This window comes from Jaculus jaculus, chromosome 13 (assembly GCF_020740685.1).
Source record: "Jaculus jaculus isolate mJacJac1 chromosome 13, mJacJac1.mat.Y.cur, whole genome shotgun sequence".
Classification (NCBI taxonomy): domain Eukaryota; kingdom Metazoa; phylum Chordata; class Mammalia; order Rodentia; family Dipodidae; genus Jaculus; species Jaculus jaculus.
The window spans coordinates 3,613,431-3,872,406 of record NC_059114.1 but is presented as its reverse complement, the minus strand read 5'-3'; the positions used below and the strand labels follow the sequence as shown (position 1 = coordinate 3,872,406).

At 44.9% G+C, this 258,976-nt stretch overlaps 19 protein-coding genes, 1 long non-coding RNA gene and 1 pseudogene across 27 annotated transcripts; 8 read left to right on the top strand and 13 right to left on the bottom strand.

Annotated features, from left to right (window-relative positions):
* Nucleotides 1-11,576: 11,576 nt before the first annotated feature.
* LOC101596582 (sodium-dependent phosphate transport protein 1-like) lies at nucleotides 11,577-40,005 on the bottom strand. Its single transcript, XM_045132845.1, has 13 exons — nucleotides 39,781-40,005; nucleotides 38,601-38,834; nucleotides 38,392-38,479; nucleotides 37,612-37,698; nucleotides 35,708-35,826; nucleotides 35,454-35,615; nucleotides 32,423-32,555; nucleotides 32,188-32,335; nucleotides 30,180-30,270; nucleotides 16,691-16,760; nucleotides 13,166-13,338; nucleotides 11,843-12,076; nucleotides 11,577-11,760 (listed from the first exon to the last, which is right to left on the bottom strand). The coding sequence occupies exons 1-13, from the start codon at nucleotides 40,003-40,005 to the stop codon at nucleotides 11,644-11,646; spliced, it is 1,881 nt and encodes a 626-aa protein (XP_044988780.1). The 3' UTR covers nucleotides 11,577-11,643.
* Nucleotides 40,006-54,290: 14,285 nt separating this feature from the next.
* Nucleotides 54,291-77,638, bottom strand: Slc17a3 (solute carrier family 17 member 3). Of its 3 annotated transcripts, none has more exons than XM_012951771.2 (13): nucleotides 77,573-77,638; nucleotides 73,264-73,387; nucleotides 62,642-62,853; nucleotides 61,055-61,288; nucleotides 60,880-60,967; nucleotides 60,363-60,449; nucleotides 57,677-57,795; nucleotides 57,383-57,544; nucleotides 56,989-57,118; nucleotides 56,755-56,902; nucleotides 56,116-56,206; nucleotides 54,671-54,807; nucleotides 54,291-54,540 (listed from the first exon to the last, which is right to left on the bottom strand). In XM_012951771.2, the coding sequence occupies exons 2-12, from the start codon at nucleotides 73,352-73,354 to the stop codon at nucleotides 54,673-54,675; spliced, it is 1,497 nt and encodes a 498-aa protein (XP_012807225.2). In that variant the 5' UTR covers nucleotides 73,355-73,387; nucleotides 77,573-77,638; the 3' UTR covers nucleotides 54,291-54,540; nucleotides 54,671-54,672. The 3 variants fall into 3 exon arrangements, with proteins under 3 accessions (XP_012807225.2, XP_044988786.1, XP_044988785.1); XM_045132851.1 differs by having other exon boundaries at nucleotides 62,642-62,825; nucleotides 77,573-77,589; XM_045132850.1 differs by lacking the exon at nucleotides 56,755-56,902.
* A 17,571-nt stretch (nucleotides 77,639-95,209) lies between these two features.
* On the bottom strand, nucleotides 95,210-118,480 carry LOC101595997 (sodium-dependent phosphate transport protein 3). 4 transcript variants are annotated; one of them, XM_045132706.1, is made up of 12 exons: nucleotides 118,391-118,480; nucleotides 112,277-112,387; nucleotides 109,699-109,910; nucleotides 103,843-104,076; nucleotides 103,671-103,758; nucleotides 102,483-102,569; nucleotides 98,990-99,108; nucleotides 98,711-98,872; nucleotides 98,129-98,261; nucleotides 97,894-98,041; nucleotides 97,044-97,134; nucleotides 95,210-95,841 (listed from the first exon to the last, which is right to left on the bottom strand). In XM_045132706.1, the coding sequence occupies exons 2-12, from the start codon at nucleotides 112,329-112,331 to the stop codon at nucleotides 95,707-95,709; spliced, it is 1,464 nt and encodes a 487-aa protein (XP_044988641.1). In that variant the 5' UTR covers nucleotides 112,332-112,387; nucleotides 118,391-118,480; the 3' UTR covers nucleotides 95,210-95,706. The 4 variants fall into 4 exon arrangements, with proteins under 4 accessions (XP_044988641.1, XP_044988640.1, XP_044988639.1 ...); XM_045132705.1 differs by having other exon boundaries at nucleotides 118,097-118,463; XM_045132704.1 differs by having other exon boundaries at nucleotides 118,189-118,463.
* A 10,746-nt stretch (nucleotides 118,481-129,226) lies between these two features.
* Nucleotides 129,227-141,803, top strand: Trim38 (tripartite motif containing 38). Its single transcript, XM_004670910.2, has 7 exons — nucleotides 129,227-129,332; nucleotides 131,932-132,481; nucleotides 135,113-135,208; nucleotides 136,916-137,146; nucleotides 138,727-138,749; nucleotides 139,148-139,260; nucleotides 140,397-141,803. The coding sequence occupies exons 2-7, from the start codon at nucleotides 132,065-132,067 to the stop codon at nucleotides 140,969-140,971; spliced, it is 1,455 nt and encodes a 484-aa protein (XP_004670967.2). The 5' UTR covers nucleotides 129,227-129,332; nucleotides 131,932-132,064; the 3' UTR covers nucleotides 140,972-141,803.
* Nucleotides 133,421-136,402, bottom strand: LOC123454178. Of its 2 annotated transcripts, none has more exons than XR_006633203.1 (3): nucleotides 136,295-136,402; nucleotides 135,438-135,521; nucleotides 133,421-133,737 (listed from the first exon to the last, which is right to left on the bottom strand). It is a non-coding gene; the product is annotated as an uncharacterized LOC123454178 (long non-coding RNA). The 2 variants fall into 2 exon arrangements; XR_006633202.1 differs by lacking the exon at nucleotides 133,421-133,737 and adding an exon at nucleotides 134,250-134,368.
* A 1,937-nt stretch (nucleotides 141,804-143,740) lies between the features above and the next one.
* On the bottom strand, nucleotides 143,741-145,429 carry H1-1 (H1.1 linker histone, cluster member). The gene has a single exon (XM_004670840.2). It carries the CDS (start codon nucleotides 145,407-145,409, stop codon nucleotides 144,762-144,764), a length of 648 nt encoding a protein of 215 aa, XP_004670897.2. The 5' UTR covers nucleotides 145,410-145,429; the 3' UTR covers nucleotides 143,741-144,761.
* A 1,864-nt stretch (nucleotides 145,430-147,293) lies between these two features.
* Nucleotides 147,294-164,007, top strand: LOC101593758 (histone H3). Its single transcript, XM_045132202.1, has 2 exons — nucleotides 147,294-147,697; nucleotides 163,946-164,007. The coding sequence occupies exons 1-2, from the start codon at nucleotides 147,294-147,296 to the stop codon at nucleotides 163,950-163,952; spliced, it is 411 nt and encodes a 136-aa protein (XP_044988137.1). The 3' UTR covers nucleotides 163,953-164,007.
* On the top strand, nucleotides 148,527-148,853 carry LOC123454104 (histone H4). Its single transcript, XM_045132232.1, has one exon. It carries the CDS (start codon nucleotides 148,527-148,529, stop codon nucleotides 148,836-148,838), a length of 312 nt encoding a protein of 103 aa, XP_044988167.1. The 3' UTR covers nucleotides 148,839-148,853.
* Nucleotides 152,245-152,693, bottom strand: LOC101594050 (histone H4). Its single transcript, XM_004670839.3, has one exon. It carries the CDS (start codon nucleotides 152,583-152,585, stop codon nucleotides 152,274-152,276), a length of 312 nt encoding a protein of 103 aa, XP_004670896.1. The 5' UTR covers nucleotides 152,586-152,693; the 3' UTR covers nucleotides 152,245-152,273.
* On the bottom strand, nucleotides 153,487-154,167 carry LOC123454084 (histone H3). The gene has a single exon (XM_045132204.1). The coding sequence runs from the start codon at nucleotides 153,943-153,945 to the stop codon at nucleotides 153,535-153,537; it is 411 nt and encodes a 136-aa protein (XP_044988139.1). The 5' UTR covers nucleotides 153,946-154,167; the 3' UTR covers nucleotides 153,487-153,534.
* LOC101593466 (histone H2A type 1) lies at nucleotides 155,420-155,812 on the bottom strand. Its single transcript, XM_004670837.3, has one exon. The coding sequence runs from the start codon at nucleotides 155,810-155,812 to the stop codon at nucleotides 155,420-155,422; it is 393 nt and encodes a 130-aa protein (XP_004670894.1).
* LOC123454100 (histone H2B type 1-B) lies at nucleotides 160,285-161,611 on the bottom strand. The gene has a single exon (XM_045132225.1). The coding sequence runs from the start codon at nucleotides 161,580-161,582 to the stop codon at nucleotides 161,202-161,204; it is 381 nt and encodes a 126-aa protein (XP_044988160.1). The 5' UTR covers nucleotides 161,583-161,611; the 3' UTR covers nucleotides 160,285-161,201.
* LOC123454092 (histone H2A type 1) lies at nucleotides 161,889-162,281 on the top strand. Its single transcript, XM_045132216.1, has one exon. It carries the CDS (start codon nucleotides 161,889-161,891, stop codon nucleotides 162,279-162,281), a length of 393 nt encoding a protein of 130 aa, XP_044988151.1.
* A 4,133-nt stretch (nucleotides 164,008-168,140) lies between the features above and the next one.
* On the bottom strand, nucleotides 168,141-169,693 carry H1-2 (H1.2 linker histone, cluster member). The gene has a single exon (XM_004670836.2). It carries the CDS (start codon nucleotides 169,666-169,668, stop codon nucleotides 169,033-169,035), a length of 636 nt encoding a protein of 211 aa, XP_004670893.1. The 5' UTR covers nucleotides 169,669-169,693; the 3' UTR covers nucleotides 168,141-169,032.
* A 24,574-nt stretch (nucleotides 169,694-194,267) lies between these two features.
* On the bottom strand, nucleotides 194,268-194,582 carry LOC101594823 (histone H4). The gene has a single exon (XM_004670907.3). The coding sequence runs from the start codon at nucleotides 194,577-194,579 to the stop codon at nucleotides 194,268-194,270; it is 312 nt and encodes a 103-aa protein (XP_004670964.1). The 5' UTR covers nucleotides 194,580-194,582.
* Nucleotides 194,583-196,504: 1,922 nt separating this feature from the next.
* LOC101594538 (histone H1t-like) lies at nucleotides 196,505-197,101 on the bottom strand. The gene has a single exon (XM_004670906.2). The coding sequence runs from the start codon at nucleotides 197,099-197,101 to the stop codon at nucleotides 196,505-196,507; it is 597 nt and encodes a 198-aa protein (XP_004670963.2).
* A 7,085-nt stretch (nucleotides 197,102-204,186) lies between these two features.
* On the bottom strand, nucleotides 204,187-204,597 carry LOC123454094 (histone H2B type 1-C/E/F/G/I). Its single transcript, XM_045132218.1, has one exon. The coding sequence runs from the start codon at nucleotides 204,585-204,587 to the stop codon at nucleotides 204,207-204,209; it is 381 nt and encodes a 126-aa protein (XP_044988153.1). The 5' UTR covers nucleotides 204,588-204,597; the 3' UTR covers nucleotides 204,187-204,206.
* Nucleotides 204,598-204,899: 302 nt separating this feature from the next.
* On the top strand, nucleotides 204,900-205,376 carry LOC123454088 (histone H2A type 1). Of its 2 annotated transcripts, XM_045132211.1 has the most exons (2): nucleotides 204,900-204,980; nucleotides 205,086-205,373. In XM_045132211.1, the coding sequence occupies exons 1-2, from the start codon at nucleotides 204,900-204,902 to the stop codon at nucleotides 205,290-205,292; spliced, it is 288 nt and encodes a 95-aa protein (XP_044988146.1). In that variant the 3' UTR covers nucleotides 205,293-205,373. The 2 variants fall into 2 exon arrangements, with proteins under 2 accessions (XP_044988146.1, XP_044988145.1); XM_045132210.1 differs by having other exon boundaries at nucleotides 204,900-205,376.
* Nucleotides 205,377-238,631: 33,255 nt separating this feature from the next.
* H1-4 (H1.4 linker histone, cluster member) lies at nucleotides 238,632-239,446 on the top strand. The gene has a single exon (XM_012951784.2). It carries the CDS (start codon nucleotides 238,642-238,644, stop codon nucleotides 239,302-239,304), a length of 663 nt encoding a protein of 220 aa, XP_012807238.1. The 5' UTR covers nucleotides 238,632-238,641; the 3' UTR covers nucleotides 239,305-239,446.
* Nucleotides 239,447-239,523: 77 nt separating this feature from the next.
* Nucleotides 239,524-240,423, top strand: LOC105944934 (annotated as a pseudogene).
* Nucleotides 240,424-257,684: 17,261 nt separating this feature from the next.
* On the top strand, nucleotides 257,685-258,122 carry LOC101593963 (histone H2B type 1-C/E/F/G/I). Its single transcript, XM_045132223.1, has one exon. It carries the CDS (start codon nucleotides 257,698-257,700, stop codon nucleotides 258,076-258,078), a length of 381 nt encoding a protein of 126 aa, XP_044988158.1. The 5' UTR covers nucleotides 257,685-257,697; the 3' UTR covers nucleotides 258,079-258,122.
* The last annotated feature ends 854 nt before the right edge of the window (nucleotides 258,123-258,976 follow it).

Here is a 258,976-nt window from a genome sequence, read left to right as displayed (position 1 = left end):
TGAAGCTATGTTCAAAGGGAGCCACATAAACTAGCCAGGGAGAGGTAAAAGGAGAGGACAGGAAGGCTGAAGCTTTTCACCACACACAAACGTATGCAACGGCAATGCTCATTGGACCCATTCTGTGGCCACACTGAAGCCGTCCATTCAGGTCTTGAAGGGCAGACACTGTTACACTCGCCAAAAGAGAGGCACAGAGACGTGCCTTAACCAAGGGCCTGTTTGAGGAAAGATGCGCAGAACTGTCAGCAGCTTCAACACCCACAGCCATCTTCACTGGCCTTTTCATCCAAACTGCGAAGTGAGCTCACACAGATCTCAGAGGAGAGAAAGGGAGTGGGTTCACACACCCATTTCCTCTACACACTTCATGTCTCCAGCTCACATGTAGATTTTTATTTTACCACTGAACCAGCGGCATTTCTCTGATCACACACTATGCCAAGCTTGCCACAGACTTTTGCCGGAGTTTATTTTCAAGAGATCCAAGCCACGAGTGGGGATGCACAAATCAAAGACCGCATTCAAGATCTGCTCCTCAGAGACTCATGGGATAAAAAGCAGGGGTCTGAAGTCAAGAGCAGGTGACAGGCAGTGATGTGGGGGTGCGAAGTCAGACTGAAAAGGCTGTTCCTAGAATGCATGACCCGAAATGGTAGCGTGAGCATGACCCAGGAGTGGAGCTCTTGGTGTCTGACACCAAATGGCCACCCCTCAAAAACGCAGACCCAAATGAAGAATTACAATTTAACAACGAAGGGGCAAAACTCTGACAAGTGACCTAAGCAAATGTCACTGTGACCTCCACCACAGAGATGTGAGACACTGCAAACCTAGGAGGCTATGAGCAGGTAAGATGGCCGTGTGACCTCCAAATAGTAGTGATTTTTAAAGTGACTAAAATGAGGGAGCCAAGAGTTTTCCTTAGATTTTCCCTCATTTTTAGTATGTGCTGTAGGACTACAAAGGAGGTTTTAGTTTCATTTATTCATTAAAAAATTAGTTTCCATGACTGGTAACCTGGGGACCACACAGAGAATGCGCCTGTCATTGCTGTCAACGCCGTGTGTTGTTACAGGGAGAGCGGCTGCATGAAGCTTTGGGAGAGGCCAAACCACTGGGTGTCGGGGTGCAGCCTAAGTACAGAGCGGGGTGTTCACGGCAGGTCCCTAGACAGTGTCAGAGTAGAGCAGACATTGTCCACATAGACTTTCCAGGGCAGGAAAGAATAAGACGTCACGTAAGGATGAGACAGTCATAGTGATTGTATGCCAGTAGAGGTGTGAAAACGGCTCACATAACCCAATCCTGGACAAGGGAGGTGACTGGAGAAAACCATGCAAGCCTCCATCATTCCTTTGAAACGTTGAAACGCCTCGTGTGCCCTGCGTTAAAGGCTCAGCAGCGACGTTCTTGATGCGCTTCTTCCTTCTTCTGCGCACTCAGTGAGAGGGGAGCGCGCGGAGAGCCTGGAGCCTCCTTTCCGAAGAGCAGAGGAACGTGCAGGAGGCCCGAGCTGGAGGCAGCGGCAGCCCCGGGACGAGGTGGACCCAGGGGCGCTGGCGGCCAGGCTCCCCCGTCACAGCCTGCGCGTTGCCCTTCTGTCTCGTGTGTCGTGTGTAACAAGTGACGTGTCTGGATTTTGAAGGTGGATTTGTTTCTCTGTCTTCTTGTCTGTGTCAGTTGCCTGGTAAACAAACATGGTAAGTCCTTATTCTGTGACACCGTGAAGGATTTGTCAACAGTTATCAACACTTACTCCTCGCCTTTGCAGACGTGAGTACCGGCGGTTGTGTGGGTTCGTCATATGATATCTGGGCTTCCAAGGACAGTCCATGTTGAAGACAAGATATGGTCTGTTTCCTCTTTGGTGGGAACAAGGTGGAATCAAACTTACTTTCTGAAGCACCTAATGGTACTGACTAGAAAAAACAAAAACCAAAGCCTCCAAAGGAGGAAAAGAGATGAAGAAAAGCAGACCATGGATAGCTGAGAAACACACATGACGCCCTACCCTGTCCTTACTTGTCACTGATAAGACCTGGGGTCAGCTCTGTGGCTGAAATAGAATAGAAAAGGTCTGTGGAGCAGACCTTTTCCCTATGTTTTAATACCATATGAAATAAGAAAAGGAACTCGAAGGGTTTGATGATTTTGTGCTCTGAAAATCAAATATATTTAAAAAATTGGGTCCAAATGGGGTTATTTTCTTTCCATTCCTTTCTTACTCTTGACTGGTTTTCCATGCCACCCCAGGGCTGTTCCAGTCATTAATTCACTTAGTGATCCTGACTCCTGGAGCATTGATTGACACTAAGTGTGTATACCATACCATCCTGTGCTTAAGATGTACCAGGCAGCCGGGTGTGGTGGTGCACGCCTTTAATCGCAGCACTTGGGAGGCAGAGGTAGGAGGATCGCCATGAGTTCAAGGCCACCCTGAGAATACAGAGTTAATTCCAGGCCAGCCTGGACCAGAGTGAGACCCTACCTCAAAAAAACAAAAAAAAAAAAAAAAAAAAAAGAAGAAGAATATGTACCAGGTAATGCACACCATGGTTCCTGAGCTTTCTGGGTTTACATTCAAGTTGGGTAGCAAAAACTGTTGTAATAAAGCAGAGGAAGAAAGTGATGTGCCCTGAGGGTCTCTGTGGGGGGACAGAGACCCTGCCTGGCCGCCTCAGGGCATCTCTTTCAGGTCACTGTTTTCTTGTCTGACAAGAACAGTGCGCACCTGTCTCTGTCTCTCCCCCCAAAACTCCATGCGTACTCCTCCAGCCCTCCCAGGAGGATGTTACTAGCAGACATGGGGATGGGCATGGACTGTCGCGAACAGACAAGAGCCACTTTCACTCCCTCTCTCCTCATTTTCCTAACAGGACTTGGGGCCACAACACTCCTTCTTCTTAGAAACTGTCCACTCGTGCTTTCCTCTTTTGCTATGAAAACTTTTCTCCCTCAACTAATACCTGGCCAGAGGCCTTAAACAGTGTGCTGCAAACTTGCCTTCATCCTGTCTTCTCCGCTCACCTAGTTCCTTCCCCTCACCTACCCAGGCTCCCTTCCTCTCGGTTCTCATCATCTTGCCAAATGTCTGCAGATCCGATGTCATAGTGACAATTTCCTCCTTTAGAAACCCATCCTTGCTTTCCTTCTTATAGAATTTTCTCTTTCTTTTCCAACTATATACTCCTTCCTTCTTTTGTTCTTTCCTCGCCCCAATTCCTCTATCCTTCTCTCATTCTGCCCTTCCCTCCTTCCTTTCCTTTCTTCTTTCCTTCTTTAATCATCCTTCATGTGATCTCTACATATTGGAGTTCTTCAAGGAGTAACCTCATACTTTCTCTTTTAGCCATATTATTGACCCGGGAAATCTCTACCATTTTGAACATTGTAATCACAACCTACATGTGGTATATTCCCTAAGTTACAACTGGAGCCCAAATATCATAAGTACAGCCCAAACCTGTGTCTCTTTCATGATTATTTTTGGGGGGGTCTTCACTGGAAGTGATTCCTGTCTTTCTGAGAGGTGGCTCCACTGACTTAGTAGAAGCCAGACGTGTCAGTGTTGCCCTGGCCACCCTCCATCCTCACCCTCTCATGGAGGGCTATGAGGGTGTCTGCTATAGCAACTAATCTGCTTCCCTCTCTCCCCATCTGCTCCCTCCTAGCAGAGGGCCATCGTTCTCCTGGGTTATTTATTTATTTTGAGGCAGCATCTTGCCGTGTAGCCCAGGCTGCCCTCTCTAGTGCTGGGATTGCAGGCATGCCCAGGCTAGACTGGTTACCCTAGATGCCCTTCCAGGACAGAAGGCTGCCCAGGTGCAAGAGGAGCGTCTGCTCTGGCCGTGCATGGTCGTGCATGTGTGGCTGCTTCTCTCATCTTGCTAATGTGCCAGCCTCCCAGTGTAGCAGAACGCTGAGGAACGTGTGCATGGAAGGGCGCCTCCACTTTAGGTAATCAGTACCCAGAACTCAGGACACGGACACTTCATTGGAAGTGTTGTTTATTTATAGCGTGGACCTTAAGCAGCTGCTGACTTGGGGTTTTCAGTCATTAAAACGTACTTTCATCAGAAAGTGACGGAAGGTGCCAGTGGTGGCCTCAGATATCCGGGATCCTGGAGCCCGTGGAGCAGGATGAATTGGGAAGAATCCACAGTGCAGCTAAGTGACTTCAAAGTCCTGAGGACAAAGGGTGTTTCTAAGTGTTCCCTTCCCTCCTCTCCTCTCCTCTTTTCTCCTTTCCTTTTCTCTCTTCTCCTCTCAACTTCTCTTATCCTAACTTCTCCTAAACTTCTCTTCACGTCCCTCTTTTCTTCCCCTCTCCTCTCGTCTCTTCTCAATTTCTCTTCTCTTAACTTCTCCTAACTTCTCATCCCTCTCTTTTCTTGTCTTTGTACTCCTCCTCCTCAAATTCTTCTCCTCTCCCTTCTCCTCTTCTACTTCTTTCCTTCCTCTACTTACCTCCCTCCTCTTCCCCTTCTCCTCCCATCCCTGCTCCTTCTTTCCATCTTCTTCTGCCTTTTGTATTCTATACCTCTTCCTCTCTCTTCTTCTCTTTCTCTTCTCTTCCCCCTCTTCCTGTCAATCCTCCCCCCTCCTCTTTCTTATCTTCCTTCATCTTTCTTTTATAAATACAAAGTCTGACTATACAGCTCATGCTTTCCTGGCATTTGCTCTGTAACTCAGGCTGACCTCAAAGTCATGGTTCTCCTGCCTCAGCTTCCCAGGTGCGAGGGTTATTCACATGGACCACCACTCCTGGCCTCACCATTCCCATAAGTTAAAAAAAAAAATTAAGATGTAACATATAAGGTATCTGCTGACTTTCAAATATTTACCAAGTATTTAAAAAGCATAATGAGAGAGTAAACAATGCTTCAACATGTTAGCAAATTAAACATAGAAATTTCTGGTTCAGGGCTTAGATGATGCTACATGATCAGTTTCAGGTTAAGACTGCTCCTGAACTCAGGAGATGGCTCAGTGGTTCAAGGAACTTGCTGGCAAGGACTATCAAACCTTGTTTTGTTCCCCAGCACCCATGTGAAGCCGGGAGCAAAGGGTCACATGCACATATGTGTCATGGCACAGGTGCACCTGTGGTGGTTTGAGTATTAGATGTCCTCCACAGGCTCGCCTGTTTGTAATTAAGCCTCTGTGGTTGGTGGATCCTTCAGGGACTGGAGCCTTGCTGGAGGAGCATCACTGCTGGGAGCTGAGGGCTTGCTCATTTAGACAAACTCCTTCCTGATTTGTGGGGAGATATGACACACGGCTGCATGCCCTGTCATGCTCAACTTTCCCTTGTAAAGTTTTCAGTAAGCCTGAAATAAATCCTTTTCTTTCATAAGCTGCTCTGGTTGGGTGTTTTGTACCAACACTGAGAAGGTGACTGCAACAGTACCCTACACAAACACACACATAGATGCACGCACAACCACAAAGTAATAAATAATAAATAAGTAACCAAAAGTATGCTTTTAGAAATACCCCAGGCTTTGCCCAATAGCCAGATACCCAAATCAGGAAACTTACAGATACGTTGCAGAAGTCACACCTTTCAGAAGACATGTCGTGATAACATCTTTCAGGGTTCTTGGCCTACCTATGGGTAGTGAAGGGTGTTTAATATGTGCAGAGTGCTGGGCTCTTAGGATACCTATGAGTGGTTTGTATCTGGTATATATGGTATGCTAGGTGTTTCTGTGAGTGTCGAGAACTGAAGTTTCAGGATGGTGTTATGGGGAAGACTCTCAGGAAAGACCACTTGGACACCAGGTAGTAGAAAAGGAATTTTGATTGGCTGGCCGGCGGCTACACTCAGGACTTGGGCGCCTGAATGAAGTGTTAGGCTGCACTTCAGGGCTCTTTTTATATAAGAAAATAAGATGATTTTACATCTTTGTTTTACAGTTCAGAAATCCAGTAATCATAATCCTATCAAACCAAGAGTTAGTTTGATTTTAGAAAGAAAGAAAAAACAGGAACTTTCCCGGCATCTCCCCCTCCCTGTATTATCCCTCTCCTACAATTGCAAGCAAGCAGCAGCTCAAAATTGCATTTAGCAACAGTGAGAAAAACATCTTTTCTTGTGGTGACCCACTGTGTAAAAGCAAGCCAAGCACAGAGTTCAAGCACAGGTGAGACCATATCCTAAGGCGCCAGCTAAGCTGGACCTCCTTGTGTGAGTTCACAACGTGGAGCCACTGTGGCCTTCTCCAGCTTAGGCCTCTGCGCCAGCAGCTGAACATCCTTCATGGCTCAGTGACTCGTTGGGATTTCAGTGATTTTGGAGTGGTTGGACTATTGCAGCCAAATTACCTTGGGCTGTCTTAGCCCCTTTAATGGCCAGCTATCGCCCACCTCTGCATGTGATCTGACACCCTGCGGTGCATAAATAAGTCCGTTTGGAACATACGAACAGAGCTGGTAACTTCCACCATCCTGAAAGCTGAGACTGTTATCACCGAGCGTCGGAAGCCCACAGCAGAGATTTCCCCATAGGCCATAAATCACCTGCCTGGTGTTTCCTCCACTGCGTTTGAACAGTCTCTTGGTTAGTGATTGTCTTTTTGCTCTCAAACTGCAAAATCTTCATGGAATTGTTTTCACATTGGAGTATGGAATTTGGGATAAACTGAATCGATGTTCCCAAACTGTGGAACCTCATATTTGGCTCCAGAATAATCTATATCTTATTTTCTTTGAGACGATAGCCTTTGAGTTCGTGGGAACTGGGGATGGAGGGGGTCTTAGTACCTTCTGAAATGTTTCACCTGATAGTTACAAGGATGGTAGGTCAAACACAGAAATGGGCAATAAAAGACAGACAGACAGACAGGCCAAGGCAATTTTCTTCTGAATCTGTAGCAGTTCATCTCTCCACCATCCCAGATATTCTAATCTGTCAATCCACCTTTTTGGAAATAGGTAAAGACTGCTTTTTTGGGAACTTTAGCTAACTTATTTATTATTAATTTGGTTAGTTCATTTATTCCTTTCCAACTTTCCTTTAATTTTGTGAAAGAACATTTCCCACCAGTGGAAGCCTCTTTCTGCCTGAGGCCTTCTTTTATTATGGCTCCTAGGGCAAGACCACCCACAAGAAATTCCCACTTTTGTTCCTTGTTGAAAAAAGACTTTGGTCTATGTAGTCCCAGGTTGGCCTCAACTCATGGTGATCCTCCTACCTCAGCCTCCCGAGTGCTGGGAGTAAAAGTGTGCACCACTATGGCTGGCTATTGTTTTGTTTTTGAGACAGTCTCATTGTAGCCATGTGGACCTGAACTTGCTACATAGCCAAGGATGAACTTAAACTTCTGATCCTCCTGCCTCCCCCTCCCAAGTGTTGGGCTTTTAACTTTCTAGGTGTTTCTGAAATATGTTCAATTTCCTAGAGAATGGGTAGATATGATTAATAGGTGAGAAATAATATGTGCAAAAGCAATGCTTAAGCCAGGTGAGGTGGCTTGTGCCTTTAATCCCAGCACTTGGGAGGCAGAGGTAGGAGAATCACCATGAGTTCAAGGACAGCCTGGGACTACATAGTGAATGCGTGGTCAGCCTGGGCTAGAGTGAGACCCTACCTGGAAGCCCCACCCCCTCCCCCTATAAAGAAGGACTCCACTTTGTGCTTATGAGGGTTATTTTCAATGGCCATAAAATCTTGATTAATAAGCTCTGTTTTCTATAGTTTTAATTTTTTCTATATATTTTAAAACAATTACATAGTCATACAAATGGAATGTCAACTGAGGTCCTCACTATAGCTGAAATGGCACTGGTGAAATGGAGCCAGCTGCCCTGTGATCCAGGTGGCGTGCCACAGAGGAGTCCTGGATGTTTGATTAGTTGTCTTGGATTGACCTCAGTGTGTTTTTACCCACAGTGATAGAGACCAATGCCACCAAGGAGGAAGAGAGACACCAGATGGAAAATCAGCCCCCTCCCCACAAAGGTAGTATGACCCATTAACAACACAGGATTCCCCTTCAATGGACCACCTGTGTGGCATGGCTGAGAGTCTTTCTGTGGAAACATTAAGTCTCACAATGTCCAGAAAAATACTGGGGATAAGCTCAATAGGGAGAGTGCTTGCCCAGCATCACAAAGTCCTGAGTTCAATCTCCCCACTGGGTAAACTAGGTATGGTGGCACATGCCTGCAATCCTATCACTGAGGGTGTAGAGGTAGAAGGATCACAATTTCAAGGCCATTCTGGTTACATAGTCAGTTTGAGACTTGCCTGAGTTACAGGAGATCCTATCTCAAAATAAAAAAGAGAAATGTTCAAGGAAGGAGTTAAAAAAAAAAAACAAAAACTTGGGCTGGAGAGATGGCTTAGCGGTTAAGCGCTTGCCTGTGAAGCCTAAGGACCCCAGTTCGAGGCTCGATTCCCCAGGACCCACGTTAGCCAGATGCACAAGGGGACGCACGCGTCTGGAATTCGTCTGCAGTGGCTGGAGGCCCTGGCCTGCCCATTCTCTCTCTCTCTCTGCCTGTTTGTCTCTCTGTCTGTTGCTCTCAAATAAATAAGAATAAACAAACAAACAAACAAAAAAAAATTAAAAAAACTAGATCATCCCTAAGTCAAAAGGTTCCAAGATCCACACTCTTGTCAGTTCCTCACCAGGGAACACTGTGGCCAGTGGCACACCACCTTGGTTCCCGCCTCAGAAAGAACGTCAGGCTGTAACAGGATGTGAGGTACCGGGGCCGCTTCATCCCTGGGTGTGTACTGACTGGGTGCTTACAACCTGTATGAGCAGGGGCAGGGTAGGGACAATAAAGAATTTCCACTGTGGGCTGGAGAGATGGCTTAGCGGTTAAACGCTTGCCTGTGAAGCCTAAGGACCCCGGTTCGAGGCTCGGTTCCCCAGGTCCCACGTTAGCCAGATGCACAAGGGGGCGCACACGTCTGGAGTTGGTTTGCAGAGGCTGGAAGCCCTGGCGCGCCCATTCTCTCTCTCCCTCTACCTGTCTTTCTCTCTGTGTCCGTCGCTCTCAAATAAATAAATAAATAAAAATTAAAAAAAAAAAAAGAATTTCCACTGTGACCTAGACTCATGTATATGTCCTGTCAACCCACATGCCAAAGGAGGAGGACTGTGGATTACATATTCTTGGTTCATGAAAAATCTTGGTGGTTTATAAAAATTATATTTTCTGCTTATATAAAATTTGGTACTTTGTTATTGTGATACTTTTGAATTCCATCTCATTCGCACTCAATTTTTTTAAAGTATTTTTTGTTTTGTTTTGAGGCAGGGTCTCACTCTAGTCCAGGATGACCTGGAATTTACTATGTAGTCTCAGGCTGGCCTCAATCTCATGGAGATCCTCCTACCTCTGCCTCCTAAGTGATGGGGTTAAAGTCATGTGCCATCATGTCTGGCCAAATTTATTTTTTCGAACTCACAAAATCTCAGTTAAAGTTATCTGAGGAATGAAAAAAATGTTGTCTAATATTGCAAAACAAATTAATTAAAAGAGCAAAACTAAATGGTCAATGGAGTAAGAAAAAGTCTCTTTATAGGGGTTATTTATTCATAGAAAAAGTCTTTGTTAAGCATGGATGTAAGCTAACAGAATGTCAAGATGCCCCCAAGATTCCTCATCCCCGTGAACCACAGACACTGAAGATAGAGCCAAGAGTCTCTCTAAACACAGAACTTCTCCCTCGGCAATGAGGACATTGGGCCAGAAGAGCAGAACAGGAAGTAAGAATTTCACTGTTTGGTGACTGGGCATAGTAGTGAATAGTTTCGCTTGTAGTTTCATGTCTTTAGGGGCTATAGGGTAGATGTGACAATTAACTCAGTTGTCAACCTGATTGTATTTGGAATCACCTAGGAGAAAATCCTGTAGGCTCGTCTGTGAGGGAGTGTCTGCGTCAGGTTAAAGGAGCAGTCACCTCCGTGCGGCCGCACCGTGCGAGGCCGGGGTCCTGCACGGAGCTGGAGGAGACAGCAGGCTGAGCCCGGGCTGCCGTCCTCTCTCCTTCCTGACCACAGGCGCAAGGGCCGGCTGCCTCCTCCTCCTGCCGCCCAGCCTCCCTCCACGACGGGCTGTGTCCTTGAGCCATGACCAAGCAAACCCTTCCCTCCTTAGGTTGCTTCTGTAGGCATTTGCCACAGCAATGAAATAAAGATAATATAGAATGGCCTATGGTAGGCAAGAATGCAAGATTTCACATCAGATTCCTGGGTCCTGGCACATACTTATTCTCTCCTAGTTATTTAAGCAGACAGTAAGCTTGGTATAGCTTAAAGCTGTTGTATGGATGTCATGATCCACAACCTGATGATCTCAAATTAGAAGAAAAATCTTGCCGATCAGACTAACCTAGTCACACGAGCCCTTTCATGATCAGGTTATTAGGACTGGTCGAGAAGCTGGCAGTCACTTTTTATGTGTTAGAAGCCAAATGGCATCTTTCTGGTAACTGCTATAAAGATGATGAGTATTTCCAAGATGTAATGTTGAGAAAATAAATGGTGAGGTTAAATGGCATAGTTTCACCAATTGAAAATACAAAGTTACCTAGATCATTCACGATGTCATAAAAGGTGGTCATACAAGACTCCTGAAATCTGAAAATCAGTAAGCAGAGGTTTGGCGGCTACATATGTATTAGCCCCAAGATGCAAAGTGTCGTCTAAAGGATAGTACTGGAGTTCCTTAGAAATGTCACCCAGATGTAACATTGTATAAGTCAGACAAACGCGTCGCCCAGCTTCCACGGTAATGGCACAGTCAGGTGTGCAGGTACTGCTGTCCAGAAAGACCTGTATGTAATTGATGATACATATACCATTTTCACAATATGAAGTTTTGCAGCCATCCATAATAGAGTTAAATGTCGGGTTTTCTGCACCCATACCAGTTGCGAACAAAGTGTTCAATTCCATTTCTAGCTTATTCATAAGTAATTGAAATTGCATGCATCATTGCGTGGGCCTGGCGTCCTTAACAAGTGTCAATAAATTGTCCAGGGAATCACAAGTGGACTTTCCCTCCGACTTCATAGATTCCTGCAATAGCTGGACTTCATTCTGCATTGGAGCAACTGAGGCATAAGTGGTGGGCAGAGCGCCTGACAGCACTGTGAGCACTTGTGCCCGTTCCTGTGCCAGCTGTTTATTATCTCTGGTGTCTGCTTGTATGTCTGCCACCATGGCTGGTGCAATGCTAGCGCTGAAAGCTGTGCCCACTATGAATGCGCCAACTGCCAAGAACTGAAGTGGCTTTCTTGCTGACCATCTGTTAGAAGAGTAGGAGAATTCTTTTTTTTTTTAATAGTTTTATTCATTTTTATTTATTTATTTGAGAGTGACAGAGACAGAGAGAGAGATTGAGAATGGGCACACCAGGGCTTCCAGCCTCTGCAAATGAACTCCAGACGCGTGTGCCCCCCTGCGCATCTGGCTAACGTGGGTCCTGGGGAACCGAGCCTCGAACTGGGGTCCTTAGGCTTCACAGGCAAGCGCTTAACCACTAAGCCATCTCTCCAGCCCACATCCTCATTTTTAAAGCAACAATCCTAGAAGGGACTTTTTCAAACTTACTTAGCAATTCAAAACACATATTTTATTTTTGTGGCTTGCAGAAAGAACATGATATGAAGGGCTGAAATTAGAATGCAGCCATCCTTGAGTCCTCACCAGAGTAGCTGATGGAGGCAAGTCGGCCTCGTTCCAAGGGAGGGGCCCATCTGACCCAGGTTGCATGCTGGGCTGCATGAACAGTCCCCTGAAATGAATAGTGGGGTCATATTAAGTAAGATATTTAGTCTGAATTCATCCCCTGTGCATTTTTCCCATTATCTGAATACCTGGGATATTCCCTGAAGCACTCGGCATACAATAAGCAAAGCTGGTCCAAGGCGAGCTGCTCCTGGGGTGAGCAGGGAGAACACAGAGCTGAGGAACAAGGCAGAGCCAACCAACTTCTTCACAGGGAATCTTCCAGACAGGTAGCCAATAGGAATGTAGGCTATGATTGCACCGTATGAAAAAGAACTAAGGATGACCCCCTGGATACCAGGACTCCAGTTATACACAGGGTTCTGGAAGAAAAGGAGAGATATGTCTAGCTACTGGGCTCACTGGAGACTTACTCTGAGAATTAGGGATTCAGAAAGTATGATCTTCCTGCTTAGATCTTCTCACTGTAATATTTTTTCATAGTATCTCCTGAATTCTCTGGCAATGTCTGTCTATCTACCATCTATATGAAATTCACTTATGCTTTATGTACACCTTATGCAGACATATAGATAATTTACATAATAGTTGAGAAAACCTTTGTTTTGACCATGACCTGCCTCATGAAGTAAAGTATGGAATTATTTATTTATGGCACCATGCCACCATTTAAAAGTGTAAGATTCTGGTGTATTATGGATTTCAGATGAGAGAATCAGTCTTTGTAACATAAAGTCGTCATGGTCAAAGGCACCATCAGAAATCCCAGTACCTGTCACTCCACAGCAGTTAATACTTGTTTCTTGACCTTAACTATGCCTTGCATTTCTGATGCAAATCAGTCTTTCTTCCTCTTTCTCTCTCTCTCTCTCCCCCCTCTCCCTTTCTCTCATTTTCTCCTTATTCTATAACACTTAGGTTTTCTTATTTTAGAGGTCACACAAGCCCTTTAGCAATGTGGCCAAACTTTAATTATAAGGCCGATGCTCTTTAGGTGATTTCTGGGTAATCACAACGTGAGTTTCTTGGGCTGGAGAGATGGTTTAGTGGATAAGGTGGTTGCCTGCTAAGCCTAAGGACTTATGTTGGACTGTCCAGGTCCAAAGTAAGCTAGACACACAGTGACACAAGCATGCAATGTCACACATGTGCACAAGGGGACGCACACACCTGGCATTCGATTCCAGTGGCTGGAGGCCCTGCCATTCCACTTCTCTCTCTCTCTCCCTCTCTTTCTTTCTCTCTCTCAAAATTAAAAAAAAAAAAAAAAACTTTTTTTTTTTTTAAAGGACAGCCTGTTGGGCTTGCCTCAAAAAAATAAAAAATAAAGATGAGGTTTTTTTTGGTCTAATCAGGATTGTCTTTTGAGTAACAGTAGTCATCAAATGTGATGGAAATAGTTAACAAGCCAGAAGTTTAAACTTCCAGCCTGGGTGACACTTTGGATTTACCTTGGTGTCATCCAGCTTCTCCTGTGCAGATGCGTTGGGCATACCACTTGTGTCTGTTCCATTCACCATGGCTACTATGGTGAGGTTTATACACGATACTTGTGCCATGACAGCAACATTAACGAAGTGCAGAAGCACACCAAGTCCATAGCAAAAGGAACAAAAGCCTGGCACTGGGGAGTGGAGCAGAAAGAAAGAAAGTTACTGATATGGTTGGAGTAAGGAGAGGCAACTGGATCTCTAGATATTAATTAAAATTTTATTGATCTAATGGCCTTTGAAAAACTACTAAGAAGATATGTGGCTGATAAGATATGCCATGATAATGCCATGTCTGTATTAAAGGGACCCTTTACAAACACCTTGGGCTCCTTTTGGAATTAAGTTCCCTTAATAACAATGCAGAAGCTTTTTTTCCCCGCTCAGCAAATCTGCTCTTTTCTCCAAAGACATAAGACTACTTTGGCTGAGACTCATATATTCATGTTGTCAAGAGAAATCACACTGAGAAAAATACAATGGCATATTGAAATAGTAGCAAGTTGTGAAAACTGTGTTGGTGTGATACCAAACAAGTTGAGCAGAGGAAGAAAGTTTGAAGTCCAGAATTGGATGCGTGCTTAGTGTCACTTGACTTTAAATAAATGTGCTGATGTGATTCAGTGGAAGACAATGAAGTCTATCTTGAAGAATAGTTTTCCCAAGAAAAATATGAATATTTGTTCCCCCAAAAACGCTTGTGCGGAAGCACACGTGGCAGCGTTGGTTCACAGAACAAAATGAGCCAGACTTGATGGCCCTTGTGTTCCCTCCAGAACTTTAAAAACTGAGGTAGGAGGATCACCTTGAATTCAAGGTCAGTCTAGGGGTACAGACTGAATATCAGATAAACCTGGGATAGATTGGCACCATCCATGCCTCAAAAAAAAAATAGCAGAATGACTCAGGCGTGATGGTACACGCCTTTAATCCTAGCACTTGGAAAGCTGAGGTAGAAGGATCGCTGTAAGTTCCAGCCTGAGACTACGGAGTGAGTTACAGGTCAACCTGGGCTGGAGTGAGACCCGACCTCTATAAAAGAAAAGAAAAAGAAAATAGCAGAATGTCTAGAAGGAAGATATATTAATAATAATGCCAAGAATAAAAAATGAAGGCAGCATCAACCTGGATTAATCTCAACAAAAGCATGTTCTGATAAAAACAGCAACAACAACAACAACAAAAAAAACAACTGCATACCAAACATACCAAGGAGTGTTTGCTATAGAAATCCGTTTATATGAATTTTAACATAGGCCAAAATGAATCAACATGGCTCCCTCCATCTCCAGAGCCAGCAATGGGATGCTCCGTGAATCTAACTGCTCCATCTCTGAGCTCTACACTTAGATTAAAAGGGCTCATGTGACAAGATCTGTCTCATCTGCACGATTTTCTTATGTAAGACCACCATGTTGGGGACTACAATGACATCAAGAAAATGCCTTCAAGGTCCACCTAGCTTAGTGTCTGCCTAAGTAACTGACAGAGAGTAAACATGTACCAGGATCTAGAAGTCTTAGGGTTAATCTTGGAATTCTGCCTAACACGGGCCACTGTATTAGCTTTTTCTCATTGCTGTGGCAAATGTCTCACAAAGCAACCTAAGGAGGGAAGGGTTTGCTTGGTCATGGCTCAAGGACACAGCCCGTCGTGGAGGGAGGCTTGGCGGCAGGAGGAGGAGGCAGCCGGCCCTTGCGTCTGTGGTCAGGAAGGAGAGAGGACGGCAGCCCGGGCTCAGCCTGCTGTCTCCTCCAGCTCCGTGCAGGACCCCGGCCTCGCATGGTGCAGCCGCACGGAGGTGACTGCTCCTTTAACCTGACGCAGACACTCCCTCACAGACGAGCCTGGAGAGTTTTCTTCTATGTGATTCCAAATACAATCAGGTTGACAACTGAGTTAATTGTCACATCTACCCTATAGCCCCTAAAGACATGAAACTACAAGCGAAACTATTCACTACTACCCCCAGTCACCCGACAGTGAAATTCTTACTCTCTGTTCTCATAAAGTTCTGCTCTGCTGGCCTAGGTATCTTCTCTTCGCTCTATCTTCAGTGTCCATGGGTCAAGGGCATGAGGAATCTTGGGGCCACCCTGACATTCAGCATAGCCAAAATCCATGCTTACCCAAGAGTCTTTGTTATGATGAAATTAATCCTAGAAAAAAATTTCTAGATCCATCGATCATACAGTTTTTCTCTTTTAATGATGTTTCACCTAACATTTGACAACCTTTCTTTATTTCTAAGATAGATCTAAAGGAGGCTGGTTGAATTTCTAAAAACTTTAAAGTTGAACCCATATGTCATGGGAATTTAAACTTAACAAGATAATCAAGTATTAAATTTTATACAAGGGGGCTGGAGAGATGGCTTAGCGGTTAAGCGCTTGCCTGTGAAGCCTAAGGACCCCGGTTCGAGGCTCGGTTCCCCAGGACCCACGTTAGCCAGATGCACAAGGGGGCGCATGCGTCTGGAGTTCGTTTGCAGAGGCTGGAAGCCCTGGCGCGCCCATTCTCTCTCTCTCCCTCTATCTGTCTTTCTCTCTGTGTCTGTTGCTCTCAAATAAATAAATAAATAAAAATTATAAAAAAAAAATTTATACAAGAAGGAATATAATTAATTAATTAATTAATTTCTGAGACGCACAGAGAGAGAATGGGCACATCAGGGCTTCTAGCCACTGCAAACGAAACCCAGGCACATGTGCCACCCTCTGAATCTGGTTTACGTGGGTACAGGAGAATCAAACCAGTATCTTTAGGCTTCATAGGCAAGTGCCTTAGCAGCTAAGATATCTCTCCAACCCCTCTCCAAATATTTTTTATAGATGATTAACTTTATATGAAGCAAGAATTATATAATTCACAATCCTTTTGCTCCTTTACTACGTGGGTTGATAGGACATATGCAAGAGTCTAGATCACAGTGGACATTCTTTATTGTCCTTACCCTGCCCCTGCCTGTACACTTCCATTCAAAATGTTCAGTAAGCACCTGGATGACAGGCATCCGGAACATTCTGCGGCCGCATATCTGGCCACAAGCTGGAGTCCTGGAGGGGGCATGAAAGTGTTGTGACCTTGTGTCACATGGTCTCCTGGGTGCTAAGCTGGCGAGAATGGGAATCTTCTTGTGTATGGGGTTTCTAGTTCTTTTTAACCTCCTTTCTTCTTGAACATTTCTCTTTTTCTTTTGAAAAACCCAGGCTAGCCTCAATGATGCTACACAGCCAAGGATGACCTTCAACTTCTGACCCTCCTGCCTCTCTGTCCTATACTGGGCCACTGGACCAAGTTTATGCAGTGGGTTGATGGAACTCAGGATTTTGTGCACGCTGGGCAAGAACTCTTCTAATTGAGCTTCTTCTCCCCAGCCCTTTCCTGAACATTCTAAGACTTCATGTTTCCACAGAAAGATTCTCTGCCATGCCTCAGAGGTGGTCCACTGAGGGGGACTCCTGTGTAATGAACGGGTCATGCTACCTTTGCGGGGAGGGGGCTGATTCTCCATCTGATGTCTCTCTTCCTCCTCAGCCAGTTTGGAGTCCATCCACTGTGGGTTCAAAACACACTGAGGTCAGATAATCACCGGAAAACCACCAGCCACATTTCTAAGACTCATTTGTGGCATAATACCTGGGTCAAGAGGCAGCTGGCTTCGTTCTACTTGTGCCCTTTTAGCTCCACTAATCATTTCATTTTCCCTTCCACTTGTATGATTTTTGTAATTGATTTATAATGTATATATTTTTGCATCTTGGATTAAGTTAATGCTTGGATTTTCTAGCTAGCTGTGTATTCTTAGCTGTATCAATTGATTTGATGTAATATATTTTCAGGGTAGGACATTAAGGTGTTAGGTGTGGCTCTTAAGACTCTCAGAGTATCTACAAAGATGTTCTTAGGGGTTGAGTTTCCCTGCTATAGGAGTATTCAAGCAGGCTGAGTGGAATAAAATACAGGTAGATTCTAAAATTTAACTAAACACTGTACACATTCAATCAAAAACAGCCCCGAGTATGTATGCAAGAGTAGTTATTATAACGACCAGATCCTCTATCAACAAAGAGGTTAAGATTTCTGGTCTGTTGAGGGATCCAAGTCAGCTTGCGACCAAGTGAGACCCTTCTCTGGTGCAATCCCAGTTACCTTGGATGATTTTGGTCTCAGTCAAGTTGCTGCCTGGGTTGTCGGGCTGCTGTTCTGATTTCTGGAGCTGGGCACTTGCTTTTCCTGCAGGGCAAACTGAGCCTGGCAAGTGTGGCCCTGCAGATCAGCACCCCTGCTGCTGGAACTGCTGCTGCTCAAGCTGCCCCTGCTGGGTCTGTAGCCACTGCTGCTGAAGGTGTTGCTGCTGGACCCACCGCTGCTGCTGCCTCTGCTGCTGCTGTAGCTGCCACTGCTGGAGCCACCACTGCTGCTGAAGCTGCTGCTGCTCCCCCTGAAGCTGCTGCCGCCGAGTCTGCCGCTGCTGCCGCTCCTGGGTCCGCTGCTGCTGGGGCCGCTGTTACCGGTGCTGGAGCCGCTGATGTTGCTGCAGAACTCTGCTCCTGCTTGGGTCCCACTGTCAGCCCAAGTTGGCGAGGCCGGGTCCCGGGCCGCTGCTCTGTTCGCCGGAGCTGGGCTCAGGTGGTGGGGGAGGGGAGGGAGCCGCAGCTGCTCTGGTTCTCTTGCTGCTCAACGTGTTCTTCTACCTCGCGGTCTGCTCCTCCGCTGCTCACTGCCGCTCTCCCCTCACGTTTCCCGAGTTGCGGAGAGCGCGGTGTGAGGGAAAGCTCTGGCACCTGGCTTTTCCTGCGGCTGGAGCCGAGCCTGGTGGCTTTCTGGTGCTCCGCAGCTACGGCGGTTGGCCGAGCTGCCGGAGCCGCTTTTCCCACCTGTGCAGGCTCTGGATGCTCTGGAACTCTTCTACTTCTCCGCTGCCGCTTCAATTTCCTATACACCTCACTTTTTAGTAAAAGTGTGTATTTTAGTAAAAGTGAGTTTTTTTGGTCTTTTTCCCCCCTAGGCTGCCTTGGCGTGGTACCTACACTGCCATCTTAACCGGAAGTCCCCTGTAATTGATTTAAAATATATAAAAATTTTAAAACCATAGTGTCAGAGATATTTTCTCCAGAGACCTGGACTCTAACCCTGAAATTAGACACAGACAGTTGTTCAGTGCAACTGATAACTTTATTCTGCAGCCACACAGTTTTTCTAGAGATCAGAGTTAGGCATTAGTTACTAAGTAAGCTGTTTAAAAGAAAAAAAAATGTTTATACTCTAAGTACAAGATGGCCATGACCAGGGACTTCAGTAAGAACACATGTCTGGGAGAATGGGCATAAGACTAAACAGCGAGGAAAAGAATAACAGGTCAGCTAAAAATACGATGGGGGGCTGGAGAGATGGCTTAGCGGTTAAGCACTTGCCTGTAAAGCCTAAGGACCCCGGTTTGAGGCTCAATTCCCCAGGACCTCCGTTAGCCAGATGCACAAGGGGTTGCACATGTCTGGAGTTCGTTTGCAGTGGCTGGAAGCCCTGGCGCTCCCATTCTCTCTGTCTACCTGCCTATTTCTGTATTTCTCTCTCTTTCTCTCAAATAAAAAATATAAAAATAAAAACCATGATGGGGATTCAGCTTCTTTTGAACAACTGCCCAGGATTCTTGGCCTTTGGCCATTACCCTTGGAGGACCTTCTCCTCCTTAGGCTGGTGTTCTCAAGTTACATTCACACCATAGAAAATAAACATCCCTGTTAATGAAGAATTCTATAGCTACTGACAGAAGGCTTAAGAGCATTAGAAAAAAATATATAAAGATTAAATTAAATAAAGAACAAACAAGGGAATTTCTTGCTGTATGAGGCATATTGAAAGAAAGTCTCGAGAAGAAAGAAGGTGCCTCTGGTTGGAAATCTTCATCAGCAAGAAAGAATGGAAGAATGTTGGAAAATGAAAAAAATTAAGGTGTGAACTAAAGTCCCTAGGAATAATTCCAACCTTCTTCAAAGAAGACTGACTAGAATTTCTGGAATTCTGCAGAGAAGGAATGTTACAGATCCAGAGGAAAATGACCTTGGTCTGCCTTTAGTCCCCTCAGTTGCCTTTGATTACCTACCTCTGTGTCTGACCTAATATCCTTGTGACTATCAGGTAAAACCTTTCCGAATATACTAAGACCCCCTCAACTCCCACCAACTCAAAGGCATTCATCTCAAATAGAGTAAGACATAGATTATTTTGGAGCCAAATATGAGTGACAATGGTCTGGGAACAGAGATTTAGGTTGCCCCACGTTCCATGTTCCAATGTGATGACAATTCCAGGAATATCTTACAGTTACAGAGCACAAGAATATACAATCAACCAAGACTCTGTTCAAATGCACTGGAGGAAACTCCGGGGGCAGGTTGCAGTCAGTGGGAACTCTCTGCTCTAGGCTATCTGATGACATTCTTAGCATTGTTTCGGGTTGGTGGGAGTTCGGAGTCTGTTTGTATATTCCAGACAAACTCACCTAGTAGTCACAAGAACTGAGACACACCACAGGTGGGTGATAGGCAGCCATGAAGGGGGCTAAGGTGGCCCAAGATAACTTGACTTTGGACCTGCAACATTCCACGCACTCCCAGGCACAAAATCCCAGTCAGTTCATCAGCCTTGTAGGAAGTTTGGATGCAGATGGTTTCTGAGACTTCAGTTCCCAGACTCGCAGAGTCACCCAGCTCAGCACGTTCATGAGACCCGGCACACTGAAAGGCAGCCCAGGAACCACAACCCGCAGCCTAACGCACACATATGACGCGCGCTGCACTGCTCCCCGGGGAACTCTGGCGTCCCGCGCTGTCTCCTGTATTCCCCGGAGCAGTGCCCTCTTTGTACTCATGCCTAAAAATGCGGTCTTATTCCTGTCTCTCTGAAAAACCTCAAAATATAAGCCTATTTTTATCAAATATTTCTGTGTGTATTCCTAAGAACCTTCACTATGATCTATGATCTCCATTCAAGACTCACAGAAGCCTTCTCAAGAATAGCTACTAATTTTACTTAGTACATGTAAGATTCAGACTAACCTGATTTGGGATAGAATCGAGGTTCCTCTTCCAAGAGAGATGGTTCACTCAACTTTATATAATTTTCCAATTTGCTGGTATGCATCAGTAAATCTGAGATCAATTCCTTTGACCCATCTTGCCTAAGTTAGAAGTTTAATTTTTAACTTTACTTTTACCTTCCCTTTGTATCTCTAAGGAGAATATTAAACCTTTCTGGGAACCTGTGGGCAATTTCTCATCATAGTAAACAATTATCCTCAGCTCCTCAACCCTCCCAGGAGGCCGAGCCTGGTGGAGCTGCTGAGATGGCGCTGCCACTCACCGTGATCCCCCACAATGCCATGGCTTTGTAAATGTCCTGTGGGTTCATTACTTCTCTCCCCTGCTTTCTCTTCTTTCTCTGCCTCCTTCCCTGTTTGTCTGTTTGTTTTGGTCTTCTCCCTGTCTCCTTCTCCTCTTCCTTCATTCCCTAGGGGTCATACCTCTTTGTTACTTGACAGACGAGAAAGATGTACATTTATTATGCCATGTGTTCTGAAAGGTGTAACTTCTGTAACAAATCTGTGACTTTTCCTAATTTTCTACTATCTCTTTGCCAAGCCAAGAGCATTTCTTAAAACATTTTTTATTGTTATTTATTTATTTGTGTGTGTGTGTGTGTGTGTGTGTGTGTATGTCGTGTTTGGAGGTATTGTAACAGTTACCCCCTTCTCTTTGTTGGTACAAAACACCCAACCAGAAGTCCCTGACCAGGAGATGGCTTGCTGCTGGCTTACATTCAGTGTGGGAGTGCAAGCAAATGGACATTCCACCTCCACACAAACCTGGAAAGAAAATGTCTAAATGAGCAAGCTCTCAGCTCCCAGGAGGGATGATTAATCAACCCAGAGATCCAATCCAGCAATGCCCCTCCCCCAGCCAGGCTCCACCTTCCAAAGCTCTACCATCTGGGGAGGCTTAATCACTAACATATGAGTCGACAGGGGGCATTTTATGTTAAACCACAGGTACCCACAGAGCATGACACATGTGTGCATGCCTCATTGTGCTTCTAGCGTTACATGGGGGCTGGTAACCAAATACATGGTAGAAGTCATTACAAGCACATTCCTTTAATTACTGAACAGTCTCTCTAGCCCCTAAAACGGAATGGATCATTTAGTAACACCTAAGCCCTGAATCAAAAATTTCTGACAATGGCTAATGTGTTAACACATTGAAGCATTTTTACTTTCTTTATGCTTTTTTTTTTTAAATTGTTTATGTGAGAGTGACAGACAAAAAGAGAGAAAGAGGCAGAGAAAGAGAGAATGAGCACACCAGAGCCTCCAGCCACTGCAAACAAACTCCAGATGCATGTGCCACCTTGTGCATCTGGCTTATGTGGGTCCTTGAACCGGGCTCTTTAGGCTTCACAGACAAGTGCTTAGCTGCTAAGCCATCTCTCCAGACCATCTGTCATGCATTTTAAATGGCTGCTAAATATTTGGCACTTACCAGATGCCTCGTACATTGAATCTTAATATTTTTATGTAAGGAAATGCTGAGGCCAAAAACAGTGATCCACATGTGTAGTCCTAGCACCTGGGAAACTGAGGCAGGGGAATTATGACTTTGAGGTCAGTCTGGGGTTCACAGAAATTCCAGGGAAACCTGTGCTGCATATAACACCTTGCATTTATAAAAGAAAGATGAAGGAGAAGAGAAGCAGGAGGAGAAGAAGAGGAAAAAGAGCAGGTGGAGGAAGAAGGAAAGGAATAGGATGAGGGAGAGAAGAAGGAGGGAGAAAATAAGAGGAAGTGAAGAAGGGAAAATGAGTAGAGATAAGGAGAGGGAGGAGAGGACCTGAAGGTAGGAAGAGAGAGAAGGAGAAAATGGGAAGAAGAGGGGAGAAAGAGAGGGAGAGGAGGATGCAAAAAAAGAAAAGATGAAAAGAAAAAATGAGCAAAGGTGAGAAGTGCAAAGGAGAAAAGAATGTGTGGAAATCCCTGTCGACCTCAGGATTTTGATGTCACTAAATTGCAGTGCTGATTCTTTTTTTTCTTCCTTCCTTCCTTCCTTCTTTCCTTCCTTCCTTCCTTCCTTCCTTCCTTTCTTTCTTTCTGAGAGAAAGGGAGAGAGAGAGAATGAGGCAGAGAGAGAGTGAGAGAGAGAGAGAGAATGGGTGCCCCAGGGCCTCCAGCCACTGCAAATGAACCCTAGACACATGTACCACCTTGGGCATCTGGCTTACATGGGTGCTAGGGAAACAAACCTGGATCTTTAAGCTTTGCAGACAAATGCTGTAACTGTTAAGCCATCCCTCCAGACATGATTATTTGTTTTATTTATTTATTTGAGAGAGAGAGAGAAAGAAAGAAAGAAAGAAAGAAAGAAAGAAAGAAAGAAAGAAAGAAAGGAAGGAAGGAAGGAAGGAAGGAAGGAAGGAAGGAAGGAAGGAAGGAAGAAATGTAGGAGAGAGAGAAAACGGGTCCATCAGGGAATCTAGTCACTGCAAACAAACAAACAAACAAACAAACAAACAAACTCTAAACACATGTGCCACTGGTGTATGTGGCTTACATGGGTACTAGGGAACTGAACCTGAGTCCTTAGGCTTCATAGGCAAGTGCCTTAACTACTTGGCTGTCTCTCTATCCCTGCAGTGTTGATTCTTCCTAAGTCTTAGTGGTGCTGAATCTGCTTCATGAGCTACAGGACACTTGAATTATCAAGGTCACGGCTGGCACCTTCCATCACTTTTTGGAAATGGGCCACTTTTAACGACTGGAAATCCCACAAGTCAGCAGTTGTTCAAGGTCCCTGTTATAAATAAACATCATTCTCATGAGGGAGCAGGTTTGGTGAGAGGTGAGCAAACTATTTGCAATAAGACGATCTCCTCATAAAACCCCAAGAGAGGGAGGACGGTGGCCAGAGCAACACCTACACTTTGTTTTCTACCCAATCAGTGGTGACGCTTCTCACACAGACACATCGTATCCAGTGAAGATCAGTGATGACGCTTCTTACACAGACACATCGTATCCAGTGAAGATGAGTGGTGACGCTTCTCACACAGACACATCGTATCCAGTGAAGATCAGTGGTGACGCTTCTCACACAGACACATCGTATCCAGTGAAGATCAGTGGTGACGCTTCTCACACAGACACATCGTATCCAGTGAAGATCAGTGGTGACACTTCTCACACAGACACATCGTATCCAGTGAAGATCAGTGATGACGCTTCTCACACAGACACATCGTATCCAGTGAAGATGAGTGATGACGCTTCTCACACAGACACATCGTATCCAGTGAAGATGAGTGGTGACGCTTCTCACACAGACACATCGTATCCAGTGAAGATCAGTGGTGACACTTCTCACACAGACACATCGTATCCAGTGAAGATCAGTGGTGACGCTTCTCACACAGACACATCGTATCCAGTGAAGATCAGTGATGACGCTTCTCACACAGACACATCGTATCCAGTGAAGATGAGTGATGACGCTTCTCACACAGACACATCGTATCCAGTGAAGATCAGTGGTGACGCTTCTCACACAGACACATCGTATCCAGTGAAGACCACAGAACAGGAAAGAGACATAGGTCTGGGCTGCGCTTGCTTGCTTTGGGCTCCAGTTTTAACACTGAGAATCTATTAGCTATAGGGTATGATTACAATTTTCAAGTTGACTGACATTTCCCTGGTCAGAAATATGGCTACACAGAGGAAATTTGGTGCTAATCATTCAATAACTGCAACATTTAGTGGTCACATGGAGGATAATTACAGAAGGAAGGAATAAGTGAAGGAAAGGAGGGGGAAAAAGGGAAGGAGAGAAGAAGAAATAGAGGGAGGGAGGAGGAGAGAGGAAAGAACAAATAACAGAAGGAGAATCTAGAGGGCAAACCTAGAGAATGTTCTTCGGGAATGGAAGGGAGAAAGCGTCCCATGAAGGAGGGACTAGTCACCATGACACCAAATCTACAGAGATGTGGCCAGATAGTGACAGCAAAAAAGAAAGAAAGGAGTCGGCTGTGGATGAGTCTGAGTGGATGACAGGAAGGAAAACGATGAGAGAAGGCGGGCTCAAGGAACATCTGAGACACCATTCCTGAAGTCCTCTGGCCAGGTGCCAGTTGACAAAGGAAAGTTGTGTGAGCAAATTAGCAGAGCATGAGTGGACAGTTTCTGAGAGAGAGAGAGTGAGGAAGGAATGTTGTGACTCAAAGTCCTGTTAAGAAAATGATAGTGGGAGTGAAAGTGGCTCTAACCTTTTATGTCAAATACTTTTATTCATTTACTTGAGGTGAGGGCCAAAGAGAAAGACAGAATATGGGTGCTCCAGGCCCTCTTGGTGCTGTAAACAAAATTCAGGTGCATGTACCACATTGTGCATCTGGCTCTACGTGGGTAACAGGGAATCAAACCTGGGCCATCAAGCCTTGCAATTGAATGCCTTTGACTGCTGTGCCATCTCCACAGACCCGCCTCTTTTCACCAACAGTCCAAGGTCGTGCCCCTGGCTGCTAGTGAGAGATGCAAGGGGACTTTCGTTTTGTATGTCCCTTCTATTTCATGTAGGCACAGAGGAGTGCGCAGGCAGTTGGTGGGGGAGACAGGAGTGCCACATTCTTGTCGGGCAAGAGAACAGTGACCTGGCAGAGATGCTTTGCAGGTGGCCAGGGAGGGTCTTTGCCCCCCACCGAGACCCTCTGACCCCATAACTTTCTTCTTCATTACAACAGTTCCTGATCCACAACCTGAATACAAACTCAGAAAGTTTAGTGACTATTTTTACAAAATATTATGGAAACACTGCTCACAAAACAGATACCAGAGGTAGAGTGGAGAATTGAAAGTAACTTCCAAAGCCTGAGCCCTGAGTCACAATGACTTGGGACTTATATAGAGAGTTGAGCATCATTTCTGACCTTTTCCATCGCTGGTGAGTTTAACATTTTCTGTCTGGGTGACTAGGGCCACAAGCAGGAAGCTTTAGCAACCAGCAGGTTTACAGAAGGGGAAGGTGGTTGGACAACGGGTTTTGGTCAGCAGCTGTACTCAAGATAAGGTTCAACTAACAGGGTAAGAGTTGCCAGCAACTCGGTTTTGAGACACAGCACCATTCTTTCTTCGTCTTGGCTTCCTGCCTCATGATGGCATCCATTACCTGGTACATCTTAAGTGCAAGGATGGCATTGTATACACACTAAGTGCCAACAAATGCTTGATGAGAGTTAAGTTCTCTTGTCAACTTGTTCTGATTAGGAATCTACAGACATCCTCTTGGGGATGGGTTGTTCCTCTTGGGGGTGGGTCTCCGAAGTTGCTTCCAGGAAGGACTGACTGAAGGAAGAAGTCCTTCCTCCAGAGTGGCCCTTTCTTGAGAGTGGACAGCCCTCTTTCTGGAGGGCTTTATGTCGACAAAGACCCCCTTGCCTCCACTCGAGATGCCTGTGCGCTTGCTGACGAGTGACTTCACTGGGACCCGCATCTCTCCTGGTCGGCTGTCTTTTTTCAGTGCTGGAACCAAGTTTCCTCAGCCGTCCAAAATGGACTGAAGGCCAGCGGCTCTCCAGTCATGTAATCCAATTTTTTATGAGTACTGAGGATTGGGACTGCTGAGGCATCCAGTCACTTGCACTGAACAACTATCAGGTTCCTTGGCTCTCAAGCCTACAGACTGCTAGCACTGGATTGTAATAGGCTAATCCAATAAATTGCCTTTTTTAATACAATTAATTCCAACACTTATGTTCCTCTAGAGAACCATGACTGGTGTGAGTTACAAATCACTGTGTGAATTAACACCTGAAACAACCCTGGGGTGGTATGGAAGACCAGTTAGAATAAAGGAATGGAAAGACAGCGATCCTGTTTTGACCTGAATTTTCTTTATATTTTATTGTGAGATCCAGAAGTGGGGTGTGCTGCACACGGCATTTTTGGTTGTCACAGAGCTGACTGCAGTCTCACCAGCGGTGAGCACTGACCACTAAGGCACAGGCGCTCCTGCTCAGCTCCTCAGCTGTCCACGGTCTGCGTTTCCTCATCTCTTCCCCACTGGGTGCTTTGATATCCTTGCTTCTCCTCATCAGTGCCATTAGGTATTTCTAAAAGCAAGTTTGATTTCACCCTGTGTCTACCAAAGAGGAAACTGGCTTTATCTTTTCTTCAGATGGGCCATCCTGAAAGTCTACGTATCATGTGACTAATCCACACATCTGCTGGTCCGCACATCTGCACCTAGGGGAGTAAATGTTGACAAGTGTTGAAAAGTCCTTCACGAAAACGTGGAATAAATTTGTATCTTGTTTGTGTACTGGGTTATGAGACAAGTGATACTGACAGGAAGACAGAGAAACAAATGCACCCTTAAAATCCAGACACGGCACTTGTTTCACACGACACACGTTCCAGAAGGGCAGCGCGCAGGCTGTGACGGGGGAGCCTGGCCGCCAGCGCCCCTGGGTCCACCTCGTCCCGGGGCTGCCGCTGCCTCCAGCTCGGGCCTCGTGCACGTTCCTCTGCTCTTCGGAAAGGAGGCTCCAGGCTCTCCGTGCGCTCCCCCTTCACTGAGTGCGCAGAAGAAGGAAGAAACGCATCAAGAACGTCGCTGCTGAGCATCTAACCCAGAGGACACGAGGCTTTTCAACGTTTCAAAGGAATGATGGAGGCTTGCATAGCTTTCTCCAATCATCTCCCTAGTCTACGATTGAGTTAACTGAGCCATTTTTACACTTCCATTGGCATAAAAATAAATATGAAGCCGGGTGTGGTGGCACAAGCCTTTAATCCCAGCACTCGGGAGACAGAGGTAGGAGGACTGCTGTGAGTTCGAGGCCACCCTGAGACTCCATAGTGAATTACAGGTCAGCCTGGGCTAGAGTGAGACCTTACCTCAATGAATAAATAAATAAAAGAATAAATGCCTATGACTCTCTCATTCTCATTTGCTTGTTCCTTTTTCTTTCCTGCCCTGAAAAGTCTATGTGGACAATGTCTGCCCTAGTCTGACACTTTCTAGGTCTAGGGACATGCTGTGAACACCCTGCTCTGTACTTGGGCAGCATGCTGACAACCAAGCAAGCAAGCAAAGAACACTGGGGTTTCCCCTGTCCAAGCTTCATGCTGCCGCTCTCCCTGTAACAACGCATGGCATCACAGCAATGACAGGCGCATTCTCTGGGTGGTCCCCAAGTTACCAGTCATGTAAACTAATTTTTTAATGAGTAAATGAAACTAAAACCTCTTTTTAGTACTACAGCATGTACTAAAGATGAGGGAAAATCTGAATAAAACTCTTGGATTCACTCGCTTTAGTCACTTTAAAAATCACTACGAGAGCTGGGTGTGGCAGCACACGCCTTTAATCCCAGCACTTGGGAGGCAGAGGTAGGAGGATTGCCGTGAGTTCGAGGCCACCCTGAAACTCCATAGTGAATTCCAGGTTAGCCTGGGCTAGAGTGAGACCCTACCTTGAAAAACCAAAAAAAAAAAAAAAAGAGAGAGAGAGAAGAAAAGAAAAGAAAAAAATATCACTACAATTTGGATGTCACATGGCTGACTTACCTGCTCATAGCCTCCCAGGTTTGCTGTGTCTCACACTGCTGTGGTGGAGGTCGTGGTGATGTTTGCCTAGGTCACTTTTCAGTGTCCTGTCCCATCGTTGTTAACAGTAAATTGTAATTCTTCATCTGGGCCTGCACGTTTGATGGCTGACCACTCGATGTCAGACACCGAGAACTGCACTCTGGGAGCAGGCTGACACCACCAAACCCCAGGGGAGAGTGTCCCTGGGTAGTGAGTGGTTTCGGCTGTCATATGTGAGTCCTCTGTCCTCCGCCATCCCTTGGGTCTGCTGCTCCCCTGCTCTGGGGCTCCCCTTCAGGCCCCCCCACCCCGCGCCTGTGTTGCATAACGTGCTCCTGGTCAGCTTGCTCCTCACCTTCAGAGCTTAGTGCACTGTGCTTCCTGAGCCCAGTCCTGAATTTCTACTTCAGCAAATACAAGGTAGAAAATTACGCTTGCCACATTAACGCCTGTGGTCAGGAGGAAGATTCGGTGCCAGGCAAATTCTGCACCCTGAGGGATTAGAATACGGAGGTAGTAAAAGACACTGTTCTCATTTCTCCATCTTATAACATTGAAAACACAGTATTAATATACAGACTCAACACACGTTACATGAACATGGTAAAAAGGTCATAGTCAGTAAAAACATCATTTCATTCTACATAAATGATTGCTTTCATCATGCTGTGGCATACATTGTGTATAAACTTCTATTTTAACCAGATAAATATACCAGTTTCTTGGAGTCATAATTGATGCATTTTTTTGCATTTTGATATGTGATATGTTATTTCAAAATTTCCTATTTCTTTCAAGATATCTCGCAAAGCAAACTGTGAGATCTATCGTATTAGCGTCTTTTGGTTGGCATGTGAAGAATAAGTCTTATAGTAAAATTCACAAAGTAACCAATTTCTACCAGCCATAATTACCACTCTGTGAATACACTTCCATTCTCCTTCCCATTCTGCATGGCATCTTCCAATACCAATAGAGCAAACGCCCAACATTCTCTTCTTCAGGACTCTTACGGTGCTGGGTGAGGAGGGATATAACTGTAACTTTAGCACTTGGGAGTCAGAGGCAGGAGGATCCCCACAAGTTAAATATGTTGAACATTGAAAAAATATTTATTGCCCATTTGTGTTTCTTCTTTTGAGAACTCTCTGTTCAGTTCCATTGCACACTTTTTGATTGGGTTGTTTTGCACTTCTTGATTGTGAGTTATTTGTATTTTTAAAATATATTTTATTTATTTATTTATTAGAGAGAGAATGGGTGTACCAGGGCCTTCAGCCACTACAAAGGAACTATAGATGCATGTGCCCTCTTGTGCATCTGGCTTATGTGGGTCCTGGAGAATTGAACTGGGATCCTTTGGCTTTGCAGGTTAACACCTTAACCGCTAAGCAATCTCTTCAGCTCCCTTTGTATTTTTTTTTTTTTAATATTAATCTTCTTTAGGTAGATAGCAGTTGGAGATTTTCTCCCATTCTGCAGGTTGTCCTTTGACTCAGTTTCTAGTTTCCTTAGCTGTGCAATAGCCTTTTTTTTTTTTTTTTTTCCTGTAATGTCCTATTTGTGGGCTGTTTGCCTTATTTCCTGGGCTACCTGGGGTGAAAATTCAGAAAAGTCCTTCCCTGTGCCTAACATTTGAAGTGTTCTCTCTGCTTTATCCTCTCGTCATTCCAGACTTTTGGTTCTTATATCAACTTGATTTCTGTGCATGGGAAATGTAACAGATTAAATTTGCTTTCCTTCATGCTGGAGCTGCCATTACCCAGAGATCCAGCTCCAGCAGTTTTCCGGTCTCTGTTCTCTGTAGACTGGTGTTATAGATGTGCATGACTGAGACAGCTTTTTATGTAGATTCTAAGTCTCACTGAATCTCATCTCCAAGATGGACAGAGTTGTTTCATTATGCTTGCTAAGACGATCCCCAGTAACTGTCGATGACAATGGCAAAAGGAGCATCTGTCTTCAAGCTGGGTGTGGTGGTGCGCGCCTTCAATCCCAGCACTGGGGAGGCAGAGGTAGGAGGATAGTCATGAGTTCGAGGCCAGCCTGAGACTACAGAGTGAATTCCAGGTCATCCTGAGTTAGAGCGAGACTGAAGGCTTTCCAATAGAAATAAATGGCATGCAACAAGAAAGCATACATTATCTGTGGATTTTAGACACCTACCCAATTTAATCGTGTTTCCTTTCCAATGACACTCAAAGTCATCCCTCACCTGCTGCTGGGATTTCCTCTGATATTTTTCACACACACACATATTTTCACACCCACATGTGTGTGTATATATTCCTTTCTCTGCACAATTAGTAGTGAAACTATGTGTGTCTGCATGGTACTCACCTGACTGAGAATATGTCCAACTGCAAGTGGAGAAGTCATGCTTCCTACTGTTCCAACTAATATTTCAACCCCGTTAAGAAATCCGTAATATCTGTGCAAAAAGTCATGATAATATACAGATAAAAGGTGGCATAAATGCTTTCAGGAAAGCTAACCTAAACACATGGGGCTTCAGACTACCATTCATTTCATGAGTCGAACCTTCCTAATTCTCATTCATTCAAATGTCAGAAAATTGTGTATACATGTGCAGTTGTCTAGCTGTTAAAGCTATGAAATGAGTGCATTTTACAAAGCCTGATGAACCAGAATCTATTCCTCAGCACCCACATCAAGCCAGATTCACAAGGTGTCACATGTGTCAGGAGCCATTTGCAGAAGCAAGATGTGCTGGCCCACCCATGCTGCCAGTCTGTCTGATTAAGTCTCTCTTTTTCTTTTCTTTTCTTCTTTCTTTCCTTCCTTCCTTCCTTCTTTCCCTCTTTCTTTCTTGTTCTCTCTCTCTCTCATTCAGATAAAGGAAAATGTTTTGAAAAACCAAACATTGTTTCCAAATTGTATATTAATATATTCATCTTGGCTTTAACAAAGGAATTTAACTCCCCTGGAATGACAAAACTCTGGCCAAGTTAGGGGTTCCCCAAGCCATGATCAGCTGTGATATCTTCCATGGTTCTGTCCAGGTGCTGACAGGCGGCATGAGTGAGGAGGTGACTGCTAGCCGCTGCCGTGCAGGCCTGGAGCCTCGCCCCTCATCCCTTCTATGCTCACACACACTATGTGCACAGAACTGCTCCACTCACACTGGGACATAAGAAGCACATACCAGGTACTAACAAAGGATAATTATTTATAATTATACAAATTTGTTTCTTCATGAATATTTTCTTAACGTCTGGTTTCTTAACTGATTGCATCTCAGTTGGGGTTGGCCATTCTCAAGCCCCCTCTGTTGCCAAGAATGCCTTTGAATTCTGATTCTCCTCCTCTGAAGTGCTGGAATTAAATGTGCAAGCCTCTGTACTCAGCAAGAAAGAGTTTCTGGGCTGGAGAGATGGCTTAGCGGTTAAGTGCTTGCCTATGAAGCCTAAGGACCCCGGTTCGAGGCTCGGTTCCCCAGGTCCCACGTTAGCCAGATGCACAAGGGGGCGCACGCGTCTGGAGTTCGTTTGCAGAGGCTGGAAGCCCTGGTGCTCCCATTCTCTCTCTCTCCCTCTATCTGTCTTTCTCTCTGTGTCTGTCGCTCTCAAATAAATAATAAATAGTTAAAAAAATAAAGAATGAGTTTCTACATCTTTACTTATTACATACTGGAGAGAAAATACAAAATGCCCATTCAACCCATTCAAAACAGCTTCAAAAAGTACTTTAAAATAAATTTAATTAATAAAGTGAATAATGTATACACTCAAATGAGACAACATTAATGAAAGAAATTGTTAGTGACATAAAGATGTGGAAAGATATCCTATCTTCATGGGTTGGAAGAATCAACATTATTAACATATCTATGCTGCTCAAAGTGACCCACGTCCTCTGTGCAAACCTTATGAAACTTAATGGTATTTTTCACAGACATGGAAAAACTTCTTAAATCTCATAGAATGCCATAAAACCCCTAGAGAAGCTAAAGCCATATGAGGATAAGGAAGAAAGCTGGAGGCCTCGCACTTCCTGTCTTCACAACATACAGAACAGTACAGAAGTCGATCAAGCCGGGCACCGGGAGAAACGGAGCATTTGAGAGGAGGAGCTTAAGGGACACAAAATCTCATTTAAACAGATAGAATAAATGCAAGAGATCAGTTGTATGAGTGGGTGTCTCATGTTAATGGTAATGTACTGTGTTCATGAAAACTCTTAATTATGATAGATTTCAAGTATTCCCACCAGAAAATGATGCAGTATGTGAAGGAGTGCAGGACTGTCCTCATTGTAAACCCACCGTGCGTCACACCATAAATATCTGTGCTTTTACTTGTTAATGTGAAATAAAAGAAAACAGTACCTGGGAGCAATGTCCAGAACATTGATAAATCCTCCAACCATAGAGAAGTTGAGAGATGCAGAGGCAAGTACCAGGAGGGTGACGGTGCCATGGAAGCCGAGGCCCGGGGCCAGCAGGCTCAGGCTGAAGATCACAGGAAGGAGGAGTCCTGGCAGTGACGCAGACAGCAGTTAGGTGCATCCTGAACATGGGGTGTTGGCTCCCCCAGGTGTCTGAATGTCCTGGCTGTTCTTACCTAATGTGGTGAAGAGCTTCCGGATGGTAAGTAGGCTGAAAATCTTCCTGGAATGGAAGAAGTCTGCCATCTCACCGGCTACGATACCACAGATGTAGGCACACAAATGTGGGAGACCAGACAGCAGCCCGTTCTGAGGAGGAAACGTTATTCTGAGAGTGAGTACGATGGGAGAAGCACTGTTGTTTGTACACAGCAATCTTTTCACTGACGTTCAGTAACTTAATGTGTGCTGTTGGCTTGTAGATATGGGCCAGTGATAAAGCTCCTGGGCTGGGGAGATGGCTTACCAGTTAAGTCATTAGTCTGAAAAGCCGAAGGACCCAGGTTCAATTGCCCAGGACCCACATAAAGCCACATGCACGTGTCTGGAGCATGTTTGCAGCAGCTAGAGGCCCTGGCATTCCTTCCTTCCTTCCTTCCTTCCTTCCTTCCTTCCTTCCTTCCTTCCTTCCTTCCTTCCTTCCTTCCTTCCTTCCTCCCCCTCTTTCTTTCTTTCTTTCTTTCTTTCTTTCTGTCTTTCTTTCTTTCTTTCTTTCTCTCTCTCTCTCTCTCTCTCTCTCTCTCTCTCTCTCTCTCTCTCTCTCTCTCTCTTGTCTGTATCTCTCTGCTTGCAAATAAATAAATAAATAAATAAATAATATATTTTTTAAAAAGCTTCTGCCTCAAGCTGAAGAGATGGTTTAGCAGTTAAACACTTGTTTATGAAACAAAAGGACCGTGGTTTGAGGCTTCATTCCCCAGGACCCAAGTTAGCCAGATGCATGAGGGGGCACACACATCTGGAGTTCATTTGCAGTGGCTGGAGGCCCTGGCACGCCCATTCTCTCTCTCTCTCTCTCTCTCTCTCTCTCTCTCTCTATCTCTCTATCTGCCTCTTTCTCTCTCTCTATGTCTGTCACTTTTAAATAAATAAATAAAAATAAACAAAAAAATAAAAAATAAAAAGTTTCTGCCTAGTATGCATAAAACCCTGTGCTCAATCTCCAGTGCCGTATTGCACACACCTTTAATCTCAGCATTCAGGAGGCAGAGGTAAGAGGATCTCTATGAGTTTGAAGCTAATCTGGGACTACAGAGTGACTTCCACCTCAGCCTGCACTAGGGTGCCTCACACACACACAAAAAGAATGAAAGAAAACTATAAAAAAATAAGTAAATATAAATACATGAATGAAGGACAGAAACATGCATACATGCATACACACAGCTCTGTTCAGAACCACATCATTCAATGTAAAGAGAAAACCAGTTTTGTGGTCAGTAATATTTGCCAAATCTCTGCTTTAAAAAAAAAAAGTTGTTAGGGCTGGAGAGATGTCTTAGTGGTTAAGCTCTTGCTTGTGAAGCCTAAGGACCCCAGTTCAAGGCTCGATTCCTCAGGACCCACGTTAGCCAGATGCACAAGGGGGTGCATGCATCTAGAGTTTGTTTGCAGTGACTGGAAGCCCTGGCGCGCCCATTCTCTCTCTCGCTGCCTCTTTCTCTCTTTCTGTCACTCTCAAATAAATAAAAATGAACAAAAAAATATTAAAAAGTTGTTAGTTTCATGGGATCTGCATTATGAGGACAGGATCATGTTGGGAAAGACAAGAACCAGCCTGAGGTAAAAGAGCGACAACAACGGCAATGGCAATTTCATATGCGTAGTGCTGGCTCTATACTAGCCATGGAGGGTTCCTGCCAAAGTGCCATGACTTCATGGAAAAGAGAAATTTGAGTCAATGATCTTCCGGGCGTGGTGGTGCACATCTTTGATCCCAGCACCCAGGAGGCAGAGGTAGGAGGATTGCTTTGTGTTTGAGGCCAGCCTGAGTGATTTCTAGGTCACATGGGCTACAGTGAGACCCCACATTGACAAAAAGAAAGAGAGAGAGAGAGATAGAAAAGAAAAAGAAACTTGAGTCAATGAACTCTCGTATGGATGGTCTCCATGCTATGCTGGGCCCTGGCCTGAGGACTGGGTCACTATAGAAAACTCCTAAGTGACAGCCCAGCTCCATTTCTGAGGGAATCTTTTCTGGTAACTTCACTGTAGAACACAGGGGGTTCCATGCATCAGAGATTCCCCCAGGTCACACAGGCAATGGGAATGCCAGTCCTCTCAGAGCAGGACCCGTGCCACAAACTAGGAGCCCAGCACTCAGGTCTGCTAAGAACGGAGTGCGGTGACAGGGCCTGGCCCAGGGACTTTCAAAGAAGGACTCCAGTCCCTGAAGGGAATTATGGAGTCAAGTTCTTTTCTTGTGGGGGTTTGTTTTTGAGGCAGGATCCAGCATCTCACACTGTAGTCCAGGCTATGGATGTGAATAATAGCAGTCTTCCTAATTCAGCCTCCCATGTGCTGGGATTACAGGTATGTGCTGCCATTCCCTGAACAGATCATCTTTCTCTCTCCATTTATATATATAAACACATACATACATACATATATATATATATATATATATATATATATATATATAATCATATATATATATACACATCATATATATATTATATTATATATTATATATATTATATATAAACACATACATACATATACATACATATATATATATGTGTGTGTGTGTGTGTGTGTGTGTGTGTATGATGGAAGGTGAGAGAATATGAGTACATGTGTATTTATGGAGATTCAGACATTCTATTTATACTTATTTAAAAAATATTTTTACTTATTTATTACAGGGTGAGAGAGAGTGGTATATGGGCATTCCAGGGCCTCTTGTGCTGGTACAAACAAACTCCACACGCATGCACCGTTTGTGTATCTTGCTTTTATGGGTACTATGGAATTGGACCCTGGCCAGCAGGCTTTGTAAGCTCGTGCCTTTAACCACTGCGCCATATCTCCAGTCCATATTTTTGCTATTTACCGAGGGCGGAGTTCACCTAGAAATGAAGAACTGCATGTACAGATGGAGCAGAGGCAGTAGGTAAACAGTGCAGCCGGCAGACACGGGCTGAGGCGGCTGTCACGCGGGATCAAGTCCTCCATTCAACTGAAAATGAGGACGAGGGCGGCACTCACCTCTCTCATGTTGATGTGAAGCATGGTGCTGAGATATGTTGGCGTGTACACAGCAAAGAGGGAGGCTGACCACATGTAAGCAAAGACAGAGAGGGTGATGGCCCAGACTGGAAGAGACTTCAGCATAGCCTTGATTGGCAGACGTTGTCTTCGTGAGCTGACCTGTAAAATACACCATTAATCCTTCTCCAGTGTGGACACGCGGAGCCTGTTTGGTTGGAGCAGGGTGGAGGGGAGACAGAGCGGCGCTCTACCTGCTGGGCGAGAGAAGAGTTGATGTATTCCTTCTCCCTGATGCTTATCCACGGGTGGTCCTTGGGTTCTTCATAGAACAGGATGAACCAGAGAAGAGACAGAACACAGCCAAACGCACCTATCAAAGACACGCACGTTGCAAGTGGAAAGTTCCAGCCATAGTTCTACAGTGGTTCTCTTCTGAAATGATCATTTGGGGACTAGAAAGATTGCTCAATGGTTAAGAACATTTGCTGGCAATGTCTGACAGCCCGAGTCTGATTCTCCAGTATGTAGGTAAAGCTAGACGCACAAAGAGACACATGCATTTGGAGTTTGCAGTGGCAAGAGCCCCTGGCCTGCTAGTTCTCCCTCTCTGTTTCTCTCTCTCATGCTTGCTTGCTCTCTTTGTTTACAAGCGCATAAATAAATAATTCAAAATGCTCATTTTTCAGTCTGAGAATGTAGATGTTTCCTTGCTTTTCTGGAACTCTCCAATAAGACTCACATGGAAAATACACTCTGCAGAAGCTGAGCTGTGCTGAGACATTGACCATCTTCGCCCCTCCTCACCTATCGGTCTCTGAGTCCCTCACCTCTCCTGGCTCAGGCTACTCAGTCTTAAAGGACTTTATTGTCTTAGCATGGGGATATGCACCAATACACACGTGTGTATGCAAATGTGTGTGTGTGTGTGTTACCCATAGGACGACCTTGAGTACTGTGCCTCAAGTGCCTCCCAAGTATTTTTTTGTTAGTTTTTTTGGTTTTTCAATGTAGGGTCTCACTGTAGTCCAGACTGACCTGGAAGCCTCCCAAGTTTAAAAAAATATTTTATTTATTAATTTACTTGAGAGAGAAAAAAATATATATATTACACACACACACACACACACACACACACACACACACACACACACACACAGGAAGAGAGAGAGAAAATGGGTGCATCTGGGCCTCTAGCCACTGCAAATGACCTCCAGCTGCAGGCACCACCTTGTGTATCTGGCTTTATGTAGGTACTGGGGACTCAAAGCTAGGTCCTTTGGCTTTACAGGAAAGTGCCTTAATTGCTAAACCATCTCTTTAGTCCCCTCCCACCTTTTCTTGAAACATAGTCTCTCATTGTGCTGGACCTCACCAACTAGGCTAGACTGGCTGGCCATCGAACTCTAGGGAGCCTCCTGCCTCTGGTTTTTCACTGTTGGGAATACCGGTGCTTGCTACAATGTCTGACATTATTCTGTAGGTTCTGGGAATCCAAGTCAGGTCCTTATGCTTGCACAGCAAGTACATCACTGATTAAACCATCTCCCTATGTCCAATAACCTGTTTTGAGAGCTCAGGCTTACCTATTTTCTGATACACTATCAAAACTATTTAGAGATAATCAAAATCCTATAAATATTTGCCAAGAAGTATATGTTTTTAAATTTTTTATTTATTTTATTTTATTTTTTTTTGAGAGAGAGAGAGAGAGAGAGAGAGAGCAAGATAGAGAGGCACACCCACACAGAGAGAAAGCGAGGAATGGGCATGCCAGGACCTTCAGCCTGCTGTGAATGAATTCCAGATGTGTGCGCCCCCTTGTGGTACATGTGCGACATTGTGTGCTTGCATCACTGCATCTGGCTACGTGGGACCTGGAGAGTTAAATATGGGTCCTTAGGCTTTGCAAGCAAGAAGGATATTTTGTCCTAATAACTTAACCATGGAGATATTTCAGGTTACTACGAGAGTATATAACTCTTACCATTTAGTCTTAAAGATGTAACAAACACTGACAAAACACTTGTCATAAAACACACACTATCCTAAGGATTGACGATATAGTAACAAGTAGGACTTTGTAGAAACTATAATATATTGGGATTTTCCACCTCAGATTCTGATCCTTACCTGAGCTTTTGTAAGATATACTCACCCAATATATAGAAGACCATGGGCCAGCCCAGAAGATCACAGATGAATCCACTTCCAAGCATGACCAGGAATGATCCCAATTTGAACCCTAGCCAAAAGGTCACTGCTGTTAACTTAACAAAGTCATCAAAGAAGACGAGACTTGTCTCAGGACAGTCAGGAACAACCCCCATGGAAGATGACAGAATAGCTTCCGTGGTGAGGAGGAAAGAAGGAAAGGCTTGCTTTTCTTTCTTCTTGTGTTCTTTGAGATGAGGGCTCATTTTCACTCTAAACCACTTCTGTGTGTGTGTGTGTGTGTGTGTGTGTGTGTGTGTGTGTGTGGTGTGTGCGTGTGTACTCACGCTCGCCTTGTGTGTGGCTGCACACGGAGGCCAGAGGTTGATGCCACCTGCCCTCCTCGGTGTCTCTGTACCACGTTCTCGAGACAGGGTTTCTTGCTTGAACCTGGGCTTGTCAATGTGGCTAGTGTAGTGCCCAACTTGCCCTGGGAATTCCTTGTCTGGCCTCCAGAGCTCTGGATTTCAGATTTCCAAATCACCCAGCATTTACATAGCTGTGGGACTCTGAATTCCAATCCTCACACTTGCACCACAAGGGCCTGTCCCACTGAGCCATTGTTGGAACCCCAACTTCTTTAGTATTGAAGCAAAGATGTTGGAAGTGATTTTTTTTTTCCAACTCCTTAAATCAGTCAAAACACATATCCTTATGGTCTGCAGAAAGACTGTGTTATGGAGGATAATAGTGAAATGCAATTGTTCTTGGCTTAAGTCCTTACCTGAGTAACTCACAGAGATAAGTCGGCCTCTTTCCAAGGTAGGGGCCCATTTGACCCATATTGCATTTTGGGCTGCAATAACTATGCCCTGAGATGAGATGAGATGAGATGAGATGAGATGAGATGAGATGAGATGAGATGAAGACATTTTATCTCAGATGTTTAATCTCAATTCATCCCCAGAACATTTTTTCCTATTATCTGAATACCTGGGATAGTCCCTGGAGCGCTCGGCACACGATAAACAAAGCTGGTCCAAGGTGAGCTGCTCCTGGGGTGAGCAGGGAGAACACAGAGCTGAGGAACACGGCAGAGCCAATCCACTTCTTCACAGGGAATCTTCCAGACAGGTAGCCAACAGGAATGTAGGCTATGATTGCACCGTATGAAAAAGAACTAAGGATGACCCCCTGGATACCAGGACTCCAGTTATACACAGGGTTCTGGAAGAAAAGGGGAGACACATCTAGCTGGTCTGCACATTGGAGACTTAGTGAGTGAGTTAGGAATTCAGAAAATACGGTATTCCTGTTCCTGCTTAGTTCTCTTCACTGTAACATTTTTTTTCCCTACATAATCTCTTCTTTTCCCTCACCATGCCCATATAGGTGTATGTGTGTGTATATATATATATATGAGCATATATGTATGCATATATGTATGCACAATACAGGGTAAGTATCTCTTATTTGAAATGCTTGGGGTCAAAAGGTTTTCTGATTTTTTTTGGTTGTGAAATATTCCCATACTCATAGTGATAATATTTGAAGGATGAGACCCAAATCTAGATATGAAATCCATTTAGGCCCTATATCCACTGTATGTAGTTTTATAGGTGATTTTATATAACATGTTAGTATACCATTCCCTGCTTCATGAGGTCAGACATGGAATTCTTTACTTATGGCCTCACAGCACTGCCTAAAAGTTTCAGATCCCAGGGTATTTTAGATTTCACACGAGGGATTCCAAGCCTGTGTCATGAACAGTTCTCATGTCCAAGGAGCCCTCAGTACTTTCAGTGCCTGTCAGAGCACAGCAGTTAACAGTTCCTTCTCGACTGTGTCTTCACTATTCTTTCTAGACATACGTTTCTCCCCTTCTCTCTCTCTCTCCTTCTCTATCTGCCCTCCACGTGTTCTAACCCCATTATTCTAATGAAGCCCTCAGTCTTCAGTTTTGTTATTTCTTATGTCAAGGTCACTTGGGCCCTTTGCAAGTGCAGTTGTGCTTAATCATCTGGCATGCTCTTTAAGTGCTTACAGGGTGATCAAGACTTGACATTCTTCATCTCATCAGGATTGTCTTGTCCGCAATATTCAACCGTGATGCAAATTAGCAAACCAGCTGGGAGACTGCACTTCAGCCCGGGCCACCTTTCCACTCTACCTTTGTGTCGTCCAGCTTCTGCCCTGCAGATGCGTTGGGCACACCACTTGTGTCCGTTCTGTTCACCATGGTTACTATGGTGAGGCTCAGACATGTATGCTGTCCACTGATCCCCATGTTAACGAAGTGCAGAAGCAGAGCGAGTCCATAGCGAAAGGAACAAAAACCCGGGACTGGCAAGTGGAACAGAACATCTCCGTTACTAATAAAGTTGAAGACAGGCATCTGTAACCCAAGATATAATTGAAAATTATATTGTTCTAATGGCCTCTGAGAAATTACCAAGAAGATTTGTGACTAATATAATAATCCCATATTACTGTAAAAAAGAATTCCAATTAGGATGGCCCAGAAAATTGAGCCAGTTTGCCAAATATTTTGGCTTATGTCTCTACAAAAGAGACCCTTAGCAAATACCTTAGGTTTCTTTCAGAAGTAAGTTTCCTTAATAGTAACAATACCATGTTCTCTCAAAGAAACTGCTCTGTTCTCCAAAGACATAAGGATATTCTCGCTGTGATCCACATTTTCATAAGGCAAAGAAAAATTGAATTCAAGAAAATCCAATTGCATACTGAAACAGAATCAAGCTATCAATGTAGTGTTTGTATGGAATGAAGCAGATCCACAGGTGGAGAAAAGTTTGAAGTCCATCAACAGATATGCACCTAATGTCAAGTGACATTGACTAAAGATGCTATTGTGATTCAGTAGAGAAAAATAAATTCTGGTTTGAAGTGTACTATACCCCCCCCCCAGCACCAAAAAATATATGTTCATCCTAAAAGTCATGAATGGGAATACCTGTAGCAACTTTACTTAGAATAGTAAAGTGACCCAGGCTTGTTGGCATACACATTTAGTTCCAGCACTGGGGAGACTGAGATAAGAAGATTGCTGTGAGTTCAAGACCAACCTGGGGATACACAGAAAGTTCCAGATCAGCCTAGACAAGACCCTCCCTCAAAAAAAAAAAAACTAAATAAAAGACAGAATGTTTAGAAGTAGTAACATATTAAGGTATGTTGATGCCAAACATGTCACTCGGAAGTAAAAATGAAGGCAGCCCTGATATACTCTGTATCCACACAAATTAATCTAAAAAAAAACTTGCTTTGCTACACTGCAATAATTGTTCATTATAGGAATTTATTTAGATGACATTTGGAAAACAGGCTGGCATGATTGACATGGCTGCCTTCATGTCCAGAAGAAGTAATGGGAGTGTCTCTGGTGTTGAATCTCTCAGGCAGTGAGTCTGTCTAACTGCTCCACTCAGAGCTTCAGACAGATTGAAAGGACTCATGTGATTAGACCAGCTTCACTTGGGTGATTTTCTTCTTTAACATCAGCCTGCTGTGCACCATGTGACACCTAGAAAATGTCTTCAAGCTGTGACTACCTGAATGCCTGCCTAAGTAGATGAGGAACAGTGAATACGTACCAGGATTGAGGAATCTTAGGAACAATGTTGGAATCCTGCCTACCGTGCCCCACCATATTAGCTCATTCTCCTTACTGTGGCAAATGTCTCCCAAAGCAACCTAAGGAGGGAAGGGTTTGCTTGGTCATGGCTCAAGGACACAGCCCGTCGTGGAGGGAGGCTGGGCGGCAGGAGGAGGAGGCAGCCGGCCCTTGCGCCTGTGGTCAGGAAGGAGAGAGGACGGCAGCCCGGGCTCAGCCTGCTGTCTCCTCCAGCTCCGTGCAGGACCCCGGCCTCGCACGGTGCGGCCGCACGGAGGTGACTGCTCCTTTAACCTGACGCAGACACTCCCTCACAGACATGCCCGGAGAATTTTCTCCTAGGTGATTCTCCATCTGATCAGGTTGACAATTGAGTTAATCAGCACATCTCTCCTTAAGCCCCTAGAGATTTATATTCATAGAGCTGGGCATGGTGGCGCACACCTGTAATCCCAGCACTCAGAAGGCAGAAGTAGAAGAATCACTGTGAGTTTGAGTCCAGCCTGAGAATTCCAGGTCAGCTTGGGCAAGAGTGAGACCCTACCTCAGAAAAAGCAAACCACCACCACCACAACAACAACACTAAAAAATTGTGGGGGCTGAAGAGATTTCTCAGTGGTTAAGGCACTTGCCTGAGAAGCCTAACAACCGAGGTTCGATTTCTCAGGACCCACGTAAGCCAGATGCACAAGGTGGCGCACGCTTCAGGAAGTTCACTTGCAGTGGCTGAAGCCCTGCCATGTGCCATTCTCTCTCTCTCTCTCTTTTCTCTCTATCAAGTTAGTAACTAAACTAAAACTTAAAAGTATCTAAAATGATTTATGTTCATTCCACAGATTCAACCCACTTAAAGTTTCCTAAACCTCTCACCTTATTAAAATATCAGCTGGGGGCTGGAGAGATGGCTTAATGGTTAAGTGCTTGCCTGTGAAACCTAAGGACCGTGGTTCAAGGCTCGATTCCCCAGGACCCACGTTAGCCAGATGCACAAGGGGGCACACGCGTCTGGAGTTTGTCTGCAGTGGCTGGAGGCCCTGGCTCGCCCATTCTCTCCCTCTATCTGCCTCTTCCTTTCTCTGTCTGTCGCTCTCAGATAGCTAAATAAAAATAAACAAAAATATATATCAGCTGGAAGTACAGCGTCATCAGAGCTTATCAGTGCAAAATCTCACATCTCACAGTCTAACTCACACACAAATAAGCCACACAGCAGTGATCCAACCGGAAGCGCAATTCACCATGTCTGTCTGTGGTCTTGTGAGACTGGAGAGACAAGGTGTGTGCTCTATACTGCCACCACATAGTGAAATTATGGTCAGAGACAACATTGAACCCACAACAGGAAGCCCACAGTAAGAGTCTTGATGGAATGACCAGCCAGTAGCCTCGTGGCAGATTAATTATTGTGGGTAACTTCCATCATGGGCATGACAGTGTTTTTTCAATTTAATATTTTACTTATCTGTTTAAAAGCAGATAGAAGCTATTTTTGGTGACACAAGCCTTTAATCCCAGCACTTGGGAGGCAGAGGTAGAAAGACTGCCATGAGTTCATGGCCACCCTGAGACTACATAGTACATTCAACGTCAGCCTGAGCTAGAGCGAGACCCCACCTCTGAAAAAGAAAAAAGCAGATAAGGACACAGTGAGAGGTTGTGAGAGAGAAGTAGAGAGAGAGTGTAGCAGACAGCTTCAGGTTCACTGAGATGAACTTCCAGACCAGGCACAGTTATGGAGGAAGGGATATTCATTGAAGCTTACAAATCCAGGGGAATTTCCATAATGGCAGAAGAAGCTGGCCTGCCTTCACAGGCCCAAGCAGAGAGAGAGAGAGAGAGAGAGAAGCACAAGCCTAAAGCCAAAAGCCACACAGCACAGCACACTTCAGGAACTCCTGCTAGGCACACTTTTCATATCTTTAGATTGAAATCTGAAACCCACCACCACACCTTAAGATCCCCCCAGTGACATTGCCTCCAGCCAGGTGGCTGCAGATGCAAACTACAAATAAACAACTGAATATATTGGAGGCCATCTATTCTATTCAAGCCACCTCAGAGAGGATGGGCACACCAGGGCCTCCAGATGATGAAAATGAACTCCAGATGCATGAGACACTTTGTTTTACATGGGCACTGGAGAATCGAACCCAGGTCACTAGACTTTGTAGACAAGTGCCTTAACCGCTGACCCATCTCTCCATCCCCCGTGACAGTGTTTTGTTCTTCCTAAATTGTCTTTTTCTGGCTGTGAATATCCCTTTCTGTAGGCAATGCCTCTGCCAAGGCAACCCTCTGTCAATATAAAGAATACCTTTCCATTGTGAGGATGTTCCCACACAACACCGTTTTAAAGGAGCTCACAGCTCAGCCACAGAAGTGTGGCCCTGGGCTTGTGTTCATGGTCTAACCACATTCCCCACATGTAGAAGATTGACAGAATCGTGGCATGGCTTCTGGAGAGATGACTGCAGCCTCAGCTAGGAGGCAGTCCTCCGCAGGGCTGGAGCAAAGTTCTCCAGAAGGTTGTGCATGGAGGAAATCAGGACCCAGTGTCTGGTGCTGATTTTCCCAAAGTCAAGGCTCATGGGTCCCAGAGTCAGGCTTGAAAGTAGAAGCGGCGCCACTCTCCACCACGCCCAGAGACCCTGCAGCGAACCTCTTACTTCCCACTCTCATGAGGTTAAGCCCTCTGGCCAGATGTCCTAGTTCTGGAGGGAAGAACTCTGTGCTTAGAAGGACTCTCTGCTCTACCTTCTGTCTTTGAGGTCCACAGACATGAGGAATCTTGGGGCCATCTTGACATTCTGTTAGCTCACATCCATGCTTACCGAAGACTTTGAATCATGAATAACCCTGATAAAAATACTTTTCTCTATCTGTTGATCATATAAATTTTCTTCTCTTGATGAATTTTTTTTCTAATATTTGACAACCCTTCTTCATTCCTAAGATAAACCTGAGCTTTGTTGACTTTTTTTAAGATTCTATGTTTGAACATGGATAACATGTGAAATTAAAATTATCAAAATAATCAATTATTAAATTTTATACAAGAAAAAAATACAATTTTTATAGACCACTAACTGTTTCTATGAACCAAGAATTATGCAATTCGGAGTCCTTCTTAGGGATGCGGGTTGGCATAACATAGACTTAAGTCTAGATCATAGTGATAATTACATATTGTGCTCAACTTTCCTGTACTGCTAACTTTCTTTCAAGACACCCAGTAAACATCCAAATGACACACATTAGGGAATGAAGTGATCTAGAACATTCTGCTGCCTCCCAGCCTTCTAGAGGCTGGTGTTCTCCCTGAGGACAGAACTAAAGTGGCACACCTTTTTGTGTGACAGTCTCCCCTGGTCATGAACTGAGATCTTTTAGTTGAAAGATTTTATGATTTTTATTTATATTCTTCCCTATACCTTTCCTCATTTCTTTTGAGATAGCTTCTTATGTAACCCAGGCTATGTAATTCACCATATAACCAGGATGACCTTGAACTTGCGATCCTCCTGCCTCTACATCCCTAGTGATAGCATTGCAGGCACGCGTCACTGTATCTCGCTTGTACACTGTGGAGATGGAACTCAGGATTTTGTGATGCTGCGCAAGCACACTCCCATGAGCTTCTTTTCCCAGTCCTTTCTTGAACATCCCAAGATTTCACGTTTCCACAGAAAGACTCTGCCACGCCTCAGAGGTGGTCCGCTGAGGGGGACTCCTGTGTAATGAACGGGTCATGCTACCTTTGCAGGGAGGGGGCTGATTCTCCGTCTGGTGTCTCTCTTCCTCCTTGGCGGCTTTGGTCTCCATCACTGTGGATGCAAAACACACTGAGGTCAGAGCAACCAAAGAAAGCAACTGACCAAGTACCAGGACTCCTCTGTGACTTAACAGCTGGGTCAAAGCACAGCTTGCTGTATTCCACTTGTGCCTTTTTAACTCCACTAAGTTAAAATGTCATTCCACTGTGCGATTTTGAAATTGATTTAAAGTACATAGAAAATGTGCAAATTATACAAAACAAGCATCCCAATCCAAGCAGAATTTTATATCCAGCAACAGTGCCCTCAAGAGATTGACAAAAAGTGAAGGTATTTTTTTATAAATTTTTTTCCTCATTTTTATTTATTTATTTATTTGAGAGTGACAAAAACAGAAAGAGGCAGATAGAGAGAGAGAGAGAGAGAGAGAATGGGCACGCCAGGGCTTCCAGCCACTGCAAATGAACTACAGACGCGTGTGCCCCCTTGTGCATCTGGCTAACGTGGGTCCTGGGGAGTCGAGCCTCCAACCCGGGTTCTTAGGCTTCACAGGCAAGTGCTTAACCGCTAAGCCATCTCTCCAGCCCAAAAGTGAAGGTTTTATTAAACAAAGAACAAATGAAATTTCTTGTGGGTGGTCTTGCCCTGTGAACCATTATAAAAGAAGGCCTCAGGCAGAAAGGAGCTGCCACTGGTTGGAAGTGTTCACTCACAAAACCAAAGGAAGACTGTTGGAAAAGCAATAAATGCAGGTGTGGACTAAAGTTCCTGAAAAGCATTCAGAGTCAGTACCTACTTCCAACAGGCTTCTTGACTGATGAGAATTTCTAGGATTGCGGAGAGATGGAATGAGCCACATCCAGAAGCAAATAACCCTGGGCTGGCTCTAACCCGACACTAGCTATTCATTTCCCATCTCTCTGTGTGACTTAACATCTTGTGACCTTCACTGGATCAGGTGAAACCATTTGTTAGCAGTCCCCCCAGGAATGAGGCTGCGTCCGAATGAGGTAGCCTCAGAGAAGGCTGCTCCTCGCAGAGGGCACTGAATTCCAACACTCGACACCCACACGTAGGCCAAGAATCCTGGCATCACACATTTTTCTCTTGCATTCCGGTGAGTCATGACCTCTTTGCACTCATTCCTCAGAGAGTGCTCTGATTCCTTTCCTTGGGAAAATCCTCAGAAGATAAGCACACATTTCTTTTTTTCTAAAAAGTTGCCCCATATTAGTGATTACCTTCCATAATATCTCTTCCAGAGAAGGATCCCAGAAGCCCAAGAACTAATTGCTAATCTCACTTAGTACATGTAAGATTCAGGCTAACCTGATTCAGGGTGAACTTGAAGTTCCTCTTCCCAGAAAAACTCAAATTGTCATGGTACCCAATCTTTCAACCTGCTAGCGTGTGCCAGTAAATCCTAGACTGAATCCTTTGACCACATTTTTCTAAATGTAAAAGTTTAATTTTTCTTGCTTGTTTGTTTTCTGAGATAGGGTCACACTCTAGCCCAGGCTGACCTCAGATTCCCTATGCAGTCTCAGGATGACCTCCAACTCACAGTGATCCTCCTACCTCTGCTTCCCAAGTGCTTAAAGGTGTGCACCACCAGGCATGGCTTAAAAGTTTAATTTTTAACTAATTTTTACCTTCACTTTGTAACTCTCAGAAGAAGGCTAGACATTCTTGGAAATCTGTTAGCAATATCATGGCAAAGTAAACAAAAATGGTTAGTTTCTCAAGCCCCCAGGAAGGTCTACCTGGAGGAGCTCCTGAGATGCCGCTGGACTCCCTGCTCTTCTCACACATGCTATGGCTTTGTGAATGTCCTGTGGGTTTCATTCCCTCCATATCTCCTCTTTCTGCTTAAGCCCATCTCCTTTCTTTTTGTGTGTGTGTGTGTGTGTGTGTGTGTGTGTGTGTGTGTGTGTGTGTACTGTGATAGTTACTTTCTACTTGTTCAAACAAAACATACAGCCAAAAGCAGATTATGACAATAAAGTGTTTATCACAGTTTTACAATATACTTATTTATTTTGAGACAGACAGAATTAGAAAAGCTGACCCAGGGCCTTTTGCCACTGCACATGAATTCCAGGTGCGTGCACTGCTTCATACATCCTGCTTCCTGTGGACACCCTGACAGTCAGCTTGAGCCAGCAAGCTGTGCAAGCGCCTCTCACCACTGAGCCCTCATTTCACCTTAGGCTTGCAATGTCGAATGGAAGTTTCATCACAGAAGAGAAGAGAGCTGGGGCATCACATGTGCACATCATGCCAGAAAGAAATTGGCTAAGTGGGTTTGCTCTCCGCTAATCAACCCCCAGCATCCACTGTCCAGGAGTACAGCTCCTTTAGCTAGACTCCACCCCCAAGGGATCTTCCAGATGGAGGAAAGCACCGTCATTCACACATGTGCCAATGGGGGACATTTTTCATTCAAACCACCACATTCTGTCTCACTGCATTCTATCTAACCTCTTTAAAGATATTTTTCTTTATTTATTTGAAAGAGAAAGAAAGACAGATAGAGAGAGAGAATGGGCACATCAGGACCTCCAGCCTCTGCAAACTAACTCCAGATGTTCACATAATCTTGTGCATCTGGCTTATGTGGGTCCTGGGTAATCAAACCTAGGTCCTTTGCCTTTGTAGACAAACACCTTACCCTCTAAGCAATCCCCCCCCCAGCCCCCATCTAACTTTAAAACTTCCCAAGCCAGGAGAGGTGGTACATGCCTTTAATCCCAACACTTAGGAAGCAGAGGTAGGAGGATCACTGTAGGTTTGCCCTGATCTGCTAATTTCTTTTCTTTTTTTTTTTTTTTTTTTTTTTTGAGGTACAGGAGTTGTATTCCTGAACAGTTGGACCCTGGGGTCCTGGGGGACCCTGAGACTACATAGTGAATTGCAGGTCATCCTGGGCTAGATTGAAACCCTCCCTCAAAAACAACAAAAACAAATCTGCAGAGCAGGTCAAACATCAAATCCTATTGGTCCATGTCTGGTATCTGGGACCATGACTTTTTTTCTAGATCATACATGTCCAATTATCCTTCCACTGTGCTGGCTCAGTCTCTGCCTCTCCACCACACTGGCTTGCTTTCTGAACAGATCCACCTGAGAAAGAGCAAGCACTTTTGCTCATCGGCTGTCCTGACATTTCTAAAATCCTGGGATCTTCTCTGCAACTCAGGGGTCAGGCATTTCAGTGCTGACCCACCCAGCTGCTTCAGGAAATCATGGCTGGATATTACATGACACTACTTTAAGCATTTCTCGAGACCCCAAACCAGTCTAGGTTTGAGATAGAATTTACAAATTCAGTGACTATGAAGCTTGACCTTGAGGATCAGAAAGTCCTTCAGCACTCTTCTTCAGGCTACCACGTTCAAGGCTGTGCATGCCCCCTGGCTTGTGCCTTTCATTGACTAGGTTTCCTTCTCAGGACATCTTTCTAAATGATCCAATGCAGAACAGTTGGTCTATCTTTAGTGACAGTACGTTCCCTAAAAACTGCATCTTAAGTGGCCCAAAACATATGACTTCCAACTTGCTTAAGTTTTTCTGTTTGTAAACTTTATATTTCTAAAAATCTTCTTTTTTTTGTGCACTGTAATTTCTTCCACAAAACTTATCAGTCCATTACTTTTAAATTCACTTCTGATGTTGTTATTAGGACATTGTCAAAACATAGCCAGCCTCTAACTCTGTCCCAACAAGGCCCTTTTTCCCCCTCAGGAACCTCATAAGCTGGCTCTGTACATTTTGGACTTCTTTCTACACTTCAGTCTTCTGTACTCTCACCAAAATGTTCTGCTCACAGTCTTATGAAGCTTCTCAAACCCAAAGTTCTAACTCAACCCATATTCCTCCTTCAAACCAGCTGCAAAAGACCCAAAACCACATGGTCAGATTGTCACAAGAATGATATCACCTCAGGAATCAATTTCCTCTAGCGATTACCTTTTTGGGGCTGAGAAAACAGTCCAGTCAGAAGCAGTATATGGTAGGAAAGAGTATGTTTCAGGCAGAAGTTTCAGCAGAGGCGAGCAGGCAGCTGGTCTCGTCTCCACACAAAGTAAGAAGGAAGTTGTCTAAATGAGCTAGCCTCAGCTCCCAGGAAGAATGGACTCATTAACCCAGAGATCCGCCCCCAGGAGTGCACCTCCTTCAGCAAGGTTCCACCTCCCAGAGGACCCACCCTCTGGGGAGGCTAAATCATAAAAAGTGAGCTATGGAAAACATTTTTTATTCAAACCACCACAGGTACAAATGGGTCACAACCCATGTGTGCATGTGCCACTTCGCTTCTGACTTTACATAGGTGCTGGGGAACCAAATGAGCTGGCAGGCTTTGCAAGCACCTTCCTTTTATCTCGGAGCCATCTCCCTAACACAGGAGCACCCTTACCCTGAAACTGAACGGACCTTTTACTAGCATGTGAGCTCTGAATCAGAAATCTCTGACTGTGGCTGATTTGTGAACATGTTGAAGCAGCTTTTTAAAAATGTTATTATTATTATCGACATATTACACGGTGTGTTGGTACTCCTTTTCCTTATCCCTGCCCCCATTCTGCTGGGGACCCTCCTCAGTGGGGTTGCAGGCATTACCTTTGGGGTGGTGGGAGCAGCAGTCAGTTATTTTGGGGAGGAGGGAATGCCTCTGGGCATGATGTCTCAACCTGTGGCTCTTATAATCTTTCCACTTCCTCTTCCACAAATTTCCCTGAACTGTCATGGGTGTGTTGTAAGTCTACGTCAGTGGTGAGCTCTGAGGCGGCCCTGGATCTCTGCTTCTGGGACTGTTGAGCACCCTCAGAATCCTCCTGCTATAGTCAGTTTCACACTGCTGGCAGAAATCACCCAACCAAGAGCGGTGTTTTTGGGAAAACAAAAAAGGTTTATTTTGGCTTACAGGTTCAAGGGGAAGCTCCACAATGGCAGGAGAAAATGATGGCATGACCAAGCGTGGACTTTACCTTTTGGCAGACGACAGGTGGACAACAGGAATGGGAGAGTGTGCCAAACACTGGCGAGGGGAAACTGGTTATAGCACCCATGAGCCCGCCCCCACCAATACACTGCCTCCAAGATGTGTTAATTCCCAAATCTCCATCAGCTGGGAACCTAGCATTCAGAACACCTAAATTTATGGGGGACACCTTTGTCAAACCACCACACCTCCCTATTATGCTTTTAAATGCCTGTTAAATATTTGAAATTTAGCAGATACCTCATACATTGAATCTTAATTTTTTTTAACCTAAGAGAATGCAGGGACTGGACCAGGAGCTGTGGTCCATGTTTGTAACCCCAGCACTTGGGAAACCGAGGCAGGGGAATTATGACTTTGATGTCAGCCTGGGTTACACAGAAATGACAAGCAAGCCCGAGCTGTGTGGTGAGGTCCTGTAGTTCTAAAAGAAAGGTGAAAAGGGGGAAGAGGAGAAGGAAGGAGTGTGGGAGCTAGGGAGGCGAGGAGAAGGAGGGATGGGAGAAGAGGCTGGAGAGGAGGACAAAGTAAGGAGAGGGACGAGCACAGAGAAGTGGCTAGGTAAGACAAGATAGAAGGAGGACAGAAGACACGTGGGAGGGAGCCCCTCTGTGGTCAGCACTTTGATGTCACTCAGCTGCAGTGTGGATCCTGGTGCAGGGTGCTCGTACGTAGCTGGCACCTCCGTCACTTTCTGGAAAAGGGGCCCTTTGTAAGGAGTGAACGCCCCAGGTCAGCAGTGGTTCAAGGTCCACGTTCTGAGTAAACAGCGCTTGCATGGAGGGGCATCAGTGTGCTGGGTACTGATTACCGAGGAGGCAGCGTCCTTCTGTTCTTGGCTCCCGCATATCTGCTGCTTGGGCAGGCTCTGCAATCGCTTCACCCGGCTGCCATGTCTTATCCATTAACATTTTAAAAAATATTTACTTATTCATTTCACCTACAAACAGTGAGAGAGTGAGTATGGGCTTGCCAGGGCCTCCTGACACTGCAAACGAGCTCCAGATGCATGCGCCCCTTTGTGTATCTGGCTTTATGTGGGTCCTGGGAAATCGAATCTGGACCTTCAGGCTTTGCAAGCAAGCCCTGTTAACTGCTGAGCCATCTCTGCAGCCAAACACTATTCAGTTTAGAGGTTTTGCATGGAAATGTTCAAGCATAGAAAAGAAGTGCAATGGCCAAATGGTAATCATTGCTAAAGCTGGTTAACACGTATGTATGTGTTAACATGTATATATGTTTTAACATACATGTATTTGTTAATCAGCTTTAGCAATTCCATTTGGAAATGGTTTATTCCTGTGGTCATGGTACACATGACAACTATAAGAAGCTCAACAGGCATGCCTAGTTCATTAGGAACTGTGTTTATATTTATATCCTGAGTATCTCTAATATATAAGGATAATCCCTTAATTCCATTTAATATCTGTCTGTTGTGTCAATTTTCCCCATTGCTTTAAAGTTGTCTCCTTTATACTTGATTGATTGGCTTTTTAAAAAATTATTGTTTGTGGCAGTGTCTTATGTAGCCCAGGCTGGCTTGAAATTTACTATGTAGCTAAGGATAGACTTCCGGTGCTGACTGTGCGGCCCTGCCTCCCTCGAGCTGGCCCCGCAGGTGTGAGCCACCATGTCCACTTTCCCACTGTGCCTCACTGAGCCGAATGAGGTTCCAAGTAAGGTTCCTGTGTCACTCAACTGTTAAGGCTCTTGGGTCTCTTTTATTTTATTTCTTTTCTTTTCTTTTTTAGTAATGTTTTCCCCTTTACATTTTCTGTTACTGAATAACAGCAACAAAAGTGGGTCATTTGTAGAGGATCTCACGGTCAGTTGAGAAATGGCCTTTGGTGTCCTTGTAGGGTCCTTACCTTTATTACCTTCTGTAAACTGTGGGGCATATAGACTCTTGGCAGAGACAGAGCTCAAGTGATAGATAGGGGTGACGGGCACCAGCCGTGGCATGCTGTCAGGAGGCCTGTGACGGACAGTAGCTTTCTTGATTTGGTGATATGGTAGGATATCCCACTCTCTAACAGTCCTTGACCTCATGAATCAGGAATGTGTGGTGTGCTATAGAAACACGGCCTCGAGCTCCTGGTGGCCCATGACCCTTCACCACAAATAGCCTGTCTTCGGGAGAACTGGTAGTTTTATAGACGTTGCTACCGGGGCTGTGAGGTGGCTCAGTGGGTAAACACTGCATGCACACGTGAGTATCTGTGTGCGGCGCCCTGGCACACTCGTGCAGGCCAGGCATACTGCTCACCTGTAATCCAGCGCTGGGAAGGGGGAGGCAAGTGGGTCACTGGGCTTATAGTCTGGCTAACCTAGACAATTCAACGATCTCTAGGATCAGTTAGAGTCTTGGTCTTGAAAACTAAGGTGGAAAGTGGAGCTGGACAGATGGCTTAGGGACCCCAGTTCAAGGCTCGATTCCCCAGGACCCACGTAAGCCAGATGCACAAGGGGGCGCATGCATCTGGAGTTTGTTTACAGTGGCTGCAGGCCCTGGCACACCCATTCTCTCTCTCTCTGCCTCTTTCTCTCTCTGTCTGAATGTTGCTCTCAAATAAATAAAAATAAACAAAAAAATTAAAAAAGTAAGGTGGAAAGTGATAACTGGGCACTCAATGCCAACCTCTGTCCTCCATATATATGCACACACACACACAGGAGCATGCATATACCCACATGCACGATTTCGAGTTTCTTTCTCAAAATACTACCTTCTTACTTAAAAAAAAAAAAAAGTAAAGTCTTTGTGTGTACATGTGCCGATGCGTGTTCGTGTTTCTGAACATTTGTGTGTCAGTGTGGGAGCACATGTGTGCACCACGCCACCTGTGTGGCGATCTGAGGACAATTTGAAGTTTGGATCTCTGCTGCCTCCCCCTTGATCCTCCCTCTGCTGCCGTTGGAGACGAGGTCTCTTGTCTGCTGTGCCAGGGGAGCTCACAGGGATCCCCCTGCCTCCACCTCCCCTCTTGCTGTAGGCTCACATGGGTCCTGGGGATGTGACCTCAAGTCCTCCAGCTTGTGAGGCAAGTGCTCCATCCAGCGAGTCATTCCCCAGCCACTGTCTTATCTATCCAAATAGGACCTCATGAAAATGGCCCATGAGATAAGCAAGACTGAGTAACTTCTCTTCGCTGTTATAAGACATCCCCGTTCTCGCTGGCTAGGAATTTATTTCCTGTGATTCTGTTTCTCCTACATTTTCTATTCTCGTGTGTGGGTGGGTGGGTGGGTGTGCACAAGAATAGAAAATGTTCAAATGTGTGCAGAAACACGTGTGTGTGAGGGCGCGGGGGCATGTGGAAGTCAGAGGACAACTCACAGTGTCTTTCCTCAGGCAGCATCCACCTGTTTTTGAGACAGAGTCACTTTGAGAATCTCTTTTGAGAACCTTTTGTCTCTGTTATGTGGCTTGATGGAAAAGTGCTGGCCTAGCAGGCTTACCAAAACAACAACCACAACAATAAAGCCTGCAACTATAAAACAACTCAGGGCAGGTGTGGTGGCTCAGGCCTTTCATCCCAGCACTCAGGAAGCTGAGTTAAGTGGATCACTCTGCCAGCCTGGGACTAGAGTTCCAGGTCAGCCCAGGCTAGAGTAAGACTCTATCTCTAAAAAAGCAAAAGGAAAAAGAAAGAAAGAAAGAAAGAAAGAAAGAAAGGAAGGAAGGAAGGAAGGAAGGAAGGAAGGAAGGAAGGAAGGAAGGAAGGAAGAAAGAAAGAAAGAAAAGGAAAAAGGGGAAAAAAGAAAACAAATAAAGAAATGAAGTTGGAGCAATGACTTAGTTAGTAGTCAATGTGTTTGCTGGACATGCGTGACTACCTGTGTTCAGATCCCCCGAACCTACACAAAGCCAGAAGCCATAATCCTAGCATTCCTAAAGCAAAAGGACGGTGGAGATAGGAGAATCACCCCTAAGCTTGCTGGTCAGCTGGCCTGGCAAATGCAGCCATGAACAAGACACCTTGCTTTGTGAAGTTGTCCTCCGACCTCACATGCATTCAAATGGTATGCGTGCACATGCACTCACACACATAAGCCTGAGCATGCGCGCGTGTGCGCACACACACACACACACACACACACACACATCATTGCCCTAGTAAGGCTGCCACCTTGGACTAAGGGTTGTGTCTAGTCTTTTGAAACTGAAATTACCTCACTAGTTCCCCCCACGCAGCAGTTCTTCTCAGTCCAAACACAACAACCTTGCCCTTCACTCAAAAAAAAAAAAAAATGGACAAACACCAGCCTCCTTTTTAAAAACAGTTATTTATTTGTTTGTTTTAGAGAGAAAACAGGTGTACCAGGACTTCCAGATGCATGCACTTCTCTTTATGTGGGTACCGGGGAACCGAACCCGGGGCTGCCCGTGCTGTCAGGCTTGTTCAAGCAAGCTCCTTTCATCTCCGAGCTGTGTCTCCAGCCCCAGGCTTCTTTTTGAGAAGAACCACAGCAATCACAGTCTTCTCTGGTGTGTTATCACCACAGAAGTCTTCCCACCTACAAAATGTCACACATCACAATTATTTCCCCACCCAAGTGGGACAACTAAGGAGGAAAAATAACAGGGAATTAAAAAAATTTTACATACTTCTGTGATTACAAAACAATTGGAATCATGACCCTTTACCTTCATAAACGGGTGAGCTTCTTCTCCTTAGCCCACTCTTGGACATCTGCTCTTCCAAAGATGAGGTAGGAGACAAGGCCCAGTAGGTTAACGGCAAACAGCAGGAAGAAGATATTCCTCCACCCAAACTCAGGGTCCTGGGGGTGCACAAGCCCCACAATCAATATTTTTCTCTTATTTTTTTTCGTATAAGACCATATTACTAATCAGATGGCAATGTTCACCAGTGAGTTTCCATGTTTCAATTCACCCCCTAAAAGTGTCTTGATAACGGAAGAAAAGGACTGTAAAACTATCCTCAGCGAGGGATGTCTGGTCCCTCGTGACTGACCCACAGAGCTGCATTTGTCATGGTCGCCAAAGTGCCACACACATTCTCTCCTGCACAGATCTTGCCTGCATAAGCTGGTCAAAAAATATCTCTAAACTGTGTGGCTGGCGGAAGGCACCTATGTGCGTTGGTTGTCTTCCTTGACAGCTCTCCACTTTGTTACTGAGGGTCTTCCAGCTGAACTTGGGGTTTGTCAACTCAACTAGTGTAGCTAGCCAGCTTGTCGCCGGGACACTCTGTCTCTGAGCTCCTGGGTGTTGACATGACGGGTGAGCCACCATCCCCGCTCAGCATGTATACAGGAGTCAGGGATCAAATCTCAGGTCCTCACACTCATGAAGCAAATCTGAATCCACTGAATCACCTCCCTAGGCCTTGCTTGTGAGATTCTTCTGAGCTTGTGAGGATGTAGTGAGAAGATATTGGGCTCTGGGGCTGCACAGGTCTAAGTCAGAAGACTTGTGACTAGGCATCCTCTGAACAAAAGGACTTAGTCTACCAAACTTTCAGTTTGGTTATTACAAAAGCAAGTGATACTATTGTACTCTCACAACCAACGTGAGGATCAGTAATTAGATACCAGCATGCATCTGACACTTAAAAATGTTTGCTTTCAGACTCAGTGGTTAAGAGGATTTGTTTATTCCATCTGCTAGCCTGGGGTTCAATGCCCCAGTACCCATGTAAGCCCAGATGCCCAGGCTGACCTAGAATTAGTCTCAGGCTGGCCTCAAACTCACAGCAGTTCTCCTACCTCAGCCTCCTAAGCGCTGGGATTAAAGGAAACCACCATCACGTCCAACTTTTTTAAACTAACTTCAAAAAAAAAAAAAAAAGATGTTTTGGGCTGGAGAGATGGCTTAATGGTTAAGCCCTTGCCTGTCAAGCCTAAGGACCCCAGTTCAAGGTTCGATTTTCCAGGATCCACGTTTTCCAGATGCACAAGGGGGTGCACGTGTCTGGAGTTCATTTGCAATGGCTGGAGGCGCCGGTGTACCCATTCTCTCTCTCTTTCTCTCTCCCTCTTTCTCTCTTTGTCTGCCGCTCTCAAGTAAATGAAAGTAAGCAGAAGATAGATGTTTTGAAAGCATCACTGCTGGGGTGGGGACTCTACCTGAGTGAGGAGCAGTCCACAGACAATGGGCACCAGCACGGCTGCCATATGCGCGAGACCTCTAGACGCCCCCATGAGAAAGCTGGCGAACCTGTGGGACACAGGCGTGCGAGCGGATAAACCCGGGATGCTGCGAGTGTTCTCCAGCCTTGCTCCGCATACGAAACCACCACATGCATACATACACTAAACATATATATCAAAAGGGACCTGGCACATGTCTATTCCACGAAAGGCACTCAGACCAGTCAACACCTCACCCTTGCACATCAAAGCTCTGCCCTCTGCCCTTCCTTATGACATGGTTCTCCAAAGTTTGGGCCTTCAGAAAGTTATAGGCGAAATATATATATTTTTTTCCTTCCCGGAAAATGTGTAATGAAGGGTGAAAGGTAAGGGGGCTGGAGAGATGACTCAGGGTGTGAAGGTGCTCGCCTACAAAGCCCAATGACCCGGCTTCAGTTCCCCAGTACCCACAGAGAGCCAGATGCACAAAGTGGTGCTTGCCTGTGGTGTTTGTTTGCAGTGGCTAGAGGCCCTGGTGCGCCTATTCTCTCCCCCCTCCACCCCCACAAGCCTCTCTGTTTCTGTCTCCTTGAAAATAATTTTTTTAAAAAAGAGTTGAGGTAAGAGTCCTACCTTGGAGCGATATCTAGAATGTTAATATAGATCCCAGCTTGACAGAAAGGGGCTAGACCACAGGACAGTGTCAGAAATGTGGTTGTTGTTACATAGCTGGAGCTGACATAGGGCAGAGCCACAATGAGGACAGAAGGGAGAAGATTTCCTGGGGACAGGGGAACAAGTTAGAGTAAAACACGTTCTCTGGCTATTGAATGCTTAGGAATTATTCAGTTTTCACCCTGTTCTTACCTAAAACAGTGGCAATTTTCCTCACAGTGACAAGCCTAAAATTTTTGGCCAGAAGGAAATCTGCCATCTGGCCTCCCAGGATACCAACGAACCAGGCGACAAGAAAAGGAAGGGAAGACAAGAGCCCATTCTGGTGGTGGGGGGGGGGGAGATTTAAGTTAACAACCATGACCAAGGGAGGCAGACCGTGATCTTTGTGGGTGAATCACTAATACTCATGGCCGGCATTCCGAAATCATGCTTTCTTAGGAAACTCAACCTTTTCGGTCATATCCTTAGAAAAGCCACTGATGTGGGGTTTAGACGTCAGATTGTATTTGGTCATAGGAGTTCACTTCCCATGGAATGATCATGAGCCACCGGGAGAGGGAGGGACTGGGTGAAATATACTCACATCCCTGATGTTTACTTTGTACACGAAACTGATGTACGTGGGCGTGTACATGACAAACATGTTGACTAGGCACTGATGGCAGAAGCTGCAAAAACAGATAGACCAGAGCGGCAGAGACCTGAGCATGGCTTTGGCGGGAAAAGACTGCTTTTCTGAGCTGACCTGGAAACAAAGGCGCTGGTCAGAACAGGAAGATGGGCGAGAGGCCCCTGCGGTCCGACTCACTCTTGTCGCCCAGAAGCAGACACGGGGTTTCGGCGGTGGGGGGCGGTGGGTACGAGCGCTTATGCATACCTGGTGGTCCAAGGCAGATAAGATGTATTCTCTTTCCGGGATACTTATCCTTGGGTGAGAGCCTGGGTCATCGTAAATGCAAATGAACCAGAGGAAACAGCAGACACAACCAAGGCCTCCTGCAAACGGGGGGGGGGGGGGGGCGCTGGCCAGAGAGCTCCTTTCTGCCTTCTTTATTCTTCCACTTTCAAAAATGTGCCCTCTAGTTTTGGAACACAGCGAGATTTATTAAAAATGTTGCAAAGGTTGTTCTGAGCTAACCCTTCTCGTGCGCTTGCTGCCAGCATCCTACATTATCGTGAGACGGTTGAAACTTCATCAGCACACTGCCTATAAAACCCGGGTTTTATATGAATTTCACATTTTTTTTTCTCTTTTGGTTGGAGTATATTCACTGCACATAGTACTGATTTTCTTTCAGGTCTAATTATCATATGCTTTGGCCATATTCACCCTTCCTTCTCCTTTCTTTACTCCCCGCTCCTCTTTTCCCTCTCCCATTATTGTTTAGTCTCCTTGCTTCCCCTAAGCTCCCTTCTGATTTTGTATCTCATACAAATACATTGAAAATGTACTCATAACGGATTCGGGGGGGAGGGACTGGAGAGATGGCTGTGTGGTTAAAGGCAGTGGACGACAAAGTCTGCTGACGACGGTAGGATTCTCCAGGACCCACATAAAGCCAGATCCACAAGGTGGCACATACATCTGGAGTTTGCTTGCAGTGGCAGGAGGCCTGGCATGCCCATTTCTCTCTCTCTCTCTCTCTCTCTCTCGCTCGCTCTCTCTCAGAAATAAATTAATTAATTAATTAAAACTGAAAGAATTGTAGAAACCACAAATGAGAGAGAACATATTTGTTCTTTTGTGTCCAGTTTAGTTTGCTTAATATGATGATCTCTAGTCTCATCCATTTCCTGAAAATGACATAGTTCTGTTCTTGATGGCTGAATAAGACTCTGTTGTGCATATGTACCACACTTGTGTGCAGGGCACGTGCACGTGTGTGCATGGGTGGAGAGAGGCCGGAGAGTGACATCACCGACAGGGAATGTCTTCCTCACTCGCTGTCCACCTTATGCCCTGAGGCAGGTTCTCCTGCTGAACCCAGGACTCACCGAGCCAGTTAGATTAAGTAGCCAGCAAGCCCCAGGATTCTCCCATCTCCCCACCCCCGCCAGCACTGGAGTATGTATGTGAGCGAAATGGTGCCCCTGCTTTGAAGTGAGTGCTGAGCCAACACTTTACCAGTTGCATGATTTCCTCAGCCCTCTAAACCACACGTTAAAAAATCCATTCATGCCAGGCATGGTGGTCATGCCTTTAATCTCAGCACTTGGGAGGCAGAGGTAGAAGGATCTCTGCGAGTTGGAGGTCAGCCTGAGACTATGTAGTGAATTCCAGGTCACCCCGGACTAGAGCAAGACCCTACCTTGAAAAACAAACAAAAATCCATCCATCTGACTCCATAAGTTGGCCATTGGGAATAGTGTTATAATAAACATGGATGCACAGTGAGATGTTGCCCTGGAGTCCTGTGGGTGTACTGAGTTTCCTTCATGTTGGAACAAATTTTTTCTGATATAGATCCTGGGAAAAGGGTCTCTTTATAAGACCTGTCTAGTTCTCAAGCAAGCTTTCTTTTTTAATTTTTATTTTAGAAAGAGGCATGCAGAGAGACAGAGACAGAGAATGGGCATGCCAGGGCCTCTAGCCACTGGAAACAAACTCCAGACATACACATCATCTTGTGCATCTGGCTTATGTGGGTCTTTGAGAGTCAAACATGGGTCCTTTGGCTTTGCAGGCAAACGCCTTAACCACTAAGCCATCTCTCCAGGCCTCAAGCATGTTTTCTAACACACATCTTTTTCAACATTTTGTGTTTATTTGGATGTGTGGGAATCACAGACCTTAGGGATGGTGTAAGAACAGTTCAATCTTTTGTGGCTGTTGTTGTTCTTTTGTTTTCCAGGAGCAGATAGGTACTCAGCGAGCAAGCACAGCCTTTGATGAGGATGGGAAGTTTCTTGGACATACCACATGAGGATAGAAGAACAGCAGGGAGCACGTCACTCTACCTTCTCATTGCTAGTCATTCTGGGCAGGGAGCACGTCACTCTATGTTCTCATTGCTAGTCATTCTGGGCAGGGAGCACGTCACTCTATGTTCTCATTGCTAGTCATTCTGGGCAGGGAGCACGCCACTCTACTCATTGTTAGTCATTCTGGGCAGGGAGCACGTCACTCTATCTTCTCATTGCTAGTTATTCTGGGCAGGGAGCACATCACTCCATCTTTTTATTGCTAGTGATTCTGGGCAGGGAGCACGTCACTCTATCTTCTCATTGCTAGTCATTCTGGGCAGGGAGCACGTCACTCCATCTTCGCATTGCCAGTCGTTTCGGCAGGGCGTGGAGGTGTGTCTGTGTAGCTTCCGTCTCTGGAAACCACTTCTTGGCAGGCCCACCCCCCGCTGCCTGCACACTTGCCGGTGCTTCTGCTGCCACTGGGACGGTCATACAGCACATACCGAAGGGTCCCCAGATTCTTCCTTGGCACAGGTGCTTTCCTTACGCTGTGTTGTTCCTGTAACCTTTTTGGGTTGTGACTCATTTCCTTTGGAAAACTACACGCAGCCTGCTCTTAAATATGAAAAGCTGGGGAGGGGAGACCAGCAGCTTACCGAAGATATAGAAGACGAAGGGCCACCCGAGGGCTTGACTGATGATGCCGCCCATGAGGGTGACAGTGAAGATTCCCAGTATCATCCCTGCAAAGAGGCCAAAACAGAACAAAACTGTGGGACCCAGGACATCCACGCACTCAAAAAAGGCTGCTGAATGAATGGAAGAGTGTCACCAAACTGCAAAAGACGGGCATACTGAAATGTGAATGCTTCACACGGGTGACTTACTTCACTCACTCCTGAGAGCCTCCTTTTATTTTTTTCTTTTCTTTTTTTTTTTTTTTTGTGGGTGGTCTGAAGCAACATGACAGTGGACTATTATACTCCTGGCTTTTGTGGGTATTGGGGAATTGAACCCAGGCTGTTAGGCTTTGCAAGTAAGCACCTTTCACCACTGTGTCTGAATTTTTAATTGTATGGCTTATAGATGCTTAGTCTGAAATCAAGCCTCTGTGAAGCGTCGACTCCACTCCCAAGTATCTCGGGAGAATTCATCTACACCACATCTCCTTACCGGTCAGACTGATGCCACAAAGGGTGCTCCGTTCATGAGGGGGAGCCCATCTTTGCCAAAGCGCAAACTGACCCCCGTACCCTGTGCCCTGAAATACAAATGGTTAGAGATCTTGATTATTCGGATGCCAGGTAGAAACTCAAGCCCAGCTCAGATTTGGTAAAGCAGCCAGCACCTGGGCCAGGCCCTGCATCACCCGAGCTGCAATGAGCAGGGCCAGTCCAAAGTGCGCAGCCAGAGGGATGCAGAGTGTGAGCAGCGACGATCCCAGCACAGCAACGCCGACCACTTTCCTGGTTCCTACTCTTCCAGCCAGGAACCCGGCGGGAGCCTGCAGCAGCACCATGCCGTACTGAGCAGAGCTGAAGAGGATGCCTTGCGTTTGAGGACTCCAGTCATACACAGGGGCCTTTGGGAAGCAAAAGAGGTTGCATTGAGCCATGAACAGCAAGGCTCTGACCTACCTTAAGAAGTGCCTTTTGGGGCTACAGAGATAGCTCAATGATTAAGGTGCTTGCTTTTGAAGCCTAAGGACCCAGGTCCAATTCCCCAGAACCCATGTAAAGCCAGATGCAGTGGTGCATGCATCTGGAGTTTGTTTGCTGCAGATGGAGGCCTTGGTGTGCCCATTCATTCTCTTTCTCCCTCCCTCTCTTCTTGTCTCTCTTCTGTCTCTGTATGCTTGTAAATAAAAAACAAAATTATTTTGTTATTTAGTTGAGAGAGAGAAACAGAGAAGGAGAGAGAGAAATAATGGGCACAGCAGGGTCTCTAGTTACTGAAAACAAACTCCAGACCCATGTGCCATCTTGTGCATTTGGCTTAAATGGGTACTGGAGAGCTGAACCTTGGTCCCTAGGCTTTGCAGGCAAGTGTCTTAACCACTAAGCAATCTCTGCAGCCCCCAAAACATTTTTTTTAAAAGAAATATATTTTTTGTTTTGTTTTTTATTTATTTATTTGAGAGCAACAGACATAGAGAGAAAGAGGCTGACAGATAGATACAGAATGGACATGCCAGGGCCGCTAGCCACTGCAGAGGACCTCCAGACATGTGTGCCCCTTGTGCATCTGGCTAAAGTGGGACCTGGGGAATCGAGCCTCGAACTGGGGTCCTTAGGCTTGACAGGCAAGCACTTAACCACTAAGCCATCTCTCCAGCCCTCTTTTTGTTTTTTAATATTTTTCTGTATTTATTTGCAAGGGGAGAGAAAGAGGGGAGAAAGAGAGAGAATGGGTGCATGAGGGCCTCTAGCTGCTGCAAACGAACTCAAGATGCATGCTTCAACTTTGTGCACCTGGTTTTGCTGGGGAATCAAACACTGGCAGTTATGCTTTGCAAACAAGTACCTTAGCCCCCGAGCCATCTGTCCAGCTCAAGAAGTGTCTTTAGATCAGTACTTTGTCAAATTTTTGGTGGCACAGACTTATAGTCCCAGCATCTTGGGAGGCTGAGGCAACCTGATCCCAAGGCCAACCTGGGGGGCTGTAAAGGGAGTTCAAAGGTAGCCCAGACAACTTAGTGAGAACCTGCTTCCAAGAAGAAAGGAGGAAGAGAAGGAAGGGGAAGGGAAAAGGAAGGGGAGGAGAGAAGGAGAGGCAGGAATAGAGAAAAGACTGGAAATGCAGTTCAGTTTGCAAGTGCTCGCCTGGCCTGCATGACTTCCAACCTCAGCACCACAAATAGGTTTTGAATGTATAAACTGTAGAAAAAAAAATATCCAAAAAGGCAAAGTGAGACTGCAATCTCGCATTGTTTTACCTTTGCAGGTAGTTTCTGTGAGACTTCAGGTGGGCCACCAAGTAAGTCGTCAGGAAGCCCCTCGGTGGAGCTGTTGAGCTGAGGCTGCGGTTCCGTGCTGTTCACCATGGCTACCATGGTGATGTTGATGGCACAGCTGTGTGCCATCAGGATGAAGTTGGCAAAGTGGGTCACTAAGGCGACTCTGTAGCGAGTGGAACATAATCTCGGAACTAGAAACAACATCACATCATGTGCTTTCCTTAGTGAGCAACCATCATTATTTTTTAGTTAGTTATTTATTTATAAGCAGAAAGATAGAAGAAAGCTAGAGAGAGAGAATAGGTGCACCGGGGCCTCCAGCCACTGCCATCTCTCCAGCCCAGAATCACTTATTTGTTTTTAAAAAAATATTTTATTTATTTAATTATGAGAGAGAGAGACACACACAAACAGACAGACAAATAGACAGAAGGACAGACAGGCAGAATGGGTGCGCCAGGGCCTCCAGCCACTGCAAACAAACTCCAGATACATGCGCTACCATGTGTATCTGGATTATGTGGGTTCTGGTGAATTGAACCTGGGTCCTTAGGCTTTGCAGGCAAACGCCTTAACCACTAAACCATCTCTCCAGCCCCCCACAATTATTTTTACTACAAGTTAGAGTATGGAAATCCAGGCATGGTGATGTAGGCCTGTAAGTCCAGCAGGTGGGAGAGTTCAAGGTCATATTCTGCTACATATCTAGTTTGAGGTCAGCCCGGGCTCCATGAGAACTAGCTTTGAAAGGTGTATGAATCACGGCTGCGGAGATGGCTTAGCAGTTAAAAGCTGATGCTTGCAATGCCTGTCCACCTGGGCTAGATTCTTTTCTTTTTTTTCTTTAAAGGTAGGGTCTCACCCTAGCCCAGGCTGACCTGGAATTCACTATGTAGTCTCAGGATGGCCTTGAACTCACAGGGATTGTCCTACTTATGCCTCCCAAGTGCTGGGATTAAAGGCATGCGCCACCATGCCCAGCTTCTTCTGGGCTAGATTTTTGAGGACACACATAAAGCCTGATATGCAAAGTGGCCCATGCATCTGGAGTTCAATTGCAGTGGCAAGAAGTCCTGTCAGGCCCATTTTCCCTCTCTCTCTCTCAAATAAATAAACATATTTAAACACATATATGTATACATACACATATATGCTGGGTATAGAGAGTTACTGATGACTGTTATCTGATGGTTTAAATGACTTGTATTGGCTTCACAAAAGGAAGAGTCAAAAGAAAGAGTGGCTGAGTGGAGCCACGGAGCCTTGTTCCGGGGCTTCCTGTGCTCCCTGTGCTCTCCTCTCTCCTACTGCCGAGTCGCTGTGCTGTGGAGCGGGTGAGGTCATTCACATGGAAGTAAATAAATGTGAAACCTGTCTTAAGGGGAAATATGTGTAAATTTAATTGCACAAGCCATAATGTGTAATTCACATGTATATGTACATGTAGATGTAGTGTACATGCTTAGCAATATATGCTTCTGTTGCATATAGTTTATATAATATATGTAACAGGTCATGCATAATGTACACAAATAAAATTTGAACTTTGGAGAAGTTGTTTCTTGAAGCACATGACTATTTCTATCTTTGAGTACTGAGGACAAGCTTTCGTTTAAAGTTTAATATTTTTTAAAATATATTTTATTCATTTATTTGAAAAATGCAGAGAGAGAGAGAGAGAGACGGAAAGAGATTGAGAATGGGCACATCAGGGCCTTTAGCCATAGCAAATGAATTCTAGATGCAAGCGCCATCTTGTGCATCTGGCTTATGTGGGTCCTGGGGAATTGAACTTGGGTCCTTAGGCTTTGCGAGCAAGTGTCTTGTTGGGCCTTGAGAGGCCCAGATGCGAGGCCTAGTGGAACTTCCTGAGCCTAGCTAAAGTTTGGCAACCTGTCTCTGGCCAGCTAGGACTCAGCAGGGTGCCAAATTGCCTCTGGCCTGTTACTTCTGCAAAAAAGTTAGAGTTCCCACACGCACTTAGAACCAAGCATTCCCAAAGTTGCAATATGCTATTGGCCCTTACTCCTCATCCTTTCCCAAGATCTCAACATTATATAGGCAACTGCCTGTAACAATAAAGTGAGATCCTGCTTCGACAAGTCTCCGACTCTGTGCGGATTTTCTCCGGTGACTAGGAGAGGTTCTGAGTCGTCCACACTCACCATCCTGCTCAGCCCCAGGAAGACACCTGCGGGACCGGCTCTCCTACAGCCCTATCTGCCGGTGAGCCCGGCCGACTGGCCCCCCAACGTGGGGCATCTCTCCGACAGAAGAACGCTGATGGGCCAATTGGTCTTGTGGGTGAGTGTACCCTCATAAAGTATGAGGCAGTCCTCCTATCTAATGTGCTGACCTTTGCTTCTGTGACATCTCTTCGTTCCCTTTCTCTTTCCTTTCACTTTTGGTTTGCTGGCAAGCTGCATCTGCGGCGTCTGTATTTCTTAACGGGTCATACGTCCCTGGTGAGCACACCATGTGGGCAGACCTGGAGGAGACTCGAGGCGTGTTGCCCCCTCACTTGAGTGGGGACTCTGTCCCAGAAGACAGAGCAAACCTGCTGGGGAGATCTGCTCCCATCCGTGCCGTGTTTGGTATCATCGAGCCGTCCCCCAAGGGCACAGACTCGTCTGGCCGTCACGTATCTAAATCTGAACTTAATTCTGCAGCACATTTAGTTATTTTGGGTCTTTTGTGTTTGTGTTGTAGTTGTGTGTCTGTGTGTTGCTGTTGCCCTAGCCAACCTCCTCCCTGTCAACGTTAACCCCGGCGGTAATCGCCCCGCTGCTTGGTACCCCTGGGAGGCTCATGATCTAAAGGACCTTAAAAAGGCTGTGTCGGAGGATGGACCTAATTCCCCCTGGGCAGAGACCATCCTCCAGGGTTTGGCTCATCAGTGTGCCACCCAAGATTGGGAAAACCTTGCTAAAGCTGTTTTTCTGGCTTCTTTCAGGATGAGTGTTGTACTCAGGCTGAGCGGAATCAGGCCACTCAGCCCCCAGACCCAATCACCTTTGGCATGCTCTTGGGCACCGCTGATGCGTTTTCCACAGGCCTCCAGCAAGCTGCCATCCCTCATCCATACTGAGATCAGGTGCAGGCTTTGGGAATGGCCGCATGGAGGAAACTGGAGGAAGGCCCATCTGAGCCCCCCATCACAGGAATCACACAAAAAGCTAGTGAAGACTTGGCTACCTTCATAGAGAGGGTTGAAAAAAGTCTACAAAGAAAGTTTCCCCCTGACCCCCTGCGAGACCAGTTCATTAAAATGCTGGTCTGGGAAGGCATGACGAGTGACCATAAGTTGGCCTGCGCTGGGCTAAAAGATCACTGTATGAGGAAATGGATTATAGCCACCAAAGACGTGGATCCAGCTCCCATCAGGCGAGGGCCATGGCATCGGCCTTACAGAGTGCCTGCCATGAGGATATGGCTGCCTTGGTCTGTGCCCTTCAACAGACCTCAGGGAGTAAGGGACAATCTTGCTTTGGCTGTGGTAAAGAAGGTCATTTTAAGAGAGAATGTCCCAATCAGGCCAAAAATATCCAACAGTCCCTGTGGCCCTTAACGTGCCATGTACTCCCTGACTCAGGTGCAAGAAAGGTTTTCATTGGGCCAAGGATTGCAAATCCAAGTTCAGCCTTCAGGATAAGCCTTTACGCTCCCCCAGGGGCTGTCCTCAGACCCGTTACACACTGGACCGTACCCCTGATTCCGGGACTAAGGCCAAAGATGGCACTGGGGCCGACTGCGCTGTCTCTCTCGAGGAAACAATTTGGCTGATAAAATGGCTTCTGTGCCTCAGTGTAATACTAATTAGAAAGGAGGAGGTCCCTCCTTCATGGCAGTTAGTCCCTGGTCTGCCTTTACTTGGTGTAGGCAGACAGTCAATGTCCTGGGAAATGGCTAACTGGCAGCCCTGGACTGATCTTGACCGTAACCATGGGGAGGTGCGCCCTCTGGTGGTGTCTGGCCTAACAGCCAGCCTTCTAGGTCAGGATATACTTGGAGAAGCTGAGGCTAATATCACCACTGAAACTATACAAAGCAATCCTCGAGGGCTCCGCCCTAATCATCTTTGGCAAATTGATGCCACACACTATTCTCCATTTGGAAAGCTTAAATATATTTTTCAGTACCTTTTCCCACGCCTGCTGGGCATCAGCACAGGCTGCGGAAAAATCTAAGCATGATATTAGCCATGTGCTTCAATGCTTTGCCACCCTTGGACTACCTGTCCAAATTAAAACAGATAATGGCCCCTGCTTTGTAAGCAAGGCCTTTGTAGATTTTCTCCAGACCTGGAAAATCTCACATTCCACAGGCATCCCATACAACCCCCCGAGGCCAGGCTGTCGTTGAAAGATATAATCAGATTCTCAAGTCTCAATTACAAAAATAAAAGGGGGAATCCTTACCCCCACACGACCAACTAAAAAAGGCATTATTTACCCTAAGTATTTTAAATTTTTCTAAAGAAGATAAACAATTATCCCCTTTTCAAAAACATTGGTCCTCATCCGTTACCTACAGTTCTATCTGGGTAAGATGGAGGGACCCATTGACTGGGCCCTGGAGAGGACCAGACCCGCTCCTCACAGCAGGGAGAGGGTTTAGATGTGTCTTCCCTCAGGATGGAAAAAGACCCATTTTAATACCAGCAAGATACCTAAAATATTTGTCCCAACAAGGGGACACTGACAATCACTTCTCTAGGAAGTGCCCCACCCCAGAGGACTGTTCCTAAAATGGCCTTCATCCTGCTAAACCAAACAATTCCCTCCCTTGTGGAGGATTGCTGGCTTTGCCTCTGATCTGGGCCTCCCTGGCCACTTGCAGTAATCACCAATGATGCCAATGATACAACTACAGTTGCCCATACAACCTTAAAAAATTGCTCAGCCACCTTCCCCATCCCTATCCAGCTTTTCCCAATGTCTCCTTCTGGAACTTGCATTTGGGCCCTGCCTTCCCCTAATAACTCCAATACAGATGTGGGATACATTCATCCTTCCTTCTGTACTTTCAATACAACTGAGGCCAGTGCTCAATGCTGCCTGCCTTCTGGAATAGTTTATGTTTGTGCAGGTGGGATGGCCTATGACTTTCTACCCAACAATTGGATGGGCCTTTGTGCCCAGCCACCTTAATCCCAGATGCAGATATCATTCCTGGAGATGAAGCCCTCTCTATACCCTCTTTGGAACAGCCAGGATGGGTATGGCAGTTCATCTCCGCTGAAAGATCTCTCTCCAGTTGATCAGTGACATAAAAGCCATGTCCAACAGTATCCTTGATCTCCAGCAACAGCTAGACTCCCTGGCTGAGGTAGTCCTACAAAACAGGAGGGGACTAGACCTACTAATGGAAGAAAAGGGAGGCATATGCTTGTTTTTACAGGCAAAATGCTGCTTTTACACCAATAAATCAGGAATTGCCCAGGACAAGATTAAGAGGCTCCAGGAAAATTTGGAAAGGAGGCAGCGGGACCTCCAGGACAACCCACTGTGGACTGGCTTACATGGTTTCTTACCCTACCTTCTCCCTCTACTTAGGTCCCTCCTTCTCCTTCTCCTTCTCCTCACTGTTGGGTCTTGTGTAATTAATAATACTACACAATTTATTCACCAACGGCTAGAGGCAATAAAACTTCATCAGGTCAAGATGTATTATCATAGGCTCGCTACTCAGGAGTCAAGCTCCTCATATGACTGGCTGTCCTCGTATAGCGTCCCTCCTCCGCCCTCATTCTGACCAATGACAGGTAAGATCTCAGACAGGCTGGGACAACCTAAGACAGGTCATGGAGTGGATTCTCAATGAGCTGGATACATGGTACCCAGTGAGGGTAAGATCCCCAGAGGGGGACAACCATAGACAGGGGCCATGTTTTCCACCATGCTTACAAAAACAAAAGGGGGAGATGTTGGGCCTTGAGAGGCCCAGACGTGAGGTCTAGTGGAACTTCTTGAGCATAGCTAAAGTTTGGCGACCTGTCTCTGGCTAGCTAGTACTCAGCAGGGAGCCAAATTGCCTGTGACCTGCTACTTCTGCAAAAAAAATGTTAGAGTTCCCTCACGTGCTTAGAACCAATCATTTCAAAAGTCGCGATATGGGCTGGAGAGATGGCTTAGCGGTTAAGCGCTTGCCTATGAAGCCTAAAAGACCCTGGTTCGAGGCTCAATTCCCCAGAACCCACGTTAGCCAGATGCACAAGGGGACGCACGCATCTGGAGTTCGTTTGCAGTGGCTGGAAGCCCTGGCGCACCCATTCTCTCTCTCTCTCTATCTGCCTCCCTCTCTCTCTCTCTCTCTCTGTCTCTCTGTCACTCTTAAATAAATAAATAAAACTGAACAAAAAATTATTTTTAAAAAAGTCATAATATGCTATTGGTCCTTACACCTCATCCTTTCCCGAGATCCCTGCCTTCATTCTCAACATTATATAGGCAACCGCCTGTCACAATAAAGTGAGATCCTGCTTCGACAAGTCTCCGACTCTGTGCGGATTTTCTCCGGTGACTAGGAGAGGTTCTGAGTCGTCCACACTCACCATCCTGCTCAGCCCCAGGAAGACACCGGCGGGACCGGCTCTCCTACAGCCCTACCTGCCGGAGAGCCCGGCAGGGTCTTAACCACTAAGCCATCTCTCCAGCCTGAAAGTTTAATATTGAAACAATCAACAAAGTTTGGGGAACACACACACACAATTAATGAAACACATAAATAAATGAAATTAAAATTAAACTCCTAGAACTTCCTCACTAAGGAATTGATATCCTTGGTCGATGAACAAAACAGAGAAATACTGGTGGACAAAGAAATGGGCCCAGTTTCAAAGAACCCTTAGGTGAATTGCAGGAAAGATGGCAGCTCACTCTCCCATTCTCCCTCTTCCCGCTTCTGGCTGCCTGTGGGTGGTTGCGATGAAAGGGTCACACTGTTCAAAAGTGGAAGTTGGAGGAACACTGGGCTTCAGGCCAGCTTTGTGCTCAGCTTCTGGGAAAACCTCCCTGAACTGAAGCACTTGACCCGGCAGCGCAGAGCGGACGGACGGCTGCAAGAGGAGAGCCGAGCCGGGCCGGCCACAGCAGGGAGGACGCTGCGCTGTGCCAATCACAGAGCCTCAGACAGAGGAGCCCCTTGGGATTCTCTGCCCTCCTTCTGTTCCTTTCTTTAAATATATATATATAATTTATTTTGAAGGGGAAAGGGAGAGAAAGAGAGGGAGGAAGGGAGGAAGAGAATGGGCATGCCAGGGGCTCTAGCCACTGCAAACAAACTCCAGATGCATGCGCCACTTTGTGCATCTGCCTTTACATGGATACTGGAAAGCAAAGCCAGGATGCCAGGTTTTGCAAGCAAGCGTCTTTAACCACTGGGAAATATCCCCAGCCGCCCCTCTATTTCTTTCCTCACGAGAAAGAAACAGGGCGGAGAACAGCAGCTGTGCGCAAATAAAACAAGCCTGCACCACTTAGCATCTCCTCCCATGTAGACACGTTGGCAGAGCATGTCTCCGTGTGAGGAGGAAGCCCCTGTCTGTGCAGCTTATCCTGGGCCTGGATGAGGGAGCCTGTTACCCAACTCAGGGAACATATGGGAGCTGGACTAGCCACTCTTCTAAGCCAGGCTTTCCAGTCCAGATGATCTATCTTCAACTAATTACTGAACACATACTTAGCAATCCATCATTCCCAAGGCGTATCAATGAGCAGCAAGGAGCCTTGTGCCAGTGGACCACACATTCCGTGGAGGAGTGCCAAAGAGGCAGACGAAGCAGTAAGTCTGAAAGGGTATGAGCGCTGTGCCCCCCCAAAAAAGCAAGGAAAGCAAGGGACATGCTTGACAGTTGGCTATGCAGAGCCGGGCGCGGTGGCGCACGCCTTCAATCCCAGCACTCGGGAGACAGAGGTAGAAGGATTTTTATGAGCTCAAGGCCACCCTGAAACTACATAGTGAGTTCCTGGTCAGCCTGAACTGGAGTGAGACCCTACTGCAAAACAAACAAACAAACAAATAAACAAACAAACAAACAAACAAACGAACGAACGAACAAAAGTCTCAAAGAGAGCTGGCTGTGCAGACGTTTGAGGCGGAGGCCCATTCCACAGAAGCAGAAGCTCTAGAGTGTGGGAGCCTGCCTGACGTGTTCTGAGAGCCAAGCTAGGCGACCATGCAGAAGGGGGTGAGCCTCAAGAAGATGGTGGATGTGAGGGAAGACAATAAGGCCTTAGCCGTCACATGGGCCATGGTAGGTACTCCGGCTTTCATTTTGAGGGGAATGGGGGTGACTGGAGGGTTTTATGCAGAAGAGGGACAGGCTGAGACCCAGAGGCAATTGGGAACACACGTAGAGCTCTGAGCCACAGAAAACAGGAGGTGATTCGTGTATGCTGTTTGGGGCTATTGACTTTGTGACAGTACACAGGCAGGCATGGAGAAGGAGAAGCAGAGGTAAGAGGATCGCTGTGAGTTCGAGGCCACCCTGAGACCATGCAGGGATTTCTAGGGCAACCTGGGCTACAGTGGGACCCCCTAGCTCAAAAACAAAAAAAAAAAAAAAGAGAGAGAAAGAAAGGAAGGAAGAAAGGATGAAAGAAACAGTTAATCTCTGGTCCTCTATTCCTTGAACCCCAAACTTGACACTACATTGCCCAGGCTGGTTTTCTGTTCATGATCTTCCTGCCTTACGCTCTCATGTGCTGCACCAACATGCTCGGCTCCATCATTATTTATTTATTTATTTGAGAGAGGGAAAAGGGCAGACACACACACACACACACACACACACACACACACACAGAGCGAGCGAGTGAGAGAGAGAGAGAACGGGCATGCCAGCCACTGTAAACGAACTCCAGATGCATGCACCACCTTGTGCAGCTGGCTTACGTGGGTTCTGGGGATTCAAACTGAGGTCCTTTGGCTTTGCAGGCAAACGCCTTAACTGCTATGCCATCTGTCCAGCCCCATCATTATTTTTTTGTTCCACTAAAATCAGTTGCTAAACAAATTTAAGCTGATTAAAAATTAAAAAAAAAAAATGGGGCTGGAGGGATGGCTTAGCTGTTAAGGTGTTTGCCTGCAAAGCCAAAGGACCCAGGTTTGACTCCCCAGGACCCACGTAAGCCAGCTGCACAAGGTGGCGCATACATCTGGAATTCGTTTATAGTGGCTGGAAGCCCTGGCATGCCCGTTCTCTCTCTCCCTCTTTCTCTGTCAAATAAATCAATGAAAATGAAAATGAAAATGAAAATGAAAAAAATAAACTTCTGAGCTCTGCCATACCCCAATTTTATACAACTTGATAGAAATTCCATCTGTCTTTCCAAACACTTGTTTTCTTCCCTCCCTCTCTCTTCTTTCCTTCCTCGCTCCTTATTTTTTTATTTTAATATTTTTATTTATTTATTTGCAAGCAGAGAGAGACAGGCAGAGAATAGGACCTCGATGGCCTCTAGCCACTGCAAATGAACTCCAGATGCATACACCACTTTGTGCATCTGGCTTTATGTAGGTACAAGGGAATCGAACTCTGGCTATTAGGTTTTTCAGGCAAAAGCCTTAATTGCTGAGTCGCCTCTCCAGTCCCCTCCCTTCCTTCTTTGTGTCTCTCTCTATATTTCTCTCTCTCTCTCTCTCTTTCTTTCTATTGTGTATGCTAGGCAAGTAGCACTAAACCATATTCACAGCTTACATCATTTATAATTTCTTTTCTTTACGTCCTCATCCAGTCTACCTGGAACATATGGTGGTCTTCGCATTTAAGATGAATTAGGACCCAACCACTGGCCTCATTCAGTTTGGGACTGAATCCAGCTTTGGCCTGGCTTTTTGCCACAGCCTCCCTTCCGCCTGGCTCCTTGCTTCACGTATATGCTCCGTGGAGCCCGTGAATGTTCTCCCCATGGCTAAAGGCAGCTCACTCCTGCTTTTGCTGGGACTCCTCCACACAGCTTCACTTTTGTTCAGATTAAACAACCAGAATCTCTACAGTAGCCACTAGAAATGAAAGATTTATAACCTGTATCTCAACTTTTTCATCCTCATTTCAAACCCTAAGGAAGTAATTCAAAGGTGGATTATTTATCCAAATGCCGTTCAGAGAATGCCCATTTGGTATCACACATATGAAGGAATGGTTCTCATACGAAGTGTGTGTGTGTGTGTGTGTGTGTGTGTGTGTGTGTGTGTGTGTGTGTCAGCCAAGTATCATATATATTTGCAAACAAGCATACTGCCCAGCCCCTGTTTCTTGGTTTGAAAAACTGAACTCTTGGGCTGGGAAAATGGCTCGGCAGTTAAGGCGATTGCCTGCAATGCTAACGACCTGAATTTGATTCCCCAGTACCTGTGTAAAGCCAGATGCACAAAGTGGTGAATTCACCTGCAGTTCCTTTGCAGCGGCTGGAGGCCCTGGCTCACCCATTCTCTCTCTCTCTTTCTCTCTCTCTGCTTATAAATAAATAATAAATAATAATAACCAAATATGCATGAAAGCTGAACTCCTGGTGATGAGGATGAACTCATTACGGTTTGCATGTGCACACTGCAGGGCTTGTGTAAAGGATCCCTGTGAGCACCCAGCTGCGTCTTACCTGTCCTGGGAATGAGTGTCTGGTCCCCTTGCAAGCCTCTGGTGCACTCGGTCTTGCCAGCGGTGGGACTCAACTCTGTCACTGTGCTCATGGTGGCTTTAATTTCCCCGTGACCAGTTTTCACCTGTCGGGGCAACATGAAACCCACAGGCGTCAGCCGCAAGAAGGAGACACATTGGAAACTTGTGAAGAGTGGCGCACACCTTTGATCCCAGCACTCAGGAGGCAGAGGTAGGAGGATCACCATGAGTTCAAGACAGTGAATTCCAGGTCAGCCTGGGCTAGAGTGAGACCCTGCCTTGAAAATCCAAAAGAATATACAATTATATATATATATGCATGAAGAGTGGCACCAAGCAAACAAAACTCCCCAGGAGGCTAAGGCACATTTTCTCCTTACGCAGTTAAAGGCTCGCTGCGCTAGCTTAAGGATGTCTGACCTCTGCTGACAGTGGCCTTCCCTAGTTGAAAGCCACACTTGTGATTTCTCTACTTTTCCTGGTGGCACCAAGAGCAAATCTGAACGCATGTTTCTCCATCTGTTATGACCAGCAACTTCCTGAAACACGGGCCTCTGAGGCTTCGGTGGACTGCTGGTCCTGAGCGCAGTGCTGGGTACAGGGTTACAGTGAGGTTTCCCGTGGTCACCCCTGGAGCTACCGCAGACCTCGGAGACCCTCTGTCTGCACCCAGGAAGCTTGTTTCTACCCTCCCTGAGGGCGTGTGTGCTGTTGCAGTGTGGGTAGCAGCGACAGCCTCACTGCTGTGACAAAACACCCAAGGGAAAGCCGATGAGGGGAGGAGAAGGCTTGTTTGGCTTGCAGTCATAAGGGGAGGTCTGGTGGTGGCGGGGAAAGCACATCAGAGCAGGAAGCTCGGGTCATTTCCTAGAGAAGCTAGCTCTGAACACCCAGTGGATTGGACTAATAAACCTCAGGTTCCACCCCCAGTAACACCCACACCCCTCCTCCAGTAAGCATGGCTCCGCCTCCCAAATGGCCACTGGCTGAGGACCAAGTATTCAAAACACACGAGCCTACAGGGGACATTTCATTCAAACCACACGGCACCAAGTGACGGACCGCAAGGGTCACTTTCTCAAGGGTCACTGGGTAATTGGGTCCCAGTTTGCATTCGTGGGTGATACAAGTTGAGGACAAGTCTGTAGAGTTCAAGAAATAACCAAACCAGGGCTGCGGAGATTGCTCAGCAACTAAAGAAAAGACAAACAGGGCTGGAGAGATGGCTTAGTGGCGATGGTGCTTGCCTGTGAAACCTAAGGACCCGGGTTTGGTTCCCCAGAAATCATGTAAACCAGAGGCACATGGCACATGCGTCTGGAATTCATTTGCAGTGTTAGAGGCCCTGGAGGGCCCATTCTCTCCTCTCTCCTTTCTTTTCTTTCTCTTTCTCTCCCTCTCTCTGTCTCAAATAAATAAAAATTCAAAACAGCTTTTTTAAAAAGAGAAATGACAAATATTTCCCTAAAAGTTGAGGGTCTTTGGTGTCAAAGAGAATTGCTTTGTGATTCTGTGTGTAGAATTATAAGATGTGTACTTTGTTTAGTGTTCAATTTATTAAAGTCATGAACCTCTTAAAGGAAATAATTCCAAAATATAAAGTCATGAGTGCCAGTAATAACCTGTGTGGGTCTATAATCCCCTGGTTCCCTTGTGTCCATGGCCAGTGACTTCTTGCAGCCCCTCTCTGTGTCTCCTGTTTGCCTTGTTCCTTCACTCCCTGCTTTCTGTAATGAAGATTCACTTAGGTTTTCTAGAAATGTTACTGAAATAAAATGATACAGTATATACTCATTTTTTTTCATGGCTTATTTCATTCAGCATAATTATTTTTAAATGTATGTGTATTGTATGTATTTAGAGCTTATTTCTGCTTGTGGAGTAATATCCCATTGTATGAGTGTACACTTAAAAATATTTTATTTAGCCAGGCGTGGTGGGTGCGCGCCTTTAATCCCAGCACTCAGGAGGCAGAGGTAGGAGGATCGCCATGAGTTCAAGGCCACCCTGAGACTACAGAGTTAATTCCAGGTCAGCCTGGACCAGAGTGAGACCTTACCTCGAACCTCCCCCCAAAATATATATTTTATTTATTTATTTATTAAGAGAGACAGAGAGAAAGAGGGAGACACAGGGAGTGAGTATGGGTGTGCCAGAGCCTCCTGCCACTGCGTGTGAACTCCAGATACATGGGCCACTTTGTGTATCATGTAGCTTTACATAGGTACTGGGGAATCGAACCCAGACCAGCAGGCTTTGCAAGCATGGGCTTTTAACCACTGAGCCATCTCTCCAGCCTACCCCCACCCCAGCTCTTTATTTAGATTTATTTATTTATTTAGCTACCTAGTGGTAGAATGTCTAGATCACATAATACGTTTTCATTTACTATTTAGGAAGATAGCAGAGCATGTCAGGATGGCTGAGGCAACGGACTCAAGGAAGTTAGCAAACAAACAAAAAAAAAAAAGCTTTCCAGGCATGTTGTTGGCTCACATCTTTAATCCCAGCACTTGGGAGACAGAAGCAGGAAGGATAGCTGTGAGTTCAAGGTCACCATGAGACTACGTAGTGAATTCTAGGTCAGCGCGGGCTACAGAGAGACCCTATCTTGAGCCACGAAAAAGAAAAGATAAATAAATAAAATAATAAAAATTGGTTATACTATCTTAAAGCCCCATCAATGATGTGTGAAGCTTCCTGTACGTGTGTGTGGGCTTACTTGCTTGGTCTGGTCAGCCTTTGAAATTTTAGGAACTTGATTTGTGAGTGGGGTGGACAGTATGGGTGCACCAGGACCTCCAGCCACAGTAGACGACCTCCAGATGCATGTGCCACTTTGGGTAACTGCATCTGCCTTTATGTGGGTACTAGTGAATTCAACCCAGGCCATCAGGCTTTGCAAGCAAGTGCCTTTAACCTCTGAGTAATCTTCCCAGCCTGAAATTTAAATTTTTATTTATTTATTTGAGAAAGAGAAAGAAAGAGAGAGAGAGAGAGAGAGAGAGAGAGAGAGGGAATGGGTGTGCCAGGGCTTCCAGACAGCATAAACGAACTCCAGGTGGATGCGCCACCTTGTACATTTGGCTTACATGGGTCCTGAGGAATTGAACCGAGGTCCTTTGGCTTTACAGGCAAGCACCTTAACTGCTAAGCTGTCTCTTCAGCCCAGATTTTCAGAATTCTAAGACATGCAGTGATCTCTCATCATTGTTTCTGCTGCAGTTCTGCGGCGAAGCTGCTCACGTTTTCATGGACTTATTCGCTGTGGATATCTATCTTCCTTAGGGAGGTGTCTCTTTAAGTCTCAGCACTGAGAATTCTAATTGTGTAGCAAAGCCAGGATGTTTTAAAAGGAAGCCTTCGGTTTCTAGAGAAATTGCTTTGGCGCCATACCCAAATACCAGAAGATATTCCACCAAAAATACAAGTGAGGGCTGTCGAGATGGCTTAGTGCTTAAAGCACTTGCCTATGAAGGCTAATGATCCAAGCTCGTCCCACGTCAACCAGATGCCTGAGGTGACGCAAGCACGCACCAGGTGGCACACATGTCTGGAGTTTGATTACAGTGGCTGGAGACCCTGGCATTCCAATTTTCCCCACTCCCACTCTTTCTCATTCCAAAAAAGAAAAAAGGGACGTGGTCACCTACAACCCATCACCTCCTGTGGCTACAGCCTGGTTGTCTTGTGCAAACTGGTCACGCTGAGTAAGAGTGCACTGTTTTCATGAACACGCTTCCCCTGCTGAGGAGGGACACTCCTTAGTCCCATGCTTTTCTTTTCTATGATCTCTATGACCATGGCTCTGAAACTTTCCCACAATCCCACCATGGAGAGAGAGAGATGAAGGTTTTACACAGTGCACTTATGCATAGTGAACCAGAGACCCAGGGAGCCCCAGCCTTTGGGGACAGTGACTGTATGACTGTGGCCCAGTGCTGAAGCCTACGCAGGTTTTTATTAAGGATCAACAAAGAACGGGTCAGAAGAGGAAAGAGTCTAAGGTCACACTCTAAGAACAGGGGAAAAAGTGTACGTTAACCAGCCAGTAAACAACAGCATGTTGTTTCACCCGGTCAGTAAACATACTAGATATTTTCCTACAAGATGTCCTGACGTCAGGATGCCAGCAGCTCGCAGGCTGGTGTCTCAGCATAATGCTCTGAATTCAATGCCTGCTTCCCTGCCTGGTGTCTGTGGTCATGTAGCTGGGCTGCGTGGCTCCCTGGGAATCTCCTGTGGCCTGGCAGATCTCTCACACCAAAATCAAAGGATAAGCGACTTACCCACTTAGCCTCTGAGGTATGACGTCCAGCCGGACCCTGGGCTCCCTCTCAGCACCCTTCCCTTGCCCCTGCTAAGTAAATTCATGAGGATCTTTGCGACTCCAGAGCTCAAATGGTTAATTATTAATGAGAGGCATCCAACTGGAAACTGAAGGAGAAGAAGGGCTTCTTTCCAAGCAGGTTTTGGTGAAATTTACAGAAAGCATGCTTTTGGGGGATTCTCACCTCTGTCTGCAGAGCTTTGAAGGCATGTGCCTTTAACCACTGGGCAATCTCCCAATGCATGGCTTTTTGTGTGTGTGCAGGGGTTTGAACTCAGGTCCTCATACTTGTACCACAAGTGCTCTTAAGTTATGCCATCTGCCCAGCCTCCTTTACTTCCTTTGAACTAAGATTTTTCCCTGAGTCATTTTTGAAAGACTCTGGACTCTGGGATAAATAATCAACACACTAGAACTCAAATGTTTCCAACTCTGAACTATCTCACTCAGAATAGTTCCCCAATTTAATTTTTAACTTTAAGTTGCTTGTGTGATTTGACCATTTGAAGTTAACATCCTACTTAGTTTGACTTTCTAAAAAAAAAGAAAAATAGATCCAGAGTCATTCTGAAGGGGGGGGGAAGGCTTGATTTCATCTCTACAATTATGTTTTAGACACTCCAGGGTATACTGAATTGTTTTCTGAATTAGGTTGTAATACACACCTTAAAAATACTATGTGTTTTCCCTTTTGAATGAGGCTGATCTTTAAGTAGATTTGTTGCAGGGTGGGGATGTTCAGAGAGAATAAAGCATACCTTTCTCTCTCTGACTTAACAGATTTCCTACGATTATGAACAACTGTCCTAAATTAGCCACATGTCAACGTCTCAGGATGCTGGCTCTGTGAGTGATGGTTCAGAGGACTCTAGGATCCAACCCAGCTGTGGTCATAGGAAGCCTATGAGTGCTAGTCTAGAAGGCTACGATAGGACCTGCTGGACTCTGAGGCTTGGGTAGGGTCCAGCAGTGGTCCGTTGTTAAGCTGTTAAGGAATCACAGGGAATAAGCTAAATCTTGAAACAGAAGACTTGACGAATGGTCGTCCTGTGGAACTTGACTGACGAATGGTCGTCCTGTGGAACGTGTCTGGTTTTCATACCCATTCTAAGTCCCGAACCCACAGGCTTTTTCATCTCCACCCAGCACCTAAGCCCTGATTATGGCCTGGCAAACCCTTTCATTTAAATGTCTGCGATGGTTTCTCTTCTCTATGACAAATTGAGTGATGGGCACGGGTCCCCAGTCTAGCATTATCTGATTGTGTTCTGGGTCCTGCTCATAATCAGACATGCATCTCTATTACTGTGAGTCCTGTGGCTTGGTAAGATAATTTTTCAATATTTTATTTATTTGAGAGAGAGAGAGAGAGAGAGAGAGAGAAAGAGAGAGAGAGTGAGTTAGAGAATGGCCATGCCAAGATTTCTAGCCACTGCAAATGAACTCCAGGCACATGGTCCACCTTGTTCATGTGGCTTATGTTGGTCCTAGGGAATTGAACCTGGGTCCCATAGCTTTGCAGGCAAGTGTCTTAGCCACTAAGAAATCTCTTCAGCCCATGATATAGTTTCTGTTGTGTACAGAATACATTCAACATGTTGTGAGGGTTTGAATATGAGCTGTCCCCCATAGTCTTGTGTGTTTTTGATTGCTCAGTCCCTAGCTGCTAGAGCTTTCGGGAGGTGTATCCTTGAGGGAGGAGGCATGGTCCCTGGGGCCGGCCCTGAGGTTTGCTAGTCCACCCTACTGGATGTTCACTAGACAGCTCACTCTTGCTGCTCCCCCCACCCGCTATTGTGACAACATGTGATACCCTGCTGTCTGCTTCTGCCAGCCTTTCTCCACCATGATGAGATGCCCCCCTTAAACTGTAAGCTGAAATAAACCCTTTTCTTCCATAAGCTGCTTCTGGTCAGCTGTTTTGTCCCAGTAATGAGAAGGTAACTAAAACACCAAATTGATACTGAGCAGTGGAGTTGGTGCTATGATGAACCTGACCATGTGGCTGTTGGTCTTTTAGAGCTGATTGGACTTTAAAAAAAACATTATTTATTTATTTGATACAGAGAAAGAGGCAGAGAGAGAGAGAGAGAGAGAGAGAGAGAGAGAGAGAAAGAGAAAGAGAGAGGAAGAGAATGGGTATGCCAGGGATTTCAGCCACTGGAAACAAACTCCAGATGCATGTGCTGCCTTGTGCATCTGGCTTACATGGGTCCGAGAGAATTGAACTGGGATCCTTTGGTTTTGCAGGCAAATGCCTGAACCTCTAAGCCATCTCTCCAGCCCAGTCTTTTTTAAATATTTATTTTTATTCGAGAGAGAGAGAGAGAGGGAGGAGAATGGGTGTTCCAGGGCCTCCAGCCACTGCAAACAAACTCCAGATACATGTGCCACCTTGTGCCTCTGGCTTATGTGGGTACTGGGGAGTTGAACCAGAGTCCTTTGGCTTTGCAGGCAAATGCCTTAGAAGCTAAGCCATCTCTCCAGTCTCTGGTTGGTCTTTCGTATGAGGAATATGGAAGGATTTGAAACTTTGGACTAGAGTACCTTTGACATCCAAAGGTGGAAGGTGGAGCTGGGAGTCCAAAGAATTTTGTCTTGAGTCTCAAATCTCAGACATGGAGCTGTGGGGTTGGTATTTGCCCTATTTTCTATCTTACATTGGCCCAAGCTTCCCTTGATATTCCTTTTTTGTTTTTGCTTCTTTTGTTTGTTTGTTTGTTTGAAGTAGGGTCTTGCTCTAGCCTAGGCTGACCTGGAATGTACTATGTAGTCTCAGGGTGGCCTATGACTCATGGTAATCCTCCTACCTCTACCTCCCAAGTTCTGGGATTAGAGGTATGTGCCACCACAACTGGCTCACTGTGCCTTTTATTTTATTTTTATTTTTTAATTTTTTTTTATTCATTATTTATTTATTTATTTGAGAGTGACAGAGAGAGAGAAAGAGACAGAGAGAGAGAGAGATTGAGAATGGGCGCACCAGGGCTTCCAGCCACTGCAAACGAACTCCAGATGCATGCGGCCCCTGTTCATCTGGCTAAGGTGGGTCCTGGGGAACCGAGCCTTCAACCGGGGTCCTTAGGCTTCACAGGCAAGCGCTTGACCGCTAAGCCATCTCTCCAGCCCACTATACCTTTTATTTTATTTTATTTTTTACAATGGGAATATTTATTTATTATGTGTCATTATGTGTTGGGAATATTTAACTTATATTTTGATTTTTATAGGGCTTACAGTTAAGAGACTGCCTTATATGGGACTTCGGATTCTGAAATGGGCTTGGGATTAGTTATGAATATGTAGACAGTTATATTGGACTGAATGCATTTTGCTTTATGAGATGCTCATGAGTCTATGTGAGGTGGGGGAGAAATGTAGTGGTTTGAATGTGAACTGTCCCCCAAAGCTTCGTGTGCTTTCTACTCTGTGATGAAGCCTCATACCCAATCCGCAGTGGGTGGAGCCTTCGGGAGGTGGCACCTTGCTGCAGCAGGTGTGTCACTGGGACTGGACCACAAGACTTATAGTCCAGTCCTGCTGTGTGTTCACTAGCCAGCTCTCTTTCGGTTCCTTCTCAGCTGTTGCGACAAGGGGTGATGCCCAGCCTCTGCTCTGACATTCTTTCTTCCCTGTGATGAAACTCCCTCTCAACGCTATAAGTCAAAACAAACCCTCCCCTCCCCTCTGCTGCTTTCGCTTGCTTGTTGTGTCCCAGCAATGAGAAGGTAACTGTCACACTGTCACAGATATGTTGGGTTGCCATTCTGAAAAATAGTCCTTGATTTATTATTGTCACAAACATGGCTGTCTTAGCCATAGTTTCAGCAACCAGGAATATTCAGCTAAAATTGTATGGTTGTATATTACTGAAGATAATGAGCATGAAAATTATAAGAAAAAGGGTACTTGTACAGATATAGGAGAGAAACAGGAGTGCATTTAAGGGCTGAGGGATTGTTTCTAGATTGAATAATAGGCAACATTAAGTTGATATTTGTAATGTAGAAAGAATTTCGTCTGTCAACTAAGACTTCTTTCCTACCTTCTATTTTTAAAAATATGTTTATTTATTTATATGAGACACTGATGCAGATAGAAAGAATGAGCATGATAGGGCCTATAGTCACTACAAATGAACTCCAGACGCATGTGCCACCTGTGTATCTGGCTTATGTGGGTACTGGGCAATCAAACCTGGGTCCTTAGGCTTTATAGAGAAGTGCCTTAACCACTAAACCATCTCTCCAGCTCCCTTCCTTCTTTTTAAATACCGAGGATATTTTTCATTTTAACAAAAGCTTCCATATGTCTGCTTCTTGTTTTAATGTGATTTGCTTATTTTAATGTTTATGGTAATACTTTTTATTTGGGAAGGGCATAATTGTTCTTGTTAACTTTGGTGTTTATCTATGAGGATATTTGTCTACTGACATTTTTTTTTTGTGGAGCTGAGTTGCCAACTAGAAGCAGATATTCCCACAATTTAAATGTAAATTATTACTTACATGTTAGTTAACAAATTTCTGGATTCTCAAAGCCTGTCTTGGTAGGAGAGGACCAAGGTTGGCTGTGCTGAAGAGCTGGGTGTGGGGGGTGCTGACATGCTAAATCTGGGGACTCCATCTTTGACCATGTGCTGGGCTCCTCCCCGGTGGGCAGGTAGTGCTGAGGAGGGACCAGGCTAGCTGGATTTCCCCCAAGGGGTTGAGGAGAAGAGTGTACGCTGGACGACTCAAAACCTCTCCTATTCACCAGAGAAAAACCACACCGAGTGGGGAGTCTTGTGGAAGCAGGAACTTGTCTTATTGTTACAAACAGTTGCCTATATCATGTTGGGGATGAAGGCGGGGATTTTAGGACTTTAGGATGGGGGTGGGGGGAGAGCTAAGGGCCAATAGTAAACTGTGACTATTGAAATGATAATTCCAACTCCTATGTGGAGGTGTCAGGCAATAAGCCATTAGGCGTCTTGCTGAGTCATAACTGGGCAGAGACAGGGTGCCAAACTTTAGCTAGGCTCAGGAAGTTCCACTAGGCCTCATGCCTGGGCCTTTCAGGGCCCAACAACCATGCTAATCCATCAAAATATAACTAGATTTTAAATCATTGCTTTAAGAAAGATTCAAAGAGTAGTTAATTATTTTTCCTCTTCCTATTCTCACTCCTCTTCTTTCTCATTCTTTTTCTCCTTCACCTCTTCTTTCTCTTCCTTCTCATCTTCTCTTTGTCTTTGCTCTCTGCTAGCTTTAAGAAGATGAGACATTTGAGTCAGGATTGACCTGGCATAGTTCAGAGTCCAGCGTTTATATTACCAAGAAGACTTTTGATTTGGTTCAATGTGTTTTCTTACCTAGTCCATCCACATGGTCATTTCCCTCTTGCTTCTGAATCAGAATAAGGAGGAGGATTAGGGATCAAACCTATTTCTTGACTTTCTAATTTGAGGTTCTTTTTATTGTGCTTAATTAGGTGTGACTTCTTTTTTTAAATAACAAAACATTTGTTTGTTTATTTGAGAGAAAGAGGCAAAGAGATTCGCCAGGGCCTCTAGCCACTGCAAATGAACTCCAGACATATGTTCTACCCTGTGCATCTGGCCTTACAAGGGTACTATGGAATCAAGCCTGGGTTCTTTGGCTTTGCTAGCAAGCGCCTTATCCTCTAAGCCATCTCTCTAGCCTAATATTTTATTTTATAAGGTGTTACTTCTGTTTGTCAGATCTGTGGTCACAGGCGATGGGAGTCCAACTGAAATGGCTTCAGAAGAAATAATGGAAGATTAAAATGAAAGATGTAGAGTGAGGAAGGATACAGAGGAGAGCAGATGGCTAAGACAAACACCATCCAGGAGACATGGACATGAGGATTAGATCTCTCTTTCCCAAATAGATCAAAACCGTTCCAATTCTCATTTCCTGTTTGCACCTCCTGCCCTTTCTTCACCTCCTCCAGGTGAGCACGGACACACCTGCTGTTCCTCCCCAGTTTCATTCTTCATATCCATAAGGAACAAAAGCTGTTGAGGTCAGCTTCTGCTACTGGAAACTCCCAAAAAAGGATTTTACTCAATTAGCCCAGAATACTTTTCCACATTCAAACCAATCACTGCGGAGGTATAGATGCAGTCAAGAACCCTGATTGGCCACTCCTTCCAAATGTTAAAGTTAGCTGGGCATGGTGGTCCACGCTTTTAATCCCAGCCCTCAGGAGGGAGAGGTAGGAGGATCGCCGCCACCCTGAGAATACAGAGTGAATTCCAGGTCAGCCTGGGCTACAGCGAGACCTTATCTCAAAAAACAAAAACAAAAAAATGTTAACGTTACCACTTGTACTAGTGTGAATCAGATGTCCCTATGAACTCCTGTGTTCTGAATGCTTCCTCCCTTGTTGATGGCAACTGGGGCTGTGGGGCCTTGCCGGAAGTGGTGTGTTTCTGGGGGTGGGCTTAAAGGGTGTTACAGTCAGCTGGTCTTCAACAGAGCTTGGCTCACGCTTTTGTTGCTATTTTCTACCTGCTATGGTGAGGAGGGATGTCCAGCCTCCTCTTGCGCCCTGCCCTCATGACACTCCTCTTAGAGACTAAGCCAAATAAACCCTTTCCTTCCACCAGTAGCTTTTGGTGGGATGTTTTGTCTTTCAATGCAAAGGCAACTACACCACCAAATAAATTTAGTGCCTATTAAAGAGCATATCATATATACATACATACATACATGCATATATACATACGCAAAATAATAAAAATACAAATGGGCTAAGCTAACATAGAAAGGAATGGTCTATCCCACTTAGGAAAATTTTGGGAAACTTCATTTTGAAAAACATTCCAAGAAAGGAAGGGCTGCCTTTAATCTCAGCACTTGGGAATCCAAAGTAGGAGGATAAATGTGAGTTCGAGGCCATCCTGAGAAGACACAGTGAATTCCAGGTCACTGCTGGGCTAGAGCAAGACTCTACCTCGAAAAACCAAAACCAAACCAAAACAAACCAAACCAAAACAAACAAACAAACAAACAAAAGCAGAACGTGACCCCGTTACTGCTGCGCCCCGTGAAATCCTGGTTGGCTTTTGCAAGAGCCTTGGTTCCACTCCAAGGCAGGTTCCAGCTGGGCTCTGCCATCTAGCAGAGTCCCTTGCCTTAGGGTGACTCTTGGTGGTGCCATCCCTGGCCAGCGACCCAGCCAGACTCGGGGGCAGCGTGCGATTCCCCCAGCGGAAAGTCAGGGCACTGCAGACGGCCTGGGACCTGCGTGTCTGGTCTCTCGGTGCCCTCTGCTGCTAAAGGCTGCTACCTGCAAGTCGCTTTTTGTTTGTGTTTTCAAGTCAGTGCGCTGAGACCAAGCAAAGATCTGTCAGACACTCTTGCTTTTTCCATTTTGTTTCACCTGATGAGATTTTAACTTTAAGAAGACCCTACTAGGATACAGGGTTCTATAGGATTTTGTCTGGAAACTGTACCATCACCACCTGACCAGATGCCACTAAGGTTTCCTTTTTATTCTACCTCAGATTGATTTATTTTTACATATTTGTTTATTTTGGAGATAATCTACGTAGCCTAGGCTGACATGCAACTCTAGCCCAGGCTGACTTCGAAGTCATGATCCACATTCCTCCTGACTCCAACTCCCGAGTGCTGGGAAACCCAAGCCCAGGCTGTCCTAGAACTCCCTGTGTAGCTGAGGATGACCTTGGACTCCTGAAGCTCCTTCTCTTCCTCCTGAGTGCTAGGATTACAGGCATGTACCACCATGACCTGTTAATGAAGTGCTGGGGATCACACCCAGGACCTTATGTATGCTAGGCAAGCTGAGCTGTACATCGCAGTCCTCCTATATCTTTTCTTTTGTATTTTTATTTTTGACAGAGAAAGAGAAGACAGAAAGAGAGTATAGACATGCAAGGACCTCCAACCACTGCAAAGAAACTCCAGATCATGCACCACATTGTGCATCTAACTTTACATGTGGACTGGGGAATTGAATGCAGACCATTGAGCTTTGTAAGAAAGTGCCTTTAACTGCTGAAGCATCTGCCCAGCCCCTCTTACACCTTTTCATAAGTATGATTTCTGTTCATGTGGGCTCTACTTTCACTTCTTATTTACCTTCCAAAGTCTCCCCGGCTAGACCATCATAGTGGGGTTGGGATTGGGACAAAATGTCTTAGGAGAACACACACATTCAACTCATTGCACAGCTCACCACTTATACAGGAGACAAAAGTAAGATCAATGTGATATAAAATCCATTCCTCTGGTTGTTCCAGAGTGAGGCTGGGACTCGACAGGCCAGAAGACAAATGGCATAAGAGGTAGGGTGGTCTGTTACTGAGGAGTCAACTCTGCACTACGTTCAAGCAAGAGTCTGTCCTCTACTTCACTGGAACCAGAGGTAGTGGGTCAGAAAGTCCTTACAGAAGCCTCCTGCATAGTGACCACTTCCTTCTAGTGATAGATGGCCTGTGACCTTTGCTAACAGGACTGCCCTTTCCCATGTCCCAAGGAGGACCAGAGGGTATCCTGCCAAGGTGGCCCACAGGGCAGATGGTCTCCCCTCATGTGCACACCTGCAGAGTTGCTTGGGTGCCAGGCAGAGCCAATCTGCCAGATAACCATATGGTTATTTCCTGGGTGATTTTCCATAATAAAGTGTCATTAGGTGCACTATATAGCAGACAATAGTAATAAAAAAGATAATGATTATAGATTTTATGTTACTATGTATGGTACTTCATGTAGTAAAGATAAAGCAGCAGGCTTCAATTAAAAATCAATATAAAATGTTAGTCTGTGCATATTTATCAATTCCAGAGATGCATATGGCTGTCTTTCCTTTGAGTCTGAATCATGAATTACACTGATGGCTCTTGCTGTCAGGAGCAGAAGAAGCTGTGACGGTGGGATTGTGTCCTCAAAGTGCTGCAGCAGAAAGTTGCTACGTTCAGTTCTATGTAAACTGAAGCTAACTGAAGGGTGAGAGTGGAATAAAGTCCCACTTAGAGTAAGACTAAGAAGTTCTGAAATTCAGAAAGAGGGGCTGGAGAGATGGCTCAGTGGTTAAGGCACTTGCCTGCAAAGCCAAAGGACCCAGATTCGATTTCCCCAGTACCCACATAAAGCCACATACACAAGGTTGGCACGTGCATCTGGAGTTCGTTTGCAGTGGCTAGAGGCCCTAGTGTGCCCATTCTTTCTCTTTCTCTCTGCCTCTATCTCTCTCTCAAATAAATAGATAAATTAAATCCAGATAGATATTTAACTTAATATATAATAAGAAAAAGTAGAAAGCTTAATATCACTAGTCAGATGACATTACAAAGTTTTATCACGCTGTTTCTAAGACTGTAGGTGAGTAAACACTGGAATACATTATCGATAGATACATGAGACATTATATAGTTTGCATTGCTTATTAACGTAGAAAATTATACCACTGGCCAGACATTCAACCTTTTACTTCTTGTATATGTGTGGTATGTGCATGCTCAGTATATGCACGTGTGTGTGTGCGAAGATGTGTGTGCCTTGTGCACACGCACGTGGAGGGCAGAGGAGAATGTTGGGGGTCTTCCTTCTACTGCTCTTCTGCTTGTTTCTTTGAGACAGAGCCTCTCACTGAACCTTGTTTTTGTTGTTCTTGACCAAAGAGTCCCAGCAATTCTCCTGTCTCTGTTCCCTACACCACTGGAGTTAAAGGTGCGTGTGTGTGTGTGTGTGTGTGTGTGTGTGTGTGTGTGTGTGTGTCTATGCTTTTAACATGGGTGCCAGGGGTCAAACGCAGACCTCAGTCTCTCACGCTTCTGCAGCAAGCACTCCTATCTGATGAGCCATTTCCTCACCCAATACGGACCTGACCCCCCCCCTTTGTTTTCATTTCCAGTCATCCTCTGAAGTCTCTTTCCCAGCCTTCCATGAGTCACTTGAAGGCCCTTTGCTTGTCACTTGCATCAGACAGAGACGTCAGTAAGAAATAAGTCTTCACTTTTATTTCATTTCATTTCATTTATTTGAGAGAGACAGAAAGAGATAAAGAGGTAGATCGAGAATGAATGGGCACACCAGGGCCTTCATCCGCTGCAAACACAGTCAAGATGCATGTGCCAACCTTGTGCATTCAGCTTACCTGGGTACTGGGGCAATCAAACCCGGGTCTTTGGGCTTTGCAGGCAAGCTCCTTCACCGCTAAGCCATCTCTCCAGCCCAGTCTTCACTTTTTTAAATAATTGAGATTTTGTAGTTTATTTATTATCATTGGATAGTCTTCCTTACTGAAATGGAGTGTTACCAGTAACACGAACTTAGCATATTCTGCCCCCGGGCAACGGAAATAACACCACCTGAGGGTATTTTAGTGAACTGAGTGCAAGTCATACAGATTAGTTTGTAATGGTAGTTTGCCTAAGACACTCTATTTGTGGGCTTAGCCAAGCTCCATTTAAAACGTTCACTTCACTCATCTTTACTCTTTGACATGCTTCTAAAAGTTACAATGCCATCTTCAAGACATCTTTGCAGTGAATAACCTGCTGATGCACATCTTTATCCAAGGATCTTCTATGCTGAGAGTCAATATTAGATCTGGATACAGGTCCGGTGGCTATGAGAGAAAAGAATAAGCTGGGTGTGGTGGGAGTCGCCCTTAATCCCAGCACTTGGGAGATAGCGGTAGGAGGATCACTGTGAGTTCAAGGCCAGCCTAGGACTACAGAGTGAGTGCCAGGTCAGCCTGGGCTAGAGTGAAATGCTACCTCAAAACAAACCAACAAACAGGATGAGGAAAAAAGAAGTCTGGAGGTGCAGGTGAAATGGAAAATTGCAGTGACTTATGAACATAGGATCTTGTTCCAACTGCATGCCTCTTCAGGGTCTACACTGACAGGGTGAGCTCTGTGTGTTACGTCAGTTACGTCAGTGGTGGTCTTACGGGCAGAAGGTAGGAGAATTTGGTGAGATACGAACTGGCCCTAACCATTTATTGTGGATGTGAAGCATATTTCTCTGGTGTGGTAAGCCATGCAGACCGGCCTTATAACAATTGGAAGTGAAATGCCACGAGAAGGCCGGAGAGACTTACAAACAAAAGTACAGGTCAACACGTTCCGAAATTCTGATCACAATTACTCATTTCCTGTTCTTTCCCGCATACAAAATATATGAAGTGGATGAACCTTCCCCTGTCCCAAGAAAGAAACCCCCAAAGTTTCATCAAACCTCACTTAGAAGCCAGAAAGAGGAAAATTGTCCTTGGTGCATAATTCTAACTCATCAAATATTTTTCATCACTATTTTTCCATGTGCAAACAAAATTTGAAGTACACATTCTAGATTATTTTCTTTTCAAGCAGAAAACTTTATGATTCTCAGAGAATCTTGTTAGATAGTTACTTAATTATTCAATAGTCAAAACTACCATTTGTACACTTTTGTGTGGCTAGTTTTAAAGAATCATACTAAAAGAAAAAGTATTTGAAAAATTGAATTAGAGTAGAAAAAAAACAAAGACACAAAAATTTAGTTCAAATAAGATATGAGGGCTGGAGAGATTGCTTAATGGTTAAGACACTTGTCCGTGAAGCCTAAGGTCCCAGGTTCGAATTCCCCAGGACCCATGTAAGCCAGATGCACAAAGTGGCCCATGTGTCTGGAGTTCATTTTCAGTGGCTGAAGGCCGTGGTATGTCCATTCTCTCTATCTCTCTCTAATACATACAGAAAAGTAAGATATGAGATCTGGAGAGATGGCGCCTGATGGCCCAGGGTGTGAATCCTCAGTGCCCATGTAAAGCCAGATACATAGGGTGGCGCCTGTGTCTGGAGTTTGTTTGTAGCAGGAGGAGGCCCTGGTCTGCTCTTTCCCCCACCTCTATCTCATTTTATCCCTCTCTTTTCTATCTGCTTGCAAATAAATGAATATTTTTTAAAAATAAGATGAACGCACTCTATGGGTTGACTGATTCTGTCCAAGAACATTTTAAAAGTTTTTTTTTGGGGGGGGGCTGGAGAGATGGCTTAGCGGTTAAACGCTTGCCTGTGAAGCCTAAGGACCCCGGTTCGAGGCTCGATTCTCCAGGACCCACGTTAGCCAGATGCACAAGGGGGCGCACGCATCTGGAGTTCGTTTACAGCGGCTGGAGGCCCTGGTGCGCCCATTCTCTCTCTCTCTCTCTCTCTCTCTCTCTCTGCCTCTTTCTCTCTGTCTGTCACTCTCAAATAAATAAATAAAAAAAGATTAAAAGTTTTTTTTTTTGGTCAGGGGGCGGGGGGAGAAGCAGTATATGTTGTTTTCTTCCTTTTTTACAGAGGAAACACGTTTTTATTCAGCTAGGTATAAATCATATTTATAAGAAAAGAATGGGGTGTAGTGGGGAGCAAGGGTAGGCCCTGGGTCCTCGATAACCTCCCAGAGGGGATTGACAGTCTTGCTGTCTCCTCACAAAGTCCCTGGACGCTCTCCTTCTTCTTCGGCCTCTCTAGGCCTGGCTCAGGGATAGCAGGGCAACTCAGCTAAACAAGAAAGGAATGCAGATAGGGTGTTGGGAGCAGGAAAAGGGCGTGGGAAGGCCAGCATGAGGTACTTAGCTGCTCTGGGGCCTCTGAGGTCTTTCTTGCCTTCTACCCCTTTCTTGCCCTTGGGTTTGGACTCAAAGCCATGGTGAAGCTGCTGGGCTCTGGGCCAGTCTCTGGGCTATGGGCCTTTTGGGGTCTGTGTTTGCTCAGTTCTGATACAGCCTGTGGTCCCCATCTCCTTATTTCCCAGCTTGGGGTCCTTAGTTTGTCCTACAGCTCCGGACTTGCTTCGGGGGGGGGGGCACTAGTGGCTCCTCCAGACACCAGATCAGCTTTGGTTTCCAGCCCTCCTTAGGCTCTGCATATAGCTCTGAGAGCACTTTTAAGGTGAGAGAACAGAATTGCTGAGAAAGGATCTTCTCTTAAGGGGTTTCCACGCAGAAAAGCAGGTACAGCGGAAAACATACAGGAAAGATTGCTGGTTTGAGGGCCAGGTATTAGATATTACGACCAGAGAAAAGGACCACGGGTTTGGTTGTCTACAAAGCATTCGAGTGCACAGGTCCTCTCGCCACCTGAACTGACCGCGACGGGGAGAAACCGCACGTAGAGAAAGCTGTGGCTGAAGGGAGGCAGGGCAGTGTCGTTACGAAAGCCTGACAGGTGGAGGGTGGTGGACACTGTGACATGCAATCCGGCCCATGAGGCAACAGGGCAGTGACCGTGGAATTGCTGAGCTAGCGGCCCTGTGAGAATCAGAGGGTGGCAGAGAAAAGCCCCAATCCAACGAGAAGTTTCTAGCAGCAAAAGAAAGCCAACACGACCCATGCAGCTTTCTAATACTTGGGGGCTCCCTGCCACACAATGGTAACCTGGTGGACCAGGAGAACTGGGCCCCACAGATCCAGGTATGTAAAGCCCACTCACTTCTCAGCCTAACCCAGTACTGTCAACTGCCTGTGTTTATGCAGGACACGTGACAAACAGATCAGCTGGAATCCTACTGATTTTAGAGGAGAAGTGGGGCAGCCTACACCTGTGCATACTGGAAGACCATGACCGTTTTGTTTGACAGAAGAGTGCAAGACTTGATAACAGCTTTGAAGAGCTATGTGGATAATGATAACGCTTGCCTAAGAGGAAAGTGTTCAGAGACCCTTAGTTATGACTATTATTCTATGTCACCACACTGGATCTCTTAGACACTTTTAGTTCCTTCCTATATCTGTGAGTCCACAACGCATTTGCATAAGCTCTTGGTGGCAGTGCCCATATGCCATCTTCCAAAGTAGCTCAGCTGCCATTCCTCAGGATCGACTCTAAAGACCAGAGCAAGTGCACTTCCAGGGCTGGGTGGCTGCCGAGCTGTAGGTAGGGCTGCTGTCCACTGGTCCTCATGGCGCTCTGCCTCTCTCCTCCTCACACCATAGCCTGATTTCGCTGATAGTTTTCCAGGAGACGAGCTTATGATGTGGGCCCATGGAGCTGAACCATGGGGAATAACTCACCCTTAAGATGAAGTGGCACTTTCTGGTCCTGAGAAGTCACATGTCCAAAGAGCCAGGGGATCTTCCTATTCCCTAGTTTCAGAAAAGCAGCTAGACATCCAGGCCTGATGGCACACACCTGTAGTCCCATCTGTTCAGTTCCCATTCATATTATTTAAAGTAATTCTTCTAGGTTAGCATCTAAAGCAATGGTATTTTCATTTATATGTGTCATTATTACATGTTCTCCTCATTTGCTCCCCACCCACACTACTTCCTAAGTGCTTGCTTTTTTTTTTTTGAGGTTGAGTCTCACTCTAACACAGGCGGACCTTGGAATTCACTACAAAGTCTCAGGGTGGCCTCAAACTTACAGGGATCAATCATCCTACCTCTGTCTCTAGAGTGCTAGGATTAAAGGTGTGTGGCAGTACGCCCAACTAGTGCTTGCTTTTTTTAAAAAAAAATATGTATTTATTTGAGGGGGGTGTCAGATAAGAGAGAGATATAATGGAACCATCAGGGCCTCCAGCTGCTGCAAACGAACTCCAGATGCATGTGCCACCTTGTGCATCTGCCTTACGTGGGTCCTGGGGAGTCACACCCCTGCCCTTAGGCAGATAGAATTTGTCAGTGCAATAGCCCAAGTCCTACATAGGCTGTAGTAAACCATATCCTATTGTGTAGTAAAGGGTTACTCAATGAAGGCATTGCTAAATGTTAAGAAGTATGTTAACATAATTCATAACTTTTAACATTCTAACAGAAGGTGCAGACCGTCTCATGAGATGACTATTTGACAAAGGTGAATGAATTCGCATGACCATTCATAACAGGAACCATTCTGTAGGGCTTGGCGGAGAAAGGATAAGGAGAGTGAGGGAGTGGAAGGGGGATTCTTTCCTCTTTTTTTGTGCCAGCTGGCTCACCCTGGCGCCTATTCTGAAGACATTGGTGCTGTGTGAACGCTCACTCTTCCTTCCTCAAACTACCAGATGCAGAAAGATGCTGAAAGTCTCTGGCACACAGACCCTGCCTGTCAGCCGTCGTGCCCAGCAGCTGGTGAGAAGGCCTATACGTGCTGCGGCCCCTGCGGAACTCACACTCCTGCCCAACAGGTGCTTCCCAGATGGTCGTTTCTTGCAAGCCTGAGCTCATTCATTTTGCTGTTGGTGAACTTGGTCTTTTCATGCAAAAGCCAGCTGACAAGCTGCCGTCTCTCTTGGTCTGGTGCTGGGCGCCCCAGCCAGGGAGTCAGGGAGAAGACGGTAGAATATGCACGTGCGTGACCAAGAGCCCTTCCCAATTCTCCACGAGTCAGACCTAAGCTAAAGAGGGACTTTGGAATGGACGCAATATTAAATTGAAGTAAATGTTTTACTTTTAACCTACAAAAGTGTGTAAATTTCACAGAATGTGTACATTCATGTGTTCTTAGCACCAAAAATGAGAAACAGATATCACTGATACCCCAGAACCAGTTCAAAATACCCCCTATCCAAGCATGGTCCCCCCTCTGCCTAAGAAAAACCACTATTTTGATTTTGCTTTTTCGAGGTAGAGTCTCACTCTAGCCCAGGTTGACCTGGAACTCACTCTGAAGTCCCAGGCAGGCCCCAAACTCACAGCGATCCTCAAACCTCTGCCTCCTGAGTGCTGGGATTAAAGATGTGTGCCACCACCCCCAGTTTGCTAGTTTGATTTTGAACAGGATAGGCTAGTTTTACCTGTTTTTGAAATGCAGGTAAACTGGGGCTGAAGAGATTGCTTAGTAGTTAAGGTGTTTGCCTACAAAGCCAAAGGATCCAGGTTTGATTCCCCAGGACCCTCGTAAGCCAGATATACAAGGTGGTGCATATGTCTGGAGTCTCTCTCTTTCTGTTTCTCTGCATCTTTTTTCTCTTTCAAATAAGTAGATAAATAAAACCTAGGTATCTTCTTTCATTCAGTACTGAGCTTGTGAGAACTATCCACGCTGTTATTGTGTACTGCGGTCTATTAATTCTCACTGAAGTATTTATTCATTCTTCCCGGCACAGGCAGTTGAGTTGTTTCCTGTTTGAGCTCTCGCAGGTAGAGATCCTATGAACACTGCTGGACTTGTCTTTATATCCTTCTAATGGAAGTCTCTGCCTCATTGAAACTGTACATTTTCCAGCAATTTTCCACAGTTTTAATTTATATTCATAGTTCCATAACCTCCAGATGCCTCTCATCTGTGTCAACATTTGTTATTTTTCATATTTTTTCAATTTCTACATTCTGTGAATTACTGATATCTCGCTGTGGCTTTGATGTACATTGTAATGACTAGTGAAGGTGTGTGTCGCCCAGGAGAGAATTTGTCTTTCTGTAGCCGGTCATGTTCCTGTGTTCTTGGTTTTTTTTTGTTGTTTTTTGGACAGGCTTCCCTCCCTCCTTCTCTCCCTCCCTTCTTCTCTGTTTCCCACTTTTCCTTTAAGTTCTTTCTCTCAGAATTCGCCAGGTCATTATTCTACCTCCCTGTTCCCCACCCCCCCTTTTTACTTTTCAACAGGCTCTCTTTCTCTGCTTTTTGTAAATGCACAGAGGGCAGAACCAGTGTGTTTGCATCCTAGTTCACCCTCAGGGCTGCCCAACACCGCTCTGCACAAAACTACCTCCTGACTTTAACCCGAACCCCCTTCCTTCCCACCAGAAGAGTCTCTTCCCCTGCTAATTGAATCTAAGGTTCTAGTTCTTGTGGTTGAACTGGGATTCTAAATATGGTTTAAAAAACATTATTCCTGGAGGGAAGTTGAGGTAAAAATAGGATAAGTCATCTGTATGGAGGTAATCTAGCATTTTAGTCACCTTCTTGTTGCTGGGACAAATCACCTGACCAAAAGCACCTTGCAGGAAGAAAGGGTTTATTTTGGCTTACAGACTAAATGGGAAGCTTCCTGGTGTCAGGGGGAAATATGGCAGGAGCAGAGAGGATGGACATCACCTCCTGGGCAACATCAGGAGGACAATAGTAGCAGGAAGGTGTGCCAAACACTGGCAAGGGGAAGCTGTGCCATAACACCCATAAGCCCGTCCCCCAAACACACCTCCTGCAGCAAGACTCCAATTCCCAAACTGCCCAATTCCCAAACTGCCACCATCTGGGGATCAAGCATTTAGCACACATGAGTTTATTGGGGGATACCTCATTCACACTGTCACATCCAGGTATGGTTTATATGCTAGAAGCCAAAATCAGTTGATACTGTGGTTGGTTATGACCATTTGGGAAAATATGTGATCCCTTTGTTAGCTCAGATGAACTTCTTTCATGTGTGATGCTTGTTCCAGCTTAGTTTATCTTTAATATTTTCTTCCCATGTATAAATTGCCATTTCACTAGGCTTCACTGTGCCCAACCTTGCCTTATCCTGCCTCTCCTCATACCCCTTCTTCTTATAGTACAGGCTTCCCAATTCTATCATCTCTTGCCCTAGATTCTAGTTAGCCTACTTCACTTTATCTTTTCCTAGGCATTTTCTGGTCATGATTCTAAAATTTAGCTGGGATTAGTAAATACCTGTTTCAACTGATAGAAATAATCTTAATTTGTGTAATTAAAAATGCTCCGTTCAATGTTAGCACATGCATTTTAATAGAATTTAATTACATAAATAAACATCTTATTTCACAGTATATTAAAAAAGTAAAAAGTTAAATCTATGGCTTAGAGGTTTAAAACTCTGCCCTATACTGAGTTTAACACGTATGGTTACAATTTCCAGTTCTCTGTGTTCATAACTTTTCCCATGAAAGTATTTATTAGATTATTTTCAAGGAGATTTTTTTAAATTCACCCTATACTTTGCAAAGAGGAAAGTTCAACAGAATTGACTTCAGATTTTCCCACTAGTTGTCAACTGTGGCTTCATGTTGGAAAACTTCATGCCCATGGCCTCTACTCCAGACCAATTCACTCAGAAGTGGGACCAAGGGATATAATTTTTGAGGCTCCTTAGGAAAATGTAGCATCCAGCTATGTCAACGCTCAGGAATATGAAGAACAAATGGTGGTATAAAATTTGTTACAGAGCTAGGCCTCAGTATACATTGAGGTTTTCAACTCTATACTCAGAAGCGGGTGAGAGTCCTTTCTTTGGCCCAGTCCTGGATTTCTGCTTGTCCAAATGTGAGATAAAAGATCAGACCAACCATGTTGACTGCAGCAGACAGGAAAAACACATTCCTCCATCCAGACTCAGAATCCTGGACACATACACACACACACACAAGAAAAAATACAGTGATTATTAATATGAAAGATTCCTTCTCCTCCATTGCTAATTACCAGCAATATAGAAAATCCAGTCCCATAGATACTTAGCATTTTAGGTTGTCAAAGAGGGCTTATGGAAACACTGGAAATAAGATGACTGAAATGCATTGAGTTCTGAGTTGGGATGGCTATTTCTCTAAAACAATAATAATTTGATCAACACTAATTTTTTCTAAGTTGAATTTTAACATTCATGCATTAAGACTAAGTCTAAAATGGCATTATTAAGTCTCAAGTTTATGTCCTTCTTGCTTAGTCTTGCCCGTTGATATCAACCACTACGGCACCTTTGATATTCATCTTAGTACTTCACAAGTTATATCTGGCTTGCCCCAGAAGCCTTCCCGTCAGGACAAGCAGAGTTAATTTCTGGCATTATAGCCACAACAATAATCTCATATGACAAAGAAAACGGAGCTTTGCTTCCAAGTTGGTTTTCGCCAGTTCTGCCATTCTAGCTGTTTCTCCCTCTTTTTCCTGCACCAGCCCTCACTTGTCAACAGGAAACCAGCCTCACAGCCCTCGGGCCCTGTCAGTCTGGGCCATTCTCCTTTGAATACAATTTCATCCTTTGAACGGGCTTTGGATACTTTATTTTTCCCTTTGTGAGCTTTTTTTAAGTTAGAATTTATTTTAATGTGACAGTCTTATTCTCCCCCTCTATCTTCATGCCTTTCTAATACCTAACAGATCTCATTCACTCTAGTCAAAACTGTTAACTCCTTTGTGCTTTTAACCTCCTGGACATCGTCTTCTGCATCTGACCATTTTATTTTCACAAATTCAATGTGTATCCATTTTGAGAAATTCAGCTTTTAGCTTGCTTTCTTTCTTTCTTTCTCCCTCCCTACTTTCCTTCCTTCCTTTCTTCCTTCCTTCCTTCCTTCCTTCCTTCCTTCCTTCCTTCCTTCCTTCCTTCCTTCCTTCCTTCCTTCCTTCCTTCCTTCCTTCCTTTCTTTCTCTTCTTTGGGGACCTCTGGTCCACCAGCACCTGACTCAGAGGTTTGCACAGAGTGGTTGAGTCCATGCTCGTGTTCCCCCATCAGACCAGACCATCTCTGAGAGCACAGTGTGTATTTTCAGTGCCTGAAACAATACCTGCCACTCGCAGAGGTGCAATAACATGCCCAACCTGACTGATAAGGAATCCGGTGGTAGTGGAAGAGATGATTCCTGCCGTGAGCCCGAATCCCCTGGATATTCCCATGAGGAAACTTGCGTATCTGCGGGGAAGATGATTTTCCTGAGAAAGCCACTTATGACTTCTGCAGCCGTTTGGCTTTAATGAAGCTCCTGTCTAGTGGCAAAGCCATTTTGTCTAGTAGGGTAAGGACATTCAGGGAGATGACTCTTTTCCAGTCTTGACGTCACCAGTTCATTGAGTCAGTCGCTAGCATAACCAAAGTGCTAGTCCTCTGTGGGAACCAAGTTTTTCCACCCTGCTTGCCCCAGCATAGGAGGCAATTTGCATAGCACCCAGGGCATGAACTCTGAAAACGAAGTGGTGTGGGTTCAGATCCTGACTCTCTCCTTATGCAACGGCAGGCACATCACTCGCCCCCCACCCCTTGTGCCTCAGTCTCTTCTCCCTGCTTTAGGGGATCATAACAGGACCTACCCAGTGGAGTTGTAACTATAATATGTGTTGATTTATCAGGATTATTATTATTTATTTTTTAGCATAGGCTCTGGCTCATGGTGACTACATCCATGTGTAGTGGCAAATAAACAACCTAGAAACTTTCAAAACAGATGTTAGTGGGCCTTTTCCCAAAGCACACAATCTAATCTCTGATAGGGAAACTGAAAAGCCTTTTTAATCTTGCCAGGAAGGGGCACAGTTGTTCTAAGAACGCCGTGTGAGGTCATCCACGTGCTAACATTTCCAGTTGTCATTCTGCCATGGCTTAGTTCTTTTCGACAACAGAAAGGTTTTCCACAGCGATGCCTGAGGTATAACGTATCCCTCATACAGCCCTTACCTGGGGGCCACGTCTAGAGTATTGATGATAAACCCTGAATCACACAGGTTGCTGGTTCCGGGAATAAGTATCAGCAAAATGATGGTCGTAATGTGACTGGAAGCAACGAAGGGCAGAGCCACGGCGCACAGCGATGGGAGGAGGAGCCCTGGGGAGGTGAGGAGTGGTCAGGGGAGCGCTCCGGGCACACCTGGGCAAGGCACTGGTTACCTGGAATCCACGAGGCCATCCTTACCGAGGGAAGAAAAGAGCTTGCGCACGGTGATTAGGCTGAGAAGATTCCTGGACAGAAGGAAGTCTGCCATCTGACCTCCTAGAATTGTACAGCTCGAGGCGGCAACAAAAGGCAGGGAGGACAGAACGCCACTCTGGAGGAAGAAAGTGTACAAATAGAACCATCCAGGTGCCCAGGGCACCAACACTTGTCACACCGGCCAATCATTAGCCTATCCCCCGACATTCCGAGCTGTCTGAGGGACACAAGCACCTTTCTGCCACACTGACGGTGGTCTTGGGTAAGAAAATCAACAACTGACAGAAGCAGTGTGGATTTATGCTCGAATCAGCTGGCATAGCAGTACCACACGGTGATTAAGGACCCAGATGTCACAGCAGCTCCACCACTTGGTAGTGGTGTAACCCAAGGCAAGAGATCTCACCTCTCTCTCTGCGTGTCCCATTTCCACATCTGTGAAATGGAAATCTCCCGCGGTCATTGCGAAGGTTAAATGGTTACATGCAATGCTGGAATATACTGGGCAGCCCGGGGCTACTGTCATCATCGTCACTGCCACAGAAGTACAGGAAGTATACTCACATCTCTGATGTTAACATGGAGCACTGAACTGATGTATGTCGGCAGGTATGTTATGATTATGGTGCACAACCAGAAATGGCTGAAAAAACCCGTGAAAATGGCCCAAAGTGGAAGACATCTGACCATAGCCTTTATGGGTACAGATCTTCTAGCAGAACTGGACTGAAAGGAAATATCTAGTCAATGTAGGTACTGCAACAAACCGGAGAGTGACTCTCCCTGGAGACCTGCCTCGGAGACACCTGTGTGTTCCCAGGTGCAAGGGGAGGCATAGCGTACCTGCTGAGCCAGTGAGGACGTGATGTGTTCCTTTTCCCTGGCACTTATGCATGGGTGACGCATGGGGTCATCATAAATGACAGTGAACCACAGGACACAGCAGACACAGCCAGTGCTACCTGGGGAGCAGGGATTCAATTAGTTTCCAGGTAGGTGAGTGTACTGGAGGTTGGGAGATGTCATGTCTTTCCTACCACATGCATCAATTTGGGAGACCCTGGGCCATAAGGAGCTAAGTGTTCCCATTTCTTGCTTTACATCCTACAAAATTCATTCATCCCATGAAAGTATTTCACGTGTCGCTTCTGAAATATACAGTTGCCTTTTGTCCGTGCCCAAGCCTCTGGAGACCATATTCATGGCGACATGGCACAGCTGACTCAAGGCTCCAGGGTGCTCGTGGGGAGTGGTCTTAGCACGATCTCCCTAGCGCACACACCATCATCTGGTTTTGGAGGATACGCAGTCAGGACTCTAATCAAAGAGCCCCTTATGTGAAACTACTTGCCAGACATTTACCAGAGAGCACTAACTTGCATTCAAACCATAGACCCTTCAAAAAACTTACAGAGGGAACATTTTTTGACAATACCTGTGTGAGACAAAGTTTCTGGGATTAGCAATGCTCATGAGAGAATCATGGCACATTAGAACCATGTTTAATGGTTCCATTTGGCTTTAATGAAAGAACAGTCTAGAAATTTGTCTCCTTACTGGGAATTGACACTTCAAAAATATTCTACATTAAAAGATTTTGGAGGCTAATGTTTCCCATGTCATTGAATTAGCCCATCATATTTTAAAAAAATATTTCATTTACTTATTTATTTTGAGAGAGAGAGAAAGAGAGAGAGAATGTGCACATCACAATCTCTAGCCACTGCAACAAACTCCAGATGCATGCGCTACCTTGAGCATCTGGCTTTGTGTGACTACTGGGGAACTGAACCAGGGTTATTAGGCTTTGCAGGCAAGTGCCTTAACCACTAAGCAACCTCTCCAGCCCCACCATCCTTTTAGAAAATATTTTTACTTATTTATTTGCAAGGACAGCGAGGGAGATCTAGAGAGAATGCCAGAAGGAGAAGGGGGTGGAAGGAGCACATCAGGACCTCTTGCCACAACAGACAGGCTCCAGGTGCCTGAGTCATTTTGTGTATGTGGCTTTAAGTAGGTCCTGGGGACTCAAACCCAGGCCATCAGATTTTACAAGCAAGAGCCTTTAAAAAATGAGCCATCTCTTTAGCCCCATAACCTATCCCCATCCTTTTTTGACTTTTTTTCTTTTTGTTTTTTTCAAGGTAGAATCTCACTCTAGCCCAGGCTGACCTGGAATTCACTGTGTAGTCTCAGGGTGGCCTTGAACTCATGGCGATCCTCCTACCTCTGCCTCCCGAGTGCTGGGATTAAAGGCGTGTGCCACCGCCCTGGCAACCCATCCTTTTATTCAAAGCTAAAACTGAGACACTAAGATGCCGGACAAAGTGGCCAGATAGACATTGAATAATGTATTCTTTGATTCAAAGCATTTCACAGTTTAGTGGGGAGATAAGAAATGGAAATACATGATTCCATACCATAGAAAGGAAATGTAAGTGAGGCAGAGAGAAGGGCTGAATCTGATGGGGCATGTCACGGAAGGTCCCTTGGAGAAAGGGACATCTGAGTTAAGCTTTGTGAGAACAGGATAAAGGAATGTTGAATACAGATAGTAATTATAACAAAACATGAAGACAGGAGCTGGAGAGATGGTTCAGTGGTTAAAAGTGCTTGCTTGCAAAGCCCAACAGACTTGATTCAATTTCCCCAGTACTTACATAAAGCTAAATGCACAAAGTGGCACATGCATCTGGTGTTCATTTGCAGTGGCAGGAGACCCTGGCATACTAATTCTTTCTCTCTCTAATAAATAGCTATATTTTAAAACCATGAAGACAGACTAAAATTGTGCTCAATAAACTTTGACATTTTCACGACATTTTCACCAGGCCAGGCATTTCAATGAACTTGGATATCTTAACCACATAGCAGACACTTCAGAGCTGAGACCAGAAATGCTGGCAAATATGCTTAGGGGTGGAGGGAAAGGTTTACCACTGATTTTTTGGGAGTTGGCACCATGTGAAAAGTGAACCCTGCCCTGTTCCCATGGCTTCCTCCAACCACCGAGAAGCTGAGTGGGCTACAATAAGAAAGCTACAGATACCTAACATTCTTCAGCATTTTCCACTTAACAATGTGCACTTTCTCACTTCTATGGGGAGAGTGTAGGTGATGGGTGTATTAAAACAAATGCCTGGCAAGATGTACACACTGGTGCATAGTGGCACACGGGCTAGTGGGGTAATCAACAGCTCTCTGGTTGGGGGTAAGTCCTACTCAGTGGGAAGGAATTCATACCTGGTACTGAGAACCTGTAAGCTAGTAGCCAATATGTAGCTTTGAAGAATGTAGATCCAAGAGAAAACCTTTCACTATTCTTTGGCTAAAAGGAGAGATTATACCTGTCAAAAAGTCTTCTAAATGTCTATGTTTATCCTCTTTGATCCCTGATGTTCTCATTCTTTCTTTTAAATTGTTCATCCTTTTTTTCGAGTTAAGATTTCACTCTAGCTCAGGCTGAGCTGGAATTCACTATGTAGTCTCAGGGTGGCCTCGAACTCGTGGTGATCCTCCCACCTCTGCCTTCCGAGGGCTGGGATTAAAGGTGTGTGTTACCATGCCCAGTATTTATTTATTTACATATATATTTATTTTGAGAAAGAAAGAGGCAGACAGAGAGCGATAACGGATATGCTGGGGCCTCTAGCCCCTAAAAATGAACTCCAGGTGCATGTGCCACCTTGTGCATCTGGCTTATGTGGCTACTGGGGAATCAAACCTGGGTCTTTTAGCTTCACAGGCAAATGCCTTAACCACTAAGCCATCTCTCCAGCCCAGCTCTCACTCTTGACTAGACAGTCTATTTTCTTCAGATGGGAGCAAAGACCAAGAAGTCCCCAAACCTATCAGAATGACCAGAAAAGAAAGATGACTGCCTAGTACAGAAGAGTCATTTCTATTATACCCACCAGGGCCCAGAGGAAGTGGCAGATAAATACAAGTGCTGCTTTCACAGCTGGAGACCCAAAACACATCAGAACAGAAAATCAGAGGTTACTGAGAGCTCCACACTAAAGGAGACTTCTAACACACCCTCCAAGGTTCAGGGAACATTGCAGAAGGGGGAGCAGAAAGAATGTAAGAGCTATGGGGTGGGAAGGTGTACTCTGAGGCATTTTTCCCCTCCCACAGAGATTGACTGGTGCAGTCATGACCCCGCAGTGAGTACATCTTCCACTGAGGAAGGCCGTCAGTGGAATGAGGTGGGGGAGAGGGAACATTGCAACCCAATAAGAATATAACCAATATGCAATGTGTTCATGCAGTAAGTTCTCAATTAAACAAAATGCCTGGGGGAAGGAGATGTTGAGATTTTGGGGAAATGACTCACCGAAGATGTAGAAGATGAAAGGCCAGCCCAATGCCTGTGATATTAATCCCCCCACACAAAGGATGATGAAAGACCCAAATGCTGCTCCTGAAGGGAAGACAGAGAAACACATTTATAGAAATAGCAAAGGCTACATGTCCTACTCAGACATCGTCAACAGTGTGAGGTAGCTAACTTTGAATTATAGGGTGAGGGGAGACCTCACTAGCCCACCCAATAATATCTCGTGAAATATTTAGCATTAGCAGACCATAGTGCTGTGCACCTCAACTCTTCAATGGTTCCTCAACACCAACATGAGCACCTCTAATCTTTTACCCAGCTCACCCGTGTGCCCTTATGCCATAATGCCATATATGAGGGCAGAGGCAGAAGAATAAAGATTGGTAAAAGTTAAGAGATACATTCCCTGCATTCACAGAGCTTTGGGTCCAACTAAGGAGAAAAGTGCGGACAAAATCGACTGTCATAAGTGCGACAAAGACCTCGGAGTCTACGGTAACAGCCAGGCTGGTGGCCCGTGCTTGTCATCTTGGAACTCAGAAGGCTGAGGGAGGAGGATGGATGTGAGACTGAGGCTACCAGGCCAGTCAGGACTACATAATGACACCCTGTTCCATGAAATGACAACACGAGAACAAAACATACATATTTCACAGGGATTCATAGTAGAAACATATGACAAGAATTCACTAAGACTTCTACACATAACCACACATGTCTGTCTCAAACCAAAGGTTTGGCAAACCAGTAGTGTTTTTTGGGTTTTTTTTTTACCGTGTAAAGCATCCCAATATTTTCCCTTTTAAAATTTAATTTCTGGGCCAGGCTTAGTGGCACATGCCTTTAATCCTAGCCTTGGGAGGCAGAGGTAGGACTGTGAAGTTCTGTGTAGAACTGTGAGTTCGAGGCCACCCTGAGATTCCGTAGAGCCTTTAACTACTGAGCCTTCTTCCCAGCCCTCATACACACTTTTTCTTACGAGGCTAAGCTGTGACTCACAATTATCTTTCTTGCTTCTGAGCCTCTGTGCCTTGCAGCTCAGACGTATCCTTCTTCTTGTTATATATCAGATTTACATGGCTAAATCTTTGGTAGCATATTTTCCCCTCTTCTCCAAACCATCAAAGGAAAGGTATGATGGGACGGAGCAGATTCAAAGCCTGCAGCCCGTGCCCACATCCTTACCTGACCCCGCAATGCTGGTGAGCTTGCTTCGCTCAAGCGGAGGTGCCCATTTTGCCCAAATTGTAAACTGACCTGTCCACGCCATCCCCTGTAATGAAAGGCGGTAAGATCTTTGCTGTTCTGCAGAAATGGGGTATCTATATCTCATGGCATTGAGAAGCTATCTGGGTACCTGGGCCATGCCCTGGACTGTGCGAACGGCAATGACCAGTATCACTCCACAGTCAGCAGCCAGGGGAGTAAAGAGAGTGAGGAGGGACGAGATCAGCAAACCTGCGCCCAGCATGTGCTTCGCACTGAATATCCCCGCCAGGTATCCACTTGGGACCAGCGTCAGTATCAGCCCGTAGCTGATGGAACTGAAGATGACACCCTGAGTCTCGGGGCTCCACTGATACACAGAGGCCTGGAAAAGAAAAGCGAGGCTGGGGCCCTCTTCACAAAGACATTCTTCTATGAAAACCTGCTCGATGGTCAGCTGTTTGAGAGTCACAAGATCCTACTATAAGAAGGTCGATTTTAGGTTTTTCCTGATATTAACCTCACTTGCCATTTTTGCTTGTTGTATAAAACAACCAATTCTATCTGGACTATAATTCTCTTGGGAGAGAAAAATAGGGAGTAAGTAGAAGAGATAACCAGTTACCCAGGAGTAAGACAGGAAGCAGCCGGTGGAGTGCAATGGATAGCTCACTTGTTAGAGAGCTTCCTGTAGCTATACTGTGAAAGCTGAATGCCACTGACACTCAGGTAAAGAAACAGTGAACCCAACTTCACTGAATTTTGAAGGCAAGCCCCAAAGAAAGAGAAAAAACAGCCGGGCGCGGTGGTGCACTCCTTTAATCCCTGCACTTGGGAGGCAGAGGTAGGAAGATCATCGTGAGTTAGAGGCCACCATGAGACTACATAGTGAATTCCAGGCCAGCCTGGGCTACAGCAAGAGCCTATCTCAATAAAATAAAAGAAAATAAGATAAAATTTAAAAAATTAAATAAAAAATACAAATAAAAATCAAGTTTCAGAGTTATGTGTGGTCTTCCTTTATAGAACCAAGTATTTAAGATGCATATAAATAAGATGGCATTTTTTTTCTTCTGATTTAACTTAATGCATAACTCTGATAGTCTTCTACATATAGGGTTCATGTTATAAATTAGATGACCAAAGAATATAAAATGAGAAATATTTTATCCGCTTAAGGTAACTATAATAGTGCTTTGTATATAACTCAAGTTGGAATTCATATTCAAGTGTGAGCATAGACCAAATAGGGACATTGATTAAAAAACAGACAATTTGGTAAGGCCTCAGAAAGGAAGGAGTACTGCACCCATCCTTGAAGGAATGCCTACAAGCTGTACAGAGAAAACAAGACCAGGCATAGTGGCTCACGCCTTTAATCCCAGCACTCCACTGGGAGGCCAAGGAAGGAGGATCACTGTGCATTCGAAGCCAGCTTGGGACTACATCATGAATTCCAGGTCACCCTGGGCTAGAGTGAGACCCTATTCTGAAGATCCAAACAAACAAACGACAAAAAAAAAGGGGGGGCAATTCATTCATTAAAATAGCAACATGGACTTGCGATAGCAAGTAGTAGGTTGAAACCAATAGGGACTGTGGCTGCCTCAGCAAAGACTCCCCCTGGACCACTGGTGGACAGGAGTGCGCTGAGAAAGGGGAGCTCAGTGAGCTGGAAGAATATGGCAGGGTTGCTAGCTTGAGTGAGTCCTGAACTCCAGAGCCTGGGAAAGTGAATGAGTAGTGGATAAGCTGGGTTCAGTATGACGCAGTCATGAGCTATGAGCTATGGAAATGATAAAGGATGGTTGGAAAAACAGCATGTATTTGTGATTGTCATACATTATGATTCTCATGATGAGCACCTGATAAAGATATTATTTAATTCATTGACTCGTGAGGGACTCAATAAGCTGTGATAACTGATTCAAAGTAGAATTAGAGTAGTCACACCTATGTACCCTGGAAGCAAGGCAGGAATGGATTTGAAATTTTTTAATTTTAATTTTATTTATTTATTTGAGAGAGAGAAAGGTCTACATAGAGGAGGTTATCAGCTCAGTTCCAGCAGGATTTGTCAGTGGCCTTGCAGCCCAAGTATGTGCAGTCTTCAGCAATAGGGTCTTACCATCTATTCCTGGTGGAAAACCAAGGGTCTCAGCAATGGCCTATAATGTTTTGGGGGCATCAGGGACCTCCCTGGTCAACAATTCACTGGAGATATCCCATCCCTGGCACTGAAAAATTTCTAACAACAATCTATGGCTCCTGAGTGTTCCATTGTCTGAAACTGGAGAATTTCATATAATTTATTTGTGTCCTCTTAGATTTTGATTAGCCCTCCCTCCACCTTTCCTTTACTCAATCTCTTCCCCTGACTTCACTTTGGGCCTTTTCACTCCCATTAATCTATTCTTCTACTTACATATGTACAATACCAACCTATTAAGTACCCTCTTCCCTTCCTTTCTCTTCCCTTTATATCTCCTTTTTAACTTACTGGTCTCTGCTACTGAGTATTTTCCTTCTCACACAGAAGCCCAATCATCTGTACCTAGGATCCTCATATGAGGGAGAACATGTGGCGCTTGGCTTTCTGGGCCTGGGTTACCTCACTTAGTATAATCCTTTCCAGATCCATCCATTTTCCTGCAAATTTCATAACTTGATTTTTCTTTACCACTGAGTTAGAACTCCATTGTATAAATGTGCCACATCTTCATTATCCATTCATCAGTTGGAGGACATCTAGGCTGGTTCCATTTCCCAGCTATTATAAATTGAGCAGCAATAAACATGGTTGAGCATGTACTTCTAAGGAAATGAGATGAGTCCTTAGGATATATGCCTAGGAGTGCTATAGCAGGGTTGTATGGTAGATCAATGTTTATCTGTTTTAGGAACCTCCACACTGATTTCCACAATGGCAGGATCAAATTGCATTCCCACCAACAGTGTAGAAGGGTTCCTCTTTTTCCACATCCCCGCCAGCATTTATGATCATTTGTTTTCATGATGGTAGCCAATCTGATAGGAGTGAGATGGAATCTCAATGTAGTTTTAATCTGCATTACCCTGATGACTAGGGATGTCGAACAGTTTTTAGATACTTATACGCCATCTGTATTTCTTCTTTTGAGAACTCTCTATTTAGCTCCATAGCCCATTTTTTAATTGGCTTGTTTGATTTCTTATTATTTAACTTTTTGAGTTCTTTGTATATCCTAGATATTAGTCCTCTATCAGATATATAGCTGGCAAAGATTTTTTTCCCATTCTGTAGGGTGCCTCTTTGCTTTATTCGCAGTGTCCTTTGCAGTCCAAAATCTTTGTAATTTCATGAGGTCCCAGTGGTTAATCTGTGGTTTTATTGCCTGAGCAATTGGGGTTATATTCAGAAAGTCTTTGCCAAAACCAATATGTTGAAGGTTTTCCCCTGCTTTTTCCTCTAGCAATTTCAGAGTTTCAGGTCTGATGTTAAGATCTTTAGTCCATTTGGATTTAATTCTTGTGCATGGAGAGAGAGAGAAGAATCTATTTTCATCCTTCTACAGATACACATCCAGTTTTCCCAGCACCATTTGCTGAAGAAGCTGTCTTTTCTCCAGTGAGTATTTTTGGCATTTTTATCGAATATCAGGTGGCTATAGCTACCTGGACTTATATCTGGGTCCTCTATTCTGTTCCATTGATCTACATATCTGCTTTTGCGCCAGTACCATGCTGTTTTTGTTGCTATGGCTCTGTAGTATAGGTTAAAATCAGGTATGGTGATACCTCCCGCCTTATTTTTTTTGCTCAGTATTATTTTATTTTTATTTATTTATTTGAGAGCAACAGACAGAGAAAGAGGCAGAGAGAGAGAGAGAGAGAGAGAGAGAGAGCAGAGTGGGCGTGCCAGGGCTTCTAGCCACTGCAAATGAACTCTAGACGCGTGTGCCCCCTTGTGCATCTGGCTAACGTGGGACCTGGGGAATCAAGCCTCAAACCAGGGTCCTTAGACTTCACAGGCAAGCACTTAACCACTAAGCCATCTCTCCAGCCCTCAGTATTATTTTAGATATTCAAGTTTTTTTGTGATTCCAAATGAATTTTTAGATTGTTTTTTTCTGTTTCTGTGAAGAATGCCTTTGGCATTTTCATGGGGATTGCATTAAATGTGTAGATTGCTTTTGGTAAGATTGCCATTTTCACACTATTGATTCTTCCAATCCAGGAACAAAGGATGTTTTTCCATTTCCTAACGTCTGAGCTGACAACCTCCACCATGTGGACCAGCTGACAGAAAGCTGGAAGAAGCCATTCTACATTTAGTTCGATGGGAGAAAGAGATACCACCAGTGAAGATACTCAGCAGTGGACATTGCAAGCCTTATAATTAGCCAGCCAGGCCAAATGAGCCAATGGGTGCAATAGTGGCACATCTGTCATGGTGGAAACCAACTGTCCTCCAATTGGACTGGAGGCCTGCTCCATGGGGGGGAATACATCCCTGATACTGACAACTTAAAACAGGTGTAGATATGAGCCCTAGGGCTGTAACATCTGCTGATGTCTGAGAAATGTATATATTATGTTTATCAAACTGCCCAGTAAGCACTTCTCTTAATATTTATACCCTTATATTAATGCTACTCTCACTTTGGGTAGAGAATCTTCTCTTTTCAGATGGCAGTGACCTTGGGATGACTCGGAAGGTATCATAGTGCTGGAAAGAAGTGATTGGAGTACTGAGTAACATCTCAATCACACCTTCCAAGGCTCAGGATGTAATGCGGAAGAGGTGGCGGAAAGAATGTAAGAGCCAAAGGAAGGGTAGGACTCCTTACAACGTGCTCCTTCCAGACGTAAAATGGCCTCGATATCCATGACCTCACAGTGCCTGACACTACCTACACAAGACCATCGTAAGAGGAGGGAAAGATCACGACATCAAAATAAAAGAGAGACTGATTGAGATGGGGAGGGTATATGATGGACAATGGAATTTCAAAGGGGAAAGTTGGGGGGAGGGTATTATCATGAGATTTTTTTTTTTATAATCATGGAAAATGTTAATAAAAATTGACAAAAAAAGAGAGAGAGAAAGAAAGGTGCAGATAGAGAATGGGTTGCCATGGTCTTTGGCTGCTGCAAACTCCACACACATTTGCTACCTTGTATATCTGGCTTATGTGGGTCCTTAGGACTCTAACCTGGGTTCTTTGGCTTTGCAGGCAAGTGCCTTAACCTCTAAGCCACTTCTCCAGGACTTTAAATAGATGGCAAAATTGCCTCATTCAGCTACTGGAAGTGGTGCGGGGAGGGTGTGTCCAATGATTTTCTTCAAGACAGAATTCACAGGCAAAGCCACAGACAAGAATCACTTGCATTTGTATTCACGACATGTGATGTCCAAAGCTGGGAAAAATATAGCTCAACAATAACGAGCGTTGCAGAGACAGAAACTGAGTTGAATAATCCTGAACGGTTCCCCTAGAGACTATTTGCCACTGCAGACATCCAACTACTGTATTTGTCCCATTTTTAAAAGTTTCACATTTTTTTCCTATAATTCTCCCACTTTAAAATAAGTTCAGTGAAAAATTGTCATTATCACAGAGGCAAGAAATGTCTCAAAAATAGTTTCAGGCTTGGTATAGTGGTGCACACCTTTAACCCCAGCACCTGGGAGGCAGAGATAGGAGGACTGCCATGAGTTCGAGGCCACCCTAAGACTACATAGTGAATTCTGGGTCAGCCTGGGCTAGAGTGAGACCCTACCTCGAAAAACCAATAATAATAGTAGTAAGAATAATTATGACAATGTAACATATTAATTATTAATATATTAGTAACTATTACAATACAATATATTATGTAGTATATTAATATATAATACATACATATAACAACTATTATTTTAGGTCTTTTTAGTTTGTATAAGTTACAGTTCTCCACAAGATGAAAACCATCCTTTCAAAAGTTTGTTGTTCTCTCTCAACAGTCTTCCCTCCCCCACACTCACCCGTGAATTCAACTCCTTGATGGATGTGCTGGGGTCACCAAGCGGGTCTGTCAAAGGCCCCTCGGTGGAGGCGTTCTCTGGACCTAGCTGCTGAGAGCCGTTCACCATGGCAATGATGGCGATGCTCAGACTCACGCGCTGGGTGATCAGGGTAAAGTTGGAGAAGTGCATGATGAGAGCCACCCCGTAGCGCAGTGAGCAGAAGTCTGGACCTGGACAACACAGAGGGATGCAGTGAGTACCGGCAACCGAGACCCACTTTTCTCCATTTCTTTTTTGTTTGAATTTTATTTTATTTTGAGAGAGAGAAAGAGGCAGGAGAGAGAAAGAGAAAGAATGGGCATGCCAGGGCCTCCAGCCACTGCAAACAAACCCCAAATGTATGAGCCATCTTGTGCATCTGGCTTATATAGGTACTAAGGAATCGAACCTGGGTCCTTGGTTTTTGCAGGCAAGTACCTTAACTGCTCAGCCACCTCTCCAGCTCACTTCTCTCCATTTCTACAAAGCTAAATCCAGAAGAACTTCCCTTTGTCTCTTCCTGCTCCTCCTCCTCTCCTTCTCTTTCTTCTCTTCCTCTTCTTTTTATTTTTGGTGCTGAGGGTTGAACCTGAGAACCTAAGGCCTCATGAACATTTGTTAAACAAGTGGTCAACACCTGAATTATGTTCCCAGTCTTTTTCATTTTATTTTTTTATTTTTCACCAAGTTTTCAAGATTGGCCTTGACTTCACTCTGAAGTCCTTCAGGCCTTGACTGTGCAATCCACCTACGTCTGGGACTGCAAGTCTGCACTGCCGGGCTCCGATAATCACACCCTCCTGGCCACCAAAACATTAATTCCTACAAAGTTCCTGCGATGTATTCTTTGTGATTCCAGTGCAGTGAGTTTGGGAGCATATAACAAGGATATGAGATATAGCTTCTTTCAGAGGTATGAGGAGGTGGGAGGAGAGTAAAAAGACACTCATGTCACACTGCTTCAAAATCAAGTGCGTGGGAAAGGTGATGGCACAACCAAGCACAAGCCCCAAGTCTCGGGGTTTCATGTAAGTGCTCCATTTCTACACGTTCCTTTCTTAAAATATATTTTATTTATCTATTTGCAAGGAGGGAGACAGAGAAGAGAGAGAGAGAGAGAGTGGGCACACCAGGGCCCCTCGACCCCACATAGCTCCAGAGGCATGTGTCACTTTGTGCATTTGGCTTTATGTGAGTCCTGGGGATTTAACTTTGGTCATTAGGCTTTGCAGGCAAGCACCTTAACCACTGAGCAACCTCTCCAGCCCTCCACATTTACACTTTTTCACAAGCACTTGTCATTCTGGTGCTAGGAAGGTAGACACTTGGAGCTCTGGAGCTCGCTGGCCAACCAATGTGGTTTACTTGATGAGTTCCAGGGCAGTGGCAAACCTTCTAGAAAAGGTGAGTAAGCCCCGAGGAATGACTACATACAAGGTTGTCTTGTGTGCACCTGCATTCAAACACACCCACACGACATACAAAAGAGTTTGTGGAAGCAGTCTTTTCCCAGTTTGTAGGGTGCTGGAGCCTGCCGGCTGGAAGGGTTCGAGCCTGATGGGGAGTGAGGATTAAGGAAAGACAGAAGAAAGACTGAAAGCAAGGACTCCAGTCCAGGGCTGAAGCAAGGACTCAAACCAGGACTGAAGCGAGGTTTATTTCACAGCATTCCTTTTCATATCTTCTTACAAACAGGTTTTCCATGGACAAAAGTTCCATGAGTCTCACACAAGTTTCTATCAAACAAAAAAACCCTTCCTGTTACAGAGATTTTGCACTTCAATCACTTCTCAGTACAGAAGACTATTAAGGCCAGCCAAATGGCTTCCAACACTGAATATACATAATTTTGCTTACATGTAGGTGCTAATTCTTGCTGCCAAATGGCTTCCCGACACTGAATATACATAATCTTGCTTACATGTAGGCTGTTATAGTTTTGCTAATGTCTTGCTGGTAGGTGGAATAGAACAATAGAGTATGCAGTATACTGTAATATATTATACTTTTGTTCTCTATAAAATGAAACAAGGGGCCAATGTTAGAAATTTCCTGGTGGAGTGATGGATTGTTATTTTTTTTTCTGCTTATTTGGATAACTGTGATGAAAGGGACATAAACAGAGAATCTGTGGGGGAAATACATCAAAAATATGATAGAATGGCCAAATAGCCTCAGGGGTAGGGCAAGATACCCACAGATGAATGGGTCCTATATTACTGTGAGTCTCTGAGCTCAGGAGAAACAGCCAGACACGGCAAAGATGCTACAGCAAGAATTCATGCATAAGTTGGCTTCGTGAAGTGTACTTTGCAAGACGCAGGCATGGCTTACAGGTCATTTGTTGCTTTTTCTGAGAGACAAGCCTATGATTCTCCCTAATAAAAAAAAAGTGTCAGGTGACAGCTCTGGGGGTCAGGGCTGGGTCTGAGGTTACACTAAAGAGTCTCTGCAAGGAATTGTACCCTGGCAAAGGGGGGCCAGCCAGCAGGATGGGGTGCAGTAGATGAGCACCAGCCTTTCTCATCCACCTGCGAACCCGGGACGACCAGTTCACCTTTCTTGGTGACGGGTTTCTCTTCCGTTTCACTTCTCTGGGAACTGGCGCACATCTTGTGGTGGTCGTTTCCCTCTGCCCTGAATCTTCTTCACCACCACGGGCTTTGATCTATAGGGGAACAATACAAAAAGAGAAAGGAAAGAAACGACTCAGTTTCCTTCTGTTAATGAGGCCTCTCCCCAGTGCTCAAGGACGACTACATTTCTCTCCACCCCACAGGAAATCTGGCTAATTGATTAACCTAGAGCTAATTGTTGAATTCTCTAACCATCCATTTCCTTATCCGTTTACCAACAAAATAAGCCTGTTTTCCAAGTGCTGCTGTGAAGGTTAAAGGAGAGAACTGCAAATGTTTATCAAACAACCAAGAACCATGAGACCCTAGGAAGGATTATTGCTTGTAACAATCCATAAACTAGACAGGTCACCCAAAAGCCGAGTAAGAAGACTCTGAAACAGTCTTTTGGTTTGTAATTTTCATCCCATGTTTCTGTTTTCTTGTTGCCCATCTAAAGCTTGAAATATTCAGGATTTTTTAAAGAAAATATTTTATTTATTTGTAAGGACAGAGAAAGAGAATGCAAATAGGCATGCCAGAACCTCTAGTCACTGCAAATGAACTCCAGACACATGTGCCACTTTGTGCATCTGGCTTTACATGGGTACCAGGGCATTGAACCTAGGTCATTATGCAAGTGCCTTTAACCACTGAGCCATCTTTCTAGTCCAGGACTTTTTTTTTTTTTTTTTTGAGACAGATTTTCACTATATAGCCCAAGGTGGCCTTGAAGTTGTAATCCTCCTATCTCAGCCTCGTGAGTGCTGGAATCAGTTGAAAGACTCAAATGGAGGCTCAGTGGTTAGCAAGAGCTGACCAATGCCAGGACAGATGTTGCCTGGCTGCTCTGACGTGACAGACTTCCAAGTCTCCTGCACGCAGACGATGTTAGGATGCAGCCCATTGCCCCGCACGCATCCTAGCGGCATCTACCTCAGCCCAGCTGGAACTGGAACCCTGCTCTTCTTGATTCCTCTAGTTAGGTAAACCTCCATGGCTTCGATGAAGGCAGTTTCATTTGTACATATAACCACAGGTCCTTCTACCACTCTCAATTTTCTCAATCTCTGAGAAACTTCCAGAGCTGAAAGAGACTGGCAGACCTCTGCTCCACATGTGCATTTCACTGATAAGAAAACTGCTGGGCAGAAAATTAGAGAAATTGCCTCAAGCCAGCATTAGGGCTCCCAATGCTCAAGCTCCTTTACCTATGAATATAAGTTTCATTTATTTTCTTAATATTGTAAGCATAAGCTTTAAATACAATATGTAGCTTCATCTTGAGGTTATGCCAAGTGATAATGTATATAATTTTATATCAAGTTTTACTCATTTATTCCAGAAGAACATTTGATATAAAAATAATTTAAGCGTCAGGTGTGGTGGCGCAGGCCTTTAATCCCAGCCCTCGGGAGACAGAGGTAGGAGGATTGTCGTGAGTTCGAGGCCACCCTGAGACTCCATAGTGAATCCCAGTCAGCCTGGGCTAGAGTGAGCCCCTACCTCGAAAAACCAAAATAAATAAATAAATAAATAAATAAATAATAATAATTTAAGCTAGATGTTGAATATTAAACAACTCCCCCATTTTTTCTTGTTTCTTGGATTTTTTTGTATCACAATTATGTTTATGAACACAAAGCTATTTAATTCTCCTTCCCAGTCTCTTTTTCTGTCCAGATGAGGAAAGACTGGAAAGCCTGGCACACTGTTACTGGTTTCAAGTGTTGCTTTGCGTTGGATCCTGATGGCTTTCAGTTGTCAAGTTTTGCTTTCTTTGCATGAGGGAAACACAGACATCAGGATGGTACCCCAGACATTTCCGAACTGCAGTCTTTCTGTGACATAATAATGAAAACTAGTTGTTTTCTTTGTCTTTTTGGGGGGTAGGATATTTTGAGGTAGAGTGTCACTCTGGCTCAGGCTGACCTGGAACTCACTTGGTGGCTCCAGGTTGTTCTTGAACTCACAGTAATCCTCCTACCTCTGCCTCTCAAGTATCAGGATTAAAAGTGTGTGCCACCATACCTCGTTTATTTTTTTATTATTTAATTTATTTATTTATGTGAGCAGAGTGAAAGAGATAGGCTGGGCATGTCAGAGTCTTTTTCTGCTACAAACGAACTCCAGACACACTCACAACTTTGTGTATTGGGCTTTACGTGGGTACTGGGGAATCAAACAAATTGGAACTGGCAGGTTTTGCAAACAAGTGACTTTAAACACTGAGCCACCTTTGCAGCCCCCAGACTATTTCTCTACACAATTGGGACTGGGTATTTTGCTAAAGACCTTCCCATTTATGCGTTACATTTCTAAAAAACATTATGAGTCCTAGGGCCAAAGTGGCAAGTAGATATAGAGCATCTGAAAGCAATGTAAAGGAAAAAGTTTATATTTACAAAGTTTTGTGGGCTGGAGAGATGTATCAGCTAAACATACTTGCTTGCAAAGCCTAATGGCCTGGCTTCAATTCCCAGTGCCCACAATGAAGCCAGAGGCACAAAATTGCACATCTGGAATGTGTTTACAGAGGCAAGGGGTCCTGGTATGTCCATACACTCTCTCTTTCTCTAATAAATAAATAAAATATTTTTTGAAAAGTTGTATGACACAATATGGGTTGTGTATGAGGAAAAATGTAAATACACACATATGTGGATAAGGGATTTACTGCTTTATTTATTTATTTTTAGAGAGAGAAAAAGAGAGAGAGAATTGTCAGGCCAGGGCCTTAGGCACTGCAGTCAAACTCCAGATGCTTGTGCCATTTAGTGGACATGTGAGACCTTGCACTTGGATCACCTTTGTGCCTCTGGCTTACATGGGATATGGAGAGAGACTGAACATGAGTCCTTAGGCTTTGCAGGCAATCACCTTAACTGCTAAGCCATCTCTCCAGCCTTCCTCCTTTATTCTTATTAGTCAAGAATTAATCATTTTTGTTGCAATGGTCTTTGTAATACTCTCAGATGTTCCCTCACAACCTGCCTATCTTGCATAACCATGTTAGCAAGTCTCTTGGTTTACACAGAGCAAACTTTTCTTGTTTTTTGCCAAGCAGATACCTGCTGCTCAGAGATTGAGTATATTCCTTATAAACCACAGCAAGTTGTTTCATAAACTCTTAGAGATTTGTTTCATATAAAATATGGGCCCAGTGTGGTGGTACATTCCTTTAATGTCAGCATGTGGGAAGTAGAGGTAGGAAGATCATTGTGAGTTTGAGGCCAACATGATAATACATAGTGAATTCCAGGTCAGCCTGGGCAAGAGTGAGACCCTACGAAAATAAACAACAACAACCAAAAAAACAAAGAGTGAGAACCTACTTCAAAAAAAGCAAATGAAAGAAGGAAAGGAAGGAAGGAAAGAGAGAAAGAAAGAGAGAGAGAGAGAGAGAGAGAGAGAGAGAGAGAGAGAGAAAGGAAGGGAAGAAGGAAGGAAGAAGGAAAGAGAGGAAGGGCTGGAGAGATGGCTTAGTGGTTAAGGCACTTGCCTGAAAAGCCAAAGGACACAGGTTGGATTCTCCAGAACCCACATAAGCCAGATAAATAAGGTAGCGCATGCATCCGGAGTTCATTTTCAGTAGCTGGAAGCCCTGGTGCACTCTCTCTCTCTCTCTCAAATAAATAAATAGATATAAATATTTTAAGAGCTGGGTGTGGTGGCACATGCCTTTAATCCCAGCACTTGGGAGGCAGAGGTTGGAGGATTGCCAAGAGTTCAAGACCACCCTGAGAATACATAATGAATTCCAGATCAGCCTGGGCCCGAGTGAGACCCTACCTCGAAAAACAAAAACAACCAAAAATTTTTTTTAAAGAAAGAAAGAAAAAAATGAGGATAATATTACTTCACAGGATTATTTGAAGTGAAAGCAAAGGTATAAGACATGCTTTGAACTTTGCAAGATATACACTATTAAATAATTACTGCCCTTTGTAACAGCAGTTATAACAGATGGCCCTACAAGAACTTGGATCCTCTCAGATTCATGAGTAACTATAGGCTTACAGCAAGTAAAAATATTTGTATAAAAATGCTTTTAGTTGATGGATAAATTGGTTTTAAACTTTTTCTTTCAAAAGATGGTTCCCAGCAGTGGATCCTGCAAACTTTACGGCTGGTCAGCCAGGCCAAATGTACCAAATGGTGCCCAGGTAGCAGGTCTGTTATGAGGGAAACCACCTGCTCTCGGATTGGGCTGAGGCCAACTCCATGGGAGGGAGTTCATGCCTGATACTGAAAACCTAAACAAAAGCCTATGGCTTGGGAGGTCATAAGCCCTAAGGAGTGCACTACTCCCGTTGTCTGGCTAAATGGGGGATATATATGCGCCAGACTTTCCTCTAAACGCTTAGGTTTATGTTCATGTATTAATGCGGCTCCCACTTTGGTTATAGAAGCTTCTCTTTCCAGATGATGGTGACTGCTGAGGTGACTCAAAATTCACCAACGTGTTGAAAAGAAGGGACAGTTGTGTGTTCAGCACTAAGTGAGACATCTCTGTCACACCTGCCAAGGCTCAAGGTCACACCACTGTGGAAGAGGAGAGGAGTGCTTTGCCATACTGTCTTTTAGACATAAAGTGGCCTTGACATTCATGACCTCACAGTGGCTGACACTACTTATTTACACAAGACCTGCATCATAGGGGGGGAGGGGGTGATGCTATCAAAATAGAAGACAGACTAGCTGGGAAGAAGGGTTAGTGGAGTGAGGATCTGGAGGAGGAAGGAGAAGACAGGAGAGGATGATGATCATGGTGTATCGTCTATATGCACGGAGGTTATTCATAATAAATAGCTTAAAAATAAAATAAATAAAAGTAGGTTCTTCTGGCCTGGCATTTCCAACATGGAAGAGAAGAGGAATTACCTTGCCACAGAAATACCGCAGGACATGGGAAGAAGCCATCCTTTCCATGTTTGGAAGACCTAGGACTGTTTGTCTCTTTTGTCTCTCTACTTTTCTGAGGGATTAGAAGTCTGAAATCAAACTGGCTGTTTGTTGGGCTGTTTCATCGCTCTGTGGATACATTTAGGAAATTAACCACAGCAAACAGCAAGCGCTGCTCACAGCGGGAGTGGGACGGCAGGGGGTCGGGTGGGGCTACACTAGGAAAGGGCAATTCTCCTGCAGCAGTGCACACCGCGGGGCTCCGGGCTCAGGGGAAGCCCAGGCATGGCCGCGCCTCTTTCCTCCTCCCAGTTGGGAGCTGGACTGTCAACTCGGATCCCCCTGAGTCACCTGGGAGGTGGCACGCACACAAAACACTTCCCCTCTATCTCCTCACATCAATAACAGGTGCTCATCAAAATCCCCTTAGCTGCAGAAGGACAGCTGGCGTATGGGCTCTGGAAGCAGCCATGTTTCCTCACCTTTCATCTTATTCCCAACTTTGACCATACTCTTGGGAGGAAAATAAATCATTTATTAATTTGAGAGAGAAAGAGAAAGTATGGGTGTGCCAGGCTCTTTTGTTGCTGCAAACAAACTCCAGAGGCATGAGTCACTTTGTTCATTTGGCTTTACGAGGGTATGGGGGAATCGAACCCCAGTTGGCAGGCTTTGCAAAGCAAGCGCCTTTAACCACTGAGCCATCTCCCCAGCCCTTGAGAGGCAATTTTGAATATGCATAGCAATCTGACAACTTCATCACAGTCCCCAAGCCAAACCTTTCCAGTTCTGACCAGGTGTTTCATTCCACAGCTACAGCCAGTGCTACCCCTTAATGCCTCACGGCCAATACTCACGGGCTGCTCAGGGAAGTCACCACCGTCCACTGTGGCCATTGGCACCAGCGGCCTCTCGGGCCTTGCTCTGGTGTCTTGATTGCAATGGTTACCTTTTGAAGAGAGTCTCTGGTTTGGAATCACACGTCATTCCCAAATGGATGTCTTCAGGCTGTGGTTGATGGTTTCCCTCCAGGTTCCTTTAAAATTGTCCCCTCCCTCAAATGCATCTCTGAGAAGGCTGTCAAAAATGTGAGGGGCAACTACCTTCACCATGAAACCAGGATTGTAAGCCCCAGACCAGAAGAGGCTCACTTGCACAAGTAGGGCGTTCCTGTGGCTCCTTCCTTCGTGTCACGGGGTGCGCACTGGAGCACGCGGGCTGCAGTCAGACAGCAGCAGATCTGGCCCTGTGATCTCATAACAGGGAGTCTGGATTCGGCTCAGTTTAATTTTTAACTTCACTTTCAAGTTCTCTTACCGATCAAGGGAATGTCTCCAAAGATGTTTTTCTGCTTTGAACTGTGCACACAACCATAGGGTCAACAATCCTTTTCCCTAAAAACAGAATGTGGCATGGTGTGGAAGCAACAGTGGAGCCCCTGAGATGGGAGAGATGACGTTAAGCCCACCTTCACCGTCTGGTGTACTCTGTGACCTCAAACGAAGCCCCTTAGCTGTTAAAATGGGTCTCTCTGTCTTAGGAAAAAAAAAAGACTGAAACACTCTATTGGGTGCGGTTATTGGACAAAAGCAAGCAAGTGTGTTTGGGGTGGGTGGGACTTGAAAGTAAGCAGCTCCTGCACAGACACAGTCCAGTCCTACAGACCCTCCTTCAGCATGGGTCTCCTCACCTCCTAGGAAATATGAACTGTCTTGTCTGATCACTTCCCTGTGCCTGTCCACCCTTGCTTCTCTGTGTCCTTCCTCAATGTCTGGCTCTTGGATTTGTGATTTCTTTTCGTTTTCCAGGTAGGGTCTTGTTGTAGCCCAGGCTGACCTGGAACTCACTATGTAGTCTCAGGCTGGCCTCAACTTCACAAGGATCCTGCTACCTCTGCCTCCCAAATTCTTGGATGTGTCTCACACCAGAGCTTTTATGCCTCTTGACCCCCATCTTACAAGGCGGGTCCTGACCTCTATCAGCTGTGGATTTCCCTAGCTGCAGCCTCTCCCTCATGTTTCTCTCCCCAGAGGGCCTGATACAGTCTGCACCATAGCTAGTCTGTTTGGGCCCTAGATTAATTTTCAGTTGGTACTCAATTAATTTACAATTATGGGAGGCTTAAAGCAGCAAACATTTATTCTCCCAGGCTTAGAGGGCAGAAGTACATGATGGGTCTTACAGGACTGTGTCCCCTCCAGAGAAATAGGCTAGGGCAGTACAGATTCAATACATAGTGATTTGTGGAATAAATGAGTTCTTAGTTATACTTACATCAATAAATGGGATTTCTTGCCTGGAGAGATGGCTCAGCAGTTAAGGTGCTTGCTTGTAAAGCCTAACAGCCCGAGTTTGCTTCCCCAGCAACCCACATAAAGCCAGGTGCACAAAGAGGTGCATGCATCTGGAGTTCTTTCTGACAGCGAGAGGCCCTGACAGGCCTATTTATGACCTCTGTCTCTCTCACTGCATGCAAATAAATAAATAAACATAGAAAAAAGATTTTAAGAAAGAATGGGGTTTCTGGAGCTGATCCAAACTCCTCAACCCCATTGTGATGTTCACATTTAACAGTCTTGATCAGCCGGGCATTGGTGGTGCACGCCTTTAATCCCAGCACTTGGGAGGCAGAGGTAGGAGGATCATTGTGAGTTCAAGGCCACCCTGAGACTACATAGTGAATTCCAGGTCAGAGTGGGCTTAAGTGAGACCCTACTTCAAAAAAAAAAACAAACAAAACAAAACAAATCCAAAAAAACCCCACAAACAGTCTTGATCAATTAACTCAGAAGTGTAATTAAGTAATTTAAATATCAGGAAGCTGAGGCAATGGGGTCACAAATTCAGAGCTAACCTGGGCTCATAGTAAGGTCCTGTCTCCAGTAAAAAAAAATAAGGGCTGGGCTATAACTCAGTGGTAGAGTGCTTACTTAGTCCACATGAAACCCTGGGTTCAATCCCCACTATTGGAAAACAAAATTCAGTAAGTCACACCTGCCACATTCTTGAATGTCAAGGGTAGTGGAGCCGAAAAGTTTGTAAATCCTTGAAAACGTAGTTCTCTCTGGCTTCATCTTAACAGCTGTTCCCATTCAGAGCAGTTGAATCGCAAACTTTTTTTTTTTTTTTTAAATGGCATGTTTCAGACATAACACTGAACTTCTGAGAATACCAGTGTGTTTAATACCTGGCCACTGACCTACAGAGTTCAAAGTGTATCAAGGGAGGGTGTACACAGACAGACCCCGGGCATGAAGGGCAACAACAAAGGCTTGCATAAGATACTAGGAAAGAACAAACAGGGACCCTGCCAACACAGGGCGCCATGGGAGGCTACAGGAGGAGGCAATGCCCAGGTCAGTCTCCACAGGCAGGATGAATGGGTCAGTGTCACAGGGGAAGGGCCGTCAAGAATGAAGTCACAGAAGGCTAGATTTGTTCAACATGACTTGGGGCTAAAGGACAGAGCCAGAATGGAAGGCGATGGATCTACAGGAACACAACAAATATATTTCTTAAGGCAATTGCTTTTTCTTATAGTAAATTATCTGGATAAAAATAGAAAAATGTTGTATTGTCCCCTACAACAAAAACTGTAATTTATTTTTGGAAATGCTTAAGAAAAGTATGTGAGTCAAAGGGGGGGGGAGAATAAAATTTTATTAAAGGACATAAAGAGGGCTGGGGAGATGGCTCAGTGATTAAAGGCACTTGCTTGTAAAGCCTGTCTGCCTGAGTTCAATTCCCCAGTGCCTATGTAAAGCCAGATGCACAATGTGGCACATGAGTTTGGAGTTGTTTGCAGCAGCAAGAGGATTGGTACACCTATTCTGTCTTCCCTTTCTCTGTTAAAAGAAATTAAACAAGATATAACTAAATGGGCCAAATACTTTGTTCTTAGATAGGAAAAGTTAAAATATTTTTATTTATTTGTTTGAGAGAGGAAGAAACAGACACAGAGAAAAAGAAAAAGAGAATGAGATTGTGGGCACACAGGACCTCTTGCCACTGATGTGGCTCAGTGGTTAAAGGCACTTGCTTGCAAAGCTTGACAGCCCAGGTTCAATTCCCTAGTACCCACATGAAGCCAGATACACAGAGTGGTACATGCATCTGGAGTTTGTTTGCAGTGGCAGGAGGCCCTAGTGTGCCCATTCTCCCTCCCTCCCCCCCTTTTCAAATAATAAATTTTTTTTTTTTGGTTTTTTGAGGTTGGGTCTTGATAGACAATGTAAATTATGTGTGCATATGTATCTGTGAATATTGGAAGGTACATATTTGTCTATATATGCATTTGTATATATACAAATGTACATGTATACCCAATAGGCATATTTATATGCATACATACATATATACATGTACCTATTCTCATATATGGAGAGAAAGAGAACTACATACTTAGAATAAATGATTCTGAGTACAAGAAGTTTGAGATAAATCTGACTTCCTTAGACTTTTCTATATTGTGTAAAGTTTTATACAAAAGAGTATTTTTTGTTTTTTTATGTTTATTTATTTATTTGAAAGTGACAGACAGAGAAAGAGGCAGAGAGAAAGAGGGGGGAGAGAGAGAGAGAGAGAGAGAGAGAGAGAGAGAGAGAGAGAGAGAGAGGATAGGTATGCCAGGGCCTCCAGCCACTGCAAATGAACTCCAGACACGTGAGCCCCCTTGTGCATCTGGCTAACATGGGTCCTGGGGAATCAAGCCTTGAACCGGGGTCCTTAGACTTCACAGGCAAGCGCTTAACTGCTAAGCCATCTCTCTAGCTCCCAAAGAGTATTTTTAATGTATATATGTGTTACTGCAAATAAATCCCAGTTCCTCTTATCACTTTTGCTTTTGCCTTTACGTGGGTGCTGAGGCATTGAACTTTTGGGCCAGCAGTCTTTGCAAGTGCCTTTAACCACTGAACCATCTCCCCAGCCAAACTTCATTCTAGTTTATAATGTGGGGTGGGGGGAGAGGGAGCAAAATCCCATTTTGATTTTAGGAAAAGGCAAAGCACCCAGGCCCAGAGTTCCAGTTTCTGGACTAGTGGTGAGGGAGAACAGAGCAGGGTAGGGTAGCTTTGGGGGTAAGTAGTCATCTAGCGAAGGCCCCTTGGGAGCTGAGAGATGTCACCCCACCTGCCTTCCTTGACTAAGCTGGAATTCAGCCTCTGATCCAGTCTCATTTCTCAGCGACAGTTCTGTCTACTTCTCCCCAGTCTACCGTACCTAGGTATGCCGGCCTCTCTTGGACCAGCCCCTTGAATCCAAGACACAAACATGCATACAAAAAAAATAAATCAGCAACAGCAACAATTAGCTGTTTTTCATACTCACCTGAAATGTGGCAGCCATGGGCAACCTGGCTGAGGACTAAGCAGGACAGTCCTGGAGCCTTTTCTGTGACATTCAGGCGCGTGCACTCTGTCGTGTGGTTTTAGCAATTCCTCTACATACATGAGCATGTGTACAGAAGGGCATAACAACATGCCAAGGTCATGGAAAAATGCAAAACCTTTTCCTGAAGTGCCAATGACAGTCAGTGGCTATGGGGAACTTTTGAAGTCATTGATTTCAAGTTCACTCAAGTGCAACCTTGGCGATTTTAAAAGGAATTTGAAGTGGATTTTTTTTTTTTTTAAAGAGATCAAACAGAATTGGAGAGATGGCTTAATGGTTACGGTGCTTGCCTGTGAAGCCAACGGTCCTACGTTCAACTCCCCAGGATCCATGTAAGCCACAAGGTTGCATGCATCTGGAGTTTAGTTACAGCAGCTGAAAGCTGTGGTGCACCCATTCTCTCTCTGTCTTCCTCTCTCTCTCTCAGATAAAAACAGAAAGAGACAAGCAGAGAGCAGTAAGAGAATCCAGGTAGAAAATCCATGCATACAGGCTTTCTTTTGTTACATACCTAATCTACCTGTAGTGAAAGATAACTCAGGAAGCAAATGCCAGAAAGTACCCAGGAGTCATTGACATGATCTCGACATGCATTGGACATGGTCAGGTGGATGAGTTGCCTGAAACGTTTCCCCTGGGGAGCTGTGAGCAGCCAGCTATTCACCCAAGACACGGCACACTCAACAGGTCAAAGCGCAGTTGCGCCGAGACAAGTTTCAGCTCATCACTGCGTTTACTGGAGGTGGTCACCAAGCAGGGTGCGAAGTTGGTCATGGCAGCTTACAGGAGGACCCCACAGCCATGTCACAGAGAAGCCCCCGCCCGCATGGATGGCAGCCTTCCTTTAGCCACCTTCATGGAACTTTCTGTCCCTTGATCTTCCACCCTCTATATACTCCATCTCCCCCGAGGCCATGAGACCTTGTGCTTTCGTTCTACACGGCCGGCATGGGGCCGGGTGGGCGGTGAGACCTTAGATTAAGGTCTGAGGTCTTCCCCACTTCCTTCCTTCAATGGGGGAAGGCCAACAGTTCCAGTCTTGAGAGTGAGCAGTCCCAGCTGCTTTGGAAAAGACAACAAGTTTTATTAATTTTTAGCAGTCAGTGCAGAATTCCCCAAAGGCTCAGGGAAGACTGGCAGTAGACATGCTCTTGGGTCAGGGCTTTCTCCCCAGGAGGCCAAAGGTCTCTAGGGTGGTGGTGGAGTTACAGGAAGAGAGGCTGGTGGGGAGCTGGTCAGAAATTGAATGTGGCTGTAGCGTTGAGGTCATTCTGAATGGGAGCAAGCTCAGCCTGCAGGTCCAGGGCCTTGAAAGCTGAACTTAGGTCATCTGAACCCCTCCAGGAGGAAGGGATTTAGGGGGCAATGTGCACTCTCGGAAGAGGCCACGTTGGAGTGCATAAGACAGACAACTTCCTTCTCCATTTTCCCCCTAATACTCCACGTAGTCACAGTTTGGACTTTTCCCTTCCATACAATGACTCCTTGAAGCAGACACGCCAGGAAGAGGGGCGAAGGCCCTCGTGGATGCTTCACTGGGTCGTTCCCGATGTACTTGACACGAACCCTGTCCCTGGAAGCCATGCCCTCGTGCTCATGGTCCTAGAGGTTCCTCATCGTTCTGCAATACTGGGGACTTGCACCTTTCACCAAGTCTCCAAAAGTGCTGGACTCTCTTCATCCTCTGGTTAACTTCGATTCTCCCGCAGGATGATCTGGATCCACCAGGTCAAGGCAGATCTGCCCTCTCACAGTGAGTGATGTTTTTCTTGTTCTGTTATAATATTTATGAAGTTTTTTTTTTTAATAGTTATGCCTATATTAAAAAATGTTTTTTAAGGTAGGGCTGACCCAGAACTCAGTCTATAGTTTCAGATTGTCTTCAAACTCATGGTGATCCTCTTTTCAAACTCATGGTGATCCTCTTGCCTCTGCCTCCCAAGTGCTAGGATTAAAGGCCTGAACCCCCACACATGGCTCTCTTCTTTTTTCTTTTTTAATTCAGATTTTTTAGTAGTTTATCTATTTGTGAGAATGAAAGAGGCAGATAGAAGGAGAGAATGGGCACACCAGGGCCTCCAGCCAGTGCAAATAAACTCCAGACACATGTGCCACCTTATGCATCTGGCTTATGTGGGTCCTGGGGAATCAAATCTAGGTCCTTTGTCTTTGCAGGCAAGGGCCTTAGTCACTAAGCCATCTCTCCAGCCCATTGTTATAGTATCTAGAATGGAATGTTTGGTCTTGTTTTAAACATATCTTAGCTTTCTGGAAACTTTGTAAGAAAATAAACATTTTTCTTGGTTGACATACCCCCTAAAATACAGCCTGGCACAGGCCATAGATAAAGTGTGAGACAAATGCTTATAGTGGGAAATCAGTGTTCGCAAAAATAAGATGAAAAGGCCAGACCTGGTGGTGCATGCTTGTAACCTGAACACTTGGGAGGTGGAGTCAGGAGGATTAGGAGTTCAAAGTCATCCTTTGCAACATAGTAAGCTTGAGGCCAGCTTGGGATACATAAGACCCTGTCTCAGAACAGTAAATAATAAATGAACAATTTAATAACCACAGTGCATAGCTGGGCAGGGTGCTCATCCTTGTGATGCTAGCACGCAGGAGGCAGAAGTAGGAGGACTGCCATGAGCTTGTGGTTTCTGGGCAACCTACTGAATCCTAAGCAATTATCTCAAAAGCAAAAACAAGTATACTGGGTTATATTTTTGGTTAAGGTTAACATTATTACCTTACATCATTTTAAATCCCTCACAAGAATCAGATTAGATTTATTTAATCATATTAAGATTTATTCAATATTGGTCAAAAAAGTTATTTATGCTTTCTTAAAGACAAATCGCATGAACAGAGCCACCCCAAACACAAAAGTGCCATCTAGTGGTGAACATGTTAGTGAGTAGAGAGGGCCACATAAATGGTACTTTATTGTTATTTTAATATTTTTATTTATTTATTTGAGAGAGAGGGAGGAAGAGAGAGAGAGAGGGAGAGAGAATGGGCGTAACTGGGCCTCTGGCCACTGCAAAGAAACTCCAGATGCATGTGCCACCATGTGCAACTGGCTTACTTGGGTCCTGGGAAATCGAACCTGGGTCTGTTGGCTTTGCAAGCGAGTGCCTTAACCGCTCAGCCATCCCTCCAGCCCTAAATCATGCTTTGATGTTGTGCCTCTCTCTTTATGTAGGTTTTGTAAAATATGAAAGACAGGTGGAAACAAAATTGAAGATGGTGGCTGGAGAGATGGCTCAGTGGTTTAAAGATGCTTGCTTACGAAGATTACCAACCCAGGTTTGATTCCACAGTAAAGCTAGAGGCACACAAATTGGTGCACGAGTCTGGGGTTCATTTGCAAGTGGCAAGAGGCTCTGGTGTGCTCATGTCCCCCTCTGTCTACCTCTCTCTCCTCTCTCTTTCTCTCAAATCAATAAATAAAAATTTCAAAAGACTTAAGTGATACAGTTATGGCATTTCTAGGAAATCCACTCAAACAATATTTTTTAATTGCAGAAGAAAATGATAAAAAGAAACAGAGTAAATTATTGAAAAATAAATGTTCCACCTCTGTTCCTTTTCTGCAGAGCAGAAAGAAAGGCAGACATTGATGCTCACAGTTAAGTTTGCTGTTGTGTGGAAGATGATCACCAGCATGCTGAAGGATGGCCAGGCTGTAAGACGTGAGTGCTACAGAGACTCCAATTAACAGGGGAGAATTGCTGGAATGCATCTTAAAATGGAAGAAATGAACAACAGACACAAAGAACAACGCTTTAAGTACAAAGACATAAGTAAATTGAAAATAAACATGTGAAAATACAAAGTGTGTACACAGCAAACGAAGAAAAATCGCTTCATCGGCTATAATCACAGTGATATATAAATACGTTTCACAGAGTATTTCCAGATAGAAAGAATCTGTTCTTCAGGGTCAGTTCAGGAGGGGGACAGAGCAATACCACTACATATGAGTCTTACAAGACAGCTTCAAAACACAGTAAGTGAAAATGGGTTCTAGGAGAACGAGCTCACTTGCCTAGAATGCAGGGGTCCAAAATTTAATTCTCAGCACCACCACAAAAGAGGTAAAGGGAAAAATGAACAAACCTATGATCACGGAGACTTTAGTATATTTTTTAGAAAAATGCTATTTATTTATTTGCAATGGAAAGAGAGAGAGAGAGAATGATTAAATGTATCAGCAAAGCGACAGGAGGTTGGGATGAACCTTTTCATCTCTTTGAGCCAACTGATATTCATAGGACGTTATACCCAAGTACATGAACTAAATTGTCAATAAATTGAAAAGATTTAAATTTTACAGAGTATGTTGTCTGACCACAGTAGAGGAAAAATAGAAATTAGTAATTAAAAAAAATACAAATATTTGGAAATTAATATGCTTTGAAATAATTGATCATTTTAAAAGCCACAGAGGGGCTGGAGAGATGGCTTAGCAGTTAAGCGCTTGCCTGTGAAGCCTAAAGGACCCTGGTTCGAGGCTCGATTCCCCTGGACCCACGTTAGCCAAATGCACAAGGGGGCGCACACATCTGGAGTTCGTTTGCAGTGGCTGGAATCCCTAGCAAGCCCATTCCCTCTCTATCTGTTTCTTTCTCTCCCTCTCTCTCTCTGTCACTCTTAAATAAAGAAATAAAAATGATAAAAAAATATTTAAAAATAAAATAGAGTGAGACCCTGTCTCCCAGCCCCAGGGCCTATTAATCTAAGCTGGAACACACAGAGGGCTTCCTAGAACTACCCAAAGGTAGGTCAGATAATAGTAATTCTCCAATTCCTATCTGCCACTATTCAAAAACTCATACAAAAAAATAAATAAATAAAATAAAAAGCCACAGAGAATTTATAAAATATTTTTACTCTGCAATAGACTTAAAAATAAATAAATAAATAAAAGAATAAATTCTATCAAGTTTTGTGAGATGTGACCGGAAAGGTGCTTATGGAGAAATGCATAACTTAGAGAGGTTGTAATAGAAAATAATAGTCTAAAATCAAAGACCAGACTTTTTTGGTTTCGTTTTGTTTTTGAGGTAGAGTCTCACTCTATCCCAAACTGACCTGGAATTCACTATGTAGTTTCAGGCTAGCCTTGAATTTACAGTCTACTACCTCTGTCTCCCAAGTGCTGGGATTAAAGGCACGTGCCACCACACCTGGCCAAAGCCCAGCCTTTTGCAAAGGTGTTATGTCTAATAAAATATCCTTGTTTTCTCATCATACTCTTTTAAAACCTCAAGGATATTTGGGCTGCTCCTTAGCAGAGCAGAGGACAAAAACTGGCCCTGGAAGAGACACCCCGGCAGGCTGCAGCTCCAAGCCAGTTTTGACATGTATTTGGAGAAAAACAAAGCCTCAAGCCATGAGTTGAATTTAAAGTCATCCATGGCTGGGAGACCCTCAGCTTCCTGATTAGAAATGAAACCAACCTCCTCCGAGAGGGAACACTTTCCCCTTTTTATGGACAAGGAACCACAGGGAGACCAGTCAGTTAGGTGTTTTGTAGAGAAGGTGAAGAGATGCTGCGCTGGACTATTTGTGTCTTTGTATGTAGAGCGGATTTCTTGTAGGTAACACATAGTGGGGTTTTTGCTTTTTCCTTTCTAAAAAATTTCATTTTGATGACCTCCTGGTGTGTGTGTCAAATAGATAGTTTCTCACTTGCGTTCTGATTTTGGAATGTGGAGGGTGGGCGAGGCACAGTCCCTTGGTATTTGACTCCATCCCATCATCCTTTTCTCCATGGAGCCCTGAGTACACCCCCTCCCACTGGCCCACAGGGGTGGATCTAGTATGGATGGCCTCCAGGCTGGACCATTGGGGTACCTGGTTTGTGTCCTCAGTGGCAGAGTCTGACAAGTGAACAGTGTTCGAGTCTTGCAGAGGGGCAGCCAGGGGGAAAAAGGAGACCTCCACAAAAGGACTTTGAAGCAGGGAAGCCAGGCTTGGAGAATTATGTTGCCAAGCAGTTTTATTGCTGCGGCCACCTGCCTCCATGCGAGCAGCTGCGAAATCAGCCACCTAGCAACCACCAGCCACCTAGCAACCACCAGCCAGCCACCCACCCAACCACCCACCCAACCAACCAACCCCTGGGTCTGGAAGCGGTATGGACGCCCCTCAAGAGGCTTGGAGGCAATGATGGAAAGACTTCACACCAGAATGTGAGCAGACCTGTCATCCTCCTGCTTCTAGAACTTGTGTAGGTGTGTCTCCAGAGAGTTTATGGGGTAGTCACTTGTCCTGGAGTTTATTGCTTTCGAAGGTTACTTTTCCTATCTTCTCCCCCCTCCCTCTAAGGACAAGCTGGGTGCAGCTTCATTGGTTCTGACCTCAGGGCCCCACCTCTTCCTCCCTCCCCACCTTCACGTGTGGAGTGACTTAGCTTGGAGTTTTAGCCCCTGAGGGTCAAAGCAGTCCGAACAGAGACAGTATCTCCATGTTTGTCTTCCTGGAAGGCACAGGCCTGCCTGCGTCCTCTGCACGGACGGACAGTGGGCACACACCTGTGCCTAATCTGGGTGTGGGGTGGAGGTTGGGGAGAGGGTACCTGCTGATAACCTCGTCCACAGCTCTAGAAGTGCTGAGTTTGACTTAAGAGGACTCACGGGCTTTCTGCTTTACCGTCACCGAACCCCACAAGGCCAGTCAGGGAACCCGGAGTATAAGGTGAGTGAGGCTCAGAGACAGGCACTCAGAGCCTTCCAAGGGGGGGGGTCCTTTTTGGCTCTGAATGCAGCGCCCTTGAAGCGAGGCTCTGGAGGAGTCGTAGGGGAGAGAACCTGATTTGGAGCAGAAGTCTTGGGAAGAAGTCCTGTGCGTTTGCGTGGTTTTGGTTGTGGAAGGAAGGCCTTCTATCTGCTTTGAATTCCTGTTTTAATTCCTGGCCGTTTCAAAGGGCAAGTCACCCTTATAGCTTTGCTCCCAGACAAGCTTCCCAGGTGGGGTGAGAAGGTCTGAGATGGGTCCCAGAAGCAGCTGCCACAGCAGTGGGGGGACAAATATTACTATCGGTCACCCTCCACTGCCTTCCTGGGTATCAGGTCCCCTTGGTGGACAAAGAAGACATATCTGGCCTCCACCTATATTATTCCTTCCCTATATGCTGGGGTCTACAGACTCACCCACACTTCTCACTGATCTAGAGAAGAGGCAAAGCCCCCCCTAATTCTTAAGAAACTCTTCTCCCTAGAAATAACTCCTCATTGGACCCATCTCCCCTCTTCCACATTCTTTCCAACTCTGTCTCATTTCAGGTCCTTGGCACATGAGGAAGAAACCAGTTCTTGGTTAGGTGGTACTAGATGCCTGTGACCCCAGGGCTGAAGAGGTAGAGGCAGGAGGACATGTCAAACTTGAGGCCAGGCCAGCCTGGTCTAGGCCAGTCAGGGCTGACATAGCTAGGCCCTGTCAAGATAAATAAATAAGGCAAAATAGACAAGTTGTTGTTGACTTGGTTATACTTGTCATCCGACCACTTATGTCTCCACCAAGATTTTCTTATCCTGGTGTCTTCTGATGTCTACGGGTAGTGGTCTGGGAAGAGTGAAGCTTTTTTTTTTTTCTGAGGTAGGATCTCCCTCTAGTCCAGGCTGACCTAGAACTCACTGTGTAGTCTCAGGGTGGCCTTGAACTCACAGCAATCCTCCTACCTCTGCCTCCTGAGTGCTGGGATTAAAGGCGTGTGCTACCACACCCGGCTGAGTCAAGTTTGATTATCTTACTGGAATCCTACACCGACTAATACTTGGAGTCTTCCTATGAGTTATAAAGTAATAAAATATTATGGTACTAATAATTCTAGAGTTCCTTGGGATGGGAAAGAGTTTCATGTTACCTGGCTGACTTCAACTTCTAAGAGGAAATTTTCCTTGTTTCTGTGTCTGAGAGAACACTGTTCAAAGATAGAAGATAGAATGTTCTGCGTGCAGGATGTTATGTAGCCACCGACCTTATGTAGTTATTAGGTAATTGAAACGTAGACTGGGCATCGAGGCACACACCTTTAGTCTCAGCACTGGGGAAACTGTGGTAGGAAGATTGATATAAGTTCGAGGCCAGCCCAGGGATTCAGAATGGGTTCCAGGGCAGCCTGGGCTAGAGTGAGACACTCCCTCAAAAGAATCAAGGGATAGCTGGGCAAGGTGGCACATGCCTTTAATCCCATCATCAGGAGTTCAAGGCCACCCTGAGACTACATAGTGAATTTCAGGTCAGCCTGAGCTAGAGTAAAACCCTACCTAGAAAAAAATCAAAGGGAAAGATGGCTTAGCAATTAAGGCATTTGCCTACAATGCCTAAGGAGCTAGGTTTGGTTTCCCAGTACCCACATCAGCTGGATGCACAAGGCAATGCAACCACCTTGTGGAGTTCATTTGCAGTGGCTAGAGACCCTGGCATACCCATTCCCTCTCTCTCAAATAAAATAAAATAAAATAAAATAAAATAAAATAAAATAAAATAAAATAAAATAAAATAAAATAAAATAAAATAAAATAAAATAAAATAAAATAAAATAAAATAAAATAAAATAAAATAAAATAAAATAAAATAAAATAAAATAAAATAAAATAAAATAAAATAAAATAAAATAAAATAAAATAAAATAAAATAAAATAAAATAAAATAAAATAAAATAAAATAAAATAAAATAAAATAAAATAAAATAAAATAAAATAAAATAAAATAAAATAAAATAAAATAAAATAAAATAAAATAAAATAAAATAAAATAAAATAAAATAAAATAAAATAAAATAAAATAAAATAAAATAAAATAAAATAAAATAAAATAAAATAAAATAAAATAAAATAAAATAAAATAAAATAAAATAAAATAAAATAAAATAAAATAAAATAAAATAAAATAAAATAAAATAAAATAAAATAAAACAAATATTTTTTTTAAAAAAAATCAGAGAGAAGCTGGGCGTGGTGGCGCATGCCTTTAATCCCAGCACTTGGGAGGCAGAGGTAGGAGGATCACCATGAGTTCAAGGCCGCCCTGAGACTACATAGTGAATTCCAGGTCAGCCTGAACTAGAGTGAGACCCTACCTCGAAAACTAAAAAAAAAAAAAAAAAAAAAAAAAAAAATCAGAATGAGAGGGGAAGAAATGTGGACTCAAGTAAGATGAAGAAACTGGATTTTAAATTCATTAGATTTTCGTTGTTAAATTTAAATGGCTACACATGACAGTGGCGACCACGCAGATCATACTGCTTGATATTTACACATCTCCTAAATTCCAGTCTACTTCTCATTTCTAGTTGGACATAAAGACTTGTGGAGGCTGGTAACAGCCAGCTCGTTACACATAGGTTCGGGTAAAGGGCGTATCGTATCCATCGCTGTGGAAAACTTTCTGCCTCCTCTCCATCTGTGACCTGACCGAGAAAAGCCATGGCCTCCGCAGCTAGCACCAGGAAGATGGTAGAGATAGCCACGTGCTCCATGTGCATGAACTTGATGACTTTTCCCGTGAGCATCCCCTGCGGGCACACCTACTGCCAGATATGCATAATAAGCTTCTACAACGAGCAGTGCAAGACCACGGCGTGCACGTCGGCAGCCTGTCCGCGCTGTGGGGGCCTATTTAGTTTAGACAACTGCAGGTCCAACAAGGAGTTGCAGAACATCATTGAGGTCATCAAGGAAATGGAGAAGAAGGATCAAGAGACACTGTGTGGGAAGCACGGAGAGAAGCTTGGCCTCTTCTGCGAAGACGAAGGGCAGCTCGTCTGCTGGCGCTGTGAGCGGGAAGCCCAGCACAAGGGACACACGGTGACCTTTGTGGAGGACGTCTGCCAGGACTACAGAGTGAGTATGCTGATGGAGGGTCTCCGCAAGGACATGCTCCCATGCTGCGTTCAGACCTGAGAGGTTTTATTTATTTATTTATTTACTTACTTACTTACTTATTGTTTATTTGAGAAAGAGAGAGAGAGAGAATGGGTGCTCTAGGGTCTCGAGCCTCTGCAAACGAACTCCAGGCATGTGGCCACTTTGTGCATCTGTTTCACGTGGGTCCTGGCGAATCCAGCTTGGTTCCTCAGTCTTCATAGGCAAGCACCTTAACCACTTAGCTATCTCTCTAGCCCCTGAGAGTTTTTTTTTCTTTTTTTCCTTCTTTCCCCTTTTCTTTCTTCCTTCTTCCTCCCTGTTGCAGTCCAGTTCACATTGCTGATAGAATTCACCCAACCAAGAGCAGCTTCTGGGAAAAAGAGGTTTATTTTGGCTTACAGGCTCAAGGAGGAAGCTCCATGATGGCAGGGAAAATGTCGACATGAGCAGAGGGTGGACATCACCCCCTGGCCAACATAAGGTGGACAATAGCAACAGGAGAGTGTGCCAAACACTGGCATAGGGAAACTGGCTATAATACCCATAAGCCCGCCCCCAACAATACACTCCCTCCAGGAGGCTTTAATTCCCAAATCTCCATCAGCTGGGAATCTAGCATTCAGAACACCTAAGTTTATGAGGGACACCTGAATCAAACTACCACATTCCCTTTCTTTCTTTCTTTCCTTCCTTCCTCTCTTTTTTCCTTCCTCTCTTTTTTCCTTCCTTCCTCCCTCCCTCCCTTCCTTCCTTCCTTCCCCTCTCCCTTCCTCTCTCTCTCTCTCTCTCTCTTTCTTTCTTTCAGATTTTTTGGTAGAGTCTCGCTCTATCCCTGGCTGACCTGGAATTCACTCTGTATTCTCAGGCTGGCTTTTAACTCACAGTGATCCTCTTACCTCTGCCTCCCTGCCTCAAGCGCTGGAATTAAAAGCATGTGCCACCATGCCCAGCTAGACCTGAGAGTTTTTACCCAATAACTTACCATATTTGTTTAATTTAGCATGTGAATTTATCCTGTGAATAGTTGGCGATGCAAATTAGGTTAAGCCCAGTGTTCACCTTTCATCCGCTGGCTCCATGGCCTTTCCTTTCTGACTCACCCTTGATACCTACGCAGTTCCATATGTGCCAAATGCTGCAGTTATCGGTCATGTTTATTTCTGTGCATCACTGTACAAATTCCCCTTTCCACATGGTTATGATAGCCACGGTGTAGCCTTTCACTGGAGAGACTGGTGATGGAAATGGTTTAGGCACCGGGTCAGCAGATGAGACGGGAGTTCCAGTTGTATGGATAACTTGGCTAAATGAAAGTTAGTCAGTCTTGTCATACCAATTTGTAATGGCCTCTGGGACAAGTTAGTGACCCTTTCCAAGCCCCATCTTCCACAGCATGGACACGATGTGATGCATAGCATCAACTGTCCAGGATGGCTAAGGGATCAATGTTTCCACCCAGACAGCCCCTGTACGCACCCTGGGAAATTTACAGAACTATTCCCAGTGATTTTACCACAGCTTGGCAGGCAGAGGTTCCCTCTAGGTATCTTCTAGGAAAATCCAATGAAGGACAGGGTTTGCAAGCTCTATTGGTTAGACTGCTTGACTAGCTAGCATGCACAAAGCCCTGAGTTCGATCCCCAGCACTGCGTAGAAAACTAGTCGTGGCAAATGCACATGACTCCAGCACTTGGGCAGCGAAGGTGAAAGGAGCAGAAGTCCAGGGTCTTCTTCTTGGGCTACATACATATTGTTAGAAATTAAACAGCCCTTCTTATACCCAAGGAATGGACCAGGAGACACAGAGACACAGAGTTACAACTGAAGCGAGACTTTCATGGCAGTCTGACGAGGTGGTGCTCGCTGGTGAACAGGAACACACATTCAATTACAAGGCATTTATTGCCTAGAGTAGAAGTCCTTCCTAGAATTCCTCATTGGCTAAATCCCACAAGGTGACATTTTTCCCAGACACAAAAACCCCTCTTTTTTTTTTTGGCTAGTTTTTCCATCCAAAATATTCTGCTTGCTTAGGGACTGTCTAGGTGAACGAACTTTGTTACATCTACAGATCATTAGACAAACTTGGCTGTTAATAATTTTCTAAACTTCTCCTATGGGTGGGGTAACTGGGATAAACAGGCATGGGCAGGGTGCCAACTTTTATCTATAGCTGGGCCAAAGCCTACTTAAGCACTTTTGTCTTAAAAAGGGGCCGTCATATTTGTATTTCTTACAACCTGGACTTGGAAGTCATCCTGAACGCAATGACAGCCTAGATAAAAAGAAAAAAAAAAAAAATGGGGCTGGAGAAATGGCTTTGTGGTTAAGGTGCTTACCTGCAAAGCCAAAGGACCCAGGTTTGGTTCCCTAGTAGCCATGTAAGCCAGATGCACAAAGGGGTGCATGCATTTGGAGTTTTGTTTTCAGTGGCTAGAGGCCCTGGTGTGCCCATTCTCTCTCTCTCTCTCTCTCCTTGCAAATAAATAAATACATAATTTTTTTTTTAAATGAAAGAAAGAAGGAAGGAAGGGAAGAAAGAAACTAAGAAAGAAAGAAAGAAACCAGGAAAGAAAAGTGGACTTTACTCATCCAATTTTTCCTTAGGAAAAGCTCCAGAAAACTGTGACAAGATTGGAAGCTCTCTATGATGAATGCGCGGCTCAGAAGTCATTGGTGGCGATGCAAATCAACCACTGGAAGGTAAGGAGCTGAGCGCGCTAGCCTCCAGCTATTTCTTTTGTGAGTTTAGGCGCGGATGATGCTTGAGGCAAGGGGTGCTGATCACTGCTCCAGAGCACGACTTCCACGCTCCAGCTGTATGATGAATGAACTGGGGCTCCTGGGCGGGTATGTCTCAGCTAACCACAACAAAAGCGTACTGTATAGTTGAGTCTCTGCCAGGGCCCTTTTACCCATGAGGTTATCTTACCAGGCATTCTTGCTGCTGTTCTCTACCAGTGTTTAAAATATTTCTTCGGGGCTGGAGAAGTGGCTTAGTGGCTAAGACACTTGCCTGCAAAGCCAAAGGACCCAGGTTCAATTCCCCAGGACCCACGTAAACCAGATGCACAAGGTGGCGCATGTGTCTGGAGTTTGTTTGCAATGGCTGGAGGCCCTGGCACACCCATTCTCTCTCTCTCCCTCTTTCTCTCTCAAATAATTTGGAAGCCAGATTGGTCATTGCCTCAATTCTGTAAAGATAGCCAAAGGGGGGATTGAGGCAGTTTAGGGTGACTGGGCCACCCCCCCAACAAGTAAAAGCAGGGAATGTCCTTGAGCCTGCCCTTTGCAGTTCCCACAATGCTAGAGGTCAGAGAAGGAGCTGACTTCTCTCCTTATCTCTTGCCTAAAGGAGTTCAGTTCCCTAGATCTGTTTTTCCACAAACAACCTGTTCTCTCCCCAGGAAGGAGTTCCCCTTTCCTAGCATAAAAATTCCTGGATTAAACCTGAATCTCAGCCCCTAAAACTTGGCTTCAGCGTTGGTTAGATCGGCCTCCATTCAGAATTTATAAATGACCCTAACTTGAGGTTTTAGGTGGGCTTTAGCCCCTCCTGCCTTCTCATGGGTAGGAGCTCTTCATACTCTCTCCTCTTTCCTTCTCTTAATCTAATAAAGTTTCCCTCTAAATTTAGAAAGGACAAAAAAAAGAAAAAAAAAAACTTTCTTCAGGTTCAAATGTCTTCCTACTTCTCAAATGAAAACTTACTTCCCCCCATCCCCTGCATGTAGCTGATAAAGCACTTGAACCATATGCTAATTCCATAATCCAGTCCTGCCCACCTACCTCTCATGACTTGGTTGGAGGAGAGAATTAACCAGCCGATGACAGGCACCACGGACAAGCTCTCCCATGTCTGAGTACCAGATACACACTTGGTACAGTGACTCACTGCATTAACCCTGTCACTATAGCTGACCAAGCTTTCCTTTTACCCAATGTTAGAGATGCGTAACACTTGTTACATTAACCATTATTAAGTGTACATCTGAGCATTAACTGCTCTCATGTTGTATAACCATCACCTTCGTTCACATGGGGAACCTTATTCACTTTTCAAAGTGAAACTCTAACCCCATTAACCGGGAACTCCCTAATTTCCTTTATCCCAGTGCCTGGTACCTGCTGCTCCACTGTCTCGTCTCTGACACTCACTACTGTTGGTACTTTTTTTATACAGTGTGTATGTACATGTAACAGCATTCATTCCCACGTCCTACGCTTATTTCACTTAGCAGGATGCCCTCAAGACTCATCCTTGTCCCCGGGACAGTCTTTCATTCTTTAAGACTGATTGCTTCTCAACCTATGGTTTGATTCTCAACCTACTTTTTTGCTCTTCATACATTCAGCAGGGTGGGATGCGTGGTGCGTTCCCGTGGTCTGAGCATTCTTTCTTGACTTCAGGAGAATATAGAGATGTGTAGGCAAAAGATCAAGCAGGACTTCCAGCACGTGCAGGATTTCCTGCTCGAAGAGGAGAAGTCTTACCTCTGGAGGCTGGAAACAGAAGAAAACCAGACGCTGAGCCGCCTGAGGGTCGGTGCGTTGAACCTGGAGGAGAAAAGCGACGAACTCAGAAGCTACATTGAGGAACTGAAAGCAAAATGTCAGGGCTCCCCGCAGAAATTGTTACAGGTGAGGCTGTGGGCCAGGAGCAGGGCGGGGGTTGTGCGCTTCTCCGCTGCGGAGAGGAGAGTGGTAAGGACGTGGGGAGGGGCTGGCAAGGCCTGCCTTCGCTCAGCATGGGGGCTTTCTGGTAAGGCTTGCAGAGCATCAGGCTGCCTTTCACTCCTTGTTCATTAGGAAACATGTACTTCCTCTGGAGCCACGGGATGACTTCTGTCATCATGGTCACATTGTCGCAGGCACAGAGGAGGTCCCCGTCAAGTCAGACTCATTCTCAAAATCCTTCACTGATCTGACAGAGGGAGAGCGGGCTGGTCCGAGAAAGGCACTGCAGAGAATTGCCCTTCATATTGGAGCTTTAGAAGGGAAGTAATAACTCTGCTAGAGGCAGCATGATGGGGTTGTGAAAGGAGAGAGAGAGAGACAGAGCAAGATAGATGAGAGGCAATGAGGAGAGAGGGAGATGCAGAGAGAGAGGTTTCAGTTGTGAGAAGGAAAGCACAGTGTCCCTCACTGTAGGTTCCCAAGGGAAGGGGCATCAGTGAGAGAAGTGATGGAGGCGGTGGAGGAGAGGGTGGAGAGAAGACCTCTGGTCCTAAGGGGGCGGGCCAGTTCTGCTCCTGCACCTGGCAGGCCTGGGGTGGGGCAGGGAAGAAAGGTACTAGATGAGAGAGTAAAGTTGTAATTTCACATTGCCTGGGCCAAGGCCACAGGAAGCTGTCCTTGCTCCGTCTTTTTAATTTTATTTTCCGGATCATTATTATTATTATCATTTTTTTGATGTGGGGTCCCAGGCTGACCTTGAACTCACTCTGTAGTCCCAAACTGGTCTCGGACTCATGGCAATACTCCTGCTCCTGCCTCCGGAGTGCTGGGATTATATAGAAGGCATCAGTATGCCAGTTCCAGTTTGGCCCAGTGTACCCTAGTGGTCAAATTTGGGAATGCTGCTCAGGTCACTCTGGGATGAGTAAACCTATAGCAGAATGGCCTGTGGGAATCTACCCAGGCAGTTCTTAAAGCAACCTCGTCTGGAATGTCTGTGACCTGCCAGACTTAGAGATAACTACGCCATGCTTTGCCTATAGACTGCCTTCGCCATCTACACGAAGGATGCATTCATCAAAACACGCGGCTGGATCTCTTCACTGTGGCTCCTATGCTGGGGCGATTGGTTCCTGGTGGGGTTAGGAGTGTGGCACATGTGTTCCACCTCGCTGTGGTACCTGGTTATTCTACCTCAGTGGCCCTGTCTGAGAAGGCCTGTGTAGATTTACAACTAAAGTTCTATATGACAACTAATCTCTAATCAGGACTCTCTGAAGGAAATTCATTTACTGAAAGTAGTCCTTGCCAAAGTGGGCATTAGCAAAACTCCCGGCCCTCTTCCCCTGAGGCTCCCACAGAGAGGCAGGCTCCTGCCAAGTCAGCCTGAGGCTGGGGTGGGGATATTCCCTGGGAATGTCCATTCTACGGAATGCTGGGGCTGGTCACTCTAGGTGCGTCTTTGGGAGGAGTGTATACAGAGAACAGAGCTTCCATGAATCCTAACATGAACACAACTACCTTCTGTTTTTGTTTCTTTGTAGAATGTGAGAGACACTTTGGACAGGTAAATCTGACTGAATGCCAGAAAGGGAGGCGTCAAGTCACATGAAGCCAAACTTCAGGTCGTAATTTCGGGTTGCTTGGGCCCAGGTCACACAGGCTGGGCTTGCTCTACTTTTTTCTTTCTTTCTTTTTTTTTTTTTTGGAGGTGGGGTCTCACTCTAGCTCAGGCTGACCTGGAACTCACTCTGTAGTCCCAGGCTGTCTTCACACTCACGGTGATCCTCCTACCTCTGCCTCCAGAGTGCTGGATTATGGGAAGGCATCAGTATGCCCACTCCATCTTGAGTCACTGTACCCTAGCAGTCAAAGCTGGAAAAGAGAATCCTGTTCTTTGACAATATGTTTATATATATATGGAATGTAACACTGAGGAACGCTTCACCCCTCTGTTCCCTGCAGGAGTAGTGCTATAAAGGTACCGACTCTTGAGAAGATCCCCTTGGAGATCCATACAACCTGCGAGGTTTCGGAGCTTTACCTTGACGTGAGGCAAATGCTAAAGCGCTGTGAAGGTGTGTGGGTTCAGCAGTCCCTCCCTAGACGCTATGCACTGGAGGAACTTTAAGCTAGAGCCCGGCTTGCTGCATGTCCTGGGCCAGCTCACAGCCAGAGCTTGTTCCCTCATTCAGGGAGACTGCCATGCTCCCGTCTTAGATGTGTTCATAGCTATCAGGTCTCTCTGACTTACCCACCACTTCCTGGAGTTTCAGAACCTTTCTTTGAGTTTTTCCTTATGGATTTCTAGAGCCATTTATAGCCAATATCTTCTCCTACTATGTAAATGGCGGATTACACCTTCATTATTTTTGGCAAACAGAATTTCAAATTTAGGTAGGTAAATTTTCCCTGAAGACCAGTGACTCTTATTTACAAAAAGCTCAGTCATTTGTAGACTTTAAATTTTATCAGTGAGTTAGGTAAGATTCAATGATGATATATATATGTATATATAATTGGCATGTATATATACTTTGATACACACACACACACATATATATATATATATATACACACACACACACACACAAAATATGTGGAGATTATATGTTTTTATATAGTGTATATTATGTATCATAAATAACAGGTCAACATGAAACATTGGATTTTTATATATTATATGTCACATGTGTGCTACATTTAATATGCATGCATGCATATTTACATTATAGAATTCGTTTAGCTAGTATACATACCATTTGTACAGTATTCTGTATAATATGACATGTGGTTACGGGTAGGCTGTGAGGGAAGACTGCCTTCTGCTACTGTTTCAAGATTCCTGGAAGTTCTGCCTCCAAGAAAGGCTTTGGACAGCACAGGGACCAGAGCTATCTCTGAATGACAAAGATAGTGTTGATACAGTGACAAGATGGGGACATTGACCATATTCTGACCACCATTTTATTTGCTAGGGACAAGGGAAACACTAACTTATTCAGTTCTCCCCAATGTCTATGACAGACAGGATTTTTATCTCATGGTTACCTCACATAGCCGAGGAGAAACACAACTGAGATTTGAAGTATTTTGTTTTTTTAGTCAAGTATTGTTTTCCTAGAACTCCTAAAAGACTGTTTTGTTGTTTTCTTTCTTTTTCTTTTTCCTTTCCTTTTCTTTTCTTTTTTTGGTTATTACTGTTATTTTTCAGTCAGTGTGACTCTGGATCCAGACACAGCACATCCTGATCTTGTCCTATCTGAGGATCAGAGACAAGTGTCTCGTGGTGGATGCTTCCAGGAGAACCTGGAGGCCTCCCCCAGGAGGTTCACTGCTTTCCCCTGTGTGCTGGGCTGTGAGGGCTTCACCTCCGGAAGGCACTACTTTGAAGTGGATGTTGGAAGCGGGACGGCTTGGGATGTGGGAATCTGTATGGAGACTGTGCAGAGGGGCGCCAACATGAAGCAGGAGCCTGAGTTTGGATTCTGGACCATTAGGCTGTGCAAAGCCCACGACTATGTAGCCCTCACTTCTACCCCAACACCCCTTAATCCAAGTAAGCCACTTCACCTTGTGGGAATTTTTCTAGATTATGAGGCTGGACTTGTATCCTTTTACAACATGACTGCTGGATCCCACATCTTCACCTTCCCCAAGGCTTCCTTCTCGCATACTCTGAGGCCCTATTTCCAGGTTTATCAGCATTCTCCTTTGTCCCTGGCTGCTTGTAACAAGTCCGCAAAGGAGGAGCATCTCCATGGTTTAAGCAACACAGAAATCATGTAAATTATGTAGAGATCCCATTAGTTTCCTTCGCTGCTACTCCTCTACCACCTATAGCAATGCCAATCTTAGTGATATTTGACAAATGTGCATTTACTTAATTGATGGAAAGACTAAAATACCACGAGTCTAGCTCCCATGAAGGAAAGGAAATATAATAGTGGTGATTATACAGTTTTCTCTCTTTCTCTTTCCCAAAGATTCTGGGCTTTGATATTTAGTACTCCTTCGGGGATGCCCAGTGGTTAAGAGTCCTGGGTTCCCCCCATGTTGTTTGATGCCATGCAAACTCTTGTGTGAGGGATGAAAGAAAAGTTGCCATTGAAATCAGACTAGTAGTAACTCTTCCAATCAGCTGATAAGTCGCTTAATAATGTAAACTGAAAACCTGGCTTGCTGTGCTGGACCTGGGAACTCAAGTAAAATTTAAAGAAGCTGAACTAGACTGGGTTGGCTAGGAGATCAGATCAGATGGAAAATGATTATGAGAAAAATGAAATTTGATAGGGGCTCATTCTAGAAAAGAGAGAGTGATCTTATAGACTGTGCTAGATATCCAGCTATTGGCAAATGTTTTTAAATCACAGAAAATTGTTACTTCTGGAACGAATATCACTGTCTTTATTATGATTCAGATATGATGAAATAAATGTATGTTAACTTATTATTAGGACTTTCTATGAAAATAATATTTCAATCAAGGCTAAGAGGCCATACAAGGGAGCTAATGATATGATTTTAATGAATCTAGTAAACTTAATCATAATGCTGATGATTACCAATGTCACAAAGTTGCTAAATACTAGGATATAAAAACTGATGTTTGTTTACTTTTCTTTGTGTGTTTGTTCACTTTTCTTTGTGTGTGTGTTAGTGCATATGAGTGCAGACACTCGACAGACTACTTCAAGACATCAGTCCTCATCTTCCACCTCATTTGAGGCAGGTCTGTTGTTTAACACTCCATTTGCCAGACCAGCTGATCCACAAACTTCCAGGCATCCTCCTGTCTCTGCCACCCTTCTCAGCCTAGGGACACTGGGATTACAGACCGTCACACTATCACATCCACCTTTACATGGGCTCTGGGGGTCCAAACTCAGGTACTCATGCTTGTAGAGTAAACACTTCATCCACTGAGCCATGCCCCAGCCCTGATTTCTCTTGAGAGTCTTTGACATCATCTCTCTAAGGGAAGGAGTAGTAAAGCAGGAATGGGTTTTGGTTGTCAGGAACATTCTCACTCCTTGACCTCTGGAAGGAAGACCTGAAGTAGGTCAGACTGTTGTGTGGTGGCTGCAACATCAAGTTGATGGATGCTGGGGTGTCACTTCGTGATGAATTGGAATAGAATAGGATGCCCTGCAATAGTGGCCTAAGGATTAACATGAGCAGAAAACAACAGAGGAAGAATGAATACATGAAAAGCTCCTCACTTTGCCCAGTTACAGGACCTCATTTGTACAGGTGTCCCCCTCACACTGTCTACCAGGAAGGATGGAACTTAACCACGCCACATAGATACTCTCTAAACCTCAAGGCTAGAGAAAACTCAGTATAGTCAACCTTCCAGAAAGGAGCCTTTATCCACTATTAACTCCAATATTATTGGCTTTCCCACAGTTTGCAATTTTCCTTAGCTTTGTTGCATCTCTAAAAATTATGGTTTAAAAAATGTATGCCTCTGTTTTTTAAAAACATGAAGTACAAACCCAAGTTCTAACCACACCTTTGCAGTACCTATCTCTTGAGTATTTCACTAGGTCTGTGTGATGTGTATGCGACTAACTTACTGCTTGCTTTTCTCTTATTGGTATGTCTTCTGTTTCTCTAGTTCCAAGTATCTTAAATTGTGGATTGTGACCCACATGGGCTCATATCACTGAATGTAGGGGGGAGGTTGAAGAAAATCCTTGGCAACAGCAAAATGTTTCTAAATGTGCAACAAACAAAAAACTAATTCGAAATCAGAGGCATGGAAGATGGCTCAGTGGGTAAGAGTGTTTCATTTCTAGCACCCACATAAAAAGCCCAGCATGGATGTTGGAGGGATGGCTCAGTGGTTAAAGCACTTGCCTGCAAAGCCTAAGGACCCAGGTTTGATTCTCCAGTACCCACTTAAAGCCAGATGCACAAGGTGGCACATGTGTCTGGAGTTTGTTTGCAGTGGTTGGAGGCCCTGGTGCATCCATTCTCTCCCAAACAAACCAGGCAGTAGTTAGAGGAGGACACCCCAAGATATCCTTCTCTGGCCTCTGCAAGCATGAAGCATGCATATCTGCACACATATGCACATACATCACATACCCACCATACATACATTCACAGACAAAAACGTAACATTAATCCAGTCTTTATTTATTTATTTATTTAAATTTAGAATCTTCCTGCCTCAGCCTTCCAAGTAGCTGGGACTATAGATGCAAACCTAAAAACATGTAGAAGCAAATAATTTCAAAGGAAATCTACAGCATACAAGAAAAAGGGATTGAGTGCACTGCAGTTTCTTAACCAAACCAACCATTAAAGACATGTATGCATTACATTTCAAAAAATACATTATATATATTCTCCAAAAGAAGGGCTGGAGCTTAAGGTGGTTGCCCTGAAAGCCCAAGAACCCAGGTTTGATTCCCCAGTACCCATGTAAGCCAGATGCACAAGGTGACACATGCGTCTGGAATTTGTTTGCAGTGGCTAGGAGGCCCTGGTGCGCCCATTTTCTCTGTATGTATGTATCTGCCTCTCTCAGAGAAGGCTTAGTGGTTAAGGCACTTGCCTACAAAGCCTGAAGATCAGAGTTCAATTCCTCAATACCCACATAAGCAAAATAGATGTAGAGGACCTGATGTGCCCTTTCTACACCCCCCCGTCCCCCCCTCTTTCTTAAAGGCACATATTCAAATAGGCAATAAAGCAATTATGTTTAAGAGAATAACGCGGGGGGGGGGGCAGGTAATGCATGTACATAGCCAAGTACACTAACTCCAGGGATATTACATTGGAGTTTAATACCGGTACTTGAGAGATGGAGCCAGAAAAATCAAGACAGCCTGGGTTACATGCGACCCTATTTTCTCTTACACACACACACAAGCTGTAAGGCTAGTTGTGCTGCGTGAGTGCATTTAGCTCAATACTTCTCGGATATGAATTTTAAAAAGGGGTTAAAATTACAAACGTTCTAGGAGCCATCTGTGCAATGTTGCCCAGTGTTTAGTGTGGGGTAGCTACACCAGGACCGAAAATCCTCCAAGTGCTGTCACAGCACCACCTATTCCTACCCAGAAGGGAACCCAGAGAGGCGGCAGCGAGCCCTGAGAGTTCAACTCTACAAACCCAGTTAATTTTTGCTGACCGTGAAAACAACACAGGCTCGAGGGGGTTCCCATGTCGCAGACAGCAGCTCAGCGCTAAGAACTTGGCTCCTTTAGAAAAAAACAGGCAGCAGCCTTGCTTCCAAGCCCCCAAACCCGTTAAGTGCCCGCAGGTGGAGGGTGACCAGAGAACAAGGTGCCCGTGCCACATGGTCAAGGAGTGGGAAAAAGCTGCCCTGTAACTTGTGTAGTTCTTCTACCAGATGTACCACAGGGTTGGAAGGCTCCTGCAAGTGTGTCAAAACCCCTGACCAGCCCAGGTGATGCTAATAATGTGCTGCCCTCATTAAGTCATTGGCGGCCAACTAGGGAGGTTCGGACAGCCAATCCACCGTGCCCAGCTCTTTTCGCAGCCTAAGTAGGTGGCTCTGAAAAGAGCCGTTGGGTTACAGGAAGAAGCCTCCAACCGGAACTGTTCACCTTTTCTTGGGTGCCGCCTTCTTGGGCTTGACTGCAGCCTTGGGCTTGGTCACCTTGGCCTTGGCCGCCTTGGGCTTCACAGCTTTGGCCTTGGCCGGGCTCTTGGCCACCTTCTTAGCTTTGGCCGCTTTGGGTTTTTTGGGACTCTTGGCAGGTTTCTTGGCCGCCGCAGGCTTCTTGGCCTTCTTGACACTCTTCTTGGTCGCGGGGCCGGCAGCCGCCTTCTTGGGCTTCTTGGAGGCGCCTGCGGACTTGGCCTTAACCGCTGCCTTGGTGGCGGCGCCGGCCTTGGCCTCGCCCGCCGCGGCCTTCTTGTTGAGCTTGAAGGAGCCGGAGGCGCCGGTGCCCTTGGTCTGCACCAGGGTGCCCTTGCTCACCAGGCTCTTGAGCCCCAGCTTGATGCGGCTGTTGTTCTTCTCCACGTCGTAGCCGGCGGCCGCCAGCGCCTTCTTGAGCGCGGCCAGCGACACCCCGCTGCGCTCCTTGGACGCGGACACAGCCTGCACCAGCAGCTCGGACACCGACGGCCCCGCCGGCTTCTTCTTGGCCGCCGCCGCCTTCGCGGGCTTCTTCGGCTTCTTGGCAGCGGAGGGTTTCTCCGGGACGGTGGAAGTGGCCTGGGCGACAGGCGGCGTCTCGGACATGTTGACAGAGAAGATGACAAGACGACAGAAACAGAAGAAACTAAGAATCGAAGGAACCCTGCGAAGGCGCCGCGTATTTATAGACGGGGCTGCGCCGTGATTGGTTCACGGGTCCTGAAGCCACGCCCCGTGCGCGCTCGAGCCGGACGCCACCGCCCGGACTTCTCTGAATATGATGGAGGCCCGCGCGCCTCGGGCAGCCTCCAAACCGCCCTGGCTCGAAAATTCCGCCTTGGGGTGGAAATTTCCAGTAGAGCAGGGACACACTGGGCCTTTTTGTGATATATCAGGTTGTGCAAGCTCCCTCTCCAAGAGCTCCTCGTTTTGTGATGATTGGAGGTGCTGGCTGTAAGGTAGCCCATCAAACGCCCCCAAGAAGTTTGACAAGATGTCAGAGTTGGAGGAAGGGGGAGTGGAACTGCCTTTGCAAGGTCGGGACGGCTCCTCATCCTTGCCCTGGTGTTTCTTAGCAACCCTGAAAAGTTGTGTAGACAGATTTTGACAAAAGAATAGTTTTCCAACATTCACTACCCGCTTCAACACTGGCTACACTAAATATTAGCTATGCAACAACTTCTGTAATTGCAATATCACTAAGCCAGTTTTAATGCCTTTTCGTCCTGAGGAGTAACCCGCCCAAGTAGTCGCTGTTATCTGTGACAATTATTGGATTTGGTTTTCAATGCCACATGAGTTTGTGGGGGTCACAACAGAGCCTACAAGAGACGACACTAAAGGGTGGAAGGTGGGCAAGTTTTCCTCATCAGCAGTCTGGAGTTTAGGTCTCCCGGCCCCCCCCCCCCCGCCACCGTGTGACATTCCTGGGCTATGGTTTTGGAGCAATCTCCTTCAAAATTGTTAGCGACTGTGAAGAGCTTAACACAGCACAGATCACATTTTAAACACTAAGCTGACAGGAAAACAAAATGCCATTGAACTGGCATCCTTCACAAGCCAGAGAATGCGCCCACTGAGGACCTGCAGAGCGCAGCCATGATGTCTCTTTCCCGCGCTTTTGCTGTGCTGTTTTCAAACAAATCCGGAAGAGCCTCTGGAGATTTCCCTCCATTTTCTTAAACAAAATCTGCAAAACGTAGTGGTCTTCTATTCTCATCGCGCCCTTTGTATGGGCTCTTATTCTGTTGAAAACTTCAAATGCATCACACAATCTCTGACAGAGGAAGAAAACATTGCTTTCTTTAAAAAATACACCTTTATTTTGATAGCACACAAATAGTCAAACCAACTTTGTCAGACTGGTTAGGCTAAGCTATTTGGAAAGACATATACCTTTCTAAGTGTGATAAGTAAAAAAGTCTGGCTCACTACAGCTTTGTAAGGCAGAAAACCAGTCAATTGTTTCATTCAAGTAGTTTCCATATCATTCCACCCCGCTTTATGATAAACCATGGCTTTGGAGACAATGAAGGCGGTATGCAAATGAGGGATACTAGATGTACTTTGTGATTGGCTAGATTAAGAAATGGAGTAAGCCAATCAGAACATAGAATGGAGAAAGCCCGCTGAAACCATTCATGTTCCAATGCTTAAACCAAAGTTAGGGTCTGTTCTGGAGACCGCTTCCATCACCGCTCCTGTGGCTTTTGCCCAGATGTGGTGTGTAATCTTCAAGGAACTTTCAAGTCGGTCGGGGGGGACTGCGCATGTGCCTGGTAGCGGACGCGCTGGAATCATGGCTGTGGAAACACAATCCAAGCGCGCGCAACTGCGTTGTGAGGCGTTGAAAAGACAGCCAATCACAGCCTGACACGTAAAAGGCATTCGTTTTATCCAATCACTGCATTTCTTCTGCTATAAATAGGAGCTGTGTCATTTGTATTCTTCAGGTTCTTCCTTAAGAGCGTTCTTTTGAGCATCGGAAGCATGGCCCGCACGAAGCAGACGGCGCGCAAGTCCACGGGCGGTAAGGCCCCGCGCAAGCAGCTGGCCACCAAGGCGGCCCGCAAGAGCGCGCCGGCCACGGGCGGCGTGAAGAAGCCGCACCGCTACCGGCCCGGTACCGTGGCGCTGCGCGAGATCCGCCGCTACCAGAAGTCCACCGAGCTGCTGATCCGCAAGCTGCCGTTCCAGCGGCTGGTGCGCGAGATCGCGCAGGACTTCAAGACGGACCTGCGCTTCCAGAGCTCGGCCGTGATGGCGCTGCAGGAGGCGAGCGAGGCCTACCTGGTGGGGCTGTTCGAGGACACCAACCTGTGCGCCATCCACGCCAAGAGGGTCACCATCATGCCCAAGGACATCCAGCTGGCGCGCCGCATCCGCGGCGAGAGGGCCTGAGTGCTCATGGGGATGCTCAGATAAACCAAAGGCTCTTTTCAGAGCCACTCACGTATTCATGAAAGTGGCTGTAATGTAAAACTGCCATTCGGTTGGCTCTTGGAGGGCATGACGGGTAGGCTTGCAATGGTATTTTGTTAAGGCATGAGATCCCACTTAATGTCTTCCTTGCTAGGGGCAGGGAAACATTTCAGTGTTAACGATGTTAAAATATTTGTCTCTGAAAAGCGAATCCCTGGGGCTATTCAGAACAACACAAGTAAACATTAACGGGCTATTCGACCGGGTGATCACATTACTTCAGGCGTGGTGGCTAACACTCGGGAAGCTGAGGTAAGAGTACTGACGTCAAGGCCAGTCTGGTGCTACAGGAGTTCCAGGTCAGCCTAGGTGAATTGAGCTGCCTGGAAAATAGACTCAAGTAAGAACAAAGAGTTATACCTCACTCAAATTGCATTCACGCTGTTTTTTTTTTTTTTTTTTTTTTGGTGTTTCAAGTTAGGGTTTCACTTTAGCTCGGGGTGACCTGGAATTCACTATGGAGTCTCAGTCTGGTCTCGAACCTAAAGGCGATTCTCCTACCTCTGTCGCTCGAGTACTGAGATTAAAGGCGTGCGCCCCAGCGCCCGGAAAATACTATGGTTTAAAGAGAACAGCGTCTCTCATCCTATATTCCAAGCGTGGCAGGAGGGATGAAGGAGGAGCCTATGACGTCACCTCCCGTCCGGCGACTCTCCACCTCCCATGGGGGCGGAGAAAAGGGGAGGCTGTGATATAAAAGTGGGCTATTTCGCTGCTGTCTGTTCGTTTGCTATCCTAGCCATGTCTGGTCGTGGCAAGGGCGGGAAGGGCCTGGGCAAGGGCGGCGCCAAGCGGCACCGCAAGGTCCTGCGCGACAACATCCAGGGCATCACCAAGCCCGCCATCCGGCGCCTGGCCCGCCGCGGCGGCGTCAAGCGCATCTCGGGTCTCATCTACGAGGAGACCCGCGGCGTGCTGAAGGTCTTCCTGGAGAACGTGATCCGCGACGCCGTCACGTACACGGAGCACGCCAAGCGCAAGACGGTCACGGCCATGGACGTGGTGTACGCGCTCAAGCGCCAGGGCCGCACGCTCTACGGCTTCGGCGGCTGAGCACCCCGCGCCCTCTTCACCACCAGCAACAAAGGTCCTTTTCAGGGCCGCCCACTTTATCACAAAAAGTTGTATGTAATGCGTAACAAGATTATGTTAATACTCATGAAGTGCATATCAGAAGGTAAGACTACCAACACTTAACTTCCTCTAAAGCTCTCCCCCTCTCTGGAATAAAGAGGACAAGATGTTTAGAATGAGACTTACCTTGGTAGATCTTATGCACCCGCTTGCCCAGGACCTGTAGTGAGTTGGCCAGATTGATGAGTGGGAGGCAAGGTTGCTGATAATAGTGCTTGACTCCCTACCTGCCTTTAAGTCAAAACCGGGTTTTGTACCTGTGGAGATGGGTTTCTGCTTGGCTTGCAAGCATGGGGACCTGTGCTTATGTCCCTACGCCAAGTACAAGCTTGTCCCCGTCGTGAAGAAAATAAAAATGGGAATCGAGAGGGTACAGTGATGAAGTGCATTTGCTTGCAAAGTCTCACTGCCTGGGCTTGGTTCACCAATACCCACCTAAAGCCAGACACAGAAAATGGTACCTGCGTCTTAACAGTTCTTTCACATCCATATTACTTCTGTTTTAGGAAGCCCTTAAAACATCCATATTACTTCTGTCTTAGGAGGCCCTTAAAACGTCCATATTACTTCTGTCTTTCTCGTGTAAATAGGCTTTTAGGATATTTGTTTTTGTTTAGTCAGACTTAGGAATGTCTCTGCCCCAAGTATGTGTTCAAGCAGTTTATGTCCAGCCTGGACAAGAGTGGGACCTTGACCCTTTCTCTAGCCCAGGCTGACCTGGAATTCACTCCATAGTCTCAGGCTGGCTTCAATCTCAGAGATGCTTATCACTCTCCCAAATGCTAGGATTACAGGCGCGCACCAACATGCATGCCTGGTAACCTGACCTTGAAAAACAAAACAGGAACAGAAATTGATCCACCCCAGAAACAGCAGATCCGTGGAGAGAATGCAATGTGATAAGGGATGAGGTCTGAGTAGAAGCCTGATGTGGCATTACCTGGGACTTCCCTCCTGTTAGCACTGAAAGTCCTGGATCCTAAGAAAGTCCCTCAGCATTAGGCCATTTGTAGGCTGATACCAATGTTTTTTGTTTGCTTGTTTTGTTATTTAATGCCTATAGAAATCCACTGTTATCTCTGAGTAGAAAGCAGATATACTTTGGAAAAGGGATTACTCTTGCTGCCTTAATTAAGGAACATTAAGAAAGGCTGGAAGCTTTCCACTGTTATACTTTTATATTTTCACACTAGCATGGGCCCAACTGAAATCTCTTCTAAAGCCTGGACCCTGATTCTTGATGGATCACAGCTTAAATTATACCTTGACTACTGTTATTGTTAAGTCTGAGGTCAGAGGCCTGGTCTGGTGTCAGAGACCTTGAGTATGTGATAAGTAAGTTTTATTGAAAACAGCAAAAAAAAAAAAAAAAAAAAAAAAAAAGGTTAAATTGCAAACAGATGCCTGTAGCTGTGCTGTGGAGATAAAACAATGATTTTCAGTGCAGGTCAGAACCTGCAATACAAATCATGGCCTTGAAGCCATTTAAAAGACCATAGTGTCCTGACAAAAGACTGCACAGTACAGTGTAACCAGTACAAAAAACCTTAGGTATTCAGTACAGGATATAACTTTGTGGCTGGGGCTTCTTCTTTTTAAATTGAGGTAGGGTCTCACTCTAGTCCAGGCTCACCTGGAATTCACTCATGGTCATCCTCCTACCAGCCTCCCAAGTGCTGGTATTAAAGGCGTGCGCCACCACACCGGGCTCATGTGGCAGTGGCTTCTCAATTAAATTTCTTTACTATAGCCCTTCACAGTATTTTAAATCAGCTGTAGATTATTTGCAGTACTTAATACATTCAATGTAAATTTTATGTAGTTTTTCCATTGCATCACCTAGGGCCACTACCTTCCAACACCTCTCCCCTAACCCCCCCCTTCCTCCCCCCTCCCCCAGCGCCACAGTTTCACTGTGCTAAGGGTCAGAGGAGGATCTGACTTCTCCTTGTCTCTGCAGTACAATTTTCTTAAATCTTTTTTTTTTTTTTCATAAACAACCCAAGTCTCTATAAAGGAGTTCCACTTTCCTAGAATTGAGATTCCTGGGAGGACTAAACCTGAACCTGGCATTGCAGCTGGTTAGTTTAGCACCCCTAAACTTGGCCTTGAGGCTCACCTCATTTGCTTAGACCCATACAGACTTAAAACCTGGCCTTCCCCATTTCTGGGAAACCCACTCATGCCTCTTGGGCTTGGACTCCTTGTTCCTTCCTTCCTCCTCCTCCTTCTTCTTTTTAAGTTAGGGTCTTTCTAGTTTAGGCTTACTGAAACTCATTCCGTATTCCTAGGTTGACCTTGAACTCACAGGAATGCTCCTACCTCGGTCTCCAAAGTGGAATTAAAGGCGTGCACCACCACACCTGGTTCTTTTCTTAAATTCTCTCTGTAATCTAATAAAACCTATAACCCTTACACTATATTCTCACATCGTATGTGTGTACTGGCAGAGGAACCCCAATCCCTGTTTCAGTACTTCGGAAAAAAAAAATCCAGAAAGCCATCTGCCAGAGGTAGAATTCGCGGATATGAAATTCAGATAGAGGGAACAAGGTTGAGACCGAAGGCCTCTCCAACTTCATAATCTCTTGTCCCATGTCAGTCTCAGACTGAATATTTGAGTTCAAAGCCCCACCTCTCCAGACGTAGCCATTAGTATTTCTCCATAAGTATTAAACCAAAGACGCTAACTGGGATTTTTTGTTTTCTTTCAATTTGGCCTTTTCCTCGTTTCGTTTTTTTCTGGTACTGATTTGAACCTCAGCAAAACCCGAAAGGAAGGACTTCAGAGATGGGCTCTTACGTGCAGACAGACGGGGTCTCTGCAGGTTTGTTATCCTCCAGATAAGAACCACCTACCATTACAAGGAGCTTGGGGTTGGGCGACAGCTCAGCACTGAGATGCAAGCTTGCAAAACCTAACGGATTGGGATCAATGCCCAAGTATCCATATAAAGACAGATACACAAAGCGGGACGAGCCTAAGCAATTCATTTACACAAAGCGGCTCTGGCATGGCAATACATTGTCACCAACAAATGTCTAGATGAGTGGCCGTCTTAACAGGTAACTTAAGACACGACACAACCTTTCCACTAGAGGGTAATACCAACCTAGAGAAGACGTTTCTTTTAAAATAAAAAAAATGGACAATGGGACAAGGAGAACCTTCAGGAATCGACTCTCGACAGTTCCCTTTGTCAAAAAGGGCTCTTGTTAGACAAACACCAGAAAATACTATCCGCATAACATTCCTTGCATCAACATTCAAACTGTTACAGTAGCTCATTTTTACGAGGAAGTGGGCGGCCCTGAAAAGGGCCTTTGTTGGTGGTGGGGGAGGGCGCGGGGTCCTCAGCCGCCGAAGCCGTAGAGCGTGCGGCCCTGGCGCTTGAGCGCGTACACCACGTCCATGGCCGTGACCGTCTTGCGCTTGGCGTGCTCCGTGTACGTGACGGCGTCGCGGATCACGTTCTCCAGGAAGACCTTCAGCACGCCGCGGGTCTCCTCGTAGATGAGGCCCGAGATGCGCTTGACGCCGCCGCGGCGGGCCAGGCGCCGGATGGCGGGCTTGGTGATGCCCTGGATGTTGTCGCGCAGGACCTTGCGGTGCCGCTTGGCGCCGCCCTTGCCCAGGCCCTTCCCGCCTTTGCCACGACCAGACATGACAAGAGAGCACGTTCAAAATAGAACAAAGAACAAACCCGTGCCAGGAACAATTATATATGCTACCTTCGGACCTGTTTGAGAACTGAGAGCAAGGAAGGACGCAGAGACTGCCTGCCTTGCGCTCCGCCCATCGAGGGGCGGTGATTCAAGAACATAAAATGGAAAATGCTTCCCCGTTTTCACTTTAATCCCTTTCCATTCCACCCAGCTCTGACAATATGGCTGTAGGATTTTAACTTTTTTTCTTTGTCTGGGAACCCGGCGGTTTAAAAGTTAAAAACATTCTACCTTCATTAAAAGCATTCTACCTTCACATACTGGTTGAGTTCAGTGCAGTAAAGTATCAAATGCCAAAGGGGTACGTGTAATCAGTCCTTAAAAAGAAGTTAAGTCAGGCATGGGGCACACCTTTAGTCACACTGCCAGGAGACAGTTAGGAACCCTGTGAGAAATGCGTGCGACTATATTGAATCCTGTTCTAGCCTAAGATGGACTATCTTGAAACAAGAATAGTTCTAAATTCTATGTGAGAAAATACACAGCACAAACTACGGAAAAAACCATTAATCATTGCCGGGAATTGATGTCCTAATTCTGTGTAAACAAAGCTTACTAAGGCCTTGTCTGTACAATTCGGGTCACAGCCAACACAGATTTCTACATCGAAGTTATTGTCTACCGCTTTGGGTCTTCATTTCTTATTTTAGGACTTCGGTGCCATGTAACATTACAATGCGTTCACCTTACAGGAACATTATGAGCCAAGGGTTAATTAGTTAAAATTACTCTTCAAATAATAGCAAAAACGTAGCAGAAATAGAATCCCCATCTTAGTTTTCATTAAAGGTACATATAATGTTAGGATTTTCATCACAGCTTCTCTTAATGATACATGTGGGTGGCTCTGAAAAGAGCCTTTGGTTTATCTGAGCATCCCCATGAGCACTCAGGCCCTCTCGCCGCGGATGCGGCGCGCCAGCTGGATGTCCTTGGGCATGATGGTGACCCTCTTGGCGTGGATGGCGCACAGGTTGGTGTCCTCGAACAGCCCCACCAGGTAGGCCTCGCTCGCCTCCTGCAGCGCCATCACGGCCGAGCTCTGGAAGCGCAGGTCCGTCTTGAAGTCCTGCGCGATCTCGCGCACCAGCCGCTGGAACGGCAGCTTGCGGATCAGCAGCTCGGTGGACTTCTGGTAGCGGCGGATCTCGCGCAGCGCCACGGTGCCGGGCCGGTAGCGGTGCGGCTTCTTCACGCCGCCCGTGGCCGGCGCGCTCTTGCGGGCCGCCTTGGTGGCCAGCTGCTTGCGCGGGGCCTTGCCGCCCGTGGACTTGCGCGCCGTTTGCTTAGTACGAGCCATAGTAACGGAGGCAGAGTAGCTCACAAACTCCTGTGGTAAGATGCAAACCTACCGTCTTTTATACAGGCAGTCGGGCAGTGATTGGACCTGAGGGTATTCAAAATTTCCCGCGCTGCTTTCCGATTGGCTCAACACTATTCCTTCGGATTGGTGAATTCATCATCCTTTTAGCTCACCACCACCCCCCCCCCACAGCGTTTGGGGCTCAAAGTCTTAACCATTGCGTAGACGAAGACAAATGTACAGTAGCCTCAAAGGTCTATTTAAAACAAAATAACCACAAAAAGCAAAGTAGAAACCGGCAATAGGTTCTACATTAAAAGAAAAAAAGGGGAAGTGGGGAGTGGGGGGGGGGTCTTCTGACTCTCAAGAGATTACCTAATTGCGCAAGACGTTTCCATTTTAAATCTTACTGGCATCTGGATGGTTAACTTGGTGCTAATAATTTTATTGAATATAGTAGTTCTATGGCAACTGAAAATATTTTACAGTGGAAAACAATTCTAAATATTTGCGTGTCTGCGTACCAGGGTTTCTTGCTGCTGCAAATTAATCACCCTCTGGCAATACTAAGGTAGCTGGGGAAGATGGAAGCAGGCTTTGCAAGCAGGCACCAACAATTCTCTACGGGTGTCCTTGGATGATAATTTTTGATGAACTTTTTTTGAAGAGCTGAAAAGATTACTTAACGGATAAGGTGCATGCCTGCGAAGCCAAAGCACGCAGGTTCGACTCTCCAGTTTCCACATAAGCCAGATGAACGAAGTAGCTGAAAGCCCTGGCACACCCATTCTACCTGCTTCCATGTCTCAAATAAATATAAACACGGTAGCGCATGCCTTTAATTCTAGCATTAGGGAGGGTGGGGTAGGAGAATCACCATTAGCTGGACAGCCTGGAATATGGGTGTAGTAGCATGCACCTTTAATCCTAGCATTAGGGAGGCTGGTATAGGAGAATCATTAGGGGGAGTTCAGCCTGGGATAGACTGCCTCACAAACATTTGAGCCTGGCGTGGTGGTACACACCTTTAATCGCATAAATAGAATTGCTGTTAAGTCCAAAGCAAACCTAAAATGCTGTAAAGTTCTACCACAAATGCAAACTGTTAAGTATGCATTAAATACAAAACTGTTAAATTAACTATTCTGCAACTTTTAGTCTCATTTATGTTCCTTCAAGCTGAACATGAGCCACAATGAATTACAGGCTTTACAAACATCACTACAGTGCAGACTCCACACAATCGTGTTCAGACGTGCCTACTTTCAGCTTGTTAACTCCTACTATTGCGTGGCATTTATAGCTTCCTGCCACAAATGCCAAGACCTAGGGGTGTCTTGAATGCAGACGTACGCATGTACTTGTAAAAGCCCCTTTGGATTGACGTGTTTTACAAATGTCAGCCCCGTAACTGAACTGGTGGGTGGCTCTGAAAAGAGCCTTTGGTTTATCGTGGGTGGCGGAGCGGGTCTTACTTGCCCTTGGCCTTGTGGTGGCTCTCGGTCTTCTTGGGTAGCAGCACGGCCTGGATGTTGGGCAGCACGCCGCCCTGCGCGATCGTCACTTTGCCCAGCAGCTTGTTGAGCTCCTCGTCGTTGCGGATGGCCAGCTGCAGGTGGCGCGGGATGATGCGCGTCTTCTTGTTGTCGCGGGCCGCGTTGCCCGCCAGCTCCAGGATCTCGGCCGTCAGGTACTCGAGCACGGCCGCCAGGTACACCGGGGCGCCGGCGCCCACCCGCTCGGCGTAGTTGCCCTTGCGGAGCAGCCGGTGCACGCGGCCCACCGGGAACTGCAGGCCGGCCCGAGAGGAGCGCGTCTTGGCCTTGGCGCGCGCCTTGCCACCCTGCTTGCCGCGTCCAGACATTGCTGTTTCTAGGACGTGAAAGGACTACTGCAGGAAATGGAAGCTCAATTGTATAGCAAGACGGGAAAGACACGTATTTATACAGATGAGAGGTATTCTGTTTAGAGTACTCACATTGGCTAATATTATTTAGCCAATGAAAACTGAGAGTTTGAATACCTCATTTGCATATGAGGCTTCCCTGAGGTTTTTTTTGAACGTCGTCATTCTGATTTCAAAGTATGTTCGATTTGAGGAGACATCTTTCCAGCTCCCTGTTACTCCGTTTCCATAGATACTCTACTCTCATAGCTATAATAAATCATTTTCATCATTTTGAAACCTTTCTTTTAATATAGAAATAGACTGAGCTGTTCTGACTTTGGGTCATTGGTGATTATCCGGGGTGAAAATTTATGTTTTTTAAAATAATGGGCTCCCTGGGCGTGGTGGCACATGCCTTTAATTCCACTAGGAAGGCAGAAGTAGGAGGATCGCTGTGAGTTCGAGGCCCCCCTGAGGCTACATAGTAAATTCCAGGTCAGCATGGGCTCAAGTGAGACACTAGCTTCAAAAACAAACAACAACAACAAAAAAGTGATGAGCTCAAGGGCAGTTTCTGAGTGCATAATTTAGAAGGTATTCACATGGCAGACAGAATTTTAAATCTTGCATGGGAAAGGAGAAGGTGTCCAAATGATTTTTTATTTGGGCTCCACTCCCTGAAACCGGTATAAAGCACAAATACTGCGGGATCAGGACAGCGCAGTCAGTCACCTCATGAGCAGGGAGGGTAGCCTTCTAGTTCATGTTCTTGAAGGTGGTTGTGACCATGAATATATGAAGTTAATGGTGTGTTTATTTTAGAAATTATCAAAACAGACCATGGTAGTCACTTACCTTGCCCAAGGAATCTGAATTAATGGGAAAAGGACTCCAGCTGTGACAAGGGCCTAAACTGGAGAAGAACACAGCCACTCCCTATTGTGAACTTATACAACAAAGTTCAGCTTAGCGAGTACCTTAGGATTTGGTCTCACCTCCATTCGAACTTTATGTTTAGCTTGCTTTAATACAATGGGTAGCACAAGACAAAGTGTTCTTCTCACTATTGCCAAATGCAATCTTAGGCTCTGTGTTAACTGCTGCTTACTTGCAGCTGAAGAAGAGGGAAAATGCAAGGAGGAGAAGATTCCAAGAAAGTTTCTGTGTTTTCTAAAATCAACTGAAATTAACTCTCAGTTTTGCAAAATTATGACTGAACTTCTGAACTGTAAAACTATGATGTACAATCGTATGAATTTCTCTCATAAAAGGAGCCCTTGAAGTACAGCCTGGTGCTGCATTCAAGCTCCTAAGTTCTGGGTGGAGTCTCCAGCCAGCTGATAAAGAGTCCTTTCCCACTCTGTAATTTTGTCACTCTCACTCCGCAGATGTTGAGATAATTTCTAACCAAGACACTAAGGCTTAGCACAGAAACAATTATTAATGTCATTTTCCTTATCTTTTCTCTCTCTTCCCCTTTCTTTCTTCCTTCTATCCTTTTACTTCATTTCTTTTTTTAATTTGTTAAGCAATATTATTTATTTATTTATTTGTCATAGCAAATGAACTCCAGGTGCATGCAGTCTTCCCTGGGGGTCGTCACCTAACACAGCGTCCTGCCTGGGAGAAGACTTCCTCCCATCATTTTCCAGTGCCATTCACAGTCCTCCTTGAATCCTTTCTCACCTTGCTACCACACATGACGTGCTAGTTGTTTCCAAATGTTCCAGTCATTCCCCGCTCTACTTCCTGCTCTGATGTACTAGATGAGCTTCAAGGAGGGTACACATCCTACTCCAACTGGGGCCTGATAACATGAGTCTATGAAATAAAGTGACAGCAAATTAGCAAGGGAAAATGTACCCAAGTTTATGTAGAAGTATGGATGCATCTATCCCAGGAAAGAAATCGCATACTCGAAAACTCAGTGAGGAGCTGGAGAGATGCTTCAGTGGTTAAGGCAGTTGCCTGCAGAGCATATGAACTAGGTTCAATTTCCCAGTACCCACATGAAGTGAGATGCACAGATTGGAGCACACATCTGGAGTTCATTTGCAGTGGCTGGAAGACCTGGCGCACCCATTCTCTCTCCCTCTCTCTCCCTCTCTCTCTCTTTATCTCCCTACTTGCAAATCAATAAAATATATTCAAAAGAGAAAAGTTAGATAGCTTTACAAAATGCACACTGTGAAGTAAGAATTGTTTTCAAAATAAAATCAACTAGATTCAGTTGTCTAACAATGAAATGCACTTATAAAAACAAATGCTAGACTGTTCTTTAATTTAAAAATTAAGTGTCATTTATATAGTAGTATAGTAGTGTGTATAGACCTGCATGAGGAACAATTTCTCAAAGAAAAATCACCAAAGTGTTCTTGCTGATGGAGTTAGAATTGATTTTATATGCTAGGTAAGACAACATCATCTTTTTTCTCTTACCCAAATCCAGTTCATGTTTGGAAGTGCAAGGGATTTTGTGACAAGAGCTTTCAGAAGCCAAGAAGCAAAGAAGTAGGGAACCCTGTGCTATGTGAAGTTGTTGATGATGACTGACAGTTTAATGCTGGCACACAAGTGAACTTACCACAGCCTGAGCATGCTCTTTGCAAGTGAGTGCTATTACTCACTGAACCATCTCTCCAGCGTGTTCCTAGTCTTTAAGTCTTGAATGTTCAGAGCCAAGGATTCTTGGTTTTTCACTCTAGCCCAGACTGGCCGGAAATTCACTATATAGTCTCAGGGTAGCCTTAAGCTCACAGCGATCCTCCACCTTGATCCTCCACCTCAATCCTCCCAAGTTCTGGGACTAAAGGCATGCAAGACCAAGCCAGGTGGGATTCTTTGATCTCAGGAATAACAAGGCACTTCTGGGATGAGGGTTTCAAAGTCTCTTTCCAGACAGGGAATTTTTGATCCATTTTTTATGGCGAGCTGTGGAGTAGAGGGCTATGGAAAGACCAGAGTGGCCTGCTTCTGTTGTTCTCTCACATGTCAGGGTGTCATATATTGGCTTGGAGCTGTGGCAGAATTGCTACTTGGAGAGAGGCATCAAGAGTAACCCATGGAGCAGGGGTGTGAAAAAAGAAAAAAGTTCAGAGACATATAAAGAAAAGAGAGGTGGGTGCCACACGAATGACATATTAAAACGTCAGGAGAGCCTTGGCCCAGAGCTTTTGAGTGAATGTCTTTTCCCATCTCAGTAGCCAACTCTCACCCTGAAAGATGCAATTCCTTAATAAACTTAATTTCTTTACCATGTGTCCCTAGTGCAAATCTTTGTCACAGGACCAAAGAACCTGGAGAAGCCTCTCTGGGCCCCCACACCTGGCTCTGATATGTGCCTGTATAGGGTTGTAACCTTCTATTTGCTTACAGGTTACAGGGAAAGCTTCATCATGGCGGGAGAACCTGGCTCACTTCAGTGTACATCCACAGTAGAAAGAAAGGCAAAAGTCAAAACCAGAAAGTCAAACAGCCAGAGTACAAAAGATTCCGTACCCGACCCGTGTGACCCACCTGCTTCAGTCTAAGTAGGAAGCTTCATTAAAAACACCTAAGGTGAAGCCGGATGTGGTGGCACACGTCTTTAATCCCAGCACTTGGGATTTAGGTAGGAGGATGACCATGAGATCGAGGCCACCATTAAACTACATAGTGAATTCCAGGTCAGCCTGGGCTAGAGTGAAACCCTATCTCCAAAAACAAAAACAAACAAACAAACAAACAAACAAACAAAAAACCCTAAGGCTTGGCTGGAGAGATGGCTTAGAGGTTGGGGTACTTCCCTGCGAAGCCGAAGAACCCAGGTTGGATTCTCCAGGTCCCACATAAGCCAGATGCAGAAGGTGGTGTATGCATCTGAGTGACTGGAGGCCGTGGTGTGCCCATTCTCTCTCTGTCTCACTTTCCCTTTCTCTCTGTCTCAAATAAAATAAAACAATAAAATTTAAAAAAATACCTAGGGCTGGGCTGGAGAGATGGCTTAACCTTTAAGACAATCCATAGATCCCAGATGCACATGTGCAAAAGGTGGTGCATGTGTCTGTAGTTCAATTACAGTGGCTGGAATCCCTGGAGTGCCAATTCTCTTTCTCTCTCCCTCACAGGTTTTCCTAAAACAATTACAAAAATATAATACCTATGGCTAAGAGGAACAAATATTTTCATGAAACCCATCACAAACATCATGTCCTAAAACCAATCACTATATTAATTTTAAACTATTGGTAGTGGTTATCATGTATTTTAAGTAATGGGCAGGCATAATTTTTCAGCAAAGGCAAAATTTAAGAAAAAAACTATTTACATATATCTTTACACCCATTATTTTAAAATAAACGAATAACACAAACCAAAAAAAAAAAAAAATCCTCATAGTGAGAAATTATTTTTTGCAGCTAGATATTTACCATACCAGAAATGTGCTGTGTAACATGATCAAAGTCCTAAGTTTGTTCCCAGGGGAAAACAAAGTGTTTCTCATACAATCCCACCAGTCTTAATATGTGTAGGTTCAAAAATACCATGATTTTCAATTTGGGTTTTCAAATATATTCCAAATATTTCCCGTTGGAGAAAGTCTGCATTTTCTTCCTTCATCTAAACATAAATTTTTGGGCTGTCATTCACTACATAGGGTGTTCACAGCTAAGGAGTCTTTTCTCTGTTCATCAGGAAGCCAATAATCACACAACGGTCCCCACATCAGCCCCTCTCTCTACTCCTCGCCTCCTCCAACCCGTGACAATCCACCTCCCTCTAGACACCTTTTCTTCACTAATTCTTTTAACAATTTCTAACAGTTACCATAACCGTGTTATGTAGGAAAATCTCCCACGGGGGAACTCTCCCTTTCAGCGAAGAAAGTACACACGAGGGGAAAGGCGCAAAACTGAAACCCATTAACCCCATGTCTCAGCCACACTTCCGAATTTCGGGGGTGGAGAATTCATGAGTCAGTAATTAGGTTCACTAACAAGTTTAACTCTCTCTTGTCCTAGACTTGAACTAACAAACCTGAAGCTACAAAACCCAACCAAGCAAGGACCTCTGCCAGTGATAAACACCACTGGGAAACGCTGCTAAATTCACTCTCCAAAGCCCACACCACGTAGTTTGCCCATTAAGTACAAAGAACCCATCAGTAACATACTTTAAGAAATGGATTGAGCACATCAAAGAACCCTTACATTAAAACAGAATACAGGAAAACATTTGACAGTCAGGGAGCAGAGATAAATATCCTGGAAGATGTTAGACCTCAAATTACCTTAGAAACAAGACAGTTGCAACTCTCTTATGAGAAAGTGGGTGGCTCTGAAAAGAGCCTTTGTGTGTGGGCAGAGGAAGCGCTGGGGTGTTGCATCTACTTGGAGCTGGTGTACTTGGTGACGGCCTTGGTGCCCTCGGACACGGCGTGCTTGGCCAGCTCCCCGGGCAGCAGCAGGCGCACGGCCGTCTGGATCTCCCGCGACGTGATGGTCGAGCGCTTGTTGTAGTGCGCCAGGCGCGACGCCTCGCCCGCGATGCGCTCGAAGATGTCGTTCACGAACGAGTTCATGATGCCCATGGCCTTGGACGAGATGCCCGTGTCGGGGTGCACCTGCTTCAGCACCTTGTACACGTACACAGAGTAGCTCTCCTTGCGGCTGCGCTTGCGCTTCTTGCCGTCCTTCTTCTGCGCCTTAGTAATGGCTTTTTTTGATCCCTTCTTGGGAGCCGGAGCTGACTTGGAAGGTTCAGGCATCTTTCCCAACAAAGGAAGGAAAAATGCTACTGTACTATCAAAGAGAAGAGACAAAAGAAGCAAGTCTGGACACGTTCATTTATAGCGGTGTAATTCAAATGAAGGCTCCGGAACCTTCACTTCTGATTGGTAAATGATGAAAGGTTTATGTAAATGAGGAGCAGGGAACTCTTCTTTCTATTGGCTAGGAAACGAAGCATTTTGGTCCAATAGGATAAAGTTCCATCACAAGCCTGGACTGTCTATAAAATGAGTTCTAAAGTTTTGTGTTAGACACTTAGTTTGCTCACTTTGTGTTATAGCGTTATGTCTGGACGCGGCAAGCAAGGCGGTAAGGCGCGCGCCAAAGCCAAGACGCGCTCCTCTCGGGCCGGCCTGCAGTTCCCGGTGGGCCGCGTGCACCGGCTGCTCCGCAAGGGCAACTACGCCGAGCGGGTGGGCGCCGGCGCCCCGGTGTACCTGGCGGCCGTGCTCGAGTACCTGACGGCCGAGATCCTGGAGCTGGCGGGCAACGCGGCCCGCGACAACAAGAAGACGCGCATCATCCCGCGCCACCTGCAGCTGGCCATCCGCAACGACGAGGAGCTCAACAAGCTGCTGGGCAAAGTGACGATCGCGCAGGGCGGCGTGCTGCCCAACATCCAGGCCGTGCTGCTGCCCAAGAAGACCGAGAGCCACCACAAGGCCAAGGGCAAGTGAGAGCGAAGCCCGCCACCCACGCCCGCGATAAACCAAAAGGCTCTTTTAAGAGCCAACCACAGTTTCTCGTAAAGGGCTAAACATGAATTACCTTATTTGAGTAAAAAGAGGCTTATCAAGCATTTTATGAGATGATACTACATCCGGGTCAAAATCTACATACAGGTTGTTCAATTAAGTCAGAAGCACCCTGGAAAAGAGATCCACACGAGGCTAAAGACCTAGGGGCCACCCACAAGTTCAAAGGAAGGCTAGGAGCGTACCACGTGACTTTTACCTTTACAATAGCGGTTCTGAATGCAAAATGAAGCAATAGGTCTCAGGATAGCAGGGTCTTATGCAAACATCAAAACCTAAGAGCGAGGAATTTTGAATGAAAGTTTTTAAAAGGGGCTCCGGAAGCCCCACTTGTTTTGAGAAGGCTGACAATTTACCCTAGTCCAATAATGCAACCTTTGTTCTTGGGAATGAAAGAAAAGACTTTCTGGCTAATTGAAATTGAGGTCTTACAATAGCAATCAAATAGCAGTAAAGAGGTTAGGAATCTAAGGATTATGGACTCAATTTGCACGTAACTTCCAAACAGTAAGTGGTGACACAGGTTAGAAAACAAATGACTGATCCGCAAAAAAGATTAAGGCCACCACCTGGGAAGAAAATTGCCATGAGTTCAAGGACAACACTGGCTAAAGAAGAGTTCAGGTCAGCCTAGAGTGAGCCCCTGCTTAAAAAAAAAAAAAAAATAGCCGGACGTGGTGGCGCACACCTTTAATCACGTCACAAGAGAGGCAGAGATAGGAGGATCACCAAGAATTCAAGGCCGCCCTGAGACTACATAGTAAAATCCAGGTCAGCCTAGGTTAGAGTGAAACCCTACCTCAAAAAAAAAAAAAAAAGGCGAAAATGCAGCCATGCGTGATACCTAATTTAATTTTTGCACTCGGGTGTCAGACAGCAGGATTAATGCCATTTCCAAATCAGGTCACTCTACAAATTAGATAGATTGTACATCCAGGGAGGTTGTAGAGCAAGGCCAGGTCTCAAGCGAAATGAAACAACAAAAAGCGAATAAAACCTATCCAATCATATCTCAGATTACCGTCCCATTCGACCAATCACATGGACTACTCTTCTACCAATGATTTTGCACCGCGGGCTTTTCGAAAGTAACTAGGCCAATCAGAACGCTTCTAAGAGTATTTAAACGCAGCTCTGGCCTGTCTCCGCACACATCTGTGTTGTGTCCACTAACTGCTTGTGATGGCCCGCACGAAGCAGACAGCGCGCAAGTCCACGGGCGGCAAGGCCCCGCGCAAGCAGCTGGCCACCAAGGCGGCCCGCAAGAGCGCGCCGGCCACGGGCGGCGTGAAGAAGCCGCACCGCTACCGGCCCGGCACCGTGGCGCTGCGCGAGATCCGCCGCTACCAGAAGTCCACCGAGCTGCTGATCCGCAAGCTGCCGTTCCAGCGGCTGGTGCGCGAGATCGCGCAGGACTTCAAGACGGACCTGCGCTTCCAGAGCTCGGCTGTGATGGCGCTGCAGGAGGCGAGCGAGGCCTACCTGGTGGGGCTGTTCGAGGACACCAACCTGTGCGCCATCCACGCCAAGAGGGTCACCATCATGCCCAAGGACATCCAGCTGGCGCGCCGCATCCGCGGGGAGAGGGCTTAGACTTGAAAGAACATCACAATTGGACAAAAAAAAAGGCTCTTTTAAGAGCCACCCACTGCCTCCCATAAAAAGGTTGTAACACTCCGTATTCCCTATTGAGGAAATTTAAGTGCTTTACTTGGCTCAACATTAGGGCGTTACTCTGCCTCCCCTCGTCCCATCGGGTACACTGGCTTGTCCGTGCCCTAGGTTTAACGACCTTAAACGTTTACGTTACATCTCACAACAAAGGTTTTTATTTTTTTATGGGATTGTTTTGATTCTTGGGGTAGGCCCTCACCTAGATCAACCTGACCTGGAATTCACTATGTGGTCTCAGCCTGTCCTAAAATTCACTGCGTTGAGTTGTCTCTCAATTGCTGGGAAAGTCCTGTGCCACCCCACCTGGCTCTTAGGTCTTTTGCACCTTTTTGGTAGTTCAAGGTTAGTCTAGACTGGCATGGAATTGACTAGTCTTAGGTTGCCCTATTATCTCACCACAGTCCTATCTCTGCCCTCTGAATGTTAGGATTGAAGGCATGAGTCACCATTCTCAGCTACTCCTTGATTTTCAACAAGTACAAAACATGAGCTAGGACTGGAGAAATGGCTTAGCAGTTAAGGCATTTGCCCGCGAAGCCAAAGGACCAGGTTTAATTCCCCAGGACCCAGGTAAGCTAGATGCACAAGGGGGGGGCTCATGCTTCTGGAGTTTGCAAACAAACGAATAGCCTAGTGTGCCCTTTCTCAATGTGTCTCCTCTCTGCTTGCAAATAGATAAATTTTTAAAAATGGACTAATTTGTTTTTCTAGTTTCACCAAATTAAAAAAAAATGTTACTATTAACTAGATCAAGATTTTCAGGAGCCAAAAGCTTTTTCAATTTGGCCTTATATAAGCTACAAAACACTACTACAAATACAAAGCTAGGTAGACAGCGACTATTATTTTACATTAATTAGTAAATACATTGGGGAAATAAAATTAACAGTCTAATTTTGTAAAACTAGAAGCTTCAGCCTGCTTCAAAACTCACTTGTGTTGTCAAAGTAGCTTTTAGGGTTGTTTTTGTATTTGAAGAATCTCTGGCATAATGGAACACACCTATAATTCCAGCCTTCAGAAGGCCAAGGTGGGAGGATCCCTGTAAATTCTATTTGAAGGAAGAAAGGAGTCCCATTCCCAACCCTATTTTTTATGCTACCTGTGATCTATTTGAAATAATTTTTATGTTATTTTAATTGTTGGTTTGTTTGTAGTGGGGGGGGGGGCAAGGTATGAGATAAGATTGTGTTGTGTTTGGTTTTCAAATCAAGAAATTCCTTCCTGTGCTTCCCAAATGCTAGTATTATAAATGCGTGCCACCACTCCCAGTTCTATATTTAGAGTATCTTTTTTATGCTGTTATTTTGTTTGTAGTGGTGGAGGTGGCAGTGGACACATATAAATGTCTCATGCAAGTATGTATGAAGGCCAGAGGACAACCTCGGGCATACTTCTCTCTTATCAACCATCCGTAGTATTTCATCTTATTTCCTTGAGACTCCTTTTTTATTATTTTCAAAATTTTTATTGAATAACTCTGATATTATAAAAAAAATCCCATGGTAATACCCTCGCCCCCCCCCCCCCACTTTCCCCTTTAAAACTCCATTCTCTATCATATTCCTTCCCCCCCCATCTCAATCAGTCTCTTTTATTTTAATATCTTGTGTAGGTAGTGTCAAGTATTGTGATGTCATGGATATCCAGGCACTTGAGACTCATTTTTAACCTCAGTCAGAGGTGCTGTCCATGTTAATTAGGTCTCCTGGTTGCAATGACTTGGCTCAAACTGAAGAGGAGTTCCCAGGGGCAGGAGCAGGAGTTTACATGGTACAAAGAATCTGTCAGGCACCCAGATGGTGCAGCTCTGTATGTCTATCAGTGTCTTTCCCTCTTCACCCAAGAAGTGGTTTTTCCTTTATGGAGGCTAAGACAGCTCACAACCACTTTCCATCAGGCCATCCTCTGCTTCTATAACTCAAACACAGCTCTCTCTCTCTATATATATATACACAATATTTATTTGAAAGACAGAGAGAGGCATATATGTTCCAATGTTCACAAGGATCATAAAGTCTCATAAAATGACACTTCCAACAGCTATGAAAATAAACATCTAATAAAGGTAATATGAAATACTAATGTATATATGGGAAAATTTTAAAGGACTCCGAAGAGATATATTTTTTTAAATACCTAAACATAAAAATGTAATTCCTTAACAAGCACGGTAGTGCACACCTTTAATACCAGCACTCAGAAGGTAGAGGTAGGAGGATCACTGTGAGTTCAAAGCCACCCTGAGATTACTGAATTACACATCAGCCTGGACTAGAGTGAAATGCTACCTTGACAAAACAAAAATAAATAAATAAAAATTAAAAATCAATCAATAAAATATTTTTAAAAGAAAAAAAATGTGATTCCTTGCATGCAAATACACAACTCCAAGAGTCAGGTGTGGTGGTGCATGCCTTTAATCCAAACAATCCAGAGGCAGAGATAGGAGGATCAACCTAAATTCAAGGCCACCCTAAGACTACATAATGAATTCGAGGTCAGCCTGGGCTACAGTGAGAGCCTACCTTGAAAAATAAAAAAAAATTAAAAGTTTTTTTAAAAAATCTACAAATGAATTTATGTTTTAACTAGCTCAAATCCCCCAAAAAACTATCAATGGGCTTTGCTTAAGAGCAATGAGGTTCTAGAGGCCACCTTGAAGTACATATGAACAAAATTTTTTAAAAGTGGAAGCAGGGGCAGGGCTGGGGAAATGCCTTGGAAGCCTAAGGACCCAGGTTCAATTGCCCAGAGCCCATGCAAGCCAGAGTCACAAGGTTGCACTTGTGTCAGGAGTTTGCAGTGCCTGGAGGCCCTGGCGTGCCCATTCGTTCACTGTCTGCCTCTTTCTCTCTAGTAAATTGAGTATTTTTTTTTAAGAAGTTGAGCCTATTGGTACAGACTTACTGGGGAGGCTGAGGCAGCAGGATCACAAATTCAAGGCCAGCCGGGCCAACAGAGTGAGACCCAGTCTCAAATAGTAAAAACAGGAGGGTTAAGGGAATGTGTGTGTTTATGTATGTATATATATATATATATAATGTCGGTGGTAACATCTCCCTAGCATGTGAGTGAGAAGCTGGGCACAGTCCCCAGCATAAATAAATACTAAATGAAATGAATCCTTAAGAGTTTATCAACTAAAATTTTAACACTTCAGTTTATGAAACTCAATAGACCCCCAAATTGAAGATAGCACTGTGAAGTTTAAACAGTATGTTTCTACCTTAAAAAGTAACAAAAAGACCAAAATAGAAATGAGATTTGCCCTGCCGGTCTATGCAATTTAGCCTATAATAAAAATGAAATCTAGGGGCTGGAAAGATGGCTTAGTGATTGAGTGCTTGCCTGTGAAAACTAAGTATCTGGGTTCAAGGCTCGATTCTCCAGGACCTACGTAAGCCAGATGAGATGCACAAGGGGGTTACACACATCTGGAGTTCTTTTGCACTGGCTAGAGGCCCAGGTGTGCCCTTTTTATCTCTCTCTCTCTCTCTCTCTCAAATAAATAAATAAAAATTAAATCTAAACTGGGAAAAAGAGAAAAGCAGAAATAAAGCCCAGGCGTGGTGTCCCATGCCTTTAGTCTTAGCACTCTAGAAAGAGAGGAAAGTACATCTCAAGGAGTTTGAGGGCAGTTTTGAGACTACAGTTCCAGGTCAGGTAGGCTAGATTTTGACTGTACCTCAGAAAAACGAAACAAACAAAAACCCAGAAACAGTTAAAACAAATATATAGATCTAGATTATAACCTTACACTCTAGGCTGGGAGTGGTGGTGCACACTTTTAATCTTGAGTTCAAGGCCAGCCTGGAACTACAAAATGAGTGAAAGAAACCCTGCCTCAAAAATATCTACAGAAAACTGAGAAAACCGGAAATGGCCTTTCTCAGCCAGTGGCTTCCTGGTGATAAAACTCGAAGGGGCTAACTATTCTGTCAGGAGGCCAATATAACTGGATTGTAATTCTGCAGAAGACTCCCCTTGTCACCATAACATCACCAAAATCAAGAGGTCCAGGTGAGTTAAAAAAAAAAAAAAAAGCTATCTGTTCTTTAGGAAAAAAGCGGCGCAAATATAAGAATCAAAAAAAAAAAATCACTGTTAATGAAAATCAAAGCCTTTATTAAATATCCATATACACGCTAAACAGTTAACCAGTAACTGGTTCTTCGGACTACATAGGAGAACGTCTAAAGCAACTTCGCTTATTTACAAGCACAAATTTGATGACGCACATCGGTAATCCCAACGCGTGAAACTGGGGCAGGGGCATCACGAGTTGGAGGCCAGCCCGGGGTTACATACGAAGTTTCAGGACCGCCTCGGTTACAACCGAGATCCTTTCTCAAAATAAAACGAAAGATTTTAAAGGACCGGCAGTGTGGACCACGCCTTAAAAAGATGGCTGACGAGCATGCTGTGACGCACTTCCACCATCACCGACTCAGCTGACCAAATCCCTAGACCCCCACCCTCCAGCCGGGCTGGGATGCGCAGGTCTTGCTCTACGCTACTCCTGGACGTACTCTCTCGCCCACAGCCTGGAGAGGCACTGACCTGAGCACCTCAGGGACGCCGTTCATGTCTTAGCCGGAGGCTGGGACTTCTATCCCCACCGAAGGAAAACAGGAAGGAGACGGGCCAGCATCCAATTAAAACCCAAGTCACGGGAGGAGCGCGCCAACCGTGGCGCAAGGCGGAACTTTCGAATGCCTCGAGCCTCCCGTGCAACGCAGCAGATCCCCGAAAGAACTTTTTTTGCTCAGGCAAGGGCGGGGGCTGGCAGCTAGAAACGCACGTCCCGGAGGCAGTCAGGGGACATCCGGGATGACCACAGGCAGGCAAGTCCAACACCAACCGTGGCTGGGATAGCGACACCCCAACCCTTTCCACCCTCTGACCAGCAGTTAAGTGTTCACAGCTCAGCTTGTGAAGCAAGTGGTGGCTCTGAAAAGAGCCGTTTTGGGTGAAGAAGCATCAGATCGAGGGCCGCTTACTTCTTCTTGGCTGCGGACTTCTTGGGCTTAGCAACCTTGGGCTTGGCAGCCTTGGGCTTCACAGCCTTGGAGGCGCTCTTGACCTTCTTGGGCTTGGCCACCTTGGCCTTCTTGGGACTCTTAGCGTTCTTGGTGACTGCGGCAGCCGCGGGCTTCTTGGCCTTCTTCGGGGTCTTCTTGGCCGCTTTCTTGGGAGTGGCGGCGCCCGTAGCTTTCTTGGGCTTCTTGGCCGCGCCCGCGGGCTTCTTGGCCTTGGCGGCGCCGGCTTTCTTGGCCTTGGGCTTGGCCTCGCCCGCCGCGGCCTTCTTGTTGAGCTTGAAGGAGCCGGAGGCGCCGGTGCCCTTGGTCTGCACCAGGGTGCCCTTGCTCACCAGGCTCTTGAGCCCCAGCTTGATGCGGCTGTTGTTCTTCTCCACGTCGTAGCCGGCGGCCGCCAGCGCCTTCTTGAGCGCGGCCAGCGACACCCCGCTGCGCTCCTTGGACGCGCCCACGGCCTTGGTGATGAGCTCGGACACGGGCGGCCCAGAGGCCTTGCGAGCGGCTCCGGAAGGCTTCTTAGGGACCTTCTTCTTGACCGGAGTCTTCTCGGCCGGCGGGGCGGCGGCTGGGGCGGCGGGAGCGGTCTCGGACATGGCGAGGATGCGCTGCGCGGATACCAGAGGCAGGGCGCGGATGAAGTGCGCCGGCCACGGCCGCTGTATATATAGAGCGCAGGCGCGCGCTGATTGGTGCGTCGCCGCCCGCCTGGCTGGCAGGCTCCGAGCCGCCGCGCTGCGCCCAACTTGTGTTTGTTACACCTCACAAAAGGGAGAAATTCTTAAAATGTCCCCAACCAAATCTCCAGACTTTGACTAGGAAAAGATCCTAGAAGCCTCAGGTTTCGGAATATCCACTTATTTTATCCACAGCCCTTAAAACAACGTTTCTAGGCGTCCCCAAATCCCCCAACTCCTACGGAAGTTCAGGGCAGTCAGAGACCACTTTCTGTTTTTCTTCTAAATTACCTGGCCGCTCCTTTGCCCCTGAAACTTCTTCTTCCCAGGGGTGATTGGGCACATGCTTCCTTTGTCGGGGGCACGAAAACGAAATGGGTTTTCACTTAAATTTTCTCGATTATTCTGTTTCTTCGCGAGGGAAGTAACACAGGTCCTTGGTGAATTCTGCATTACAAAACCACTGTAACTGTGGTCTGGGATAAAGATTTCTAGGGTCAGTTTGGAGCAGTTAGGGCAGAATGATAGGGGGTTCATAAGCCTTTGGGGGTGTCCTGAGTGGTGGAAGCGGAGGATTTAAATCTTTGATTTAAACACACTGTAAGTATCAAATCCGTTTCTGCATCATTGGGGGGCGGGGCATCTTTGCACGTCTCCTAAGGCAAGAAGTTGGGGTGTATTTACAAAGCTTCGAGATTCCCTTTTGAGTTTTGCAAAGTAGGGGGATCTGACACTGAAGAATAGGGATAATAGGTAAAGAGAGATAGTGCTTAAGCCTGCAAAGACCTTCCCCCCCACTAGGCTTCACAGTTAGATACATGGAGATGTTCAGTTTCAGAACATGCAAGCGACTCATCTATTTGTTTGTATGTGTATACTACAGTAGAGATGAATTTGGGCACTTGAAATTTCCGAGTTACTTCAGAGGTAGTATCTTAGTCATGCATTGGACCCTCTGTACATATAAACGCAAGGGTGGGGGTGGAAATTAAACAACTGACAAATAAAAAGCATTTTGACTTATAAGATGCACCAAATATTTGAAACAGAAAACATGGAAAAATGTCAAACAGAAAGGTAGAAAACGTACTAAAGCATTCAAATTATTTCATGTGTTGTTGACAACTTCATGCCAGTTCCTCTCCCCCTGGAAAATTCGTCATCTGTATTCTATTCAAGGATCCTTTGTTAGTTTAAAGTTTTTCTATAGTTCACGTTTGGGCTTAACTAATCTTACTATTTTTTTTAAGAAAAAAGCCAAGATAATTTATTTGTTTATATATTTAACACAATTGTGTCTTTATATTCAGGGACAAAGGAAATGTTATACCTTATCAGAAATTCTCTTGAAGTACATGTCTGTCTGTATCTGAAATGTATGGTGAAAACGTTAGCCTTTAATTGTGGTAAAGTCGCAGAGGTTATACAGATTGAGTTCAGGGATATTAGAAAAAGAAAGCAGAAACTTTTAGACCAAGAATGGCCCCAGGGTCTCACTGAATAACATTTTGTTTAGTATTTGGAAACATTCTTACCAGGGCTGGTGTCCTGTGGGAATTAAGTGCCTAATGAGATTAGGGATGGGTGAATTAGCAGCAGCAGGAAACCACTTTAGAATTAATATCCTGTGTCAGTTTTTGAGTATGGGAACTGTAAGAGATGATTCAAAGTCTACAAGCAACAGGAGCACCTTCAGCATACTAATGAAAATGTTTTCGATAAGAAATATGAAGGTGTCCCTCTATTCTTGTTTTATGCAGAATGAGTGCTTTCCTTATCTGAAACTCAGCCAGGTTGGGAACCACAGGAGAAGTAGCAGTGGGATGTCAACGAGCTCCCTGGTTTTCCTTCACTGAACTGCTCACATGAGTTTTAAAACACTAGCAAGTAAATCTGATTCCTGTGATTCCGTTGTCTGACAGGATCCTTCACGCTCCATCAGTCATCACAGCTCATCAAGTACCAATCTAAAACCCAGATCTCAAGCCATGGGATATGTAGCCACCCAGAATCTTGCCCTCAGCCTTTCTGTCCATTTGTGGAAGTAAGAATGCAGAGAAATAAGAACATCTTCTTCCGTCCCTTGGAAGTTAGGCTGAGAAAAGTTGCTCAAAACTTAAAGACAAGGGAAAAATGTTTCCTCATGTATTTCCAAGCTGTATTAGAGACTTAAAAAAAAAAAAAATCCTTATGCATTATCTTCCTCCCGAAAGTAGCGTTAGACTAACAGACAGAAAGTAAGACACATACTTTGAATGCATTCAGGAGTCATATTGAAAGCAGGTATATACATTTTAATAGATTTTGTTCAACTTAGTGTGTCAAAAGAGTTTCATTTCTGCATATAATTAACAGTTTTTTGGGAAAGGGTTTCACAGTAAGGTCTTGCTTTAGTCTAGGATGAGCTGGAACTCTCTGTAGCCAAAGCTGGTCTTAAACTCAGGTTCAGTCTTCTATCCCAGCCTAGCCTCTGGAGTGCTGGGATTAAAGGTGTATGCCCCTGCACCAAATCAATATGTTTTATATTTAATTTTTATTTATTTATTTGAAAGAAAAAGGGAGCGGGGAGAAAATGGGCATGCCAAGGCCTTCAGTCACTTCAAACGAACTGATGCATGTGCCACCTTGTGTATCTGGCTTATGTAGTTCCTGGGGAACGGAACCTGGGCTTTTTGGCTTTGCAGGCAAGTATGTTAACTGCTAGGCCATCGCTCCAGCTCCAATATGTTTTTAAAGTGATATTTTTTACTTTCTTTTTTAAATGGCAAATCTTGTATGCTGAATTTGTAGAATATGTGTTAAAAATAGTCACATTACAAGTGCTCAACTTTAGGTGAGAGTCACTTTGATGCTAAGTCTATCAATTATAAATGCATGATCAGCTCATAAGGCTTAATCAAATAGAAATGCAGAAATATTTGCAGTAGGAAAGATAACTTTGGAAGTTACAATTGGCAGGACATGGTGGTAAATGTCTTTAATATCAGCACTCAGGAGGCTGAGGTAAGAGGATCACTGTGAGTTTAGACCAGCGTGGGGCTACAGAGTGAGTTCGAGGTCAGGCTGGGCTAGAATAAAACTCTACATCAAAAAAAAAAAAAAAGGTAAGATTGTATTGCATCACAGAATGTTAACAAATTTTATGTCAGTTCAGTCTTCCGGCACTCCTTTCTTTCCCTGACTAAATACACCCTTCATCTTCCTAGATCCTCCCCTAAAGTTTGTCATCTTGCCTGCTTCCTCATTAATGAGTTAACTCATCCTTTGAGCCATGCCTGAGCTTGCTACATATAGTACTTATTTGTGAGTCATGTTGTTGACACTTCCTTAGTCAGTTTGTCCTGGGGGGTATTAAATCATAGTCTCCAAAAGCCATTTCATAAATGGGGACATACAAACCCATGGACCACCAGGGGAAAAGCAAGCTAAGAACCAATGAGACTTCCATGGAGTCTTTGATTTTGACCTAAGATTGAAAAGGTTTGTGGCCTAGAAAACACCCCTAAGTGAAAATTCAAATGAATTCACCATCAGAATCCTCAAGATAGCCACTGATAAAATGAGGACACATTTCAAACATTGCAATGTACATGTCATGTGCTCTTGTTTTTGCACATGTGGGCACTGTTGTAAGGTGGCTACATGTTTTCTCCAAGATGTGCTCATCATGCTCTTTTGCCCTGATGACAGCATTAAATATACAGTGTAGAGTGTCTACTCCAAACTGCTGTAGAGGAATTAGAGAAAGAAAACCTTAACAATAAGGCGCACAAGAGAGGGAAAGAAGTTGTTGGGACAGTTGGAACAGAGGCGACAGCTGATTTTTCTGTCATTCCCTCTTTCTGACTTACCATGGGAGGGGGCATTGTATCAACTTCTGAAGGTAGTTAACCAATATTAAAAGATACTGTTATGCCAGGACTGGTGGTGTGTGCCTTTAGTCCCAGAACTTGAGAGACAGAGGTAAGAGGACATCCATGAGTTTCAGGCCAGCCTGGGACTACAGAGTGACACAACAAAACAAAAAGATACTGTTATAAGCATTGACTGGGAGTGATTAAAACCTCCTTGCCAGGCATGTTGGTGCATGCCTTTATACCAGCACTCAGGAAGCAGAGGGAGGAGGATCGCCGTGAGTTCAAGGCCACCCTGAGAATGTAGTGAAATAGTGAATTCTGGGTCAGCCTGGGCTAGAGTGAAACCCTACCTCAAAACACAAAAACAAACAAACAAAAAAAAGCTTATTCCTGACTCATCGAGGGATGAAGCTGAAAGGAATTAAGCCTCAAAAAGCAGGAATGCTAACCACAGGTCCACTAGGAGGTTGATGATATCAAATCTGTAGGAAGTCACCTCAGAAATTTAGTAGGCTTACAAGACTGCAGGCCCTTTGGTTGGCTTCCTGACCCCAGTCTCACAACTTGCTTTTACTCACAAGACAGAGTAACTTCTGTGTTACCCTTAGTGGGCAGATGACCAGTGATGAAGTGACGAAACCTGATACGGAATGTTTTTCCCACTGGTGTCTGACTACCTGCAGGGCTGAGCTCAAGGTTGTGCTTTGACTCCTGAGGAGCCTCTCAGTGCCTCGGGAAACGGAAACAGACCACTGTGCGGTGCAAAGAAGGAACTCAGGATGGATAGAGAAAGGATTACAAAGAAATAATGCATTCTAGAGTGTTTACCTCATTGTAGGACGGCCATCAGAGCCTGGAAACGCATTGCCATTACCAGCCACCTAAATCTTTGAACTTTTTCAAAAAAGTGATTCTGGGAATGGAGGGATGGTTTAGCAGTTAAGGCATTTGCTTGCAAAACCAAAGGATTCCCCAGGACACACGTTAGCCAGATGCACAAAGGGTTGCACACGTCTGGAGTTCGTTTCCAGTAGCTGGAGGCCCCGGCTGGCGCCCATCATCTCTGTCTCTCCCTCCCTCCCTCATTCACTGTCAAATAAATAAAAAATAAATAAATAAATAAATTATATTATATATATATATATTTAAAGTGACTCTGGAGCCAGGACGTGGTGGTGGCAAATGCCTTTAATCCCAGCACTTGGCAGACAGAGGTAGGAGGATTGTCATGAGTTCAAGGCCTCCCTGAGACTACATAATGAGTTTAAATTCTAGGTCAGCCTGAGCTAGAGTGAAACATGACATCCAAAAAAAAAAAAAAAAGACTCTGGGGCTGGAGAGTTCACTCGGTGGTTAAGGTACTTGCTTGCTAACTCTAATGACCAGTGTTTGATTCCCCAGTACCCACATAAAGCCAAATGCACAGAGCAGCACATGCATTTGGAATTCATTTGCTGCTGCTGGACGCCCTGGCATGCCCAGTGTCTCTCTGTGTCTCTCTCCATCTCTCTTTCTGACTCTCTTTGCTTAGAAATAAATGAATACAATATTTCTGGAGTGATTCAAACAAACCTAAAAAGATAAGAATCTTTCAATCTGAGGGGTAGGGGATATAGGATGGAGAGTGGAGTTTCAAACTGGAGGGAGGGAGGGCATTACCATGGGATATTGTTTACCATCATGGAAGTTAATAAAAAAATAAATAATTTTTTTAAAAAGTTAAATAAAAAGAATCTCCCAATCCATAACAATATACAATTTTAGACCTTGCTATCTAGGCTTAGAATGAAGGCAGCAATGATATACAATGATAACATAAAAAGCCTTAACCAGAGCGAATACATCATCTTACACAGGGACTATTTTGAAGGCCTGGAGCACCAGTGTTCCATACATAGATGTGACATTCCAAGTACTTCTTGCATCACAGGACACCTGCAGTGAAGACAAACTTAGATGGTCAGCTAAGGAGCAGTCTCCTCCCAAGTACAGAGGCCTCATGGGAGTGACGCAGGGAGGCCTCCGCTAGCCTGCCCTCTGACAACTTGGACAGGGAAAACAATGCCCACCCCACTGAGCAAACAGAAGCAAAGATGGAAATGTATCATCAGCTAGACCTTTGTTTTCAAGTAGTTAACAGCCCAAGTGGACAGATAGGAGAGAACTGGGCGGGAGACAATGGTTCAGCAGTTACAGTAGAGTGCCTGCAAAATCTGAAGGTCAGGATTCAATTCCCCAGTACCCATGTAAAGCCAGATGCACAACGATGGGGTTCATGTGCAGTGGCAAGAGGCCACTTTCCCTATAAATAAATAATTTCTTAAAAACGTGATAAGCCCAGCTTGATGGGCAGGCCTGTCATCCCAGCACTTGGGATGGAGTGGGGAGGATCAGGAGTTCAAAGTCAGCCTCTGCTACATAGCAAGTTCAAGTTTAGCCTGAGCAAGAGGAGACTAGGTCTCAAAAGCCAAACAAAACATAACAATAAAACCTAGAGAAAGCAGCTTAAAATAGCTCTTAGATGTCAATTATCTCTCAAACTCTGAAAAAGTACTCAAGCCTCAAAGAGTCTTCTGCTAGCATATGTCAAATTGTGATATTTAGCGCTTTAGGAAATAAAGCTGAGTATTTAAATAATTTAATAGTTGATAACAGTGATTTACTTGATAACTTTTAGAAATATTTTTTATTGATTTGCAAGTAGAGAAAAGGAGGAGAGTGAAAATATGCGCACCAGGGCCTCCTGCCATGGCAAATGAACTCCACACCCTGAGCTTTACATAGCATCTGGCTTTACATAGGTACTGGAGAATTAGACCCAAGCCATCAGGCTTTTAAAACAAGTGCCTTTAATCATTGAGCCATCTCTCCAGGCGTACTTGATAACCCTTTAAAATATAAATATAAATATAAATTTAATCTCATACATTTCTCGTTATACATCGTTTATATGTATTTCTATGTTATGTGCTATTGATTTCTATCATGTATAAAGAAATGCTAGGTCAGTTGAAAGTTCCTCACGCTCTAGTCTGCTCAAAGCTCTGGCTATTTCGGGCTAATCTACCCGAGTGGGACACACAGGTCCCCGGTTATGTGAAGGAGTAGTGAGAACAGCTGTGGAGATAGCAGGATTGCTTTCAACACCAATTGCTGTATCCCTGCCCAGTTCCTCAGCCTTTCTGATTTTCTTTTCTCTTTTGTAAAAGGGGGAAGGTACCTCTGCCTTTGAAATATACTGAGAATTAAGTAAGGAGGGCTCTGCTCCTGGGACTAGAGTGAGCTCACTGCAGTCTCTCCTGCTCATTTGGCATTGACTCTCAGATTCTCTCTCTCAGACTTTTCTGTTCTGGGCGTGACTATGCAAAGGGACAAGAACGACCAAGTTTAGCATTCAGTTTCGTCCTTTCTAATTGCATGTGCTCTCCTTAGTGCGGCTCAGAGGTTGCAGGGCCTAGGTATTGTTCTTAAGAAATCTAATGAGAAGAAATGGAGGTGGACAGACAGAGAATGGAGGATGGGTGTGTGCATGTGTGTTATTATGCACCTGTAAACTGGGGTGCATATTGTTGTGTGTATGTCCTCTGGAACTGTAGGAGAGGAAATAATCCAAGGCCATCACTCTTTTTTGGGGGGTTCATTTTAATTTTTTATTGAAAATTTCCATAATTGTAAACAATATCCCATGGTAAACCCCTCCCCCCTGCTTTCCCCTTTGAACCTCCACTCTCCATCATATCCCCTCCCCCTCTCAATCAGTTTGTCTTTTATTTTGATGTCATCATCTTTTCCTCCTATTATGATGGTCTTATGTAGGTAGTGTCAGGCACTGTGAGGTCATGGACATCCAGGCCATTTTGTGTCTGGAGGAGCATGTTGTAAGGAGTCCTACCCTTCCTTTGACTCTTACATTCTTTCTGCCACCTCTTCCTCAATGGACCCTGAGCCCAAGGCATCACTCTGGTTGGGATGTGAGGCTTCATCCCCATGCTCACTGCTACCGCAAATCTCACCCTCTGCACATTACAAGCTTGTGCAAATGCATCATGCATATGACTTATGAAGACCTCTCAGAGTCCCCAGGATGTCACACCTCTGATGGCAAGGGTGACTGTCTGATACATAAGAAGAACCATGATGTCTCATCACCCCACGATGACTGAGGAATTCACCTCCATCTGCTTACTGAGGTGAAACTACAGGTAGATCACAAAACCTTGACATGTTAGCTTCCCTCAGCTATGACCCAAAGTGTATATTCATGCCTAATTGTAATACTTCTGTTTGCCTCATAAATTTAAAGAAGCATTGTTGTATGTCAGGCAAAGGCCAAACTAGACTGGTTAGAATTCAGCTTAGCAGTTTCACGTTGGATGGTTAATTGAATTCTTTACACCTCAGTTTTGTCTTCTGTAAGATGGCAACAATGCCACCTGATTATAGATTATTGCGGGAACTTGTGAATTAATATTTATATGGTTCTCAGAACCATGCCTGGCATATTTAAAGTGTATAAACACAGAGGATAAAATTTTGTTAAAATGTCATGTTCACACTGTATATAATCTAGGGGTGCCTAGTTTCTGTAACTCTTAAGGGCCACTAAGACTAATAAAGAAGAAAGCTCGCTGAGTCCGTCCTGAGCAATTGGCGCTTCGGGGACTGTTGTCACCCCGCCAGCATCGTCCTTCCAGACAGAGCACTACCACCACAGCCCTCACCCCGCTGCTAAGGAAGACGCACTTGAGAATTCACACTCGTCCAAGACAGCCTGCAGGCTTACAATTTTTACACATACCCTCTACACTATTCACACTCATACACACGTATGAAAATTTCTACTGACTGGTCAGATACAGTGTTCGTGCCTGTGATTCCAGCACTGGGGAGACTAAGGTAGGAGGATTTCTGCAAGCTTGAGGCTGGTGACACCCTGCCACGGAATACTTTTTCAACTGAATTAACGTTGAACAAGATAAAGCATTTTAAAAAATTATTTAGTTATTTGACAGAGAAAGAGGGAGAAAGAGAATGGGCATGCCAGGGCCTCCAGCCACTGCAAACAAACTCCAGATGCATGCGCCATATTGCGAATCTGGCTAATGGGGTGGGGGGGGAGATCTAACCTGAGTCCTTTGGCTTTGTAGGCAAACTTCTTCACCACTAAGCCATTTCTACAGTCCAAGATAAAGCTTTTTATTTCTACCTACAAATCGCACAAAACTAAAGAAACTAAAATATACTCCTATGAACTACTTAGTAATCTACTTGGTAAGTGTGAGATACATGCACTCATGCCCCAGCAAAACTACTGTGGACTTCACATCATTGCCTCCGCATGCCAAGCATGCGGTTTGTTCATACGGACATTAGATGGCGATATAAAGCAAGGATGTTTCTTCTTGACCCAAGGTTACTAATTACTAATCTCAAACTATACTTTTATTTTCCCATCCATTTTAGTGCACTAAAAATTATTATCCCCATTAGACATATAATAATGTTAAGGCACTGGAAAGTCAAGAGACTGGTCATTGTAGGGCAGGAAAAAACACAGGATGAGAAAATTTAGACTCGGACTTGGTCTAAGTGGTCTAGAGAAAACATGTTGGCTTATTTGTTCTCTCCACAAAGAATTCATCATCGACACTTTAGTAAGCCACAGCTGATTAACAAGCCTTAGTTCAGGGAATGAGAAATTAAGTTAAAAAATCTGCCTAGAGGGGCCAGAGGGCCGTAAAAAATTATCATAGAACCTATGGGGAGATCAGAGTGGGAATAAAAAGGTCAGAATCAAGTTATCTGAGGGTGGAAGTTGAAAGTAGAGTCTTTGTTAAAACTTTAAATTGACTTTTAAAACTATTTTTATATACGTATTTTCAAACAGAGAGAGAGAGAGTGAGATAGAAGAGAGACAGAGAGAATGGGCATGCCAGGGCCCCCAGCTGCTGTAAATGAATACCAGATGCATGCGCCACTTTGTGCATCTGGCTGGATGTGGGCACTGAGAACTCCTACGCAGATCCTCAGGCTCTGCAGGCGAGCAGCCCAACCGCTGAGCCATCTCTCCAGCCCGTAAATTGATTACTTTTATCTGTAAAATGAAATGAAGATGATGAGGAGATTGAGTGAGTACTGCCACGCAAAGATGGTTCTGAAGCCAGAAGGAAAGACAGAAATTTAAGAGGAATGAAGTACTTGGCCCTGCTTACAAGTTCAGAACAGCAGACAGCTTATTAGCATGTGCAGTAAAGACTGCCTCCACTGAGCTGAAGTTCCTTCTAAATAGAGAAACTTCAAGTAAGACTGCTAGAATAGTAATGAATCGTGCTGAAAGCCAACACTCATATATGGTCAAATATGACCTTTCTTCTAACCCACATGTGACCCTGAAATATTCTGAGAATCTCTCCAGCAAGATTATAATCTTTTCAAAACAGTATGAAAAACAACATCCCCTGCACAGTAGACTTGTCCTTACCAGCTGTTCTCTCTTCCAATACACACCAAGATGGCATTCAAGTTATTTAGCATACCGCTGACATGATACCTCAGAAACATATAAGGGCCTGGGGAGGTGGCTCAGTGGTAAAGGACTAGAAGGCACTAGATAAGAAAGACCCAAGGCCATAACTCAGGTGTCCTTGGGTTTCCCTGGCAGCACAGAGCTGTCTTGTTTCCTCCTTGGCTGTCGTCTGGGGCAGCTGGGGCTTGGGCTTACCCACCAGGCCTTGGGCCCTGGGTAGCAAGTTTTCTTAAAGTGGGCATAGCTGTGTTCTAATAGATATATCAATAATAGTTAATATGTTGATTAACTGTTATGTGTCAATAAGAATAAAGCGATTTTGGGTTGGAGAGATGGCTTAGCGATTAAGGTGCTTGCATGCAAAGCCTAGGGACCCAGGTTTGACTCCCCAGTACCCAAGTGGCACATGTGTGTCTGGAGTTCATTTGCCGTGTCTTGAGGCCTTGGCATACCCATTCTTCCCCCCCCAACTCACTCTCTCTCTCTCTCTCTCTCTCTCTCCCTATCCCTCCCTCTCTCTGTCTCTTTCTCTTGCTTAAACAAATACATTAAAATTTTTTTAAATGTTTAAAAAAATAAAGAGATGTAGTCAGGCTTGGTGGTGGCAAACACCTTCAACCCCAGCATTTGGGAGTTTAATTAAATACAGCCTGGGCTCTAGTGAGACCTTCAAATTTTCCTCTAAAAAAGAATAAAGAGGTCTGGAGAGATGGCTCAGCAGCTTAAAAACTAATGGCCCCAGTTTGATTCTCCAATGTCCATGTAAAGCCAGATGCACATAGTGGCATATGCATCTGGAATTCGATTGTAGTGGAAGGAGGGCCTGGCACGCCTCTTTTCTTTGTCTTTCTCTCTTCATCTATCTACCTCTCTGCTGGCAAATAAATAAATTTTAAAGATTTAAAAAAAAAAAAAAGAGTGAAAATTTTTGAGCAGCTTGTAACCTTATATTGTGCCCAAAATCAACCAAACACTTGAACGAAAATTCATATTTCCATAAACATACTCCAAACATAACAGGAGTCTGCATTGAACTGTAGGTTACATAGCTGTGCATTTGCAGAAGTGCCCACTACTGTTTCTTCTTCTCTGAAATGAAAAATAATAATAATAATAAAAGTATCCAAGCTGGGCTGGGCGTGGTAGTACATGACTTTAGTATCAGCACTAAGGAGGCAGAATTATCACTGTGAGTTCGAGGCCACCCTGAGACTACATAATGAACTCTAGGTAAGCCTGGGCTACAGCAAGACCCTACCTCAATAAGCAAACAAAACAAAACAAAACAAAAAATCCAAGCTGGGCATGGTGGTTCACACCTGTATCCCAGCACTCAGCTGTCTGAAGCAGAATTGTCTCAAGTTTGAAGGCAGCTACAGCAGTGCAACAATACCCTGTCTCACAACACATACAAAAAATAAATAAATAAATAAATAAAATAAAGCTAAAAAAAAAAATAATGGTTAACTCATAATTTTATTTATTTATTTATTTAGGGTTTGTTTTTTTTTTTTTTTTTTTGTAGGTCGAATCTTTCTCTAATTCAGGCTGTTGTGGAATTCACCAGATAGACTCACGTTGGTCTTGAGCTCACAGCGATCCTCCTACCTATGTCTCAGATTAAAGTCATGAGCCACCACACCTAGCCGAACTAGTAATTTAAAATACATTTCGGTAAAGAATTGAACATGAATGTTTTTCCATTATGATTTCCAAGGGTGGGGGCTGGTGAAGAATAGGAGTTCCAAAAAGATTCTCTGGGGCTTCCCTGCCCCTCACCCCAGGCATTGCCACATCCGCTGGGCACTGCCTGCACTGGGAGACTCTAGATGGGACTCCAGGTCAGACCTGTGGGTTGGAGCCCTTGGAGGTTGGTCAGGCAGTCTGGTTGATCGTTAATTTTGACATGACTACTCAGCAGATTTTAAAACCTTTTCGTGTAGAGAATCTTGGGATGGGCAGAATTGATGATTGCCTACAACTGATCATGTGGTGATGAGACTGAAAAGCCCCTTCAATCAGGCACACAAACCAAGACCTGTGAAATCATATATCCCTTATTGGTTGTAATAATATTTTATTTTATTTTATTTCATTTCATTTCATTTCCATTTCATTTATTTTTTTATCCTATCCTATCTTACCCTACCCTACCCTACCCTATCCTATCCTATCCTATCCTATCCTATCCTATTTTACAAGGTAGGGTCTCACGTTAGCCCAGGCTGACCTGGAAGACATTCTGTAGTCTCAGGGTGGCCTCGAACTCATGGCGATCCAAGTGCTGGGATTTAAGGTGTGCGCCACCATACCCAGCTTTTTAATTTTTTTTTTTTTTTTTTTTTTTTTGAGACTAGGTCTTCCTCTGTCTGAAGAAGAAGAAGAAAAAAAAACTTTAAAAGTGGCCATTTGGGGCTGGAGAGATGGCTTAGGTTAAGCACTTGCCTGTGAAGCCTAAGGACCCCAGCTCAACTTCCCAGGACCCTCGTTAGCCAGATGCACAAGGGGGCGCACACACCTGGAGTTCGTTTCCAGTGGCTGGAAGCCCTGGCGCGCCCATTCTCTCTCCTCTCCCTCTCTCTCTCTCTCTCTCTCTCTCTCTCTCTCTCTCTCTCTCTCTGTGTGTGTCTCTTTCTTTGTCATACTCAAATAAATAAATAAAAATGAACAAAAAAAAATTTTTAAGTGCTCTGACAGAAATCTGTCTTCTTAAAAATATGGCCATTAGCAAAAGCATTCTTTTTTCTTTTTCTTTTTTTGTTTTTATTAAGTAGAAATTTTGTATGGATACATCATGTGTTGGTACCATAATTTCCCTACTTCCTGCTCCCACTGCACTGAGGGCCCTCCTTAGTGGGAGGGATTGCTGGGATTCAATGGAGTTGTGAGTTATGACTTGTGAGAGAGAGCAGCGCAGTCATGGGTGAGGAGGACAATGCCTCCGGATATTCCCTCCCACCCCGTGGCTCTAACATGCTCTCCGCCCTCCCTTCTGCAAAATTTCCTGAGCCCTGGAGGGCATGGTTTACTTCTGCTTTAGTGTTCAGCTCTCAGCAGCTTCTGGATTTCTGCTCTGGTGCGTTTTGAGTGTCCCCAGTGTCCATCCCCATCCATCACCTGGCCCGGGTTTGTCCAGCTCGCTGTGGAGACAGCGCCCTTGCTCATCTCTCAGTTCCTCTGTGGTTTCGCCTGGGCCCAGCTGCTGTGCCAGAGGCAGTTCATCTCCTGCCAGGGAGTCAGTTAACCTGGCCTTGCTGATGGATTTTGGTCGTCCTCCTTTTTCTCTGCTTTCTGAAAAGAAAAATAAATTCACGGGAGCTGCCTGGCTTTACTCCAAGCCTCTCTTGCTCTGGTCCTGCCCCTCCCAGGCAGCCACCGAGGAATCAGCATTTATTTTTATTCTTTTATTTTTTGAGACACAGCCTCACTCAATGACACAGGATACCATAGAACTGCAATCCTCCTGCCTCAGCCTCCCAAATGTTGGGATTATAGGCTTGAGTGAACATACTGGGTTGAAATTCCTTAAAAGGATCAAATTATCAAGCCGGGCATGGTGGTACACGCCTTTAATCACAGCACTGGGGCGGCAGAGGTAGGAGAATCACCATGAGTTCGAGGCCACCCTGAGACGACATAGTGAGCCTGAGCTTTAGTGAGACCCTACCTTGAAAAAACAAAAACATTATGACCTGCAAAACCAGACGTGAGATCGTGATTAACTCGGTCCCGGTTCCTTCCCTCTTTAAACCTGAGGCTGAAGCCCCAGAAGGCAGCACTGAGGTTGCTTCCCGCTTATCCTCCCAGCATGGCTATGCTGGACAGTGAATCTCTTTCCTGGCTTTGGGAGATGGCTTAGCACTTGAAGGTGCTTGCTTGCAGAGACGGCCGGCTCAGCCCAGGCTGACCTGGAATTCACTATGGAGTCTCAGGGTGGCCTCAAGCTCACGGTGATCCTCCTGCCTCTACCTCCCAAGTGCTGGGACTAAAGGTGTGTGCCACCACGCCCAGCTTGATTTCACTTTTTTTGCATGAATACGAAGAATTCTTTTCCTAGGGTTTCCCAAAGCCCAAACACAGTCTCACGTGACAGGATTGTAGCAACACACGTACATCAGAGATAAGAGAGGACCAGATTAGTGGGGCGTGGAGGCCCACACCTTTAATCCCAGCACTCAGAAGACACAAGTAGGAGGATCTCTGTGAGTTCATGGACGCTGAGACTCCATAGTGAATTCCAGGTCAGCCTGGGCTAGAGTCTTGAAAAACAAAACAAAACAACATAAAAAAGGGAGGGGGGACTTGTTTATGAAAACCTGGGTTACATGGGATATTTTTTATAATCATGGAATATGTTAATAAAAAAGTTGAAAAAAAAAAAAAACCTGGGTTACCAAAAAAGAGAACTAAAGTATGTTGCTTTTCTCATCAATAATGAATAGAACAAACAGTTTCTGGGGGAAGAGACTACCGGCAGAATATCTTCTCCAATAGTATTTCTAGGGCTCCTGGAAGAGCAGAAAGGTAACAATGAACAAAACTAGCTAAGAAATTATCTTGCCTGGCATGATGGCCTTTAATCCCAACAATCAGGAGGCAGAGGTAGCAGGGTTGCCGTGAGTTCAAGGCCACCCTGAGACTACAGTGAATTCCAGGTCAGCCTGGGCAATAGCAAAACCCTACCTCAGAAAACAGAAAGAAAAATTACCTGAAACTCTTCTCACCAAAGGCATTATATGATATCATTTCCTTCACTCGAACCAAAGAAGATGGCCCTCCAAGCCAAAATGCATCATGGGTTATTTATTCCTAATCTGCCAGTCTGTAATAATGACCTGCTAGTGATCCTCATAGGAGTTAACAGTTGTAAGAAGCTTTTCACACACAGTATCATTGGGTGATTAGCAGTTATTGCCTAGTCAACTGGTAATCTGACTGATGTTCAGAGAACAGGGTGAGGGACATAGTGCAGTAGGAGGGCTGAGAAAGAAGAGGCAGACCTTTGGACCCAGGTAGAGGATATTTGTAGCAGGAAACAGAATTGTAAAGGAGTACAACCTCAGGCCCCTTTGGATCTTCACCCGTCACCCCTACTGGTTGAAGTGTCACAGCTTTCTCCGGTATTATGCTGCATTCCCTGGCACTGCATGGCATTCCTGGGTGCTGCACAGAATTCCTGGGTATTGGTATTTTGCTGTTGTATTAACACATATGTCTTCAGCTTGGCCGAACATCATGGCAATCCTCCCACCTCTTCCCCCTCAGTTCTGGGATTGAAGGCTTTCTTTGTTTGTTGGCTTTTGAGGTAGGTTCTTTCTCTATCCCAAACAGACCTGGAATTCACTATGTAGTCTCAGGGTGGCCTCAAACTCATGGTAATTCTCCTAGCTCTGCCTCCCGAGTGCTGGGATTAAAGGCGTGTGCCATCACGACCAACCTTGGCTGTACATTCCTTAACAGCAAGATAAATTTGAAAATTAAGTGAGGCTATGTTTAAATGAGATTTAGCATGTTGTTTGGCAAATGAAACATTTTCCTGCAGTAGGATATATCCCTTATTGCCATTTATTTAAAGGTGCTCATTTAGGGCTGGAGAGATGGCTTAGCGGTTAAGCGCTTGCCTGTGAAGCCTAAGGACCCCGGTTTGAGGCTCGGATCCCCAGGTCCCACGTTAGCCAGATGCACAAGGGGGCGCACGCGTCTGGAGTTCGTTTGCAGAGGCTGGAAGCCCTGGCGCGCCCATTCTCTCTATCTGCCTCTATTTGTCTTTCTCTCTGTGTCTGTCGCTCTCAAATAAATAAATAAATTAATTAATTAATTAATTTTAAAAATATTTTAAAAAAAGGTGCTCATTTACAATTACATATGGGGACTGAACACGTGTTTGGCTCCTCAGGGGGGGGCGGGGGGGGAGGGGGGGGTGTAAAAGAGTTTAGCTTTCTTAGCAGACACTGGATACCCCAGGGCTTGGAACATTCCCTGTAGTCCCTCAGTGGTTTTATCTTGCATTCCTCGGCCTCAGAGGCAACAGCGGGTCATGTGCATGCTGGAGCAGTGTGCTCTCTGGGTGCTTTGGGTAGAATCCTAAGAGGGATGTCATTCACTTGACACGCAGCCGTTCTTATTTAAGGTGCTAAAACAAGAGTTCCCAAGTGACTTGCAGGACACCTGCGCTCCTTCTGGGGTTGCTGCGGAGGACGTGCGTCTCAGGCCCATCTGTGGACATTCAAAGACGACTCCTCCAAACTCTAGGCAGAATTCTTTCTTACATTGTGAAAAAAGTCGTGGGACCAGGTTCAAAACGCTGACTATGCGTGCGTGCGTGTGTATGTGAGTGTGTGTGTGGGCGGGTGTCCTGTGTGCTTGTTGCACATGTCTCCAGCCCAATAGCACGTGTTCAGTCCTGCTGCTGCACCCATGTGACTGCGTGACTGTGGCGTAAACATTTCATCATGGAGGGCAAGCAGTCCAGGAGGCCAAGCACAGTTCCAAAGTTTCTTCAGTAAACACTGATTCTGAGGAGAGATCTCAGGATTTGGTGGTGTTGTTGTTTTAACTTTTGCTCTTTTCCTGGTTATGAAATTATGTAGAAAAATGCTGTAGAAAAGTGAAAATAGCTTTTGCTGCCTCCTGAACTTCCAGGTTCTGGTAAACTGAGACAAGGGGAGACCCCACCCCCACTCCCACATGGGCTCTCTACCCCTCCTGCCCTCCACATGGAAGGAGCTCTCTACACTTCCTTCTCATAATCTCAAAACCTTTACTTCAATAAAAAAACAGGAGTTGAGCTGGGCATGGTGGTGCACACCTTTAATCCCAGCACTCAGGAGGCAGAGATAAGAAGATCACCATGAGTTCGAGGCCACTAGAGACTACACAGTGAATTCCAGGTCAGCTTGAGGTAGAATGAGACTCTACCTCAAAAAATTAAAAAAACAAACAAACAAAAAAACCAGGAGCTGTCATTTCACCAGTGATCTACAGACTTCATGCTCATCTCATGCATTACATCTTGGAATTGGTCCCTTAAAAAATATGTGTAGTGAATGCACAGATTTGTTTTTATTTCACTTATTTATTTATTTATTTGACAGAGAAAGAGGGAGAGAGAGAGAGAGGGAGAGAATGGGCATGCCAGGGCCTCTAGCCTCTGCAGACAAACTCCAGATTTGTGTGCCCCCTTCTGCATCTGGTTAATGTGTCACCTGGGGAATCGAACATGGGTCCTTTGGCTTTGCAGGTAAATGCTTTAACTGCTAAACCATCCCTCCAGCCCTAATGAACAGATTTTAATTAATTAATTAATTTGCAAGCAGAGAGAGAGAGGGCATGCTAAACAGCGGATGTGTGCAGCAGTCTGGGAAGTGAGCCCAGGTCGGTCAGCAGACTTTGCAAGGAAGTGCTTTTAAAAGGTGAGCCATCTGCCTGGCCCTTAAATTTTTACTTTACTTTTTTTTTTAAGCTCTCTAAAAGGAACTTTTATTTATTTACTTAATTGCAAGTAGAGACAGAGGTGTGGGGGGAGAATGGGCAAGCCAGGGCCTCTTGCCACTGCAAAGAGAACTCTGGGCACACGTGGGACCTTGTACATGTGGCTTTATGTGGGTATGAGGAAATGAAACTTCAGCCATCAGGCTTTGCAAGCAATTGCCTTTAACCACTAAGTAATCTCTCTAGCCCTTGTTTTGTTTTTAAGGCAAGGTCTCATGTAGCTCATGCTGGCCTCAGATTCACTTTGCAGCCGAATCTGATCTTGAACTCCTAACCCTCTGCTTCTGCTTCCCATGTGCAGGAGTTACTGGCAGGTGCCACCACGGCTGCAATGTATGTTTACAGTGTGTTTTGTAGAAATACTGAAGGACATTATCATCTAAATTGTAAGACACTCTTTATTTTGACTCCAAACCAAGCTGAAAGCATATTGGTGAAATTTTCTTCCTCTCTGAATATCTTCCTACACAAAGAAGACTGACCAAGGGCTTATTTTTCTACTTCACAAATTAATACGCTACAATTAACAAGATAATGACTCTCATTGCTTTTCTTCTACGAAGGCTGAGATTATTTATTACCTGATAGGTTTTTCTACTATACAAACCAGATATCTCCATTTGTATGAGTTTGTGTTTCTAAGCATCTTTTTTCATCATGTTTTAAGAACCACACAATTAAATACCTGCTTCACGCACCTGTAGGAAAATGCAAAGTGAAAGTATGAGAAGACAGCCACCTGGTGGCATAAATCAAATCTATCACAGAGGTCTCCGATCTACAGGACAGTTGGGGACGATTTTTCTGAGGGTAAAGTTTTGGACAAGGGCTGAGTGAAGGCTACTTGAAAAGCCCGTGAGTCTGCGTGAGTGTGGTGGGGGTGGAGGGAGGCGATGCAAAACACCTGTAACCCTAGCAGCGAGGAGGTGGGGACCGTTCCAAATCAGTCCTTGGCTACAGAATGAGTGTGATGTGGGCCTAGGCTGTGTATTTAAAATAAAAGAACAGTGCGTGGAAACTGGAGGAAATACAATTTACTGGAATCGGGTGGAATTGGTAACATAGGCAGGAAAGCAAGCAACCTTGCCTTCTGAGCATGTTGGGGTCGAGGCCTGCTGGGAAGTACGAACTGAAAGCGACACCCTCATGTTGTTTGCAGTATAAACTTAATGCTGTGCATACTGCGTGTTTTGTTTTGTTTGGTTTTGGTTTTTCTAGGTAGGATCTCACTCTAGCCCAGGCTGACCTGAACTCACTATGGAGTCCCAGGGTAGCCTTGAACTCATGGCAATCCTCCTACTTCTGCCTCCTGAGTGCTGGGATTAAAGGCGTGCCCTGCCATGCCCAGCAATACTGCATGTTTTAAGCCCTCTTTGTGGATACACTTTTTTTTCTTCCTCACAAGAGCTTAAAGCAAAATGGTATTGGTGAGATGGCCAGCTTTCTCATAACATTATTTTAAACAACTTTTATTACTAACTACTCTGTAATATTGAATAATGCCCATGAAGCTGACTTGATGACTTCAGATATGTTCTAGAGTGGACGTGTGTAGGGAACTTGGATTCTCTCTGAAGAAGGCCTGGCAGAACCTGTTCTCTGCTGCCTTAGTAAATAGTTCCTACATTCTAGCATGTGGAATATGGATCGGATATTAAAGTATTTGGGGGTAACAATCTTATTAGAAAGCCTGGGCTGGGGCTGGAAAGATTGCTTCGCAGTTAAGACACTTACCTGCAAAGCCTAAGGACTCAGGGTCAGTTACCCAGAACCCATGTAAGCCAGATGCAGAAGGTGGTGTGGGCATCTGGAGTTTCTTTGCGGTGGCTAGAGGCCCTGATGTGCCACTAATTTCTCTCTCTCTCTCTCTCTCTCTCTCTCTCTCTCTCTCTCTCCCTATATCAAATAAATAAGTATATGACTAAATTTTTTTAAAGGCAGGGCTGCTTTGATATTTGCTTATATTTGCATATTAATGAACATCGCCTGATCTGATAGCTGGGACGTTCAATAAAGTCTTCTATGGGGAACAAATGTTTCTAAAGTAATAATAGGGTTTTTCTTTTTTTCTTGTGCTTAACCTCCAGACCCCCAAGGCCTCACACATGCCAGGAAACTGTTCTGACAACTGAGGCACACTCCTAACCCTTTCTAAAATTAACTTTTAGGTACCTATTATTAAACACTTACTAGATGCTAGACTGTGTTCTGGGTATTAACTTTAATTTTTCCAAAGATCTCTATTAGATAGGAATTATTACTATTCCATTACCTCTTATCTGGATGTTATGGAAACACACGTGAGTTAACTTGCTGAAGATTGCACTACTAGGAAATGGTTATGACGGGAGTATTTGTTTTCTTACAGTTTTTTTTCAATTTTTATTTCATTTATTATTATTATCAGTATTATTATTAACAACATATTTTGTATGGATGCATGTGTTTATACTCTCTTTTCCCTTGTCCCTGCCCCCATTCTGCTGGGGACCCCCTCAGTGGGGTTGCGGGTATTCCCTATGGGCTTGTGGGTTATGGATTGTGGGAGCAGCAGTCAGTTACTTTGGGGGGTAGGTAAAGTTTTTTAGTTGTTGTTTTGTTTTTTGAGGTAGGGTCCCCTCTAGTCCAGGCTGACCTGGAATTAACCATGTAGCCTCAGGGTGACCTCCAGCTCACAGTGATCCTCCTACCAGCTGCTGGGATTAAAAGTGTGCACCACCATACCACCAAATATATTGACGTTTTGTGCATAAGTCAAGACTGAGTGAGAAAGGCACCTCTGGCTAAGCTGGGGTAGTCAGTAGCTCTTGTCACCTGTTTGTGGCCAGCTGTGCTGGTCGGATCTTCCTTCCATACCCAGGTCAGCCAGCTCCAACTTTACTAACCATGTGGAGAGTTGGGAATTAATTGTTGTAAAAGGCTAATCCTTGATTAAGGTCATCCCAAAGCCTGTGGGTCCAGCAGGAGAGACCTTTGATAAGATTATGGGTGTTAAAACAAGGCTAATTGAATATTGTTTTTTGTAAGAGGCAGACTAGCAGCATTAAGTGTGAATGTGCATGTTTGTCGTTGAACTTTCAATTCATGTTTTCAAATTCTGTTTAACAAGGAAAAGCACCCAACAAAATTTAAAAGGTTATGGTGGGTTAACATCTGAATATGACTAGAAGAAATTTCTCAGACCAAAATTTTCACCTTATGCTGCCAATGTTGGTGATTTGCATAGTCAAAATAACTGATCTTTGAAAATAAATAAATAAGGTCTGGAGAGATGACTCAGCAATTAAAAGCCCAATGGCCCAGGGCTCAACATCCCAGTACCAACCAGATACAGATACACAAAGTAATGAAGGCATCTGGAAGTTTTTGCAGTGGCAAGAGGCCCTGGTGACCCCATTCTCTCTCTCTCTCTCTCTCTCTCTCTCTCTATCTTTCTGCTTGCAAATCTATAAATAAAAAAAAAAATGTTTTTGAAAAAAATAAATACTCTCACCATCCCACTTGATAAGAAAATGCCTATAATGGATAGTTAACTGACACCATGGTCTGAGAGATTCAGCCTCTCATAAGACCTGCTCACAGGAGCAGAGAGCCAGAAGGGAGAAAAGAGGACCAGAAAGAATGGGAATGCTGTAACATAGTGCTTGGAACACTTCTAAAATAACAACGTGGCAATCTTCTTCTGTCCCATGTAAAGGTTTTTAAGTCCCTGTCTCCTGTTACCCCTCCCCCACCACCACCACAGACACCCTACTTCAGGAGAACTAGCTAAGAAAGCACACCAGACATTACAGAGAAAAGGTGGTGAGGCCTGACGTCATAGCAGAGCTCTGAACTCTCATGATGATGAAAGCAGAGAGCATTCAGCATGGAATTTTTGTGCAGAAATGCAAACGGGTTCAGGCGTGGCAGCATACACCTTTAATCCCAGCACCCAGTAGGAAGATCACTGTGAGTTGGAGGCCAGCCTCAGATTTACAGAGCAAGAACCAGATCAGCCTGGGCAAGAATGAGAGCCCACCTCGAAAAATAAAAAGAAATAAAAATACATGAGCTCTCAGAAGCACTTGGCAGCAAGTGCTTTCTTCATTCAAGCTGTGGGGCCAACTGCTTTCCCCCAACTTCTTGTCTATTGTCTCATTAATAGCACCTCTCTTTATTTTGACATGTAATTTATCCTCTTTCTCTATTCACAATTTCTAATATTTTCTTTCCTACTGTTTCTCAGTGATGGTGATTCAAAAATAATGGATGCCCATAGATGTGATTTTTTTTTAAATTTTTCCAGGTAGCCCAGGATGACCTGTAGTTTCAGGGTGGATTTGAACTCACAGCAATCCTCCTAACTTTGCCTCCCTATTGCTGAGATTAAAGGCATGCATCACGATGCCACGCAAGAGTGGTGTATTTAAAATGGGGTTCACTCTCCACTCTGCATGCCTGCCTTCCCCCCATTCTGTTGACCTTTCTTTTCCCCTCCAGTTGAACCTTACATTCCAGAAAACCCATCATTCATCATAGGAACTTCAGAAAGAAAAAAAAAATATATATATAGCTGTAAACAGTTGTGGCTAACAGAACACAGGAAGCATTTTGACAGATAAACTTTGCGGTCATAGGGGTTAAAAATATGAAATACTGGGGCTGCAGAGATGGCTTAGCAGTTAAGGTGCTTGCCTGCAAAGCCTAAGGACTCAGGTTCAATTCCCTAGTACTCACTTAAACCAGATGCATAAGACTTGTTTTCAGTGGCTGGAAGCCTATTTTCTCTCTCTACCTGCCTCTTTCTCAAATAGATAAATAATTATTTTTAAAAAGCATGAAATATCCAACTAGAACATGGTGGCACACGTTTGCTATCTAGCTACTCAGGAGGCTGAGGCAGGAGGATCAAAAGTTCAAGGCCTGCATTAAACGGTGAAGTTCGAGGCAATACTGGGCAACCTAAAGACACTACAGTCGGGGGAAAAAAAAAGTTCAAACCAGGGCCAAAGATACAGATCAATGGTAGAGCGCTTGCCTGGCATGTGTGAGACCCTAGGTTTAATCATTAAATAAATGAATAAGTAAAGCAATAAAAACAGAAAACTCCAAACTTTACCATGCCCGGCTCTTTTTTTTTTTTTCCACCTAGACAAACCCAGAGCCTTTTTTTTTTTTTTTTTTTTTTTTGCCACAGAGTTACATACCTAGTGTTCTAATTGCATATTTATTTTTTAATTTTCCAAGGTAGGTCTCCTAGCCTACCTGACCTGGAATTCACTATGTAGTCTCAGGCTGGCCCGGAACTCACAGCGACCCTACCTCTGCCTCCCAAGTGATGGGATCAAAGGCGTGTACCACCACATCAGGCCCGAATGTATATATTTGTCTTATAATGACAATGGGAGTCACAAGACTGCCACAACACACAATAAACTGAAAACCTAGTAACTCATCCGAACACAATGACCCTGAATCACAAAAACCATTTGGGGAAAGTGAATGCTAGCTGAAGTAAATCTTTTTAATATTTTCAGTTTCCATCTGGGAGTGGTGGTGCGCATCATTAATCCCAAAATTCTGGAGGCTGAGGTAGGAGAATCACCAGCCTTGGACTACAGTGAGTTCCAGGTGAGCCTGGGCTAGAGTGAAACCCTACACCTCAAAAAAAAACAAAAATAAATAAATAAAAATTTTTCTCTTAACCCTTAAGGATCATCAACAGATATCATATCCATACCGTCCATCTATTCTGAGCCTTGGTTTGGAGGACAATGAAAGTCTGTTGGAACACTGCAGTGTGACCATCATGTCCTTCGTCATGGCTCACGTCTTCCTCTTTCTGGACTGACTTGTACAGTTAGGACATTCTGATAAGATGTACAAAAATGAAGGCAAAAAAAAAATGGCTTTAACTTATATAGAATGAACGACAGCCCTTGCGTTGCTTGGCGATGTGGGCTGCTGTGCTGAGCTTGGACTTGAGACTGACGCCCAGTGGCGCTCATCTAGCCTGGCATGGCAGCCAGCCCTTCGGTGACCCTCGCCGGCAGTGAGAGGACCCCAGACCGCCTAAAGACCAGGATGAACAGGCCTCACCCCGCAGCAGGAGGCTCTCAACATTACAAACTATTTTGGGTTGTCTGTACCTTGGGCACGCCCCAGCCTCCCAATTACTTCCTACACAACAGGTTAACAACCAAGTTCATCACCAGGTTACTGACTCTATACTTTGGGGTCAATTACCAAACAATTTTGGTCAGTACATGACTGGCCAAGAAACAGTACTATTCAGTTGCCCACTGGGAGCTTCCTGTCAAAACACCATTTTATCAAGTCACAAGTGATGAGACCCCAGGTGCAGTGGAGGTCTCCCACCCAGCTGGGTTTCTAGGGACGTCCGAGGGAGGCTTGGCTTTGTAACGGGTCTAACGGCCATTGGCCTTTGCATGCACAAAGGAATAAGGTTCTTTTTTATGCCAACTTCAGAGCCTGCCTACTGTGCAAGGATGCTACCAGGAAACAGCACCTGGTGGGTAGATGGACTATTGCCAAGTTGGGGAAACACTGTACATTGTTGCCAAAAAGGTCCAGCTCTTTGGTGATTTTGTGGGCGGCCCTGAAAAGGGCCTTTGTTGGTGGTGGGGGAGGGCGCGGGGTGCTCAGCCGCCGAAGCCGTAGAGCGTGCGGCCCTGGCGCTTGAGCGCGTACACCACGTCCATGGCCGTGACCGTCTTGCGCTTGGCGTGCTCCGTGTACGTGACGGCGTCGCGGATCACGTTCTCCAGGAAGACCTTCAGCACGCCGCGGGTCTCCTCGTAGATGAGGCCCGAGATGCGCTTGACGCCGCCGCGGCGGGCCAGGCGCCGGATGGCGGGCTTGGTGATGCCCTGGATGTTGTCGCGCAGGACCTTGCGGTGCCGCTTGGCGCCGCCCTTGCCCAGGCCCTTACCGCCCTTGCCGCGACCTGACATGGCTACAAAACCGCTCGGGTGGCTTCAGAGCGATACAGCCCTGCTTAAATACGTCCTTGGCGGACCTGATTGAGATCCGCTGGCGTTGGCGCGGTTTTCTGCATGAGGTCATCAGGGGGCGGAGCCAGAAGGACTAGTCTTTAGAAATGCCACGTTGTGATTGGCCGGAAAACACAGCCTTGTGCGAGCGGCCCGGTCCGGCGCAGTTCTCATTGCGCTGCGTTGTTTCTGCGCAAAATGAAAGGCTTTTTTCGAGTCAGTTACGCTAAGCAAATATGACCCCACGTCACGTTTGTTTTTATTTGCCCCTTGTTACTAATTAACTAAGTAATGGTTCCTTTATGGTTTAAGTTCAAATGATGTCTAAAATGGAGTTGGTTAATGTCCAGGGACTTCTTTCCGTGCTGTAAAAATTCTCAGTTGGCCCGGGGGTGGTGGTGCACGCCTTTAATCCCAGCACTCGAGTCAGAGGTAAGAGGATTACTATGAGCTCAAGGCCACCCTAAAACTACAGAGTAAATTCCAGGTCAGCCTGGGTACAGTGAGACCCTACCTCGAGAAAACAACAAAAAATTTTCAGTTGGAACCAAGGCACTTGGAAGCCTCTGTGGTGTTCAGGTTTAAGTCTGCTCCCAACAAAGCTCTGTTCCTAAAGGTGTGTTTTTCCCCCCTTCTTTTTAATAATTTGAGAGAACGTAAATATGGATATGCCTGGGCCTGTTGCCACTGCAACGGAGCTCCAGATTAAGGCACCACTTCATGGCATCTGGTTTCTCGTGGGTACTGGGGACCCTACCTCAAATCTGTGAGATCAGTTTATTTATTTATTTATTTATTATTATTATTATTACTTTGGTGGGAGGTTCGAGGTAGGGTTTCACTCTGGTTCAGGATGACCTGGACACTGTAATCTCAGTGGCCTCGAACTCACGGAGATCCTTCTACCTCTGCCTACCGAGTGCTGAGATTAAAGGCGTGTGACACCACACCTGGCAGATCAATTTATTAAATCACCTTATGAAATGGTCCAACACTGTTCCAAGATTTTTCCAATGAAAAAACAATTCTACCCTCCCCAACTTCAAAGCCAGCTGTGATAGGGTGAATGTAAAACATCTCCATCGCCTCATGAGTTTTGGACTGTCTCCAGCTGCTGGAGCCTTTGGGTCATGGAGACTTTTAGGTTGGGACAGGCTCCCAAAATGGGAGTTACCATGTGGTGCTGACAGAGGCATAAGGAAATGGGTTATACACGTTTCTCAAGAAACCACCCAACCATTATCCCTTCCTTACCTGACAATGACACCTTCCCCTCTCCCCCCTTGCCCGCCTAGGTCATGATTTCCTACTCCTTATCTTGTGGTCACAGTTCAGGTGTCACACCCTGGCTATCTTAGGTCTCCTCTAAAGAATTTTTTTTTTTTTTAACGTTTCCCTTCCTCACCTTCCCCCAACTGCAGAGTCCTATAAAATCTCTGCTCTTGGGTCAGTCCTGGCAGATAGTTTTTCCCAAATAACAGCTTTCATGTTTGCTGCAGAGCGGTTTTGGTGGTCCCAGTCACTCCGAACCTTAGAGACTTGTGCCACGGCTTACTGGCCCAACCCCGCAGAGTTCTCTGCTTCCTCCCTGCTGCTGAGATGTGATGCGCAGCTGTCTGCTCCTGCAAAGGACATTCATGCCAACCTTTATAAGGGAGTAAAGTTCACCAAAGTTTGAAACATGAAGCCCCAAAGAACGTTTAAGACCTCCCTTAAAGTTTAGCAGACTTGTCACCCACCCGTAGTGTGCCCCACACCTCATCTCTGCTCAACGTGTTAGCAGGCAACCTGCCAAGTGTTAGGCCATCTTAGTCATGTGAGTGGCTCTTAAAAGAGCCTTTGGGTTCATTGGACACTAGCTTGCTATGTTATACCCTATCTTCAGCTCACTTCTTGGACGTGGTCTTCTTCGGGTTGGTCTTCTCTAGGGTCAACTTGGGCCTCCCAGTTTGGGGATTTGCCGCCCTGACCTTGGCGGGGCTCTTGCGCTGTTGGATGCCCTTGGCCTTCCTCCCTGTCTCGGAGGCAGCCTTCTTCGCTGTGGTTTTCGGCTTCTTGACACCCTTGTTGGCCTGGGTGCTCCTGGGCGACTTCCTGTCCTGGGACACGCCCAGTTTCTTTGGCTTGGCAGACGTGGGTTTTTTGGCCTTGCTCATCGTCTTGTCGGGAGAGACCTTCTTGTTGAGCCTGAAGGAGCCACAGGCGCCGGTGCCCTTGGTCTGCACGAGGGTGCCCTTGCTCACCAGGGTCTTCAGGGCCAGTTTGATGCGGTTGTTGTTTCTCTCCACGTCGTAGCCAGTGGCGGCCAGGGCCTTCTTGAGCGCGGCCAGAGACATCCCGGCTCTGTCCTGCGAGAACGAGAGGACCTCCGGGATCAGCTTGCTTACCGGGAGGGGCGGAGCCTCGGCACTCATAGGGGCCATATCAACCTGCCTCCTCCCTCGCCTTTTGCATGAAGAGTTCTCTTGGCAGCCGATGGGCATCACGCTGGTGCCCCCCTTCCCTAACATCCCTAGGTGCGACCGAAGCAGACTGGAAGAGTGGGGTGCAAGTGGACCGAGTGGTTGGCACCGCCTCCTTTTATAGGGCAGGGCGTGCTGTGATTGGTGCGTCATCCAGGCGCCTTCCCCCGCCCCTCAGGGAACTGCATTTGTGTTTCTTTGACCCCCTAAAAGTGGAATACCCCAAATCCACTTGCTGCAGAATGATCCAGCTCCCGTGGCCAGGTGACCTCCAGGGGTCTGCTAGATCATCTGCTGTTTTACCTTTAAATCACAAGTTGCTTAGCATGCCAAAACTAATGCCAAAGGCCCCAGATTTGCTGCCAAGGTTGAGGGAAAGTAAACAACTTCCTGCTTTCCTTTTGAATTTCAAAAGTAATATTTAGCAGAAATATTACCCAGTTTCTCCCGAGTGGTCTTCCATACCTGTGACTTCTAATTAGTGAAAAAATAAATTGTCCATTCCCCAACTTTTATTGAAATTATTTATATGCGTGACGGAAGTAACACAGGGGTCTTGGCTATCTCGCTGCAGAAGTAGAAGGTGTTTCTAGAATTATGTAAAAACTCTAGGGGTCACCTGATTTAGGGGAACACAAATAAATACAATCCACAAAGCATATGACTTTTCTATGATTAAGGCACTCCATAGCTCCTGGAACTTTAACAGAAGCCTTGTAAGATGGGGTAATAAGAAGGGCTTCACATATGGCACCTGCCTGGCCAGAGTCTGGTCCAGTTTGCCCAGACTGAGTTTTGCTTCTTTCATTATCTGAAACACGCCGAATGCCCCTGTCATTATGTACCCGCAGATTCATCAGAAACAACCTCTTGCCCTAATGAACTGTCCACTATGAAGCTGGAGCCTTGGCTTGCAGAGTCCGGTGGAACCCATGGATCCAGGCTGTAACAAAGCTGGGCCAGTAGGTAGGGCTGCAGATGTGTTGGGGAAAAGTTCTTGGAAGAATGCTGCCCTGAGCTTCTCCTGGGACTGGCTTTTGTGACATGTCTGGAGATAGTCTGCTCGTGGCAGGACGGGGTGACACATGCAGATGCCCCCAGGACTTGAGAGCCTGAGACAGGATTATCGTGAGGCTGGTGCAGCAGCACGTGTAGGTGCTCTCTTGAAGTTACATTGCACAAATGACTCAATTTGTGACCTGGTTCAAACATTAAGCAAAGTTTAAAGTTTAAGTTTAAAAAAAAAATTTTTTTAAAGACGGGCTGGGGCAATGACTCAGCAGTTAAAATTAAAGTTGCAAGGCCTGATAGCCCAGGCTCCATTCCGCGGTACCCACATAAGGCCAGAAGCAGAAAGCAGTGGATGTGTGTGGAGTTCTCTGAGGCTCTTGTGTAACTATATTCTCTCTCTCTTCCCAAGTAAATAATGTAAAAATCTCTTTTTTGTTGTGTTCTGGTTTTCTGAAGTAGGGTCTCACTCTAGCCCAGGCTGACCTGGAACTCATGATGCTCCTTCTGCCTCTGCCTCCCAAGTGCTGGGATTAAGGGTGCGCACCATCACACCCAGCTAGAAATTATTTTTTTTTTCAAAAATTTTATTATTTATTTATTCATTTATTTGACGGAGAAGCAGATAGAGACAATAGGCATGCCAGGTCCTCAAGGCACTGCAAATGAACTCCAGTGCCACCTTGTGCATCTGGTTTACGTGGGTCCTGGGGAATCAAATCTGAGTCCTTTGGCTTTGCAGGCAAGCACCTTAACTGCTAAGCCATCTCTCTATCCCTAACAACAAAACTTTTTTAAAATTTACTTTTGCTTTCTTCTCTTATCTTAAAAAGAAAAATCTCCTTTTGTAAATGAAATGGTTTATGGGGTACACTGTTCAAGGTTAGGGATATTGGGACTGTTTTGGCCTTACTAGCTCTTGTGAGACTTGTTTATGATACACTGTTGGAATTCTTCACTCAGCCAGGGAGAAGCAAATAGTGAACCTTGGGGGCGGGGTGGAGGTGAGGTAAGGGGTTTCTGTCCCTTCCTGTGTCTCTTTAATTTCCCTGTCTTCCTATCCCGCCTCTCCTACAATCCAGGTTTGAACGGAAGGAAAACCCACAAACAGCATTTTGGGAAGAGCACTACATGTTTGTATGAAGAACCATGGACCTGTCTGAAGGTTGTTTTGGTGGGTTGCTTGGTTGGTTGGTTGTTTCCAGATGGTCTCATTCTAGCCTGGTTGCCCAGGAAGTCACTCTGTAGGCCCAGGCTGGCTTCAAAACTCAAGGGGAATCCTTCTAACCTCATTCCCCAAAGTGCAGGTATTAAAGGTGTGCACCAGCTCACTGAGCCTATCTGAAGTCTTAAGGAGAAAGTGTTGGCTTTGGAGGTTTTGCATAAACATTTTTTTTTTTAACTTTCTCATTCACTGACAAGACACAGAGACAGAATTTGAGGACAGCCTGGGGCTACAGAGTGAGTTCCCCCTGTGGGGTTCCCCAGAGGGGTCCCCGCTCAGGGCTGTCTACGCGACCCCAAAAACACTCACGCAGGACGCTCTCAATGCAAACCGCACGAGGTTTATTGATTCCGATGCATCCGGGCTCAACACAAATTTCCTCTCGCAGGAAGAAAGGTGAAGAGCCCCTAGCCACGTGTTTGGTCAGCTTATAAAGGATGAAAACCATAGGTATGCAGAGTCATAGTGGCTTTTCAGCCGTGGGTTCCCCTGATTGGGTGGGGCCTACGAGGTGGGCTCGTGAGGGTCCCTCTGATTGGGTAGGGTGTACAAAGGGTCAGGTCCTCATGGTATACTTTTTACAAAATGGAGGTAGTTGCATACTTTTTACAAAATGGAAGTAGTTGCAAAATGGCAGTTCTGTGATTCAGTGCAGTAGCAAGCAAGCCATATTACAGAAGCTTAAAAAGGCAAGTTAGCAAAGCAGCTAGACAACAGGGCAGCAGAAATAGGGCAACTTTTATCCTTTCACCCCCGGGTAGCCAAGGCTGGAGTGAAAGCCTGGCCCCCAAAAATTATAATAAAACACCACACACAGATAGCTGTGCCAGGTTTTTTTTTTAATATCTTTATTTCTTTATTTATTTAGTTAGTTGAGAGGGAGAGAGAATGGGCACTCCATGGCCACCAGCCACTGCAAACAAAGTCCAAATGCTTGCACCCCCTTGTGCATCTGGCTTACTTGGGTCCTGGGGAATCAAACCGAGGGCCTAGTCCTAAGCCATTTCCTCAGCCGCCTCCCCCTCTTTCTTTTTAATAACACAAGGCATCACTACGCAACACAGGATGGCCTTGACTTCCTGATTGTTTTGCTTTACCTCCTCAGTGCTGGGATTACAGTTGAACACCATTGTGCCTGACAATTATTTTTCTTAATGTTTTTCCGTCTTTCATTGTTTTTGTGGCAGTCCTGGAGGCTGAACCCAGAGCCTGAGGTATCTTCCCAGCCCAGGCACGCCATTTGTTTTGACAGCTTCTTTGGTTCCTCTCTAGCAAGGTTGACAGTGAGTGCCCAGGTTCTTCTGGCTCCACCTCCCACTGCTGAAGGTGATTTGGGATTACAGTTCTACGTAGGTTCTGCAGAATTGGACCTGGGCCAGCAAGGTTGATCCATCTCACCATTGGAAAGGTTTTTCCATCCAAAAGAATAAAAACTGCAAGCTGTGGTGGGGCACTCAGGAGGGAAAGGTAGGAGGATCACCATGAGTTTGAGGCCAGCCTGGAATTAAAGAGTGAGTTCCAAGTAACCCTGGGCAAGAGTGAGACCCTATCGTGGAAAAAAACATAAAAAGATGAGCTGAAGTGATGGCTGAGTGGTTACGGTGCTTGCCTGCAAAGCCTAAGGACCCACGTTCAACTCTCCAGGTCCCACATAAGCCAGACACACAACGTGACACAAGCACACAAAGTCACACACGTGCACAAGGTTGTACACGTACATATCTGGAATTTGATGACAGTGGCTGGAGGCCCTGGTGTGCCAATTCTCTCTCTAGCTCTCTCACTTAAAAAAAAAAACAAAAATAGAAAAAGTTTTTTTTTTAAAAAAACAAAGAAATAAAGCTGGGCATGGTGCCGCACACCTTTAATCCCAGCACTTGGAGGGCAGAGGTAAGAGGATGGCTATGAGTTCGAGGCCACCCTGAGACTCCATAGGTCAGCCTGGGCTAGAGTGAGACCCTACCTCAAAAAACAAAAAAAAAAAAAAAAAAAAAAAGAAGAGGAGGAAAAGAAGAAAAACACTAGTTTATGTATGAAGATGTACAGTTTGTATACTTTGGGCTGGAGAGATGGCTTACTGGTTAAGGTATTTGCCTGCAAAGCCAAAGGCCCAGGTTTCATTCCCCAGTACCCATGTAAAGTCAGACACACAAAGTGGCACATGTGTCTGGAGTTCATTTGCAGTAACTAGAGGGCCTGGTGTATCCATTCTTTCTCTTGCCTTTTTCTCTCTCTCTCTAAAATAAATTAAAATGTTATTTTTTTTAATTTTTAAAAGTGGGGCTGGGTTGTATACCCATGAGGCACTTCATGGCCAGAAGACTCTGGAAGCAGGAATTCCAGGAAATGTCAGCTCTCGACACCAGAACTCCAGGAAATGTATAGTGACTGTTGACATTGTCACAAAAGGTCCCCCAAAAGGGCAAGTGGATGACATGCCCTCATCACCGTGGTGGGATTTATACATTTCTGAGTAATGATGGAGAGGGAGTTAGGTCCACTACAATGGAGGACAGATCATCAGTGTGCTCAGCCTGCGGTGATTTTTAGAAAAATGAATAAACAAGAGTACAGATCCTAAAAAAGAAAATAAATAAATAAATAAACTAATTAATTTAAAAAAAGTGGGGCTATAGAGATGGCTTAGCAGTTAAGGCACTTGCAAGTGAAGCCTCAGGATTCAGGTTTGATTCCCCAGTACCCACATAAGCCAGACGGTGGAGGCCCTGGCATGCCTTTATCTCTATCTGCCTATTCCTTTCTCTCTCCTCTCTCACAAACAAAATATTAACATTGACTTTGTGTGTGATATATTTATTATCTGTACATTACATGTACGGGGTCATTTCATACATTTACACTCACAAAAGAGATACTAGGAGCTTTTCATTATCTACTTACATGTTTCACAAATTTCTACAAGGAACATTTACTATTTTCATACTCAGGGGGGAAAAAGGTTTTATAGCTAATGCTTGTTTGTTCTTCTTTTAGGCTTTAGGCTTGAGGCAATGCTTGTTGGTTCTTCAAGGTTTAAAACTACTGCCCTTGGGCTGGACAGATGACTTAGCAGTGAAAGCACTTGCCTGAGAAGCCTAAGGACCTATGTCTGAGTCCAAATAAGCCAGAAGCACACGGTGACACAAGCATGCAAGGTCGCACATGCGCACAAGATGGCACCCGCGCCTGCAGTTCGATTGCAGTGGGCCCTGGCATGCCAATTCTCTCTCCTTCTCTCTCATAAAATAATAATAGGGCTGGAGCGATGGCTTACCAGTTAAGCGCTTGCCTGTGAGGCGTAAAGACTCCGGTTCCAGGCTCAATTACCCAGGACCCACATTAGCCAGATGCACAAGGGGCGCACGACTCTGGAGTTCTTTTGCAGTGGCTGAAGGCCCTGGCGCGCCCATTCATATTCATTCTCTCTCTCTCTCTCTCTCTCTCTCTCTCTCTCTCTCTCTCTCTCTCTCTCTGCCTATTTCTCTCTCTGTCACTCTCACATAAATAAATAAAAATAAACATTAAAAACTTATTTTAAAAAAAGTTTTTTTTAGAAAAAATACTCCTATTGGACTGTAGAGATGGCTTGGCAGTTAAACGCTTGCCTGTGAAGCCTGAGGACCCCGATTCGAGGCTTGATTCCCCAGGTCCCACGTAAGCCAGAAGCGCAAGGGGGCACATGCATCTAGCATTCATTTGAAGTGGCTGGAGGCCCTGACACACCCATTCTGTATCTAGCTGCCTCTCTCCCTCTCTGTCTGTCACTCTCAAATAAGTAAATAAAAATTTAAAAAACAAAACCATTTTTATCTTGCAATATCACTTATACCCACTCTTATTTGGGAGATGAAACAGCATCCTGCAATGTCACATGGTGGAAAAAAATATGGCTAAAGGTTGCTGTTCCGCCTGTCAAAAGAAACAGTCACTTGTGTTCACTTTGTAATTCCTCAGGTGCTTGTGACAGCTCAGCCCCCCCACCCCCACACACACACACAACACACCACTGACCCACTGCCTGCTGTTGCTTCTGCTCTGCCACTGCTGCAGCCCTTCACTGATTCTCTGGCTCCTCATTCCTCACCCTTTGCCCTTTTTATCTAAACACTCCCCAGTTTGAATGTGTGACCTTGGTCCCCTTCCTAGAACCCTCTCTCACACAATGTGGACTGGTGGGGCACACCTTTAATCCCAGCACTTGGGTGGGAGAGGTCGGAGGATCCCAGTGAGTTCAAGGCCATCCTGGGATTATATAGTGAATTCCAGATCAGCAAGACCCTACCTCGAAAAATAAAAAAAATGATAACAAAAATGAATAAAAACATTTCAGTCAATAGCAGTCTCTGCCTGCTTGTAAAGATAGGTACTATTACCACTATGATCATGACAAAATGAGGACTGACAAAAGCACAGTAAAACCCAGCTTCAAGTTTCGAGTAATAGCAGTGAGCTAAACTGGGAGACAAGCCTGGAGATTCCTGCACCTACAGCTTCGTCAGTAAATTAGCTTATTTCTTTGTGTAAGACAAATCAAATTCATGACAGAAAAGGGGGTGACACCTGCAAGCTGTTTACAAGCAGGACATTCCATTTGCAAGTTTCAAACAATACTCAATGATACATAGCTCCTGAGCTCTTCAACCTGCTCTAGTAGGTGTTAAAAAGCCCACCCTGCAGGAGGGCATGTATAGTTCACCCTCCCATTGCGCCTAGGACTGTTTCCAGACCAGAAAACTGGAGGTTGTATCAACCCCATGTTCTTATAAAGCTTAGCTGCCAAACTGCCCACCTTAGATCTGTCTTTGTGTGCGAACACAGCCCCCTTCGTGCACAAGTAGGTGGCTCTGAAAAGAGCCTTTGTGTTTCGGAGGCCGCCTTTGGCGCCGGCAAAGTCTACTTGGAGCTGGTGTACTTGGTGACGGCCTTGGTGCCCTCGGACACGGCGTGCTTGGCCAGCTCCCCGGGCAGCAGCAGGCGCACGGCCGTCTGGATCTCCCGCGACGTGATGGTCGAGCGCTTGTTGTAGTGCGCCAGGCGCGACGCCTCGCCCGCGATGCGCTCGAAGATGTCGTTCACGAACGAGTTCATGATGCCCATGGCCTTGGACGAGATGCCCGTGTCGGGGTGCACCTGCTTCAGCACCTTGTACACGTACACCGAGTAGCTCTCCTTGCGGCTGCGCTTGCGCTTCTTGCCGTCCTTCTTCTGCGCCTTCGTCACCGCCTTCTTCGAGCCCTTCTTCGGGGCCGGCGCCGACTTAGCTGGCTCTGGCATGATAGAAGTTTGAGTCGACACAAACACAGTAAAGTGTAACGATGGAGTTCAGATATTTATAGAGTACTTATGCTAATGAGGAATGAGAATTTAGTCTTACTTGATTGGAAGATGGAAGACCAATCGGCTATGCTTGCGCGACTGAATGCAAATTAAGTATGTAGTATATCCTTTTCTATTGGCCAAAGAAGCACGGCATTTGCAGCCAATCAGAGTGCTGCATTTACTGTCCAGGAAATGACTATACAGGCAGCTAGTCTTACGCATTTTGTTTTCTGGTCGGTACTGTTTGTTGACCCCACTTTTTTGACTATGTCTGGGCGCGGCAAACAGGGCGGCAAGGCGCGCGCCAAAGCCAAGTCTCGGTCCTCGCGGGCCGGCCTGCAGTTCCCGGTGGGCCGCGTGCACCGGCTGCTCCGCAAGGGCAACTACGCCGAGCGGGTGGGCGCCGGCGCCCCGGTGTACCTGGCGGCCGTGCTCGAGTACCTGACGGCCGAGATCCTGGAGCTGGCGGGCAACGCGGCCCGCGACAACAAGAAGACGCGCATCATCCCGCGCCACCTGCAGCTGGCCATCCGCAACGACGAGGAGCTCAACAAGCTGCTGGGCAAAGTGACGATCGCGCAGGGCGGCGTGCTGCCCAACATCCAGGCCGTGCTGCTGCCCAAGAAGACCGAGAGCCACCACAAGGCCAAGGGCAAGTGATTTGATAGGCCACTGAACTTCCGGAAACCCTTCTTTATTTACCCAAAGGCTCTTTTCAGAGCCCCCACTGTTTCAAAGAAAGAGCGGAACATTAAATTACAAACAGGCAATCCATCCTCAAAAAAAAAAGTATATATATATATATATATTTATGTATGTATATGTATATATGTGTTATTATATTATATATGTATGTATATATGAAAGGATCCTCTGTAGAAGGTTGAAGGCATGGTGGCTGGAAAACAAATGACTACCTTCACTACATGGAAGCAGTTTTGTTTTTTTTAAAGGTGGTTTTGTTTGTTTTTTGAGTATGAGGCAGGGTTTCATGTAGTTCAAGTTGTCCATGAATTTCTCATGTAACCAGAGTTGTCCTTGAAGTCCTCACTCCACCTCTCAAGTGCTGTGACTACATAATTTGTCACATGCCAAGAAAAAATGTTTTCTATATTTGCTTTTAGAAAAAAAAATTGTCTCATGTCACTAGCTTCAAACACACTATGCAAATGACAATGGCCTTGGATTCCTGGTCCAACTGCTTCCACCTCCCAAATGCAGGTATTGCCCATTTGTGTTTCCTGGCCTGGCTTCTTGGGTATTTTTGGTTTGGTTTGGTTTTTGGTTTTTTGGAGGTAGGATCTCACTCTAGTCCAGGCTGACTGGAACTCATGCTGTAGTCTCAGGCTGACCTCAAACTCATAGCAATCCTCTTACCTCTGCCTACCTTGTGCTAGAATTAAAGGCTTGCGCCACCACGCCCAGCTTGGGTGTTTTTAAATGATTGTGAAGAGCAGCTGGGCTGGGGTGAGGTCCCGCCTTACTGTGCTTGACTTCTCAGGGCTCTGCTACTCAGAGTACATTTTTCCACCTCGGCCTGTCTTTCAAGCCAAGAATTTGACTTAATACAAGCCTTGGGATCCTTCTCCTTTTCTTGGCAAGTTGCCTTGAAAACTAGTCCCCAAATTGCTAGGTGTGTGACCTTGGCGTAGACGCCTGTCTCCTGTTCCCTCTTCTTCCTGTGCTTTGCTCACCATGCGACGAAAGGAACCCAGTTTAGTGGGATGTGTTCAGAAATTAGAATACAACACAGGCTGATCAAGACAGATGGCCCAGGAAGCCCATACTGCATGCCAGGCTTCTTCCTGTGTGCCCCCAGCATGTTAATTCAATTCACCCAACAATGGAATAAACTCTATTATAGATGATTTTTAAAATGTTTTTATTTGTGTATTTGAAAGAGAAAGAGAAAGAAACAGAGTGAGTATGGGTGTGCCAGGTGCTCTTGCCACTGCAAACAAACTCCAGACACATGCACCTTTTTGTGCATTTGGTTTTACATGGGTCCTGGGGAATAGACCTAAGCCATAAGGCTTTGCAAGCAAGTGTATTTAATTGTGGAACCACCTTCCCAACCATATTATAGATATATAGATATTTTGGTAAAGAAGCAGAGGAAAATAGAGTTTAAAAACTTGTCTGAGCCCTAAGGTTAGAATACCAGTATTCTAATGTTATTCTGTAACCATCATATCTTGAGAGATTATTGTGAAAAAACTGAAATAGTGAAAAAAAATCAATAGATAATGGGTAAGTCTATATGCCTAAAAGTTAATGTAGGTATCTGAGACTATGTTAAGAACTTGAGAAGTGGTAATTTTCCCCCAGAATCTGAAGAGAGGTAAATTTTTACACTGTGTTGACATAGTAAATCCACGGTGGGGAAAACCAACATGATTTTGATTTAGGGTGGGGAAGGTGAGACAAAGTAACTTGGTTTGATAAGAAGAAGGTTTTTGAAGGGCTATAGGATTTGACTTAATATAGAGTGGACAAAAATGAGTTAGAGAAGACTTGAGATCTGAATTCTGCTCTCTGGGTTCCAAGAACAAATCTTCACATTTATTTGGTAGTGAATGGTGCATTGGGAATTTTGTTAACCCTGAAGTTTTCTTCTTCAGAAAGATCTGCATAAGGTCAAGACCCCATCTTGTGGAATGGTAGACAGTTGTCATTGATTCATGCATCATAACAGACTCTTAACAAATGTGCACTGGATAACTTTTGGCTTGAGTAAATCAATGGTCCAACAACCAGGAAGCATTGTGTGTTAAAGGGCCCATAAAGTACACAGGAGCCTGAGGCTGCCAATAGCACCTTTTCTTTCCAGTAAAAAGTGCCTTCCTTGACACACACCTTTAATCCCAGCGCTCGGGAGGCAGAGGTAGGAGGATTGCCATGAGTTCGGGGCCACCCTGAGACTCCACAGTGAATTCCAGGTCAGCCTAGGCTAGAGCAAGACCCTACCTCGAAAAACCAAAAAAAAAAAAAAAAAGTGCCTTCCAGGGCTGGAGAGATGGCTCAGTGGCTTAAAGCTTCTTGCTTGCAAAGCTTGATGGTCTGGGTTTGATTCCCCAGTACCCACGTAAAGCCAGATGCAGAGATTAGCACATGTATCTGCAGTCTGTTTGCAGTGGCGGGTGGCCCTTGTGTACCCATTCATATTTTCTCTCTTTCTCTTCCTTCCTCCTCCACTCCTCTTCCTTTCCTTCCTTCCCTTCTCTCTCTTCTCACAAACAAATTTTTTAAAAATCACAAAAATAAATAAATGGCCTTCCAGCTTGTGTTGGGGTCCTGTATGGAAAGCTTCATAGAAACAAAAGGACAGGACTGGAAAGATGGCTCACCATTCAAAGCCCTTGCTTGCAAACCCTGAAGGCCCAGGTTTGATTCTCCAGTACTTACATAAAGCCAGATGCACAAAGTGGAACATGTGCCTGGAGCTCATTTGCAGAGATCAGTAAGAGGTCCAGGAATACCCATATTCCTTCTGTCTGTCTCTGTCACTCTGTTTCTGCTCACATCATGGGTTGGATCTGATGTAGGAGAGACAGCTGAGAGCCTATCCCTATAGGCAGGGCTTCCACACAGCTCCGTCTCCAGCATTCTTCATGTCACCGTTTACATCTCAGCATCCTAGCTACGCCTGGGGCAAATGCCTGAGTGCACAATAAATGCTGCACAACCTCATAAGTTTCCAGGCCTTGAGCCAGCTCTCTGTCTACCTTGCCTCAGAAGTCTTGGGGAACACTACTTACTCAGGAGCAAGCTAATGAAAGTCTCCCACCCAGATCTCCCCATAACAGAAGGTAGCCAGACACCAGAGATGGAAGTTCAGATCTGGATTTTAATGAGACTTGAGACAAAGATGGAATTATAAATTGGGTTGACAAGGTGCCCTAAACAAGACTGATCAGTTTACTACAGTTTCTCCCATTTTAAATTCCTGTACATCTAGAAACGATCAATGCAGCATTATCCTTTGGGGGGAGCATCATTTAACTTTTTTTTTTTTTTTTTATGTAGGGTCTCGCTCTAGCCCAGGCTGTCCTGGAAACTCACTATGTCATCTCAGCGTGGCCTCAAACTCACAGCAATCCTCCTACCTCTGCATCCTAAGTGTTAGGATTAAAGGCGTGCATCGCCATGCCTGACAAATCCCTATATCCTTAAAAAAAAATTTTTTTTTTTACTTTATTTATTTATCTAGGATGGGTGTACCAGGACCTTCAGCCACTGCAAATGCACTCTAGACACATGTGCCACCTTGTGCATCTAGCTTAAGTAGGTACTGGTATATCAAACCTAGAACTTAGCCTTCTAGTGCCTTAACTGCTAAACGGTCTCTCCAGCACCCCCTATATCTTAATATTGTACTAAAGCAAGTAAGATTAACAAGATGGGGAAATCATGAGGTGGGGGAGGGAAAGATCCGTGAATAAAGGCACTTGTTTGCAAAGCCTGCCAGCCCAGGTTCAATTCCCAAGTACCCACGTAAAGCCAAATCCAAAGCAGTGCACATGTCTGACACTCATTAGCAGCAGCAGGAGACACTGGTGTGCCCATACACCTGCCCCCACACACAGCTGCTAACAAGTACATTAACTTTTTCTTTGTTTTGTGTTTTCTCTTTTTTTCTTTCTATTTTGTGTTTTTTTAATAAAGGAATTTTTTAAAAACCATCTCCTATATGCACATATGGGAAAACTTAAAAAATAGAAGCCCATTTTATGATTTATCATTCATACATGGGTGTGTATAGAGTAGGTCTGTGTATTCACATGCATGTGTGCATGGAGAGCCCCAGGCCAGTGTGGGCTGAGTTCAGCTGCTCTTCACCTTACTCACTGAGACGGCCTCTCGCTGAACCTGGATCTCATCAATTCAGCTAGACAAGCTCACCAGCAAGGCCCAGGACGCCCATCTCCACCGCGCCAGTCCTTGATTACGCTTGCATGCGTGCCGCCACCCCAGGCATTGTGTATTGGTACCAAAGATTCCAACGGAAATCTTCATGCTTGTGCCCACTGAGCCATGTTCCCAGTCCCAGAAATCTATTATTTTAGAGAAGGATTAAGCGAAGCCATGGTAAAATTCAGAGAAACTGGAAGACAGCATACGCACTACAAAATTAGATGAGTTATTGGTCTGAGTGTAGCCATAGAGGAAAAAACATCCTCCCACCCATGACATTGCTGCTGTGAGACGAGTTGTAGATTGGGCATGGTGAGGGAATCTGTGAATCCTGATTCTGAAAGAAGACCGGATACTGAGTCCTAAACTCTTCAGTATATGACACGCATCTGTCGGAGATTAAATCCTCACCAGCACTCACCTTTCTTCTTCCTTTCAGAGTGCCTTAACTAAATGCTGATTGGAGCCGGGCATGGTGGCGCATACCTTTAATCCCAGCACTCCGAAGGCAGAGGTAGGAGGATTAATGTGAGTTTGAGGCCAGCCTGAGACTACATAGCGAATTCCAGGTCAGCCTGGACTAGAGTGAGACCCTACCTTGAAACAAAATTGCTGATTGGAACATTCAAAAAGCACAGATTTATTTTCTCCACAGTTTAAGTCTCTGAAAGCGTCAGATCACTGTGCCATTGTGGTTGGCATCTGGTGAGGCTCTCTTCTATCTTACTGATGGCCTCCTTCTTATCGGGCATCTTTCCTCAGGGTGTGAGTAAAGAGAGCTCTGGTCTTTCTCTTTTTGTATGAACACAAGCCCTGTGGATTCAGATTCCCATCCTATGGCCTTTAACCTTGCTTGCCCCTGAAATGCGATGTCTCCAAATAATAACATTAGGGTTTAGATTTCCAACATAGAAATTTTGGGGGCATAACCCACTACTATATCTCCGCTCTGACCTGGCAAAAATCAGTGGCCTTTTCCCATGCAAAATATACTTAGCCATCCTAACAGTCTCCAAAGGTTTAACTCATTCCAGCATCAATCTTAAAGTTTACAGTGGCACTTTATCATCTAAGTCAGGTATGGACAAGACTCAAGATACAGCTATCCCGAGGCAAAATTCTTCTCCAGCCATGATCTGTAAAATCAAACTAATCACATGCCCCAAAAATACAACTATGGGTTAGAGGGTAGACATGTCCATCCTCAAAGGGAGAACTAAGAAGGAAGGGCTGGAAGTGGTGATGCACACTTTTAATCCCAGCACTCAGGAAGGAGAGGTAGGAAGATCGTCATGAGTTCAAGGCCACCCTAAGACTATATAGTTAATTCCATGTCAGCCTGGGCTAGAACAAGACCCTACCTCAAAATAAACAGCAACAAAAAGTAAAAAATGAATAAATAAAGATATGAAGAAAGCTATGTGGTAGTGCATGCCTTTAATCCAAGCATTTGGGAGGCAGAGGTAGGAGGATTGCTGTGAGTTCGAAGTCAGCCAGAGACTACATAATGAATTCCTGGTCAGCCTGGGCAAAAGACCTTACCTGAAAACACATCCCCACCCCACACCCCCAGAAAAAAGAAAAAGAAAGAACAAAGAGGTGATGGGTTTTCAGCAAGTCTACAACCTGGTGAAGCCAAGTCCCATGTATCTTTTCTTTTTTTTCTTTTCTTTCTTTCTTTCTTTCTTTCTTTCTTTCTTTCTTTCTTTCTTTCTTCCTTCCTTCCTTCCTTCCTTCCTTCCTTCCTTCCTTCCTTCCTTCCTTCCTTCCTCCCTCCCTCCCTTCCTTCCTTCCTTTCTTTCTTTCTTTCTTGTTTGGTTTTGATGTTTCGAGGTAGGGTCTCACTCTAGCCCAAGCTGACCTAGAATTCACTGTGTAGTCTCAGGGTGGCCTTGAACTTACGGCAATCTTCCTACCTCTGCCTCCCGAGTCCTGGGATTATAGGTGTGAGCCACCACAACCTTCTTAGATCTTAAATTTGAAAACACCTTCCTCCAGGCCCACTGGTTTGGCATTGCCACCTTCATGACGTTGAATGTGGCTAACCCCTTCTCTGCCCAGAGTCCTGACCAGGCAGTTTGGTGCCCAGGCAGCGCTTTGCCAGGGCTAACCCCAGAGCTGTACAGGACATCTTTCTACATTGAAGAGGAGTCAGCGTTGCCTCTCACATCACTCCCCACCCAAATCTGTGCACTGGAGCCAGATGAGGAAAAAAGCAGCTGTAATGTTCCTGAGATTGTCTTGGCGGTCACTGTCATTTTGTTGTTGTTATTGTTTGTTTGTTTGGGGGTGGGTATTTTTTGTTTTCATGTTTGTTTTCCCGAGGTAGGGTCTCACTTTAGCCCAGGCTGACTTGGAAGTTACTCTGTAAATCTCCGGCTGGCATCAATCTCACAGTGATCCTCCCAAGGGCTGAGATTAAAAGCACACACACCATCCCTGTCCACTTGGCCATCTTTCCCTACTCTTGAAAGACAGCAAGATTGCTCTATGGTCTCAATGGGTAGAATTTTTAAAAAAATAACAACATCCTTCCCTCCTTCCTTCCTTCACTCTGTCCTTCCTTCCTTCCCTCCCTCACTCACTCCTTTCTTCCTTCTTTCCTTTCTTCCTTCTTTTTTTGGCTTGGCTTTTCAAGGTTGTGTCTTATTGTAGCCCAGGCTGACCTGAAATTCACTATGGAGTCTCAGGGTGGCCTGGAACTCACGGTGATCCTCCTACCTATGCCCCACAAGTGCTGGGATTAAAGGCGTATGCCACCATGCCCAGCTTTTTTTTCTATTTGTAAATTAAACGGTCAGTTTGCTGGTATAATCCCTCCTCTCTGTCTCTCTCTCTCTTGCTCTCCTTGCAAATAAATAATTATAAAAGAAAAAGAAAAGCTTTTGGGTCTGGGGAGCTGGCTTACCAGTTTTGAAGGAGCTTGCTTGCAAAGTCTGCTGACCTGGGTTTGATTCCTTAAAACTGATGTAAAACCAACTGCACAAAATGGTGCATGCATCTAGAGATCATTTTCAGCAGAAAAAGGCCCAGTGGCCCCTATTCATTCATTCATTCTCTCTCTCCTCTCACAAATAATTGTAAAATTTTTGTATTATTTATTTATTTACTAGAGACAGAGAGAGAGAGTGAGAATGGGAGCACCAGGACCTCTAAACCATTGCAAACAAACTCCGGACACATGTGTATCTGGCTTACCTGGGACCTGATGAATTGAACTTGGGTCCTTAGGCTTTGCAGGCATGTACCTTAATGGCTAAACTATCTCTCCAGCCCTCAAAATATTTTTGTGTTTATTTTTATTTATTTGTTTGAAAGCGAGAGAGAAAGAGGCAGACAGAGACAGGGCGCTCCAGGGCCTCCAGCCACTGCAAATGAACTCCAGACACATGGGCCACCATGTGTATCTGGCTTACATAGGACCTGGTGAATCAAACTTGGGTCCTTGGGCTTTGCAGGCATGTGCCTTAATGGCTAAACCATCTCTCCAGCCTTAAAAATATTTTTTGTTTATTTTTATTTATTTATTTAAAAGCGACGGACAGAGAGAGAGAAAAAAGGCAAATAGGGAGAGAGAGAATGGGCGCACCAGGGCCTCCAGCCACTGCAAACAAACTCCAGACACGTGCGCCCCCTTGTGCATCTGGCTAACGTGGGTCCTGTGAAATCAAGCCTCAAACCAGGATCCTTAGGCTTTGCAGGCAAACACTTAACCACTAAACCATCTCTCCTAAAAATATTTTTTAAAAGAAGAAACACTTTCTGGAACTGGGGATATGGATCCGTGGATAAATGTGCTCACTGCAGAAGCCTGGATACCTGATTTCAGAACCTCAGACCCTGGGTACAAGCCATAACTTATAGGATGCTTCTATAGTTGAAAGCAAGAAGGGAGGTTCAGCTAGAATTTTCCCATGGCTCATGGACCAGCACAGCTGTGAACAACAATGAGAATAACAGGAGAATGTACCTCAAAGGAGGTGGCAGACAGGACTGAAATGCAGTAGTAGTCCTAGGACCTCCACCTGTGCACTGGGCACACATGTGGACACACATGAGCTTCCCCACCAGGCCTGGTGGTCTGCATGCGGAATCTCCGTGCACAGGAAGTCAAGGCACAACAACCAGTATTTCAAGGTCACCTTTGGTTACAGAGCACTTAAAGGCCAACCTGGGCTGCATGAGACATTTTCAACAAAAGAAGGAGAAGAAGAGAAGGAAAGAGAAGAGAGGAGAACGGAAAGGAAAATTAAGAAAGGAAAGCTTTTTCGACTCCTACAATCTAGATAAACAGTTGTCCAAATCTCAATGTTCTGGAACAGCTCCCTTTTTCAATATATCTCTTCCCTCTAGCATTTTATTATAAAAGGGAAGGCGGACCTAATCTACAGGTTCCAGGCTTTGCTTAACAACCTGCTAAGATCTTATTTTCTTGCTTGTCAGATTTTTTACCAGCACTATGATAGAGTCCTGCCACATTTTCTCCTGCTGTATAGCTGAACACATTCATCCCCCTGCAGACTTCACCACAATGGGCCTTAATATTCGTGCAACTGGCTTTTCCGCTCTCTTGGGCTTTCCCTTCTTTCTGGGTGCTCTTCCGGGGCTGGTCTGCCCTGTCTGCACTACTTTGCCATGCCTCCGAAAATTGAGGAAATCGAGGATTTCCTGCTCACGGCCAGGCGGAAGGACGCCAAGTCTGTCAAGATCAAGAAGAGCAAGGACAATGTAAAGTTCAAGGTGTGCTGCAGCAGATGCCTGTGCACCTTGGTCATCACACACAAGGATAAATTATTTGTAAATCATTACATATAAGATTAAAGATACCAACTAATATAGAAAGCCTTCCTTTCTCTGCTTTCTGTTTAAAAAGGGAGCCACGGCCAGGGCCGATCATCCTAGCTATTTAGGAGGGTGAGTCAGAAAGGCTGAAAGTTCAAGGCCAGCAGTTCAGGTAGACTAAATGTCCAGCAAAGCACTTGGGAGGAGGAGATAGGAGACTCAGTAATCAAGGTCACCCTTGGCTACGAGGGGAGCTCAGACAAGCCTGGGCTACCTGAGACCCTGACTGTAACACACACACACACACACACACACACACACACACACACACACACAAGACTCAAGACCATGTAGTAAAACAGAACAAAATTCTGATCAGAGTTTTTAACATCAAGGAGTCTGAGGCTTAATTTATCTACATCTTGCTTGCCTGTTCCATTGGACTTTGCCCCGTTAAATTGAGACCCTTCCTGTCTATTCAGTGAAAGGCCCCAGCACTTCCCAGAAGGCCTGGCACTTACTGGACACACAGCATTCTGGGTGAAAGATTCACAGGACAGACTTCTCGGCCCAGAAAGAAGCCCTTTCATCATCCAGAGCATTTCTGAGGTTTTGTATGAAAATGTTTGCTTCCAGCATGAGTAATATATTACTTACTCACCTGGCCTGCTTTTGGGAACAGGGAGCTTGGAGGGGAGAAGCATCAGTTGGTTTTGTACACTCTGCTTTTTGCTAGTTTCTGTACTATCCTTTCCAGATTTCGTGTGTCATACTAAACCTAAATTCTCCCAAAAAGCCTTTGATTTTTTTTAAATTTATTTGCAACCAAAGAAAAATAGAGAGAAGAGAGACAAAGAGAATGGGCAGGCCAGGGAGATGAATTCCAGATGCATGCTCCACTTAGTGCATCTGGTTTTATGTGGGTACTGGAGAATTGAACCCTGGCTATTCGGCTTTACAGTCATGTACCTTAACCACTGAGCAATCTATCCAGCCCAGCCTTTGCCTTCAATGTTTTTAAGGCTTATTCTCTGATGGTTCAGTCATAAGTACAAGAATCACTTGTAATATTTTGTGAGTGTACAGCTGATAGAAGTTTGCTTAAAGTTACCAAAAGCCAAGGGTTGCACAGTAGCCAAATGCTGCTATTATGTCCACATTCAATGTCTATTCAGATACATTTTCCCGTTCTAATTCTGGGATTATCCAGTCAACAGCCTCATCTATAGAGCTTTCTTGAAGAATGACATCTGTTATCTCTGCTATCTCTGTACAATGGCACTTCGCATCCTTCACACACACACACACACACACACACACACACACACACACACACACACCATAAAATCAACAGTAAATACTAACAGTGAATATATTAAGGTCAAAACATAAATGCATAGAGTGGGTATAAGTATAATCGTGAGAGTTTACCATTTGAGTCACTATTTGGTCTGAAATACTAGTAGCTAACTTTGTAGGAACAATGTATGTCTGACTGGTTCTCGAGCTATACTGCCCAATAAAACAGAGCCACCCGTGCCTTTGTAAATGCAGACACAACAATTAAAACTTCAGGGCTGGAAAGACGGCTTAGCAGTAAAGGCGCTTGCCTGTGAAGCCCAAGGACCCAGGTTTGACTCTCCAGATCAAATGTAAACCAGATGCACAATAGGTGAGGCAGATGCAAGCGGCCCATGCCCACTAGATGGTGGAAGCGTCTGGGGTTAGATTTCAGTGGCTGAGGCCCTGGCATGCCAATTGTCTCTCTCCCCTACTCCCTCTCTCTCTAAAATAAATAAAATAAAATAATAAAACCTCAGTGCGGGATCTGCTGCACGCACATGAGGATCTGAGCTCAGAGCCACATGGAAAATATCAGGTGTGGCGGCTCACACTTGCGATCCCAGCACTGGCGAGCGAGAGACAGAAGAGCCCCGGGGCTTGCTGGCCAGCTGAACCAGTGAGTTCTTGGTTCACCCAGAGAGCTTTTCTCATAAAAATAAACCACCTGCAGCCTCCAGCCTCCACACATGCATGTGCCCACAAATAAATGCACAAACAGCAGTCTCACTAACTACATTTCAATGTCATAAGTGGTCAGTTAAAGTATTGGACAAGATAGATAACAGCAGTTGGCTGTCATCCTAGAGTTCTGTAAGAATTCTACAGGCTCACCCTTGGGCTGATGAGTGCCTTTAACCTCTAGATGGCATGTGGGATCAGCTCACTGGATACAATGCAGGACACCAGGTGAATTTGAGTTTAAGACAAGTAACAATTGTTTTAGTATAATTATGCCCCCTAAATGTTTCATAAGATATGGTATACTCAAAAATCAAAAACAATTGAAACTGTATGTTTATTTCTGTATTTTCTATTGGCTGAATCTGGCCACCCTATCTGAAAAGGAAAATGAAAGTGTCTTCCCCAGGGGGCTGGATTCTTGAGCCACAAGGAGCTTATACATGAGAAATTTAGAAGGATCAATAGTTTAAAAGACACTAACAACAAAAGAAAGGGTCTATCTACGTGTGAAGAAAGCAAAGAAGTAAAGAAGGACTGAGAAGGCTCCCAAATATATTTACTGTGATCTGTTTTTCCTCTCTTAAGTTTCCATAATGGATAAAAGGCAAGATCCTATGTACCTGCCAAACTGCTAGTTCTCAGACATAAATAGACAACTGAAGCTTTTGTTCCTATACCATTTACTGATTCTAAACCTATATTTTTTCCTATTAAAAAAATAGGGCTTGGTCTGAAGAAATAGCTTAGTGGTTAAGGCACTTACCTACAAATCTAAAGGACCCAGATTCAATTCTCCAGGACCAATGTATAAGCCAGATGCACAAGGTGGCACATGCATTTAGAGTTCATTTGCAGTGGCTGAAGGCCCTGATGAACCCATTCTCCCTCTCTGTCTATCTGCCTCTCACTCTCTTTATCTCTCATCCATAAAATAAATAAAATAAAATAAGATTAGAGAGATGATTCAGCAGTTAAGGTGCTTGCCTAAAAAATTAGGAACTGGAGTGATAGCTCAGTGGTTCAGACCTTTACATGCACAACCTAGTAACCTGAGTTCACGTCCCCAGCACCTATGTGAAGCCAGATGGACAAAAGGGTACCTGCATCTGGAGTTCATTTGCAGTGGCTAGAGGCCCTGGTGTGCACATTATCTCTCTGTTTCCAAATAAATAAATAGAAATATTTTAGAAATGTATTTTTAAAAATTTATATAGGCTGAGTATGGTGGCATATACCTTTAACCTCACAGCACTTGGGAGACAGTGGGGAGGATCACTATAATTTTCAAGGCCACCCTGAGACTACACAGTGAATGTCAGGTCAGCCTGGGCTACAATGAGAACCTACCTCAGCCAGGCGTGGTGGCGCACACCTTTAATCCCAGCACTCAGGAAGCAGAGGTAGGAGGATCGCCGTGAGTTCGAGGCCACCCTGAGACTACATAGTGAATTCCAGGTCAGCCTGAGCCAGAGTGAGACCCTACCTCGAAACCCCCTCCCCCCAAAAAAAGAACCTACCTCAAAAAAAACAAAAATAGTCTAAGTTTATTTCTTCATGTTTCCATGTGTGAACTAGAAATAAGGAAGAAGAGAGAAAGAATAATACCCATAGAAACTATTTTGGGCAAAGTATGCCTAAAATTAAGAACAAGAGGGACCAATTTGACTTTCCTCCATTTTCATTCCCACCAGATCTGTGCCTCACTGGGTGAAACCCACCCATGAGGGCTCATTTTTCTCACTTCCAAGTGCCATGGACTAATGGCTTGAGGAACTACACTTCTGACATATGAATCTGGGAGCCACATTAAAGCCACAGCACCATTGTTAGGCACTTGAGTTGTTTCCAGTCTTGCTACCAATTCGGAATTGATTAACCCTGATTTAAGGCAAACTTAAAATTGATCTATTATTCTGCTGGGATAGTAAATAGTGACTTGAAATGCAAGTCACTCCAGGATTAGAGTCAAGATTCTTCCCCTTAAAAACTATATATCACCACAATATTTTGAATCTTATTTTATTCATCCCTATTTAATACTCTACCTGAGTGTGAAAATGATAGAGATTGTGTGTATGAATTATTCCAAACTCTGAAGAATAGTACAAATAAAATTACATAATTTTCAGCACCATTTCTTTGTGAGAGGTAAAAATGACATATTGCCTGGCACGGTGACACACAACTTTAATCCCAGCACCGGGGAGGCAGAAGAAGGAAGATCACTGTGAGTTCAAGACCAGCCAGGGACTACATAGTGAGTTCCAGGTCAGCCTGGGCTACAGTGAGACCCTACCTAAAAAAAAAAAAAAAAAAAAAAAAGGCATATTATGATAGGATCAGATTCCCACAACTCCAGCCTGGCTTGAAAGAAAACACAAGGTGCTGAAAAGGGAGAGGGAGATACCCTCAATAGCTACCTGCCTGGGACACCGACCTAGTTAAGTTGTCCTTTCCTGCAAGGAAGAGGAACTGGGGGAAGAGAAGATCTCCATTACTTAACCTTATTCTGTGTGGGAGGAGACTGGGGCGTGATTGACCCACCACTGGGTTCCCTCCACCCTGCTGCCCCTGTGATATGTGGAGAGGCCTGGCTTGTAATAAGAAATCTCTCTGGGGCTTGAGGGATGGCTTAATAGTTAAGGCATTTGCCTGCAAAGCCAAAGAACACAGGTGCGATTCCCCAATACCCACGTTAAGGCAGATGCACAGGTTGGCCCGTGCGTCTGGTGTTTGTTGCAGTGGCTAGAGGTGCTGGTGTGCTCAGTCTCTCTACCTATCTCTCTCTCTAAATATAAATATAAATATAAATATAAATGTAAACATCTGCATTAGGTCTCAGAGATTGAGAGGAAAGTGGACACCCAGTATATTGTTAAGAAATTCCTCTGCAATATCAGGCAGGAGAGAAAGATGGAAAAATAAAGGACATGAGAAGGGAAAAGAGCCCCACCCCAGAGACTTTTTGAAGTCTCCCTAGCTGAGGTGAGAATGCCAGCACAACCCACAAAATTCACCATGAAGATTGCTAACGTAGAGAGACATTTCTTATATAGAGACATTTCAGTAAGAGTGTTGAACTAGGAATGAATCACATGAACAAAGCATGCAAGACCTCTGAGTGTACCTTATCCTCTCCCAGGTGTAAATCTGAAGAGTACAAGCCTTGTTTACACACATCATGTCTCTGGGATCTAGAGTTTTATCTTGTCAGTCGGTTGTCAGTCTTGTCCAATGCATCGCAGAAAACAACCCAAGATCTCATTTATAAAACAATCAACCAACCGAAAAATCAAAACTTCAGAAACCAAGATCTTACAAGTGGCTATTAAGACTCTCAAATGTATGAGGAAGCTTGAACCATGTCCATTATGTAAGCTATTCTCTCTCTCTATCTCTCTTACTCTCCCTTCCTTCCCCTCCTTCCCTTCTCCCTCCCTCTTCCTCTCCCCCTTCTTTCCTTCCATAATGCCTATTCTTAAAATCTATTTAAAGCCAGGCATGGTGGCACATTCCTTTAATCCCTGCACTCCAGAGGCAGAGGTAGGAGGGGCACTGTGAGTTCGAGGCCACCCTGAGAATACATAGAGTGAGACCCTACCTTGAAAAACAAAACAAAATCTATTTAAAATTTTTCTTAATAAACTGATTTGCTACATGATGATTCATCCTGAAAGCCTTTTCTGTAGCACAGTCAAGTTTTGGCTGAGGAGAGGTCTCTGAAAAGAATTCTTCAGGCTGCTAGCAGGAGAGAGGGAGAGAGCAAGCGAAAGCTTTGGCATACACTTTTAATCCTAGCACTTGTGAAGCACAAGTTAGATCACCATGAGTTCAAGGCCAGCCTGGAACTACAGAGTGAATTTTGGGTTGTCCTGGGCTAGAGAGAATAAAATCCTACCTCAAATAATAATAATAATAATAACACAGAGAGAGAAGAGAGAGATGTTCTAGAAAGCAAGAAGACTCTGTATCTAAATACTTGTATTTGTGTCCCATTTTACTAAGCATCTGTCTGGTGGTAAGCCAACTGCTATCTCAGAAAGTCAAGCATGCCATCTGCAAATAGAGAAAATAGCATCTTCTAGAATTGTGCATGACTGTCAAGGAAGATGGAGCATAAGAAAACAGTGCCTTAGAAAGCCTAACTGAAACATGGGCAAGGTCAGACCGAACCTGAAGTAAAGGAAGAGGAGGCTAGCCACATTTTTTTTTTTTTTCCAACTCAGGGATTTCCCTCTATAGAGACTGACATCACTGGAATTGGTTAACCAGAGCACCAACTGCTTCAGGCCAGAGTTGGCCATGAGACTCCTGAAGGACCTGGCCTAGTAGAACTCACCCCTCCAGCCAGGTCTGCTCTGGGAATGACAGCAGTCCCAAGAGAGTGCAGCAACATTTCAGTCACAGCCAAGGCCTTTCACAACAGGAGAAGCTCCCTCGCAGGGACGCTGCTCCTCTGATCCATTCTGCTTTGACTTCAAGCGAGGGTGTGGAGAGGCCAGCCCCATGAGAAACCTAAATGTCTGTGACGGGAAACTGAGGATGGCTTCTCAGGATAAGGGCCCTAAGTTCTTCTAGGAGAAAAGACTTAATGAAGGGCAGAGCATAGAAGTGAACCTCCATTTCCCTGTGGTTACCAGACACTTAGGTTCAGAAAACCAATGCAAAGCTTTCCTGTGTCATAAATTAGAAAACAGAAATTGGTAAGGGAAAAATGGACCTATTTATAATTTAGTCAGACAGGGAAGAGAAAGACTCCAAATTTCTCTCTGCCTTTTCTGTCACAGTGCTAGAATTTTATAGAAAAACTGGAACAAAAGTCTGAAAATAGTCACCTACTCATTGACCTGTGAGGAAAGTGTAGATCCTCTTCCTGTGAAGCAAGTTTCTCCTCTGGCTTCCGCCAAGACTTCCCCCCAGCACAAGATTCCCTGGAAAACTTTAAGTTGGGGACAAGGCCCATTGTTTCAAAGGTCTGATACCTGAAAAAAATTGGGGTATATGTATGTCTGTCTTCAGATATTTGTTCTCCAGCCAGGGTCAAGGTCACAGATAGACCAGGGCTCAGAAAGAATTGGCCTTGAGCTAGCTCTCTGGTTAGCACATACCGAAAGAAACTTTCCTTGAGTGTGCCCTGTGAGGAGCAAACGTGCACACGCTGAGTTCTATGTGGGGCCTCATGTTGCCGTCGTCTGGGATCTTTAATGGAAAGCCCAATGGGATTGAATTTGTCTTTCTTTTTTTTAATATTTTTTTGTTCATTTTTTATTTATTTATTTGAGAGTGACAGACACAGGGAGAAAGACAGATAGAGGGAGAGAGAGAGGATGGGCGCGCCAGGGCTTCCAGCCTCTGCAAACGAACTCCAGACACGTGCGCCCCCTCGTGCATCTGGCTAACGTGGAATCTGGGGAACCAAGCCTCAAACCGGGGTCCTTAGGCTTCACAGGCAAGCACTTAACCGCTAAGCCATCTCTCCAGCCCTGAATTTGTCTTTCTACTCAATGTTCAGCACGGTGAACATGGGTTGTGAATGTGATGATGGAAAGAGCAAATGCCACAAATTGAGATGTGGGTTTTCCTCCTGAGAAGATGAATACGAAACTTCTCCCAACTCAGCACAGCACCAGCTGAACATCCTGTGCTTCCCAAGTCTGTCTGTCTGTCTGTCTATCTATATATCTATCTCTCTGTCTCCATCTCTCTCGCTTCCGACTCTTGTGCCTTTTTCTTTCAAACCTGCATGTTGGCTTGATTCAAGCTCCAACCTTCATTATAAAATCCTTTCATTGTTGTTGTTGTGAGGTAAGGTTTCACTCTAGCCCAGACTGACCTGGAACTTACCCTGTAGTCCCAGGCTGGCCTCAAACCCACAGAAATCCTCCTTCTTCTGCCCCCCAGTGCTGGGATTATTCCCCTCTCATCCTTTTGTTCAAGTATCACCTTTTAAGAGACCCTTCCTGACTATTCCACTGTCCAGCAGGGAGACATGTCTTCTGGGACTGTGATCCTGTGGACTGGCAGCATGCACAGGAATGCCGAGATCAAAGGCACCATGAGGAACCAAGCAGAACTCTTTAGCCAGGGACCCCCAGGGACTTGTTCTGAGTTGCCTGGCAATAAACTCCAAATGATGGCTGCTTCTCTCCCTATGGGGATTGGCCACAGTTTCCCAGGTGCTGAGAAGCTGACACCCCTAAAAATACACAACCTTTTTATCAAATCTACTCTCTTGTCTTCTCTGTAGGACAGGAAAAGCATACACTGTGGATGGATCCTTTTCTGGAGCCCAGTGCATGAGGAGCATGTGGCTCTGCCCTCCATCTGGAGCAGGCTCAGGGCATCTCTACCAGGAGTTCCAACTGTGGCTCTTGGCAAGAGAAGCCAGAAGCACTAAGAGCTATCAGAAGAAGATGAATTACTTCTGGATGCAAGCATTAGAGGAAGTGATACAGTCTTGCATTTAGGGACTGGTATCTAGTTTTTATTTTTTTTTATTTTTTTTTAAATTTATTGGCAAGCATAGAAAGAGAGAGAGAAAGAAAAAGAGGACAGAGAAAATGGGTGCACCGGGGCCTCCAGCCACTGCAAAGGAACTCCAGATTCATGTGTCACCTTGTGCATCTGGATTACATGGGTACTAGGGAATCCAATGCTAAGCCATCTCTACAACCCTAGAAAAGTTGCTTTTGAAAAGTACTACTTTAAAAATGTCTATGCCAGACATGGTGGCGCATGCCTTTAATCATAGCACTTGAGATGCAGAGGTAGGAAGATCACTGTGAGTTCAAGGCCAGCCTGAGATTACTACATAGTGAATTCCAGGTGAGCCTGGACTACAGTGAAGAACTTACCTCAAAAAATCAAAAAAGGGTTGGAGAGATGGCTTAGTGGTTAAGGCACTTGCCTAGGATGCCTGAGAACACACGTTTGAATCTCCAGGTCCAACATAAGCCAGAAGCAGTGACACAACCATGCAATGTTGCATATGCACACAAGAGGGCACAGGCATCTGGAGTTCATTTGCAGTGGCTGCAGGCCCTGGCTTGCCCATTCTTTCTCTCTCTCAAAATAAATAAAAAATAATAATTAAAAAATATTTTAAAGAAATAAAGCTGGGCATTGCGGCACAAGCCTTTAATCCCAGCACGCAGGAGGCAGAGCTAGGAAGACCGCCATGAGTTCAAGGCCAGCCAGAGACTTCATAGTGAATTCCAGATCAGCCTGGGCTTGAGTGAGATCCTACCTTAAAAAAAAAAAAAAAAAAAAAAAACCTAGACTTCGTGGTCTAAGCCTTTAATCCGAACACTTGGGAGGCGGAGGTGGGAGGATCCTGAGACTCCATAGTTAATCCCAGGTCAGCTTGAGCTAGAGTGAAACCCTACCTTGAAAAAGTAAATATAAAAGTAAATATATATACACACACATATATATATACACATATATATATACACACACATACACACATACATACATATATACATATATATATATATAATGTATGTATGTGTATATATATATATATAATATTTAATAAAATATGTACCAATCAAAGGAGACTAAGATGATGGCAATAGACAGTAATAGAAAAGAGTAACCAAACGAACAGCTGGACAATTACAGAGATAACTATTGGCTCAATTCAAACTGAATTGAGAGGCCTTATAGTGATTGTGGTACCTTAATTCCTTGCATCTTGAGGACCCAAAACTGGAAAATTTGGAAACTACAGTCTAGTTTGGAAAGGTGTTTGGAGCCTGTGAGGTCAGACCAATAGGATGGAGTCTGGAGAAAGGAGGGAAGAGGAGGAGACGGAAGACAGTGGGTGGGGAGAGTCAAGGAGGAGAGAAGAAAAGATTCCCAAAGACCAAATTGTCCATGTCAGAGAAGGGGAGTCACCTGGTCGACTGTCAGGGAATCTAATATGATTATGTCATGACTTCATAAATTAAGTTTTCCCAATTCTGTCTCTTCTTTGGACCCTAAGCAAAATCCAAGCATGTTTACCCTGGCAATCTGGGCAGTCTGAAGGCCTCCCGTCCACACAAACTTTCACAGCTGCATGCTGACCTCCTTCACTTTCAGTCAAAAGCATGTAATTCCCTCTTTCTCTCCTCCATCGTCCTCCTCCTATAAGCTGCCAGGACTTACAGCTTGCATGCCCTGTGGTTTTTCTCTTAAATTCTGGTAGAAGGGTACAGTGTACCAACTCTTTACATAGGTTACATGTTATATGTTCTCTAGAGGTGATTTAAAGAATATGGAGTGTGTTGGAGTATGTGCCTTGGTAATGTGCAAGTAATATTGTATTTTACAGAAGGAATTGGAGCATCAGTGGATCATCACCAACACTCATAGTGAGGCAGTTTAGAGGTGATGGGACCCCGAAGTGAATGGCTTCCTCCTGGATTAAACATGGGAATGGTCCTTGGGCCTATTGGTCATTGCACTATACCAAAAGTCAGAAATTTCAGAAAGTCTGACCTTTTCTTATCTCTACTACTTAAGGATTCCTGCCAACTCCCTTCTGAAGAGGTTCTTCCTAGAGAATTAAGATTTCTGAGAAGATTGCATGTTTCCAGAAATCCTGAACCCTGATATCTGACCTCAGGACTAGACTGGCTAACTCAACCATCCACCTCTAGGGCTCATAAAAAACCCAACCTGAGTCCTGAGATGGGCTTCTCAAACACCCTGTTGCCTCTCTGGGCACAAGCTCTGCCTTCCTTCTTTCTCTTAATCCCCCCCACACACCCTTAAAGCTCTTCCTCCTAAAGCTCTAAGCTACAGTAAAATGTGTCTGAACCTTATCCTCGGCTCTGTGGATTTCATTCACCAAATTAAGAGGACAATAATCCTGAGACACCCCGAATTACCAATGTGTTGGCATGTCATATTGGCACATTGGCGAGGAACCCCAAAATTCCTGTATCAATAGGATATCAAAAGACTGCTGCTCTGTACTGATCAACTAATTTCTTGTTCTCTCTTACTTCACCTCTTGCTTTCCATCCTACTCCAAAATAAAGGGAGAGTGCTCAAAACTAAAATTAACAAATAGTAAAATGACATTTTCTTATACTCAGGATAACAGCAATTTACCAAAGGTGGTAGTCTTCTCAGAATGGCAGACAACACATGAAGCTCCCTTAGTTGTCACACCTAGGACAAGTTGCTTAACATGTTTGAGTTCAGTTTTGTCTTCCGGAAAATGGTGATAATGGTACAAAAGATCAGGAGAAGAATTCAGCGAGCTTTGGTCAACTGTTTCAAACAGTTCAAAGAGAAGAATTCTTGGGAAGTGACTGGTCGAGTGTGTTTTTAACAGAATGCAATGCAGTTGTTATTCATTGTCCATAGGATGACTCAAAAACAAATGCCAATGAAAATGTCACATATCTAAAAAGGATTTTATAATCTGTATTTAGTCTCCTGAGCAGAAAGAAACATATCAGATATGCTTCTGGTGCTGATTTATTTTTTATTTATTTGTTTATTTATTTATTTGACAAAGAGGGAAGCAGAGAGAGAGAATGGGTGCGCCAGTGCGTCCAACCACTGGAAATGAACGCCCAGACATGTATGCATCCTGTACATCTGGCTAACATGGGTCATCGGGAATCAAACCAGGGTCCTTTGGCTTTGTAGGCAGGCACCTTAACTGCTAAGCCATCCCCTCCAGCCCAAAAATCTGGGGTTTTTGTGGGTGTGTGTGTGTGGTTATCCGAGGTAGGGTCTCACTCTAGTTCAGGCTGACCTGGAATTTTATATGTAGTCTCAGGGTGGCCTCAAACTCCTGGTGATCCTCCTACTTCTGCCTCCTGAATGCTGGGACTAAAGGCATGAGCCACCACACCCCTGCTTTTGGTGTTTATTTTTAATATCAAGTGTATCTTCCATTAGACATGAGTTAACATGACTTACAATCCTATCTCATGTACACTCTGGTTTACAAAATCATGGAGATGGGTAACTTGTCTCTTTATGTTTGTTACTTGAAATGTTCCAGGCACTGTTACAAATAATTCAAAAATATTGTGTGGGGCTAGACACATGGCTCATTGGGTAATGTACTCATCACACAAGCACAAGGACCTGAGTTTGGACTCCCAACACCTATGGAAAACACTAGGTATGGTGGGTCTCTATAATCCCAGAGCTACAAAGGGCAACTAGCCAACCCAGGGAACTCTAGTTTCAAAGAGAATCTGCCTCAAAGAATGAGGTGGGGCTGGAGAGATGGCTTAGTGGTTAAGGCATTTGCCTATGAAACTTAATGACCCAGGTTTGAATCCCCAGATCCCACATGAGCCAGATGCACATGGTGGCACAGGTGTCTGGGTTTTGCAGCAGCTAGAGGGCCTGGCACACCCAAAATGCTCTCACTCTCTCTTATATGCTTTCTCACTCTATCTCAAATAATTAAATAAATAAATTTTTTAAATGAGGTGGAAGGCAAGAGAGGTTGCTCAGTAGTTAAGTCATTTGTTTGTAAAGCCTGATGACCTAGGTTCGAACCTATACTACCCAATTAAAACCAGATGCACAAAGTTCATTTGCAGTGACAAGAGGATCTGCTGTGTCTATTCTGTCTCCCTCTCTCTCTTTCCCTGTCTCTCTCGCTCTCTATCTCTCTCTCTCCCTCCCTCCCTCCCTCACTATTTGTTCCACTTTTTAAAAAAATATTTTTCCCTTTTTGATGGACAACTACCATAATTATAGACAATAAACCATGGTAATTCCCTCCCCTTTCACTTTCCCCTTTGCAATTCCACTCTTCATCATATTCCCTCTCTACCTCTTCTTCACTCTCTGTTCTTACAAATAAATAAAGATTTAAAAAAAAAAAAAAAGTAGATAGTGATTTAGGAAGATCCTCTTCCATATCCACAGCTGGCCTCTATAGATACATGTGCTTAATATACAAACACATATGTACAACACACACACACACACACACACACACACACACACACAAAAGACTATCTGGTTCTAGTAACAACCATAATTTGGAAAATAAATGTCTTAGATTTGGATAGATTACATAACCTACAACCTCCAAATTTTGATGGAGACCAAAAAGAAGGATTTCTGGCCCTTACCGAAGTTCGTTGTGGATCAGTGGTGACTCTATTCTACATCTTACTTGCTAAGCCACCTCTCCCACCCTCTGGTCCAGCCATATCACATCTGTATTACAAGGGGACCTAAGCTAAAGGAAAATGACAGAAACAGAAGTCATTTCTCTTGATGGCTGTGTGGTTAAGTGGACACGTGCTGCTTCTGATGTGTCCACTAAAGCTGCTTCCGTGGTGATGGCAGCGGAGAGTGTGGATGGGGAGCACAAATCTAAACCAGTGGAAAGCATGAGTAACCTTCCCACAATGCACAGCAAAGTACTAGGAGCAATAGTCTATGTTACTATGATGTCCTCACCCAAACCAGAGACACAAGAACATTGAGACGTGGAGTTTACTAAAGTTCTCAAAGTCTCCTCACGGGCCATAGGCTTGAGATTTTGAAACAGAGAGATCTCTTCCAGAACCGTGATAGACAGGCCCCCCAGTAATGACCCTCCTAAATTAGCTAGGTAGAAGTAATGGACCATGAGGAGGTTGGCAAATCCATACACGTCACCCCTGTAGCAGACAGCTTCAGGTTCGCTGAGATGAACTTCCAGACCGGGCACAGTTATGGGGGAAGGGATTTATTGAAGCTTACAGATCCAGGGGAAGTTCCCTAATGGCAGAAGAAGCTGGCCTGTTTTAACAAGACCAAGCAGAGAGAGAGAAGCACAAGCCTAAAAGCCACACAGCACAGCACCCTTCAGGACCTCCACCTAGGCACACTTTGCATATCTCTAGATTGAAATTTCAAACCCACCACTACACCTTAAGATCTAACCACCAGTGACATTGCCTCTAGAAAATCACTTTACTGTATATCAGCCCACAATAATGATGGGCAATTTCTTGTGCAACAATACTAACTATGCAAGTGTTTATTAACAATTTATGTTAAACCAAGACCAAATATGAATTAACAATCCTGTTTAGTAAAGAACGCTTGCATTTACAACTAGCAAAGTCATATAACATAGGAGGCATAGAGAAGGAAAATAAATTCAACAATAAATAAAAAATCATGGATTAGAGAGATAACTCTGTGGTTGAGGCATTGGCCCACGAAGCCCAAGGACCCAGGTTCAATTCTTCAGGACCCATGTAAACCAGATGCACAAATTGGAGCATGCATCTGGTGTTCATTTGTAGTGGCTAGAGGATCTAGCATGCCCATTCTCCCTCTCTTTATCAGGCTCTCTCTCTTAATTAATTAATTAATTAATTAAAAGTGATATTTCTGTACATTAAATTTTTATTTTTATTTTTATGCTTGCATGTGAATGTGTGTGTGCATGCATGCACAACAAAGCCAAGGTCTCTTGCCACTGCAAATGAATGCTTGACTAGCTTTATGTGAGTGACTGAGAAATTGAACCCAGGCTTGAAGGTTTTGCAGGCAAGTGCCTTTAACTGCTGAGACATCTCCCCACCTCCTACCCTGCATGTCCTCAATAGGCCCAAGTGTCCCACATTCTGGGACAGTGCAATCGTGGGCACCTGAGACCAGAGCCCCAGAATCAACATCACAGCCAAGGCATGGCGGTGCACACTTATAACCCCAACTCTGTGCGGGGAGCCAAGACAGGAGGCTCCTCAGGACTTACTGGCTAGGTAGTTGCGCAAAAGCAATGTGGTCCAGACTCAGTAAGACATCCAAAATCAACCTCTGGCTTCCAAATACAAGCACATAACATATGAGCATGATCGCTGTGCATGCGAACTGTGGTGCTTTCAATGAGATGCCCCCCACGACCTCTTGAGTTCTGAATGCTCGATTCCAATGGGTGGCAATTTGGGAGATAGAGCCTTGGTGGAGGAGGTGTGTTTTGGGGAGTAAACTTTGGGGTGTTGTAGCCAGCTCCCCTTTGCCTAAGCTTGACTCACTCTCCTGCCGCTGTTTTCCACCTGCTGTGGCAGAGGTGATGCCCAGCCTCTGCTTGTACCATGCTTTCCCCTGCCATCATGGAGCTTTCCCTCCAGACTGTGAACCAACATAAAACCTTTCATCCCATCAGCTACTTTTCTTTTAAAGATTTTATTTTATTTATTTATTTATTTGACAGACAAAGGGGGGAGAGAGAGTGAATGGGCACCCCAGGGCTTCCAGCCACTGCAAACAAACTCTTGTGCATCTGGCTAACGGGGGTCCTGGGAAATAGAACCTGGGTCCTTTGGCTTTGCAGGCAAACTCCTTAACCACTAAGCAATCCCTCCAGCCCTCACCAGCTGCTTTTGATCAAATATTTTCTCCCAGCAATGCTAAGATGACTAAAACATGCACCACACACACAGGAAAAAAAGGATAACTTTTCAGCTAGTGAACACAAGAAAATAAACTATTACTGTGTAAGTTACTCATGCTGGGCAATAAAGAACCCCCCCCACAAAAAAAAAAAAAAAAACAACTTAACCACTGCAAACAACCACATGGCTCTGCTGTCTGAGGTGGCTTTGAGGAGGAAATGCCCTATCCCAGGCCCATGTGTTGTGGGCTTACGTACCTGCTGATGACCTTTGGGGAATTGGATCCTGAGGGCTCTGACTTAATCCTGTACTAGGGTTAGAATATGATGACATTGTTGAGAAACAGTGACGAGTAGAGTCGACTTGGAGGAAATAGGCCCCAGGAGTGAAGTGGGGTCCTGGTAAGATGTCTGTTGTCCCCTGCCACTGTCTCTGTTTCTCAGAGACCTGGAACCACGGAGCCAGAGAACCATGTACTGAAGTCTCGAAACCCATGAGCCAAAGTAAATCTTCCTTCCCTCAAACTGCTTCCTTGAAGTGTTTGCCACAGGGATGAAAAGTGTACCTTTCCCATGGTTCAGCGCCTCAGGAATTCAGATGGGGTGTGGTAGCATTCACTCATGTTTAGCTTATGATTGGGGGATGCAGGAAAGACACCATCACTGGGAACTGGAAACACTTTACGACTCCATTCATTCTGGCTCGTAAGTTAGGATGATGGGTCAAAAAAAAAAAAAAACCAAGAATGTCCAAACAGAGTCCCCATATGTTATTTTCTTCCTCACAGGTTGGTGGTCTAATTTTTTTTTTTTTTTCTAAGATAGGGTCTTGTTCTAGCCCAGACTGACGTGGAACTCACTCTGTAGTCCCAAGTTAGCCCAGCTATTAATTAGCCTTATTTTCCCCCATTATTTATTTATTTTGGTTTTTCGAAGTAGGTTCTTGCTCTAGCCCAGGCTGACCTGGAATTCACTATGTAGTCTCAGGGTGACCTCAAACTCACGGCGATCCTCCTACCTCTGCCTCCCGAGAGCTGAAGTTAAAGGCAGGTGCCACCACATCCACCTTCAGAGATCTTAATGTCACTGAAACTCCTAACAGCACAGAAATCCGAGCCTGAAAATTGCAACAATATTAATTTGCTAAATTGTAACACAGAGGAAACTTTGCTGGGTACAGTGAGACATAAGGTAGGAAGATCCACACAGTAGAAAAACACCTCATCTCAACAAAAATGCAGCAACAACCGCTAAAACCAAAATCAAACATGCACACACTAAATACATACATATATACTCACATGCATATATATATTTCCTTTATGTTATCAACCATATGTGTATATATATATATATATATATATATATATATGCATATATGCATGCATGCAAGAAAACGCTCATTGAGAGGGGAAAGCAAGGCACAACATAATAAATACGCTATTATTACTATACATAGATAATTTCAAAAACAGGACAACTTAACCCATATTATTAATGGATATGTGTATATATATATGTGTGTGTTTGTGCACACGCATATATACATATATATATATATATATATGCACACACATATAGTTGATAACAAAATGGAAATCATTTCAACAAAAGTCCAGGTAATGAGATGGGAAAGAATTTGAATGTGTGAGGAAATACCACACATTAAAAAAAAAGTATATGAGAGTCAGGAGTAGTGGCTTTCATCCCAGCACTCGGGAGGCAGAGGTAGGAGGATCGGCAGGAGTTCGAGGCCACCCTAATATTCCATAGTGAATTCCAGGTCAACCTGAGCTACAGTGAAACCCTACCTTGAAACCCCCCCACCCAAAAAAAAAAAAAGAAAAGAAAAAGAAAGAAATTACCAGACATGGTGATAAATGCCTTTAATCTCAGTACTACAGAGCCAAAGAAAGGTAGCAGGATCACTGTGAATCAGAGGCCAGCTTGGGACTACAGAGTGAGTTCTGAGTCAGCATGGGCTAGAGACCCTACCTTGGAAAAAATAATATAAATTAAATAAAACAAAGCCTTCAAGCCGGGCATGGTGGTGCACGCCTTTAATCCCACCACTGGGGAGACAGAGGTAGGAGGATCACTGTGAGTTCAAGGCCACCCTGAGAATACAGAGTAAATTCCAGATCAGCCTGGGCTAGAGTGCGACCCTACCTCGCAAAACCAAAAATAAATAAATAAATACTAAACCTTCATCATATTTTAAAGTAAGCATAATTTTAGGACACAAACATTAACACATGCAGGTTAGTCACAAAAATGGATGCAACCTATTTCCACATGATAGAGATTTTGCATTATCTCAAACACTTTCTCTAATGTTGATATTTTTACATAACCATACACAACTAAACTTCTGATCTTTAAATTTCACAGGTTTACCAGTAATGCTTTACAAGTTTTCCACTAATATCCTTTCTCGGCTCAAGATACTATTCAGGATAGAACATTGAATTTAGTTTTCATTTTTCCTACATACTTTCCAGAGTATAATATTTTACTAATGCATACTTATGTTTATTTTAATGACCTTCTTAAAAATATTTTTATTTATTTATTTGAGAGCTACAAGAAGAGAGAAAAGCAGATAGAGAAAGAATGGGCACACCAGGGCATTCAATCACTACGAACAAATTCCAGATGTATGTGCCACCTGGTGCATCTAGCTTACATGAGTGCTGGAGAATTGAGCCTCGGTCCTTTGGCTTTGCAGGCAACTGCTTGAGCCCTACAATCTCATTTCTGACCCTACAGGATATTCCGGGTCAGTCCTATAGCACCCTTTCTGCAGCTTTGGAAACCACTAGAGATTGGCAAGAAACAGCTTCCTTTTGTTTGGCAGTGGTGCTTAGAAGCCAGAGGGAGCCATGCCTTTAATCCCAGCACTCCCAAGGCAGAGGTAAGAGGATTGTTGTGAGTTTGAGGCCATCCTGAGATGCACAATGAATTCCAGGTCAAGACCCTACCTTAAAGAAAAAAAAAAGCTAACATGGTGGGGCACACCATTAATAATGTAGGTCATCCACATTCCTCCAGGAATAACCCAGCCATTATCACTTCCTTGCCTAACAGTGCCCCAGGTCTAGAATTCTTACTCCCTTATTTCATGGGTTGCCAGCTCTGGTCTCACACTCTAGCTATTTGACAGGAAAAGAACAAAGGAGTTCTTTTCCCTTCCTCACCTTCCCCAAACTGAAGAGCCCTATGTAGCGCACTATCTGGAATCTCATGTTGACTGTGTTCAGCTCTCGAGAGTCAGTCCTGGCAGCTCATGTTCTTCTCAAATTAAAGCTTCCATCTTTGCCTCAGAATGGTTTCTGTGGTCTTGGTCACTCCCAAACCTTACGCCTACCTTGAAAAAAAATAAATAACAAAATAAATAAATAAAAATAAAAAATGAAAAAGCCAAAGAGGATATGCCAGTATGGTAATTGTTGCTAGAGAGCGAATTACTCCTTCACACTCAGCTGACAAAGAAAGAACAATGTTTATAAACTGATTCTTGCAGATTTAGGCATAGCTCTGTGATGTATAGGCATAACTAGTTACATTTTTGAAAATGGTTTTTGATGATGGAGAATAGAATTTCAAAGGAGAAAGTGTGGGGGGGAGGGAATTAACATGGGATATTTTTATAATCATGGAAAATGCAAATAAAAATTTTAAAAAATTAAAATTAAAATTAAAAAATGAATAAATACTAAAGAAAATAGGTTGAAGATATGGAATAAAAAGAAAATTGTTTTTGTTTATTTATTTGCAAGCAGAGAGAGATGTGGAAAGAGACAGACAGAGGGAGAATGGGCATGCCAGAGCCTCTTGCCACTGCAAAAGAAGCTCAAATGCCTGTGCTACTTTATGCATCTGGCTTTACGTGGGTACTAGGGACTCAAACCCAGGCCCATCAGGCTTTGCAGGCAAGGGCCTCTAAATGCTGAGCCATTTCTCCAGCCTACTAATGATATGTTTTAATGTGAGCTTCAATTAAAACCGCTAATTTCAGGCTGGAAAGATGGTGTAGTGGCTAAGCGCTTGTCTGTGAAGCCTAAGGACCCCAGTTTGAGGCTGGATTCCCTAGGACCCACATTAGCCAGATGCACAACGGGGTGCATGCATCTGGAGTTCATTTGCAGTGGTTGGAGGCCCTGTCGTGCCCATATTCTCCCTCTCTCTCTCTCTCTCTCTCTCTCTCTCTCTCGCTTTGCCTTTTTCTTTCTCTGTCTGTTGCTCTCAAAATAAATAAATAAAAATGATTTAAAAAAAAAAAAAAACACTAATTTCCACTGGTGAAAACTCATGATGTCATTATCTACAACATACATAATTATACCTACTTGTTCAATTCTAATATAGAATTATAGCAGTTTCAAAATCCATGATCCTAGTCCTGGAATAAATGCTTTTCTCTAGATTAGAGTACATAGAGATGTTGTTGTGTACTTTGGGCCACATAGTATCTGTCCTCATCAGTGTGATGTTGCTCAGATGAACCTCCTAACCAGACATGGTTTATGGGAGTAACAAGATGTACTGGAAGCTTGGAGACCAAGGGGAAGTTCCATAATGGTGAAAAAGAGGGAAAAAAAAAAAAAAAAAAACCCACCACCAAAAGCAAGGGCAAAAAACTGACAGCCAAACAGCACGGAATACAGGTAGAACTTGGACTGTCTTCTGCAGACTTTTTGCTAAAATTCCAAATCCGCCCCCAAACACACAATGAGGGTTGGACATTGGGATCTGTCCATATTGACACCTCCTCCAGCCAGGCAGCTGGAGAACTAAGTGACAAGCTTTAATAAGCTCCTGGGGCTGGAGAAATGGCTTAGCTGTTAAGGATCTTGCCTGCAAAGCCAAAGGACTATAGATGGTTTGATTCCCCAAGACCCACGTAAACGAGATTCACAAGGTGGTGAATGCATATGGAGATCGTTTGCAGCCGCAAGGCCCTGGCCTGCCCATTCTATGCCTCTCTCTCAAATAAATAAATAAATAAATAAATAAATAAATAAATAAATAAATAAATAAATATTTTTAAAAGAGAAATAAACTCCTGAGTCTCTTGGGGGACAGCCATTAAAACTGCAACAGTATCCAATGATTAGGTCTTTCCAGGTTGTAATCTTTTTCTTCTCCATCGCTTCTGTGTTACAAAGTTATTGATCTAATGCAGTTTGGTTAATTTGTTAGTACTCATATTCCATTGTCTCCCCCCTCCCATAAGTTACTTTCTTGTTGCTGGGACAAAATGCCCAACCACAAGTAGCTTAAGGAAGAAAAGATTTTATCCTCAGCTTCTACTTGCAAGGAGAAGTGTCCACTAGGGTAGGAAAGGCATGGCCAGCCAGCGCAGGCAGCCCGTGTCACTCTGTCACTTCAGAAGGGACCAGTTATTGAAAGCATGCCAAGCAGGGCAGGGCGACAAGACCTCAAGGCCTCTCCCATTAATATGCTTCCCATGAAGTCTCCTCCTCCTGTAGGTTCCTAACCTTTCCAGCTCTGTAGTGCCTACTGCGGATTGAGTATGCAAGCACATCTGTCTACAGAGAGCATTTTACATCCAACGCCACCCCACGTCTATTAGCTTTAATAGTCTAATTATTTAATAGTTTATTTTGCCAGTGTATGAGACATCACGACTTGCAAGCCCATGTTACCTGAAAAAAAATATAAGTGAAAGCATGTTTGCCCTCCTGATTCTGTTCCTCTCTTCCCATGGCCCTTTCTCTCTACTTATTTCTGTTTCTCTCACCTCCTATAAGTAAGTAATGTCTTCAGTTTTTACCTTCTGTTCAGTATATTTCACTTTATTTTATTTCCTGGAATTCAATCCAAATTAGTACATAAAAATGTTCCTATGTCCTTTTTTTTTGCATGGGGGGAGGGGAAGGAGAGACAGAAAAAAATATGTGTACCAGGGCCTCCTGCCGCTGAAATGAATTCCAGACACAGGCACCACTTTGTGCATCTGGCTTTTCTATGGGTACTGGGAATCAAACCTGTGCCAGCAGGCTTGGCAAGCAAATGCCTTTAACCACTGAACCAACTCCCCAGCCCTTAAGTTTGTATTTCTAATCCTTGAGCTCATTCCAGTGGCTAGTGAAGTGTGACCCCCATCGAGTAGACCAGATGCTACTGTCACCGTGGTCCTTGCATCTTCTGTGGGCATCTATTCTGTGTGTGGGGGGGGGTTGTTTGGTTTAGGGGTGTTTTTTGAAATTCTTATGGGTGAGTGTCTCACTCTAGCCTAGGCTGACCTGGAATTCACTATGTAGTCTCAGGGTCGCCTTGAACTCATGACAATCCTACCTTTGCCTCCCAAGTGCTAGGATTCAAGGTGTTCACCACCATGCCCAGTTCCTCTGGTTCTTCACAGGCGAGTCCAGAAAGCCACAGAAACAGTCATTTGACAAGAAATAATTTGGGGTAGAAAGATTGTTCTGTGATTAAGGGGCATATTTGCTTCCCCAGTACCAATGTAAAGCCAGATGCACAAGATGGTGCATGCATCTGAAGTTCATTTGCAGTGGCTGGAGGACCTTGTGTATCCATTCTTCCTGTCTGTTTGCCTCTTTCTCTCTCTCTGATGAATAAATAAATACAGGCATGATGGTGCATGCCTATAATATCAGCACTTGGGAGACAGTGGTAGAAGGATCATTGTGAGTTCAAGGCCAGCCTGAGACTAAAAAGTGAAGCCCAGATGAGCCTGGGCTAGAGCAAGACCCTAGCTCAAAAAAACTAGACTAAAATTAAACAAATAAATAAAATATTTTAAAAAGAAAGCAAGTAAATGGCCGGGTATGGTGGCGCACACCTTTAATTCCAGCACTCTGGAGGCAAAGGTTGGAGGATCGCCACAAGTCCAAGGCCACCCTGAGACTACATAGTGAATTCCAGGTCAGCTTGGGCCAGAGAGAGACCCTACCTTGAAAAACAGGAAAAAAAAATAAGAAAGAAAGAAAGGAAGAAAGAAAGAAAGAAAGAAAGAAAGAAAGAAAGAAAGAAAGAAAGAAAGAAAGGAAGGAAGAGAGAGGGAAATTTTGTGTAAAGTTTCCAAATTCTCTTTATTTCTTTAGTACTGTTGGGTGTGGAGATTTGGACAATGTAACTAATTAAGGATGTCCCATACATGCTACAGTCAGTTGCATCTACTGAGCAGCAACATGTAGGGATAATATTAGGCAACATTGTCTCCTACCTGTCTCATGGGTGGCTTGCAGTTTGTAAAGATGATTATAACAATACCTTCCCAGAAAACATTCTTTGTACTGGGCTTTCATTGTCATATTGGACAAGTATCTAAAGAAACACATTCTTGGGCTGGAGAGATTGCTCAGCGTTTAAGGTACTTGTCTGCAAAACCTAACGACCCTGGTTCAATTCTCCGGTACCCATGTAAAGCCAGATGCACAAAGTAGTACCTGCATCTGGAGTTCATTGCAGTTGAAAGGGACCCTGATGCACCCATATTCTCATATTCTCTCTCTCTCCTTGCGAGTAAATACAAATTATGAAGTGTGAAAGCTACATGCTCATACCAAGTATGCCATCAGAAGGCTATGACTTCAGCTGAGATAACAGCACAACGTTATTTCTGAGATTAAAAAGTTGAACTTTTCATTAAGAACATACATGTGAATTCCCTTCAAGGAGCTCCGGAAAACAGGCTACAATCTTCATGAGGTGGGAAACTATGAAACCATACGTGGTGCGTGGACTCACCACTTGTCAGTTGGGAAATAAGCCATAAAAGGTTGATTGATCAGATGCTCAGTTGAAACAGGGTTTGTGTTTTTCTAACCATAGGGATAAGTGAAGCTCCAATCTACAATTCGCATTCATTTTTTTCTCTTATGAGCAACATCCCAATTTCATTCTCATCAAATATGTTACAATTTAGTCCTGAAACGGACCAGGAAAACTCAGCAAGGCTGCATGGAAATGCTTCAAAGTAAAACATGCCTCCTCTTAACAATAACTTCATGAACATCATTTATGTGCTACCTGGAAATGAATTCTATTTCATGTCTATGCCTTGGGTGAGCTTTGGACTCCCCTTATTTTTTCCCAAGCACCCCAAATTCTTGGTTCCTCAATCCAATGGAGCAGTTGTCCAGAGGAAGAGAGAAGCAACAGCCCCGCCCCCAACCCTTGGGAGCAGAAAGCAAAGAATTATCCTAAGGAATTATTTAAAAATTCAGGTGCATCGGACAGAAACGAAACCATCGTTACATAGACTGATGTCCCAGGGGTCCAGAACTTAACCCCAAGTGGGTGATAATTTGTTGAACATTAAAGTAAAGCAGTTTGATGAACTCAAATGCCCTCGGCTCAATAGTCAGGACTCTCCGAGGAGCCTGTGTTACTTCCTTCACTTAAGTGAAGATTTATAATAAAAATCTTGATTCCACTGGCATCCTGCTTGGACAGGTAGGAAGCAGACCACTTGGAGAATCATCTTGTACGGGTCAGAAAACTCCACACTTGAAGATCAGTTTATAATTTACGAAGAAAATAGAAAGTTTTGTTTCTCTGAGTCGAAATTTGCCTGGCACGGTGGGAAATATGGCAAGTTTCTGGCAGAAGGCTGCTTGCTTTCCACCTTATTTGAGATGTGCGTGAAGCCCAAGGGTTCGAGGATCACGATCCGTGAAGAATCGGGAGATTCGGTGTAGGGAATTTTGAAATTTTTAGGTTTTTTTGAGGTGTAACAAACACAACTCTGGATCCGAGAGGACACTGTGCGGCTGCCAGCGAGGCGGGCTGGACAGCGCACCAATCAGGGCGCAGCTCCGCCCTATATAAGCGGGCGGGCGCAGCGCCGCGGCCCGAGTCCCGGCCAGTGCCTGCGCGCTTTTCGGCTCGAGTGTCTGGTTTCCCCGTGCGCCCACCTCCTCCTCGTCCGTCATGTCCGAGACCGCGCCTGCCGCACCCGCTGCCCCGGCCCCCGCCGAGAAGACCCCGGTCAAGAAGAAGGCTCGCAAGGCCTCTTCGGGTGCCGCTAAGCGCAAGCCCGCGGGTCCCCCCGTGTCCGAGCTGCTGGTCAAGGCCGTGGGCGCGTCCAAGGAGCGCAGCGGGGTGTCGCTGGCCGCGCTCAAGAAGGCGCTGGCGGCCGCCGGCTACGACGTGGAGAAGAACAACAGCCGCATCAAGCTGGGGCTCAAGAGCCTGGTGAGCAAGGGCACCCTGGTGCAGACCAAGGGCACCGGCGCCTCCGGCTCCTTCAAGCTCAACAAGAAGGCTGCGGCGGGCGAGGCCAAGCCCAAGGCCAAGAAAGCCGGCGCCGCCAAGGCCAAGAAGCCCGCGGGCGCGGCCAAGAAGCCCAAGAAAGCCACGGGCGCCGCCACCCCCAAGAAAGCTGCCAAGAAGACCCCGAAGAAACCTAAGAAGCCCTCGGCAAGTGCTGCAGCCAAGAAACCAAAAAGCCCCAAAAAGGCAAAAGCAGCGAAGCCGAAAAAGGCTCCCAAGAGCCCGGCTAAGGCTAAGGCGGTGAAGCCCAAGGCTGCTAAACCCAAGAGCGCCAAGCCTAAGGCTGCGAAGCCGAAGAAGGCAGCGGCCAAGAAGAAGTAAAGTTCCTTTGGCCAGCCGCTCAGAAGCCCAACAACCCAAAGGCTCTTTTCAGAGCCACCCACTGATCTCGTGAAAAGAGCTGTTGCACTTTGAAGGGGGGTGTGGCTGTGGTGGACGTGATACCGGGAGGGGGCGGGCTTTCTCCACGAGACGCGGGGAAAGGGGTGTTGCATGGCCTTGGGACAACTTAAGTTTTTTAGCAGCATCGCTACGGGTGTGATCGAAATGTGCTCGAAAGGCATCCGCTTTTAGCCCCATGTGACTAGTAGTTTACGGTCCACCGCCGTCACCAAAAGGTGGAGTGTGCACAAAATGCGCTTGATTCTGTAGACGTATGCACATTCAGCTTGGTCCGCGAACTACTCAGCCACCCGTAAGGTATGTGTCAACGCAGAAAACTTTTGGGTTCTATACTAAGCACATAGCAATCCTGTTTGGAAAGCTATTTACAGTAGCTTTGGGTAGCCTAGTTTGTGCGTCCTGATTGGGCGAAAGTGGGGCAACTGGGTGGCCAATGACAAAGTAAACTTAAGTGTCGTTTACATACGTGTCTGTGACGACACTGCAACCAATCCAATCTTGAAGGGGATCTTATTTGAATACCTCATTTGAATACCACATCTATAAAGGGATGTGACGTATGGGATGGGCGGGGAGAGATTATTTTGTCCCAGTGTTCTCCCTGTGATTCAGTGTAGGCTTTCTAATTTTGTACCACAGTAATGAGCAATGAGTAATGAGGTGCTGAAGCAGGTGCACCCCGACACGAGCATCTCGTCCAAGGCCATGGGCATCATGAACTCGTTCGTGAACGACATCTTCGAGCGCATCGCGGGCGAGGCGTCGCGCCTGGCGCACTACAACAAGCGCTCGACCATCACGTCGCGGGAGATCCAGACGGCCGTGCGCCTGCTGCTGCCCGGGGAGCTGGCCAAGCACGCTGTCCGAGGGCACCAAGGCCGTCACCAAGTACACCAGCTCCAAGTAGACGCCGCGCGCCAGCGCTCCCTCCGCCCGCCCACAAAGGCTCTTTCTGAACTATGCATGCTTACAAATGAGTTGTAATTCTTTTCAAAGTGTTCAGTGAGCATTCCTATTAAACGTACGCTACCATCTTAACACAGCTTTTTGGACACGTTCTCTAACGTGTGGTTTAGGCTGTCCTAGAGTTAGGGTACCACCTGTCTGAGTTCGGGGGTTACAAGACTGCACCCGCCTCCGCACTGATCCTTAATGTAAAATCCAAGCCTCACAGGAAATACGCATGGAGTGCAGGGAATGACAAAAGGTACCAGAAATCAATTGCTTACTAGACACCCACAGATTCTATCTATACAATAATATCAGGATCACAGAACTATATAATAACGTCATGCCGAGAGTCATGGCACACGCCTTTGATCCCAACATTCCGGGAGGCAGAGGTAAGATTACCGCGATTTTCGAGTACAGCCTGGGACTACAGAGTGAGTTCCAGGTCAGCTTGGGCTCGAGTAAGAACCTACCTCGAAAAAAGCAAAACAACATATATATGCATTAGAGGTGAACTATTCAGCATGCAGCGAGCTCTCGGTTTTGGTATTTAAGTGTCCAAGTTCAGGGAGTCGGAAAAGAATCACCCGGAGCATCAAAGTTCACCCTCCGATAATTTCATTTTGCCCAGAGCTTCTCCCTTCCCCCACCACCCATATAGATAAGTGGTATTGAAAAGGGAGCGAAGACAATGCAAGTTTTCACAGAAATGGGAAAATTTTTTGTAGCTCTTTTCATTTTAACCAATTTAGGGGGGGATGTCTCTGATTTTAGAACTCGTGCCTCGTAAGTCCAATAGACCCAAGTGGAAACGTAAAGTAGTCTTTGGGGTTTGCAAATTGTCTGCTTACGGTATCTTACTCTAAATTACTTAGTGCACAATTTGCATTGCAGTTTTTAATGCCTTCCGGGAGTCCGGCATCTTGACGCATGCGCTGTGATTGATCCCAGCACTGAGGACTCTAGAATGAGAAGTGAGCTGGAAATGCAGGGTGGCATTTTCCTGAGGTAGAGATATAAATAATCTAAGGCGAGAGGGAGGCCGGGAAGGGGCGTGGCTAGGAGAAAAGGAAACTATGAGGTTTCTCAAAAGCCTTTGGAATTTAAGACTGCACTGCTGGGGTGGACAATTCCGGTGGAAGATGATCACCTGAGAGGAAGGAAGGAATTTAGACATTCCTGTCATTGTGCCTTACAGATAATGGGGTTTAGATAAGGTTGGATAGATTTTGTAGAATATGACTACTTTGGTACCTATATGAACAACTAAAGACTCTGATAATTTTTTAAAATATTTTTATTAATTTGCAAGCAGAGAATGAGAATGAGTCTCTTGCCACTGCAATTGAACTTAAGATGCATGCATCACTTCGTACATCTGGCTTTATGTGGCTTGTCTGGGAAATTGCCCACCAGGCTGTGAGCCTTTGCAAGCAAATGCCTTTAACCACTGAGCCATATCTCTAGCCCCAAACTCTTGATAATTGAGAATAAAAAATTAAAGCAATGAAAATAACTTAGTAAGACAGTTGGGTCCAGGGACTAAGCCAAGTACAGCTGACTTTCGCCCACACTTAATAAGGACCAACTTTGAGGGTGTTTTTACATCAGGCCTGGCAGTGGGAAGGACCCTGGAAAGGAGCCCTTTCCTTACCTGTCTGTCCCTGAAGCTGATGACGAGTCAGAAGTGCGCCCTCCTCCCCACACCTCAGGGACCAGGCACCCTCACTTACCAGTAGTGCTTGTGAATACACAGAAAGCATCGACTCTTTGCTTTGTGCTGAGCAGGCTGTGTCATTGTCACTGGACTTTGCACAAGTCAGCCTTGGGTACTTCCGAGTTCCCCAGCACCCATACCTCAGAGAACCAAAGTAGCTAAACTGAGAGTTTAATTCAGGGATGCTAAACCGGTTTTGTGCCCCTGGTAGAAGCCGTAGGAATAATCAGTATGTACTCTTAGAACTATAGCATGGAGAGATGGCTCCGTGGTGAAGGCACTTGTCTACAAAGCCCAAGGACACTGGTTTGATTCCGCAATACCCATCTAAAGCCAGATGTGTAAAACCAGATGCCCCAAGTGGTGCATGCATCGGGAGTTTGTTTGCACTGGCTAGATGTCTTGGCGCTTCCTTTCTCTCTCTGCAAATAAATAAATATTTAAAATAAATAAATAGGGCTGGAGAGATGGCTTGGCAGTTAAGGTGCTTGCCTGCAAACCCTAAGGACCCAGGTTCAATTCTCCAGTGCCAACATAAGCCAAATGCACAAGGTGGTACATGTGTCTGCAGTGGCTAGTGGCCCTGACATGACTGCTCTCACTCACTCTCTCTCTCTCTCAAATAAAATAATTAATTAACTAATAAAATAAATAGAATTTAAAATAAATAAGTAAAACGTCTGTGGCTGTAAATTTTCTAGGATTATGCCATATTAGAAATAAAGGAGACCCTGTAGCACTGGAGTTTGAATTTCCACAGATCTGAAACACCTCTTTAGTAAGCTAATGATTTATGGTGCTAAATGAAATGAATTTAGAAATAAATCACAAGTGTGACAAAAAGCAGGCTATCTCATTTCGTGGTGCATAATTAAACTTTATAGAGTCCCAACAAATATAACAGTTGCCATAGCATGAGTGAGGATATAACTGAGCAATGAATTATTTACAAACACTTTGTATCCAGCCAAGCGAAGCAAATGCTATTAATTCTAATCAATATTCAATGGGTTGTCTTTTATTGCATGTGACATACTTTATTGACAAAATAAAATGTTTAGCATTCTTTCTAGTAGCTTTGTTAGATGTCTTTATTATCCCATAATTTACTACAATCACAGAAAATACTCCACGTTGACAAGCACCATGTCTTCAGTATCTCCTTCCTTCCTTTCCACAGAAATAGCTTTAACCATTTATGATTTATGGTACTTCCATGTGTCATGTGTCTGTAGTGTGTTTTTTTTTTTTCATTTATTTGCATGAAAGAGAAATAGTTGGGCATGCTGTTGCAAATGAACTCCAGACACATGTGCCACTTCATGTGGTTTTGTGGAGTCCAACACAGGCCGTGAATCTTTGCAAGTGATCACTTTTAACCAGAGTCATCCTCCCAGCCCAGTGTGGTATTTCGTAGTTTATAATCTTCTCCTTCACGCTGTTAGTTGGTGGGAATAGTTTGTGGATTTGGTCCTCCTTGCTGTCATCTAATTCTTCTCTTTTAGCCTGACATGCAGGTAATTCACTAATGTTAACTCATACTTCCATTCCTAAACCTCTGCCACGCAAGAGCTGGGATTGAAGGCATGTTCCGCCATGCCTGGCTCTTCCTCATGAGCCTTCAGTCAGTACACGCTTAGATGTTTAAAGGGGTGTATTAGTCAGGGTTCTCTAGAGGAACAGAATTACTAGAATGAATTATTTTATAAAGGGAATTTATTGGATTAGCTTACAGTAGTCCAATAGCAGTTGCAGGCCTGAGAATCACCAAACCTGGTAGCTGCTCAGTCCACGTGGCCAGATGCCTCAGCAGTCCCAACCGGCACTGCAGATGGTGCCGGAAAACCTGGAGGCCTCCTGAGGAGCCGCTGGGTTTCGATCCACGTGGGTCTTCAGTTGATGTTGGTCTTTAGTCTGCACTGGTCTTCAATCCACGCTAGAAGGTAGGGAGCAGCTCCCGCAGCCAAGTGGAAGGAAGGAAGGAAAAAAGGGAACTCTTCTACCCAGAGCTTCCTTATATCAAGTCCCTCTCTGAGCAGGGACCGCCCACTCTGGGGGAAGGGCTCACCCTGGGAGAAAGACCTCCTCCTTTAGTTGATCCTTCCTAGAAGCAGCATGTGGATTACTAAACAGATCAAGTTGACAACACCTTAACTATCACAAGGGGCAAAGAGAAGGATGGAAGAGGGAGAGAACAGATGCTCCAGGGCAACCAGCCAAACGCAAACGAACCCCAGGCACATGTGCCACCTTGTTCACCTCCAACCCCTCAACCACCCTCCTTTTTTTTCCATAAGATAATTTGTGGGCTGTTGCAGTCAGGTTCACATTGATGAAAGAAATCACAAACCAAGAGCAGCTTGTGGAAAAAATATATATATATATGTTTCTTTTGCCTTATAGAGCCAAGGGGTAAGGCCCATGATGGCAGAGAAAATGATGGCATGAGCAGAGGGTGGACATCACCCCCTGTCCAACATCAGGTGGACAACAGAAACAGGAGAGTGTGCCAAACACCAGTAAGGGGAAACTGGCTATAACACCCATAAGCCCACCCCCAATAATACCCTGCCTCTGGGAGGCATTAATTCCCATATATCCATCAGCTGGGAACCTAGCATTCATAACACCTACGTTTATGGTGGACACCTGAATCAAAACAGCACATTCCTTCCCTAGCCTCCATAGCTGATAAGCTGTTATCCATACATGATATAAATTACAGTGCATTCAGTATTTCTTTTTTTTTTTTTTGAGGTAGGGTCTCATTCTAGTTCAGGCTGACCTGGAATTCACTATGTAGTCTCAGGGTGGCCTCGAACTCACGACAAACCTCCTACCTCTGCCTGCCAAGTGCTTGGATTAAAGGTGTGCACCACCACACCCAGCTTGTTTTTTTTTTTTTCCTAATGTAATTTTTTTTGTGTTTTTTTTCTTTTTTTTCTTTTTTCTTTCGAGGTAGGGACTCACTCTGGTCTAGGCTGACCTGGAATAAACTCTGTAGTCTCAGGGTGGCCTTGAACTCACAGTGATCCTCCTACCTCTGCCTCCCGAGTGCTGGGATTAAAGGCGTGCGCCACCACACCGGCTTTTTCCTAATGTAATTTTTTTAATTATTTATTTATTTATTTGAGAGCGATAGACACAAAGAGAAAGACAGATAGAGGGAGAGAGAGAGAATGGACGTGCCAGGGCTTCCAGCCACTGCAAACGAACTCCAGACGCGTGCGCCCCCTTGTGCATCTGGCTAACGTGGGACCTGGGGAACCGAGCCTCGAACTGGGGTCCTTAGGCTTCACAGGCAAGCGCTTAACCGCTAAGACATTTCTCCAGCCCCCTAATGTAATTTTTTATTAACAACTTCCATAATTGCAAACAATATCCCATGGTAATTCCATCCTTCCCTCCACTTACCTCTTTGAAACTCCACTGTCCATCATATCTCCTCCCCCTCTCAATTAGTCTCTTGTTTATTTTGATGTCATGATTTTTTTTTTTTTTATTATGATGGTCTTGTGTAGGTAGTGTCAGGCACTGTGAGGTCATTGATACCCAGGCCATTTTGTGTCTGGAGAAGCATGTTGTAAGGAGTCCTACCTTTTCTTCAGATCTTAAATTCTTTCTGATCCAAGATCTTTTAACTATGCCATAATAAAAAAAAACTCCAAAATATCCATAATGGCACAGAATAAACATTCACACTGAAAAAGATGGCATTGGTCATAGCAAAAAAAATATTCAGCCAATACAAGATTTAAAACAACCAGGGAAAACATCAAATTCTGTAGCTTCAAGTCCAACAACCCTACTCAGTGACACATCACCAAGTCAGATAATTCTAACCAGCAAGTCTCTTTAGTTCGATTTCCATCCCTTCAGCTAGGCTACGCACAGTCCTGGAAAACTTCATCCTGGGCTGGCAGCTCTCCTTAGCAGCCGTCTCATGGACCCAGCATCTCCACTGGATCTCCACTGCTACCCACTGTCCATCCTCACGGCCTCCATCAGGTCTCCATGCAGGCATCCAACAAACCTACCTCACGCTGCCCATGGTCATTTCCAAGACACAAGACTGTATTGCAAACTCAATGACCCTCTCTTTCCTGCATTTCTTATACTCCATAATACCAGGTAGGGTACCAATTTGTTAATCCAGGGGGGAATAAAGCAGACTTTGAAAAACAGGACATTCCTTAAGCATCATTCAGGCCCCTTCAAAAGAGTCTACATTCTTCCTGTTACCCCAGCAGGTCAGCTGGCCCAATCTCAAAGGTTGTAATCTCTCAATTGCAGCTGAACAGACAGCAGTTTTGGCCCAAAGATTTCTTTCTGTGCCATATCCCCTTACTCACACCAGTCCGTTTCTACACAGTACAATCCTGCAGAACTTCTCAGGACAGGGGCATAACAGCAAACCTCTTACACAAACTGCTTCAAACCCAGTCCAGGCAAAGCTTTTTCTTACCCTCATAAGTCAAATCTCACAGTCCATAGTTTTTACTGCAGTCAGGCCTTTCAACTCTGACGAGAATAGTCCATCAAGCTGTACTTATAATACTGCAAGGTGTCTCTTAGGCTAAGGTTTTAAATCCTTCCACATTCCTCTGCAAAATCAGCTCCAAAACACCAAAGTCACGCAGTCAGGTGTCTAGCAGCAACCCCACACCTCGGTTCCACTGTACTGTTGCAGCCAGGTTCTCATTGCTGGCAGAAATCACCCAACCAAGAGAAGCTTGTGGGAAAAAAAGAAGTTTATTTTGTCTTATAGAGTCAAGGGGGCATAAGCAGAGGATGGACATCACCCCTGGCCAACATAAGGTAGACATAAGGAGAGTGTGCCAAACACTGGCACCTGGAAGCCTCAGAAGAATCGGACTTTCCAGTGTGCCCACGGCTACTCGGTTGGCGAGTGAGAGGTCACCTGGGCTATGTGACATGCTGAGTCAAAAACCGGCTTTTGAAAAGGAATTATGAGGTGGAGAGATGACTCAGGGATTAAAGGTGCTTGCCTGCAAAGCTTGATGGTCCTGGTTCAATTCCCCAGTTTCCTCATAAAACCAGATGCACAAAGTGGCACATACATCTTGAGTTCACTTACAGTGGCATGAGGCCCTGGCATGCTCATTCTCTCTCATTCTCTCTCTCTCTCTCTCTCTCTCTCTCTCTCTCTCTCTCTCTCCCTCCCTCAAATAAAAATATCTTAAAAATAATTTTTAAAAATTATAAAGAGATTACTGAATTCTGTCCAAATTCTCTGATAAGCTGTATCATGATTATGGGAGTGTTTATTAGTTGATTCATTCAAGAGACTGGCACTAAGTGTCCTGGGGACGTATGCATCTTGAGTTTGTTTGTAGTGGTTTGAGGTCCTGACATTCCCATTCTTTCTCTATCTCCATCTCTCTCAAATAAATAAATAAGCTAAATATTTGGGTTTGGTCCTTGACCTCCTGCCACATCCCACCACAGTGTGACAGCTAATGGCCGAATCAGCCAGTGTCTCCAGGCCTGAAAAGGTGTCTCACATTTGCAAATCTGTAAGCAAGTGAATGGGCTTGTGCTCCCATGAGGACTGCCATTAATCTGTGGGGGGCGGGGGAGGGGAATCTCTACTTCTGAGTGACAAAAAGGGATATTATTATCATTGTGATAGAGTGATATAAGAGTCTATAAAACTTCCCTTACATTTCACAGGGGTCTACAAAACTAGATTTAGAGTGGATAGAAGGACAAATAGAACTCAATTAAAGCCAGTTTACAAACAAGCTGGATAGTGTGGTGTGGATGTAATCCCAGCACTCAGGAGACTCAAGCAGGAGAACTGCTGAGAGTTTGAGGCAGCCAAGGCTATATGGAAAGATTATGTAAGATAAATGAGCATTAATTAATTTAAAATTAACAAAGTATTATGCACAAATTTAATATTTATTACAAGAGACCTGTGAAAACCAGTGGAGACAGGAGAAAAAATACAGAACTTTTTTTATAATAATTTCTCTTTATTTTATTTATTTATTTGTAAGGGGAGAGAGAGAGAGAGAGAATGGGTGCCCCAGGGCCTCTAGACACTGCAAATGAACTCCAGATGCAGCCACCCCCTTGTGCACCTGGCTTATGTGGCTTCATGGACGAAGGTCTCAAACAAATTGTCATTCCTGGGCACCGACAAAAGATGACATAATACATGTGGAGAACTGGACACCAGGAAAACCCCCAAGCCTTGACTTAGGGACTTTTTGCTAAGACTTGATTACAAACACATGAATGACTGCTTGCAGGTTTGACCTTGAGTCTTGTCTGTTGTACACAGAAATGGCATTGCCCAAAGTTCCCACCATGAATGAATAGCATTAGTGCACTGTCTGGGGCATTCCTGATCCCTGTTAAATAATGATGCTTTAAGCAGGTGTGTCATTCCTACAACCTAGAGGTTATCTCCCAGCCGAGGAAAGAAGGTATACACTCCAGATGACAATCCTTTACTACGCACGGTTCAAAATGTTGTTCTTTTCTAGGCTAGAGAGATGGGTCAGTTGGGAGGTGCCTGTCTTACGAGCATGAGAACCTGAGTTCGAGCCCCAGAACACCCAGAAAGTATCAGCTGCTATGTCACCTGCTCCCAATCCCAGTGCTGAGGAAATGGAGGCAGGAGGATGCCTAGGACTTGCTGACCACCCAGTCTAGCCTGATTGGCAAGCTCCAAGCCAATGAGAACTCCTAACTAAAAAAAAAACCAATGTGGCCGGATATGGTGTTGCCCACCTTTAATCCTAGCACTCAGGAGGCAGAGGTAGGAGGATGGTCATGAGACTACAATTCTCCACAATCCTTCTCAGCCTCTTGAGTTCTGGGATTACTCTCTCTATCCCCTTCCCATTTTCCTCTCCCTTCTTTCCAACTAGGAGAGACTGTTTTTTGTAGTCTGTGGAAATAAAAACCTCAACAGGCCCCGGGCCTCCCTTGGTCTACACTTCCTGACTTCCTGCTCTGTGAGGGAAATGGTGGGGAACCTGCCTTTCCCTTTTCCGGCCCTGGGCCTCTGGGCTCAGTGGAAAAAAGGGACATTTTCTTTCAGGCACAGCAGCACTTACTAAAGTGACTTTTCCTTCTGTGAACCCTAAAAGCTTCTTCATGGGCAGGAAACGGGAATGAGGGAAATTGGTTTTCAGAGTCTGGTTTATAAATGTAGTTGTAATCTCAGCAGGGACAGGAAGACGGCTAATTCCAGGCTAGCCTGGGCTACGCAATGCGTGCCAGGCACCGATAGTGAGACCCTATCTCAAAACAACAATTATGGAAAGAAAGAAGAACGGAAGGGAGGGAGGGAGGCAGGGAAAGAATAAAGGAACAGGACTAGAGGACTCATCAGTTAAAGGTGCTTGCTAAGCCTGCTGCCTGGGCTTCCATTCCCCAATACCCGATAAGCCAGAAGCACCAGGTGGCGCATGCATCTGCAGTTCATTTGTAACAGCAAGAGGCCCTGGCATGTCCATACTGTCTCTGTCTGTCTCTCCCTCTCATAAGTAGAAAGAAGGGGGGCTGTGCGTGGTGACACACGCCTTTAGTCCCAGCCCTGGGGAGGCAGAGGTTGGAGGATTACCATGAGTTCAAGGCCACCCTGAGACTACATAGTGAATTCCAGGTCAGCCTGGGCTAGAGCGAGACCCTACCTTGAAAAACCAAGAAAAAAGAAAAATAAGAAAGAAGGAAGGAGGGATGGATGGAAATGGAAGGAAGGAAGGAAGGAAGGGAGGGAGAAAGGGAAGGAGAGGGGACAAGAACAAATTAAGGAATTCAAGACCAGCCTCAGCTGTGTAGTGGGCTCCACTCCAGCCTGCACTGTATGAGACTTATAAAAGAACAAATTTGAGCTTTGGGCTCCATGTTGAAACCCAAGAAAGATAATAGAGGGATTCGAAACTCAAGTCATATTCTTCAAGGTTGTCTCTCAATTACCTGTGGCTGAGCTCTGATCTGTTAATATTATCCGTAAATGCTGGTAACAACTGAGGTTCAGGTAACACTGGACCTGAGGCTGCTGATAGACCATCACAAAGTCGCACTTCAGAATAATCTTCCTCTCTGTAGAGGCCAAAATGACACCTAACAAAAGCATCCTTTGTTTCTGACATCAGGGAAAAGAAACAAACACACAAGGGAATGCATGAAGTAACTAAAAACATGTATCTTTCATGTCTATAGACATTCTTTAAAAATTTTTGTTTTGCTTTGCTTTGTTTTCAATGTAGAGTCTCTCTCTAGTCCAGGCTGACTTGGAACTCACTATGTAGTCTCAGACTGGTCTCGAACTCACAGTGATCCTCCTACCTATGCCTCCTGAATGCTAGGATTAAAGGCATGTGCCAGGCTGGAGAGATGGCTTAGTGGTTAAGGTGATTGCCTGTTAAGCCTAAGGACCCAGGTTCAATTCTCCAGGTCCCACATTAGCTAGATGCACATGGTGGCACATGCTTCTGGAGGTCATTTGCAGTGGCTAGAGGCCTTGGTGTGCCCATTCTCTCTCTCTCTCTCTCTCTCTCTCTCTCGCTCTCGCTCTCGCTCTCGCTCTCGCTCTCTCTTTCTGTCTATAATAAATAAATAGTAAAATAAAATGTTTTAACTTCAAAAAAAAGGTGTGTGTTCTGCCACACCTGGCTTTTTTAAACATTCTTTTTATTGACAACTTTCATAAATGTAAACAATGTACCATGATCATAATCTTCTCCCACCAGCCTCCCATTTCCCCCTCCCAAACCTCCCCTCCACTGAATCCCTTCCCAACTAGTTTCTCTTCTATTTTGATGTTCATTGTTTTCCCCTCCTGTTTTGCATGTCTTGTGTAATGCTGGACACTGTGAGGTCATGAGTATCAAGGCCACATTCTGTAGCATGAGAAGCCTGGTCATCCTGAGGATGATCAGAAGCCCACCCCCCACTTCCATTCCCCACTGCCCTGAGTCCCTGCACATGGCTTCATCAGAAAGAGATCTCCACCCCCACAGAACAGATTAAATAAGAGTCTACCTTAGCTTTCCCATTTTATTTTTTGTTTACTTTATTTTAAAAAAATAGACTTGATTTCTGTTGCGGACTTAGTTCTGGGAATCAATCTTATGTTTACAATGGTGTATCTTTGGGGAAATCAGAACAATCAGGTGGCAGAAAGTCTATAAATGAAACATTATGAATAATAAAGTCTGTAGAGAAGTGGAATCCTGCATTCGTTCATTAGTTCTGGTCTCTCTCCTGACGGGTGCTAAGGAAGGAAGAAGGGAGATGTGTAAAGGCCATTCGCTGTGAGGTGCTCCTTAGAAAACATCTGGGGCAGGTGATCATATCAGCATCCATGGCACAAATCTACAGCCAGCCAGTCACAACCCTTCTTAGGCAGGCACCAAGGACCTCCCACGCCAAGAACCTCCTTTGGGGCACATGAATGCCAACATGTTGAAATCCTCTGACACAAACAGCATGGCTTATGCCCTCTAACCCCACCACCTTTACAAATGACTTGGCCATTAGCTGGCATGCCTTCCTGGCATACACAGCAGACATGTCTTTCACAACCTGAAGACCAGTCCACAGCTAAAAGATGAAATATTATACACTTGAGGACCAGGTTTTAAAAATGGGAGGAGTATTTGTATCACTATGGTATGGAGGCTTATATTTACAACGTTGAACTAGTTGGAAGGATGTTCTCATGAATCAGTAGGGAGTTGGGACTGAAATGCCCACTCTTCCTACCTCCTAAACTTTCTGGTTTGAGTGGTCTCAGAAGCTTAGATCAGTGCCATCACAACTGGCCAAGGTTCTCATTTAAAAGGAATTGAGGACCTAGTCAATGGCGAGTCATAATGTCTGGGAGTAAGCCTCAGGGGTCAGCCCTCTAAATAAGTTTTGCAGTTGCTCTGATGTCCGGTAAAGTGATACTGCTTTGTGAATTTCTACCTTGCTGAACTAAACACTGCCATACAGGACTTTGAACCTTTTCCTTGGTCTCTATGTGTAGTCCTTCCCTTTTTCTTTATCTCCATCTTCTATTTGGTCAAATGAAAGACAAAGTTTGATACATTGGGAATTTCAAGATTTATTCAGCAGGTATCTTTTGACATTAAAACCATTGGTTACCAAAAAAAAAAAAAAAAGGGAAGAGTAACTATTCCCTCAATAAGATAATGTACTTATAACCAGGCATGGTAGTACTTACCTACAAGCCCAAAGCCCAGAGGCTGAGGCAAGAGGATTGACACAAGTTTAAGGCCAGCCTGGTCCACATACAGAGCTCAAGGCCAGCCCACATTACAGAATAAAAAAAAAAAAAACTGACTCAGGAATGGAAAGATGGCCCAGTGGTTAAAGGCACTTCTTCGCAAAGCCTGATGACCCAGGTTCAATTCCCTAGTACCCACATAAAGCCAGATGCACAAAGTGGCACAAATCTGAACTTCATTTACAGTGGCAGAAGGCCCTGGCATGCTCAAACTCATTCTATGTTTGCATCTTCATCTCTCTCTCTTTCTCAAGTAAATAAATAAAAAGTCAGGCATGGTGGCACACACCTTCAATCCTAGCACTCGGGAGGCAGAGGTAGGAGGATCACTGAGAGTTCAAGGCCACCCTGAGACTACTTAGTGAATTCCAGGTCAGCCTGGGCTAGAGCGAGATCTTACCTGGAAAACTCTCACATATTTCTGTCCATATACTTAGGTTGCTCTTACCTTTCCTCCGAGACGCCTCTCTTTGCAGTTCATGGTGACTACTGAGTTAAGTCCACCATGGACAGGAAGAGAATGAAGCAGCGTCTGGTCACCTTCAGCCCACAGAGTAGAAGCAGAGCAAAGCCAAGAAGGCATCCTCCTCAGCCAACTCTCTCCTCTTCAAAGTCCAGGAGCCCAGCCACAAAACAGCGCTGCACAGGTAAGATGGCCTTCCAGGGGCTGGAGAGATGGCTTAGCAGTCAATGCTCTTGTCTGTGAAATCTAAGGACCCAAGTTCGATTCTCCAGGTCCCACAAAAGCCAGATGCACAAGGTGACACATGCATCTGGAGTTTGTTTGCAGTGGCTAGAAGCCCTAGCGTGCTCCCTCTCTCTCTCTCTTTCTCTCTCTCTCTCTGTCTGTCTCTCGCTCTCTCTGTCTCTGTCTCTGTCTCTGTCTCTCTCTGTCTTTCCCTGTGTCTAATAAATTAAAAATAAAAAAAATGGTCTTCCAGTCTCCAGTAACCTAATCAAGATCACCCCTCACAGGCGATAGTGGTTCCTGCTGTGTTCACAACCGATGTAACACATCCTCACAGTGACACATTTTCAGTAGACCTTTTGTTTGTTTGGTTGGTTGGTTTTTGTTTTTGTTTTTGTCTTTGTTTTCTGAGGTAGGGTCTCTCTCTAGCTCAGGCTGACCTGGAATTCACTCTTGTTAGTTATCTAGAAAACCTGGGGTGTGGAATCTTGTTGTTGGACATTCTTAACATTATAAATAGGTCTGCCCTGGCTAGAGGTTGTCTTTTTTTAAAAAAATATAAATAGCTTTGATTATCCCGCATTCTTTGATTGTTTTATTTGATTTTCTGTTTCTTTCGTAAATAGTTATATTCTCTGCCCAATAACTTCAATCTCTGAAACTTTTTTGATTGGGGAATCAGGACATAATGGTCTGTTTTCTTGCCTTCGTCTGCAGGCTACTTTGTTTTTTTCAATTTAACTAAGTGATGTTTATCATAGTTAATTATTTATGGGTTTTTTTACATACAAGTTTCTCAGTGTGTGCATGGCACATCAAAGATGAGCAATAAACATTATCTAGAAACTCATTCCCCACCTGCAGGGGATCTCACATAATCCACATCCCATCTGAAGGGGCTTGTTTCCCTGTAGGAAGCTCTAGAGGGCGCCAGGAGCCCGCATCCCTGCAATTTCAGGTCCCTGTTTTGGGAACTCCAAGATTTTACCTTTCTTTACAGCAATTACGTCTACCATCCTCTGCTCTTTAGTAGACGTTCTTCAGAGGAATCTTTCCCTATTTCTTCCCCATCTGATTCACGCTTTGTCAGAGTCTTGGATTTCTGCAAAGAACTTTACCTCTATTTAATGTCCTAGAATTCACCTCCCTAAAGAATAGGCACTAATTCCCAAGCTCAGAATGAATTTTTTTACCTAGAGAATCCAAACTGTTAGGTTTCCAGAGCTTCAGAATTTTGTTTCCTTTTTTAAATTTTGTTTTGTTTTGTTTTTCGAGGTAGGGTCTCACTCTAGCCCAACCTAGAATTCACGATGTAGTTTCAGGGTGGCCTCAAACTCATGGATCCTCCTACCTCTGCCTCCTGTCCTTTTTAAACCTTTTTTTTTTTTTTTTTTTACAAATATTTTTATTTATTTGAGCCAGAAAGAGAGAAAGTATAGGTGCACCTCCTGCCACTGCAAATGAACTCCAAGTGAAAATACCACTTTGTGCATCTGGCTTTATGTGAATAGTGATGTACTGAACCCATGTCTATAGGTTTTTTTTTAAATATTTTATTTATGTACATATTTATTTGAGAGAGGGAAAGAAAAAGACAGATAAAGTGAGAGAGAATGGGCTGTCAGGGCCTCTAGCTGCTGCAAATGAAGTCCAGATGCATGTGCCAACTTGTGCCTCTGGCTTACATGATTTTTTTTTCTTGTTTTTACTTGTTTACTTGTTTTTTTTAATTTGTTTGCTTTTTGTAAGCAGTCAAACATGAATTTGTTGTCTCCTTGGGCCTTAGCTTTGCAGAGTCCCTGATCGTATTCATTGCAAATAAATGTCCCTATCTATAGCTGATAATAGTTTTGCCTGTAAGCATATTGTCTTTGTTACCATGGGAGCAATGGTGGCACTTGTCAACATTCCCCAGGTAGATTTTTTTCTCATTATTTTTCTTTTTTGTTGTTACTTTTTAATCCATACATTATTTGTTCTTAAACTAATCTAGTTACTAATATATAACATATATTTCTTTACAAAATAGAAACATCCTAAAAACATATTGTACATATTCCAGAACTGATAACACTTGTATGAGAATGGCCAAAGAAAACATAAAACTTCCTCCCCTGAGATCAAAATCATATATAAGACACCTTAAAATATATTATTTGGGTGGGACAAGTGGCTTAGCAGTTAAGGTACTTTCCTGTGAAGCCTAAGGATCTAGGCTTCATGCTCCAATTCCCACATAAGCCAGATGCACAAGGAGGTGCATTCATCAGGAGCTTGCAGTAGCTAGAGACCCTGGGGCCCCAAATCTCTCTCTTTCTCTACTTCTCAGAATAAAATATATTATTTAAGTTAATATTCTTAGCTTTGAGTTGTATTTCATGTAAACTGTTTTTGTAAACTTTTTTGTTCTCTTTGTGTGGTTAGGTTTCACTCTAACTCAGGCTGACATCGCATTCACACTGTAACCCTAGGCTGGCATCAACATCATGATGATCCTCATACTTCAGCCTCCCAAGTGGTGGAATTAAAGACTTGTGCCACCACACCCAGCTAAGGATAAAGGAAAAAAAAAAAAAAAAAAAACGTTTGGGGCTGGAGAGATGCCTTAGCAATTAAGGCACCTCCCTGCAAAGTCTCAGGACCCAGTTGAGCCAGACACAAGGTGGAGCTTGCAACTGGAGTTCTGTTGCAGTGAATGGCTTGAGGCCCCATCATGCCCAGTATCTTTCTCTCTATTCCCCACCCCCTTCCCTGTCTCTCAAATAAATGATTTTAAAAAACAGTTTTGTGATCTGGAGAGAATTTTTACTGGAAAAAAAAGTCAGAGAAATTAATATATTTATATATAAACATATGAGCCAGTTTTTGTTGTTGTTGTTTTGGTTTCAGTGTTTTGAACCCTGTCTCTGAGATGGGCCTTCAATCTCTGATCCTCCAGCTACCCTCCCAACGGCTGGTATTCTTGATGTTCCACCCCACACTTGGCTACAATTTTCTTTTTAGGTTAACAATTTTGGATCTCCATAGCACCAAGTAGCTCAGCATCAGGCGTCACTGCTTCAATTTAGAGGATTCATACAGATCAACTGGTTTATGGTTTAAAACCCATATTGATATGGATATGTTTCTACGTGTGTGTCAATAGTTTATTTGTAAACATTCGAGTAGGCGGATTGCAACGGACAACATTGACCACGACCCTGAATGCCAAACATGTTAAAGACATGTTCCAACCCTTCCCCTTAAAATGCCTTCATGCAAGGACTTAAAATTCATGGGGACTTTCCTATGATGAGGCAAAACATAAACTCTCCTGTGGTAGTTAGAAAGTCAGATGTGCCCCCATAGGCTCGGGTGTTTAAAAATTTAATCCCACATTGATGATGCTTGAATATTTAATCCCAAATTGGGGGCGGTTCCTGGGAGGCACTGGATAGGATTAGGGAAAATCCTGCTTGGTTGTGGTTGAAGGGGAAGTTAAGATGTTTGCTAAACAAAAGTTTAGTCTTAGCCAGGCTAGGAGACACACCTTTAATCTTTGCAAAAGGTAAAAGGACGACCAGGAGTTGGAGGCTGTAGACTGGGGTTAGTTACAAAGTCAATTCTAAGTCAGCCTGAGTTACAGTGAGACCCTACCTTGAAAAACAACAAAAACAGCAGAGCTTGGTGGCACACGCCTTCAATCCTAGCACTTGGGAGGCAGAGGGAGGAGGGTCGCTGTGAGTTTGAGGCCACCCTGAGACTACAGAGTGAATTCCAGGTCAGCCTGGGCTAGAGTGAGACCCAATCTCGAAAAAAAAAAAAACAAAAAATAAAAAGAAAATAAAAGAAACACACAGACACACCTAAAAACACATACAAAATAAGTAAGTAAATATTCCTATTGCCCTACACTGGCAATCACTACAGCCAACATTCATTGTACTAGAATCCTTGATTCTCAGCCGGCTTCATTCAGACTCCAGGTGTTTTGGTTTTGTTTCTCTACCGTGTGCCTATAATTTCCAATCTTTACACTGATTCGGGATTTGGAGAGGAGACACTGAGAAAATTTAGGTAGGCCTCTGCAGAAAGGCAAGAACAGAAGAGTTAACTAAGGAGTCAACTTCAGCAAAGAGAAAAATGAACAAAGGTGTTCTACTTAGATGTTTTTCTTTCCACTGATTTTCGACTATGGCTAAGAATGTTTTTCCTGTCCTAAGCGTTACTATGTTCGCTGTCCCTATGGGGTCAATTACCCACTCCGTAGGTTCACAATGGATCTAGGGAACAGTCAGGGAGGGCAGCTCACTCCTCCCGCCCTCTCTTCCCTCCCAGTGGTGCGGAATCTACTTTCAAATGTAAGTTGCGGTTTTTGCGGGAGCATTTAAACCGATTTCATAATTCTTGGACGTACAGCATCACCTCCACGGAGTTTCAAAACAAACAGAGACAACTTGTTTAGAATGAAAAGAACTTGCTGCTAAAATCTTTCCTAGATGAAAGCCAGGTAGCTGTAAACCTGTTTATAACAAAATTCTGCATTTCACCAATGAGAGCAGAGCTGCGTCACGACACGAAAGAAACCAATCAAATATAGGAAAACTGGAGTCTTCATTTGCATGCAACTGCCTACAAATATACAACTGGCTCAAACTTGAGCCTCATTTTCTCTTGTCTTGTGAGAATAGAGGAGTTTCCAGAATGCCCGAGCCCGCGAAGTCGGCGCCGGCCCCGAAGAAGGGCTCGAAGAAGGCGGTGACGAAGGCACAGAAGAAGGACGGCAAGAAGCGCAAGCGCAGCCGCAAGGAGAGCTACTCGGTGTACGTGTACAAGGTGCTGAAGCAGGTGCACCCCGACACGGGCATCTCGTCCAAGGCCATGGGCATCATGAACTCGTTCGTGAACGACATCTTCGAGCGCATCGCGGGCGAGGCGTCGCGCCTGGCGCACTACAACAAGCGCTCGACCATCACGTCGCGGGAGATCCAGACGGCCGTGCGCCTGCTGCTGCCCGGGGAGCTGGCCAAGCACGCCGTGTCCGAGGGCACCAAGGCCGTCACCAAGTACACCAGCTCCAAGTAGACGCCGCGCGCCAGCGCCCCCTCCGCCCGCCCACAAAGGCTCTTTTCAGAGCCACCCACTTGATCGAGAAAGAGCCGGTGCACTCAGGGAAAGGGCTTGGCAAGGCGTTTGCCCGGAAGACCCTGGTTCAATTTCCCCACGGCCCAAGTGAGCGAGATTGATAAGGGTCCGCGGCTCGCACGCAGTTCCGACCCTGCAGCCGAGTGAGCATGCGCGTTTTCTGGCCTTTTGTTTGGTTTTAACAAGGAGGAAGCTTTGGTTTCTGTCTGGTTTGCTCATGCTGACTCCGTTTTCTATGTATCAGTGACGTTACTAGTTTATAAGCATCGCAGGGGAAGCCCGGCGTCGGCGTCCCGCTCTTTGGTGACCTGCCGCGCCTGGCCATCTTGTGACGTCACCCGGGATGCTGCTTTAAAAGAAAGTTCCTGGACTGCCAGCTTTCGCGATTATCTACTTTCTTACCACTAACGCCGCTTTGCCTGGGGCATTTCGTTTCTCTGAGAGGCCTTTAAAGGAGGTAGGGGAAGAGGTGCAGGCGGCACCCTCCCTAGGAGCTGCACTCAGACCCAGGGCGCAAATATAATTGTACCATGAAGTTTGGAAGTCTATGTTTTGGGATCACTTAACTGCAGATCATGAAATCCCAGGAAAATTAACACTGGAGCTTGTTTTTCTCATCTCAAAAAAAAAATTGGTACATAGAGGCTTTCTTGAGAAGGTAAATGAGAGAGGTTTGGTTAGTGACTCCTCACCCATAAATGGAAATTAACACCACCGAGTCAAAGTCAACCTACGGAGTGACTGGTTAACACTCCCAGCCAGTCAGCACGACTGCCTACCCCGTTTGTTAGCTTCGCTCTCGAGTCTCACTGACACCCAGGCCTTCCCTGCACCTAGC

Bases quoted from the DNA above. Each gene is read 5' to 3' on its own strand.
- LOC101596582 (XM_045132845.1), bottom strand. From the start codon at position 40,005: ATGCCTGTCTTCAACTTTATTAGTAACGGAGATGTTCTGTTCCACTTG. The intron at 38,835-39,780 runs GTAGAGTGGAAA...CTTTTCTTCCAG, and splicing joins AGAAGCTGGACGACACAAAG to AACCCTGTGTATAACTGGAG. The intron at 12,077-13,165 runs GTAAATCCAAAG...CTTTTCTTCCAG, and splicing joins AGAAGCTGGATGACACCAAG to AACCCTGTGTATAACTGGAG.
- Slc17a3 (XM_012951771.2), bottom strand. From the start codon at position 73,354: ATGAGCACAGTGACAGAGTTGAGTCCCACCGCTGGCAAGACCGAGTGC. The intron at 62,854-73,263 runs GTAAGACGCAGC...TGTTGTTTCTAG, and splicing joins GACACTCATTCCCAGGACAG to TTCCGAGATTATGTTCCACT. The intron at 60,968-61,054 runs GTGCTGGCTGCT...TTTGTATTTCAG, and splicing joins TGATGCAGGGCCTGGCCCAG to GGCACAGGGTACGGGGGTCA.
- LOC101595997 (XM_045132706.1), bottom strand. From the start codon at position 112,331: ATGTGCGCCAGTTCCCAGAGAAGTGAAACGGAAGAGAAACCCGTCACC. The intron at 98,042-98,128 runs GTAAGGATGGCC...TCACCTCCCCAG, and splicing joins CAAGCTCTTTTCTTCCCTCG to GGCTCCTCCTCCCATCGCTG. The intron at 97,135-97,893 runs GTAAGGGCTGTA...TCTTCCCCGCAG, and splicing joins ACTCTAGACGTGGCCCCCAG to ATACGCAAGTTTCCTCATGG.
- Trim38 (XM_004670910.2), top strand. From the start codon at position 132,065: ATGGCCTCCGCAGCTAGCACCAGGAAGATGGTAGAGATAGCCACGTGC. The intron at 132,482-135,112 runs GTGAGTATGCTG...ATTTTTCCTTAG, and splicing joins ACGTCTGCCAGGACTACAGA to GAAAAGCTCCAGAAAACTGT. The intron at 138,750-139,147 runs GTAAATCTGACT...TGTTCCCTGCAG, and splicing joins GTGAGAGACACTTTGGACAG to GAGTAGTGCTATAAAGGTAC.
- H1-1 (XM_004670840.2), bottom strand. From the start codon at position 145,409: ATGTCCGAGACGCCGCCTGTCGCCCAGGCCACTTCCACCGTCCCGGAG.
- LOC101593758 (XM_045132202.1), top strand. From the start codon at position 147,294: ATGGCCCGCACGAAGCAGACGGCGCGCAAGTCCACGGGCGGTAAGGCC.
- LOC123454104 (XM_045132232.1), top strand. From the start codon at position 148,527: ATGTCTGGTCGTGGCAAGGGCGGGAAGGGCCTGGGCAAGGGCGGCGCC.
- LOC101594050 (XM_004670839.3), bottom strand. From the start codon at position 152,585: ATGTCTGGTCGTGGCAAAGGCGGGAAGGGCCTGGGCAAGGGCGGCGCC.
- LOC123454084 (XM_045132204.1), bottom strand. From the start codon at position 153,945: ATGGCTCGTACTAAGCAAACGGCGCGCAAGTCCACGGGCGGCAAGGCC.
- LOC101593466 (XM_004670837.3), bottom strand. From the start codon at position 155,812: ATGTCTGGACGCGGCAAGCAGGGTGGCAAGGCGCGCGCCAAGGCCAAG.
- LOC123454100 (XM_045132225.1), bottom strand. From the start codon at position 161,582: ATGCCTGAACCTTCCAAGTCAGCTCCGGCTCCCAAGAAGGGATCAAAA.
- LOC123454092 (XM_045132216.1), top strand. From the start codon at position 161,889: ATGTCTGGACGCGGCAAGCAAGGCGGTAAGGCGCGCGCCAAAGCCAAG.
- H1-2 (XM_004670836.2), bottom strand. From the start codon at position 169,668: ATGTCCGAGACCGCTCCCGCCGCCCCAGCCGCCGCCCCGCCGGCCGAG.
- LOC101594823 (XM_004670907.3), bottom strand. From the start codon at position 194,579: ATGTCAGGTCGCGGCAAGGGCGGTAAGGGCCTGGGCAAGGGCGGCGCC.
- LOC101594538 (XM_004670906.2), bottom strand. From the start codon at position 197,101: ATGCCCATCGGCTGCCAAGAGAACTCTTCATGCAAAAGGCGAGGGAGG.
- LOC123454094 (XM_045132218.1), bottom strand. From the start codon at position 204,587: ATGCCAGAGCCAGCTAAGTCGGCGCCGGCCCCGAAGAAGGGCTCGAAG.
- LOC123454088 (XM_045132210.1), top strand. From the start codon at position 204,900: ATGTCTGGGCGCGGCAAACAGGGCGGCAAGGCGCGCGCCAAAGCCAAG.
- H1-4 (XM_012951784.2), top strand. From the start codon at position 238,642: ATGTCCGAGACCGCGCCTGCCGCACCCGCTGCCCCGGCCCCCGCCGAG.
- LOC101593963 (XM_045132223.1), top strand. From the start codon at position 257,698: ATGCCCGAGCCCGCGAAGTCGGCGCCGGCCCCGAAGAAGGGCTCGAAG.